Genomic DNA, 275,948 nt, shown 5'->3' on the forward strand with positions numbered 1-275,948 from the left:
CTATGGTATCTAACAAAATACACAATATAGAAAGGGGAAACATTGTCAGCGGAATTCTCAAAATGTTCTTGATTGATTTACTTCAAATTTTTAAACAAATCTCTATAAACCTTCAGACAGATAGTGGCTACATATTTTTGATATATGTCATACATAAATATTGAAAATTTCTTGATCAGTTTACTTAAAATTTTTATATATGTGTTCCAGTCAGAGCAGCTGATGGTAGCGTGTGTGAACGTATGCATACAGAGGAAATATTGTTAGCAAAAATCTAAAAAGGTTCGTAGCCAGTTTGGTTAAAATTTTCAGTTAGTTTAACTCTGATAGCAGGACATTCAAATCAATAGGCTGATTGTTCCTCCCATTTATATTCTTCCTCCTTTTTGACACAACTATGTTCTGTTTTGTTTTGCTCATCACCGTCGGTTTTAACAGGAAATTTAAAAAGTTGTATGTATGGCTTATCTGCTATGATAAGAGTACTATTATGGAATCTGTATCAGTCAAAACTTTGTTATCTACCCATTTTCACATTAAAACTAAGGGAAATACTGTCATTGAAGCTACTATCCTCACAGATCCAGCAGTGGCAGAGATTTGTCATACCCCTTATACCAATGGTCCCAACCAATTTACCCATTTATGTGACTGACTTCAGTTTTCATCGACTGTAACAATGAACAGTGCCAAAGATCAGCAAGAGAGGTGTAGGAGAAGATAGACTGATTGGGGGGAGGGGGGGGGGGCACATAGAGAGAGGAAAGACGGAGCTGGACAGAGAGAGGAGGGAAGTGGAGATGGAGAGGGATTTTTTTTTGGGGGGGGGGGGGGGGGGGGGGGGGGAGAAAATCGAGGTGCATGTCTAACTCCCATACATATTTTTGCAATTGTGAAGCACTGTCGTGTTCACTAGTTTTCCAATAAATTGCATCTAAATTTCCTATAGTCAGCCATGCTTGCATAGCTGTGCATTTCTCCTATACCTACTCCTGCTCTGCCATTTTACACTTACTGTCAATCTCATCTTTTGACATCTGTATCCCCTCTTTTGCCTGCTCCATTTTTATTGTTTGCCCTTTCATCATTTAAGTGTAAGATCTTGTGTGGTATGCACAGAATTGTAGTTGGAATTTTATTTCGCCTAGTTGTTCCTCTGCTATGTTTACTATTTTTTCTCTCAAATCTACCCACTCCTTTTCTATACCTGTAGCCTGTTCCAGTCAGTTATTGCTTACTGCTGCACTGAAACTTATACATGTCCCATCTCCTTAAGTTCCTACCATACAGCAAATTCTTGATTTGATAGCTAACTAAAACAAATTATCCACATATGCTCCTAGAAATATCTTCCAGTTCAGAACATTGTTTCTAAATATGTCTTACTGTTATATAATGTGTGAAACTTTCCAGCATCTCTTGGTTTCTTCCATATGTACATATTTCTATGGTAATTCTTAAACCAATGTTAACAGTGATTAAACTGTGCTTTGTGCAAGATTCTACCAGATGTCTTCCCCTTCAATTGCTTTTTCTTCCTTTTCTAAGTGACTAAAGAAGATATAAATTTGATCATATTCATGCAGGTACTATTTGTGAATGTGTAGTGGAATGTCTGTGAAGCAGTATATATAGAGATGAATGTAAAGAACATATTAATGCACAAAATAATGAGAGTGGCCTATAGAAAGACAACAGAACTAATAATGGGCCAGATCATCTTTTATATTTCAGCATTGCTCTCGGCAACCACTGGTTGACAAGTAATCATAATCTAATAAGAGTAAGATGTATTCCCTAGCAAGCAGGCAAGAAGCAGCGCATCAAGTAAGTCTCACTACTAACTGCCCCCCTGCCCCCCCCCCCCCCTCCCCACACACAATAAATATATAAAGTGCAATGTCAACAGACAGCAACCTTTTTTAATTGAAACTGTATGGTTTCAGAGACTTTTCACATCTCAAACCGCTATGATGTATGTATGCAGACTGAAGTGATGAATGAAAATTTGTCCAAAGCCCATGATACGAACCCGGGTCTCTTGCTCACTTGGCATATGCAGTAATCACTAGATCTGCCTATTTTCTTATTACACATAGCAGGTGTTTCATAGATTCTTGGGGCAGTAAATTTCACCTGGCAAAGTGGCTTTGCACAGCTGCACGGACTAACCTAGCATGCTTCCCTCCTCAGTGCGAATTCCCATTCATGCCTCAGCCCACTTGGTATTCCCCCTAAACTCAAACAGCATTGCAGAGACTCTCTAACTGCATTGGTACAGCACGTCAGCATTGAATAAAATGGGAGATTCTGCCTGAAACCATTGTTAATTGAAACTGTGTGATTCCGGAGACCTTTTCAAATCTTAAACACCTATGACATATATATGCAGACTGAAGTAACAAATTAAGATTTGTGCCAAGACCCATTGTTGAATCCCGGCCTCAATACAAATTTTAATTTGCTGCTTCAGTCTGTGTTTATACATCACAGTTATAATGCTTTGCACACGTGTGGTGCAGTGCTGATACATCCCAAGGCTTTTGCCCATAACAGATTCCATCTTCAGTTTGAACACTTATATTAGCATTTTGGAGTCAGCATTGAGGAGTTTGGTAGGCCTTATTTGCTCCATCCTCTAGGCATTTTCCTTTTTGAGTGTTACAACTATAATTCCCTCTTTGAATTCTTTAGGCATTTGGTCAGCAGACCATACATCATTTGCTAATTCCAGTGGGGTTGCTCCGATAACTTGCTAAAAAGGTTGGTAAAATTCTGCAGAAAGCTGGTCATGACTCTGTGATATATGCTCTCTGTACCTTGAAAGCTGCTACTTTGATTAAAAAGTTTTTCAAGGAAGATTCTTTCTTCCATCATGAGGACATTTCTGTCTCCCAAAGTGTTTTCGCGTGGTTGTGCATTGATAGTTGCTTGTTGGTAGAGATGACAGAAGTGGGTGTGAACATGAGGCATTATTTCGTGTTGTGTATGTAACAGTTGTCCAGATTCATCATAGACTTTGTAGATCATCATGGCATTGCACCATGACACTGATCGTAATGTATGGTAGAAAGATGCAATTTCATTTTTGGCCATGTCTTAGATTGGATCTAGCAATAAGAATAATGTCTTCCAGGTAGTACCATCTAATGTTCATAGTTTTAGCATTTTATTTTTTAATCTTGCAGTAGACTGTCAGCATTAATGATGTTTCCACTTTGATACAGTTCTTGAAGGTGCTGATAATAAAAATCCACTGTTTGCTTGTGTCAGAAATATTTTCATCTTGAGTGGATGTAATCATAAAGTGTAACTGAGGTTTGGCATAATAATGGCACCATTCCAGAATATTGGTGTATCTATCTTTGTGTTGAAGGCTGTACTGCCATTTCCATTGTATCACCTCATCAAGTTCTTGATCACTGAGAAGAATGAATGTTGAGCTTCCAATATCCCTCTGCCACCATATACAGTCATATGATATTAATTAATGTAACACTGTTAGGCACAGTGATAGGAGGCATTAATAGAATCAGTTTCACAGTCTGTGATTTTGTTAATAGGTTCTGAAACATACATACTTTCTAGTCTCTTCCTGAATCAGCACATATGAATGTATAACCTACATTACCACCACATTGTTTTCCTGACTTCAGTTAGGTGTAATCTGTGTATGAATTGTCCATCTGCTTAGCTGAGTGATAACTTGCTTGCCTAACATGCAGCAGGCCTGGATTCGATTCCTGGCTGGGTTGGAGATTTTCTCCACTCGTGGACTGGGTGTTGAGTTGTCCTCATCATCACTCATCATCGATGTGCAAGTCGCCCAATGTGGCATCATCTGAAATAAGACTTGCACCCGGTGGCCGAACTTCCTCGGATGGGCGCCTCCTGGCCATCATTGCCACACAGTCATTTCATTTTGTGTACGAATTGTTCTAATTCAGAGCACTTTTCAGATTCGGTCCTTATTTTCAATGACACAGTTGAAGTTACCACTAATAATTAAGCCATCAGTGCAATTGGCAAGAAATTCGATAATATCTGTGTGGATAAGGCTGCTCGATATTGATGATTTTGGCTTCTGGACTGTGCATAGGTATGCAATTTTTATTCACACTGGTGGCTGTATTATTTAAAAGCTGTCAAACGTTTTGATATGGACTACCATCATGAATTAAAGTGCCAGCCCTAGTTTTATACACTTTATAGAGGTTAAGCACATGTTTGTAGCCAGGTTTGTAACAATCGTCAGTCAAAAGCTCTTTAAGAAGTACCGCATCTATGTTGTTAGTTCCATACAAGAAACCTCTGTCAGTGGGTATCCAGTTTATATTGAGGGTGGTTATATTAAAAGTTTGCAGGCTGAATTGTCAGACATACCCTGATCTTGGTCCTTCCATCAGTCTTCCCTACTGCAATCCTGAATCTCAATCTCATAAGTATGTGTTTACTCATCTGAGTCCCCCCCCCCCCCCCCCCTTTTTTAACAATTGCATCTTGGGCTCAAATGGTTTTGATTGGGATTTTTGTTATTGCCTTCTCTGTTGTGTCCACGGGCCTACCATGTGTGATAAAAATTTTCTCCTTGTTGTATGACGACAGTTTCTGACTAATGTTCATTAATAAATTTCCTTTGTATAATGACCTCGCCAGAACTGGGAAACTGAGCTGCTTCTTTTATAGTATGTTTTGCAGTCTGTTTCAAAGTCCCTGCTTTGAAGCTTTGTCTGATATGCTACCTCAGTCTCCAACAGCTGTTTTCTGTCCCACTTGCTCCTTATCCATTTCAGAAGTCAGTGACTGCTTTGTGTTGGAAATTGATGCACTACTGGTGTTGGTGTTATTGGAGGCTTTAGGTGCCTCAGACAGTTGACTTACTTGAAAATTATTGCCTCCAAAAATAGTTAGTTCACAGGTTTGATCCTGAGATGAAATCTTAGCACAAGTCTGTATCAGAATGCTTCCGGTATGACATAAGAGTAAATAGGAACAGCCCTGTTCCCTGCCACATTCCCCACTAGCCTAGCCTGTGCAGCCAGCTGTGTTGTTTTGCAGTGAGTACATTCAGCCCACAGGTGTTCTGTAGAGTTACACTCAGTACAGGTGATCATAGATTGTCAATACCCGGAATTCGCTAACATACCAAAATTATAGAGTATGTTTCTGTAAATCAATTCTCATGGTGCAAAGACCATTATTCTACTTTGAAGTGCACACTACCATCCCACTTATCATTTATAATACTGTAGACATTTTCATAGGGAGACAGGCCTGACACAAGACACCACCATCAAGTTTGAAAGGCAAATTACACATCTTAAGTACTCAGCCAAAGACCAGCACAGCTTATCTGCACCATATTCACCTTGTTGTTGCTGTGCATGCAGGTAGAAGTTCCATGTGTTGACATAGAAAGTGTTAGTATTAAAGTCATGCTTGCCCACCAACAGAATGACATTTTAGTAATCGATTGCAAGCAACTTGGCTTTTTGAGATCCACACAAAAAATTGCCTTTTAGACAGGTGTTTTGCTTCACAGCTATTTCGTCACCAAGACTGGAGAAATCACCACATAAGTTTCCAAACATGCACAGAATTATTTTACAACTGACCCACTATGTATAACTTTTACATTTTTATTTGAGTATATTTTAATTGCTGGCCATATTTTTGTTGTATATGCTGGCAGTTCTAATTCAGGGGCTCCCTGTGCTGTTCAGTTTTTGTCCTCCTCCGTGTTTTCAGGGACCACCTTCTTGATGAGATGCAGAATGTGCAAACCTGGTACATTTGAGGTGTCATAGTATTAAGAAATTTCATCTTGGGAAATATCGGATGATACAGTGCAGTCCCCAATTCAGATCTCCGGGCGGGGACTACTCAAGAGGACGTCGTTATCAGGAAAAAGAAAACTGGCGTTCTACGGATCGGAGCGTGGAATGTCAGATCCCTTAACAGGGCAGGTAGATTAGAAAATTTAAAAAGGGAAATGGATAGGTTAAAGTTAGACATTGTGGGAATTAGTGAAGTCTGGTGGCAGGAGGAACAAGACTTTTGGTCAGGTGAATACAGGGTTATAAACACAAAATCAAATAGGGGTAATGCAGGAGTAGGTTTAATAATGAATTTAAAAAATAGGAGTGCGGGTAAGCTACTACAAACAGCATAGTGAATGCTTTATTGTGGCCAAGATAGACATGAAGCCTACACCTACTACAGTAGTACAAGTTTATATGCCAACTAGCTCTGCAGATGATAAAGAAATTGAAGAAATGTATGATGAGATAAAAGAAATTATTCAGATAGTGAAGGGAGACGAAAATTTAATAGTCATAGGTGACTGGAATTTGAGAGTAGGAAAAGGGAGAGAAGGAAACACAGTAGGTGAATATGGATTGGGGCTAAGAAATGAAAGAGGAAGCAGCCTGGTAGAGTTTTGCACAGAACTTAATCATAACTAACACTTGGTTCAAGAATCATGAAAGAAGGTTGTATACATGGAAGAATCCTGGAGATACTAGAAGGTATCAGATAGATTATATAATGGTAAGACAGAGATTTAGGAACCAGGTTTTAAATTGTAAGACATTTCCAGGGGGAGACGTGGACTCTGACCACAATCTATTGGTTATGACCTGTAGATTAAAACTGAAGAAACTGCAAAAAGTTGGGAATTTAAGGAGATGGGACCTGGATAAACTGAAAGAACCAGAGGTTGTACAGAGTTTCAGGGAGAGCATAAGGGAACAATTGACAGGAATGGGGGAAAGAAGTACAGTAGAAGAAGAATGGGTAGCTCTGAGGGATGAAGTAGTGAAGGCAGCAGAGGATCAAGTAGGTAAAAAGACGAGGGCTAGTAGAACTCCTTGGGTAAAAAAAGAAATATTGAACTTAATTGACGAAAGGAGAAAATATAAAAATGCAGTAAATGATGCAGGCAAAAAGGAATACAGACGTCTAAAAAATGTGATCAACAGGAAGTGCAAAATTGCTAAGCAGGGATGGCTAGAGGACAAATGTAAAGATGTAAAGGCTTATCTCACTAGGGGTAAGATAGATACTGCCTACAGGAAAATTAAAGAGACCTTTGGAGAAAAGAGAACCACTTGTATGAATATCAAGAGCTCAGATGGAAACCCAGTTCTAAGCGAAGAAGGGAAAGCAGAAAGGTGGAAGGAGTATATAGAGGGTCTATACAAGGGCGATGTACTTCAGGACAATATTATGGAAATGGAAGAGGATGTAGATGAAGATGAAATGGGAGATACGATACTGCGTGAAGAGTTTGACAGAGCACTGAAGACCTGAGTCGAAACAAGGCCCCGGGAGTAGACAACATTCCATTAGAACTACTGATGGCCTTGGGAGAGCCAGTCCTGACAAAACTCTACCATCTGTTGAGCAAGATGTATGAGACAGGCGAAATACCTTCAGACTTCAAGAAGAATGTAGTAATTCCAATCCCAAAGAAAGCAGGTGTTGACAGATGTGCAAATTACCGAACTATCAGTTTAATAAGTCACAGATGCAAAATACTAACACGAATTCTTTACAGATGAATGGACAAACTAGTAGAAGCTGACCTCGAGGAAGATCAGTTTGGATCCCGTAGAAATATTGGAACACGTGAGGCAATACTGACCTTATGACTTATCTTAGAAGAAAGATTAAGGAAAGGCAAACCTACGTTTCTAGCATTTGTAGACTTAGAGAAAGCTTTTGACAATGTTGACTGGAACACTCTTTCAAATTCTAAAGGTGGCAGGGGTAAAATACAGGGAGCGTAAGGCTATTTACAATTTGTACAGAAACCAGATGGCAAGTTATAAGAGTCGAGGGGCATGAAAGAGAAGCAGTGGTTGGGAAGGGAGTGAGACAGGGTTGTAGCCTCTCCCCAATGTTATTCAATCTGTATATTGAGCAAGCAGTAAAGGAAACAAAAGAAATATTCGTAGTAGGTATTAAAATCCATGGAGAAGGAATAAAAACTTTGAGGTTCGCCGATGACATTGTAATTCTATCAGAGACAGCAAAGGACTTGGAAGAGCAGTTGAACAGAGTGGACAGTGTCTTGAAAGGAGGATATAAGATGAACATCAACAAAAGCAAAACTAGGGTAATGGAATGTAGTCGAATTAAGTCGGGTGATGCTGAGGGAATTAGATTAGGAAATGAGGCACTTAAAGTAGTAAAGGAGTTTTGCTATTTGGGGAGCAAAATAACTGATGATGGTCGAAGTAGAGAAGATATAAAATGTAGACTGACAATGGCAAGGAAAGCGTTTCTGAAGAAGAGAAATTTGTTAACATCGAGTATAGATTTAAGTGTCAGGGAGTCGTTTCTGAAAGTATTTGTATGGAGTGTAGCCATGTATGGAAGTGAAACATGGACAATAAATAGTTTGGACAAGAAGAGAATAGAAGCTTTCGAAATGTGGTGCTACAGAAGAATGCTGAAGATTAGATGGGTAGATCACATGACTAATGATGAAGTATTGAATAGAATTGGGGAGAAGAGGAGTATGTGGCACAACTTGACAAAAAGAAGGGACCGGTTAGTAGGACATTTTCTTAGGCATCAAGGGATCACAAATTTAGCATTGGAGGGCAGTGTGGAGGGTAAAAATCGTAGAGGGAGACCAAGAGATGAATACACTAAGCAGATTCAGAAGGATGTGGGTTGCAGTTAGTACTGGGAGATGAAGAAGCTTGCACAGGATAGGGTAGCATGGAGAGCTGCGTCAAACCAGTCTCAGGACTGAAGACCACAACAACAACAACAGCACAGCATTTCTTGGTATAAGAAGTAGATGGGAAAAATTATTCAAGTATTGCCTACATAAGGGTTTAATATGCAATTGTTTTTACAAACAAGCTACAGTTTCCAAGTCTCCTACCAATGAATCAAATTAGTGACCTGCAAAAATGGCATTTTACAGCAATTTTCAAATATAAAGCATATATTGCATCAATTAAGGTTTATTATTGAATTGTACAAAAATTTACTGTACAAATTATGATATAATGAAATTATGGAACGAAAAAACATGAAAAAAATTTAATTGTGCACTTCTGCTTTTAAACTACTTTTTTTTGTGGAGAGTAGTTAGTATTTCATAGCAGTCCTTAGTAATTGATTACAAAGAAAAATACGAAAAGTAACATGACAATGATAAATTTACTTTTCTGTTACATTGTTGTTATTCACCTATCGTGACGGGTACTCCGCCACATTAATTCTGTGTATTGCACTACAATGAAGGTGACAGCCATTTTATTGCTCCAATAGGTGTTGCCAAATTTTTGTAGTTTGTTTAGTTTAGTGGTAGTACAACTATTATGACCAAAAATATTTACAGTAAAATACCTTCATATTTTTAATAATGCATTCATTTAATAAACTTTTGAATTTTCTGTTGAAACACTTACATGGCGGCATGTCCTCACTACAGAAGTCGTGAGTCAGTAAGATAATATCACATGACACAGACCTTAAGGACATCTCTCACATGTGTCCCAGTATATCGGTAATGAATATAGTACTCTGAAAATTATTCCCACAGTGCTTCAGCCTATAACTCAGCCTATGTGATACTTCTACATAATCTCTCTTCACATTGTTATTCCCAAATATTTGTAGGAAATGAAATGACTGTAATTGTGACTCATTAATTCTTCAGTCAAAGGGTAAACTGCTTTTAGATATTTGTAGTGAAAATAATGAGTGGAAGCAGAAATGAGATTTGTGAGAAACTTACCATAAAATTGGGGAGCACATAGTAGATGAAGTTAAAGAGGCCTGCTACCTTGGAAGCAAGATAACATTTCATGGACATAGCAAGGATGACATAAAAAGCAAACTAGCATAGGAAAATACAGCATTCCTGCCCAGAAGTGTAATAGTGTCATACATAGGCCTTAATCTGAAGAAGACCTTTCGAAAGTGTACATTTTGAGCACAATGTTGTATGAAGGGAAAACTAGAAAAGAAAAGAATCAAGGCAATTTGAGATATGATGCTATAGAATGATCTTAGAAATTAGGTGGACTTACAAGGAATGAGGAGGTCCTTCACAGAAATCAGTGAAAAAGAAAGATGGGACAGGATGATAGGATATATGTTAAAATGTCAGAGAAGGACTAAATGGTACTAGGAGAAACTGCAGATGGTAAAAACCTTAGGGGAATGCAATGATATGAATACATTCAAGAAGTAATTGAGAGTGTAGGTTGCAAGTGCATATTTTCCTACATTAATAGCTAATTGCCAGTCTTTGTACTGGGCTCATATTTTGTTAAGATCTAGTGAGATATTACTCCAGTTTTTATGAGTTTATCATGTGCAAAAAGCCCAAGCCCCAGCAAGGTCCTGTTACCGTCCCTTGGGACACACCGCATATTACTTGAGTGTCTGTAGATTACTTTGTCCAGGATAATATGCTGCATCCTGCCTGTCAGGAAATTCATGATCCAGTTGCAATTCTAATTATATATTCTACAGAAATATATATTCTTCAGAAGGCATTTGTGTGAAACAATCAGTTTCACACTGGAGATATACTGGGTGATTTTAATTAAAGTTAAACTTTCAAAATGCTGTAGAAATAACACCACTGATCATAATGATGTCAAATTGCAACAGAATATTATTGGAGATGGGGGGAAATGTATGGCGGAAGAAAAAAAATATAGTGTGAAAATTGATCAGTAGGTGGTGCTGTATGTGTCAGAATACATAAATGAAAACACCTGTCATGCACATGACCCATTGACGTTGGTATAAACTCGCAGATACATGGCTTTTCCTCCTTTGGCGTCTGCGACATTCGCCGTGACTGTCTCAATGCAGAATCATGCTCTGCTTGTTAAGCAATATTACAAGAATGAAGACTGTGCACACGTCACTTTGCAGATGTTCTGTGGATACTGAAGGGTTTGAAAAAAGGCATTGGTCGATGACTGTTGTGGGTCTGGAAAAATGATTCAGAAATTAAAAAAAGACAGGTTCTTTTCATGTGCAACCTGGTAGAGGGAGGAAACAAATTGATTCAACATCAGTGGAAGCAGTGGCTACAGTAATGCAGGAGGAGATGAGTGGTGGTGTGCAAACATGTAGTGCGCAGAGAATTGCCCGAACATTGGATAACCCTTGAGCATGGTGCGTAAAATCCTATGGAACCTCCTTCTTTGCTGTCCATTCAAAATTACCCATGTGCACGAATTGCTTCCTGTTGAGCTGCCGGCAAGAGAGACCTTTGCTTTAGAATTTCTTGCTTGCATCGAAGTGGACAATGATTGGCCATGGAAGATTTTGTGGACAGACGAAGCCCACTTCCATCTGACAGGATATGTCAATACACAGAATTGTTGAATATGGGCAATGGAAAATCCACGTGCAAATGAACCAGTACCACTTCATGCTGAAAAGGTCATTGTGCGGTGCGGGTTTATGGCATCATTTAACATAGGGCCATATTTTTTTGACGAGACAGGTGCTTCCAGTCCTGTTACCTGTACCGACACTGGTAAGCGCTATGCATGTCTTTTGTGCAACCCCATCCTTCCAGCTCTCCAACAGTGTGGATGGGATCATTTTTGTGCAAGATGGCGCACCTCCGCACATTGCAAATCCAGTTAAGCAGCTGCTGAAGCACCATTTCAGAAATGCTAGAATTATCAGCTGTCATCTCCCTACAGCCTGGCCGTCCCAATCACCTGATCTTAATCCGTGTAACTTCTATGCTGTTGGTGTGCAAACGTGTAGTGCATGCTTCTGAAAGATGTTAAGTTCAGTGTTCCGATTGCAAACTTAGCGGCCTTGAAGGCACGCATTGTGCACCACATTCTGAATGTGGCCCCTGAAACACTTTGATCAGTTGTGGAACATGCTGTTTCTCAATTTCAACTTGTTGCAGAAAACGGTGGATAGCATATTGAACATGTTTTGCACCAGTCACACGGAAATTGGTAGTCTGATTTGATTTTGATTGCTGTTTTTTATGCGGTTAATGACCTCAGGGCAATTAAAAACAAATGTGATTAGTGCTTTTTGTGTGGTTTGTGGCATGAGGACAGTTAAAAACCAATGTGATTGATGCTTTTTATGTGGTTTTTGGCCTCAGCTCAATTAAGAACCAATTTTCCCATTCGATGTGATATGACCTTGCTGTGGTGGATGGGTTTATGTAACTGACAGTATCATACCTGTACACCCCTGTACACTGAGCAGTACAGTTTGTTTAGTGTCAAATGTATACCTTAGGCATTGTTGTACGATTCATTTGTCATTTGTAGTTGACCACTGTTAAAGTATGATGCTCACAGTGCCATCTACTGCTACATTTTGGAACTATTTATTTTTCTTCTGCCATACATTTTCCCCATTCTCCAATAATATTCCTTTCAAATTTGACATCATTCTGATCAGTGCTGTTATTTCTACAGCATTTCGATCAACAAATCCACAGTAAATTATTGTGCAGGGCAGTGCTAATTAACCCAGATATCCTGTACACAACTTTACAAGCAGTTCATCAACCATAGGGCCTTGTTTTAACAGCTTTAACTACTTTTGAACACAATTGACACTAATTACTATGTAACAAATCTTAGCAGTGGTTCAGCTATTGAATGACAATAATAATCCAAATGTCTAGTGTAATTTGCATGGAGTGAGTCCAATTTTTGTCCTAGGAAATGTTAATTTAGTCATTGGAAATCACAGCTCTTCATTGTCCACATTCATTTCAGTGTAAAAAATGACAACATACAGGGTGTCCCAGCTATCTTGTCCACCCAAAATATCTCTGGAACAATAACAGCTATTGGAAAACGACTTTCACCGGTATGAATGTAGGGCTGCTGCCCATGAATGTACATATTTGGAAACATTCTAAAACGAAAGCATATGTGTTTTTTAACACAAACTTATGTTTTTTAAATGGACCTCCTATATTTTTTCTTCAGCAATCCATAGCATGACAAAGCACATACACAATGGCGTTGATTGCATCACAATATTCCCATTACATCCTGAGATATTGAGACGCGAAGTTGACGCTTGGAACACCCGACATGCGCTGCTAGCGCACGTCCTGAGGCTCAGGACTGAACCCCATGCTGCCCGTAATCGCGATGTGATTGACATGTGTAATCACACCTCCATACTTATCAAGCGGTCCGAAACGAATAATACGGTCTGCTGCCATCAACTCTCATAAGCACATAATGGTTTCCCTCTTGCACGTTACACAGTATGAACCAGTCAGGTTGTCTTATTTATCCTGCACACCCAAAATAAGGTTTATCTAATGCGTTATATGACCCATTGTTCCTGTTGCGCAGGGCCTGGCTCTTCCTAGTCAAGTGTCCAACGTAGTTCCCACTACAGCCACAGTTACCACTTCGCCTTGTTTATGATTTGCGACCCATGCAAACTCCTGTACTCCACCACCCTCCGAGCATCCCATTTGTTGTTGCTTTGGCGTGCAGTACACCGCTTGCCAGTGTAGTCGTGCATGAGAGTAATCTAGTGACGGCACGGAGGTAGTACACATTGTGAATAAACGTTGTGTTGTGGAACTTATACTGTACAGTATAATGTACACACATGAAGATATGGTAGAAATGCTGCTGATCTATGGAGAATGTACGTTGACGGGAAATACATTATGAGATTGCTTGTTTGTTGTTAGCGAACATTATGATTATTAAGTTAATATGTCTGTTTTCTACCCTACTCTACATACCTGTACTGTACCCTGTTGTAGGTGGATGAAATGCTGTTCAGGCAGAACGACTGTACAGAAGACGATTCTCTGACAAGCCATCGCCTTCGCGCCAGATGTTTGGTAGTCTCACATCTCGTCTACGTGAAACGGGAAGCTTAAATCCAAGACCTCGACATCATCCTAGAACACGCACAGATGAACGTGCTGAAGTTGCTGTGCTCGCTACCATAGCTGTGAATCCTCAAATCAGCACACGTCAAATTGAATGTGAAGTTGGTGTGTCGAAATCAAGTGCACAGCATATTCTTAAATGTCATAAATTTCATCCTTACCATGTTCATTTACACCAGGATCTTCATGGAAATGACTTCCGCAATAGGGTAACATTTTATCGGTGGCCTCAGCAAAAACTTTTGACTAATCCAAATTTTTTTGCAGATGTTCTCTTTACCGACGAGGCATCATTCTCCAACAAAGGAATTGTCAATATGAGGAATATGCATTATTGGTCCACAGACAATCCAAAATGGCTCCGTCAGGTAGAGCATCGACATCCGTGGAAAGTTAATATTTGGAGTTACCATTATTGGACCTTTCTTTATATATGGCATCCAAAATGGCAGACAATACTCCAGATTTATACGACACAATCTTCCTGTTCTCTTGGACACCGTACCTCTGAACCGGAGAATGGTCATGTGGTATCAGCATGATGGATGCCGTGCACATAACGCCTTACAAGCACGATGACTTCTGAACCGTAAGTTCCCTGGTAGGTGGATTAGACGACGTGGCCCAGTTAGGTGGCCTGCCCGATCTCCGGACCTTACACCGTTGGATTATTTTCTTTGGGGAGCAGTGAAGGATGCTGTTTACCAACATGAACCAACAACACCAGAGGACATGAACCAACGCATTATTGATGCTTGTACAGCCATCAAAGAGGAAACAGTAGCACGAAGTAGGGCATCCTTCATCTGCAGAGTGACCCTATGTATGCAAGACAATGGGCATTACTTTGAGCATGAGGTGTGAACGCTATGTTTAGTATGTAGTGCTGGTATCACAGTGGAAGTTTCTACAGAGGACCATTTTACCCAGTGATGTTAAGAAACATTTGTTCGCAACAATTTGACATTTAACGCATTAAATAAACATTACATTGATAATTATGTGATAATAAAACTAATTGGTTAAACATGTTTACATTCATCTTCTATGTCCTACCTGAACTTCTCAAATCAAAACATTTTTACCTAAACAACGCTAAAACTTTTAGTCCACTTGTTCATTTCACTAAAACCATCAACATGAATTTTACCATTACGAGTGAATGATTAACTGTCACTTGCGCTAGATCTACAGTAAAGTAAAGTTTTAACATTGAACGGCATTACCTTTTTAGTAACGGATTAACGATAAGCGAAGTTAACTTTGTGACTAATGTTGCAGTACACAGATATGTTACAGAACCGCATCACCCCTAGCCTATGGGATAAATACCTGCTGGAATGTACGACGTTAATGCAGGATGGCAGCAGACCGTATTATTCATTTCAGACCTCTTGATAAGTATGGAAGTGTGATTACGCATGTCAATCACATCGTGATTACGGGCAGCATGGGGTTCAGTCCTGAGCCTCAGGACATGCGCTAGCAGCGCACGTCGGGTGTTTCAAACATCAACTTCGCGTCTCAATATCTCGGGATGTAATGGGAATATTGCGATGCAATCAACGCCATTGTGTATGTGCTTTGTCAAGCTATGGATTGCTGAAGAAAAAATATAGGAACACATATACTTTCGTTTTAGAATGTTTCCAAATATGTACATTCATGGGCCCCAGCCCTACATTGATACTGGTGAAAGTCGTTTTCCAGTAGCTGTTATTGTTTCCAGAGATATTTTGGGTGGACAAGATAGCTGGGACACCCTGTATATTGTGGTTCCTGTACAGAATGTCCTTTGAAGGTATTCTTTGTGAGGTCAGCCTATCGTTTTGCAGTTTCTACCAAATTGTCTCCTACTCAATAGATTCTCTTACGAAGATCCAGTTAACAAATTATTTTCCTCCCCCAGTGAAATATGTCACAAAACACTGTTTGGAAATTATTTTTCATTGTCACATTCCCGAGTTAGGAGGGTGTGCTGAAAGTGATGCCTCCAGATTTTTAATGTGGAAACTCTTATAGTTAATTTAGATAAAACAAATGTTATTAACATTCTGCATCTTCATTCTTCACGTTTACATATTTACTGGCCTCTGCCGCTGGATGGCTGCAAACTGTGGCATGTAACATGGCAGTGTGTAGTGTAACTATCTCAGTGCATGAGAAACAGCATGTTGCAATCAAGTTTCGAATTCAAAGAGGTTGTCGACATATGGAGCACCCTCTCCTTCGGTATGATAATGCCAGACCATACATGAGTAATGGTACATCTGCAATAATCTGACGCCTTGGCTTCACTATCATCGAACATCCTCCAAGCAGTCCTGAGCGGGCCCCATCCGATTTTTGTTTGTTTCCAAAACTTAAAGAATACATTTGAGGACTTCACTCTAATGGTGATGAAAGCAACCGTGCAGAGTGGCCGCATGGTTTGAGGTGTCATGTCACGGCCTGTGCTGCCCCTCCTGCCGGAGGTTCAAGTCCTCCCTCGGGCATGGGTGTGTGTGTTGTTCTTAGCATAAGTTAGTTTAAATAGTGTGTAAATCTAGGGACTGATGACTTCAGCTGTTTGGTCCCGTAGGAATTCACACGTATTCTGATGAAAGCAGAGGTGAGATTGTAGTTCCGTCAACAAAGTCTAATATTCTAAAGTGACAGTATCAACTAACTGCCAGGGTGACTATGTTGAGAAATAAATATGTAGACATGTAGAATATTAAGAAAGTTTGTTTTCTTTAAAAAGCTTTAAGAGTTTACACATAAAAAATTCAAAGGCATTACCTTTCAGTTTGCCCTCACATATTTAGTCCACCATTGTTCTGCTTCCAGCAGTATATTATACATCTCTGGTGTTCAAGAAGTTCTGTTACAAGTCCTGCAAATTTAGCCTTGATCTAATTAGTTGCAGATGATATTAACATATCAAAGCCACACTTCAGTTTTGTGTAATGTACCACAGGTGTCAACTCAAAACACACCTCACAATACTATCATCAGAATGCATTGGAATACATCTCTTGCGGAACAAGAAACCTGAATACTGAGCCTGGAAAGGCCACAGAAAGTAGGAAAGTACTTTTAATTGGTGGTGCTTATTTGAGTCTTAACAACAAAGGTTATTTTACCTGTGTAAACTATCACCACTGCACACACTACTGCACTCACCTAAAAGAAATAATGAACAGAATTACATCCATGCCAAACTTTACACTCAGATTCCAAGACTAGTATATTGAAATATTTTTGCATTAGTCAAGGTGATATATTGTAATATTCATGTAGTGGAATATGCTTCAGATTTTTCTTTATAAAATCTGCCTGGAAGGTTCCAAAGAGTGCATGTTATGTTTCAGACAGAGATTCATTCTAGTACCCAGCTACACTGTAACACTATGAAAGAAAGTTGACAACTTCTGATAATGACTTTGTCACACTGGCTGAACAAACAATACGATTACAGTTTGAATACTGAGGCGTGCTTCAGTTTTTATGCATGTTGGTTATACATGCAAGATCAAGTTTTCAGCTGTCTAATTAATATAACGCCATAATAAAGGTTGTTAAATTGAGTGTTCACTGACGGGAGTAGACTACCTACAATTAGTGACAGTAATTCTTCAAGCATGGACGTACATTCCAAATCAGATACAGGCCATAGGCAAAATAATGTGAACATCTGTACTTTCTTGCGAATGGTTTATTAATAAGGGGTTGGATTCCCTTTTGCCCGTAATACAGCTGTGATTCTTCTTGAAATACTCACATATAATGATTGTATAGTCTCCAGTGGAACGTTATGCCACTCTTCAATCAGAACCTTTTCTAACTCTTGTAGTGGCGAGGGAGGCAGAAATCTGCTCCATATTTTGCACTCCCGTATCACCAACAAGGGTTTGCTAATGTTCAAGTCTGGGGACTGTGCTGGCCAGGGAAGAGGCTGCAGTTTAGGTGCATGCTCCTCATACCACGATTGTACTGTCCTGGCTGTGTGAATGGGTGCATTATCATCCTCAAATATGGCATCATTGTTGGGGAACAACATTTGAATCATGGGGTGCACCGTATCACCTAAAATGTTCACATAATCATTGGCTGTAACATGACCATTGAGAGTAATGATGGGACCAGCACAGTACCATAATTTGGGTGTCCACACCATCACACTTAAGCCTCCAAGCTTAACTGTTGAAATCAAGCAATCAAGATTGTAGGCTTCTTTTTGTGTTTTCCAGATGTAAACATGACCTGATGCTGGAAATAATGAAAACGTTGACTTTTCGGACCATATGACATGTTTCCACTGATCAGCTGTCCAGGATTTATGCTCCTGACACCATGTTTTGTGTCTCTTTGCATTGATTGTTGTCACTAATGGTTTCGGTATAGCAGCTCATCCATGAATATTCACTTCACCGAGTTCTCAGCAGACAGTGTTGATAGATACGGGGGTCTCAAAGATGGCTATTGAGTTCTGCAAGTACGTTGCCCACTGTAGTTTTGTGTTGTTTTGACACAGTTCGTGTTAGCGTGTGACAATCTCTGTCATTTAGTTTTGATTTGTGCCCACTATTATGTTTACACAATGATGTCTTTCCACATTTTGTGTAGGCTGTCATGACTGGTGAAACAGTTGCTCTTGAAACATTCAATAAGTTGGTGGTCTTTGTTACTGATTCTCCAGGTAAACGAGCCCCCTCAATCTGCCCTGTTTGGAACTCTGTTAGGTCTTTCATTTTTTCTGAATGCAAATACAAAGTGTGCATTACTTGTAAACAACCTGCACTGATGCCTAGTCTGTACTGAACACACACAGTCCAGTGCGGCATGTGCCTTACCTGCCTTATCGACCGTCAAACACAACCATCCCATTACTACCACTGTTCATATTATTTTGCCTGTGCCCTGTATCTTCAATTGAAGTGTCAGTTGCTAGCACACCAGTTCACTGGCACAGCTCAGCATGAAAGTAGCATGTTTTGGTAGCCTGTATTAAAAAGTTGATGTAATAAATCGTGACCACATGATCTTCAGATAGGGGGAATGCCTTTACCCACATACAGTTTTCCTAAAAGCCTAATAAGATATTCTGTCCAGAGGAGTTTCATAAATTAGAGAGGAGTGGGGGAGGTGCTTCGCCTGAGAAACCAAAGAATAGTGTAACTTGAGATTAGTAAGAGTGAGAGATTGTTTTCATAAATCCATGCAACAAACATAATTTCGTTGTTTACCCAGGAAAAATACATTTTGCAGAAGGCTCATGTATATAATCTTCACAAAATATCAGTATCCTGGTAAAATTAGTTATTTAAATTAATTTTGTAGTACTTAAAATATGTAAATAGAAACTAGTATTTATAAACCTCTTTTGCTGTATTTTCAGGTTCTGTGTGGTCTTTTAAACAACAATGCAGAGAGCACAATGTACTTTGGTTTATCCAAACAATCAATAGTCACAGGGATAGTGTTACATCGAGAAGATAAAGATGTGTTTAGAAATGGTAAAACTTTATCTTTTTCTTCTACAAATGACCTGTGATTTAGTCTTTATAGGACTCAGTTTTCCTGGATAAATAAATTTCAATTTGCCACAGAAGATAACAATGTATATAATTATTTACTAATAATCACTTAGTTCACTGAAATAATATAAACGGCTAGCAATTTCCTTTTGTTGCCCTATGTGTTCAGTAACTTTTCCCTTCCTACAATGATATTTTTTGGTTTTTATACTCATAGTTTGAGAGCCCACATATTTTCCTCTTACGCGAGTAAATTTTAAACAATACCTTGTTTCACTGATATTTTCTCTTAGCTCGTTTTTCCAATAAGTGTACCACGCAAATTAATATAAAAGTTTCCGGAACTATTGCGTCTAATCTTCTTCCCACTAAGGGTATTTGTTATTACTTCACTGGAAGAAATATTGATACAAAAATATAGAAGAAAAAAAGTGGCATTACAGCACTTTACTGCTTATACTTGTATGTATGCCATGTTGGAATTTTTGTTTCAGTGTGAGAAAATGTGTAGTTTTAAGTGAGAAAAAATGATTAGTTATATCATCTTCAAACAGCAATCCTCTTCCCCAGCCTCCACTTCTCCGATACTGTTTCAGGTCAGATTCCATATTCAAATGGCAACACACATTTCTTATGTAAGTAACAGCTTGTTTACTAGAAGACTGCTCTTCACACCAGTACTTCTGGTAGTTGAAAATTTTGACACAAGTTTGAATTCAGTGGCAGGTATTTACTTGTTTCTGGTTGATGCCAACATAAGCTACAAGCACATTGTGTCCAGAAGAATTATACTTATTGTAATTCATTTAATAATGGAAAATCCAAGATGGAATAGTGACAATACTATTAAAAGGAAAGAGTGCTACTCACCATACAGCGGATATGTTGAATTGCAGACAGGCACAACAAAAAATACTACGCCTTCTAGCCATAAGCTTATGTGTTTAGTAGTCTTTTTGTTGTGCCTGTCTGCAACTCAGCGTCTCTGCTTTATGGTGAGTTGCAGTTTTTTTTCTTTTCATAATAATATTCATTTGATACATGCTGCATTGTGGTGTGTTTTTGTGGTTTAATTTTTATCAGATTTTATTTAGTCATCAACCACAAAAAAGTAGATTTAAACAATGGAAAACCCAGAATGGATGGAATAACGACAGTATTATGAAAAGGATAGTTGCTACTGAGCGTCTCTGCTACATGGTATGTGTCAACTATCCTTTTCATAATATTGTCAAAAAAAGTAGATTTGCAGGCATGTTGTCACAGAAGCCCAAAAAACACATGATGATTCCACTATTGCAAGAGGGGCTCTGTTTTACCTCCCTCTGCACTGCTCCTCTATCTGACAAGTAAAGCATGCTTCCTTCCTGTCATGAAAGCCCCATTCAATGTGTGTTGTTGTTGTGGGTGCTCTGCGTAGTAGTATAATCACCTATAACTAAAGAAATTAATGCATGAATCTTGCCAAGCTTGTTTGTTGAAAACACTTAAAAACTAGTAGATCCTATCTGAACAGTTCATCCAGTGGAAAACTTTTATGCCCAAATCTTATTGATCTCAAGAGCGCATTGTACAACCAATCACCACAGTGTTACACTTATCTTAAAGCTGTAAAATTTTGAAAATTGGTACTCTGAGGTGTTATATTTATTCTTATAATGACTGTGGTGTACTACTTTAGTTAGACATTTGTCAAGATGCTCATTTTTCTTACACATTTTAAAATTCGAAATCTATAAAAAATTTTGAAATACAAAAAGCCACTTGTCAAATTCTGAAAATATCTTTGTGCGCCATTTTCAGTATCATCTTTGCCCATTATTCTTGTCTTTCTCTTTGTAATTTATGAATACATTTTGAATGTGTTGATCTGAGTCTATCTTTTCAAAATCTCGTGATACTTTTTACACAAAAGGCGCTGCATTGATATCAAAATGTTTCAACTATTTTGAAACTATCTTCATTAACAGTTATAAATACATCATAAACAACTGTGCATAGAGCTTATCAAACAACTGCTGATATTGTATCAGAAGGAAAATTCAATTGAGAAAACTGTAGGACTACAAAGGGGCAAAGTACCTGGCCGGTACTCATCTTATTTAATAGAATCTGAAGTATTGCACGAAAAGTAAAGCAGAAAGAAATATTCAGTCGCTTACTGTATTCATCTTTTGGCCCCCGTCTACAATTTTTACTCAAACATTTCCCTCCAGTACTAAATTGGTGATCCCTTGATGTCTCACAACGTCCTACCAACAGATCCCTTCTTCTAGTCAGGATGTGCCACAAATTTCTTTTCTTCCCAGTTCTATTCAGTACCTCCTCATTGCTTACGTGATCCATCCACCTAAATCTTCAGCATTCTTCTGCAGCACCACATTTCAAAAACTTCTGTTCTCTTCTTTCTAAACTGCTTGTTGTCCATCTATCACTTCCATACATGGCTACACTCCAGACAAATACAGGGTGAATCAAAGGCCCACCCAATTAAAAAATATATATCGTAACTATTATGTTGTTTGAGATACACGTGAGAACAATGTACTGTTGGAAAGAGAAAACTCTCGAGTTTTACATGGTTCCCACTTGGTAGCAGCTGTGTGCACCCACTTCAGTTCTAGTAAAAATAGTGTCGGGACAACAGAAAGTGTTTTGTGTTCTATGTTTTGCACAGTGCGGATCAGTAACAACTTTTCAGCACAACTTTCAAACTAGGTATGGTGTGGATGCTCCTATAGCACAGAGCATTAGAGGATGGCATGAACAATTCCGAGAAACCGGTTGTTTGTGTAAAGGCGAATCACTGGGCCCTCTCTGAGTGTCTGAAGCAGATGTTGAATGCATCCATCAAAGTTCCACAAGGAGTCCGCAGGAATCAGTTTGCCGTGGAGCTTGACAGCTCAACATGCCCCTGATGTCAATCTGCCATGTGTTACCTCAACACTTACACATGCAACCATACAAAATTCAACTACTGCAAGCTCTTTGTGAATGTGATAAACAACAACGTGTGAAGTTCTGTAATTTGGCAAAATGGAGGATGACAGTTTTCTTCCATGCTTAGTGTTTAGTGACGAGGCAACATTCCATTTAAATGGAAAGGCAAATCGTTATAATGTGAGAATATGAGGTATGGAATGACCACATGAAGTTGAACAACATGAGAGGGACTCTCCAAAATTTAATGTGCTTTGTGCAGTTTTATGGGAAAAGATGTAAGGTCCATTTTTCTTCGCCGAGAACACTTGTTACAGAAGGCACATATCTCGATATGCTTGAGTACGTTGAAGGCACATATCTCGATATGCTTGAGTACGTTCTTTTCCCACAATTGGAGACCGACTCAAATGACTCCATTTACCAACGGGATGGGACACTGCCAACACTGGCATCTGGAAGTATGGGAATTTTTAAATCAAAGATTACTGAATGATGGATCAGTCGCACTGAACCAAATGATTCAGCCTTACATTACTGGTCTCCAAAGTCACGAGATCTGACTTTATGTGATTGTCTCTTGCAGGGGTTTATAAAAGTCTCTGTTTATATACCTCTGTTATCAACAACAATGAATGAACTGAGACATTGCATAACAGCAGCTGTGAAAGCTGTAACTCGTGACATGCTCGCTCCACTGTGGGAATAATTTGAATACCGCTTTGCAGTGCCATGCACCTCAAGGTGGCCATATTAAACACCTATGAGAAGGTATGAAAAAAAAACTTTTCGAGTTTCCCGTTCATCAAAAACCAAAATTCACTGTATATGTTTATTAGTTGCAGAAATATAGACGTGTCAAATCGGAGGATTCTTTTTGTTACATCCTATACTTTAGAAAGGATAGGCAGGTGAAAAAGAATCCATGGTGAGGGGGACAGAGGGCACCTCTGTCATGAGAAAAAGCTTCTGTCGTCCTCAAAACCACACCCTTTCTCCTTCTTAAAGAAGCAACATAAAAGTCTGGAAAGCTGGAAATATTTTCTTCTACTCTTCAATAATTGGGGAGCACCAAGGAAGTTTCCAAACAGGATGATCAACTGCTGATCAGATTTTTGTCTTAAAGCAGGTCTGTAAGAAAATGTATGAATGCAGCCGGGAATTAATGGCACAAAATCGATGGTGATTGATGTAGAATGGAAATGAAGTCCCATGCTTCTTGACAGAGCATAGGGGAACGATGGGGGAGACCTGCACCATTGTACTAGGCTTTCCTCCGACCATAATGGGGATGGATGATGATGATGATGATGATGATGATGATGATGATGATGATGGACACAGCAACACTCAGTCATCTCGGTGCAGGTGAAAATCGCTGACCCGTCAGGAATCTAACTCAGAGCCCCGTGCTCGGGAAGGGAGAACCCTACCATGAGACGACGGTGCGGATGGTGGTTGATATAGGCAGTAAAATGATGAAGCTCCCCAGTGCATAAAGGATTACGACAAGGAGGTGGATTACCATCTCCTCCTTTCAGTCTGGTACTCAAAAAGATAATGCAGGAATTCAACAAAGAGAATATTGCCTACAACGAAGAGAATATAGCCTATTTGGCCTCTGCAGATGGTATTGCACTAATAGCATTCACACAAGAAGAACTTAAAAAAAGCATTCAGACTCTGGAAGCTATGGCATCAAGGTTCGGGCTACAAATCAGTAGTGAAAAAATTGAGTACATGACCATAGGAAGAAAGCTCCTGCACTACCACCATCTAACAGCAAACTGTGCCAGGCATAAGCATGTAAAAGAATTCAAAATATCTTGGACTGTTTTTATTGAAGAAACAAACTGAAGTGGAGATTACAGCAAGACTGCAGAGTGGGAAACGGATGTTATTTTTCTCTAAAGCCCGTATTAAAGTGAAGAAGCATATCACAACAACTAAAATATACAAAACATTAATAAATCCAGTAGTACTATACACTTGTCATATGTGGAGCACCCGAAAACAAGACTTTCAGACTGCTTAATCTGATAGAAAGGTCCTCAGGAAAATACATGAACAGTTTTATGGGAAAAGATGTAAGGTCCATTTTTCTTCGCCGAGAACACTTGTTACAGAAGGCACATATCTCGATATGCTTGAGTACGTTGAAGGCACATATCTCGATATGCTTGAGTACGTTCTTTTCCCACAATTGGAGACCGACTCAAATGACTCCATTTACCATACAGGACACGATCAGGAGGAACAACAGAGCTTCCAATGGAGCCCTTGTTTAGACCCATCTGCAAATAGCTGTCATGCTCATTTAACATGTTGTAAAATATTATATTAAAAAGACATGCAGGAGTGCAGCTTCCCACATATTGTACTAACTCTAAAATTACTCTGGGCTTCTGCAGTAACCAGAGTGGCAGCTGATACAGTTAAGGCGAATGGAGAAGGAGCCACAGTACAGAACTAGATCTACAAAACGGGCCTAAAATCACTGGAGTGATGAAAAGCATAAGACTCCAATGGACTGGACATGCAGGAAAAATGGGAGAAACAAGACAACCATAAACTACAATCAACTGGATCCCATCAGTCAGCAGACCAGTGAGAAGACCTAAGAAGAGATGGAGGGATAGTGTAAGACAAGACTTGCTGCAGCTGGGAGTCTTGGAGACAGATGGCAGAAGACTGAAGCAGATGGAGAGCCTTAACTGTGACAGCACACAGACATCTGGGCCTGATTGTAAAAAGTGAACAAATGACCAAGTCTGATTAGAACTCTCATAATGAAGGTTCCACACAAAATTAATTATGTATAAAAATGGTTTATCCATCCTAGGAATCGAGACACTTAACAGGTTTTTGTGTTATTAATATCAATACTGGCAACAAATCGGTCCCAGGAATTCCACGACCATATTAGAATCTCTACAGGAATTCCTGAGACTAGCCTGCACATACAAAAAGCAGCGAGCAGGAGACATCAGTTTATATATGTACAGAGAGATTACATTTAATAAATTATGTTTTATTTACTTACTAAAACATGACTACAACTTACATTTATGTTTGCATGCAGTAATATTTTTATCTTACACTTTTCACAGATGATGAATGTGAAGTTAGTTCTAATGCCAAAAACACTTTTTTTTATGAGACAGAATCACAATTCAGCAATTTTCAGGTTTTTCGTTCTTTATTTGTACTGTGAAACCTTTCTTCTTGCAAAATTCCGTGATTCTAGATCAACAGGAAGTACCCTAAACATTTTGATGAGCGAGTCTGCGAGTATTAAAATATGTGACATAAATGACAGTATCATTTAATTGCACTGACTTAGAACCTTACATTATTGCACCACCCAGGGATCATAGACCATAGCATGTGACAAAGTTCAACTTTATGCATCTACATAGATACTCCGCAAGCTACCGTATGGTGCATGTAGCACTGCTAGTCATTTCCTTTCCTGTTCTACTCACAAATAGAACAAGGGATAAACAATGTTGCATTCTCTCCAGGGATTCCCATTTCATCGCGAATTTTTCCCAGATTTCCCAGTTAAAAATGCACTTAATAAACTTCTTACAAGGGAAAAAATACACTTTTTCCATGGTAAGTGACAGTATGCTTTCCCTTGGAGCTGTAAAAATATCAATTCATTGAATGGTAAAGGTTTTATACACTGGTGTGGAACTTCAGAGGGGGAGGGGTAAGTTTTGGAGAGATCTGGGGTGTGCAGCAACATTTACACTGCAAATTTTCATATTACGATATGCTGTATATTTTTGTATTCGTATTACGAAAGTATAGATTCTAAACAGCACATTAGTTTCTGAAGCATTGAAATCGAGATTAAAATGCGCTTTTGTAAGCCAGTCATAGCTCATGTCATGTGATCTGCCAGCCAATGACAGCAGATATTTAAAGCATTGGACATGTGACAGTCAGCCACAGCAGCATCACTGTTAAGTGGTATGAATATATAAATAGAAACATTTAATGATTTAAATTAATGTACACAGTGTAGCTACAAGAAAAGTTAAGCTTTCGCATATAATAGTGGTCTTTTTTGCGTTTGTTTCACTTTTAAGATACATCACACAAATGTGCAACTAAAATTTTAAATGATGACAATGTCTGTTCTTGTGGGCTCGAAATTCGTTTAAGTGGTAGTCCTCAATATGTTAACTTTTAAATCAGAGTCAAACACTCTGTGATTTAAGAAATTCATTGCACATTCGCACACGTAACCTAATCTATCTTGCATACAAGGAAATTTACTATGAAACTAACACTTTCCAAAGTACCACTCGCAATATTTTCCCATGACCTGTTAGAAATAGCTTCGTTTCAGCAGTTGCCAGAGAGCACCAGAAACAGGCATTACTGCACTTGGGCAGCTATGATGATGTAGGAAGCCCATATTTTTGTACATATATAGTATTAAAGGATTTCACATGACATCATAAAAGAAATAGGGTACTCCAAGAGCATTGGAATTCCATACACCATACTAAAATACATAATTCAGTTTAAAAGTGCACATTTTTTATATGTCCAGATTCACTATGAAGATTTCAGGACGGTTTTAGGGATGCACATTTTCTTGGAGTACCAGTACTGTATTATCTCATGTTTCGTTCTTTATTGAGGCATAATGTCGTACATGCCAGAAGATGAAAATGTGCAACTTTAACTTAAGTGAGCAGTTGAAACTAGCCAATAGCGCAGAATGAAACACTTTGATTCTAATAAATTGACTACCTCTGGAGGAAAGATTAATAAAAGCCATATTTATTTAGTAAACTGACAATAACTTCATTATTCTGTAAGGCAATTGACTGCCAAAAACATGGAAATAAAATAAGATCAGAAAACTGAAACTAATAACATATGTTAGCCTTCTGTAATTATTTGAATGTATTTTAATTCACTTGATAGCTCTCAACCACAGAAATCCATTTTGTTTTCATATGATGTGAAAAGTGTAAATAAAGAGGAAACAGCAAAAGTACTAAACTTAAGCAAGGCTTACGTGGAGACTAGCCCCCTCCCCACTACAACCCAGACTTCCAAGCATATGTGGCAATCTGGCAGCTTGGGCAGGCCAGAAAAATTTTCCCGGATAGCATCTGGGCACTTGTTGCTTTGAGCCCTCAGGCAACTACTCAAATCAACTTAATGTAAACAGTTGTGACATCATGCTTGTCAACAGCAGTTTATTGTTACGAAGTATTCCATAGTCTCTGTCCTAAAGCCTTTGACGCATTTTTCTGTTTATCAGTTCTTACCAGTCAAAATTACAAAAATTTAACTAAACTCTAAAACAATGAAAAATTCCCGGGTTTTCCCAGATGTAAAAATTTCCGGGTTTTTCCTGGATGTCCCGGAGCGTATACATTCTGCCCACTGAACTATTCCTGATAAAGATCTGTGGCATTTTGAGGTTCATTTTTTATATGCTCCCTCAGCAACAGTTGCTTCCTTCATTCATGGTGTCCAGTTCTATTAGACCCTTGTACCTCACAAATAACCACTTTTTTTTATTTTTTTTATACAAGGAAAACAGAAATTTTTACAAAACAATCAACAGCTATCATCTTTCTTCAATTTTTGAAGCGAGCAGTGTTTACAATACACAAATAAAAGAATATGCAAATTAATGGAGTAGGTATTTCTTTATATTAACATAGTGGAAATTCCTTTACCTAACTGACTTTATTGTAATATTTGTAAAACATGATATGTGAAAATACACTTTTTAATGGTCAACTTTGCTCCTTACGGACTTTTATTTGGGCCACTTATGACCTTCTGAATATTTTCTGATATATATGGAACAGATTCTTCCATTTCTGTGTAACTGAACCTTATTACGTAAAAAGTACAACATGTTTCTTACAGGAATTGATAGAATAATGAGCAAGTGCTTATTACCAGAAGTACGGGCCGACTCCTATGAAGTACTTTTTACTCCGGTTTTAAAACCTGGTGACAAACCAGTTGACATTTCAAAAATTCACTTATATGTCATAGAAGTTCGTGTGCATCCCCTTATGGTAAGTACCAGATAATTTTCTTCAAAACACATACCTTCCCGTGCAAGTCCTTTCTTCAGCAAAATCTTTCCAGTTTGTGACCACTTTGCCGTACACATGAATTTTGAAATATGATAATGTAGTTTATGAAGCTGAGAATGACCACAGAAGTCAAAGCTTGTAATTGTTCTTTTTCTTTCTTATGGCATGCATTGTTTAAGCTTGCAGGTTTTTTCCTTAGTTTACTAGCCCTTTCCCTACCCTCCAATTATACTACCAACCCCTGTAAATCCATTAGGAGATAGCTGCCTTTCATAGTATGAGAAACTTGCACAATTTATGAAATGTAGATAATATTGTGTATGCTTGATATATCTGTATTTATGTGAAAATTGTTTCATTTTATTCCAGCATATGGCTTACGTGGTGTATCAAGGCCGACGTTGTTTCATGAGACAAGATACCAGTACAGTTGAATGGACTGTAACACAGAAAAAGAATTATATGATGGAACAAGAGGAAAGAATTTTAGATGATTCAATTGAAAAATTAAATGAGGATACCAGAAATAATCTGCACTTACTAGCAAACCTCATGCAGAAATATGTTATGGATAACAACTGAAGTGGCATTCTTTTGTATTAATAAAGCAAATACTACAAGAGTGAAGTAAGGTTTAATTTAAATATTTGCAGTGTGTCCATTAAAACTGTTTACTGCTTCTACATGTTCTCTCTGCTTGAATTCCACAATTATAACAAATTGTAAGTGACACTTGTGAAATATCACAAAGAAACTGCAAGGAATGACAACATTGAAGAGAGATTTTATTCCAAATTTCAAATAAAATTATTACTCACATTATAACAAACTGTTAACTGAGGCAAGAAATGAAATGTTATCTAATCTGGCTCTAAAGGCATGTAATAAAATAAAATAAACCCATCCCTAATATTTTTTCACACATTTCCTTGTTGGATACAGAATGTGGAATGTGTGTGTGTGTGTGTGTGTGTGTGTGTGTGTGTGTGTGTGTGTGTGTGTGTGTGTTTAAGAAGGAAGTAATGACCTGACAGAGAAAAAGAGAGGAAAAAAATATGATAAAGTGTGCTATGGAGAGCAGTCATTGTAAGGAAGCAAAAAATTGAGCAAAAACTTTAGGTAAAACCCAAGAACATCTATATCTTAAATAAATTGTGTTTTTTCTTGAATGTTGTGCACAGCAGTCTGCAACTGCCTTAATTAAACACAACTTCTTGTTTCTATTGTCAATGTGGTATGTGAAAACTTTTACAAAAGATATCTGTGTATTAGATTAATACTTACCTCTTTCTCTTTTCATTTCATAACATTAAAGGTAAGATACAAACACAGACACATAACTGATTATTTATTACAGTACCAACTGAGATTGCCATGTGTAGCTGTTTCTACCATTAAAATACAGTAGCAAGAGTCAGTGATGAAGTTGACATGTTATGCTGAAACAAGTGAAAAGTGGCTCCTAACAGCCAAAACCATTAATCAACTGTATTATATCATCACTGTGACTATAATAAATAATCAGTTATAAATTTCAAACAGTTGCTGTATATCTCAATAAATATTATTTCTGCTGAGGAAGTTTGGAGAAGTGTATCAGAAAGCCTCTCAATTCACATGTGATTGTACGCAGTTTCTGTCCCTCAAGAAAGCCATGGCAACTTACTTCGAGAGTAAATATTCTTATACAAAATTTTCTAGCATTTTGAATATGTTCTGACAGCAAACAACAGTTTTATTATTAAAACCTTGACATGTCATCAATCTGAGAAAATTTGTTATAACCAAATTACAATACCATATTTTAACAGTGTCTGTTGTCATAGTTATGTTTACATTGATTACCAATTTTGTTCTTAACTGAACAGCTTCACGTCTGGTAAAATAAATGAAAGATGTGCTAAGTTTGACCTCATTTAGCTTATCTCAAATATATGTGAGATATACAATACCCATCACAGTTGTAGAGCTGTGCTGCATTACAACTTACACCAACAATATACAGCGCATGAACCATTCATTGCCCTGCGACTACAACAGTGTTTATTGTATAAACTGTTTTATTTGTTGTGTGTGTTTCAGAGATCAGTTAGCAAATTTAGCATGTCTCATTTATTTTATCAGATCTTAAGACTTTTTTTGAAAGAATGAAATGGGTTATCCATTGTAAAAATAAGTGTGAAAATAGACTGCATTAAAACAATGTTACAATTTTATTGTGTATTATGTAAGAGAATTTGTTGTTATATATCCTGTCCTGCCCCCTAATTCTAGGCAATCTACAGAAATTTGTTTCAAAGCAACCAAATGTGAATATTAGGAAGTGCAATCAAAAGGTATGTTTCTTTTGGTTTGTTTAAAACAAATTTTCATTTTCTTTTATGGGTTCATATTTTTGATGAAAAATAAATATAACATGGGTTGTTATCATACAATGCACAGTAACTTCTTTCAAAGTATACAATATATTTAAAACATTTTTACATTTTTCTGAAATGAATCACAACTACAATATATACTTTTTTATAAATACACCAGAACAAACATAAATTAGGCAGACACAGTTTCCACCATAGATTTCTTAATAATTTCACCAAAATTTTCATCACAGTCATCTGTCCCACCACTGGAACCTGTGTTATTAGTAACAAGTTGAGCTTTGCTCACATTGCACGATGACTCCGTGCCAGAAGTCATGCTGTTTTGTGGCAACTGTTCTGCTGTCACATTACTATTAAAAGTTGCAGATGGACCCTGCACAGAGTTACTAGACTCTTCAAAGGGAACACCATTTGATGGAGTATTCCCACCATTAATATAAGAATATCGTCCTTGCAGCAACTCTGAGAAAGGTTCCAACTTATTGCTAAGTGAACACACTGTATGTAGATTGGTATAATGATTGTTCTGTACAATGTCTGTCGATACCATGTTTTTACCATTCACATCTCTTGAAGAGATGTGGTCTTGAGAATAGCTTTCCCTTGCACTCGGTACAGAGGAAAATCCATGGTAAACACTGTTGTTTGAAGGGTGTGTTGGATGTTGCTCACTATATTGTGCATTAGATGCATTTAAGTCCACTCTCCCTTTGTAACTTTCACTGTCCAGCACTTGAACATCATTTTTTGGACTAAATTCTGAATTGTAAAGTGAACTGTAGTGACCAAAGGAGCCCGTCTGAAGATGGTGGTGTGAAGTGAAAGTGGGAAATGAAGATGAATACGGATGGTACTTTGCTGCCTGGTCATTAGCATAAAGTCCAATAACATCAGATGCTGCAGTCTGTGACTGAGTGTAATTTGTTTGAACAGTTTCGCAAAACCCACTGCCTTGCAAAACTGCAGAACCATTAAATCCTCGATTCACATTTGTACTTTGAGTAATATGAAAATTATTATCAGCTCCATACTCATGATGCACAGGACTCTGTAGTTTTTGTTGCTGGTGGAGAGGAATGTTTGAATGGTGGGAGTTGAACTTACTATGATTAACACCATTGCTCTCCAGTTGATCCACTGATAGTTCTGTACTGTTTTCTTCAGAATAGCATTCATCTCTGAACACATACAGATCTAAAGAATCTTCTCTTGCAGGTAAATCCCCTACTATACCTGAATAACTTGAATTTGTTCCCTGAATGTCTGAACTGCTCGATACACGAGGTTCTGCTTGTGTTCTGTACTGCACATTGTTGAAGCTTCCAGAATGGACACAAGAGTCTGACTCAATATGTGAACCTACTGCAGCTTCACGTAGTAAATTGCCATTGAACTTACGTGGTGAAGCACTGTTTGCAGTACTGACATGCACAGATTTCCCAGAACTTTCATATCTGCTTGAGTTGCACCGTACATGGGTATCTTCACTCCAAGTGACTCTTGGTGACAGATGCCTATGCTTGCTCCCAACGCTTTCTTCATCTTCCAATTTCTGTTTTTTCTCCAACTCCAATCTCATCAGAGTGTGAATGAAGTGTGTGCGTACCCTCACTGGATTAAACTCTATACGTCCACTTGAGTTAGCACAGCCATCTCTTGTACAGCCACATGGAAAATTTAATCGATCAACCTGGAAAATCCAACAGCAAATGTAAGTAGGATGTAAATGTGTAATTTTCTAAATGAAAGCAATTCCACATGAAAGTTAAGAGTTCACCAGCAGTGGTGGTGGTGGTAGTAGTGGTGGTAGTAGTAGTAGTAGCCATAGTGTGCATTAATACAATTTTCAATGAATTATTGTCTCATGTAAAAAGCAGCCTGAAAATAGTCATGTTTTGGTACTGCACCATACCGCAACATAGTGGTTAGTATTTAGAAATGCTCAGACATTTTCAAGGAAATAATTCTATCACATAACCATTGCAACCACTGGCAGCCTATTTAAGAAGGTGCATAATTGACTCCAGGTAGTGCAACTATTGTATGAATATTACAAAATTGTGAGTTACAGCAAAGGAGAAACAAAAGATTGGCAAAAGAACCATTGGTTGCTCTGGTACTACACATAAAGCAGTTTCTTGACAAAATTTTAATTCTGATTGAAACATTACCTCTTGGGTGGCAGTTGAAAAAACACTGGTTATAAACAGGTGTTGCATTATCACCTTAAATTATAATAGTGATTAATATTTTGAAGTGAGTGCACACACACTACCACTAATCATATTGCCTTGCAACAACAATGTATTTCTGAAAATGCAAATGATCCCAACAGCTGCTGGTCCCTAACAGTGCTGGGGTTTTGCATCCAAGCATTGACTTAAGCCAACATGACAACTGTATATCAGTCAATATTTTTCTGTAATTCCACAATTTCCAGTACTAAATGTAGAAAGCCATCTACGTCACTGTCATTTGGGGCAACAAGTTGTGTTACGAACAGATTTAATGTTTTATTACTGAAAACAAAGTAAAAGTAGAGAGTTGTTCTGATAGAAAATTCCTAGAATTCATATACGTTTTAAAACTGCTCCATATAACAGAAGTAAATCTTGAACTTGATGAAAGCTTAAAATGTTCAACAAAGACAAGGAACAACGCACAGGGCGTTGTCACTGTCTTCAAAATTGTATCTCAATTTTTCCATGCCTTTTTCTTTCAGCTCACTTAATGCACATGGTTACTTATCTTGGAATTACTTGTTAGGATTAGTTTCTCTGTCAGCAGATAGAAAAAGTTATGGTAAATTCTAACCAACAAGCTACCTAGGATTGTTGCTTTATGGCTGACAACATACTGTGATTGAAATGACAGATGCCTACAACTGCATTTCTTTAACAGGACAAATGCAATTGACAATTCATGTTCTTTCAGGTCAAAAATATTCTCTCTTAATGTTTCTGCTCTTCTTTTGTGTAAAGTGCTGTTCTGTTTTATCTTTTTTGACCACTATATTAACTCCAAGACCTGTCTTCTGCATACCACTTTCACTCTAAGACTCTAAAAATACACGTCTTAATCTTATTTCCTTCAAACTTACTTCAAATTTCTAACACTTTCCCCACCAGAATGCAATGATTACCACTCTTTCAGCTTACTATTCTGAGAGTATGGAAGCATGCTTCCTTTCAATGGCTGCATGTATCAATTCCAAGAGCTACAAATGACATAACACATCAAATGTTATGATAGATTTGCCCAATACCCAAGAAACTGACTAAATGTGGCAAATGTGAATTAACTCGTACAAACGATTTCTACATAAAGCCAAGTACAAAAACACTCATTACCAAAATGTATAATTTACAGGTCATGGGAATATTTGGACATGGTGGTACATAATTTTTATTTTAGATTAAATTGTTAAAACTAAATAAACAAGTTCATAGAACTGACAGTTTTAGACATAAGTATTACAGAAGGAAATACAAGATCAGGTTATTTTTATTTATCATAATATTTAAGTATTCTCCTACAAAACATACTTTTTTATGTCCCCCTCTTAGAATGATTTATACTGTATCTTCTGTTGTGTTCAATGCTACAGCTTCGGTAATAATACTTTTTCTGAGTGACAGGAGTAGTCTTTACACGACGAAACCTGCCTTCTGTTTTATTTGTTTGTTTTTGTCAGACGTGCCCATGTCAAAACTGTAGAACACAAAGACAAAGAGTGGAGTTAGAACAGCTACATGTCAATCCAAATCGATGGAAGAGAAGACAGCTAAAAACAGGGATGTGGAGAAAGGTCTATAAAATACGCTTTGTCATATTGCTATGATGGATAAAAAGTAAAACGCAGTCGACAGCTCAGCAAACGCAAATGGAAATGTAACCTATTAAAAAAAGGGCATTATGTCAGGAAATGGCGGACAGTTAAAAGTTGGGCTCAATGTGCACAAAGTGATGCACATTACACTTAACAAATGACAATGGCTAAAAAGACAGTGCCCAATAAGCACACCCAGTTAAAATGATCTCGCAGTGGGAGGGTCGAGAGGTAGTCGTCCAAGCCACTGGGATATGCTTAATAACCTGACGCTCACGACAGAACCCCCCAGGCACACGGCTTTCCTGGATAAAGGTGTCTGAAAAGGCAGAACCCACACAACCTTAAAAACTCAGCCTTTTAAAAATTCCTGAACAAAATGGGACAGATGGCCACAGAAGCCCCACATGTAGAGAGTACGAAGGATATCAGTCCTCCAGCAGGTGTCTTAGGCTTTCTCCAAATCGAAAAACATGGTCAGTCTGGAATTTCCGCAGAAAACTATTCATGACATAGGTGGACAAAGTGATGAGAAGGTCAACTGCAGAACAGTGCACTCAAAATCCACACTGTGCAGTTTTAGTAAATGGCAAGACTCGAGCCACCGTACCAGCCAGGCAAGAATCAGGAGTTCCATCACCTTGCAAACACAGCTGTTGAGAGAAATGGGGCCAGCAAGTTAGAAGGAAGGTGATTGTCCTTACCAGGCTTAGGTTGGGGTATGACAGTGGCTTCATGCCAGCATCTGGCAAACATGCCCTCTGCTCAGATGCGGTTGTATGTATTAAGCAGAAAGTGCTTGCCCACAGGAGAAAGGTGCTGCAACATCTGAATGTTAACAGCATCTGGCTTTGGAGTGGAGGATCAGGATGAAGTGAGAGCAAGATCTAGCTCCCTCGTAGTAAGGCAGCATTGTAGCACTCACGAGTCTGAGAAGAGAAGGATATTGTCCAAACCACCTCTGCTCATTTCCGAAGTAGGATGGCAAGGTGACAGTGGGAGGAGCTCAAAATCTCCTCAAAATGGTGGCCCAACATGTTGGAGATAGCAATAGTGTCCACGATGACATTGTCTGCTACCGTCAGGCTGGAAATAGGGGAATTGATCCTGGTGCCAGAGAGAAAAGATGTCAGAGGTTGGCCCATATGACAGAAAAGGGAATGGAACTGTTAAAAGAACTAGTGAACAAAATCCAGCTAGCTTTTTTGCTATCCTGAAGAACACGATGACACTGTGCATGCATCTGTTTATAATGAATGTGGTTTTCCATCGTAGGATGACTGTTAAAAACGTGGAGAGCATGTCTCCGCATGTGAATTACGTCACGCTATGCCTCAGTCCACCAAGTGACTGGGACATGGCATGGTAATGAGGATACATGGGAAATGGTCGCTGGAGTATGTGTCAGAGAAATGGACCACTCAAGATGATGGGCAAGCTGGGCAGTGCAGGATAGGTCCAAATGGAAATAGGTGTGCAAGGAGTCTGAAAGGAACATGGTGCTCCTGTGTTAAGGCAGAAGAGGTTAAGTTGATTAAGAGGGTCAGCCAAGAGGGCACCTCTTGGACAGGTTCTGTGAGAACCCCAAAGGGGAGGTGTGCATTAAAGATACCAAGCAGTTGCCCAATAAGATGGAGGACATCTGCCCTTGTGACATCAAAAAGACAGAGGAATGTAAACGGTACAAAGGGAAAAGGTTAAGTGAAGAAGTGAAAGGCAAATTGCAACAGCTTGAAGACTGGTAGTAAGAGAGATGGGTTGACTATGAACATCATTCCATATGAGCAGCATGACTCCCCCATGGCATGGAATATTGTCAGGGGGGTGGTCAAAACGAACCAGGAAGAAATGCAAAAGTTCAAACTGATCATGAGGACGCAATTTTGTTTCCTGAAGGCAGAGAACAAGTGGACACTAAGAGCAGTCGTAAATCCTCTTTGTTGGATTGAAGGCAGAGCTGCAAACATTCAGTTGGAAGAGACTCATGATGAGGAAAAAATGAAAGGGTGTCACATCAGCAGCTGCCGAGTGCCAGCCTGTGAAGACTTGCTGCTACAGGGCACAGAGGCAGGAGTGTCCTGCTCCCTGAGGTCCACAGAAGCGTCGGCTTTCTTCTGTTGTCGGCTGGACGAGGGTATCACGTGATGACACTAAGAGGATCTTCGAATTGGCGAAGGAGAAGACTGTTTGCCTTTTTTGGACTTATTCGGGCCTTTCTGGTTACTGGAGGGAGATTGAGGCATTGGTTGGCTAGAGGGACATAGGAAGTCTTCACAGGAGTGTTCCTTCTGTCCTTTTCAGCCTGCCAGTTGTATATCTTGTGACTTCACCCCACAAGGTGACAGTCTGATGGCTTGTTGCACAGCTGGACGAGGAGACAGTGATGTTAACATGACATGGGTGATTTCAAAACCTCAGAGCTGAATATGACGTCACATGTCTGTGTGGCCATGCCCTTTAAGGAGCTAGGTGTAGCAAGAACAGTACTGTAAGTGCCAGGCTGTAGAACGCAAAGTTTGTGACTAGCCAACAACGAGCAACTGGGTAAGATATTTTTTCCTTTACCCAGATTTCCTGGACATCCCCACTCATCAAGATACAAAGGACAATCTCGAAAGGTGGCGGCGTGGTCATCACTGCAGTTGACAGAGAGGGATGAAGGAGGCGGACAATTGACCTCGTGCGCATCCCTACCGCAAGTTACACATATGGCTGGGTGTCGACAAGACAGTTGAGTGTGGTTGAAATGATGACATTGGTACAGTGCATTGGGTTCGGAATGTACAGTTGGACTGTGATAGCTTCATAACCTGAGTGATCTTGGAAAGAAGCACCACTCTATCAATGGTAAGAAAAAGAGTATATGTGGGCACTAAGGAGGCATATAACTTTTTCATCACCCGACGGATGGCAATGACACCCTGATCCGAGACATAGGTTTGGATTTCGGCCTCGTCAGACTGTTGAGGAGCCTAGTGTAAATAACTCCACGGGAAGAATTCAGAGTTCTACAGCTTGCGGCAAACAGGATAGGTGTGGAGAAGCAATGTGGCAAGTAGTGGTTGTGCTTGAGAATCAGAAGTAGTCTCCAAAAGCAAAGTGCCATTGCATAAATGAGAGCAGGATTTCATGGGGCTGGTAATTGCATCAACACCTTTCTGAATTAGAAACGAATTTACCATTGCAAAGGACTGACCATCTTCAGTTCATGAAACCATGTGTGGTGCAGCTAGGAGGGCATTTGAATTGATAGCTTTGTTGCATTTACATTTGGTGGACATGGACTGCAAAGATGATGACTGGCTCATTGCAAGAAAATCTTGCACGATTGCCCACGTCTCCGATGGCGCGCTCCTTCCAACTGGGGATCCCCTTCACAATGAAGCAGTTGGAAGAGACTCATGACGAGGAAAAAATGAAAGGGTGTCACATCAGCAGCTTTGGTGATTGTTCGCACCTCAGGTCACAACTCCCGAACACCTGACAGGTGGACGAATCGGCAGTTTGGGAAGGTAGCAGCTCAGGCAATAGCCCATCCCTAGGCCTCGCCTATAGCATGGAATACATGCTAACCCTACCTGTCGACCCAGTCGCTTGTTATGTGTCAGACACATGTGATGGCCTGCAGGATGCACAGGGAGGTAAAAGAAAAGAGAGGAACCTCAAACATCAATGCGGAGGGAGGATAGGAGAAGGTGAATGAAGAAAGGAAAAGGGAACAATACATGGTGAGACTGTTCTTATGTCAGTTATGGACAGTGCAGAACATTTCCAAAAACACCTCATACATGTTCCCCAAGGGAGGTGAAAAAGAATAGCAAGATGATAGACATGTAGCACAGAAGGGAAAAGATGCTGCAAAGGCCGGGGACCCATGGGAGCTAAGCACAAACCAGCTAAAGAGCAGCGAGCCCCCTGGGGGGACATCTGTTTTAGTTTTCTACTGCATGACTAGCATCTTATTCCTATCAATGCTTGAAGAAAGTTTCCTCTAAAAGAAAATATGTTACACCTTCCAGTTATCTGAAAGTAAAACAGATCTGTGTTGTTCAGTTACATTTCCACAGTATGTAAAGCAATCTTTTCTGGCCATCTAATAAGATTAAGCACAGCAGAATAATATGAAAGTTTTTGATTGTACTGATCAATGCCTGACTTACCACCTATTTTAGTTTCTGACAATCTTAAATTTCGAAGAAACTTTAACAACCATTTCAGCATGGCGCATATTAGAAATGGCAAGGACTTCATTTTGACACTACTTGCAAATAAGTACACCGTCACTCAAAAATTATTCTTGGTATACTTATCGCATCAAGTTAGAATGAAAATTCATGCCTTCAGTGATAACCTCCACCTTTCTCAGGAACAACTTTTTACAAGAGATTGTGTTATTTAAATGCAATGTCAGGGGTGCTCATTGAAACATAAATGAGTTGGTGAAGTTCCTTGTAGTCTCCTTATGTCAAGAATCCAGTCCCCTGCAGCACTAAGATTATAGGCAATGTCCCTGACAAAATTGATGTTGCATCTAAAGAATATTACAGTCTTTTTGGCGACAGCATCCCATGCTGATGTGTGGAACAAGATTGTTGTTACATCAAACATAACTCTATGTTTATTTATGAAGCAGTTTTTTCCTTCTTCTTCTTCCTCCTCCTCAATCACAATTATTTAATAAGCCACTGATGTTCCACCCAAGGTTTGGAAACTGTATGGATTGACTGATATATTGCTTCCACAAGAGTATCTGTCATTAGGTAATGTTTCACACATAGGTTTTATAAGTAGACACCACTTTTGTCAAGAGCTACAGAATTATAAAGATAATCTAAATAAAATGCATGTAATTTGTGAAGGTGGTTTCCATCATCAGATGTACAACTCCAGATGCATGACCTATTTCTGTCTTGTCTGCTGACTTGCTGCAATAGATCTTTTCTTTATTTTGAGAACCAAAGAATTGGATTCATAGTGCTTAATGTTCCACGATGTTGCTAAATGATCCACAAATGGTCTACCATTGTAGAATTAGTAATTGTAGCAATGAGTTTTCTGAAGTGCAGATATCTCAATAACCAGCAAAATCTATTTCGTTCATAACAAATCATCACTATGTGACAGTGTAAAAATGATTTTTATTCTAGTAACATTCTATTAACAAATGAATAAGTCCATCAATTACAAAATTTTGCAATCTGTTTCTAAGGGTACGTTTATTTTAGAACTGTGATAATGAGAGTGTCAAAGAGAGCAGCAAGTGAAGTGAAGCACGGCTCTTAGCTTTAATAACATGTTTGTGGCAGAGCTTTGATAACAGCAGGGTGCTGAGCAATTAATTTATTTATTTACTTAGGTTTGGTATGGAAGCCAAGGTAGCTCTAAATCCATCACCATTTTTTCCATTTATATTATACTGGAGTTGCTAAAAAGCTAAATACGTTACTATTGAAAAGCACAATGCATAAACAAAAATACACAATAATTTGAAAAAAGAAAAAGTATGTTTTACTGAATGCCAATCCCACCCAATGTATGTCTACTGGTCAGGCTTTTATGAGAACAAACTTCTGTAGATGTGGCTAACAATATTAATAAATGAATTTGCTTTCTACACAATTGAGTAGTTGACAGAGAATACATTGATCATCATCTCATAGTGAAAACTACTTCACAACCGATAAACGCATCACCTAACCAAGCTTCCGCAAGAAGTCCCCAAAATAATGGGGCTAAAAGTTTCATGATCTCTCCAAAACTTATCTTTGTCAGAATCTAATGTTACTTATTACACATGTTGCTGTGAAAATAAACTTTCACATGTGTTGTTTTGAATGTAACTGTCCACTTCAAGACAAAATTTGTCCAAAATGAACATAATTATGACTTATCTTTCTGGCCCAGCAATGCATGCTTCGAAAGTTTTTCAACAATAAAACTTTCGACGTCCATCGTTGACCCCAGTAAAGAAAATTCAAACAGCGATAATTGACACTCTTATCACTGTTCAGCTTCTAAACATGGCTCAGACAAATGCCACAATAAAAGAATTGCTATGGGAATGCCATTTATAGTTTTTGCCACTACACTAGTATCACCACAGCTCCCACAAAATCATACCCTCAACTCCCCTTCTCACTGAACACAGATAAAGGTGGCTCTGAGAAGTTTCATTCCACACATTACACGTCACTGTTTGTAGCACCTACATTGTCATTATCTTCCTTGCATTCACAGACATCTGTGTTTGAATCTTCAGTAGACTGCTAAGCTTAAAACAAATTTTAGACACACTGTTTAGAGTCTGACTATAATGAACTCATACCAATCTGATTTCTGTACTTTAGATAGCTATTCAAGTTCTGTATCACTCAGCTTCTTATTGTGAGCTGTTTTACATGGTGCAATAACAACAGATAATGAGAAACATCAGTGAACAACCTAAAATGGCGCTTCAATTGGACAGATAAAATCTCTACTCAATTAGTGGTGGTGGGAGAAAATGCACACAATAGATATGGAGATACACAAGCCTTTGAAGCCAGTGGCTCCTCCTCCTGACAGAAGGGTTGAAGGGAAAGGAAGAGGGATGTAGGAAAAGGACTGGTGAGGTTTAGGAAATGGGGGTAGTTGCAGAAAAGTCACCCAGGATCAGAGGAGACTTACCAAACAGGATGAGAAGGAAAGATTGACTATCAGTGCCTGCACCGTACAAGATCTGAAACCCTGATAACTTAAAGGTGGAAGATATGGTAATATACAAGCCGCCGTTGGATAAGCAGCTGCAGCAGCAAGTTGTATACTCCTAGCTCACTCATTTGTTACATAGTTTAATTCTTAATTTCTTTGCGTGTTTTTGGTACTTGCATTGTCCAATTCATAAATTTCGGGCGTATTATAGTATTTGAGAGTTGTAGCATCGTGTTTTAGTACCTGAATAGTGTAAAATCGCGTAGTCTCCTTCCGCCGCCGAGCAGTGTCAGCCGTGCGCAAGTAGCAGCATTACTGCATTTACTAGGCTATCTTGTATTTTAATAACCGTTTAAATTTTGTGTCGATTTGTTTGCGCTCTCTGTAGATTAGTTCAGACGTTCATTGCACAACAGCTTTTAGCATGGATAGGGACTGCAAATGCTGTGTTCGGATGCAGGCTGAGTTGGCATCCCTTCGCTCCCAGCTTCAGGCAGTGTTGGCTTCGGTCACACAGCTTGAGGCTGTTGCCAATGGGCATCACTGTGGGGTTCCGGATGGGGGTTTGTCGGGGACAGCCAGCTCGTCCCACGCATCCCCCGATCGGACTACGACTGTGGTTGCCCGGGATACTGCCCACATTGAGGCTGATCCCTCACCTGTGGTAGAGTGGGAGGTCGTCTCAAGGTGTGGCAGGGGGCGAAAGACATTCCGGAGGGCTGAACGGAAGGCCTCTCCAGTTTGTCTGACGAACCGGTTTCAGGCTCTGTCTCAGGCTGATACTGATCTTCGATCTGACACGGCTGCTTGTCCTGTTCCAGAGGTTGCCCCTCAGTCTGCAAGATCCGGGCGGTCGCAGAGGGTGGGCTTACTAGTAGTTGGGAGCTCCAACGTCAGGCGCGTAATGGGGCCCCTTAGGGATATGGCAGCAAGAGAGGGGAAGAAAACCAATGTGCACTCCGTGTGCATACCGGGTGGAGTCATTCCAGATGTGGAAAGGGTCCTTCCGGATGCCATGAAGGGTACAGGGTGCACCCATCTGCAGGTGGTCGCTCATGTCGGCACCAATAATGTGTGTCGCTATGGATCCGAGGAAATCCTCTCTGGCTTCCGGCAGCTATCTGATTTGGTGAAGACTGCCAGTCTCGCTAGCGGGATGAATGCAGAGCTCACCATCTGCAGCATCGTCGACAGGACTGACTGCGGACCTTTGGTACAGAGCCGAGTGGAGGGTCTGAATCAGAGGCTGAGACGGTTCTGCGACCGTGTGGGCTGCAGATTCCTCGATTTGCGCCATAGGGTGGTGGGGTTTCGGGTTCCGCTGGATAAGTCAGGAGTCCACTACACGCAACAAGCGGCTACACGGGTAGCAGGGGTTGTGTGGTGTGGGCTGGGCGGTTTTTTAGGTTAGATGGCCTTGGGCAAGTACAGAAAGGGCAACAGCCTCAACGGGTGCAGGGCAACGTCAGGACGTGCGGGGACCAAGTAGCAATCGGTATTGTAATTGTAAACTGTCGAAGCTGCATTGGTAAAGTACCGGAACTTCAAGCGCTGATAGAAAGCATCGAAGCTGAAATCGTTATAGGTACAGAAAGCTGGCTGAAGCCAGAGATAAATTCTGCCGAAATTTTTACAAAGGTACAGACGGTGTTTAGAAAGGATAGATTGCATGCAACCGGTGGTGAAGTGTTCGTCGCTGTTAGTAGTAGCTTATCCTGTAGTGAAGTAGAAGTGGATAGTTCCTGTGAATTATTATGGGTGGAGGTTACACTCAACAACCGAGCTAGGCTAATAATTGGCTCCTTTTACCGACCTCCCGACTCAGCAGCATTAGTGGCAGAACAACTGAGAGAAAATTTGGAATACATTTCACATACATTTTCTCAGCATGTTATAGTCTTAGGTGGAGATTTCAATTTACCAGATATAGACTGGGACACTCAGATGTTTAGGACGGGTGGTAGGGACAGAGCATCAAGTGACATTATACTGAGTGCACTATCCGAAAATTACCTCGAGCAATTAAACAGAGAACCGACTCGTGGAGATAACATCTTGGACCTACTGATAACAAACAGACCCGAACTTTTCGACTCTGTAAGTGCAGAACAGGGAATCAGTGATGATAAGGCCATTGCAGCATCCCTGAATATGGAAGTTAATAGGAATATAAAAAAAAGGGAGGAAGGTTTATCTGTTTAGCAAGAGTAATAGAAGGCAGATTTCAGACTACCTAACAGATCAAAACGAAAATTTCTGTTACGACACTGACAATGTTGAGTGTTTATGGAAAAAGTTCAAGGCAATCGTAAAATGCGTTTTAGACAGGTACGTGCCAAGTAAAACTGTGAGGGACGGGAAAAACCCACCGTGGTACAACAACAAAGTTAGGAAACTATTGTGAAAGCAAAGAGAGCTCCACTCCAAGTTTAAACGAAGCCAAAACCTCTCAGACAAACAGAAGCTAAACGATGTCAAAGTTAGCGTAAGGAGGGCTATGCGTGAAGCGTTCAGTGAATTCAAAAGTAAAATTCTATGTACCGACTTGACAGAAAATCCTAGGAAGTTCTGGTCTTATGTTAAATCAGTAAGTGGCTCGAAACAGCATATCCAGACACTACGGGATGATGATGGCATTGAAACAGAGGATGACACGCGTAAAGCTGAAATACTAAACACCTTTTTCCAAAGCTGTTTCACAGAGGAAGACCGCACTGCAGTTCCTTCTCTAAATCCTCGCACAAACGAAAAAATGGCTGACATCGAAATAAGTGTCCAACGAATAGAAAATCAACTAGAATCACTCAACAGAGGAAAGTCTACTGGACCTGACGGGATATCAATTCGATTCTACACAGAGTACGCGAAAGAACTTGCTCCCCTTCTAACAGCCGTGTACCGCAAGTCTCTAGAGGAACGGAGGGTTCCAAATGATTGGAAAAGAGCACAGGTAGTCCCAGTCTTCAAGAAGGATCGTCGAGCAGATGCGCAAAACTATAGACCTATATCTCTGACGTCGATCTCTTGTAGAATTTTAGAACATGTTTTTTGCTCGAGTATCATGTCGTTTTTGGAAACCCAGAATCTACTATGTAGAAATCAACATGGATTCCGGAAACAGCGATCGTGTGAGACCCAACTCGCCTTATTTGTTCATGAGATCCAGAAAATATTATATACAGGCTCCCAGGTAGATGCTATTTTTCTTGACTTCCGGAAGGCGTTCGATACAGTTCCGCACTGTCGCCTGATAAACAAAGTAAGAGCCTACGGAATATCAGACCAGCTGTGTGGCTGGATTGAAGAGTTTTTAGCAAACAGAACACAGCATGTTGTTATCAATGGCGAGACGTCTACAGACGTTAAAGTAACCTCTGGCGTGCCACAGGGGAGTGTTATGGGACCATTGCTTTTCACAATATATATAAATGACCTAGTAGAAAATTAATTGTTGGTAAGGCGGGTACCAGGTTGAGATTCATTGGGAGAGTCCTTAGAAAATGTAGTCCATCAACAAAGGAGGTGGCTTACAAAACACTCGTTCGACCTATACTTGAGTATTGCTCATCAGTGTGGGATCCGTACCAGATCGGGTTGATGGAGGAGATAGAGAAGATCCAAAGAAGAGCGGCGCGTTTCGTCACAGGGTTATTTGGTAACCGTGATAGCGTTACGGAGATGTTTAACAAACTCAAGTGGCAGACTCTGCAAGAGAGGCGCTCTGCATCGTGGTGTAGCTTGCTCGCCAGGTTTCGAGAGGGTGCGTTTCTGGATGAGGTATCGAATATATTGCTTCCCCTTACCTATACCTCCCGAGGAGATCACGAATGTAAAATTAGCGAGATTAGAGCGCGCACAGAGGCTTTCAGACAGTCGTTCTTCCCGCGAACCATACGCGACTGGAACAGGAAAGGGAGGTAATGACAGTGGCACGTAAAGTGCCCTCTGCCACACACCGTTGGGTGGCTTGCAGAGTATAAATGTATATGTAGATTACTGGGGAGAAAATAATTGTCCAAGGGTCAATATGGTGTTATGCACAGTGGACAGGGAGGGGGGAATTAGACAGGTGGAAATTTAGGCCAGGTGAGGAACTAGAATTGAGCTTATGTTGTAGCGCCAGTTCCCACCTAGGGAGTTTTGAGAAACTGGATCAGGAAGGATAATCTAGATGGCACGTGTGAAGAAACGCAATGAGGTCATGACAATCCACAGAACTTCTTATCCCACCCAAACCATGCACTCCCACCTTTTTACCTTCTTGCTAAGAAACACAAACCAATTCTTGTTGACCACCATTGATGCCACCTCCTCTATACAAACATTGCCCATGTAGATGGCTGGTTTGCTGCTGAACATTACCTCAAACATTGCCCACCTACTTCCAAACCTATGACATGCTTCCTGCTCGCCTTAACCAACTTAATACTTATGAAACTTTATCTTTGAGGGGCAGACATACATATAGATCAGGTTTATAGTCATGGCTCCTTCCTATGGCAACCTTTTCATGGGTCACTTGGACGAGGCTTTCCTGGGATTCATAAGCCTTCAAACCATTGTTTGGTTTAGATACACTGATTATATCTGTGCCATTATATTATATTTTAAAAGTCATATTTAATTGTAATTACATATTAATTTAAATTTCAAAGAGCACTCATAACTATTCATTATGAATGTAACTTTTTATAAATTATGCCCTCCATGTGAGCACCACTCTTGGCAATGCAACATTCAGCATTAGTGTATGCACTCACTATAACATTATGAGGAATGGCACTGTTTATGACCTCCACTTTTGTGCTAACAACTTTGGACAAATCAGCAAAACCAAAAACATGGAAACAAGTTGCTTTGTAAACACTTTGCACAAGGTTGTCATGGATGTTCATGCTATGTATGGTTGCACCATCCTGTAGGAACCACAGCTCCTGCATACGGCTATTCATATGGTTCATTTTCTCTGCTACAGTTTGATGCAACATAACCATCTGGAATGGGTGTGCCAGTGTCACCTTTCTCATATATATACGATGTAATGTGGTCGGTCTTAATGATGGTAAGAATTAGCAGGCGTTCAGTACCCATTTTCTGCCCAATAAATGATAAAGAGCTTTGTCAGACAATGAAACTGTTAAGAAACTATCACCCGAAGCATACAGAGATTTCAACGTTTGTCTCCGGGCAATTATTAATGCACTTAATAGGAATGGAACTTGTGAAGATCCTATATCCTCCCATGTCAGAATATTTGTTATATTTTGTTTTAAGCTTATTGATTTGTGTCACTGCAGCTACCACTGTACCCAGCATTAAAAATAATCTGTGCCTGCTTACAACACTTTCTGAAGTAGTGGTTGTTGCTCTGTATGTACAAACAGCATAGCGCTGGGGTAGACAGTAAATAGTATCTCTTGCAGTTGTTTGGCAGCTGTGCTTGCTGATGTGTTCAAGCCAACCATCTATGCAACATTCAGACAAACTTAATGTTCCACTCTGAAGTGATTAATGTTTTATTGTGGTATTCGGTAAGTTACTAAATCTAAGTATATTAAAATTGGTTTCAAATGAGTAATAACTTCAGCAACAAGTTGTATAATCAGTGATGTCCCAGGATCTGTTCTCCATCAAACCACTTCAGTGCCTACTTCCCAAAAATGACTAGTAATAGGAGGTATATAATTAGCTCCTCGAGCTGGAGAGGAGAGATGCAGCATCAATTATTATAGCACCCAAGTCAGTCATTTTATAAAAACTTAATACCCAAATGCAACGTATGTTGCACATTTCTGACAGACATATTGAGACTTTAAGAATGCCTGAAAACATTCTTACTGTTGCATGGTTGTCCAGGATGTGAACTATAAATGGCCGATCAGGTGACTTTTTTGAAGCTGCAGTGCTGTTCTGAGCTATCTGATGAACCTTTTGCAAAGTGTCTAGGCCATTGCCCAATGTTGAAGTTTTGTTGAAACAAATAATGTATTTTTGCATTCAACTGACCAGCATTCTATGCTGACTGTCACGTACACTGTGCTGTGTACCATAAACCAATTCAACTGCCAAGATGGCAATGGTTTCAACTGTGAATTAAAAACATAAGCTATCAGCAACAAAAATTCAAAGTGTTTCATGCATAAATTTATAGTTTAAAATACTCCAAAGTTTCTGCTGCACACCTCAGTACAGCAGATATCTTCATATCACTACAGAACACAATGGAAGCAGTCATTTTATTAATTGCCTATACTTTCACTGACCAATGATTAATGTTACAATGACCATTGATAAACTAAAGTTTTTCTGTAGATAACGTGCATTAGTGTTCTGAAACTTGTTGACTGGAATCTATGTCCTCCTCTCTACAGATGTTCAGTACAATATTATGGCAGGAGACACTGTACTGTACCTGGCATTTTATTCCAGCTTGTGAACAGCTACAAGTATCAGGATCACAGTATCCTTTGCAACTACATCCACAGAACTCACGAGATGAACGAATATCCCTGCATTCATCTTTTTCCAGGGAGTCAATTTTTCTCACTCCAGCAGCACGGAGAAGAGCTCGGCGCTGACGTGTAGGTACGGGCTGCAAAGAAATACTACACTGTACTGAATACAACATTTCGTACATGATGAAATCATAAAAAGCAATTTCAATTCAATAAGACAAAGTTTCACTCTGAGTAGAAATAAGGAAAGCACTTGCTTCAACAAGGAATGACTTCAATCTTTAAATTAAATACATGGGAAATGAAAGGGAAACTTACTTACTAATCAGTTCGCAAGAGAATACAAGTAACTTACAAGTTCTCATTTAACCAATCTTCTTACACAGAAATTGAACAGAAGTGAGAACAGATTCAATCTTTCCACAAGAAAAGCTAACAGCACTTTAATTGATTTTGAATGGGTTATGGATACTTGCGACAAAAGTGTGTCATTCTATGTTCTGCTGAAACAGAAATCGGGAACAAACACTTTATTTAAGCTAAAGCATTTGGAATTTTCTCAATGTTCCTTAATTAAAAAAAAAAAAGTTGAACAGGGGAGAGAAGGAGCATAATCATACATTCTGAAGGTCAGGAATATTATGGCAAACACTAGATCAGGGGGGACAACCAAGAATTAAAAATTGACTTGAAAATTGCAAAATCTTAAAAATTCATTCATGTTGTTTGTGTATCTGTTACTTCTACTGCAGTGTGTGTATATAAATATATATTCCCCACCCCCTCCCTCCTTTAGGGTCCCATGCCTCAGTCCGTAAAACTGGAACCCATATAGGATCGCTCTGTGTTCAGACTGTCTAAGAAACCTTTTCCTCAGGTATGAGTAGACCAATCAAGTTAAAATTTATGCTGCATACTGAGGCCAATGGTGCCTTGGCAGTGAATATGTTTTAAACTTCTAAGCCAGTTCAACCATAAGATATGGCCATTTATGTCACATACTTTCATACTCGTGGTACACAAAACACGTCAGAACTGTTGCAGAAGCAACGAAAAAAGCATGCCAAATTCAGAAGAATGCAAAATCCCAAGACTAGTTAAGTTTCACGGAAGTTCGAAACTTAGTGCAAACGTCAATGCGAGATGTTTTTAATAGTTTCCACAATGAAACATTGTCTCCAAATATGGTAGAAAACCCAAAGAGATTCTGGTTGCATGTAAAGTACACCAGTGGCAAAAAACAGTCAATACCATCACTGTACGATAGCGATGGAAATGTTACCAATGATGGTGCCACTAAAGCGGAGTTACTAAATGTAGTTTTCCGTAATTCCTTCACGAAAGAAGAAGAAGTAAATATAGGAGCATGAGTGACATAAAAGTAGATATCTTAGGTGCTGCGAAACAACTCAAATCACTTACGAAAGGCAAGTCTTTTGGTCCAGATGGTATACCAATCAGGTTCCTTTCAGAGTATGCAGACACAACAGCGCCTTTCTCAGCAATCTTATACAACCTCTCACTTAACGAAAGGTCTGTTCCTAGACTGGAAAGTAGCAAAGGTCACACCAATATTCCAAGAAAGGAAATAGGAGTAACCCACTGAATTACAGACCCATATCACTGATCTCAATTTGCAGTAGGATTTTGGAGCATATACTGTCAACATGGATTCGGATGATATCGTTCTTGTGCAACACAGCTATCTCATTATTCCCATGAAGTAATGAATGCTGTCGACAAGGGATCTCAGATCGATTCCATATTCCTAGATTTCCAGAAGGCTATTGATACCATTACTCGCAAGCGATTGTTAATCAAATTGCATGCATATGGAGTATCGTCTCAGTTGTGTGACTGGATTCGGATTTCCTCTCAGAGAGGTCACAGTTCGTAGTGATAAACATTAAATCATTGAGTAGAACAGAAGTGATATCTCGCATTCCGCAAGGTAGTGTCATAGGCCCTCTGCTGTTCCTGATTTACATAAATGATCTAGGTGATAATCTGAGCAGCCCCCTTAGATTGTTTGCAGATGATGCTGTAATTTACCGTCTAGTAAAATCATCAGACAATCAATTCCAATTACGAAAAGATCTAGAGAGAATTTCTGTATGGTGCGAAAAGTGGCAATTAGCACTAAACAAAGAAAAGTGGGAGGTCATCCACATGGGTACTAAAAGAAATCCGATAAATTTTGGGTATATGATAAATCGCACAAATCTAAAGGCAGTAAATTTGACTAAATACCTAGGAATTACAATTATAAGCAACTTAAATTGGAAAGACCACATAGATAATATTGTGGGGAAGGCAAAACAAAGACTGCGCTTTGTTGGCAGAACACTTAGAAGATGCGACAAATCCACTAAAGAGACAGCCTACACTACACTTGTCCGTCCTCTGCTGGAATATTGCTGCGAGGTGTGGGATCCTTACTAGGTACGACTGATGGAGGACATCGAAAAAATGCAAAGAAGGGCAGCTCATTTTGTGTTATTGTGCAATAGGGGTGAGAGTGTCACTGATATGATACACAAGTTGGGGTGGCAGTAACTGAAACAAAGGTGGTTTTCTTTGCAGCGAGATCTATTTACTAAATTTCAATCACCAACTTTCTCTTCCAAATGCAAGAATATTTTGTTGACACCCACCTACGTAGGGAGAAATGATCATCATTAGAAAATAAGAGAAATCAGAACTCTAACAGAGATTAGGGTGTTTGTTTTTCCCATTCGCCATTCGAGAGTGGAATGGAGTATGAAAATGGTTTGAGGAACCCTCTGCCAGGCACTTAAGTGTGAACTGCAGAGTAACGATGTAGATGTAGACTCAAAACCACATTCATCACAACCTGTAGGGCACTTTTGTCGACCTAGGGTCACGAAATATGGCAAGAAGCAAGGTCAAGCACAAGTAAAAGGAAAAATGCGAAATTGTTAATCTTTGATTACATCACACAAAAAACATTTCTTTTGTAATATGTTACCTAACTTGAAATTTGAAATTAAAACATTCTCAAAAGTCTTGGAATACGTAGGACCAGCATCTTGCTAGTATTAATGACGATAACAGGCAAAAATAAACAACATTCAGATTACTGAAATGGATAAACTGTCTACATATATAATTTTGTACAGAATCCTAAGTGTGCGGGTCCTACTCTTATCTGATTTTTTTTTTTTTTTTTTAAGCAGCTTCTTAGAGGACACAATCAGTCACATACACAATTAACAACATTTAAAGATTTCATTCCTATTGCAGTTAGCTGTTGGTTAGCCTGTCTTGAATGTTAGAATCTGAAACTTATATTAACTACGGTTCTTTTTCACACCACCATCTCACAATACCGTTTATTTTAATTTTCAATTGTGAAGATTGTAACCACACTTTAAGTGGTTGGACATTACTGTGCAGTTTTTACAAACATTTTCTTCACCATTTCTTTTATAATTTTGTACATCTTTAGCAACATTTCAACAATAAGAATAGAGCAATTACCAACTATGATAAAATTCAAAGCAACCGGATATTGAATGTAAAACTCTTTGGTGGACTGTACGAGGTGTGGCTAGAAAAAAACCGGACTAGTACTGGTGAAACAATAAAACGAATGCAATAAGGCTGCAAGTCGCGTGGCCTGTCACGTGACTCTCGCTCCGCCTACTGCTCGAGTTTCATCTGCCTCCTGCACTCAGTCTGTCCGTGGCGTCTGTTTTAAGTAGTTGACGTTTTGTCTGTGCGTCGGAAAATGTTGAGTGTACAGAAAGAACAGCGTGTTAACATCAAATTTTGTTTCAAACTAGGAAAATCTGCAAGTGAAACGTTTGTAATGTTACAACAAGTGTACGGCGATGATTGTTTATCGCAAACACAAGTGTTTGAGTGGTTTAAACGATTTAAAGATGGCCGCGAAGACACCAGCGATGACACTCGCACTGGCAGACCATTGTCAGCAAAAACTGATGCAAACATTGAAAAAATCGGTAAACTTGTTCGACAAGATCGCTGTTTAACAATCAGAGCAGTGTCTGAGTTAACAGGAGTTGACAACGAAAGTGTTAGGCAGATTCTTCATGAAAGTTTCAACATGAACAAAGTGTGTTCGAAAATGGTTCCAAAGTGTCTCACAATTGAACAGAAGGAACGCCGAAGAATGATTTGTTCTGACATCCTGGAAAACATTGAAAGTGATCCCACCTTCCTACAAAATCAATGCACTGGAAAACTCCTGGTTCTCCACGACAAAAAAAAGCACGAATGTCAAAATCGAAATTCAAGGCAATGATGATTGTTTTTTTTGACATCAAAGGGATTGTGCACATTGATTGGGTACCAGAGGGACAAACAGTGAATCAGCATTACTACATTAGCGTCCTGGCTACCATACGTGAGCGAGTACGGAGAAAACTGAACGATTTGTGGAGAAAAAAGTCATGGATCCTTCACGAAGACAATGCCCCAGCTCACAGTGCGTTGTCAGTGAAGACGTTTTTGGCAAAACACAACATTCCCATCTTAGATCATCCACCCTACTCACCTGATTTGGCCCCCTGTGACTTTTTTCTTTTCCCTAAAGTCAAGTCAGCTTTGAAAGGAACTAGATTTGGGACTGTTGAAGCAGTAAAAGAAAAAGCGACGGAAGTAATGTATGGACTTACCGAAAATGATCTGCAGCATTGCTATGAACAGTGGAAAATTCGTATGGAGCGGTGTAGAGACCGAGGAGGAGAGTACATTGAAGGAGATAAGATGAAATTGTAAATAATTGTAAATAAATGTTTTTTCCAGCATCAGTCCGGTTTTTTCCTAGCCGCACCTCGTATAAGCCTATGTTAGCGTATTGTTAAGCTACTACCATTACTGTTTCAACTAGTGCTAATATTACAGTTACAGGTATGATAACTAGTACTGCTATTTGTCAAATTACATGCTCGTGTGAGCCATTTATGTCTTATGAAGTGAATTTTGTGAATATATATTACAAGAAAGTATTTCACGGTGTTTTCGTGTTCTGAGTAATTGAAAACTGAAGACAGTGTTTCTGTCAAAGCATTACTTAATTACACAAAAGACTCAACTCAATAAAATCCCAGGCTAAAGGACGAAAGCAAACAAAAATGATAGTTTCAAATCAGGAAGGGTTTTTTTTTTTTCTAAATAATAATTTGCAATGAAAAGTTACAGATGTACAACTTGATAGTCAACACATAGTTGATTGGAGAGAGTATTGTAGAAAAGTTTGTAGTTCTATGTGTTTACAGAAAAATGGAGAACTTGGTAGGAAAGACGTAATAGTGGAAATTAATGAATCTTTATTTGGGAGAGGCAATAATGCAAAAGGGAGAAGGGTATCTGGCATTACTGAAAGAGGCCATTTTTTCATGTTGTCCAAGATATATCTCAGGTGGCACTTTTAGAGGTAATAAAAGAAATTATGTTACCAGTGGCAACAATAACATCTGATTGTCTCAGTTTTTATAACTGCCTAAGGAATTAAGGACTCAAGCTTTCTGATAAGCTGAATGATTTCCAATTTCCCTTATAAATTAATAAATGTGCAAGATAAACTGGGAAATGTTGTTTAATATGATAGAAAAAATTGCATTTATTGACGTGTCAACATGGGCTTGGACAAAAGGAGCAGGTGAAGCTCTGTTATCAAAAAAACAATAATGCTGCAGCTGCACTCCAAGAATATCGCTGGCTGAAAGGACTACAGAAGGGTCCTCTTCCTCCACCTGCTGTGCAGAGCATGATGAAATTGGAGAACTAGGTGACGCTCCAGGAAGAGGCGGATGACCATTTGCACCACACATGGTTGCTGAAATCACGGTTTCTATGGCAGGCAGCACTGTGCACAATTCCCGACCATCAGACAGAGTGTGTGGTGTATCGCAACAGTTTAAACACCCAATAGCCCACTATATGGAAGATGCTTCTAATCATTGTCAAATGGTATCTGTACAAGATCCATATCATACAGCAGCTTGCACCAAAGGACGCACAATAGTGCATTGACTCCACTCTCCACTTTCTTGCAAGGATTGAAGTTGATGAGGTCTGGCTGTGGACCATCCTACGGACAGATGAAGCTCATTTTTCTCTGACGGGCGAGGTGAACACACACAACTGCCAAGTGAGGTGATCTTCACAGCTACATTCATCATTGGCCCATTCTTTTTCGAACAGGTTGGCTCTCAAGGAGCAAAGATGTGCAGTGTGACTGGCCAGTGTTACTGTGATATGCTTCACCAGCATGCCATACTCACCCAACAGGAGAGACACGCATTGAACTCAACAGTTTTCATGGAAGATGGGATCTCACTGCACACTGCTGGTGAAATTAATCTGTTTCTCCGAAACACATTTGGAAACAACCGAATTATCAGCCAATCATTTCCAAACGCTTGGCCGACACTATCACCTGATCTCACACCCTGTCATTTACGGTTGAGGGGCTACCTGAGGGACAAGATTTGCCAGGAGAAGATTCACTCATGTGCTTCTCTGAAGTGCAACATATCAAGAGAGGTAGCCAGCATACCTATGGACATGCTTCGTTCTGTTGTGCAGAATCCAATCCTGCACTTTCAGACTCTTGTGGACACTGATGGGTGCCATACTGAGCCCCTTTCGTAGCAGTAGTGGTTCTGGTATGATGTACCATAGCAGCACATTAAAAGTGTTTCAACTGAATTGATTCTGCATTATTTCTCTTTCCCATCTCGTTGACATTAATGCTACCAAGTTTGGTATTTGTACGGTAATTATTTTCTGTGTTATATTGTGTTAAATAGAGAAAGTTTAATTATAACCATCTGATACCTACATCTGGATCAGATAATAAAGTAGAGCGTGCCAGGGACGCAGGGATGAATATTAAAAGTGATATAGAACATGTAAAATTTACTGAAAAATGTAATGTTGATTTTTTTTTCGCAAACACATTAAATAACTTCTCCCATTTATTTATGAAACATTATATCCTCCACGTGACCACCCAAGGCCATGCGGCAACGAGCAATGCGTTCACTGATATTCTCGATGACGCATTCACAAATGTCTGGTGGGCTATCATTAAAAACCATTTTAATTTCACCCTTTAACTGGTGCATTGTTTGCAGTTTGTTCAAGTATGTTTTTGATTTCACAAATCCCTACAAAAAGAAGTCACAAGGCATAAGATCACATTGTCTGGCATGCCATTCCTAGTTGCCACACAAACAGATAATTTTTTTAGAAAACTTTTCATTCGGCACAGCAATCATTTTACCGTATGTGTGACATGTCGCATCATATTGTTGAAACCCAAAATCATTTTCATCAATAAGAGGGAAAAACCAATCACAAAGCATGTTTCGGTAATGGCTGCCGTTCACAGTGACAGCACCTCCCTTATTTTGAAAAGTATGGGCTGATCACTCCTCCTGCTCAGGACCCACACAGTTGTGCATTGTGGATGCATCTCAACTTCCACAGTCACTCATAGATTTAAATTAACCCAAATTCTGCAGTTCTGCTTACTGATGTACCCACTAAGGTGGAAGTTGCCTCATCTGAGAAAATTATTTGAGTGAAGTTCTCATTCTCCGTTTGTTGAGCCAAGACCCATTGAGCAAATCAATGTCTGTTTCCATGATCTACAGGCTTCAACTCTTGTGCAAGTTGAATTTTGTATGCAAGCACTTTCAGATCTTTTAAAAGGATTTCATGCAGTGAACTTAGTGACAGATTCAATTGCTGAGCTCAGTGAACTGATTTTCTGATGCCTACAGTCACATTGCCCTACACGACAGCAATGGTTTCTTGTGTTTGAACAGAATGTTTGAAACAGAACCCGTGGTCTCAAACTTCCAGATCAACTCCCCAACTGAGGATTCAGTTGGAGCAGAATTATGTCCCAGTGTCACATGCAGTTCACAAATGGTTGCCGTGGGACTTTCACTGTTTTTGTAATAACTTTATCACTTGGATACATTGTTCAGTTGTCATCTTCTCCGTGACAAAAATAAATATCAAACAATGATACTTACCACAGAAAAGCTATCAGGCTAATAACGGGAAGGATCACAGATAATAAACATGAAAAAACCATGGCTGTCAACCATCTTCTGACAAAATGGCACAAAATTCAAATTCGTCCATACTTCTTTTTGACATTTGAGCATAGAAAAGGGAAATATCAATTTGCTGTTTTGTGAAAGGGAAATATGGCTTTGGTAACATCAGCTGTGAGGTTCAGTACTGGATATGTTCCAAAACAATAAAGTTAAAGACAGCAATTGTCATTCACAGCTGATTGGGAGCTAGCAGCTGAGGTAGCAGAGCTATTTCACAACTGTGGAGATGACAGAAGATGTGACCAAACTCGAGCTTGGATCGGGTGTTATCGTAGCTGTCCTGTAAACAACTAGCTGCCACTCACTTTGTTATTTTAATCAAAGTACAAATTACCAAAAATGGGAGGGGGTCCAATATGTAACATTTACCTACTAGGTCAGCCATTCTATCTCCTTGTAATTCAACTATTTGGTACACAGATTACGGTGCTCAAGGAGAAAGAAAACTGCACAAAAGAAGGCAACAGTGGAAAAAAGTAAAGTTTCTGATGAGGATTCATTAACACAGGCAAAGTTTATGTGAAGAGAGGAGTTAACGAAATGGACAGATGATGTTGCACTGCTCCCCTACCAAACTATTGTAACGATGGTATACTAACAAACAACAATGTTTCTTGCTGAGTGAAATGATCTATTGCCTACAATGAATTTATGAACAATGATCTTGATAGTATAAAAATGTTTCCACGGCTGCAGCCTTACATGAGTGATGATAAAGTTTTGGTGACGTTGTACCCTAATAAAAATAACAATCTCACCTGCAAGAAATAGTAACTGTCGAGATCAAGCTCTGACTCAGAAATATCACTGGGCTCATCATCAGTATCGGAGTCATCACTTGATGAACCATGAGGACGAGAGCTAGGAATGCCCCCTGCTGCTGTACCAGATGCTAGCCTCTCATTGCGAAGCTGTATTAGCATCTGACGATGATGTCTTCGTTGCTCAACAGCATGCTCCAACAGTGAGAACTGTTGCACATGGGCATGCTGTGGTGCCATACCCAAAGTGGATCCTCCCTGTAATGAGTAACCATCAATAATGTTTATGTGCCATAATATGTCATTTTGTAGGGCTACAAATTTGTAAGTCATACCTTCACAAGCTTAGAACTACACACAAGAATGCAACAGAAATGCCACACAACAGTATAAAAAACATTTTCAGAAAAAATTTTAGTTATTTTAAATGGCATACATGGTTTCTCCAATCACTAAAGACAGAACTGCTATTAATTAAGGATAGCAGTCTCAGCAGAAGTAAAACATACTTGCAATAAGCAAATTAATTAGTTATATTTAAGAAACTGTCGAATTGCTGGTGCATATATTGACAACTGTATCACTGCAGACCCTACACATGTGTAGGGTCTGCAATTATACAGTTACAATATGGCAAGAATTTATAACAACACTGCATATTAATTTCACCAGCATTCTCTTATGCAATGTACCAGAGATAAGCCTTGTGGCATTCAATGGCAATCACTTAAAGAATGGGAAATTATCTCATAGTTTTAACAGTAGGAAACTACGGTACCTCAATGCAAGCTGCAAAATGAACAGAAAAGTCAGAAGCACAGACATATAGACTGAAGTGCACTTGAGATGTACCAGGCTCTTCTGCTATGTGCTACTGTTGGCAGTTTGTTTTTGTCAGTATTTTTGAATTGGGTTATAGTATTCAGTAGTCAATGTGAAACTGAGTTCACTTTCTTTTGTCAGAATATGTGAACTGATTTGTTTGTGATAGAGAGAGAGGAAAGAAAATTGTATGTGCTAACTGACCATCTGACGTGTAGTTTAGATCAAAGCCGAGGTTGAATCAGAATGCCTGAATTTGATTATAAGTTGGAAAAGCCAACAAACTTAAATGGACAAAAAATAACTTGTGCTGACTGACTGACTTGTAGCAAAGCCCCCAGGCCTAGGTTTGGACGGAATGCAATACTTTGGCTGAGAGTTGGTGAATACAATAAAACAACACGAAAGCCATCATAATCTGTTGTGCTGTACAGTCTGATACACACATTCATCATTGCAATCACCTGTTTATACGCCTTAATTCCAATTTTTTCCAAAAATTCCAACAATGTTGGTAAATTCTGACCTAGCATAACAAAATACCATCTAAATTTATTTACAGAGCATATGAAAATACAAACAGGTATTCAGATTAACTAACGACTATTGACTCACTATTTGTTGCATTTACTTCCCATCACTCGCAGCACCACCCAACAGAAAAGCTGTAATACACTGTTTGACATGTTAGGTTAAAGGTGTGAATGAAGAACAGGCATAGGGAATAGATAATGAGCAGCACAAAGTTTATTAATCTCGACTTCCAAAACCAGATCAATGACCACATCTTTATACTTAAAACAAGCTACACCTGGCCATCCATAGGATATCTACGCAGTATCTCAACAATTCACATTTCTCTTTATGTCACTGCATACATTTCTTGCCAAATAAAATACAGAAGCACTTAAAACCCTACTTCTTACACTAGACAGCAATATTTATAAGAGAAAACAACGTCTGAAGGCATTTACCTGTGATGGAACACATGTGAAGCCCTGTGCACGTGGAAAGTAGTAGACTGTAACTTTATCAAAGCTGATTGACTTTCTTTTCTTTGGTGCTGGGCCTTCCGAGTCATCAAAGTCATGGCGGCGTTTCAGGTTGCTTCTTCTCTGTGTACAATTACTTGAACTTTCTGCAGCGTCAAGAATAAGACCAATGTCTGTCTCTACAGAAGACTGACTTGAAGCACTTTCTGTGGAGCATTTGCCACCCATCTCTGTTTCTGATGCAGATGAAGTAAAATCAAAATAACTGGATGATGCACAACTTGAAGACTGTGGTTCAGTTTTTGAAGAATCAACTGATGTTTCACCACCAGACTGCTGTACAGAATATGAAGCTTCACTTTCAACAGAACAGTTTGCCGAATCTTCAGTGAGCACATCTGGCTCTTGACTGCTTGCAACTGTTTTTACGTCACCAGCCTGTTTTTCCAGATTATTAGAAGATATTTCAAGCTCATCTGGAAGCCTACCTAAAAAGGAAGCAACAGAAATCCTGTCTTTTTCCCCATGCAAGAGAGAAGTCTCTTGGCTGTCTACGTTTCCAGCTACTAGAGTGGAATGATCACTGCACTGAACTCTCTCTTCTGTAAGTTCTGACCCCAACCCAGAGTCATTTGAACGATCGGACCTATCATTTGTCTCCAGAAGGGTTTCTTCTTGCCTGACTAAATAACTTACACTAAGTGGTTCCTCAAGTGTCCTATCTGTCTCACATTCCACTTTCAAACATTTATTTGAATCATTACAACTTAAGGTTACAACTGTTTCAGTACTATTCATTTTACTGTCAATATGCTGCTCATCAGCAACTGTTACAATGCTCTCTCTTGCCACTGCACTATCACAAAACATATCATCACCAAAAATTTCCTTTGAAATATCATCAGATTTTAATTTCAATCGTGTTAACTTGACAGTTGGATTCATTTTACTGTTAGTCTTCTCTTGAGAAGCCGGATTATTACTTCCCTCCACTAAGTTTTCATCACAGTTCAAGTCACACAACACTCTCTCACAAATTCTTTGGGTCACATCTTCATTATCGACCACATTAGGATGTTTGCATTCAAATTCTTTAGCGAATTTTTTGAAAAAACAGTTCAGATTCTTTACTGGCACTTTATTGCTGCATTCTCCTTGAAGAGTTTCATCCTCTTTTAGAAATAATATTGTGGTATTCCTTGAAATTTCACACAATGTAGCACATGCATGCAGCCTGCTTGCTGATGTTATCTTGTTGCTTAATAAACTTCTCTGGCTGACACCATCATCACTGGCATTCATCATGCATGCCAGCCACAGTCAGTGCTGTCCATCATGAAGTGCAGCATGGTGAGGCCACAGCTGTAAATAAAATCATCTTGTTAGTTGTTTGTTGGTTCACAAAATTCAAATATGGGCATTTATATACAATTTGATTTCTACTGGAGATATAGTGCTTTTGAGCAATGAAGTCTCAGATCACTGATATAATACAAGACATGTTGGCATTTTACCTCTATCAGACCAATGTGAAGAGTTTTAGAAGGGGACACAAAGGCAACTTTTTAAATGCGCAGGTAATGTAGTAGACTCCAGTTTTAGTGAAACTTATTTGTCTATGATATAAGCCACTTTAAGAACGACCTATACGAGGCGGAATGGAATCTTCAGATCACCGCTTCAGAAAAGAGATTCCTTCGCTACAAAGGTAAGGAATAAAAGAACCAGGGAAGATAAAAAAACTGAATTAAGAGATCCATAGCTCTATAAATGATATCTATTTCCTTCAAATCTTCTTTTGCAGCTGTGTTTATGGTCATAAAAACCTGCAAATGTTTTGTAAAGTGTGAAGTACACCACTTCCATACAACAAAGCACTCCGGATGTCTAAAACATGATAAACTTTATCTATGTGATGAACATTCAACAATAATGTTTTGATATCTCATAAGTTACATTTTCATAAGGCCAGCAAACATTATGCAACATAAGAAGAGATGCTAAGGTGGATTCTGGGATGGTTCCATTAATAAGGCCATGGCCCTATTCTCAGCTAATCCTACCCTACTTCATATATGTCTATATATGTAGATATAACACTGCAGTTTGTCTGGCGTGTGCAATAGTACTGTGTTGAATGGTCTAAGGATGCGTAAATAAATAAAACAAACATTCTTATATCTCCGTAATGACAAGTCTTCCGTTTAATAGATGACAGTATCTTCATCAATCAAGCACATGTTGCATAACTGCATCAACAATAAAAAATAAATGAAACTTTAAAAATAGTTCGATCCTTTAAATATGTCATACTAATGGTATAGAGAATCAATGACGTGTGTGTGTGTGTGTGTGTGTGTGTGTGTGTGTGTGTGTGTGTGTGTGTGTGTGTGTGTGTGTACGTACTGTTTTGAAAGTGAAAATAATTAGCTAATTAGTATACCGTTTTCAGTATATGTTACCACTTTTCAAGGCCAACTACACAGTTATTGATGCAACTTATATTTTTAACTATATCTGTTAGTTCTGTATGCCAGAAAAAAATTCTGACAGTGTTCACTGCAGTACAGCAGTTTTGTGTGTTTTCAACTGTGATGTACATCATCTGCATCAATGGTGTGACAGTGAAACATGCTAGATATTCCAGTAAATATACATAATTTACACTTTAAAACCTGAGTTCAGTTTTTAAAACATAAACGATATCAGAATCAATGTTAAAGATAAATAAAAATTACACCAAAAGATATGTTGGCTAAATCATACTGCAAAAAATGAAAAAAATATGCTGACACTAGATACATAATGATACATGTCTTAATACTTTAAATCATTTAGTCTAACAAGGATTAGTATCTGGTGAATGTTATACAATTATTATTATTAATTGTAAGCAAGGTGTCAGATACAGAAGAAATGGCACTAAATAACTTTCAAAACACAATCACCATATGACGCATTAATTGTTCCATCACACTTGAATTAATTAAAAAAGGAAGAAAGAACTACCTAGTACACCCATTTTACGGTTTTAGAAACTTACTTCCTCCCTTTATAGTCGCCCTTTTTAATATACAATGACTATTCGTAAAAGGAACGAATATGAGGAAAATATAACCCACCATGAACTACAAACTGTTGGATCAATTCATCTCGAGAATATAGGAGGGGAGGGCCGGAAGCATGCTAGCTACAACATACGTTTAAGACAGATTACTTGTCGAAAATTCACATGTGAATGCTTTTTTCGCCTACCATCATTATTCCACGCGTTTACCATGCTTACCTCTGACACTAATAATGACCTGTATTTTCTGAACTTCTCCATTCTGCTTCAAAACATCTCCTTCGACAGCGCGAAATCAAAGCAACCGCCACTTACATCGAGACCATTATCTTTTAGTTTTGGTAAGACTCGTACGTAGCACCAGTAACAGCACCACTACAAACGTAATGACAACAAGCCAACCTAAGTTACGCCTTCAAACCACATAAACAACTTCCCACCTCTGCTTGACATTGTACTAACGCTGAACATCGCTGTCACTGAACTGCAGTATTATCTATGGTATCAACCCTGGGCAGCGAAATCGATACAGCATGGGTTTCTCATCTCTGACTGCTGCGTGAAAGGAAATGGATGTGTATCTCCACCAATAATATTAGAAATAGGCAATAAAGACGTAAAATAAGCGGGAACATATTCTAAAAATCTGCTCTCCCGACCATATCATAACTCATCGGAAGGCGAAGTGCTTTATTCGGCTCGGTGCGTAAAAATTCATGTCCGTATATATTATAGAAACAAATATTTCATATCTGTTACTTCCTTGCACGAGTACAGCAATTTCTGTTAGAGTTCAATTTATAAGGTGTGGTGTTAGTGCCGTTGTATGTTCAAGCACTGAATATTACACTACATAGGGTCGTGTATCACGTCTATCAGCATTAGATCCGATTCACACTTTACGTCAACGGACCGCCACGTCAAGTCACTGTCACGACAGAATGTATTGATGCTGGACGTCACGTTAGTTCGCCCATTTCCAAACGCTGAAAGTGGGGATAAGAGATAGCCTACCACACGTGATGCAAAAAGTTGGGGTATAATATCGGAAATAAGGAACTAACAATGATAACATTTACTAATGGTCAATTAAAACTAACTAACGTCTGTTCTTCATCAGTTTTCTGTGGTTAAGTACTGAGAAGTGAAACATTATTTAGAAATATCGACATTTAACAGCGGAAATATATATTGTACATAAAAACACATCAAACAATATTTATAAGTGAATAAATAGAGACTGTTTACCTTATCCATTATGTTTTCCCCCTTATGAAGCTAATAACATCATAAAAACTATTTTTCTCTTTCACTAAGATGATGTTTTTGCTTAAAATATTATTTAATGAAGGTTGTTTCATCAACTAATGTTACTTATACAAAGAATGTGTGTCTAATCTGTTCTGTTGTTGTAAAATTAAATCATTTTTCGCTTTCAGACATCTAATCTACCTAAGGAAGAATATTCATTAGAGAAAATATCGAAGTCATCGTTGAACATCTGGAACTTCCCACAAAAACAAGCCAAATAATAAAATGAAGAATATAAAGAAACAAAAGCTGAAATCCACTGCTAACAGGAATGAGCACAGCTAAAGAGGTTAACTTCCGACATCACAAGAAGATGACACAATCAAATCATTCTTCTTGAGAAACTTTGATGGTGATGTGATGTGACGGTCTGCTGACAGCTTGTGAGAATGCCACCATTTGAAATGCAGTGTGATATATTATGACATGACGTGACATGGTGTGGCAAGTATGAATTTGACTTTAGTTGTCAATAAGAAAAAGCAAGTTCAGCTATAATCTAATATCAATAACACTGTAATTTTAATGATAATTAGTGTGACAGCAAACACACCTTGGTAGCGTAGTAGTTGACCTTTTATGTCACTCTAGTATCCACAAAAAAATAATCCTACAGTAAAAGAGAGAGAAAAAGGTAATAATTTTTGCTTCGATGCACATGAAGTTTTTCTATTAATGAGGTTCTCCAAGTCGTTATATGGTTGAGAATGCGGATCAAGTTACTCATTCTTGAACCAAATATGGCTTCATTAAGATACATTTTGTGCAATTTTTTACTGTCTAAATATTAGCATTTTCTTCTGGCTTTGTATAATGCATAGGACAAGACGTACCGACAGTAGTTTTATTAGAGTATCAGAAAGCCACTTGAGACAACTAAGAGAGCTGCATCATAGAATCCAAGAAAGTAATAGTGACAAACAAATGCTAAATGTAATTACTTGGGCTAGAAACACAGGGAAGAGAGAGGTATTACATGTCTATGTCTACATCTATACTCTGCAAATCACCGTGAAGTGTATGGCATTGGGCTCAAAAGTAAAAGACAAAGCCAACTGGCATTAACTATGCTACATGATGTCCGTAATTTTTTTTCAGCAGAAAATCATGAAGTGAAATATTTTCAGAGTTAAATAAGACAAATGGTTTTTATTATAAATCAGACATGATATAATAAGAATCATAACCAAAAAATCAAAGACACACGTTTCTTATTTTATTTATTTGGTACGTGGCAAAAAAGTACCACACAGCCAATTTGTATTATAAATACACATTACAAATATGATCTTAAACATTCATTTTCAGCACACAGAAAATCTTACAGTAGATCTATGATGGCTTTTCTTAGGATAAACATACATAAGTACGTTCTGACATACATTATGAACAAATATTAAGAACAAGATTATTAACAATAATAACACTCACTACAAGATCATTTTTGACAATACTCACATTCTTGTTTTTTTTTACTTAACTATTGAGATCATTGAGATTTTTTTCTCTGTTTGATACGGATTAGTGTCTAGTTAAAGGCTTTGTAAACAAATCTGCCAACTGTATATCAAAAAAGGGATAACTTCGATCTTTTGTTTTCAATATGTAGGTAATGGTATTTAATGTCTATGTCTTTGACGTATTTGAGATAGTTTATATTTTTAATCAACTAAACAGCATTCTGATTATCAACTCCATTGAGTCATTACTTTTTATAACTGAAAATCAAGTTCACTGAGAAAATTAAATAACCAAACAGTGTCGGTAGCACCATATGATGCTCCTATCTATTTGGGCTCTTGTTACGCAATTCTGCCGACTTGAACACCATGACACAGATCCAGCTGCTAAAAAGCTCACATAGCCTGTTGCTGACCAACAAGTCTCGCAGTCACCAGCAGAGTCGCCATCAGAGTAGACCATATGTCCATTAGCTTTGTACCTTATGGTCATGTTATTGGTCCCCTGCAGATACTTCATAAGCCGTTTAATAGTATGCCAATGTTCAAGATCTACTCACCATCCTCATGGTGAACATTGTGTTTGGCCACATGACAGTTGATGCAGACATTAAGCTACCAACAGCCTGTCAAAAGGGACTGTTGTCCACCCTCCTTTACCACGTGCTGGTTTTCAAGAGATTGTCCACTGCATAATATGGTTCCATATTCCAAAGGAGTGGAATTTGAATAATCTATGCTGAACTTCTGAAGTAGACAAATGATATATTCTTTCCAGCTTCTGTAAATTTTTTCTGCAGAATGGTTATCTTCAGTTTCCATCCCACAGAAGTATTTGTCATTGAGCACAGTCATTTCAAACATTGATTCCAGTGTTATCATAATGTTTTCCAATATTTTTGGAGACTTGCAAATGAACAAGTCATTATCTACATAATGTGTCAGGTATACGTTCATGTCATATGTTAAAGCTTAGAAAACATACTTGCCCATGTCCAGTTTCTCAGATCCAAACACCATCAAATTTTGATTCCAAGAGGGTAGTGATCCTTTTGGTCTGTATAGAATCATATTCAGCTTGCAAACTATATTTGAATCCTCTAAAAAAACAACTTCTCACTGCTCCATAGAAACTACTTCTTTCAAGTCTCTACTGAGGAATGCAATCTTAACATCAAACAGTCTGATTTCTGCATCACATGAAGTGGCTATGGCTATTAAAAATCTGAATTGTATCGAACCACAGGAGACGAAGTCTCTTCATAATCAATGCCTTCTCACTGTGAGTAGCCTTCTGCATATAATTTAAGTATAAAGCAGTCACATTTTTCCCCTCAGAGTTACACATCACATGATGGACACATTTATAGACAACTGCCTTGTGATTGCATTGTAATACTACCAGGTTCCAAAGCTAGTTCTTCTTCAGTGAGCCATTTCCTTTCCCAACGCTTACTTCCACTTTTATGACTCTCACACCATAGCTTTATCAAAAGTTTGAGGTTCAAAGATAATGGCAGGACAGGCTATATCTTTGTTCCAAAACTGAGCAGGTGCTGAAATTAGACTGACCATCAGATTCATTCTTTAATTTTCTTTGACTGGTTCACCATTATCATCCTCTCCAGATACCACTTCAGTGCCTTCTGTAGCACAGTCCCCTAGCATATTTTTATTCCATAACCACCAATTTCCTTTCATTAAAATAGACATTGCAGGAGATTGTTATTTTCTTCGATTCAGGATTGTAGAGGCGATAATTTGTACTCTATCCATCGTAACCAACGATGACCTGTTTACTACCCCCCTATGATATAAGCTGATCAGGAACATGTACATATGCTGCTGATCCGAACTTCCTCACGTGTTTTCCAAACTGTTTTTCATACAATGTGATATTATCATTATTTTTACAGGATTTGTGATAGATTCAGCACAATTTACTGCCTATACCACAATTTGTGAGGCAAATTGGTACTGAATAACATAGTACATATATACTCAATAACAGAAACATTTTCTCTCTCAATTCGGCCACTTTGTTGGGGTGTATAAGGACTTTTTTCCTCATGTTTTATTCCATTTTGTTTGAAATAATCTTAAAATTGTTTATTTATGAATTTAGTCTCATTGCCACTTCTCAGAACTCTGATTTTGTTTCCAGTCTGTCTATAAACCAATCTCTGAAATTTGAAAAACACAGGGAAAATATCACATTTAATTTTAAGAAAAAACACAAATCTGTGTAAAAGTTGATCATCGTTGATAATTCTGTACAAATTTTCCAAGAGACTGTTTTCTCATCCATCCACTCACATCTGAGTGAATAAATCGCCAGAAACTTATTATCTTGTTTCCAAATTTGAATTAAACGATTTTCTCTTAATTTTGCCAAACTGACATGATTTGCAATGAACATCAGCATCTTTCTTCATTTTCAAACCAGAAACGAACTGAATTCACATCAGCCATATTCTTCAGGCATTTGAAGTGACCAAGTCTCCCCAAGAGAGATTATTGTGGAAGTCAACAAAGCAGGGTTTAACTGTACCAGATCTGGACGATTAAACATCATTTGATAACACTGACTGTTCATCTTAATTCCCACTGCAGCTAGACCTGAATTGTGAATTTTCATTATCTTCATACAATGAAGGCTTTCATGACTGGATTTCATAGTTTTTGATGAGTCCTCTGGCCTGTATGGCTGTGGACAAAGAAACTTTTCAGTTCCTAACATTAAGTTTTCTGAAACCAAAATTTTATCTAATATAACAAAGCATTAACCACATGAAACTGAATGATATATGGATAGTGGGTCTGCAGTCACGATGGATAAGTTTTTATCCTTGATAGGCGACAGTCTATAGTTAAGTTTCATCTCTGACAAAGATAATCTCTGCTGTTCACTTGTAAACCCGACGTTGCTCACTTGACACATTATTTATGTCGCCCTCCAACGTCTGCCCCTTCAGTTGGCAGGACCCAGCATCACCAAAAGCATTTCCAAATATGTCCAGCATGGCTCTGGACAAAACACCATGAACCGAAAAGTTTATTCCACCATGGCCATACAATCCAGAAGACTCATCAGCAACTATTCCATTCTCTTCTTGTCAAAAATGATTTATATCTCTCTTTTGTGACTGCTCCCACCAACAATAAATTTTTCCATGGTTTACAAATGTGTAGCACGTTTTCCAAAATGTAAGGCTGCGACAGTATGTCAGCGGATCCAACATCTTCTGTTTTCACAATTTAGCTTTCTCCAATTTAAACATAGGAGTCATCAGATTAACTTGGTTTAAAAGTATTAAAATGATAGTTGTGTGACATATGTTATCAACTAACCAAATATTTTCGCCACCTGGAGCAGAAACATTCGCTTGTTCTTCATTCAAAGACTGGTGCTCAGAATAATCCTTGTGTTGAGCCCTCGCTAAAAGTTTTCTGCACTCAGATTTAAAATGTTCCCCTTTGTGAGAATAATAAACTTCAACATCTTTTCTACTGACATGTTAGACAAGCAGTTATTCTTTGAATTAACAGTGTTTGTCTTGTTAACGCTAAAATAAGTTGCTGCAATAGCTATTATCTTCATCACATTCAAAAGTATTTGTTCCTCTTTAAATAATCTTAGAGTCAAATTATCGAACATTTGTGGTCGTAAGCAAGCAGTCCAAAAAAATTTAAATTTCGCCGGCAGACTTCTCAAAATTTTAACCATTTTGTCAACTTCTTTAACAGGTTTACCAATGTCAGTTAATGCTTGAACCAAAGACTCAACTTGTTTGACGTGTTGTGCGATTGCGTAAGTTGGCGACATTCTGTAATTTAAAAAACGTCTGCTTCAAGTGCATCTCATTAATTGCAAATTGTACACTTCATAACACACTCCAACTGTTCAAACTCCATCGCAGTAGATAGAATCAGTATTGCCTTGCACTTAAGTCGTCCCAAGTTATTTGACAACCACCAACCTCATTTGCCTTGGTTGCATGCTCTCCATGATACCAAGAATTTTTTCGGCATGAAAAAAATTTGCAACTGACATTTCCATAACCGAAAATTCCTTTCGTCAAATTTTTGGATACTGCAACTATTCAGATTATCACCTTCAACGTTTTCCCTTATGGCGAAAAGCAGCAGCACGTAATACAGCCAGGAACGTTATCGAACATGATTGTTTTTGTGGTCTGGGTGCAATGGCGTAGGGCGGATCGAACTCCAGATCTTTGAACTCGGTACTCTCACCAGTCAACATTATAGTGACAGTGTACTCCGTCCCCATATGCATCTTTTCAGGGCGCATTCGGCCCTGACTTCGTTTTTATGGATGACAGCATCGAACAGAGCAGATTGAAGATCTTTTGGAATGAGAGGATATTTGGCAAATTGACTGATCTGCCCGTTTCCCTGAATTATACCCCACCACGCACATGTGGGATGCGTTGGAGAGTTGTACTGCAGCAAGTCCACATGCTGCAACGATCATCCAGCAATTCTCAACCGTGTTGTTGGAGGAATGGAATGCACCGCAAGAACTCTTATCAACCTTGCTTCCAGCGCGGGAGTACGCTGCACGGCGTGCATTGCCATCCATGGTGATTACACATCATATTAAGAACCATGATCCGTCGTTCATAGTGTCCACGAGACCATCATGAATCACAATGACTTCAGTGCGATTAATGCCTTATTTAAAGTGACATTTCTGCTTGTGTCATCGTGTGTTTCTTTCAGTTACCTTCTGTTCTATACTGTAGCAGTTCTTTTAAGTGTTGTCCAAGTTGCAGAGAGCTATATTAATTCCACTGACTCTTCAAGTATAAGTTATTTTCGTCTTTAATTTTTGCACTCCAGTGTATATATGTACGCGATTGTCTGTAATTTCGTTTAGTACGATTTGAAAGATTGAAATAAGATCTGAGCTGATTAACACAACTGCTCTTTACTAGAAACCAAGCATGTCACAGTAACAACGATGACACAAAAAAACAAAGAGACATGTTTTACAACGTCTCAGAATGAACATACACAATGACTATGCTGAACGAATATTAAAAACAAGTTTATTGGCAATAACAACATTCAATATAACACGTTCATTTTTGACAGTACTGTGTATCAGAGTCTTCTACAAAGTAGCCTGCTCTTTAAGCAACAGTGCAGCTGCAGCGGTGGGTTCCATGTGATATATGAAGGGCAGACAATGTGGTTCAAATTCGACGAATGTACTACGACTGGTGCGCAGTCAGTTAGATCAACCTGTTTGGAACACGTTCTGTGCTTGTGCATGACAATTTTTCTGCAGACTGAGGAACTCTTTTGTAGGAATCGACACTGATCGTATTAGATTCCATTGAGCGCATTTCAGTTTGCCCTATTCGTTTAGGAGACACCAAAATCTTATTGATGGCAGTGCTCAAGTTGACACGTAAAGAGTTTGCTACAGCTGTACACGTTGTGTACTAAAAGAAAAAATAAGTTCACAGTCAACGAGTTCAGACATGAAACTGCGGTGAAGTACTCGTACAGAATGTTACATTTTGTCCTATATGAAGAGACAATGCGTCGGGTGTACCTCTAAAAAGAGCAAAATGACCTTCGCTATCCGTGATACATATAGATGATTTATTAAGTAACTTCAGTAGCTGCAAGGAATCGTTCACAATCGACGCTGTTACATAATTCCCTCATTAGGGAAAGTATTGAGCGAACAGTACAATATAATTAGAATTGTATGTGGCATACGTACACCTTACACTGCCTGACAAAAAAAGTGAAGCATCCAGAAGACATGGTCGAGTGTCACATTGTATCGATTAAACCTCGGTTACATGATAAATCGCACAAATCTGAAACCTACAAGCAGAACTCTTGCAGGTGCAACAAATCCACTAAGAGAGAACCTCCACTATCCTTCCCTGTCACCTGCTACAACATTTCTGTGCAGTACGGGATCCTTAACAGTATTGACAGAGGCCACAGAAACGTTCAAAGAAAGGCAGCTCGTTTTGTATTAGCGCGAGATAGAGGAATGTGTGTTATGGGTATGATATGCGAGTTCTGGCGGCAGTCATTAACACAAAGACGTTCTTCGTTGAGGCGAGTTGTTTTCACGTAATTTACGTATCCAACTTTCTCCCCCAAATGCGAAAATATTTTGTTGATGCCCAATCACATATGGAGCATAATAAAGTAAGAGGAATCATAGGTCGCACGGAAAGATTTAAGTGTTCATTTTTTCCTCACTCGCTGTTCGAGAGTGGAGCGGTAGAGAAACAGTGTGACGGTGGATCAATTAACCTTCCTTCAGGCACTTAAGTGTGAACTGAGGAGTAGTGATGTAGATGCAGATCCAGATGTCACTTTAACTTCCCACACATGCACACCATTGGCTTGCAAATCTCTGTGACAGGTAGATCAGCCATGAGAGTGCATTAAAGTTATTTTTTTAGTGTTGTCACCAAATCTAGTAGAGTGAATAAGGTGGTGTGAACAGTGACAGATGTTGAATGATCTCTGTCAAGAATGTGGACATGTGAGACAGTTATCAGCATCCGACAGAATTTAGAAGGCAGGTCGAACCGCGCTACATCTAGATTTGTGGGGCATTCAGATGTGACAGTGGCCCGATGTTGGAGAGCATGAGAACGTGAGGGCAGCGCTTCATTCAGATTTTATTTGTCAGCTAGGCTTTGACTTCGCTTAAATCTCTGATGATGGTGTTGCTTTTATAGCACCTTTGTAAAACGACTATTAAATCAAGGCGCACCTTTCACCGTCCCTGAAAACCTTGCTTGGCTCATAAATGTCTAAGGAGTATTGAACAATTCTTTTGAATTTTATGTTTTTGTGCTCCACATCATTATCCTCCAAACTGAATATGTGATGTTGACTACTCAGATACTCTGAAATTCGGATCACGTCATGCCTGTTAAGGAAAAATGTCTTCCTACCTTCCTTACTGTTTCTTGAACACCCGAAGTCAATTATGCTAACACAGCCTTAAGATCACTATTGCCCTCCTGTAGTTAACTGATTCGAAAAGTTAATTGCCTAAGACAAGACTTTAGAATAATTCGACACGAGTACCTGTCCCTGACACAAGGCTTGATCAGATGACTCTTCCGCTCTATAGCTGCAAATAGGAATAATCCCGTAACGTAATAGCACGATTTGGAAACGTGATGTTCTAAGTTCTCTGCCACTACAGCTTCAGATGCAAGTGATCTAGGAAAGTATTCAATCACCATGTCTGACCCAACTTTGAAGCCAACTTCACCCAAATTACTTCACATTCGTAGCCTATAATAACGTCACTAGATATTAGTGAATTCTTTACGGCAGTAAGTACGTGCCACTACATTTACAATATAAACTGATGAAGCAAAACATTATGACTACCTGCTTCGAACTGTAATACAGCAGAGATCTAACAAGTCCTTAGTAGGTTTCTGCAGATAAGTGACACCAAATGTCACCGCACATGCAGTTCCGTAAATTAGGGGACAGTGGTTTGTAGGTGCAGAGCTGACAGCATCCCAGATGTGTTCCACCGAGATCAGGTCAGGCGAATTTGGTGGCCAATACACCAACATGAGATTACTATCAACACTGCTCAAATCACTGCCGCACGAGTCTGGACTTGTAACAAAGGATTGTTATCCTGCTGGAATATGCTATTGCTGTTGGAGAAGACATCGAGCCTGAACGGATACAGGTGGCACGCAATAATGTTCACAAAGACCATAGTGCCTTCGACTACCACCACAGGTCGAATGGGAGGTCACGTGAATGTTCCCCGTAGTATAACGCTTTCACCATTGGCCTGCGTCCGTGGCGCGCAGCACGCTTAGAGCGCCTGCTCGCCTGGATGACGGCATATCCGGATACAACCACCGACCTAGGGCAGGCCTGGCCAAAATGCGCTCCGCGAGCGTGAGCACTGCTGCCGTGCTCCGAGTGCAGCGGCGCGTTGGAGGAGCAGGAAAAGGCTGCAGCCTATCAGAGCAAGGCAGTCGGCTTGGCACAGTTTGCTAACAATACCAGCTGTGGTACATTAGATTTATGTCTTGCATTAGGAATACCACGGGGTCTAAGCATTTCTCCCAAACAAGAAAAAGTGGAGAAGCCACATCACTCAATGCTGAATAGGAACTGCTTTGCTTTTCGTACGGTTTGAGGGCCATGCATGTGCTTAACGGGTCATCGCACTATCATGAGATGGAAAACCATCCACTGGAACATCATTACAACACCAGCCACAAAGATGATATGATGCATTTGTCTTCTGACGAACGAGAGTGAGTGCTGGCTGAGCTTAAGTTGTCCATTAGGGAAAAAATGTACTTAAGGATAAACAGAACAGTGACGAAATCTTTCGTGGCTGACATCGCCAATTATTCGAATTCATTAAGATTTTTTTATTTGGGGGAGGGGGGGGGGTTAGGGTGCGAGGGTAAAAAACCGTTTCGAGGTCTAATACAGAAAGGAAGAAAAAACAAATCAAAAACGTCAAGACGTTACGGAAGAGTGTCTAAAAGACGTCGACAAGACACCGGAGTCACCAAGTAGAAATCAAATCTCTTGTCATATTACTGCTTTTTAAAAAACTTAAAATGCGAGCCACGGCTCGCAATTCACCCGCTAAAATGTCCGCCAAGGAGGGCGGCAGCCCGACCCTGAGACGTAAGTGGCTAAAATAGGGGCAGAGGACCAGGAAATGTCTGACTGTTACTGGCTGGCTACAGAAAGGACAGCTGGGTGCAGGGTCGCCACTCAACAAGTGGCGGTGACTAAGGCGGCGGTGCCCTATTCGCAACCGAGCTAACAGTACTTCCACACTGCGAGACGGCCGGGAGGAAGTCGACCAGGCTGTTGGGAGAAGTCTGACTTCTCTGAGTATGTTCCCATGAAGGGAGTACCAATGGTCATGCCAAAGTGACGTGATACGCCAATAGAGAAAAGTACATATATCTTGCGAGGGAACAGTAAGAGGCGGACCGACCGAGATGGACTGCGGCCTTCGCTGCAGCATCAGCAGCGTCATTCCCAGGCACACCAATGTGGCCAGGAACCCACATCAACATCACTTGGGCTCCCCACCCGGGAACAAATGGAGGCAGTCATGGATCCGTCGAACGATGGGGTGGACTGAATCTTTATCATCTAGACTCTAAAGGGCACCGAGGGAGTCAGAGCAGAGCAGATCACACAGCGAGTGAACTGGTGCCTCCGGACGTAGTGAACATCCTAATAGAGGGCAAAATGCTCTGCGGTAAAAACTGTGCACTGGTCGAGAAGCCGGTATCGAAACTTATCATACCCGACGACAAAAGCATAGCCAACACCGTGGGCGAACTTGGAACCATCAGTGTACAAAAATATGCTATCGGCAAGTTGTGAGCGAAGTTCGAGAAATTTGCAGCGACAGATCAGCTCGGGAAATGAATCCTTCGGGAACGAGCTGAGGTCAAAATGAACACAAACCTGTGCCTGAAGCCATGGTGATGAAGGGCTCTCGCCCATTCGGAAGGTGGCAGGAAGTGTGAACTGCAGCTGCTGAAGCAGGTGACGCAAGCAGACGCCGGGAGGCCACAGAGAAGAAACGTACATCTCGTATTGGCGGTCAAGAATCATTAACTCTTTTAATGCGAGGGGAGAATCATTTGGTAACGGATACGGTGGACAAGGCTGATGCTATCAAACAAAAATTAATCCTATGGAAACATCAGCTTCAAGTCCATTACATGGAGTATTTACTAAAACTCAGGGCAATCTTTTGTGGACCAGACAATAATTCAATCATTTCGACATGAGTTACGTGCGAGATTCCGAGACTTTGCACTCTGATGACTGATTTCGATTTATTTGTCAGACGGTTCTCGAGTTTAGCTGCTGGCGTACCTCATCAGTACCTCGAGCTGATAAACGTACAATGTAGCATCTGACTGAATGAGCTATTTGTCCAATACACGTATTTACAAGAGTCTCATGAAAAGTTACCCCAAGAACAAAATCCTCGACTGCGCAGACAATCCGTTAAAACGGTTCCCGCGTAGACCGTATGGCCAGCTTGCCGGCAAGTTCATTGCCTGGGTTACTGACGTGTCCTGTGGTCCACACAAGCACCACTGAAAGACGGGACCGGGCCAGGGCATAGACGAACACCTGGATGGACGCTGCCAAAGGATGGCGAGGGTAGCACTGGTCGATAGCTTGTAGGCTGCTCAAGGAGTCAGTACACGGAAGAAACGATTACCCAGGGCATGAACGGATATACTGAAGTGCACTAGAGATGGCCACCAGCTCTGCAGTGAATACAGTGCAGCCATCGGGCAAGGAATGCTGTTCATAATGGTCTCTGTGTACGTAGGCGAAGCCAACATGACAATCAGCGATCGAGCCGTTGGTGTAAACCACTTCAGAGCTCGGAACGCGTCAAGAATCGAGAGTTTTCCAAGGAATTCCAACGGCACACAAGGTATCGCAGCTTTCGCCACTGGTGCCCCAGTGTCGTTGCTGTTTAGAGCAGTTACCTGAGAACTGTCCACAGTGACTAACGCATATTCTAGTCGTTTGCTGACAGCGGGCAATTCTGCGTGTGTCCGCACACAACAAGCACGCTGCTTATCCATTTCGTACAACGTAAAACCGCATCAAATCGCAACAGATGTACAATCAAAGCAGTAAGGAATAACTGAAAAAGAAAAAAAAAAAAAAAAAAAGCAGACAGACCTCTGCAACAGATAAAATTACCCATCTGTGGTGCTACTCAAGTTGCGATGTACACCTAAATGTAAACAAGAAAAACAACAAAAAGTCTGCTCTACAAAGCAAACCCAAAATAAATAGCACTACTCAAACGGCTAAATAAATCGTTGCTGTTAACTCTAAAGTCTAGTATGGTGTGATCTGTCGATGTCGCAATCAGAGGCCTCTAATCGTCGTGATAGGAAGCAAAGAGGGCCTCCACATGTTCCTGTACCTACACAGCTAGTTTGTTTGTTCAAACAGCATCAACTAACATTGATGGAGGGCCGTGTCGAACATGTTACCGATCAGCCATATGATGTTGTTGTGGCCTTCAGTCCAGAGACTGGTTTGATGCAGCTCCCCATGCTACTCTATCCTGTGCAAGCCTCTTCATCTCAGAATAACTACTGTAACCTAAAGTCTTCTGAATCTGCTTAGTATATTCATCTCTTGGTCTCCCTCTACGATTTTTACCCAACACGCTTACCTCCAATACTAAATTGGTTATCCCTTGACGCCTTAGAATGTGTCCTACCAACCTATCTCTTCTTCTAGTCAAGTTCTCCCCAATTCCACTCAGTGCCGCCTCATTAGTTAAAGTGATCCTACCCACGTAATCTTCAGCATTCTTCTGTAGCACCATATTTCGACAGTTTGTATTCTCTTCCTGTCTAAACTATTTATCGTCCATGATTCATTTCCATACACGGCTACATTCCATACAAATACTTTGAGAAAAGACTCCCTGACACTTAAATCTATACGCGCTGTTTACAAATTTCTCTTCTTCAGGAAAGCTTTCCTTGCCATAGCCAGTCTACATTTTACATCCTCTCTACTTCTACCATCATCAGTTACTTTGCTTCCCAAATAGCAAAACTCATCTCTTACTTTAAGGGTCTCACTTCCTAATCTAATTCCTGCAGCATTATCACCTGATCTAATTCCACTACCCTCGTTTTGCTTTTGTTGATGTTCATCTTATATCCTCCTTTCAAGACATTGTCCATTCCGTTCAGCTGCTCTTCCAGGACCTTTGCTGTTTCTGGCTGAATTACAGTGTCATCGGCAAACATGGTAGTTTTTATTTCTTTTCCATGAATTGTAATTCCCACTCCAAATTTTTCTTTTGTTCACTTTACTGCTTGCTCGGTACACAGTTTGAATGACATCGGTGATGTATACAGCCCTGTCTCATTCCCTTCTCTATATTGCTTCCCTTTCATGCTCTTAGACTCTAATAACTACCATTTAGTTTCCGTACAAATTGTAAATAGCCTTTCCCTCCCTGTATTTTACCCTTCCCACTTTTAGAATTTGAAAGAGAGTATTCCAGTCAACATTGTCAAAAGCTTTCTGTAAGTCTACAAATGCTAGAAAGGTAGGTTTGCCTTTCCTTAACCTATCTTCTAACGTAAGTCGTAAGGTCAGTACTGCCTCGCGTGTTCCTAAATTTCTACGGAATCCAAACTGATCTTCCTCGTGGTCGGCTTCTACCAGTTTTTCCATTCGTCTGGAAAGAATTCGCGTTAGTATTTTGCAGCCGTGAGTTATTAAGCTTATAGTTCGATAATTTTCACACCTGTAATTGGAATTATTATATTCTTCTTGAAGTCTGAGGGTATTTCGCCTGTCTCCTTCACGTTGCACACCAGATGACAGAGTTTTGTCAGGACTGGCTCTCCCAAGGCTGTCGGTAGTTCTAATGGAATATTGTCTACTCCGGGGGCCTTGTTTCGACTCAGGTCTTTCAGTGCTCTTTCAGATTCTTCACGCAATATTATATCGCCCATTTCATCTTCATCTACGCCCTCTCCCATTTTCATTATACTGCGCTCAAGTACATCGCCCTTGTATAGACCCTCTATAAACTATTCCACCTTTCTGCTTTCCCTTCTTTGCTTGGGGCTGGTTTGCTATCTGAGTTCTTGATATTCGTACCGGTGGTTCTCTTTACTCCAATGGTCTTTTTAATATTCCTGTAGATAGTATCTATCTTACCTCTTCTACCACGCGGCTTCCTCTTTTATTCCTTATCCCCAGTTCATATTCACCTACTACTTTTCCTTCTTTTCCTTTTCGTACTATCTAATTCCAGTCCTCCATGACTAAAATCTTCGTCTCCTTAACTATCTGAATAATTTTTTTTATCGCAACATACATTTCTTCAATCTCTTCATCATCTGCGGAGCAAGTTGGCATACGAACTTGTACTACTGTGGTAGGCGTGGACTTCGTGTCTATCTCGGCTACAATAATGCGTTCACTACGCTGTTCGTAGTAGCTTATACGAATTTCTATCTTTTTAGTCATTATTAAACCTACGCATGCATTGCCCTTATTTGATTTTGTATTTATGATCCTGCATTCTTCTGACCAGAAGTCTTGTTCCTCCTGCCATCGAACTTCACTAATTCCCACTATATCTAACTTTAACCAATCCATTTCCCTTTTTAAATCTTCTAACTTATCTGCCCGATTAAGGGATCTGACATTCCACGCTCCTATCCGTAGAACGCCAGTTTTGTTTCTGCTGATAATGACGTCCTCCCGAGTAGTCCCTGCCTGGAGATCCGAATGGGGGACCATTTTACCTCCGGGATATTTTACCCAAGAGGACGTCATCATCATTTAACGATACAGTAAAGCTGCATGCCCTCGGGAAAAATTACGGCTGTAGTTCCCCCTTCCTTTCAGCCGTTCGCAGTATCAGCACAGGAAGGCAGCTTTGGTCGATGTTACAAGGCCAGATCAGTCATTCATCCCGACTGTTGCCCCTGTAACTACTGAAAAGGCTGCTGCCCCTCTTCAGGAACCACATGTTTGTCTGTCCTCCGTTGTGGTTGCACCTACGGGACGGCTATCCGTATCGCTGAGGCATGCAAGCCTCCCCACCAGTGGCTAGGTCCATCGTTCAGAGCATATATTTTCCATGGACGGCTGACAGGCGAACGTGCGGGACAGAGAAAAAAATAATATCCACTGTTCTTCGAAGGCGGTTTGCATGTTCCTCAAAATATGTGGCCCAAGATTGTCCTTCTGAAATATGACGTAAGGACAGAAACCTCGTAGATGCAGCGGTTCCTCTACATCCACATCAATCACTGAAGTGCATGGTAAAGGGCACTTTCTATTCTATCATGTATTATGGTTACTTCCTGTTTCATGGGCAAGAAGAATGATTAATTATATGCGTCTGTGTCTGATGTAATTAGTTTAATCTGGGAGGAAAACGTAGGAAGATAAAAGTTTCTTGTGTTTTACTACATTCCTCACTTAACATTGGTTCTTGGAACTTTGTACGTAGGCTTTCACAGGATAGCTAGCGTCTATTTTCAAACGTCTTCCAGATCAAGATGTTTAGCAGTTCCGTGGCGGTCTCCCATTGGTCAAACAAACCTGCTTACCATTCGTGCTGACCTTCTTAGCATATATTCAATGCCCTCTGTTTTTCCAGTGAGAGTCTGATACTCTTGAGCAATATTCTAGGTTGGATCACACGAGTGTGTCGTAAGCAATTCCCTTGTAAACTGACCGTATTTTCTCAGTATCCTGTCACTGAACGAACGTCTGCTTTCGCTACTACTCAGCTTATGAGCTCGTCCAATTTCATATTCTCGCAAATTGTTGCACACAGGTTTTGTACGAGTTGTATGTTTCCAACTGTGACATATTGTGATCACAGGATACTCACTACGTTCTGCGTTTTGTGTCGTGCGCAGTTTCACATTTCTGTACATATGAAGAAAAAGTTGCCAACTTTTGCAGCAATTTGCAATCTTATCAAGATCTGACTGAATATCTGTATTGTGTTGCTTTGTTTGGGTAGTAGTTCATTAGAGGTAACTGCACCACGTGCAACAATTCTAAGTTTATTACTAATACACACTATGAACACTTCCTGAGACCCGCCTCAAGTTGCTTACATACCTATCGATGACTCTGTAATCTGATTACCAAGAAATTCTTAAGCCAGACACAAATTTCGTTTGATACCCCTTATTACTAGCCTTTCATTAAGGAGCTTTGGTATGTATCTCAGTAAAATGAGTTTTGCAATACAAGAAATTCAACGGCTACCTGACTGCTTTAATTTATGACTTTTAGGATATTGTGTGAGGAAATCGCAAATTCTGTTTGGCATGACCGATGTTTTTGGAAGCCGTGCAGATTAGCTCGTTACGTTTGAGCTCAGAGTATGGTTCAAATGGCTCTGAGCACTATGGGATTTAACTTCTGAGGTCATCAGTCCCCTAGAACTTAGAACTACTTAAACCTAACTTACCTAAGAACATCACACACATCCATGCCCACGGCAGGATTCGAACCAGCGACCGTAGCGGTCGCGTGGTTCCAGACTGTAGCGCCTAGAACCGCTCGGCCACTCCGGCCGGCAGCTCAGAGTATGTTCCGAAATGTTACAATAGATGGACTTAGAACATTTGGAACGGTTGTTTTTTGGCTCAATGACGTTGCCTTCTGTTGTATTCTACAAGAGAGAAGTAGTGGGAGCTAGTGACAGCTGGACATGCAGAAAAACAGCCGTAACACATGAAAGCTGGTGACATGCTTCAATAATTATATAAGTGCACGTCAGGAGGCATTCCAAACCACAACAGACCAGACAGCATCGGTTATTGTTGAACGGGAAAATGAACATCAGTTCTGACAACATAACGCTCTGAAGACACACAGAAGAGACTGACTACCTGGCAGCTCATTTTAACTAGAAGCTAATGGAAATATCCATCTTTTCAATGAACGTCAACAAAACCTGCCGGCTTCGATAATCCGCGCACGGAGAAAATGTTTTGGCGAGAAACAAAAGAGTGGATCCTGAACTTAAGCAACGGCTGCGTCTCACACGGGAAAATGGCGAAGATGTGGGGGAAAGCTAGGGTTGCAACTTTACTAATAAAGAACCCGTCAAACCCCAAAAAAAGGTTTGAACACTTTCACTCATGAGTAATCTCCGCAAATTATTTCAAAGAATGATATCCCGTTGAACTTCCTTCATCACTGACCATACTCTTATAAAGGAAAATACAGGAGATGGACAAAAATATTGAAACACCACGGGATTGCATGCTTCAACATGGATGCATATGGTAACCAAGCCTGCAGGTCGCGTTGTTGTATCTGACTGCGAACGACACCTGTCCAATGTCCTCAATACGTTGCAAGCTTCAGTCCTGATGAGAATAGTGTTCTGTCTAGTAGTGAGCGCACTATGTCGGAGCGAAGTGCCTTTGAAAATGGGTAGATTGTTGGTTTTGTAGTTGCAGTGTTCGGTGTTTCAAGAGGCGCCATATGGAGCACTCGTATACCACATACAGGTAAGGGGAAAAACATCATTCGCTACGTCAGAATGCGGACAGAGTGCTGGCCACTGTGGCCGAGCGGTTCTAGGCGCTTCAGTCCGGAACCGCACTGCTGCTGCGGTCGCAGGTTCGAATCCTACTTCGGGCATTGATGTGTGTGCTGTCCTTAGGTTAGTTAGGTTTAAGTAGTTCTAAGTCTAGGGGACTGAAGACCCCAGATGCTTAGAGCCATTTTTGAGCGGACAGACCTGTCCGAAACTTCGACGCACTTTCAGCCTCGCGGATGCTCTGTGGCTCCTGAAGGCAGTAAAACCTCATCTAAGGAGTGTTTCAGGGGCTGTCTAAACCTCAGCGCTAGAGCAGCCGCGATGCTGATGTGTGTCGAAGTTTCTGAAAGGTACATTTGTAACGTGCTCAGTAATGGTTCGCAGTTGGCACCGACTGTTTTGCAAAACTGGGGGGGGGGGGGGGGGGGGAGGTCTTAGACTCTTTACTGTTTTATTCACGCACATGTTTATCTCTCTCTCTCTCTCTCTCTCTCTCTCTCTCCTCCCCCCCACATCCCACCTCCCACTCTGATCCGCCACAGGAAGAAGCGAAACAGACTGCTTCGGATCACGTTCAGACCTCGTCGAACAGTTTTCAACAGTCCCCAGTAGTTCCATCCTGTATACCGGAGCAATAAGACGGGTCAGATCACGTTCAAGGGGTTGCAGCCCACGTTGTACTTATAGTAGGGTTGAAACGTCCAGGGGTTGACAGCAGTGGCGAACGTCGTCAAGAGCGTCGTCCTCCTGCTCATCGGACTTCGAACTGTCGTTTTTGACCGTGCGGGAATCAACGCCCCATAGGAAGAGGGTAGTTTCATTGACTCTTTTATGCCACTCTCTGAGGCCTTTTCGTGTAGACTCTGAGCGGCGGAGTGTCCGAAATGTTTTCCTCGCAATCCATAAGAAAACCACGTGACTTCAACGCTGTGTGTCGCGGTTCTGATTTCCATCGCAGAGACGTCAAAAGAAGGGGCGAAATATGGGTAAGAGGAGGCGTAACAGCCTTCTCGTCGTGTGACCCGTCCACGGTGGCGTTGGACAGAATTGTGACGAAATTTGGTGTCGATGTGACGTCATTAACCCAGCTTACAGCTCACATGAACTTCTGAGCTGAAGCCTTCTTTCAGCATCTGTCGACACCTTGCTGTCTGAAGCGTCGCCGAACCAGATGATGACGTAGCAGGGCGCCACGCTTTTGCACTATTACAGAGGAAGACTGTAGGGGCACCTTCGAGACAAGTCAAAGTTATGCGTCGGAATGGAGGATAAATATGGGGTTCCGAAAAAGCGATACTTTAATTTTGTTGCGCAATGTACTTTCAAGCGAAGAACTTTCATATCTAAATTCCAAGATGTGAAAACATCGAGCCACAGAAACCGCAACACTCTACTGATTCCAGAGGTGGACACCAGATTTTATAATTGGTGATGTGCGTACAGTGTTAACCTCTTGCTCGATTAGTCATTTATGTCCACTGATTCACCCCATAAAATTTACTCGAGTAAAATATGATTGGCAATTTTTAACATCTCAGCATCTGAGTAAGAAACTATCTTTTTGTGCTATTTGGAGTGATAATATGTGATTAAGAAATAGTGAAATCTATCGACAGGTCACAGTTGACATAATAAATGAATATGAAACGGTAAGTACGTCCATGTCAATGTAATTATCTTAATATCTGGATAGGCAGAAGCCAAAAACTAGAATAGAAAAAGGTTGTGACGTCATCTGAGCACTGCTCACGGCTGACTTCGCTGGCACAGGGAATTTTTCCAGACAGATTGAAACATGCAATTGTCAAACGTCTTCATAAAGGGGACAAGAGTAACTTAAATAATTGTACACCAATCTCATTGCTGACTTCATTTTTTAAAATATTCTAAAAAGTTGTGTGTTCAAGACTAGTCTCACATTTAAGTGAAAATAATTTACTCAGCGTGTCACAGTTTGGATTCCGGAAGGGTTACTCGACTGAGAATGCTATCTACACATTTACCCATAAAATAGTACATGCCCCAAATAACAAATTATCGCCAGTTGGTATTTTTTGTGATCTCTCCAAGGTATTTGACTGTGTGGATCATGTCGCAATCTTAGAAAAACTCAGGTTTTATGGAATTTATGGCTATACACACAGCTGGTTTGCATCATACTTAATGAACAGAAAGCAAAAAGTTGTGCTGAATAGCACAAATAATGTTGGGAAGGTGGTAAATTCTAGTGAATGGGGAGTTATCACAAACAGAGTCCCACAGGGTTCAATTTTAGGTCCTCTGCTGTTCCTTATTCATGTTAATGACTTCCCACTTCACGTTCAGCAAGCGGAACTAGTACTTTTTGCAGATGACACGACTGTTGTAATAAAAACCATTCCAGAAAAAGCAGCTGAAGATATTTTTAAGGATGACCGCGCGACTGCTACGGTCGCAGGTTCGAATCCTACCTCGGGTATGGATGTGTGTGATGTCCTTAGGTTAGTTAGGTTTACGTAGTTCTAAGTTCTAGGGGACTGATGACCACAGATGTTTAGTCCCATAGTGCTCAGAGCCATTTGAACCATTTTTTATTGTTAAGGATGTCTTTCAAAGAATTATTAAGTGGTTGTCAGAAAATGGACTGTCCCGTAATTTTGAAAAAGCTCACTATTTCCAGTTCTGTACACCGAATAGAGGCCGGCCGGAGTGGCCGTGCGGTTCTAGGTGCTACAGTCTGGAACCGAGCGACAGCTACGGTCGCAGGTTCGAATCCTGCCGCGGGCATGGATGTGTGTGATGTCCTTAGGTTAGTTAGGTTTAATTAGTTGTAAGTTCTAGGCGACTGATGACCTCAGAAGTTAAGTCGCATAGCGCTCAGAGCCAAATAGAGTCATACCGACAATTGATGTAGCATATGAACAGGGCTCAGTTAACAGGGTAGGTTTCTCCAAATTTTTGGGTGTTCACATTGAGGAGAACTTGAACTGGAAGAAGCATATTACTGAGCTTCTCAAACAACTAAGTTCAGATTCTTTCGCTCTTCGTGTAATCGCTAGTCTTAGTAATAAACAGATCAGCCTCCTAACGCACTTTGCATATTTTCAGTCAATAATGTCTTATGGAATAGTTTTCTGGGGTAACTCACCACTTAGACGTACAGTATTGATTGCACAAAAGAGAGCAGTGACAATAATTAGTGGTGTTCACCTAAGGACGTCATGTAGGCACCTTTTCAATGAGTTAGGTATTTTAACTGCACCATCAGAGTACATATATTCGCTAATGAAATTCGTTACAAATAACCCAACTCAATTCGCGAAGAACAGTGATGTTCATACGTACAACACTAGAGGGAAAAGTGACCTTTCCTATCCGTTATTGAAGCTGTCAGTTGCTTAGAAAGGAGTACATTATTCAGCAACAAAAATCTTTGATCATTTTCCCAACAACAAAGTGTCTGGCAGCTAGCAAATCAAGTTTTAAACCTAGCTTAAAATCATGTCTTTTGGACAACTCCTCCTACTCCATGGGCGAGTTTCTGTTTCAGAAATGGATAAAAAAAATTTACCTCTAAATGTAGATGCATGTGTGGAACTAAAAATTTCAGTAATATTAATATTAACACTATTCATGTATGTATATATATCTTGTAATTTGACTTGCTCCACATCATGTCGATGAAATAATCGGGAAAATGATCTACGGAAGATGACATAACTAAAACTAAACTAAAACTATCTCTAGTCGGCCGTGCACACTGCCACAAATCACCTAAACAGACCGACGTTTGTTATGGAGCTTGTACTGGAAAAGAGTTGGTGCTGTTTGCATTTGGCATTACGGCCCACAACTGATCTAATTTGAGTTCTCAAAATTTACCTTTAAAGCTGTTTCTTTATTTTTGAAATTCTACGACATAAATGTACATCCTCGTATAGTAATGATTGCACCCTGATAAAACTACAGTACAAAAGAATCGAATTTGGCGGTTTCCTGGCCCGTTGCATAATCCGCTACTGCCAATTGATCCGTGTACAAAGGAACTGCTTAAGACAGCATCATCACCCGTATTAAGGAATACAGAAGCTGTCGCGCCTGGGCAACGCGAATATATCCTTTCAGAGCACCAAGTAAGAGATGACGTCATGAATGTGGTACCGACAACAAATAGTCTTCCGAATGTGGAAGTACTCAGAGGTATTCTGGAACAAATTAAGATGTTTTAATAAGTGCATGGCCTTTCCGCGTCAGGGATGTCTGTGCCTGCTAAACCACACAATAGAGATAGTGGCACAGTTGCAAGCTTGTCTTACGGTTAGCGTTACGCAGCTCGCTGTTGGAAGGCATCACGGCACATCACACAGACAGCGTACGTACAGTGCTCCAATACGCGACCCTTCGGTAGCCGTCTAATCGACTTAACGTAGACACCTAAAGACACTGGCAACCGTATAGTTCGTAGTGTCTTAAATACCTTGTTAGCAGCGATGTACGAAGTCTACGGTCTTGCCAGGCTTTTATTAGGCATGAATGGCTCAATTCACTGTCAATTACGCCGATGATGCTGGCAGACGCGAATAACTGTTGACCAGGAAGGTCAGAGTTTAGCGTTTCGCCGTTCGCCGACGTAGTAGAACGACTGGGGAGCTCTCTGCCGTGTTCTTATACAATAGCACCTGCTCAGCTATCGCACGAAAGAGGATCGGAAAAACCATGTAACATTTAACATGCAACCCAGGATAGACGTAAGACGATCTAATCCTCTCAGTCTGAGAGTTCTGTGCCCTAAACGTTGCAACACATACTCCGTGACTGTTTACGAATACTGCCACTGTAACTATTTCATTTCCATCCTATTTCCATTAAGCCAGTGGTTACCAATCTTCTGAAACCATTGATCGTGAACGAGACCACATATCAGCCAATACTCCCACCGAAGTTCGGCATAACATGAAACTTTGCAAGGAATAAGAACACAAGTTTTCTTCAAAGTGACGAAAGATAAATAAAATTTAAATTCAAATATTTTGTGTGCTGGACAGCTTTGGTAAACCTTAAAAAATATTTATCGCATAATATACAGCTGCATTTCTTATTTTTATTAAAGAAAATCATTTTGATCATGAATCTGACCATCCTCGGGTCACAAAAAATATTCAGCTCTGCATTGCACAATTGCTATACCCGATGAAACTCTTACAACGTATCATTCTTATTAGAGCTGTCCATGTAGGTCACGGGTGCACTACACGAAGGAAGCAGCTGCTCGGGTAAAACAGTGCACATGAAGGATTTTTCTTAGGCAAGGCTGTAGTTTGACGTACTCTGATGAACACTCGCCAGTCGTTAGGCAGCAAGGGAAAACAGACCGCTTTAAGAGTAAAGACACTTCGACTGTCAAAATTTAATGAATAAACAGTCGAAGTATTCGTAACGAAGTTCCCGAATTTACTGCCCTCCAGGAAAGCACACGTGCTCAAATTATTCTTGGGACCGAGAGTTGGCTGAAACCCGAAGTGGAAAGTTCTGAAACATTTAGTGAGTCGTGGAACATATACCGGAAAGAGAGAGAGAGAAGCGATAGGAGGGGGAGTGTTCATTACAGTTGACAAATTATTGTCTCTATTTAGGTCGAAGTGGAGAGCGACAGTGAAGTTATCTGGTCGCGTATAGCAGGTGTAGCTGAAACCAAGTTAATTGTTGGATGTTTTTACCTGCCACCTGATTCCGCTGTGACAGTTCTGGAGTCATTCAAAGAATGCCTACGGTCAGTAGCGCGTGAATCCCCAGATCATGCAATACTAGTTGGAAGCGATATTAACATACCAGTTATAGACTGGGGTTTCTATGGATTCATTGCGGGGGTACAGACAGACAGTCGTGTTAAATACTTTTGAACAGGTTTTCTGAAAAGTGTCTCGAGCAGCTAGCTCGGCAGCCCACACGCAATCGATATATCTTAGACTTTGTAGTTACAAATATCGACAGTGTCAGTGTAGAAACGGGGATTAACGATCATGATGTCTACGGCAACTAAGGTTACGATAGTTAATAAACCAGTTAAGAAGGCTAGGAGAGTGTTTCTCCTAGTTACAGCAGATAAACAGTTGTTAGCATCTCACTTAGAGAGTGAATTGACGTCACTTAGTTCCGGTAAGATGGACGTAGAGAGATTATGGGCAAAGTTCAAGAAGATTGTAAATCGTGGTGTGGAGAGTTGTGTGTCTAGTAAACGGATATAGAATGGAAAAGACCCACCATGGCTTAATAACGAAGTTCGGAAGATGCTGAGGAAGCAGTGGCTGTAGCATTCTCGGTTCAAATCTTGGTTCAAAAGAGAACGTACAAATAACGACAACCAAAGGTTAGCAGAGATTCTTGCGTCTGTGAAAATATCTTTGCGCGAAGCATACAACTGCCACCGTCATACCTTAGCAAAGGATCTGGCTAACAACCCGACAAAATTCTGGTCCTACGTAAAAACGCTAAGCGGGTCCAAGGCTTCCGCTCAGTCCCTGTTAACCAGTCTAGTGTGGCAGCTGAAGATTGTTGTTGTTGTTGCTGTGGTCTTCAGTCCTGAGACTGGTTTGACGCAGCTCTCCATGGTACTCTATCCTGTGCAAGCTTCTTCATCTCCCAGTACTTACTGCAGCCTACATCCTTCTGAATATGCTTAGTGTATTCATCTCTTGGTCTCCCTCTACGATTTTTACCCTCCACGCTGCCCTGCAATACTAAATTGGTCATCCCTTGATGCCTAAAACATGTCCTACCAACCGATCCCTTCTTCTAGTCAAGTTGTGCCACAAACTCCTCTTCTCCCCAATTCTGTACAATACCTCCTCATTAGTTATGTGATCTACCCATCTAATCTTCAGCATTCTTCTGTAGCACCACATTTCGAAAGCTTCTATTCTCTTCTTGTCTAAACTATTTATCGTCCACGTTTCACTTCCATACATGGCTACACTCCATACAAATACTTTCAGAAACGACTTCCTGACACTTAAATCAATACTCGATGTTAACAAATTTCTCTTCTTCAGAAACGCTTTCCTTGCCATAGCCAGTCTACATTTTATATCCTCTCTACTTCAACCAGCTGAAGATAGCAAAACGAAAGTCGAAGTTTTGAATTTCGCGTCCAAGAAACTGTTCACGCAGGAGAATCGTGCAAACATACCGTCATTTGACCATCGGATAGACTCCCATATGGACGGCACAGTAATAAGCATCTCTGGCGCAGAGAAAAAACTGAAAGATTCGAAAGCAAATAAGTCACCAGGTCCGGATGGAATCCCAATTCGGTTTTACGAAGAGTGCTTAAGGCATTGGCCCTTTATCTAGCTTGCATTTATCGTTAATCTTTCGCCCAGCACAGAGTCCCAAGCAACTGGAAAAAAGCGGTGACTGTTGTAGACAAGAAGGGTGAAAGAACGGTCCCGCAAAACTATAGACCAATATCCCTAACTTCCGTTTGCTGCAGAATCATTGAACATATTCTCAGTTCGAATACATTTTCCTGAGACTGAGAAGCTTATGTCCATGGATTTAGACCGCATCGCATCGTGTGAAACTCCAGTTTGCCCTTTTCTCACGTGATATACTGCGAACTAAGGATGAAGGGCAACAGGCAGATTCCATATTACTGGATTTCCGGAAGGCATTTGACACGGTGCCCCATTGCAAGCCGTTAACGAAGGTACGAACATACGGAATAAGGTCACAGATACGTCAGCGGCTCGAAGACTTCTTAAGTGTGATAGTACCGCTGTCGTTCTCTGTATAAATGAATGATTTGGCAGACGGGATGGGCAGCAATCTGCGGTTGTTTGCTGATGACGCTGTGGTGTACGTAAAGTGTCGAAGTTGAGTGCCTGTAGGAGGATACAAGTGACTTAGACCAAATTTCTAGTTGGTGTGATGAATGGCAGCTAGTTCTAAATGTGGGAAAATGTAAGTTAATGCGGATGAGTAGGAAAAACAAACCTGTAATGTTCGGCTGACAGTCACGTCGCTTAAATATCTGGGCGTAGCGTTGCAAAGCGATATGAAATGGAACCAGCATTGTGAAGCCTAATGCAGGATTGGCTCAGGTGACTTTTAACATAGGGGGGTTACGTAGGGATTTTACTAAAGAGGATCAGGTAGTGATTGTGGGTGGGGCTGGTAATAGTATTGATAGGGATGGGGAGTATGACATAGATGGTGACCTGGAAAAGATAGCCACTCAGACTGGCAACACGAATGTGCATTTCGTGGCACTGTTTCAGCGTCACGATCGGCCTCAATACAGCCGTCAGGCGTAATAACATGAGACTTGGGGGTGCGCTAATGACAGAAGGCATGAGTCACATTTCAGTGGTGTCGGTGGCGTCTATCAGCAGGACGGGTTTCACTAGACATGGCCTGCACATCAACAGGTATGGAAAGGGGAGGTTGGCAAAGCTTATAGGTGACGGCATAGGTGGGGGTGGTGGGATCACTCATGGGAAAATTCCGGTAGTTGTGGGTGTTAGAGCTGTACCTTTTTTAGATTGAAGTCAGCTGACAGGTATTCCTGCTTAAGGGAAGTCTCTCTAACAAAGAAACCACTTTCGACAAAGCTTAGGTATCCGATTAATGAGGGAATTAGTATATTTCATCAAAACATACAAGGCATTAGAGATAAAGTTAGTGAACTGCTTATAGATGTTGACTCTGAAATTATTGGTATATCTGAACACTTCTTAAATAAGGAGATAATTCAGAGGCTTCCTTTACCAGGATACAGGTTGGCTGGCAGCTTTTCTAGGAGCTCTTTGCGGTGTGGAGGAGTAACCATGTATGTGAAAAACGGTATCCCATTTGAGTCAATTGATGTTTCAAAGTACTGCACTGAAAAGGTGTTTGAATGTTGTGCAGGTGTGGTTAAATTTAGTGGAGCTAAACTTCTTACTGTTGTTATTTATAGATCCCCAGACTCCGATTTCACAACATTTTTGCTAAAGCTAGTTCTTGGTTCACTTTATAGGAAATACAAAAAGTTAGTTATATGTGGTGACTTCAATATAAATTGTATAAGTGATTGTGCAAGGAAAAGGAAGCTGGTAGACCACCTTAATTCATATAATCTTATGAAAACCGTATTCTTTCCAACGAGAGTGCAAGGGAACAGTAGAACAACCATAGACAATATTTTTGTTCATTCGTCATTACTAGAAGGGCATTCTGTTAGCAAAATGGTGAATGGCCTTTCAGATCATGATGCACAAATTTTAAGTCTAAAAGATTTTTGTGCTGCAACACATGTTAAATATAGTTACCAACTTTTTAGGAAAGCTGATCCAGTTGCTGTAGAGACTTTTGTAAACCTTATCAAGGAACAAGAGTGGCAAGATGTTTATAGTACTGATACAGTAGACGATAAATATAATGCTTTCCTCAAGACTTTTCTCGTGCTCTTTGAAAGTTGCTTTCCGTTAGAACGTTCAAAACAGGGTACTAGCACAAACAGGCAGCCTGGGTGGCTGACTAAAGGTATAAGAATATCTTGTAGAACAAAGTGGAAATTATACCAAAACATTAGAAACAGTCACAATCTAAATGCAGTAGCCCATTACAAACAGTATTGTAAGGTGCTTAAAAAATTTATTAGGAAGGCAAAAAGTATGTGGTATGCAGATAGAATAGCTAAGTCTCAGGATAAAATTAAAACCATATGGTCAGTCGTAAAGGAAGTGGCTGGTCTGCAGAGACAGGTCGAGGATATAGAATCAGTGCGTAGTGGGAATGTCCGTGTTACTGATAAGTCGCATATATGTACAGTATTTAATAATCACTTTCTGAATATAGCAGGTGAACTAAATAGAAACCTAGTCCCAACAGGGAATCATATAGCGCTCGTAGAAAAAAGTGTTCCGAGACTGTTACCTGAAATGCTCCTCCATGATACTGACAAGAGGGAGATTGAGTTAATAATTAAATCACTAAAGACCAAGAACTCTCATGGATATGACGGGGTATCTAGCAGAATACTGAAGTATTGTTCCATGTATGTTAGCCCAGTACTTAGCCATATCTGTAACTTTTTCTTTAGGAGTGGTCGGTTTCCTGACTGATTAAAGTACTCGGTAGTGAAGCCACTTTATAAAAAGGGAGACAGGGATAATGTTGATAATTATAGACCTATTTCTGTGCCGTCGGTGTTTGCTAAAGTTACCGAGAGGGTTGTATATACAAGGTGACTGCAGCATTTAAATTCACATAATTTGCTGTCAAATGTACAGTTTGGTTTTAGAAATGGCTTAACAACTGAAAATGCTATAGTCTCTTTTCTCTGTGAGGTTTTGGACGGATTAAATAAAAGGTTGCGAACGTTAGGTGTTTTCTTTGATTTAACGAAGGCTTTTGACTGTGTTGACCACAAAATATTACTGCAGAAGTTGGAACATTATGGAGTAAGGGGAGTAGCTTACAATTGGTTCGCCTCTTACTTTAAGAACAGAAAGCAGAAGGTAATTCTCCGCAATATTGAGAGTGGTAATGATGTTCAGTCCCAATGGGGCACTGTTAAATGGGGCGTTCCCCAAGGATCGGTGCTGGGGCCACTGCTGTTTCTTATTTATATAAATGATATGCCTTCTAGCATTACAGGTGATTCAAAAATATTTCTGTTTGCTGATGACACCAGCTTGGTAGTGAAGGATCTTGTGTGTAATATTGAAACATTATCAAATAATGTAGTTCATGAAATAAGTTCGTGGCTTGTGGAAAATAATTTGATGCTAAATCACAGTAAGACTCAGTTTTTACAGTTTCTAACTCACAATTCAACAAGAACTGATATTTTAATCAGACAGAATGGGCATGTTATAAGCGAGACGGAACAGTTCAAGTTCCTAGGTGTACGGATAGATAGTAAGCTGTTGTGGAAAGCCCATGTTCAGGATCTTGTTCAGAAACTAAATGCCGCTTTATTTACCATTAGAAATAAGTGACATTTCAACACGAAAAGTAGTCTACTTCGCATATTTTGATACGCTTATGTCATATGGTATTATTTTTTGGGGTAATTCTTTTGATTCAAAAAGGGTATTTTTGGCTCAAAAACGGGCTGTTCGAGCTATGTGTAGTGTAAGTTCGAAAACCTCATGCCGACCCCTATTCAATAGTCTGGGAATTTTGACATTGCCCTCACAATATATATTTTCTTTAATGTCGTTTGTTGTTAGCAATATTAGCTTATTCCCAAGAGTTAGCAGCTTTCACTCAGTTAATACTAGGCAGAAATCAAATCTGCACGTGGAATGCACTTCCTTGACTCTTGTGCAGAAAGGAGTGCAGTATTCTGCTGCATCCATTTTCAATAAGTTACCACAAGAACTCAAAAATCTTAGCAGTAGCCCAAACGCTTTTACGTCTAAACTGAAGAGTTTCCTCATGGCTCACTCCTATTCTGTCGAGGAGCTCCTGGAAGAGCTAAAAAATTACGCAAATTCCAGTGTTACATTCTTGATTTTCTTTATTTAAACTAACGACGTGTCGCCTGAATATGTTTCTTATATTTCATTTTATCTGTTTCTACAATCTACAACTGAATATGTTTCTTATATTTCATTTTATCTGTTTCTACAATCGTGTTATAATTGCATGAATTGACTCGTTCCATGACCATGGAGACTTCTCCTTAATGTGGTCCCACGGAATAATAAATAAATAAATAAAATAAATAAATACCAGCATGTGTGGACTGTGGTAGGGAAGGTGAACGGTCGACTTCGGTTTATTGGGAGAATTTTTAGAAAAGTATGGTTCATCTGTAAAGGAGACCGCATATAGGATGCTTGAGCGTCTTATACTTGAATGCTGCTCGAGTGTTTGGGATCCGTACTAGATCGGATTGAAGGAGGACATCGAAGCATTTCAGAGGCACACTGCTACATGTGTTACGGGTAGTTGAACACATACGGAAATCCCTGGAGGAAAGGCGACGTTCTTTTCGGAGAACACTATTGAGAAAATTTAGAGAGCCGGCATCTGAAGCTGAATGCCGAATCGTTCTACTGCCAACAAATTTTGCGCGTAAGGACCAAGAAGATGAGATGCGAGAAATTAGGGCTCATCCAGAGACATATAGACAGTCTTTTCTCCATTGGTCTATTTGCGAGTGGAACGTAGGTGGCTTGCTAAGTATCTACGTAGACGTACATGTTGCTGATGTAATGTGTTTATGTAATATTTCTTATCCTGTACGATTTATTTAATGTAAGAAATAAGTCTTATATTAGGTTTAGAATTGCAAAGCATGTCTAATTCACACAGTTATTTAAAGACTTAGGCGAGTAATTCCAATACGTAATGTGACGCACTGATTTGTTCAATACTGCGGCAGACAGTGCTACCGTAGATATGAAATGAATGAAGTTCCATGCTTCTTGACAGAGCGTAGGGGAAGGTCCTAGGCAAGTCCTAATGGAGGTGGTTTGTCGGTGCCTTCCTCCAACCGTAATGTGGATAAATTACGATGATGATGAAGACGACACAACACCACCGAGTCATCTCGGGGCAGGTGAAAATCTCTGACCCCGCCGGGAATCGAACCCGGGACCCCGTGCTCGTGATGCGAGAACGCTATACCGAGACCACGAGCTGCGGACACCGTAGCTATAAAGAGCCAAAAATGTTGAACGAGCAATACAGTGAAAGTGTTGTGACGAATGCAAATTTGTGCCAAATTAATATCCTAGCTTGGACCAGCATTTTTTGTCAAAAGAAACATTTTGTTGTGCCGCAGTCGAGTCCGGCGTAATGAACTGCCCAGCGTCGATTCAGCAGAACGAGGCCACTGAGGGAGAAGTGCCCTCAGCCTGAAGGCCAGGCACTACGGAGCAAGAAAGAATATTTTAAGTGCAAGCGCACTTATTCAGCACGCTGACGCTGCAGAATATGCCAGCCACCGCCTCTGATACGGGAGCTGGGGCACCTTACAGCAGTGGCAGGGCATCCAGAAAAGCTGACGTGACGAGACAATAAGGATGAGTGAAGTCACCACTGACTAATGGTCACAGCCGAGCGCTCCACCCTGTTATGATTTCTGGGTTGAAGTACTGCCGTGGGAAAAACATTAGCCAACCTGGCTCACATATATACCACGTAACTTAGATCGTCACTCTCAGATGTGGTGCACTCAGCAGTAATCAGGTGTATAAGGTACGCTGGGCGACGCAGTCTATGCAAGCTCGTGATTTTGAGACTTGCAGTACAAGATGAAGCAGCCGGCCGCCATCCCCGGACATAGCCACCAGTGGGTGCAGGTTCCACCTCGGCTAAAGTCTGCAAACTTGGGGCCTTCGCACCGCTGGGTCATCGACTGGGTGACTACCTTCTGCTGACGGGTACCTCCGTGGCGCGTAATGAGTTCGATCTTGGGGCAGCTAGATGCCCAGCTACAAGCTGTGGCTGTTTCCGGCCTGTGCGGGCCTACACTGCTGCTCACCATCGCTCCGGGAGGGCGAACCTCGTCGTTTCCGGCCATGCCGGACACCACAGCTTAAACTCTATGTATCCTGGCGTGTGTACACTGCGGCCACGAAGCAGCGAGGGGTTGCCTCTGTCATCTGTCGCTGACGGCACACTGAATTACGTCAGGACTGCATGGCTGCGTTGACGCCAACAATCGCCGCCGTTACCACGCGCTGCCGGTCTGGTAGTAGTCGTCGTCGTCGGCTGATACTCGTATCCGAGTTTTCATTTCTCTCCTGAGATTTCCTTTGACACGGTTCAGGCGTGGAAGTGTCGTTGATGGCTTAGCAATCCAATCCTAGCGTGGAACAGGTGGCCACAGACATTACAGCTGATGGAAGGTGGAGGACGTGGCTGAGCCTGGAGGAGTTTACGTCTCTGGCGTTTGTCAATCTCCATTCTTCGACGTTCCAGCTCAAAGTTTTGAAGAGCATTTGAGGTAACTGAGCGCCAGCGACTTCGGTCTTCTGCTATTGTGGGCCAGTTACTCGGATCGATGTTCAAGTTTTTCAGATTTTTCTTGTACTGATCCTTATAACGTTTGAGAGGGGCACCTCGTGGCCTTTTACCTGTGCTCACTTCGCTGTACAGCATTTGGCGTCGAAGTCTGCCATTTTTCATCCGCTGGACATGTCCGACCCATCTGAGTTTATGCCCAATGATAAGAGCTTCCATGCTATGCATTTCTGCTTTCTCTAGAACAGCCGTGTTGGATATGAAGTCATCCCATTTCAGGTTCATGATATATCTTAGCTTCTGTTGGTTGAAGCGTTCTAGTTTCTTCAGATCGCAGCGATATAACGTCCAGGTTTCGCAACCATATAGCAGGGTGGAAATGACTACAGCTTTGTACACCATCAGTTTGTAGTGATGAGAAGAACCGACCGGTTAAAACTGATACAGGTATTTTAATTCTGAATTACTGGTATTTTTCGGTATTTATTTGGCCTCGGTTATCAGAGCTGTTTTTTTATTATTGACTAATAACCTAGAAAGGAAACCGAAATATCAGCCACAGCAGAAGTACTATAATTTTTCGCTTCTAAATAAAGCTTATTTTAAAAAAAGGACTACTTTTAATCGTAAAATGTGCATTGTTTTGAAATATCGAGTTGTTATTTCTCAAGGAGTCAGTGTAATTTTGGCAACAATGCCCACAGAAAATAGCAACAAACACATGGGATACGAATGGGTACAGCACCTGCCGTGACAATAATGTGTGTGCTGCCATAGTGTCACGGCTTTCGGTATGCAGTGTGCGGGAGTTGGTCTAGACGGCAGTTTCGCGCCGTCGTCGCCGGACATCCGTTGTATAGCAGGTTGGTACCGACCTGGGTCTGGAAATATTTTTACGAAGTGACGTAGTAATGCAGTACAACAACAACAACGGTAGCTGGTCTGCTTGTAGCCCTCGAAAACAGACAGGTAACAGACTCTCTTTTCACTCTTTGACACTGACTACTATTGGCTTCAAATGGCTCTGAGCACTATGGGACTCAACTGCTGAGGTCATTAGTCCCCTAGAACTTAGAACTAGCTAAACCTAACTAATCTAAGGACATCACAAACATCCATGCCCGAGGCAGGATTCGAACCTGCGACCGCAGCGGTCTTGCGGTTCCAGACTGCAGCGTCTTTAACCGCACGGCCTGACTACTATTCGTAATGACCAAATGGTGGTATGGTCGCCGATTATAACATGACTTTTGAGCAGAATTTTAAAAAACGTAGAATTATTTGGAGATCACTAGTGATTTTTTTTTCTAATATTCCATCACTTATCACTATTCGAGAAAAGCACTTATTCTAAGTATCTCGAAAGTGAGTTCGATTTCTGCATTTATGACAGGAAATAATAGGAATAATAAATCGAAATCGGTTGTTTCAGAAACCGGTTATTTTGAGCGGTTTTAACAGACAGGTTAAATTGGCGTGAAAAAAAAACGATATATTCTAAAACCGATTGTTTCAGCGAGAAACGCCGCATCTACCCGGCAGGCAAACCGCTGACGCCGGCATGCCGTTCGCCTGTCTCCAGTCACGTCACAGAGGACAACAACCTTACCTACAGCTACGATTCCATCCCTATAACTGACATGAATAAAAGACTTTCTTAAGCATGAATTTTTTACCGACTGTCCGCCATACGATTCGTCATCACCACCTCCACAGCCCACGCCCCGGAGGGGAAACGGTTTTCCATCCTCGTTTGCCAGCAGCCGATTCACTCGATACCGTAGGGATCAAGTCCCGACCCCTACAAATTAGCACAATGAGTATTTAAATAATTTGTTTACTCTGGACATAATAACTAGCATTTCATGTTACTTGTAACTGCTCCTTCCAGTCGTCGGTATTTCGCATCGCTCACTGTCATATTCTTAATCGTGCTGTATTTCCGAAGCAGAAAGCCGGCCAGCGTGGCCGTGCGGTTCTGGGCGCTTCAGTCTGGAACCGCGTGACCGCTACGGTCGCAGGTTCGAATCCTGCCTCGGGCATGGATGTGTGTGATGTCCTTAGGTTAGTTAGGTTTAAGTAGTTCTAAGTGCTAGGGGACTGATGACGACAGATGTTAAGTCCCATAGTGCTCAGAGCCATTTGATTTTCTAAGCAGAAAAAAAGTCTCATCACAACCAAGTGAATACTGTTACCATATCTGCAATAGAAAATTCAAACATATAAATATTAGTGTTCGTGTGCTCCATAGCACTGTGTTGGAGTCAGGCTTTTTATTTTTTATTTTTTTTATACTCTGAACAGAAACAAGGTGAAGGTTCTTTCTTTACATAATCCAGTTTGTTTCCTGACTCCAGTGACAGTCGGTAACAATTGTATTGACGGCAGCTGCTCCTGAGTGTTGAAGGTAATCTTCACGGCAACCTCCACGTCAGCGAGGTCCTAGAGCACGAGATACTTTCACTCCTTCACAGGACTCTGCCGCTACGCGATGTTAACACTGCTTCTGTGTTCCGGAAAAACACCCGACATGTAGCCTATCGAACACAGTGTCACACCTCGAGAAATTCTGTAATTTTACCCATTTGTCACGCACCTAGTCTGTCACATTTCTTCTCCATTTGTGCTGTTATGACGAAAGTTAGTGTACGTCAGAAAGTGGTGTGCACTGTGGAGCACAGTGGAAGAGTCATGCTGAGCGTGAAACGCTGTATGTCTTTAGTGCCTGATCCAATATCGTAACAAACACCACGGCGGGAGTACAATATCATCCGCGGAAATGGATTGCAGTATGCATCCTATATGGTCTGATGCCCCAAAATTCTTCTTATACCGCTGTAGCTGGTAGCCAGCTATCTGGTTGACGCAACCGTGGATGGCTGCAACTGTGGGATGTGATGACAAAATGCACTCGCACTTAACAGACAGAACGGAGAGCAGGCAGCGGCTTGCTAAGCGGCTAGCTCGTAGTGATTTTTATGTACTAACCGTAACTCGACAGTCAAATCGTTGACATGGAATTATTTGAATCAACTGGTATGACCACTGGAAGCAATCAACATACATCAGACAGAATTCGAAACGGATCTTCTGCTTACCTTGAGCTGTCACTCTAACCAATAAGATTTTCTGGGCCAACCGAAACTGTGTTCAAAAATGGTTCAAATGGCTCTGAGCACTATGGGACTCAACGTCTGAGGTCATCAGTCCCCTAGAACTTAGAACTACTTAAACCTAACTAACCTAAGGACATCACAAACATCCATGCCCGAAGCAGGATTCGAACCTGCGACCGTAGCGGTCGCGCGGTTTCAGACTGTAGCGCCTAGAACCGCCCGGCCACTCCGGCCGGCCCGAAATTGTGTCAAGCAACTTTTCCTAAAAACCTGAAATTCAGTAAAAGTTTTCTTTTTCATTTCAGTGTGAAAGTCACATTTCCGAATGCTGTTAATATTTTCTTCGTTTCATAATGAAAAATGGAAACCTTATTAAAATGTTCTCAAAAACAGTTCTGAACACCGGCTGTAGACTTGATAGACTAAGAAAAAAATGAACGACGCACCACGAAGCAATTATCCGAAAGGGACAGAAATCGGTAGATGTGATATACGTGGACGGACAAACAAATTATTACAATTTCAGAAAAATGGATGGTTTCTTCAAGAAAAATGAAATGAGCGTTTGGCGTCATTGGCCGGGAGGCCCTTTACGGGACAGGTCCGGTGCCTTGGTGCAGGTCTTAATTACATTCGATACCACATTGGGCGACCTGCACGCCGGATGGGAATGAAATGATGATGAAGACAACACCCAGTCCCTGAACGGAGGAAATCCCCGATCCAGCCGGGAATCGAACCCGGGCCCCTTAGGACGGCAGTCCGTCACGCTGACCATTCAGCTATCTGAGCGGTATTTCTTCAAGAGAAAGAGCTTCACAAATTGAGCAAACAATAACGCAATGGTCCATCTGTGGGGCCTTTTGCAAGCAGTTATTCGGCTTGACATTGATTAATAGAGTTGTTGGATACCCTCCTGAGCTGCCCAACTGACGCATTAGAGCGTAAAAATCCCCATATAGTGGAGGGTCTTGACCATAATGCTACAACGTTTGCAATTGGGGAGAGATTCTGCGGCCTTGCTGGGCAACGTAGGGTTTGGCAAGCGCGAAAACAAGCAGTAGAAACCCACGCGTGTGCGGGCGGGCATTATCTTGCTGAACCGTTAACCCAGAATGGCTTCCCGTGAAGGCCAACAAAATATCGTGGACTTACCGGCGTGGTGTTAGAGTGCAGCTGATAAAAACCAAAGGGGTCCTTCTATGATAAGAAATGGCCCCCCAGATCATCATTTCTAGCTGTCGGGTTTTATGGTGGGCGACAATCACTTTGGTATCCCAACGCTGTTTGGGGCATTTCCAGGCACATTTTCCGCCTAGAAAATCATTGACTGGAATAGAATTTTCTTACGTGATGAGTCTCGCTTCGAACTGGCCAGTGAAGACATGTCTTCAGATGCCCCAGACAGCGGTAGGACAATGAACTGACTGTCTCCCGCCAACCAGGAGTGGTGTTCTAGGATGCCAATTATTTTCACAGCAGGACCGATTTGTTGGTCGTCATACGCGGCATACTTACAGCACAGCGGTACGTGGACGATATTCTGCGCCCCGTATTGTTGCCTTCATGGCAAGCCATCCTGGGCTTACATCTCAGCAAGATAATGCCCGCTAGCAAATGGCGAGAGTTTCTACTGCTTGTTTTCGTGCTTGCAAAATCCTGCCTTGGCCAACAAGGCCGCCGGATATCTTCCCAATTAATTGAGAACGTTTGAGGCATTATGGTTGGTTTGTGGGATTGAAGGGACCAGACTACTAGGGCCATCGGTCCCTTTTTCCACGAACTCTAAACACCCACAAAGAATAAGAACAAACAATGGAGATGGCAAGAGATGGCACAGGACGGGAAGGGCACAGGACGGGAAGGGCACAGGACGGGAAGGGCACAGGACGGGAAGGGCACAGGACGGGAAGGGCACAGGACGGGAAGGGCACAGGACGGGAAGGGCACAGGACGGGAAGGGCACAGACAGAGACCAGAAGAATGGCCGGCCGTTGTGGCCCAGCGGTTCTAGGCGATTCAGTCTGGAACCCCACTGCTGCTACGGTCGCAGGTTCGAATCCTGCCTCGGGCATGGATGTGTGCGCTGTCCTTAGGTTAGTCAGGTTTAAGTACTTCTAAGTATAGGGGACTGATGCCCTCAGATGTTAAGTCCCTTAGTGCTCAGAGCCATTTGAACCATTTTTGAACCAGAATAAAGGAATTAAAATCACACCGAGTGTGACAGTAGTTGGCCAACCATAGAAACAAAAAAGGAAAAGCCACGAGGCATTATGAGCAGGACTCTCCAAACGGCTCCGAGTTTTGCTGATCTAACGCGTCAATTGGACAGAATATGGCACGATATATGTCAGCCGGCCAGGGTGGCCGAGCGGTTCTAGGCGCTACAGTCTGGAACCGCACGACCGCTACGATGACCTCAGAAGTTAAGTCCCATAGTGCTCAGAGCCATTTGAACCATTTGATATCCGTCAGAAAAACATCCAACAACTCTGTCCATCAGTGCAAGGTCGAATAACTGCTCGCATAAGTGCCAGATGTCTACCAACGCGTTATTGATTTGCACAATTTATGAAGCTCTTTCGCTTGAAGAAATCGCGCAGCTTTTCTGAAATTGTAGTCATTTGTTTGTGCACGTACATCACGTCTACCGATTTCCGTCACAGTCGGGTAAGTCCTTCGGAGTGCATCGTTTTTTTGTCTTAGCGTTTATATGAAATCGGCAAGATTTCCCAGCACCGACCGCTGACTGGATGTTTACTTGCGTAACGACGGACCCTGTAGTAGCCTGCACGTTGTCAAACTGTTCTACGAATTTCCAGCATGCTGGAATAACTGCAGGTGAGCGACTTTCGCTAATCAGTACAACGAAAAAAAAGCCAGAATTGCAAATTTCACTTCTGCACGATTCCGCGCCATCAGAGCCACACTGCGTCCCAACTTTCCCGTTATGCACCGATAGGCGCAGTTATCTCTCTAATGTCGTCGAGGAACAATTCAGAGAAACAATATTTACTTCCTGTTGTGCACCGCAAGATATATTGCTTGCACTGTGCTAATTCGCAGAGTGGTAAACGCAGCCGCCCAGTACCTTGCAGAACTGGGTTTGAACGTCACATAGAACATCCTCACTCGTGTTTCCCCCAAATAAATTAAAAAATCATCAACACAAAAAGACAAACAGTGGAAAATCCGTTCTAGGTTCGAGTCTTCCCTCTGGTATGGGTGTGTTTGTTGTTCTTTGCTTAAGTTAGTTTGCATAGTGTGTAAGTCTAGGGACAGAGGACCTCAGCAGTTCGGTACCTTAGGAATTCACGCACATTTGCGCTGTTGTATCTGTCCAGTGCCCTCAATAGGTTTCAAGTGCTAGGCGTGGTCAGAACTGTGTTAAAAAAATGCTCAAATGTGTGTGAAATCTTATGGGACTTAACTGCTAAGGTCATCAGTCCCTAAGCTTACACACTGCGTAACCTAAATTATCCTAAGGACAAACACACACACACACGCCCGAGGGAGGACTCGAACCTCCGCCGGGACCAGCCGCAAAGCCCATGACTGCAGCGCCTGAGACCGCTCGGCTAATCCCGCGCGGCTCAGAACTGTGTTCTATGTAGGTGTGAGTGCATTATGTCTGAGCCAAATGACTTAGCACGTGGGAAAATTGTTGGTACTCCTATGGTAGGTGCTTCCACAATCAAGGTACCAGATGTGTCTGGTGTTTCAACAGGCATCGTATCGAAGATTTACACCGCATATAAGGAAACCGGGAAAACATCAACCGCTAAGTCACAACGCGGACGAAAGTGTGTGCGTCGAGTGATCATGACAGAAACTGATGGTTGTGGCGAAAAATAGGAGGCAGCTGCAAAAGTCGCTGAAGAACTGAATGTCGCACTCGCTAACCCTGTCAGTACGAAAGCAACACGAAGGGAGCTCCATAAGGTGGGAGTTAAAGGGCGAGATGGGATTCTAAAGCCCTTAGCAGAAAACGCGGTGCCGAAAGTGCAAAAGCTGGACCACGGAACAAAGGAAGGATGTTAGTTGTTCGGATGAGTCTTGTTTCACACGGTTTCCAACATCTGGCCGAGTTTACGGACCAAGAGCGAAACATGGCGGGGGTTCGGCGATGGTTTACACATCCATCTCGTGGTATTCCATGGGTCCCACGGTTAACCAGCGAGGTCGCTTTATTGTCAAGGATTTTGTGACTAGTTTGGCTTTTTCCCCAGTGGCGATTCTGTGTTCCAAGGCATCAGGGCCCCTGTTCACTTAGTTCGCATCGTCCAGGACTGCTTTTGTGTCCGCGGCTCGTAGTCTAGAGGCAAGCGTTGAGACTTTGTACAGGCGCTGATGACCGCGCAGTTGAGCGCACCACAAACCAAACATCGCCAAACAAAACGCGTTTGTGAGACGATGATGAACTGTTGCGTCTCCTCTGGCCACCTCAATCATCGAACCTCAATATTATTGAGCCTTTGTGATCCACTTTGGAAAGAAGGGTGCGTGATCGATATCCACTTGCACCGTCGTTACATGACCTTTCCACTATTTTGCACGAAGGAGAGTATAAGTTTCCACTGAAAATTAAACGCTGCCTGTATTTATCCATTCCCAGACGACTGGAAGCTGTTTTTAATGCCAACGGTTTTCCTACATCGTATTGGGCAAGGTAATGCGTCGTGTCTACATGTTTCTGTCCACCCCCATATATTACATGCATGATAATCCAGATATCACTACCGAAATGTAAACTTTTATTCAATATTCATCTCGTAGACGAATTGACGTAACAGCGAGAGTATCACGGATAGTTAAACATAATTGGTAATAGTGCTTTACGTGAAAAGTCGAGCTAACATAAAAACCACGGCGTCCTATGTGTTTTATAGGGTGTCTGATAAGTCACTCCCTATTTTTGACAGTTAGAAAATTGGCTCATAAATAAAGAAATTATGAGAACTACTTTTGTTTGAAACAGCACTTCTTCAGGTAGTGTTTAACATCGAACGGGCCAAAATAGCAGCTCGTTATGAGGTCTAGGGATCTGTGGTGTGAGTACAAAGGCGGTGGAGAGCTGAACGAGGGCTCCATGCAACATTGGATGCAAAAACGGTTGGAAATTGCCATTTCAAGTTACTAACAATGGTGAGTGCCGCCGATGCAAAATGTCATCAACTTCGAGGACAGCAGAGAACGTTGACGGAGGTCGTGAAACGTTCACGAGGAGCCCTAAGAAATCACTGCGTCAAGGATCTCGTGAAAGTGGTCTTCCAAGTTATGCAGTTGCAACGATTCTTAAGAAAGATCTCACTTTTACGCCGTGGAAGACACATGATGTGCAGCAATTATTTCCTGAAGACTGTGACAGAAGAAGGGAGTTTGGAGAAATTTTCTTGGGTTGGAATGATGACTGGCCTAGACTTTTTGAGAACATTCTATGGACTGATCAGGTAGTTTTCCACACTGGAGTATTTGTGAACAGGCATAATTACAAGTACTTGGCAGTCGAAAACCCTCACGAAAGTGTTGAAAAAGCAGAGGGGCGTCCGAAAAAGATGTTCAAATGTGTGTGAAATGGGACTTAACTGCTAAGGTCATCAGTCCCGAAGCTTACACACTACTTAACCCAAATTATCCTAAGGACAAACACACACACCCATGCCCGAGGGAGGGCTCTAACCTCCGCCGTGACAAGCCGCAAAGTCCATGACTGCAGCGCCTGAGACCGCTCGGCTAATCCCGCGCGGCGGAGCGTCCGAAGGTGACAGTACGGTGTGGTATCATGTCATCCGATGTTGTTGGTCCTTTTTCTATGCGGAACACAATGAATGGCGAAAGATATCTGGAAGTGCTTCAAGATCGTGTATGGCCAGTAATTTTACAATGGAACAACCGCACGTACCAATTCGTTTAAAAAAAATGCGAAGAGAATGCTGTAGCTTATGTGTAAGTCTAAAGTAATTTTAAACACAGCAGCAAGGGGTGCTGTTTCTAACAAAAGGAGTTCTAAGAAAACTGGTTCACAAATAAAGAAATTGTAACTGTTTAAAAATAGGGAGTGACTTATCAGACGCCCTGTAGATCAAGAATAATGTACTGTCGAAGTGCGGCATAAAAATGCTACCACTTTACAGAATGCAGGAGTAACAGCTGGACAGCAACTAGTGTTAATCAATACAACGAAAAAACAGCGAAAGTTGCAATTTTCACTTGTATTTATTTGACGACTAGTTTCGGGTCGGGTCCCATTTTCAAAGCATCCGGGTAGTCAAAATGGTATTGTTCAAAATACACTTAAGAGCCAAAGAAGCTGCTCCACTTGCCAGATATCGTGTAGGGCCCCCGCGATCACGCAGAAGTGCCGAAACACGACGTGGCATAGACTCGACTAACGTCTGAAGTAGTGCTGGAGGGAACTGACACCGTGAATCTTGCAGGGCTGTCCACAAATCCGAGGGAATGGAGATCTCTTCTGAACAGCACGTTGCAAGGCATTCCATATATGATCAATAATGATTATGCCTGGAGAGTTTGGTGGCCAGCGGAAGTGTTTAAACTCAGAAGGATGTTCCTAGAGCCACTCTGCACGTGTGGGGTATCGCATTGTCCTGCTGGGATCGCTGAAGTCCGTCGGAATACGCAATGGACATGAACGGATGCAGGTGATCAGACAGGATGCTTAAGGACGTGTCACTTGTCAGAGATGCATCTAGACGTATCTGGGGTCAACATCACTTTTTCGGGCCGCAGCGATGTCTGAGATTTGATGTGTTGCCGGATACCTGATATTCACTGTACACTCGTGAAATGGTCGTACGTGAAAATCCCCACTTCATCGCTAGGTCGGAGATGCTGTGTTCCACCGCCCGTGCGGTGACTATAACACCACTTTGAAACTCACTTAAATCTTGACAACCTGCCACTGTAGCAGTAACCGATCTAACAACTGCGCCAAACACTTGTTGTCTTATATAAGCGTTGCCGACCGCGGCACCGTATTCTGCCTGTTTGCATGTCTCTGCCCTTAACATAGACAAATGTAATGTATTGCGAATACATAGAAAGAAGGATCCTTTATTGTATGATTATATGATAGCGGGACAAACATTGGTAGCAGTTACTTCTGTAAAATATCTGGGAGTATGCGTGCGTAAGGATTTGAAGTGGAATGATCATATAAAATTAATTGTTGGTAAGGCGGGTGCAGGTTGAGATTCATTGGGAGAGTCCTTAGAAAATGTAGTCCATCAACAAAGGAGGTGGCTTACAAATCACTCGTTCGACCTATACTTGAGTACTGCTCATCAGTGTGGGATCCGTACCAGGTCGGGTTGACGGAGGGGAGAGAGAAGATCCAAAGAAGAGCGGCGCGTTTCGTCACAGGGTAAGCGTGATAGCGTTACGGAGATGTTTAGCAAACTCAAGTGGCAGACTCTGCAATAGAGGCTCTCTGCATCGCGGTGTAGCTTGCTGTCCAGGTTTCGAGAGGGTGCGTTTCTGGATGAGGTATCGAATATATTGCTTCCCCCTACTTATATCTCCCGAGGAGATCACGAATGTAAAATTAGGGCGATTCGAGCGCGCACGGAGGCTTTCCGGCAGTCGTTCATCCCGCGAACCATACGCGACTGGAACAGGACTGGGAGGTAACGACAGTGGTACGTAAAGTGCCCACCGCCACACACCGTTGGGTGGCTTGCGGAGTGTAAATGTAGATGTAGATGTATTTGAATACGCATGCCTATACCAGTTTCTTTGGCGCTTCAGTTTGTAAAAATCTTGCCAAGATAAACATACACGCATTTAGTAATAACAGATCATTCTGGTAACTCACAGAGTAGAAATACAACTCATTTGCAGTTTGTTATATGTTTGTTACAAATAAAAGCGAAATTTCCAGTTCTGGCCGTGTATCCCTTGTATTCTAAATGCTGCGTGTAGGTGCCGCCGGCTCGGCCCAGCAGAAAGGCGGTGATGAGTGGCCGAGTGATGGGGCGTTGAGAGGGCCAGCCGGGCTGGCGACGGAACGCACGTCAGAGCGCGGGGCGCCGGGCTGCGACGCTCCGCCGCCCACCTGCACGCCGCCGCAGCCGCCGTGGGCGCCGCATCGACCGGTGACGCGGGCCCGGCCCCAGCCCCAGCCCCAGCCCCAGCCGCGGGCGGACGCGCGGGGGGCGGTGGGGGCGGCGTGGCCGCCAGGGGCGGCGCATCGACCCGTCGACCCCACCCCCGCGCCGCCACCGCCGCGGTATCGGCGCGGACGCGCTCGCGTACGAACAAGTGGCTCGTCTCCGGCGCGGCGCTCGTCCACCGCTGCATTGCACCAAACGTCGTGGAATGCTACACTACTGGCCACTAAAATTGCTACACCACGAAGATGACGTGCTACAGACGCGAAATTTAACCGACAGCAGGAAGGTGTTGTGATATGCAAACGATCAGCTTTTCAGAGCATTCAGACAAGGTTGGCGCCGGTAGAGACACCTACAACGTGGAAAGTTTCCAACCGATTTCTCATACACAAACAGCAGTTGACCGGCGTTGCCTGGTGAAACGTTGTTGTGATGCCTCGTGTAAGGAGGAGAAATGCGTACCATCACGTTTCCGACTTTGACAAAGGTCGGATTGTAACCTATCGCGGTTGTGGTTAATCGTATCGCGACATTGCTGCTCTTGTTGGTCGGGATCCAATAACTGTTAGCGGAATATGAAATCAGTGGGTTCAGGAGGGTAATAGGGAAAACCGTGCTGCATCCCAACGGCCTCGTATCACTAGCAGTCAAGACGACAGGCATCTTATCCGCATGGCTGTAACGGATCATGATCCACGTCTCGATCCCTGAGTCAACAGATGGGGACGTTTGCAAGACGACAATCGTCTGCACCAACAGTTCGACGACGTTTGCAGCAGCATGGACTATCAGCTCGGAGACCATGGCTGCGGTTACCCTTGAGGCTGCATCACAGACAGGAGCGCTTGCGATGGTGTACTCAACGACGAACCTGGGTGCACAAATGGCAAAATGTCATTTTTTCGGATGAATCCAGGTTTTGTCTACAGCATCATGATGGTCGAATCCGTGTTTGGCGACATCGCGGTGAACGCTCATTGGAAGCGTGTATTCGTCATCGCCATACTGGTGTATCACCCGGCGTGATGGTATGGGGTGCCATTGGATACACGTCTCGGTCACCTCTTGTTCGTATTGACGGCACTTCGAACAGAGGACGTTACATTTCAGATGTGTTACGATCCGTGGCTCTACCCTTCATTCGATCCCGGCAAAACCCTACATTTCAGCAGGATAATGCACGACCGCATGTTGCAGGTCCTGTACGGGCTTTTCTGGATACAGAAAATGTTGGACTGCTGCCCTGGCCAGCACATTCTCCAGATCTCTCACCAATTGAAAACGTCTGGTCAGTGGTGGTCTAGCAACTGGCTCGTCACAATACGCCAGTCACTACTCTTGATGAACTGTGGTATCGTGTTGAAGCTGCATGGGCAGCTGTACCAGTACAGTACACGCCATCCAAGCTCTGTTTGACTCAATGCCCAGGCGTATCAGGGCCGTTATTACGGCCCGAGGTGGCTGTTCTGGGTACTGATTTCTCAGGATCTATGCCCTCAAATTGCTTGAAAATGTAATCACATGTTAGTTCTAGTATAATATATTTGTCCAATGAATAACCTTTTATCATCTGCATTTCTTCTTCGTGCAGCAGTTTTAATGGCCAGTTGTGTACTAATTCACATACAACTTGGCCGCAAGTGCTGTCCGCAGCCACGCTATGTCTGAGCTTATACGGGGGGCATTCAATGAGTCATGCAACACTTTCTTTCCTGAAAGCAGATTGCTTTTATTCAGCATTTCAATACACCGTGCCATTCTCCACTGTTTTGGGTACAAAACCCTATTTCTCATCTTAATCTCCGTTCAAGGTGCGGGTCGCGAACTCTAGTGTGGCTAAGGAAGAACAGTACGACGAAGTTTTGTGAGCTCCTATAGGGAGTGGTTGGGAAGGGAGTGAGACAGGGTTGCGGCCTCTCCTCGATGCTATTCAATCTGTATATTGAGCAAGCAGTAAAGGAAACAAAAGAAAAGTTCGGAGTAGGCATTAAAATTCATGGAGAAGAGATAAAATCTTTGAGGTTCGCCGATGACATTGTAATTCTGTCAGAGACAGCAAAGGACTTGGAAGAGCAGTTGAACGGAATGCACAGTGTCTTGAAAGGAGGGTATAAGATGAACATCAACAAAAGCAAAATGAGGATAATGGAATGTAGTCGAATTAAGTCGGGTGATGCTGAGGGAATTAGATTAGGAAATGAGACACTTAAAGTAGTAAACGAGTTTTGCTATTTGGGGAGGAAAATAACTGATGATGGTCGAAGTAGAGAGGATATAAAATGTAGACTGGCTATTGAAAGGAAAGCGTTCCTGAAGAAGAGAAATTTGTTAACATCGAGTATTGATTTAAGTGTCAGGAAGTAGTTTCTGAAAGTATTTGTATGGAGTGTGGCCATATATGGAAGTGAAACATGGACGATAAATAGTTTAGACAAGAAGAGAATAGGAGCTTTCGAAATGTGGTGCTACAGAAGAATGCTGAAGATTAGATGGGTAGATCACATAACTAATGAGGAGGTATTGAATAGAATTGGGGACAAGAGGAGTTTATGGTACAACTTGACTAGAAGAAGGGATCGGTTGGTAGGGCATATTCTGAGGTATCAAGAGATCACAAATTTAGCATTGGAGTGCAGCGTGGAGGGTAAAAATCGTAGAGGGAGACCAAGAAATGAATACACTAAGCAGATTCAGAAGGATGTAGGCTGCAGTAGGTACTGGGAGATGAAGAAGCTTGCACAGGATAGAGTAGCATGGAGAGCTGCATCAAACCAGTCTCAGGACTGAAGACCACAACAACAACATCGGGAGCGCAGACTTGTGTGAGGCCTTGCGTTGCCATAGAGGAGAATGTCGTTTGCACTTTTGTGGAGGCGAACACGCTGAAGCCATGTCTTCAATTTCCTGAATGTAGCACAATACACTTCAGAGTTGATCGTTGCATCATGAGGGAGGACATCAAACAGAATGACCCCTTCAGAGACCCAGAAGAGCGTCGTCACGACCTAATCGGCTGAGGGGGCGGCTTTGAACTTTTCCTTCGGAGGAGAGGTGGTGTGACGCCACCCCATGGATTGCCGTTTTGTCTCCGTTTCGAAGTGATGAACCCATTTTCCATCGCCTGTGACTCGACAAAAAGTTGTCACCATCACCCTAGTAACGATAGCTGGGCACAACACCTTTAATCCGTAGACTCTCTAACTTCGGTTAATTTTTTTGAGTCCGTTAATAGTTAATTAGGTTCCTACTATTTATTACAACAATGATGCCGCGTCGCCTGCGGTAATCATGTTCCGACAAGTTCGGGTCGTGTAGATGCTTGGCTACGCCGGGGTGTGCGCGGTTGAGGTATATATTCGAGTACGAAAAGAGAATAACTAGGTGTTGGCTGTTGAAAATGCAAGTCAGCAGTCTAGTGGCAGTAGCAGGAAAATGAATGGATGACGTTGTAGAAGAGGCTTTGATGGAAGAAGCCACCGAAAGTGCAGCCAGAGATAAGGAAATATGCACCTTCGATGTCGGATACTGATTCTCCTATGTACCCCCTGATTTAACACTGGTAAGTAAATAGTAGTAAAAGTACATTATTAAATGGATAAACCGGTTTTTTGTTTATCTTCGATGTCATACCCACCCCATCCAAAACATTTTTATTCAAGCAACGGTAATACGTTTGATTCACTTCCTCATTTCACTACACCCACAACGTAACATGTACTATTACGAGTTAAGGATTAACTTCCAATGGATGTCCTGTAAAGCAATGAAATGAAATGGCTCGGAGCACTATGGGACTTAACTTCTAAGGTCATCAATCCCCTAGAACTTAGAACTACTTGCACCTAACTAACCTAAGGACATCACACACATCCATACCCGAGGCAGGATTCGAACCTGCGACCGTAGCGGTCGCGCGGTTCCGGACTGTAGCGCCTAGAACAGCATGGCCACACCGGCCGGCTTTTGGGGGTGTCCGAATACTTTTGATCACATAGTGTATCTTCATGGAGTGTACTGAAATGACCGTCGTGAAGTGTTAGCTAAGGGTTACCATGCTGTGCCAGAAAATAAAAACCGCCACAAATCAGTAGCGCGCGCGCGCGTTCGCAGTGTCGGTTCCTGTAGTGGCATCTTCTACACTGCCACCCTGTCATGTTAGCCTGCTATACCAGATGCATTGTGGTTCCTATATAACTGATTAAGGAATTCAGTTAAGAGGTCGGAGCAAGGCAACGGCATGTCATCTCCAACAGGATCACGTATAGTAAAGCACTATGGTCTGATAAAACTTCACCTTTTAGAATACTGACAACTCGACCTCTCTGCCTTCATCTTACTCGCTTGGTGTAAGGAGCGTGAAAATTGGACGATTGAACAGTTGAAAAATATTGTGTGGGGTGACGAATCACGGTACACAATGTGGCGATCCGATAGCAGGGTGTGGGTATGTGCGAATGCCCGGTGAACGTCATCTGCCATCGTGTATAGTGCCAACACTAAAATTCGAAGGCGGTGGTGTTATGGTGTGGTTGTGTTTTTCATGGAGGGGGCGTTGTTTAGCGTGGCACTATCGCAGCACAGACCTACATTGATGTTTAAAGCACCTTCTTGCTTCCCACTGTTGAGGAGCATTTCGGGGATGGCGAATGCATCTTTCAACACGATCGAGCACCTGTTCATAACGCACGGCATGTGTGGGAGTGGTTACACGACAATAACATCCCTTTAATGGAATGGTCTGCACAGAGTCCAGACCTGAATCCTACAGAACATCCTTGGGATGTTTTTGAACGCCGACTTCGTGCCAGGCGTCACCGACCGACATCGATACCTCTCCTCAGTGCAGCACTCCGTAAAGAATGGTCTGCCATTACCCAAGAAACGTTCCAGCACCTGATTGAACGTGTGCTTGCGAGAGTTGAAGCTGTGATCAAGGCTAAGGGTGGGCCAACACCATATTGAATTCCAGCATTACCGATGGAGGGCGCCACGAACTTTTAAGTCATTTTCAGCCTGGTGTCCTGATACTTTTGATCACATAGTGCACATGCTTCAAATAGGATTCCCCAAAGCAAACCGATAGGTAAAAGACATTCTGCTTCACACTAACGTTAATTTCTGCCAAAGCCCAATCACAGCACTGAGGAAGGAGTTTCACGACCAAACATGGCCTGATATTTAGAATCATAATTTTGTTAGATAGTCACCTCACTCCCTAAAAATCGTACCTCGAACTATTTTTCTGTAAGGTAAGCGGTACTTCGGGAACACTGTGAACAAAGAGTACCTGCGCTCTATTGACCTGTGAGAGATACAGCGTGCAAGCACGCTGTCGTTCCGACGTAGCCTTATCTCTGGACATTTCACAGGGCTGCGTGCGGCTGGGCGTTGTCGCCGCGCTCCTAGCTTCTGAACAATTACGTGCCGGTAGTCGGAGTGAGTTCACGTTTATGTCCTGCGGATGGACGGCCGAGGCGTTATGATTTTGATTTGCTTTAAATTACGTAGAAGCGTGTATCTTGTTTTCGAAAAGTGCTTTCTAATAATAATCAGTTAACAGAAATTGACTGATTATAGGAGCAACTTCTACACACTCCGTCAATCCGAAAAGTTTAGAGACTGGATCCGATTTTTTTTTTCTAATTAACTACTCACCCAAAATAGATGAAACTGGCGTTACTTCTCGACGTAATCGCCCTGCAGATGTATACATTTTTCACAACACTGACGCCATGATTCCATGGCAGCGGCGAAGGCTTCTTTAGGAGTCTGTTTTGACCACTGGAAAATCGCTGAGGCAATAGTAGCACGGCTGGTGAATGTGCGGCCACGGAGAGTGTCTTTCATCATTGGAAACAGCCAAAAGTCACTAGGAGCCAGGTCAGATGAGTAGGGAGCATGAGGAATCACTTCAAAGTTGTTATCACAAAGAAACTGTTGCGTAACGTTAGCTCGATGTGCGGGTGCGTTGTCTTGGTGAAACAGCGCACGCGCAGCTCTTCCCGGACGTTTTTGTTGCAGTGCAGGAAGGAATTTGTTCTTCAAAACATTTTCGTAGGATGCACCTGTTACAGTAGTGCCCTTTGGAACGCAATGGGTAAGGATTACGCCCTCGCTGTCCCAGAACATGGACACCATCATTTTTTCAGCACTGGCGGTTACCCGAAATTTTTTTGGTGGCGGTGAATCTGTGTGCTTCCATTGAGCTGACTGGCGCTTAGTTTCTGGGTTGAAAAATGGCATCCACGTCTCATCCATTGTCACAACCGATGAAAAGAAAGTCTCATTCACGCTGTCATTGTGCGTCAACATTGCTTGGCAACATGCCACACGGGCAGCCATGTGGTCGTCCATCAGCATTCGTGGCACCCACCTGGATGACACTTTTCGCATTTTCAGGTCGTCATGCAAGATTGTGTGCACAGAACCCACAGAAATGCCAACTCTGGAGGCGATCTGTTCAACAGTCATTCGGCGATCCCCCAAAAGAATTCTCTCCACTTTCTCGATCATGTCGTCAGACCGGCTTGTGCGAGCCCGAGGTTGTTTCGGTTTGTTGTCACAGGATGTTCTGCCTTCATTAAACTGTCGCACACAAGAACGCACTTTCGACACATCCATAACTCCATCACCACATGTCTCCAACTGTCAATGAATTTCAATTGGTTTCACACCACGCAACTTCAGAAAACGAATGATTGCACGCTGTTCGAGTAAGGAAAACGTCGCCATTTTAAGTATTTAAAACAGTTCTCATTCTCGCCACTGGCGGTAAAATTCCATCTGCCGTACGGTGCTGCCATCTCTGGGACGTATTGACAATGAACGCGGCCTCATTTTAAAACAATGCGCATGTTTCTATCTCTTTCCAGTCTGGAGAAAAAAAATCGGAGGCCTTAGAACTTGAATGCACCTCGTACGTCGCACAGAACGTCCACACAACCATGTTAAACTGTCAGAAAAGTCCTCCTTCGAATATTATATGAGAACCTGGGCTTTCTCAGTGAATCTTGATGGTAAAATCTTCTCGGGTTGGCAGCCAAGAAGATTTTACCATCTCCTTGGAATGTTGTTGAGCTTGCGCATCACATTGACTTGAATGTCTGTTACGTCGTCAGTTTCATGTGAGTTTCTGCTCGCTTTTGTCGTAGATTCGTATCGATAAAACTGAGTCTCGTCACCCTTGATGATTTTATTTATTTATTTTCAGAAAAGAACTGTCTGCGTTTTACATTTCGATCAGGTCGCGGCAGGTGCCCACACGTCGTCGTCTTCCTTTGGGAGTCAAAACATTCTAGAGAATGTCTTGAACACTTGTTTTAGTAGTAGAGCAGTGTGTATAGATCTACTAATATGGAACTGTAACTCAGTACTTCGGATAAACACTTTCAAGAGTTATGCAAGTGTGTTCGTAACTTGCGGAATGTTATTTGACACGACCACCAGAGGTGAAGTGTAATGAAATTGCAGGAGCTGCACGAAAGCGGCTTGCTGTCTAGTAAACGAACTGTGTTCGAGCGACACTCACGCTCTCCAAATTGTGCAGGCTGACGCAGTGCGTTCCATATGAGACTTAGGCCCACTGTCCACCTATAAGTAAAGATTTTTCTAATTTAACTCTGAAGAGGGGCGAAGCCTAGTATTGTACATGGAAGTCATTAAACCACATCAATTCTAATCGAACATTCACCACAAATTTCACGAGAGAAAGTATGTACTACGATGATATAGTTAAATATCTAACTTCTCGAACAGTTATCATAAGACGACTGAGGGCGAGCACAACATATTATTCTTATGCCACGCTGCTGTGAAATTAAGACTTTCTTTCTTACAGAGGAATTACCTCAGAATACAATTCCATATGGCATAACCGAATGAAAATAATCAAACTATGTTAAATTAATTACTTGTTTCTCTTCAAGGCTTGAATAACACGAAATGCAGAAATGGCTGAGGTGGGTTGATCAAGAAGCTATAAAATTTAATTATATTCTCATCAATCAGTACATCAAAAAATCTGAAGATTCTGCCGTTCTTACTAACACCTATTAATGCTTTAAATTTATCACTGGTGTGCCCTTTGGTAGACAGAATTGAATATAGGACCTATTGCGTTTTCTTAAAATTTACGAATGAGAACGTTCACAGAAAACCAGTCTATAATATGAACATACTATTTATATTTTCCTCTGTTGCTGTATGTATATTGGCGGCTGATTGTAAAGTTTGTGTCTTCTGTAAAAAGAACCGTTTCTGCTTGATCTTTGTTAAGTGGATTAAGTGGAAGATCAGGAATATATATATATAACAAACAACAGAAGACCTAATATTGAATTTCGTGGAACTTTTTTAAAGATCAGCCGCTACCTCTCCTCCAACCCCCCCCCCCCCCCCCACCCCGCTTCGCTTCGCTTCCCCCAAAAATTGACGGAATCAGAAAAAAATTCTCCTGTCTAAAGTTGATAAATTATGAACTACAATGTTCTGTATTCTTTTACATACATATAATGCTAGTCTTATGTTAGATATACCAGCAACTCCATAAAATCTTCCTTTTGTAGCAATACCAACTGATGGTTTCTTTTTTAAAGTAATCCTCGTCAAAAATGTTAAGACGTGAAAGTAGCATTGCTAGGTGAGTAATTCTTCTGAAATCCAAATTGTATTAGTATTAGCAAGACGGAAAACTAGTCGACAGTACATTATTTTCTCAAAAATGTTAGAAAATTGTGTCAGAAACGAAATGTACGGTAATTATTCACAATACACCTGTCACCTTTTTCATTAGGAGTTTAATAATTGCATATGTTGCACTCCCTGGAAAAATAAAGCTTAGTGATTTCAGAGACAACAGTACTTATTGTATGACAACTACTCCTGAATATTATTGATAACGCTACCAAATCTGTATAAGCTTTTTTTTCACGAGAGTTTATTATTACGGTTCTTTTGTTAGGTAAAATTAACAGAAGAATATAAGTGAACACTCCGAGATGGGAAAGTAAACTGCGTGGAGATTTCTCGAGGTGTATTTGCCATGGATGCTAATGTCGGAATTAAGGCAACAGAATTAAAACGAGTTGTATACGTTATTTCTGTCAAATCTGCAGCCAAACTTAACATTCACGTACATGTGAGACGTGTACATTTCTTGACCTCTCTTTCCTTATTGTGAATTCTAATTCCTGACGAAGCTGAATAAGTTGGCCCCTACAAATGTTTGACACTGTCTTATGCTTGCAGATAGATTCATTCCGTAAGGCTCGCTTGCATGTCATCGCGTGTATTCATTTCGTGACGACACTGACTCGTCGAGTATTCTGGTGGGATTTCCACAACTACAATCAATAGGCGACATTATTGACCAAGAGTCCTTCATTTGGAGAGGGTGCGGTGATCAAAGGCCTTATTCTATCGGAGAAGTGGCCACTTACATGCACATTCCCCCTAAATCAATACCTCTACGCCAAGGACATTACCTCACTGCGACAAAACCTCATCCTTTTTCGAACAGTCGACACCGATATCACTATACATAAAAAGAGACCGACTGTGTGAGAAACTGACAACAAACAATCCTATAATTTGCCGTGTCTATCTACAGCTACATTCATACTCTGGAAACCACAGCACAGCGTACTTGCCATTTAGCCAGTTATTAGCGCTTCTTCCCGTTCCATTCACGTATGCTCCGTAAGGATGAGGGTTTAAACGCCTCTGTGTGCGCTGTAATCAATCTAATCTTGTTCTTGCGATACCTACGGCAGCGGTATTTAGGGGATAGTAGTATGTCCCTAGATTCATCATTTAAAGCTGATTATTTCTCAGGGTAGTTTGCGACTCCCAGTTCAGTTTCTTCGGCATCTCCGTGATACTTCCGCACGGGTCAGACAAAACTGTGATCATTCGCACTGTCATTTTTTGTAGACGTTCCAATGTCCCCAGTTAATCATTCATTATAGGATCCCACATACTTGACCAGTATTCTAGGATGTGTCGCACTGTAAACAATCTCCTATGTGGACTGCCTGAATTTCCCTAGTATTGTACCAGTGGACCGAGGCCTCCTACTTACCTTGCCAACGACTCAGCCGATGTGATGGTCTATAACTGTTTTATTGACCTACACATGCCCTATTGAGTTGCTGCTGGCTACTTAATATGTCTAATTCACAATCTATCTAATGTATAGGTAATGTCGCTGTCATTTTTCCTTGATATGAGCTAAATCATTGATTTCATTTGTCCACATTCTGCGTTGCAGCAGCGTTCATGTAGGCTGATCGGAAGTACGACCTGTTGTTCGTTTCTAAATGGTAATGGTCTGACTCAAGAGGACTTTGCTGCTGTTTTTGTCTAAAAAAATGTTCAAATGTTTGTGAAGTCTTATGGGACTTAACTGCTAAGGTCATGAGTCCTTAAGCTTACACACTACTTAACCTAAATTATCCCAAGGACAAACACACACACCCATGCCCGAGGAAGGACTCGAACCTCCGCCGGGACCAACCGCACAGTCCATGACTGCAGCGCCCAAGACCGTTCGGCTAATCCCGCGCGGCTGTTTTTGTATCAGCACAGCTAATTTATATACGTGAAATGAATTAAATGAAATGACTGGATCGATCTGGAGCTACTTATACACGATTACTTTGTAATTCACACTTATGTATTTGACATAAGTCATAGGGTCATATTCAGACTATTTCCAGACTGTTGCATCCTCAAATAGCATGTGGGGGAAAATGAACACCTAAGTCTTTCCCCGCAACCTCCAATTTCTCTTATTTTATTTCGATGGTGATTTCTCCCTATGCAGGTCGAAGTCAATAAAATATTTAGAAAGAAACCAATGCATAAGCAATAACATTAAATATTATTTCTGCAAACCGTTCATATATGGTGAAATAGCAAAGAAATAAATATCACGACAACTGAAAATTTCTGCCAGACCAGCACTCGAATACGCATTTCCTCCTTTTTTCACACTGTCACCTTAACCACCAGGGTATCTGAACATGCTTCATGAATGCAAAAAAATCGACTCTTGCTAATTCCAGCCTCGATAAATAGATTTTCTCGACAAACCAAATTGATACTCCTGTTTTGTTGAAAAAACCTCGATAAATCGAAAAATCCTATTTGTTTTGGTTCACTTGATGATTTCAGGATGTTATATACCACCAATGAACAGACGATAATTCGAAGTCATCGACTATCTACCGCTCGTTAATTCGAATTATTTCGTCAATTGTTTCGACATTTAACTCTTCACGACATTCAGTGAAGTACAAGGGATCTACTTTCGCCGGGCCTTCATCTTGATGTAGAAGAAAGGTACATTTGATAATTTTGTACATTTTAACGAGTATGTGCAAAGCAAAAGAAGAAGCAGAGCCGATTCTATTTGTGACTCAAAGAGGCAAAGTAGTCATTAGTGGCGTTGCGCATATGCACTTCAAATGGCTCTGAGCACTATGGAACCTAACATCTGAGGTCATCAGTACCCTAGACTTAGAACTACTTAAACCTAACTAACCTAAGGACTTCTTCCAATCCATATGTGGCACACAGCAAACTATTGGTTAAAAACAGTTTTTGTTGCAATTTCAGTTTTTTACTTTTTAACGACGCGTTTCGCCTTATTTAGGCATCTTCAGGTTATCTTTTGATCTTCCAACTGAAAAATAAAAAACTAAAATTGCAACCAAGACTGTTTTTAACCTCAGGACATCACACACAACCATGCCCGAGGCAGAATTCGAAACTGCGACCGTAGCAACAGCGCGGTACCAGACTGAAGTGTCTGGAACCGCTCGTACACAGCGGCCGGCGCATATGCATTATACGATCAAAAGCGGAAGTGGCTATCAGATGGCACGATAGGCCTGACCCGCCAGTAGAAAGAAGACAGTGAGTAATGTGTTGCCACTAGACAAGCAGTAGCAGCAGGCAGCGTCCGTCAGGCGGACACAGTGACTCTGAACGTGTCTTTCAGGGACATTTAAACCCCTCTAAAGCTGCTCAGTTCGATTGTAGGTGATGCGATTGTGAAATGGAAATGCGAAACAACGACCACAGCTAAAGCAAGACCAAGCAGACCCACATGTACTGAAGGACAGGGACCGTCGGGCATTGCGCACAGTACGTGTACGAAATCGCACAAAATCACCGTAAAAACACACTCGTGTGTTCCCAAGTGCTACCAGCAGTCTAGCTAGTGCATTGAATGTGCGTAGGGAGTCAAAGATAATGGGGTACAATGGCCTACCGGCAAGCCACAGATTTCTGCAGTCAACGTTACGCGGCGCTTGAGGAGATATAAAAAGTGACCCAACTGCACGGTGGACGACTGGAAACGTGTGATTTGGAGTGACAGATAAATCACGCTACATCCTGTGGCAATTCGATGGAAGGATTTGGCAAATGCTTGGAGAATGTTACCTACCATCACAGCAGTGAAATAAGGAAAAGATGGCGTTAGGTACGGAGATGTTCTTCGTGGTTACGACGTAGTGCCCTCATTGCACTTACGAAAACTGTAAAAGCGGTTGGATATCAACACATTTTACAGCAATGTGAACATTTCGGAGACGATTATTGTATCAGCATGACAATGTGCACTGTCAAAATCAGCATCTGTGAGGGAATGGTTCTGTGGGTAATCACATACCTGATATAGACTGAGCTACTCAGAATAGCGACCTGGACCCAATGGAACACTTTTGGGATGAGTTAAAAGGTCGACTTCGCTCCAGATCCCAGCGTGCAACATCTCTACTTTCCTTAATTTCGGCTCCTGAGGAGGAATACGGAGCAACTTCTCTACAGACATCCAGATACCTAGTTGGAAGTGTCTCCCGCTGAGTTAAAGCCGCCATAAAGGCGAAGGGTGGACCTACTTTGTATGAATGTCCACTACTAGGTGTCCGTATACTTTTGATCAGAATGTATGAATCAGTACATCCGTAGAACGCAAGCAGAAGATGATGTATTTCAGATTTTGGACACAACAGAGAATGCGCTTGCTCAATCACACTGGATGTCACTGAAGCAGATACTGATCATAGCCATCATTTCTGAACCATTCTTGTGCCGTATGCCGTTATTTCGACTATTTTTTGAGTCCATCTTCATTAGTCAAACTTTCTTTAATTCTTTAACTGTTAATTATCAAGATACGACGGTAGCGTAATGGTTAAGACGGCTGCTCGCGTAAGGCAAGAAATCTGGGTTCGAGTCCCTCTCTGGTACAAAATTTCAAGCGTCGCAAAATGTTCTCTAATTTATACCTTAGCATAACATTATTGATACTTGAAAATATTCAGTTAGCTTATTTTACGGACGTGTCCAAATGCAGACTCCTGTTTCACGATTAAGTTTGAGTCATCTCACGTCGACCTACAAAACTTGGGAGTCAGAGTAGAAACACAGCACCTGTACATATGATAAGGCGACAGATCTGTTCATATAGCGGTACTGTAGGAGACAGGAAGATGGGCCCGATTCTAAACGGATCCGCGCGTCGAGTTTACCAGTCATTGGTGTAGAGCACCGCCAATCTTTTATGTTGTTTTTAGTAGGCTTTCTCACGCTCCTTTGGCTGGTTCTCCATTTCTGACTTGGAAACATTGTCTGCAAACTATTAGAAACGGAAAAACCCTGAACAAACCCATGAAACTGCGGGAAATCGTCCGTAACCAAACTTTGCCTGCTAGTAATATTTCGGCTCTAAAATCAGTCAGTCATCTTCAGGATTTTTTTCATTACAAGTTATTTACATTCCTAGCCGGAGAGGAGACAGGGTAGCAGCAGTCATGCTGCTGGTCGTATGTCACTTTTTTTCTAATTTATAGATTAAAATACAATTTATGAAGCTAAACTACAGATGATTATGTTTATGATAAGATGATGTGATGAACATGTAAAATTCACAATGGGAACGATGTGGTCTGGGCTGCTACTACCCTACTTACTGATAAGGAGAGCCAAGTGCTTATGAGTAAACGTCAAATCACAGTGGATGAAATACCGCACGGACCGCAGAGATATTTGCTGCCACGCGGTTTTCTAGGGGGATCAACAAGATAACTCTACAGTATTCCTGTCGACCAGAATTTGTGAAACAACATAATTCACAGATGGTAACATAAATCTCTCTCTGGATATTTAATCCACTATGATTTACCATATATTCTTATGCACCTCACTAGCACCACCGGTACAGGGGTGGACGGAAGCACTTTACCGCCAGTCTTTCCGACTCGTCCTGAAGATGGTGAACACTTTACAGGAGAAATATTAGCAAGAGAAAGTTCTGTTATGGCAGAATCCCAGTAATTTGATGGATTAATTAATGCGCTGTATGAACATGAAGGTTAACGCCCAGAACAGAGTTTACGCGAAGGACGCAGTGACATATCTCTGAAAATCAGGGTGACGTGTTTTCCATAGGCCACAATGGCGCAACAACAGAAGTCTCAACGGCTGCCATACGTGCTTTGGGAGTTAATGCCAGGCTAGAAAACCTAAACCTGCCGTGGAAGTGAGCAGCAGGGTAGAAAACCTAAACCTACCTATGAAATTACGCTGGGAACTGTCAGTAACTGACTGTGGAATGAGGTAGTACTAAAATGAAGCAGAGGCTAGGTTACTACGAATGAACGTCGGAGTGCAGCGTTATGCAAGAAATGTAGAAGACAAACTGTTGTGCATGTCGACAAAAAGCGATCTTCGAAAACTGCTCGTCTGAGGGCTGTAAATTTCCTGTGGCGATAGCGATTTTTAAGTTGTCTGCCCTTCACGCACCGGCCAATGAAAGAGTCGTCTGTTTTCTGCCAGTTCAAACGATAACTGGACGCTCATTTAGAGTCACGTCCCTTTCGCAACCAAGAACAGGATACGATAGCAGCAGCGCGCGGCGTTCGTCACCTGTCATCGCCCCTTCGCAGCACAACAAAAAAAGTCCACATCTCGCCCGCTACTCGAGCCCATTCGACGCGCTGGCAGTGGGTGCATAACTGCATCGTGGAAATGTTGGAACTGAGCTGCGCGCTTACGGAATTTTCAATCGATAAAGAAAAAAGCATTCCTGTATCTTCTTTTCACGTGACAGCTGTATCTGGTTAAACTCTTTTTTATGAAAATTTGCCCCTACGACTTGTCTAGAGGATGGAATTAAAAAAGGTGAATCTACATTTTTACATTTACAGAAAGCTATTGACAAAGTTCATGGAATATATTCTTTGAAATTCTGAGTGGGCAAAATACAGGGAGCGAAAGATAATATCCAACCTCACCGGAGGTCCGCCCCCGGTAGCTGAGTGGTCAGCGTGACAGACTGTCAATCCTAAGGGCCCGGGTTCGATTCCCGGCCGGGTCGGAGATTTTCTCCGCTCAGGTACTGGGTGTTGTGTTGTCCTAATCATCATCATTTCATCCCCATCGACGCGCAGGTCGCCGAAGTAGCGTCAAATCGAAAGACCTGCACCAGGCGAACGGTCTACCCGACGGGAGGCCCTAGCCACACGACATTTCATTTCATACCTCAACGGAAGTCAAACTGTAGTTGTGAGAGTGGAAGCATATGAAAGAGAAGCAATAATTGAGAAGGGAGTGAGACAGGGTTGCAGCCTTTCCTCAGTGTTATTCGATCAGTAGACTGAGCACACAGTAAGAAAAACCGAGGAGAAATTTAGAAAAATAATTAAAGATCTCAAAGAAGCAAGAGACACTTAACGGTTTTCCAATGAAACTGTAATAGTGTCAGACTTGGCAAAGGATTTGGAAGATCAAATGGAATGAGTAGTGTCTTCAAAAGAGATTATACGATAAACATCAACAAAGTGAAACAAGGGTGACTGAGTAGTCGAATTAAATTAGGTGATTTTAAGGAAAATAGATTAGGAAAGGAGACACTAAACGTAAGAGGGGAAATAAAAGGGATAAAAAATGTAGACCTACAATAGTGGGGAAAAGAGTTTCAGAAACTAGAAATATTTAACATAGACTATAAATTTAAGTGTTATGAAGTCTTTTCTGAGAGTATTAGATACGAGAGTAACTTTGCATGTAAGTAAGATGTGAACGATAAGCAGTACAGAGAAAAACAGAAAAGAAGTTTTTTAAGCTACCAGAAGAATGCTGCAGATTAGACGGATAGACCGAATTCATTCATTAATGAAGCTGTACTGAATCGAATAGGAGAGTAAAGGAATTGTTGGCACAACTTGACAATAGACGATAATAGGTTGACATGACACATCCTAAAGCAACAGGGACTTTTCAATTTGGTAATGGGAAGGAGGGGGAGGGGAAGAGAGATAGAGAGATAGATAGACACACACAGAGAGAGATAGAGAGATAGATACACACACACACACACACACACACACACACACACACACACACACACACACACACACACACACACACACACAGAGAGAGAGAGAGAGAGAGAGAGAGAGAGAGAGAGAGAGAGAGAGAGAGAGAGAAGGGTGGGGGGTGGGGGGGGGGTTGGAGAAGAGGAGATGCAACTGTAGATGAACCCAAGGCTTGCGTACAGTAAGTTTGTTGAGACTGTACTAGTTCCGCAGAGACGAAAAGATATGCACAAGACAAACTAGCGTATGAATCCAGTCTTCTAAACGAAGACGACAACAACAACAACCACTATCAGTCAGTGAGAAATAACTAGTTTATTACTGAACTACTACTTTTGGTCTTGCACCGACTACTAAGAGGTACCGTACATACAATGATTACAATTTAAGCCTAGTACATAATTCATTGAACTTTTAAGTAGGTAAACCACTTTCTGCAAAGCTGTGCGATTTCTCTTGCTCTTTTTTCTTTATTTTTACTAGCTATATGTAGCCCTGTCCCTACCGATCTATTTCCTTTGTAACCGAAGTCTGGGTTCTTTACAAGTTGTAGAGTCAGTCGCTCCATGCTAATTTCAGAATTTCAAAGATTATTTTATAGTCATTACTGTCAAAATTGTACTAGACCTAAAAATGTTGTTAATGTCTAGCTTCTAATATAATTCGTAGGTCAGTAACGCCTCGCCAGTTACTACATTTCTCCCGAAATCTCCGAGGTCGGGTTCTTCAGTGTTATCTTCTGTAAATAATTTGTCTTAGTATTTTCCAAATATGACTCATTAAGACGAGTTTTTGGCAATATTCACTCCTGTCAACATCTGCATTCTTTGCAGCTGAGCACGTTCCAATATGAGTTGGGTCCAAAATACATTCTGCGTGCTAAGGACCACAACTGAAAGATTCACCGTTAAAAAGGGCGGAGGGTGACAATATTTTTTTTCTGTGGAGTATGAACGAAAGGTTCGTCACACAGTACCGGTGTAAATATCAAAACAATCTGTGTTACTGCGCTGTGTGGAATTATTCTCAAGGCGACTAACTCACACCATATATTCGTCCTTTCAACTGTAGCCGCTCTTTCGTATCTCAGTTGACTGAGCAGTACATTATTTCTTCTGAGTGAAACCCGTCTACAGTTCTTTCATTTTTTGAACAAAAGCAGCGGTGTACAGCTGGAGTACACGTTAACCACGGAGAGTAGCCCTAACCCGGGAGGTAGCTGAAGACATCTCAGGGGGTAGGCCAAAGTTAAGATAAGGATTATACATGCACCTTTAGTCTTACACTTCTTTTCACCATTTAAATCTGTTTAATATATAGCTGGGGATTAACACACAACTAATTAAGCTAATGTATCGTTGGTGGTACAATGTTTAGCATGTTAAGTACCCTTAGGGATACGTGAAGAAGAAACATTTCCAAATTTTGGCGACTGTTTGCATTTCTTGTTCTGAAAAGGTATATGATTTCCATTAATTAAACATCGTTTGACTGTAGCCCTTAAACAATTATTCAGCCATATATTTGAGTGGTAGATAAATACAGGGCGTATCAAAATGAAACATCCGATTTGGCATGTCTATATTTCTGAAACCAATAAACATATACAATGAATTTTGTTTTTTGATTAAACAGAAACTCAATTTTTTTCCATGCCTTTTCATAGGTGTTCAATATGGGCCCCTAGAGATGCTCGGCATATGTAAATGCGGTATGCAAATTGTTCCCACACTCCAGCGAGTATGTCTTGAGTTACAGTTTCCACAGGTGCTGTTATGCGATGTCTCAGTTCATTCATTGTTGTTGGGAACAGCGCCACATAAACAGTCTTTTATAGACCCGTACAAGAAATAATCACATACAGTCAAGTCCGGTGACCCTGGAGGCCAGTAATGTAAGGTTGAATCATTTGGTCCAGTGCGAACGATCCATGGTGCAGCAGTCTTCCGATTTAAAAATTCCCGCACTTCCAGGTGCCAATGTGGCGGTACCCCACCCTGTTTGAAAATGAAGTCGTTCGAATCACTCTCCAACTGTGGGAAAACAAAGTCCTCAAGCATATCGAGATACGTGATTCCTGTAAGTGTTCTCAGCAAAGACAAATGGACCATCCACCTTTTCCCGTAAAACTGCGCAAAACACCTTAAATTTTGGTGAGTTCCCTCATGTTGTACAACTTAATGCGGTTATTCAGTACCCCATATTCTCACATTATGACGGTTCACCTTTCCATTTAAATGGGATGTTGCCTCGTCACTACACACTAAGCGTGGAAGAAAACAGTCATCCTCCATCTTGTCAAGAACGAAATTACAGAACTCCACACGTTGTTGTTTGTCACCTTAACGAAGAGCTTGCAGTAGCTGCATTTTGTATGATTTCATGTGTAAAGCCGACGCAACACAAGCCAGACGGCCGTCGGAGGCATGTTGAGCTGTCGAGTGCACGGCGAGCGGGTTTCTGCGGACTCCTTGTAAAACTATGGCGGATGCGTTTGACGCCTGTGTCTAGACATTCGGGGACGGTCCGGTGATTTGCCTTTACACAAACAATCTGTTTCTCGGGAATTGTTCAGGCCATCGTCTAATGCTCTGTGCTGTAGGATGATCACGCCATACGTAGTACGAAAAGTCACGCTGAACAGTTATTGACACGCTCTACGCAAAACGCAGATCACAAAACGCTTTCTGTCGTCCCGGCACCATATCTACTAAAACTGAAGTGAGCGGACACTGCTGCTACCTAGCGGGAACCACGTAAAACTCGAGAGTTTGCTCTTTCCAACAGAACGTTGTTTACGCACATATCTCTAATAACATAATAGGTCGGATGATACTTTTGATCACATAGTGTATCTGTTAACTTTTACAGCCTCTGAAAAGTAGAAGGTACAGTATTTCAAGGGTATTTACGCACTGATACTTTGGTTTCACAGTTAAGCCTACCCCTAGCAAGTATTGTAAACAGTCTGTAACCACGTTCCTCTCTCTCTCTGGGCCGTTGGGGGCTACAACTGGAGTCGCCTCATCCGTGCAGCATTTAGTTTCCAGCGGAAAAATCGATCGTTTTGGACTTCAGGCATTGTTAAATCACTATTGTTGACTGACTGTTATCGCTTTATGTCACTGTTTTTGTTGTTCCGATGTTTCCTTTTTCCTTTATGCCAATTTAGTAGCTTTTTGTTCAGTTTTTCGTACACATTTACGAATAGGAATTTTACTTAATAATGAACTTCTATCTGGATAAAATGCTCAGTGGCGTGGCTTTGGGAAAAATTGTATGATTGGACAAAAAGTGATTTTCAAGATAAATTTAATGCGATATACAGTATCTGCAAGGAAGATTCATATTCTGAAACTATGTTAAAGAAAGTCAAAGGAAATCAATGAGAGAAGAAATATTTCAAGCGAAAAAAATATTTCCGACAAGTGATAGTATGTGTTTAAACGCAAGCGATTACGTCATTAAGTCACCTACCAACTAAAAAAATTGTATCATTTATATTTTCTGCTCATGTCGCCTCAACTTTTACTGAAAGGAAATAGTCGGTAATGCGTGCAAACCAGAGGAAAGAGAAAGACAGAACTTCGAAAAATTCAAATAAAAAAGTAATTATTTATTTGAATATAAATTTATTATGTAGCACACCTTTTAAAAACAACCAAAAATCCATATTTAATGAAGAAGTATGAAAAATTCTTATTGAAGTAAAGAAATACATAAATACTGAAAATATTTCGTTTTTAGAAATTTAGTCTTTTCACGACTCCGTGAAATAAGATGCTTTATTTGCCCGTAAGTAGTTGTCAACCCTAGTCATGGTTCGTATATAACTGAGAAAGTAAGTAAGAGAAATTATTCAGATTCGGAGAGTGAGTGAGAAATATATATACACTACTAGCCATCAAAATTGCTACACCAAGAAGAAATGCAGATGATAAACAAGTACCCATTGGACAAATATATTATACTAGAACTGACATGTGATTACATTTTCAAGCAATTTGAGGGCATAGATCCTGAGAAATAAGTCCCAGAACAGCCACCTCGGGCCGTAATAACTGCCCTGATACGCCTGGGCATTGAGTCAAACAGAGGTTGGATGGCGTGTACTGGTACAGCTGCCCATGCAGCTTCAACACGATACCACAGTTCATCAAGAGTAGTGACTGGCGTATTGTGACGAGCCAGTTGCTCGGCCACCATTGACCAGACGTTTTCTATTGGTGAGAGATCTGGAGAATGTGCTGGCCAGGACAGCAGTCCAACATTTTCTGTATCCAGAAAGGCCCGTACAGGACCTGCAACATGCGGTCGTGCATTATCCTTCTGAAATGTAGGGTTTTGCCGGGATCGAATGAAGGGTAGAGCCACGGATCGTAACACATCTGAAATGTAACGTCCTCTGTTCAAAGTGCCGTCAATACGAACAAGAGGTTACCGAGACATGTATCCAATGGCACCCCATACCATCACGCCGGGAGATACACCAGTATGGCGATGACGAATACACGCTTCCAATGTGCGTTCACCGCGATGTCGCCAAACACGGATTCGACCATCATGTTGCTGTAGACAAAACCTGGATTCATCCGAAAAAATGACATTTTGCCATTTGTGCACCCAGGTTTGTCGTTGAGTACACCATCGCAGGCGCTCCTGTCTGTGATGCAGCGTCAATGGTAACCGGCAGCCATGGTCTCCGAGCTGATAGTCCATGCTGCTGCAAACGTCGTCGAACTGTTGGTGCAGATGATTGTCGTGTTGCAAACGTCCCCATCTGTTGACTCAGGGATCGAGACGTGGAGCATGATCCGATACAGTCTCGTCTCGACTGCTAGTGATACGAGGCCGTTGGGATGCAGCACGGTGTTCCGTATTACCCTCCTGAACCCACCGATTTCATATTCCGCTAACAGTTATTGGATCCCGACCAACAAGAGCAGCAATGTCGCGATACGATTAACCACAACCGCGATAGGTTACAATCCGACCTTTGTCAAAGTCGGAAACGTGATGGTACGCATTTCTCCTCCTTACACGAGGTATCACAACAACGTTTCACCAGGCAACGCCGGTCAACTGCTGTTTGTGTATGAGAAATCGGTTGGAAACTTTCCTCATGACAGCACGTTGTAGGTGTCGCCACCGGCGCCAACCTTGTGTGAATGCTCTGAAAAGCTGATCGTTTGCATATCACAGCATCTTCTTCCCGTCGGTTAAATTTCGCGGATGTACCACGTCATCTTCGTGGTGTAGCAATTTTAATGGCCAGTAGTGTATGTATATAGCTCACATGGTCGCATAGGCGAAGAAAACCGTTTTCGGTAGCCAGCGTGGATTCGTCAGAGCCACGTGCACTGTTACAGATCTTCGGTCGGGGCAAATGAAGTCGATTGTCGAATCACTACCTCTCTGCAAGTTGGATTGTTAAACCGACTCTCGGTTACGACCACAGCTGTAGCGGCTAAGCAGCTCAGTGGCAGCCAGCCCTACCTGCATTAACCGGGAGTAATATTCCGTAAGCGTGTCCGCCTCGGCAGTGGGGTGTGAATGCAGTGCTGATGGCCGGCAGTTATGAGGCCCGCGTTGCTGGGGCGCCGAGCCACAGGTGTGCCATTTCTAGGCTGGCCCCTCGCGTGTGCCACGGCCACAGCCTTTCCTAGTTGCGTGAATTTGGGGGGCGGGGAGGGGGGTGGGGAGACGGGTCAGCAAGCCAGCAGCAGCCTTCGGGGTCCGATTAGGTCGCGCTATTCCCCTCTCCAAGGCTCCACTTCTCCTTCTCTCTCTTTTCCCATTCTCCGCGTCTTTCTTAGGCGGCGTACATCCAAGGTGGCACAGAAAGATACTGCGCAGCGCTGAGGCCTTGAACTTAATTCAACAGGACGTGGATCTGCCCGCCACCACAGTCACTACAATGCTTGCTTTCTCGTACTGTCCAGTTCCCTCTGCGGAAACGCTAATGCTGATTTTTAACACAATTGACAGCCTTTCATTAATTTTTGAGGATATACATTCGCTGATGCATTCACTGGAAAACTGTTCAGGGAATGTTAACGGAAGGAGTTAAGCGCCTCGTCGATGTTTGTGTCATTTGAGAGGGAGCACTAACTTCGTCTGACCGAAAAAAATGGTAGAAGCGACCTGCCGGGGCTTTATTAATTAAACATTTAACATTTTTATTTCGTCTATGATGGTGCTTGCATGGAGTCCAATGAATAAAAAAGCTTTTGACTTCGAAATATGCGATTGGTTCACACTTACAATTCGAAATGCAATGCGCACAATACGCAATTTAAGAAAGTGACTGAAATCGGATTTTTGACCCCCAATAATACATTCCGTGTTTCCCATGTAGTGAGGGAAACCACCGAAATTCTAAAATAGGATAGTTGTACGAGTATTTGAACTCGTTCCCCAATAAATTTCAGTGTCTGTCACTACGTCAGTGAATGTACCTGCCCCTTATCATCATTATACGAATCCATACACTCTAAATTTCGACTTGGAAGGCACTTTGTAAGAATTTTATCACTAACTGTGTCAGGCCACGCGCTACTGCGCCTCAGTCTGACTAAGCGAATAAGAAAACAAGACACCACACGTTTCTAACATGTATGAGAATTCAATATACGTCCTAATCTCCGTCACCCGCTCGGATTGTGTCCATCGCCTCCTTTCTGCTCTCTCTGTCCGTCACCTCGTCCCCCTTTCTGTCCACCTTCTCATCCGTCCTCTCTCAACATCATCTTCTGCCCCCTCAGTCCATCGCCTCCCCCCTTTCCATGTCCATCTTCTCCTTCCACTCTCTCTCCATCTCCTCCTGCTACCTCTCGCTGCCCATCTCCTTCTTTCTGCTTTGTATCTCCATTTCCTTCCATCCCTCCGTGCATCTCCTCTTCCCCCCCCCCCCCCCCCCCCGACCTCGAGCACTGTTTATTGTTATTGCATATTCATATTCTGTAGTAGTATTCTAATCATAAGTCGGTATGTCATTGATAAAAGTTTCCTGTTTGCTAACAACGCTTAACTATGTGTAAAGCCCGGTATAGTAAATCGATTATAAACTTTTCGAGATTTTCGGTGATAATTTTTTCCCTTTTACATACCTCATTCACTATGTGATCAAAAGTATCCGGACACCGGGCTGAAAACGACTTACTCGTTCGTGGCACCCTCCATCGGTAATGCTGGAATTCAATATGGTGTGGACCACTCCCACACATGCCGTGCATTATGAACAGGTGCTCGATCGTGTTGAAAGATGCAATCGCCATCCCCGAATTGCTCTTCAACAGTGGGGAGAAGAATGTGCTTAAAACATCAATGTAAGCCTGTGCTGTGATAGTGCCACGCAAAACAACAAGGGGTGCAAGCCCCCTAAACGAAAAACACGACCACACCATAATACCACCTTCCGACTTTTACTGTGGCACTACACACGCTGGCAGATGACGTTCACCGGGCATCCGCCATGCCCACACCCTGCCATCAGATTGCCACATGGTGTACCGTGATTCGTCACTCCACACAACGCTTTTCCACTTTTCAATCGTCCAATGTTTTCGCTCCTTACGTCAAGCGAAGCGTCGTTTGTCATTTACCGGCGAGATGTGTGGCTTATGAACAGCCGCTCGACCATGAAATCCAAGTTTTCTCACCTCCCGCCTACCTGTTGGTTCAGATGGCTCTGAGCACTATGGGACTTAACTTCTGAGGTTATCAGTCCCCTAGAACTTTAAACTATTTAAACCTAACTAACCTAAGGACATCACACACATCCATGCCCGAGGCAGGATTCGAACCTGCGACCGTAGCGGTCGCGCGGTTCCAGACTGTAGCGCCTATAACCGCTCGGCCACTCCGGCCGGCGCCTACCTGTAATAGTACTTGCAGTGGATCCTGATGCAGTGTGGAATTCCTGTGTGATGGTCTGGATAGATGTCTGCCATTACACATTACGACCCTTTTCAACTGTCGGCGGTCTCTGTTAGCCAATAGTCGAGGTCGGCCCGTGGATCGAGGCGCCATGTTACGGATTGCGCGGTCCCTCCTGCCGGAGATTCGAGTCCTTCCTCGGGGATGGGTGTGTGTGTTGTTCTTAGCCTAAGTTTGTTTAAGTATTGTGTAAGTCTAGGGACCGATGACCTCAGCAGTTTCGTCCCTTGCCACACATTTGAACATTAGACGAGGTCGGCCTGTACTCTTTTGTGCTGTATGTATCCCTTCACGTTTCCACTTCACTATCACATCGGAAACAGTGGACCTAGGGATGTTTAGGAGTGTGGAAATCTCGCGTACAGACGTATGACACAAGTGACACCCAATCACCTGACCAAGTTCGAAGTCCGTCAGTTCCGCGGAGCGCCCCATTCTGCTCTCTCACGATGTCTAATGATCACAGAGGTCGCTGATATGGAGAACCTGGCAGTAGGCGACAGCACAATGCACCTAATATGAAAACGTGTGTTTTTTTTGGGGGGGGGGGGGGGTCCGGATACTTTTCATTGCATAGTGTATTTACTTACATATTATACATATTAAAAGTAGGTATATAAAAACACGCGCGTATCTGAATTTAACGTTGTGTCAAAATTTCAAAGGAATCGGTGAAGAACTTTCGGAGATTTACCATTTTGTACAAACGAACTTTTACACTTTTATTTATATAGATAATGAGGAGGTTAGCAAGTGGCTCGGAAAGTATGTCAACCAACTGAGCAGTTAAAACCAGAATCGCCAAATGCGTTTCAACGAATAATTTAATAAGGCACACTCGCGGAAATATCAGACTTACAGCTACGAGATTAAGTAACGAAAAATTTCATAACTCTTACTACCAATCTCTGGAATTAAATAATAATAACACAGATTAAGGTCACGAACTGACTTTACAAGCCCGCATCTCGTGGTCGTGCGGTAGCGTTCTCGCTTCCGACGTCCGGGTTCCCGGGTTCGATTCCCGGCGGGGTCAGGGATTTTCTCTGCCTCGTGATGGCTGGGTGTTGTGTGCTGTCCTTAGGTTAGTTAGGTTTAAGTAGTTCTAAGTTCTAGGGGACTGATGACCATAGATGTTAAGTCCCATAGTGCTCAGAGCCATCTGAACCATTTTTGACTTTACAAACAGTCGTGCGCTTACGAAACGAAAGACAACAGCGCTGAAGGCACAGCAAAATAATACACTAAGCAACGAGATCACGACTGAATAGCTATGCCTTAGTCACAACGAAATCCTGTATTGTTTGTAGAATATCTACAGCAAACGATCACTGTAACTGCCACGCCTTACCGGATAACGACTCCACACCGATACGGACAGCGACATACTCGTAAATAAAGAAAAATATAGGCAAGTACATAGATTTTACGAAATATGGTAACAGTCTTAGTAGTGCCCTCCACATCATCGCTCAGTGGTTACTAATTTAGCTAGAAGTAATGGCGCTTTCCTTTCGTACGGAAACGTTTAATCACACTGCACTCATGTACGAGGACTGTCTTGCTTCCTGTCTGAAATTTTTGCGGGTCATCACTCCCAAGAGGGCTTTTTAGTGTGTTCAGGTGCACAGCTCCCGGTTTATAAACTGATGAAAACATACAGAACGAAAAGGGGGACACCTGCTGTCGCTATCAAGGTCATCATAGACAAATTCTTGACTTAGCAAACGAATCGTTACGGCATTTTCCTTGAGCGATTAAGGGCAATCACGGAAAATAATTTGGATGGCCGGACGGAGATCTGAACCGACGACCTTCCGAGTGCGAGTTCGTGCTTCATTTTTCACGACCGAATAACAGTGCACGTGGCTCTGACGAATGCGGTCTGGCTACCGAAACCAGTTTTCTTAACTCGTGCATCGGATACTTGAGGTTTCCAAAGGCAATCGATCCACGACTTTCTTTTTTTTTGTGGCGCCCTTCTAAAATTCCGAGAGGTGAAGGAGCGCGTTGGTTGAACAGGTGCGCAGCCAGACAGCTTGTCACCAGTCTTCTAAAGACAACCGCTTCTTCTCAATCTTACCACGGGAGTGTCTCTGACATATACACTTGAGGTGACGACTGAACTGCTGTATAAACAGGCAGGACGGTAGTTTAGCGTTTAACGTTCCGTCGGCGCCGCGTCTTACATCAGTGAATTTACTCTGCAACCTGCTACATAGCCCACAGCAAAGGGGTAGCTATCTTAGTCCCAGAGGGAGAATTACAGCGTGTATGCCCCCAAACACATTTTGAAATCTCTCATTCTGGCATCCACTATGCGATATAATATACGAAGGATGCTGAAGAAATGTTACACACTCTCCATCGAATTTTTTTATTTACTCGTCTTGTTTTCGAAAGGACAGCGTTACCTTTCACCTAGTGACTTCGATTTATGTTGCCTGTCTATCACTGTACGGTTTTATATGGGGTACCAACCTTTTCCATGCAGCTTCGCCCGCATACGCGTGTGTTACGTACAGTAAAGAGCCAAAGAAACTGGTACACCTGCCTAATATCGTGCAGGAGCCCCGCGAGCAGGCAGACGTGGTATGGACTCCAGTAATGTCTGAAGTAGTGCTGGGGGAAACTGACACCATGAATCCTGCAGAGCTGTCCACAAATCCGTAAGAGAACGAGGGGGAGATCTGTTCTTAACAATACGTTGCAAGGCATTCCAGATAGGCCCAATAATCTTTATGCCTGGCGAGTTTGGTGGCCAGCAGTGGTGTTTGAACTCAGAAGAGTGTTCCTGGAGCCACTCTGTAGCAATTCTGGACGTGTGGTGTGTCGTATAGTCCTGCTGGAATTGCCCAAGTCCGTCGGAATGCACAATGGACATGAATGGATGCAGGTAACCACACAGAATGCTTACGTACGTGTCACCTGCCAGAGTCGTATCTAGACCTATCAGGGGTCCCATTTCACTCCAATTGCGCACGCCCCACACCACTGCAGAGCCTCCAACAGCTTCAAAAGTTCTCTCTTCACATGCAGGGTCCATGAATTCGAGAGGTTGTCTCCATACCCGTACACGTCCATTTGCTCGATACAATTTGAAACGAGACTCGTCCGACCAGGTAACATGTTTCCAGTCATCAACAGTCCAATGTCGGTTCTGACGGGCCCTGGCGAGGCGTACAGCTTTGTGTCGTCCAATCATCAAGGGTACACGAGTGGGCCTTCGGCTCCGAAAGCCCATATCGATGATTTTTCGTTGAATGGTTCGCACGCTGACACTTTTTGATGGCCCAGCACTAAAATGTGCAGCAATGTGCGGAACGGCTGCACTTCAGTCGTCGTTGGTCCCGTTCTTGTAGGATCTTTTTCTGGCCGCAGCGATGTCGGAGATTTGATGTTTTACCAGATTCCTGATATTCACGATACATTCGTGAAATGGTCGTACGGGAAAATCCCCACTTCATCGCTACGTCGGATGCTGTGTCCCATCGCTCGTGCGCCGAGTATATCACCACGTTCAAACTCAAATCTTGATAACCTGCCATTGTAGCAGCAGTAACCGATCTAACGACAGCGCCAGACACTTTTTGTCTTATACAAGCGTTGCCGACCGCAGCGCCGTATTCTGCCTGCTTACAGATCTCTACATTGGAATACGCATGCTGCAGTTTCTTTGGCGCTTCAGTGTATATTGTTCACATGTGTACATGTGTGTTTGTATGATTCTCTGCTGGTTTACATAATAGGACTCTCGAGAGGATGTTAAATAGTCTGTGGTATCCATACGTGTGGCATGATATTTGGTGCCGAAACACGTTGACAAAATTACTATCGCTTGTTGCTCATTCATGCAACCTGTTTGACAAACTGAAAAGCTCAAATAATAGAGAAACTGCACTTCAGAATACAATATCCTGACATGTAGTTCCGCAGCTACCTAGATCTGAAGGTGATCCAGGGAGGTCGAAATTAGTCACATTGTCAAAATTATGCAACTGGGATTGACAAATGAATGATAATATACAAAATTTTTTAAAATTAATTTGGGTTTTTTAATTCCACCTTCTGTAAAACACAATGTATACGCACCACAGCAAGCTGCATCAAAAGTTCAAAATTTGCGCCACACTAGAAAAAAAACAAAACAAGAAATAAGAGAGCAGTGACAATATCGCAGCGTCTCTCAATGAATATTGCGACGTACGTTAACTCCCAAATCTCGTTCTGTGTATGAAAAGTGTGAAAATAAAAATGGCTCTTAAGCACTATGGGACTTAACATCTGAGGTCATCAGTCCTCTAGATTTAGAACTACTTAAACCTGACTAATCTAAGGACATCACACACATCCACGTCCGAGGCAGGATTCTAACCTGCGACCGTAGCAGCAGCGCGGTTCTGGACTGAAGTGCCTACAACCGCTCGGTCACAGAGGCCGAAAGTGTGATAGTAGGTGATGGGGAAGTGTAGAAGGTGTGAGAAACGTGTATGTAATTATAATGAAACAACAAAACACTTTAGTGATGCACAACAGGACGGTAAACGTTAAGTACAGTAGATAGACCCCTACAAACTTAAAAATTAGCAACTTTCTCAGCAAATTCTTGTGACTACTTTGCAGCTGACATGTTGTAAAATCATAAAAAGCCATAAATCCAAGCCATTCCGCACAAATCCACTTTCACAGTTTCATTTTTTGGAGGCAACCAATCAAAACAAAACATAAAATGTATATCTTATAGTTTTTAGCTTAAAAACAGACAAGCAACCGTGAACCCTGTATAATATTTTTACAGAAATACATCGAGGCACACAGAAGACGACACAAAATTGTTCAAACATGTTTGGTTAAACAGAAAAAAGAAATACATTGTGTTTTATAAGAGGTGTTTCACAACATAAATTTAATTTACAGACAGAAAAAAACTTCAGCAGGAGCTGCCAATCGCAGTAAGATGATTGGCGAATTAACTACGAGGAAGTTTTGTGCAAGATACGCCCCGCGTTTGTTGAACTCTGGAAAAAACAATATTCGATACGAATTGTCAGACATGTTTGGACGCCAACTGATTTTTCTGCTTCGCTTTTTTTACGCTGGATGACAGGTGGTTCCACTACTTCCCGACAGAAATTAAACAGAAAATCGAAGTCATGGCTAGACGTTTGTGACTCCACGCCGAAAAAGGCGAAGTCGATTTCATGTGCCCGAAACGCTATGGCCAGTGTTTTCTGGGGTGCAAAAAATATTCTTCTCAGTGAGAACGCTGAAAAGATTGATGGAAGTAATGCGTGAGAAGAGGCTTGTACAATAAAGGAAACTTATCTTTCACCAGGACAATGCACCTGCCAACAAAGGTGTTTTGACAGTTGGGAAACTCGGATAAAGTGGATGTTCCAATATACCGCGCGTCAAATGCCAGATCTGACACCATCCACTTCCGCATCTTGCCGTATCTTATTGAATTCGTGACTGGGAATTACTTGAGTCCAACGCAGATGTTGAGGCAGCCGCAGAACGCTACGTTGCAGATCTTCCAGACACGCACAGAATATACGTGAAAACGTTACACAAAGTGCTCTGCCATAATAGCAGACAATATTTCACCCATTTTCCAACAGTCTTTCGCTATTGGGTCGACAAATTTCTTTTACTCCTCGTGCGCGGATTGTTTCAGTGAGAGTTCGGGACCTCTACACTGTTTTGTGTCACATCCTCTTGTCTCTATCTCCTTCGGTCTAGTTACATGCAACCAACAAAACAACTTGTGAGTGACACTTTGGATTCTCAAACATGAGTGCACGTGGCTTTAAGATAAGTCCTCGGGGCCTAAATTAGCCTTGGGCGAGTGGCGGCTGTCTATTAATATGCGGTGGACACGGACGGGCTTCCGCCGTCGCACAACCCCGCTTGGCCGTCGCCCTACGCCCACTACAAGCCTCCACACAGTACACACTGCCAACTTCAGCATTTTCTGCGGGAGCGCAGCTGCATCAACACCGGGCGTTTCTTTACTCCATTTTCGAAGCTAATGGCCACTAATACGCACAGTGACATCATGCCGGTTATTGTACTGGGTTGGGGCACACGTCCGTAGTGTTTTTCCATAAGTTTAAAAAACATATATACATATAGTAGAGACTGCAGTCATCAATAATATATTCTCCTTAACTATTTACAGCAGTCTGCACAACGCTGGAGTAAACTTTCCGTCCCAAGACTGTAGAAATCACGCACGGGTTTTGAGGCGAAGAACTCTGTGAGCCACGTTCGGAGCGCGCATTTTCGTTCGGGAAGGAAGCTCTTTGAAGGCTGTTCGATAGTCAGCGGCAACTGTGAAAATCTGAAGGCGCCTGATTAGGTGAATAAGGTGGATGCCGAATGGTTTCCCAACCCAACTCCTGTATAGTATTTTTTGTCAGTTTAGCAGAATGCGGGCAAACACCATTGTGGAGTAGCACCCCTTCACACTGCCTTCTAGGGAGTTGTACTCTGAGTGCGTCTGCAAGAAGCCTCAGTTGTTGACAAAAAAAGTCAACATTGATGGTTACACTCCGGGGAAGCAATTCGTAGTACACCACACCGACGGTGTTCCACCAGATGCGTAATATTATCTTTTGTGGATGCGCGCAGGTGTTTGCACGAGCAGTTGCTGTTTTGATTGGGCTTAATCATTCCTTTCCTTTCCTTACGTTATCCTAAAGACACCATATCTCGTCACCAGTAACTATACAGAATACGAATGGTCGGTGTTCCCGAGACAACTGTTGAGCAAACAGAGACGCACATCTGGTCACCTGCTGATTGTTGTAATTTTGGCTTAGAGCACGCGGTATCCATAACCCGATTTTTGAACCTTCCCCACCGCGTGCAAATGCCACACGATTCTGGAATGATCAGGGTTCGTCACGTTTGCCATTTCTCGAGTACACTGACGTGGATCATTGTCGATTAATGCGTTTAGCAGTCTTCGTCAAACCTCGAAGGTCTTACTGAAAGTGGGAAGTTACTAATCTCAAAACGATTCCACATAAAACGAGAAAACCATTTTCTTGCCGTGTGCTGTCCAATAGCATTATCCTCATACACGGCACAAATGTTTCTGGCTGACTCCGCGGCTTTCACCCGTCTACTGAACTCAAACAGAAGACTATGTCGGAAATGTTCCGATTTATCTGCTTCGCACTCCATTTTCTAGCGTCCACAGCTCCACTCACCATCTCCAAATGACAAAATGATAAAATTACAATACGTAAACTAAAATAGCAATAGTGAACTACAAACAAAAATGGCAGTCGATAAATAAATACACAGCAACAGGAATACCAACACGCAAAACAAGAACGCCACGAACTTTTGTACCAACCTAATATATCCTAGTGACGAAGTGGTATAACACTATAGCCAAATACCCAAAAATAACGTATTCATATCTCTGGTTGCATTAATGTTTTATCAAAAATTAAACCACCAAGGAACCACAGAAAGCTGTGTATTGCCCCATACTGCAACAATAATTGCATGTCTAAAGGCACATGCTAAATCGCAACTCATTCTCCTCCCCGTTACTGTCTAAGAAACATTTATTTTTCATCTGTTTTACAATCTGTTCGACAAGGGTTTTCACCTAGGTGAAGTTCCGGCATTACAGTATGGTGACATTCTGGAACATCCAACAGCACAATGCTAACATCAGTTTAGCGGAGGATATTTGGTGTTAAGCAAGTGATCTCTTCAAAAATTTACTGTGCTGTATATGACGGTCACATATCTGAAACATTCGTACGCCCAAGTGAACAGAGAGCTTCTCCAGTGCCAAAACTAGATCGTAACTGGCATGAATAGTACAAATTATATACGAATGGTTCCAAAATCTATGTCTTTGTTCGATAACCAAACAGTGCGTGGACAGTCTTTCCTGTTGCGTATTGAAGCGCCAATATTAACAGCAGAGTTGTACGCCATTCATCAAGCTGTTTTTCACATATTCGAATTACAAGTCGACAAAGTCCTAGTATAGATTGAGTCGTTGAGTGCCCTACAGTCTCTTACCAAGGCAACCGAAGGAAAAACTGTTAATCCTTTGGTAAACGATGTACTGTGAAGTCTTAATCGAGCGAAGGAGCTACATTAACGGATTCGTCTTCAATACCGGGGCATGTTGGCATTAGAGGCAACTTATGATCAAGTCAAGTGGTGAAAATGGCGCAGCATCTACTTCTCATCGACATATCCCAACGATACAGACATTTTCGTAGTATTAGCTAAGTAAAAACGGAATGGACAAAGTTAGCGGACACAGGCCGTAACATCGAAGGAACACGGTATTGGGTGATTCATCAAAAGATTACACGCCACATTTGGTTTCTCAGCTTGGCGTTCATGAGAAGAGAATGTGTTACTCTTAACAGACCACGACGCAATTCACATGAATACCAATAAAAGGAGACATTTCTTAAAGTTAAGTCATTGTGCACAATGTGATTTCTGCTTCACTGACGAGGACATTGTACATATATTCACTGAACGTGATAAGTACCACCATTCTGGAACAATTACGCTGTACTATATTTTAAAAATTAAGGACTATTTGTCTCTTCGAGTAGCTCTTAGTTCCACGAATAGGTCCGTTGCCAAATGGGTTAGTATGTTCCATTACTAATGTGTACAATACGACTTTATATTGAAACGTCTTGGCTCTAATCGTAATGATGTAGTGATACTAATGTACTTTGCGACTCCTTCCCTCATTTAATTATGTATTATACTTTGTAATGAAATCAGTCCAATGTCGTGTTTACAAGTGACCCTAAAGGTAAATAAACAAAATGTATCGAGCGTAAAAGGGTGAACAATACTATTACTGTTTGATTATCCTATTTGCGATAAATAAGATCAAGCATTTAGAGCAGTGGTAGTCAACCAGGTCTCCATTGTCCACTAGTGAGCGTTCCAGATTTCATGGCAGGCAGTAGGGGTTTTAAGGGCATTTTTAATAAGTTCGATAAGAAGTTGTTATATGCTGTAACTTGTTATAAATTTGCTTTATAAAGTTGCTTCTGTACTTTAAGTCATCACTACTGTGGAACCGGTGGGCGGTTACAGAATTTTACTACTTATAGTGATACGAAAGTTGGCGGGAGGTAGAAAAGGTTGACTACCCCTGATCTACAGCGACCTGTACTGAAAAGTCCACAGACAACTAAGTGAGATTCACTGGAAAATTTAAGTCGTCGACGAAAGCAGTGGCTTACAAAATATTTGTTTGACCGATTCTGTATTGATTAACGGAAGAAGTCGGGTTATTCTAAGAGGGAGTCTGGGAGCCTTACCAGGTAGGTTTAATGGGATGGAGGGGGGGGGGGAGGGGAGGGAGGGAGGGAGAGAGAGTTCGGACGAAGTACGTCACGTTCCGTTGACTGTACGTGATCATTTAGCAAACGCGAAAACATGACGGTGATGCTGCTCAGCAATCTCCAGACGCAGACTCTACAAAGAGGCGCTTTTGTATAACGGACAGGTTTACTGTTGAAATTCAGAGAGCGTATCGGCACGTTCGAAGAGGCGTCTGGCAACATGTATTGTGCATTATGTATCGAACCGGGGACCTAGAAACGACGGAGAGGCTTCTTCCCCGCCATAGCCCTCAGTGGTTCATAAACCTACAACAGGCTACAGCAGTCCACTCACCCCACCGCCGCCCACACCGAACCCAGGGTTATTGTGCGGTTTGGTCCGATATAGTTTAACTGAGGCGGAATAAGGGGAACCAGCCCGCATTCGCCGAGGCAGATGGAAAACCGCCTTAAAAACCATCCACAGGCTGGCCGGCACACCGGACCTCGAAACAAATCCGCCAGGCGGATTTGCGCCGAGGACACTTTGTCAAAATTTTATGAAAACTTATTAAAAATGCCCTTAAAACCCCTACTGCCTGCCATGAAATCTGGAACGCTCACTAGTGGACAATGGAGACCTGGTTGACTACCACTGCTCTAGATGCTTGATCTTATTTATCGCAAATAGGGTAATCAAACAGTAATAGTATTGTTCACCGGGCGGGCGGCAGCATGTAACTCCATCGCACATACATCTCGCTAAATGACCATGACGAAAACCTCAGAGAAGAGAAAGCTCATATGGGTGTAGGTTATATTGGTACCAGAAATATCCTCACACACACACACACACACACACACACACACACACACACACACACACCGTAAAAAGGCTTGCATAGTAGAGACACAGATAGCCCACAGCTCTGGCTTTTCACTATTGGGTAGTTTTTTTTTTTTTTTTTTTTTTTTGTTATTGCGGTTCTCGGAATGAGGTGCAACTCCCCGGAAACACAGCTATTCGGCTTCTCTCACTCCATGCGTTACATCGTGATTCTCGCTCTCGCGAGAAAAACTGTTTCAGATGTACGACTTAATGTACCATTTAGCGTCAAACTGCTTGAGCGTTACAACACCTTGGTAGCCTGGCCCGAAAGAATTAAAAAACGGATGACGTGTTGAAAACAGCATCAGTGATATGAAACCGAGATTGCAGATAGATTGTGTACACATGAACCCAGCACCGTGACTGGAAATTCAGTGAGTACGCTACTTTTATGATGACTGTCATCTAAAGTGGAACCGTGGAAGTAAGAGTCAGTATGCTCGAAGGGGGTTCGAAGGACCCAACGTCCGGAAGGGGCAGAATGATCAGTCTCCTGGAAATGGCTGGGTCATCTCCTGATATTTCGGCTAGCACAGGTCATGCTGCTACAGTAGACCAGAAATTAACGTCCTTTCAACATTTGAGAGATAGCGAGCTGGGGTGAGACAGGAAAGGGAAGCGTGGGTAATTTCGAAAAATCAGTCACGACATTTGCCTGGAGTGTTTTAGGGCAGCCACGGTAAACATAAATCCAGTAGACCGGATCGAAATTTGAACCTCATTCCTCAACGATACAAGTAAAGTCGTATTGCACTGTTTGCTAGGGTACCCCGAAGGGCAGCTTCTGCCGCGTAATTGGAAAGGTTTTTCTGTTCTTCACGCACATTGACACCTTTCCTCCGTGAAGTGTGCGAGTTGTGTGCTTAAGTGTCTTTGATAAGTGTAAGTGACTGTAATGGATATGAGCAGTATGATGCCATGTTTGTGTTGGATGATGAGGGTGAAACCCAGTCCCAGCTCAGAGCCTGTTCCTCTTGAATAGTACCGACTTTGTCCCCATCCGACGAACAGGTTACCATCAGCAGAGTCATGTGCTCTGAGTTCATGAGGCATTGCGGACAGGTTTGGAATTTAATACAGGACTTCGGCGCAAAGACTGGTGTCAGGAACTTCACGCCACCACCCCTTCTCCCCTTTACTATAAAGGTGAAGGGAAGGCAGCCACCGGCACGTAACGTACCCAGGCGGTTACTCATCCAAGCACTGGCCACACCCGACGTAGCTTAACTTCGGTGACCTGACGAGAACCGGTGTCATCAACGAGTCAAAGTCGTTGGCGAGAATAAGAGTGGAATGCCTTAACTGCAGCGCCTTCTCGCCCCGTCTAACAGAACGGAGGCTCTGAAGTGAACACCAAGAATTGTCGACATGTACCTCAACGTTTCATTTCTGCGATGCTGTCTGATAAAAGATCTAATGAATGATGTGGATATCCTTAGCCATGAGGTAACTGTGAAATAGTATTTGGCCTTATTTCGGGTGTGTCTCCTTAATGGTGTCAGACGCATTTTCTACCGAGTTTCGGCAGATTTTTGTAATTTTGTTTCTGCACAGAGTAGCTGGAGTCTGCCCAAACAATAACAGCTCGTCACGTCTTTCATTCGACGTCCAGTGCCAACAGAAAATGTCGATTTGCTCCCCATCACAAAGGAAATGATTCTTAAAAGCGGGTGCCCATTCAACAGAGCACTCCCAGCTTAGTCTAGTGTGATATTTATTTTATGGGCATGTACCAACGGAAAAAGTTAAACAAGAAGAATAACCAGTACTCTAGTAGCGAATGAGCAGCGCTGCATGCTTGACAGCAGCATTCTGTTCGGGGCAGGGCAGTGCAGTCGCTGCTGGAATACTGTTTATTCTTCATGTTTTACAGTTCCTGCTAACACATATTGATAAAACAAATATCGCATGAGATTAATCTGGGACCACTCTATCAAATGGGCACGTAAAATTCCGCTTCGAGAAAATACGCCTGACGACTCTTAGGAGCGACACCCTCTATATTTCTTAGATATATACGACAATATTTATAAAATATTAAGCAAAATATTTATTTCATATTTTAATAATCTTTCCAACCTGTACTTGCAAAATACAAATCTTGTGTCTCACTGACTTCTTATGGCACTTACCTCTTACGATCTTTTTTACACCTATCACAGATAAATGCAAAGGGTCCGAAAACTCTTTTCTTTGTTACAATCTTTATCTTCCTATCTGCTAGTATTTAACACGCAAAGGTGAAACTTGTGTCAAAAACGTTGGAAGAATTCTTTTTATTTTGATTTAATCAGCGTGGCTGTACTTTTACCGCTACTGTAACCAGGAAATGATTGCTTCTTGAGTTTCTCCCGGCGTACTTGATAATAAAAATATCCACGGGTGTACTGCTGGTCTACAGTGTCCAACGGGCACAATATTTCGGCGATCATACACGTCGCCATCATCAGGTGAACTGACGGACTGAGCTCAGTCCGTCAGTTCACCTGATGATGGCGACGTGTATGATCGCCGAAATATTGTGCCCGTTGGACACTGTAGACCGGCAGTACACCCGTGGATATTTTGATTAGGAAATGATTGAATTAGCTAGTATAAGTGGAGGGAGTCATGGATATCCTTTCGTTTATGGCCGGTGTCCACGTACTTACGAAGGTCCATGCAGATTGCATCGTGTGTTTGGACAAAATTAAAACGCAATAGTTAGTAAATGCTTGATATTCTGAAGCCTGTTAATAAGGAAATTTCATTTTATTACGCGAAGAATTCATCAAAAGAATTTTGCGACGGAAGTTTTGTGTTGATAAGATAACTAGTTCCAAGTTTCCCTTTAACTCACTTTTCTGAAATTACTTTTCTGCTTAACTTCAAGAAGAAAGATGCATTTGGATATTTGTTAAACGGTTGCAATTTGTTCAAGTACAATACACAACGGTTTTCCGTAACAAAATGAGACAAGATAATTCCTACTTATTTACTGTACAACAAAAAGAAATTAAATCTGCAAATAGTATTTCCTTTTCTCTGAAATAACGATATCTTTCTGTTGCTTTATCCTGCGTTGCTAAATACGTAAAAAAATTCTATAATTATTTTAAAAAATTACAAATCCAAACCTGTTTATTGGCCTCTTGCTCAATAGCTGCAATTCATGAAATGCATCAGTAATACACCTTCGCATCGTATGGATGTCAGTAGATTTTAGAGAACTTATCTGCGAACCGGAAGCGTTCTGAACTTGCTGTAACGTAAGGTGAAATAACAAACAATACTGATGAAGGAACTCATTCGTTTTCTCAACACACCGTATAAAATGACTTGAGTGAAATAATTTTATGCTCACCTTATTGTACCCATTCTGCCTTTTAGTGTCTGGAACCCCACTGATTTTGAAACTGGTTCATCGGTTCATCTCCTACAAAATGGAAAGAAAAGAAATCGTTAGTGTTAATTCTTCAATATTACACAGGAAGATACTTTCGGAGCAGGTCGAGAAGAGTCGTGAATATTTATGAAACTATGGAAGGTATTTACGGAAAAATTGTGGTAAAGTCTTTCGAGTGATTAGCGGGCGACCTCCAGCTCCCACTGTCTCGTGCTAAACATTTTGCACTGGTGAGTCAAAACAAGACACCTGCTTAAAAGCGTGTTGACGCAGCATCAGAACGTAATACAGTCGCGATTCTGCGTGGTATGGATTCCACAAGTCTTTGGAAGGTTTCCAGAGGTATGTGGAATTAGATGTCTACGAACAGGTAGCGCAATTACCGTAAATCACATGCCAGTGGGTTTCGGCTGCAGAGGTGGCATTCCAGTAACGTCCCAGGTGTGTTCCATCGGGTTCAAATCGGGCGAATCTGGTGGCCAAGACGTCGACGTAAGTTCACTATCATGCTCCTTAAACCACTGTGACACGATTTTGGTCTTTTGAGACAGATTTATCCTGCTGCAAGAAGCCATCGCCGTAGGAGAAGAGATAAAGGATGAAGGAATGCAGATGGTCCGCAGTAATGTTGAGATAGTCCGCAGCTGTCATCTTGCTTTCGATTACTATCTCAGGTTCCATGGAAGTTTAGGTGAATGTCCCCCTTAGTAAAACACAGTCCTCGCTGGCATGCGTCTCTGGCGCAGTGTTTCGAGCGGTGGTTGGGCGTATCCGGACACGTCCATCGTCCCAGTGTACCAAGAAATGCAATTCATCCAATCAGACGACGCGCTTTCATTGATTCACGGTCCGCTTTACTTGATCCCACGTCCACTGCAATCATAATTGAAGATGTCGCTGGGTCAATATGGGAACATGTAGGACACCTGCTGAAGAGCCCCTTGTTCAGCACTGCGCGCTGAATGCCGTGCTTCGAAATACTTGTGCCTGCTCCACCATTGTCACAGCTGTCACCTATACTGATTTACAGAGTACGCAAGCTCTGTGGTGAGGCGCAGATGTCCAACACCTTGTCGCCTACTCGTGGTTCCACCATCCACCAACCACTTTCCATAGACACTAAGACAACAGCACGCGAAAAACCGACCAGCTTCGCAGTTTCCGAGATCTTCTTTCCCACTTGCCAGATTATAATAATCTGCCCTTTTCCAAAGTTAATTTTGTTTACGGTTTCCCCATTTGCGGCCCGTATCGTCGCTAGAATGATTTCCCAGCCGTTCCGCAGGGTGTTTAAAAATCTTTGCATCAAACTTATAGCAGTGATAGATCAAGTCATGGGGGAACAACTTTTGTGAGAGGTAAAATGTTCGTTGACGCTTCCCAGCGACGTTAGGCGTCACTTTGTATTGCTTATGCCTGTGAGGCGGCAGGGCATATACACTCTGTGACGTGTGTATGCAACGTGTTTTCTATAATCATCTGCTCTGCATGAAAGTGTGGAGGCCGAATCAAAGTTTCTGAATCGCTTCTAAAATATCTTTATATGCTCACAGATATACATTCTTAAGGTATCCTTGTTGAAAATCACTATCAGTTTACTGGGGTAGATAGTATGCAGCACACCTCGTTAGTAAACCCTGGTAGTTTAGTGAAATGTCGTCGTCCCAGGACCTGCGAGTATTAAAGGACACCTAACGTCACTGGAAATGTCAGTGAAGATATTATCTCTAACTAAAGTAAGTTGTTCCCCATTACTTGATCTATCACCCCTACAGGTTTGACGAAAAGACTTTGAAACACACTGCACACTTCCCATGCCATGTCACGTACCTGCAACGGCACCAGGATGCACTCAGTCTCGCCGTAGGCAGTGGTCACAATGTTCTGGTTGAACAATTAAATGCGTATTGCTTACTTCTTAAACTCATTACCCTAAATCATCTGTTCTACGTATTGTCCCGCCAGGTTAGCCGAGAGCGCTAATGCGCTGCTTCCTGGACTCATATAAGCGCGCCGGCCCCGTATCGAATCCGCCCGACGGTTTAACGACGACGGCCCGTGTGCCGGCCAGTCTGGATGTGGTTCTTACTAGGTAAATACCGGGCTTGGGCCCACGTCCCGCCTCAGTTACACGACTCGCAGACATCTGAACACGTTCACACTCTTCATGGATTACACTAGACGCAGACAGCTGGTGTATACTAATTCCGTCCCAGGGGGTACGGGGTGGTGGCAGGAACGGCACACAGCCACTCATTAACATTCACGTTGCCAAATCCGATACTAACAATGCCGACCCTGCGAAACCGCGGGATAAAGGCACAAAAGACAGATCATCTTCTACGTATTCTTTGCCTGACGTTTACGAACTTACTTTCCCATCGCAAGATAGAAAGCTGTTGTATGAGGTGTGTGCAAAAAGAAGCATAAGTTCTGATCAGACGCGAAATGAAAACCACAGTAAAAATCCGATGAATCTTTGCACACATGTGTTGTGCAGTGTCTCTAGGATGCCCGTCGATCGCGTCACATTGCACTCTGCAGTTCTGGGCGCACAGTGAGCTCGTAAAGGTACCTAGAAAATGTCTCCCGCCAAGTGTGGGTGCCTGTCGAGAGATTTCGTCTGATTTCATGCAACCCCACATAAAGTAACTATCACGCAGTTTCTTCTTCACGGCAATCCTCGCTCGAACACTGCAGGGGTAATGAGGACGCTTCTGTAGAGTGTGTCGATGGGAAGTGTTTCATCACCCATCATCACACAATCCGGAAATGGCTACATACTATTTTTCACCTGTACTCACTTGAACAGCTGACTATGAAGACAGCATTTTGCCACGGACAACGAGCTACAGGCAAACATAGAGAATGGATAGAAAGGATAGGCGACTGCCTTCTATGACGAGGGTGTTGAGAAGTTGGTAGAAAGCTACGACATATGTCTAAGTCGGAGCGGCTAATACGTAGAGAAGTAGCTAGATGGCGTAGCTAATTGTTGCAAATGAAATATTTCTCATTTTCACTTTGGTTTCCATTTCGCGACCGATAGGAAGATAATTTACGGGCAACCCTCGCATATGTTCCACTAACTTGCCTGTTCCTTTAGAAAGGATTTGCCACAGACTTCTTTACTCGCTTATTCAGTAACGCCTCACAGCGCATTTCACACGTTTTCTGTCCTACTTTTCCGTTTTCCCTATTGTTCGCCTTTCATACAGCGCTGTGCTCTAGACGTTTGATATTTTTCCCTTGCACGCTTGTTCCTATGTTAAATTTCCCTTATCATTCTTTGAGATGCCGAAGTGAAATGAATTGGTCATGCGCTCGTCCTTTGAGAGCGTACGGCAACAACTTAGGGCAGGACTATGAACCACCTCATATCGTTAGAGGCCTGGAGCATTTAGGTATCCGCGGTAGTAAATACTTTGCAGGTAAAAGCCTGTCCTCTATTTACAAATACCCACAATTATAATTGCTTTGCTGTTTCAAGTTGACAGAGGAAAAGTATGCCCCCGTCCTTACCGTTTAGTTTCAACAGCTTTACCTGCACCCATTAACTGTTTTGGTATGAAATCTTTAGTGCAATTATCAAAAGCTGCCAAAAACAATGTAGATCATTTCATGACGCTTCATCTTACAGACCTACACTTTAACAGGGACTCCGAAACGTATCACATTTCGGAATTTTTCACGTAACAATTCATTGTCGGAATCAAGAAAGCGATGCTGAAAAAAAATCTACGAATAATCATTATGCAAACTAAAATAATTCAGACCTGGCGTAGCCTCCCGTCAGAGTTGTGACGTATCGAACAAGTGAAATGATCTAAAAAATTGTAAAATCCACGTATGCGGATGAGGAACTTGTAGACGCGATGAGGATACTATATCAGTTGTTATGTGCATACTAATGTCTGTGGTGCACTGGGACTCAAGCATTCACTGTGTTTGTTCCTTGCATACAGCTCCCATAAAACAGGGCCGGAATACGTGTCGAAGCGAATATATCTTTGAGATCTCTTCGATAGGGAACATGAAAGAAAAACGACTAGGGGCGGATGGCGACCCTGTGCTTCGCATAAGTGGAGATCGCTACCAAACCGCACATTATGGACCGTCTACACACGTAGTGATAAAACTGAGGTCCTTTTTGCATGCCACTATCTCCGTTATGACAGAGCTATTCGTGATTTTCGGAACGTGCCCAGAAGACTCAACTTATATAAACTTACTGTCTGTTAATGTTAGTTGTGCCGGCCTGTGTGGCCGAGCGGTTCTAGGCGCTTCGGTCTGGAACCGTGCGACCGCTACGACCGCAGGTTCGAATCCTGTTTCGGGCATGGATGTGTGTGTGATATCCTTAGGTTAGTTAGGTTTAAGTAGTTCTAAGTTCTAGGGGACTGATGACCTCAGATGTTAAGTGCTCAGAGCCATTTGAACCATTTTTTGAATGTAGAAGCCGACCTCGGGGAAGATCAGTTTGCATTTCGTAGAAATATCGGAACACGTGAGGCAATACTGACCCTACGACTTATCTAAGAAGCTAGATTAAGGAAAGGCAAACCTACGTTTCTATCATTTGTAGACTTAGAGAAAGCTTTTGACAACGTTGACTGGAATACTCTCTTTCAAATTCTGAAGGTGGCAGGGGTAAAATACAGGGAGCGAAAAGCTATTTACAATTTGTACAGAAACCAGATGGCAGTTATAAGAGTCGACGGACATGAAAGGGTAGCAGTGGTTGGAAAGGGAGTGAGACAGGGTTGTAGCCTCTCCCGTATGTTATTCCATCTGTATATTGAGCAAGCAGTGAAGGAAACAAAAGAAAAATTCGGAGTAGGTATTAAAATCCATGGAGAAGAAATAAAAACTTTGAGGTTCGCCGATGACATTGTAATTCTGTCAGAGACAGCAAAGGACTTGGAAGAGAAGTTGAATGGAATGGACAGTGTCTTGAAAGGAGTATATAAGATGAACATCAACAAAATCAAAACGAGGATAATGGAATGTAGTCGAATTAAGTCAGGTGATGCTAAGGGAATTAGATTAGGAAATGAGACACTTAAAGTAGTAAAGGAGTTTTGCTATTTGGGGAGCAAAATAACTGATGATGGTCGAAGTAGAGAGGATATAAAATGTAGACTGGCAATGGCAAGGAAAGCATTTCTGAAGAAGAGAAATTTGTGAAGATCGAGTATAGATTTAAGTGTCAGGAAGTCGTTTCTGAAAGTATTTGTATGGAGTGTAGCCATGTATGGAAGTGAAACATGGACGATAAATATTTTGGACAAGAAGAGAATAGAAGCTTTCGAAATGTGGTGCTACAGAAGAATGCTGAAGATTAGATGGGTAGATCTACATCTACATCCATACTCCGCAAGCCACCTGACGGTGTGTGGCGGAGGGTACCTTGAGTACCTCTATCGGTTCTCCCTTCTATTCCAGTCTCGTATTGTTCGTGGAAAGAAGGATTGTCGGTATGCCTCTGTGTGGGCTCTAATCTCTCTGATTTTATCCTCATGGTCTCTTCGCGAGATATACGTAGGAGGGAGCAATATACTGCTTGACTCTTCGGTGAAGGTATGTTCTCGAAACTTTGACAAAAGCCCGTACCGAGCTGTTGAGCGTCTCTCCTGCAGTCTTCCACTGGAGTTTATCCATCATCTCCGTAACGCTTTCGCGATTACTAAATGATCCTGTAACGAAGCGCGCTGCTCTCCGTTGGATCTTCTCTATATCTTCTATCAACACTATCTGGTACGGATCCCACACTGCTGAGCAGTATTCAAGCAGTGGGCGAACAAGCGTACTGTAACCTACTTCCTTTGTTTTCGGATTGCATTTCCTTAGGATTCTTCTAATGAGGAAGTGTTGAATAGGATTGGGGAGAAGAGAAGTTTGTGGCACAACTTGACTAGAAGAAGGGATCGGTTGGTAGGACATGTTCTAAGGCATCAAGGGATCACCAGTTTAGTATTGGAGGCCAGTGTGGAGGGTAAAAATCGTAGAGGGAGACCAAGAGACGAATACACTAAGCAGATTCAGAAGGATGTAGGTTGCAGTAGGTACTGGGAGATGAAGAAGCTTGCACAGGATAGAGTAGCATGGAGAGCTGCATCAAACCAGTCTCAGGACTGAAGACCTCAACAACAACAGTTGTGAGAACAACAATAACAGTAACTAGTAATCCTAATACATTGTTATTATTAAAACTGTGTTTCATTACCAAAGAAGTTTCGCCTTATCTGTATTTGTATGAGTCACATCCAGAAGTCATTTGTTATTTAGTTTCAATCCCATTTCCCACTACCCAGGACAAGCGGAGTCGGTGAAGAATTTTCGAAATTCTCCTCCGGCTACCAGGAAAATAAGACTCAGACAAAGAGAACCCCAACTGGGAAGATGTGCGGGGAATTGTCCATTTCTACCGTCTGCCTTACTACCACAGCCACGCCTCGGATTCTGAGAAGTTTATTTGCATTTCAAATGATGATGATGTTTGGGTTGTGGGGCGCTCAACTGCGTGGTTATCAGCGCCCGTACAAGTATCCAATCTTTGCTCAGTCCAATTTCGCCACTTTCCTGGATGATGATGAAATGATGAGGACAAATTTGCATTTCAAGTACATCCGAACTTCACTGTACATGTCTACTGACAACTTATGAACTTAAGTGTAGGGCAAGGACTGATTAGACATTACCGCAGCAGACCAACATGACTTTCAGTTCTAAGGTTAACACTAATACGCTGAGGTGACTAGAGTCATGGGACAGCGGTAGGCACATATATAGGTGGCCGTAACATCGCGTATACAAGGTGTAAAAGAGCAGTGGATTGGCGGAGCTGTCATTTGTAGTCAGGTTTCCGACGGGTTGCACGACGGGAATCAATGAAATCTGAACGCAGAATGGTAGATGAAGCTAGACACATGGTACACTCAATTTCGGAAACCACTATTATGAGATGGACCGTGTCAAGAATGTGCCGAAAGTACAGAATTTCAGGCATTACCTCTCACCACGGACAACGCAGGGCCGACTGTATTCACTTATTGACTGAGAGCAGCAGCGTTTTCGTAGTAGCCGGCCGCGGTGGCCGAGCGGTTCTAGGCGCTCAGTCCGGAACCACGTGACTGCTACGGTCGCAGGTTCGAATCCTGCATCGGGCATGGATGTGTGTGATGTCCTTAGGTTAGTTAGGTTTAAGTAGTTCCAAGTTCTAGGGGACTGATGACCACAGATGTTAAGTCCCATAGTGCTCCGAGCCATTTTTTATTTTGTTTTCGTAGTCAGTGCTAACAGAAAGGCAACACTGCGTAAAATAACCGCAGAAATCAATATGGGACATACAATGAACGTATCAGTTAGGAAAGTACGACGAAATTTGACATTAATAGGTTATGACAGCAGACGACCGACGCGAGTGCCTTTGCACGACATCGCCTACAACGTCTCTCCTGGGCTCGTGACCATATCGATTGGACGCTAGACGACTGGAAGGCCGTGGCCTCCTCAGATGAGTCCCGACTGCAGTGGGCAGAGCTGATGGTTCGAGTGTGGGGGCAGACCTCACGAAGCCTTTCACCCAAACTGTCAACAAGGGACTGTGAAGGTTCGTGGTGGCTCCATAATGTTGGGGGCTGTGTCTACATAAGCCGATCATTTGCTGGAAATGGTTATGTTCGGGCCATTCATGGACATCGTGTTCCCAAATAACGATGAAATTTTTATAGAGAACAATGCGACTGGTTTGAAGAACATTCTGAACAATTCGAGCGAATGATTTGGCGACCCAGATCGCCCGACATGAATCCCTTCGACCATTTATGGATAGCAATCGAGAGGTGAGTTCGTGCACAAAATCTTACACCGGCAACACTCCCGCAATTATGGACGGCTGTAGGTACAACATGGCTTAATATTTCCCCAAGGGACTTCTAACGACTCAGGTTGCTGCACTACGCCGGGCAAAGGAAGGTCCGACACAATATTAGGAGGCATCCCATGATTTTTCGTCACCTGACTGCAGTTTTAATATGTACTGTCATTTCGTTTTTTTATTATTTCATTCGCAACACAAGGTTTGTATGTTTACAGCTGCAAATGACAATGTTCTCGTCTTGTATGTGTTGGCAACACATTCAAATACACGTGATCTCAAAATTTGTGCCTTCCGAATCTATGTACACGTCTTGTCAATTTTTAAGCAACAATGGCATATAATAGACGTTTTTAATAAGTCTACTGAAGAATCGAAACACCATATTGTCAGCTAGAAGAAGGTGTAATTAAATGAATGACGAACACTAACTTCACTTAACGAAGGTTTATTCAGCACTTGCACATACAAGAGCGCGGAGCGAACTGCCTCCGGCCAGAACACATACAGTATATATACGGCTACAGGACATTCCAGTACAATGATTCTTGACATCTGTGGATACTTCTAGAATGTACTCGAACGGAATACAGAAATGAAAGTCATGCAGTCCAGGTGAGTTTTGAACTCACGACCTTCCATGCAACAGTTTAGTATTATAACCACTACACCAAAGTGCTGTTCTGGTTTTGCTGCGACAATATAAACGTGTAAACAATATGACTACTTCAGTGATTGACACATCAGGAATTGACCACAACGGAAAGCATCAACTACAAAAAGAAGAAAGGCATCTCCACTCAGTGCAATATATGTGATGGCGGTGCTGGCTCACGTGGTTCAAATGGCTCTGAGCACTATGGGACTTTACATCTGTGGTCATCAGTCCCCTAGAACTTAGAACTACTTAAGTCTAACTAACCTAAGGACATCGCACACATCCATGCCCGAGGCAGGATTCGAACCTGCGACCGTAGCGGTCACGCGGTTCCAGACTGAAGCGCCTAGAACCGCACGGCCACACCGGCCGGCGGCGATGCTGGTGGTGGTGGTGGTGGTGACGTCATTAACCCGCGGAAGCGAGCAGATGAATAAGGAATAGGCCTTCAGAGGCGCATCATCTGCATTTGTTACACCTGAATAAAGTCGTACAGTAATTCTGAACAAGTCTCAAAAAAAAATTCAGGCCGTCGTGACCACTTGTTGACGTATAATCGGTTGGCTTCTGTCTCACTATCTTCGGTCGACATTTGGTCAACGATTTTCCGGACGTTTCGCCAGCACTAGCGGTTGGCATTGTCAAAGGTTTACTCTTCATTGCTGGTAGAGGACAAAACGTTTGACAATGCCGGCCACTCGTGCTGGCGAAACGTCTGGAAAATCGGTGAACAAACGTCGGCCGAAGATCCCAAGAGAGAAGCCTACCGGCAATACATCAGCGTTCTCATATCTCCTTCAATGAATTATCAAAGTCCCAAGGGAGATTGATGTAGTGTCTTCATAAAGAATTCTACGCATCCACAGGTCCGGAGAACATAGGGGGGCCACTATTTGCGAGATGGTGTCTGTCTGTAGTATCTAGTTTTTCGAGAATGTGCGTTTGAGGATGATATTAAAAGAGCCAACCGTCCCAAGGAACAGATTTCCCTCAAATATACTGGTAGAATACCATTATGCTGCTACCACAGTCGCTGCACAGTAGCAAAACAGTTGCATTTATAATGTAGCGGCACGGACCGTAATTTTTAATAGAGCTTACGATACTTTTTGGACAGATAAACCACTTCCTCTTTCTCTCTAGACCAGTTGGTAACAGGAACGGCTCGCTACAATGAAGAGAGGATTCACCTGGGAACTCTGTCGTGGTCTACTGCGTTCAACACAATCACCCCACTAAGTCGACAGCACCGAGATAATGTCGACCCGTACACTGAAGTAATTTGGCAGTGCCCTTTCCGGGAGTCAGCAGAATCCACCGAGTGACATTCCGAGCGTTCGTGGCACTGGGGAGTCCTCATAAAACAGCTGTTGTGGAACTAGGGTACCTGAAATAGAGGACTAACGGAATTTTGCAGGAATTTAGGACTTCTGCTATAAAGGCTGTTTACGATCTCTACAATAGACGGACATAGCTATTGTTCTAGTTAACAGCACCGATCTTCAGTCGCAACGTCACACCTTTTTGTCACTGACATCATAGGCACACTGATGCTGACACTTTGACCGCCTGGAGTCAAACTGCTGCCCTTCCACGATCATTAGCCTTCTCGTATAGGATTATTCATTGTATGCCGCAATACTGAGCTACACTAGATCGAAACTTCCTGAGAGGTAACAACTGTATGCCAGGCCCGGACTCGAATCTGAGACCTTTGATTTTCGCGCATAAATGCTCAACTGACTGAGCTATGTAGGCAAGACCACGACCTGCCGTCATAGCTTTACTTCCACCAGTACCTCGTCTCCTAGCTTTCAGACTTCTTTTCTTCCATGAGTGGTAGTCGCGCACGAAATGCAAGAAAATTACTGCAACTGTAGAAGGTACGAGAAAAATTACATGAGGAAGTAAAGGATGTGGGGGTATAGAGTTTTCCTTGGCTAGCTCAGTCGGTAGAGCACTTGCCCGCGTAACACAAAGGTACCAGAGTCGAGTCCCGGTACAGCACACAGTTTTAATTTACCAGGAAGACGTAAATCAGCTCACACTCTGCTGCAAAGTGAAAATCCATTTTTCATACAAACGATTGCTTCAGATTTCAATATTGACTACAACAGATTTTCCTTAATTGGTCACTTCAGATAGCGCTTATGCGTGGTATACTGAAATGCGTCGTTTGCAGTAACCCCTACGAGGAGCTACATATAGATAGCATCCAGGATATCTAATGTATTATATTGCTCAAACGCAGCTACGATTGTGGAAATTTGGTTTACCTTGACAGTTCTCAAGAAATGTAGATACTAATTTAAGTTTTCCATTTTTCACTTCCAGTCTGGTTTGACACCTGTAGGATCACATCTAGAGTAGGTATAAGCTGAAGCTCTATAATGACATGCACTTCCTGTGGAGGAAGGTGCATCCGGTAATTGACTAGTTGCAGTCCAGGGAACGCTCGATTGCTGTTAGCTCCTGTTATCTGATGCAGCGATCTGCTGATATCGGTAGCTAATACTGTGCTCTACAGTGGAGCACAGTACGATGCCTGTTTCCTATAATGCAATTGATCAACAAATCTGAAATTTGTGAGAGTGAATAACTCCAAACAATTTACGCATGATCGAAAGATACGACCCCCATAATCCATTAACCACTGTTAATAGTAAGAATTAAGTAGTAACTGCAAAGAGCTCTCTGACAAAATTAAGCGTTAAGTAGCAACACTTGACAGATTGAACTTTCTGCTGGTGGCTGCTAAATATCTCCCCGACAAAACATTTTTTTAGCTAATGGTACCTTAATTTATAATGGCGTGTAGAATCCCTGAGGTTATCAGCTACTGTTCTGCTCTTTACGTATTGGTGTTATACAGAGTGCCCCTTAAAATGCGTGGCCCTTTATCGGCTGCAAATATGACACATCTAAACAAATACAAAAATATACTTCAAAGTGGGATTTAATCCGCCCGGTTTCCGTATGTGTGCTCTTACGATAGTGATACAGTCGGATACTGTTGTCGAGGATGTTCAAAATGAGCACCTGGTGTTTTAGTGTCAACATTCAGCCTTCAAGAAACAGTATTAATATTACGCTGATAAAGAATTTCACAAACGTTTTCATCTTACCCATGAATTCGGGATCTTGTCTTCATCGTTCAGTGGCAAAATGCTGTTTCGGCCTACAATAAATGTTTTGGAACTTGGTTTCTGTTTTAGGAAACATAGCTAACGTAAATTACAGTATTACTTCCTTGTAGCCCATTCTTATCGGGTGCGTCCAAGTGAATCGGTGAAAACAAGAGTATCGGATGAGATAGCACTCATTATGTAATGATAAGCATTTCTTTCAGCCTGATATCACGCATACAGGTATATACTTTCAGATATGGAATAATACAGAGTAATATAATGTGGCAGGTGATTTGTAATACTTATCTCTACGACGCGAGGCATGATACGACATTTCTGCACCAATAAAATAGCGTAGAAATACGGCACGGTATCACCGCAAACAGACGTTCCTTCGTACTTATTTGACGCGGCACATATCCAGCGAAATTCTCGATGGGCTACGGACAAATTGGCCACTTGGCGTGATGAGCAATAAGGTCAGCAACAGTCGTGGTCGCAGCTCCACTGTCTGCAATACGTCATTCACTGGACTCTCAGATAAAACAAACACCATTCGATTTCGGAAGACACATTGACACAGCAGGTGAGTATATTTTAGCAAGGCGATTAATAACTTAATGTTGACGAGCACTGTCGTCAAAAAAAAACTGGAAAGCGCATCAGCATACTACAGGAGATACCAAAAGCTCCCTCTGCCACATATCGTAAGATGTCTAGCTGATTAGAGATGTAGGTGTATGTCTTGTCCCTAAGTCATCGATCCGTCAGAGAATCGTTTCAGATAATGTGGAAACCCGTCCCTCGTCTGATGCCGATTGCTGTCCTCGGTTCATCAATATACTGGGATGTTTCACACTGACGTGCACACATGGGCATCTAATCGGACACAGTTTATGGATAAGGGAGACCGCGTTCGTCGCCACGGCGAATGGAACAGTTCGTTATGTCACGTGACTGGAAATGCCGTCAGACTTTCCGGTGCCAGTCGGCACGACTGAAGAGCAGAATGAACAAGGTAGATGTTGCTGTTGTTGTCTTCAGTCCAAAGATTCTCTACGCTAGTCTAACCTGAGGAGGCCTCATCAGCTCTGCAAAGCAATTAAAACCAACACTCATTTGAACCTGCTTACTATAGTCGGCCGTGCTCCCCTCGTCCATACACACTCAATGCCGTTACCATACCGACGATTCCTTGACGCTTCATGGTATGTACACACATCAAAAAAAGGTTTTGCATCACCCCGGTCCCCCAAACTCCTGAAGATAGACGTTGACTGTGGATATCACAGACACAGTCCCTTAGACTGTTCAGAGATGTTAATAAACGCGCCCAATGACGTAAACAACCATGCATTATCAGCGTCTATTAGACGGAGGGAGTCCGACAGCCGATCAGTTCCAGTCATTCCACCAGGGAGGAGGCACACGGCTTGTGTTGTCTGTAGTTCAACCATGCCCAGTCGGTCAATGGTTCAAATGATTCAAATGGCTCTGAGCACTATGGGACTTAACATCTGTGGTCATCAGTCCCCTAGAACTTAGAACTACTTAAATCTAACTAACCTAATGACATCACACACATCCATGCCCGAGGCAGGATTCGAACCTGCGACCGTAGCAGTCGCGCGGTTCCAGACTGCGCGCCTAGAAACGCTAGACCACCGCGGCCGGCAGTCGGTCAATACCGCGGTTCGATCGCATCCGCATTGTTACTTTTTGCCAGGAAGGGCTCTCACCAAAGGAAGTGTCCAGGCGTCTCGGATAGAACCAAAGTCATGCTGTCCCGACGTGGAGCAGATACAGAGAGATAGGAACTGTCGATGACATGCGTCGCTCAGGCCGCACAAGATCTACTACTGCAGTGGATAACCGCTACCTACGGACTGTAGTTCGGAGGAACCCTGACAGCAACGCCACCATGTTGAATGATGTTTTTCGTGCAGCCACAGGACGTCGTGTTGCGACTCAAACTGTGCGCAATAGGCTGCATGATGCATAACTTCACTCCCGGCATACATGGCGAGGTCCATCTTTGCAACAACGACACCATGCAGCGCGGTACAGACGGGCCCTACAACATGCCGAATGGACCGCTCAGGATTGGCATCACGTTCCCTTCATTGATGTGTGTCACGTGTTTGGCGACAACCCGGTCAGGCTCAACGAATTACACACACTGTCCAGCGACTGCAGCAAGGTGGAGGTTACCTACTATTTTGGGGTGGCATTATGTGGGGGCCGACGTACGCCGCTGGTGGCCATGGAAGGCGCCGTAACGGCTGTATGATACGTAAATGCCATCCTCCGACCGATAGTGCAACCACATCGGCAGCATATTGGCGAGGCATTCGTCTTCATGGACGACAGTTCGCACCCCAATCGTGCACATCTTGTGAATGACTTCTTTCAGGATAACGACACTGCTCAACTAGAGTGGCCAGCATGTTCTCCAGACATGAACTTTATCCAACATGCCTTGGATCGATTGAAAAGGGCTGTTTATGGACGACGTGAACCACCAACCACTCTAAGGGATCTACGCCGAATCGCCGTTGAGGAAAGGGACAATCTGGACCAACACTGCCTTGATGAATTTGTGGATAGTATGCCATGACGAATACAGCCATTCATCAATGAAAGAGCATGTGCTACTGGGTAATAGAGGTACTGGTGTGTACAGCAATATGGGCCACCACCTCTGAATGTCCTTCTGAATGGTGGTACAACATGCAATGTGTGGTTTTCATGAGCAATAAAAAGGGCGGAAATGATGTTTATGTTTATCTCTATTCCAATTTTTTGTAGAAGGTCTGGCCCTCTCGGAACCGAGCTGATATGAAACTTTTTTTGATGCGTGTACTACTAATCGATTCCTCTTTTAGTGAAGCTGTGCCATAAATTTGCCCCCCCCCCTCCCCAATTCTGTGCAGTACCTCACCATTAGTTATTCGATCTATCCATTTATTCTTCAGCATCCTTCTGTAACACCATATTTGAAAACCTTCTACTCTGTTCTGGTCGTATCTGACTATAGTGTGAGTTTCATTTCCGCACAAGGCTACGCTCCATACAAATAACTACGGAAAAGGCTCCTAGCAATTAAATTTATATTCGATATTAGCTAATTTCTATTTCAGACCATTATTTTGCTATGTCTTCAGGGTGAGAGCAAAATTAACTATCGATAGACATTACCTACAGAATCGAGTTGTTAAATTTTTTGTATCGATTAGTGTTACTGGATAGGAATAATTATATTGAAGCCACTCCTTAACTACCATTTAGTCTCTACAAACATGTAACGCGCCAGTTATTATTCAATTCCTAAATTCCTTGACAATATATCTTCGCTCCTTGGTCAAGGAGTCATTCGACAATCTCTATGGAGACGCCCTCATTGTTAGAGAATCACTAAATGGTTCACCACGATCTGGACTTGCCCATTAGCATCACGCACGTCCTTACGGTCTCGTTCAAATAATTAGTGCCATTTCACGACCGCTGGACGCGACACTGCATTTGGCCCATATGCCGCCAGAAGTCGACGGGGAATGTGTGCAGTTTAGACGATTTGCTCCCAAGAATCTTATGTCCCGCCTTTTTCAACACTATCCTATATTTCCATTTGCCGCGCCATTCCAATCTCACATTCTCAAACACCTGTTATCTGTACCGCCGCAGAGCTGTTCCTGCAGGAAAGCCGGAACATTTACTCTCTTCTGACAATGCGTCACTCTTGTTGCGTCACGGTCTTAGCCTTGGACGACATGTGTAACCTACATTCTGAAGTCTCTGCGTATTTCATGATTCATATATGGATACAGAAGTAACTCATAATTTGTCACGATTGTGTTCGACATGCAGCTTCGGTGGATGAAGTGTCGATAAATATTAGGAGAAGTAAACACTAAAGATAAGCCCAGAAGTTTACCCTGCAATAATTTCATACAAATGCCTCTTTCTCTTCCTCATGTCACATTCTTAACTTATTCTACGTATTTCAAAAGTAGAGAAAGCAACAAAAAACTGCAGATTTTCCACGAGCGAAAAGCTGCTTACATTTATTTACTACATTTTGGAAATTTAAGCACAATCATATCGTGCGTCTTGTAACGGGACATGCTCCTCTAGCATTACTTTTCCTCAACAGTAGTTGTCGATACCAGCATTAATCCTTTTTCGAATTTTGGACAGGTCAGTATTATCTCAATTGCTTTTCTGAAAACATTCATATAATTTTATACACAGTATGTTATAATTCAAGCTAAAATTTATGAACAGGAATTACTTTATAAAATATTTTAGTTTCGATGTTACAATTGATAAGTATTAGTTCTGAATGTACAGTTAAATTTTTTTAGAAACATGTGAAATTATGAATTATTTGCACACTTAAAATTTCTTTTATTAATTACGCAATCCTGTACTGTTTACTATTTTTGTTTCTGGATTCATTTATGAAATAATAATCGAAATTTATAATGTAACGAAAACTAGTATGAATTCATTTGCTAAGAAAAATTGTAAACCCTTTGGAATGTTGGTATTTCCGCAGAGTGTGGGAGTCGTAAGCTTGCCTCTGATGTGATCGGACATATTTTTATATAAGAGGTGCGAACAATGTAATTTCGGCTTTGATTATGTGAAAAATCGAAATACTGTATGACGCACCAAAATCAGTGGAAAATATATTTACCTTAAACGAATTCTGCAACAACAATCTTCCAATTTTATTAGTTCAAAGCAACCGTGAGGACCTGATGTTAGATTTTCAGCTTCCAGAATCAGACCCTTAGACAAGAAGAGCTGGAGTCATCTTAACATGGCAAACTAACTAAACTTGAAAGTTTATTGTAATCCCCGCTCGTCTCAGATCTTCATAAAAGACTTTTCTTATAAATTACTTGGACTGAGCATTGTTTAATGTGCACAATAGATGGCAGGAAGAAGGAGTGGCGGGGGGGGGGGGGGGGGGGGGGGAGATTTTACAATCTACTCTGGAATACGCCATTGGCTTTCACTTTGTAAATTACAGGCGTTAATCTTTCTCTGTCTCCAAGAGTAAAGCATTTTTCTGTACTATTAACTAAACCTAAGGTTTCTAGGCACTGCGTCTCCGGATACTGTTTGTAACCTTTGATGTATATTTCTATTTCAAAAGGTTCGAGATAACAAGCAAATCAAATAGCGTGGTGAGCAGTTCTGGTGAAAACTGCTTTGGGGTAAAACTGAATAGCAGCGAAACTATGTGGCTTATGAGTACATTCAGTCACAGTTCAGTAACTTCCCACAGCTTCAATTATCTTTCTTTTTTATATTAGTCTACTTGAGTGTTTGGAGTACATAGTGTCAGAAATCGTACAGGTAAGGCGACAACCAGTTTTTACCGGTGTTCAGAGCGGTGAAGCAAACAAGCAGCGCTTGGAGATAAAGCATACGGGGCAGAGTGCTTCGATGTATCGTACCACAGCCAACAGTCGGGAGATGAACTGTGTTATCCCACTAGCGGCGTAGGCACGATGCCTAGGCGGTAGAATGTAATTCAGTTCATAATCAGGTAAATAGAATATCTAAGTCGACAATGAGAATGTACATCAAATGAGAAAGTAATTGGAGCTGTTTGCGCACTTTCACATAGGAGTAAATTTACTGTTCATGGCAAAACCAGAAAAAAAGAGATTAAGCCTTATTTAGGGGTTCTATTGCTATAAGAGGCATCAAATGAAAACGAGACAGATGGAAAAAATTAAGTACACCGTTTTTTACTTCAAAAGTAATCTCCATAACGGTTAATGCATTTATCCCACTGTGAGATAAGACGGTCAAACGCTATCATCGGAAAATGCTTGCGGTTGCCTCTGGAACCATGATTGCACCCCGGCGAGTACCTCTTCCTCCGAAGCAAATCGACTGTCACGAATGTCTCTTCTTTCCATGAAGGCACTGACAGTCTTGTCTCCCAGTGGAACAAAAGTTTTTACATTTTTGGCGATTACTTTCGATCTGTCTTGATTTCATCTGATTGCCCCTTGTATAGATACCTCCAACTACTCCACAACAAATATATACGTGGAACAGCGTGAGATGACTTACTCGAAACAGAATGGAACTACGAAGATTATTGTTCGTTTTCTCGCAGAATGTAGCTCAAGAGTTTATTTTATTCTCAACCTCTTAATCGCATCAACAATGTAACTCAACAGGAAAGACATACGAACGTTGTCAGAGCGCACGATGCAAACTGAGTTAACTACTGTTCTAGGTGGGAAGTAAATAGAGCATATCCAAGCGCGAAGTCCCCAGATAATAATTTAGAAACCAAGTGTAGAGGGTTATTCTTGTCTGGAAATCATCTTCGCTTAATACACGATGAACAGGTATGTAATATGGATGTAAAGAACTGCCGGTTTAAGAATCCTCCAGACGATAATTCTGATAATCGTGCACTCCCACGCTGTTCTTCGTGTACAAAGATGAGGCTCGACATTTATGACAGTCGTCTCTTACACGTCTTCCGACTCGTTTGTTACGATTGTGGGTCGCTTGCATATGGATACTATTTCTAGCCCGTGTTTACATTCTATGAAAAAAAAAAAACATGTCGTGGCTTCCATGGACGATTTTGTTATCTTGCACGCTTGCAGGTAATTTCGGCGATGTTCCCCGGGTGACTTTAAGCATATGAAGTGCCTCTTCTCCGTTAGAATATACGGTTACGGAAGGAATAACAAGCTCAAGACCACCACATAAACCTTTCACAATGAACCACTAAAATGGCTCCTGGTAGACGCGAGTGGCGAAGCTAGCAGCGAGGAAATTTAAGTAACGCTGCCTAGCGTCAACAGTTTCCACTTGTTTCGATTGGCCGACGTGGAATGCCACGTGGCCTGGAAGAGATTTTTGGAGTTTCACCGAAACGCGGGGAATATTATACTTTCTAGACAAACAGTATCCAGTTTTGTGAGGTATTTTCAATGGTTTTAATTTTTCCTTTGTCTCCATTCTAAATTCTGAAATTGAGTTCGCTTTCTCCATTTTACAGCAGTTTACACGAGATGTAAGGTTCGCCGTTCTATTCGCCGTTATCGGTTTGCCTAAAACGCATACTACCCTAAGAAGGGAAGACGAATGTTTTCGGAGAAAATCACTTCTCATTTACTCGATGACTTTCCGTCAATTACTACGAACTGTGACCTCTCTGACAGGATATCACGAATCCAGTCGCATAACTGAAACGATATTCCATAAGCAGGCAATTTCATTACAAGCTGCTTGTGAGAGGTACAAGGTCAAAAGCCATCTGGAAACCTAGAAACACAGAATCAGTTTGAAATCTCTTGCCAACAGCACTCAAAACTGCATGTGAGTAAAGAGGTAGTTGTTTCACAAGAACGATATTTTCTAAATCAGGGTTGACTATGTCTGTAGACCGTTCTCTTCAAGATTACTCGAAATCTTCGAACGCTATCCTGCTGCATATCGACGTTAATGTGATGGGCTTGTAATTTAGTGGTTTACGCCTAGTGCCTTTCTTGAATATTAGTGTGACCTGTGCAGCTTTCCAGTCTTTGGGTACGATCTTTCGTCGAGCGAGCGGTCGTATATGATTGTTAAGAATGGAGCTGTTGCATCAGCACACTTTGAAAGGAACCTGATTTGTATACAATCTGGATCGGAAGACTTTCTTTTATTAAGTGATTTAAGTTGCTTTGCTACTCCGAGGATACCTAGTTCCGAGTTACTCATGTTGACAGCTGCACTTGAATCGAATGCTGTGTATAGCAACTCTGCTTTAGGGCACCGTCATCGATAGTATTTCCATTGTTGTCCCGCAGAAAAGGGATTGATTGTGTGTTGCAGCTAGCATACTTTACATGCGGCCAGAATCTCTTTGGACTTTCTGCCAGGTTTCGAGACAAAGTTTCGTTGTGGAAACTATTATAAGGATCACGCACTGAAATCGGCGCAAAATTTCGAGCTTCTGTAAAAGATAGCCAATTTTGGAGATTTTGAGTTTATTTGAATGTGGCATGCTTTTTCTGTTGTTCTGCAACAGTGTTCTGACCCGTTTCGTGTACCAAGGGGGATCAGATCCGTCATTTGTTAATTTATTTGGTATAAGTCAATTGCTATTTGTACTATTTCTTTGAATTCAAGCCATATCTAGCCTACACCTACCGCTACATTATTGATTTGGAAGGAGTGAAGATTGTCCCTCAGGAAGACGTAAAGTGAATTTTTATCTGCTTTTTTGAATAGATGTATTTTTCGTTTATTTTTGGAAGATTTGAGAGTTGCAGTATTCAGCCTCGGCACGACAACCCCGTGTTCACTAATCCCTGTTCTTCCTTAATCGTTCGCAGTTCTATGTTGGTCACACTGAGGCCTGAAAAGTTAAAGAACACGAGGACAAAACATATTCCAATGAAGGCATCGCAGTCACGGCAGCTCAGAGTTTTAAAACATACACGCTCAACCAATGCTTTGCAGTCCGTTTTCTGTTTGCTGCAACAGAGCCGAGGCAGAACGTCCTTGCTAGGAGAATAGTAATGCGAGTTTTGCGTTAGCTTGCTGGTTGATCATTCGCAAAGCAGGCAGCCCGCAGCGCACGCTAGCTGTTGTCGCTGCCGCGCCCGGACCCTCGCCTTGCACGGCTGTGTCGTGGGTGGGACGGGTAGGATGCGACTGGTGTGTGTGTGTGTGTGTGTGTGTGTGTGTGTGTGCTGGAGGGGACCGGCGGCGGCTCGAGCGGGGAAGCCGTTGGTATCTCCCCACAGTGGCGCTGCGCGCTCGCTCGCTCGCTCGCTGCGCCTTAAGCGGTCGGCCTTGGTCCTGACGTCAGGCTTAATCTAGCACAGCACGCAATTGGTGACGTCACCGAGTCGCAGCAATGCCAGCCATGTCGAGCTGGGTTCGGTCCCCGCCTTTATTTCCCATCACTGAAACCTGCCCTCGCAGCAGAGACAGTCAGTGTGCGTGGTTCTCAACAAAACCTCTACATTATAATACAGTAGGTGCGTCTTGAAAGTAGGAGTCGGACGGATAGAAAACATGACGGTCTACAGTTGTCGCCTCGCGCATGCGAATTGTATCTAGGGAATCTGTGAACGGCTAGTGAAAGTTCTTCACAGTGTATTGCTATCTACGAGTGTAACGAGACAGTGTTATTACTTTCTTCACATGCAGCCGGCCGGTGTGGCCGTGCGGTTAAAGGCGCTTCAGTCTGGAACCGCGTGACCGCTACGGTCGCAGGTTCGAATCCTGCCTCGGGCATGGATGTGTGTGATGTCCTTAGGTTGGTTAGGTTTAATTAGTTCTAAGTTCTAGGCGACTGATGACCTCAGAAGTTAAGTCGCATAGTGCTCAGAGCCATTTGAACCATCTTCACATGCAGCACGTCTTTTAAAAGTGTTGTAAAAACAACTTGCGTCAATGGTCGAAGCACATCCAATAGTTCGATTACTAACTCCAAAGAGATAATTGACATAGGTGTGAACCTTTATTTGTGTACGGCAATAACGACTACTACAAATCTGCTATACAACAGGTGATAATTACGCTATATTTGGCCACTTAGCCTCGACGAGCAAATTACATGAAGCTACTGACCCCAGCTTGAGCAAGTGTGCCTCCTCTAAAAGCCATTAATCGTGGATATTTTACTCTCCAACGGTTCCTGTGCCATTTTCTCCACGTAAGCCATAAAATTCCACTGGCCGTCAGATGAATTTCCAGGCAACTAAACTCACTGCAACTCTGAATTCGTGCTTCTGTGACAATTACTGTGTGGTCTAGTAAACACATAACAGAAATACACAGTTATTTTCTTGGCAAAAAAGGAAGCCCGAGACAGGAAATAGGAAACGACACCGTAGGGAAATGTATTCAGATTAGAGCGTAAGAAGCCGACGAAATGGAAGAGTTGTCAGTTGCGAGAGTGAAAAAATTAAAGCTTCTAACACAGATAGACTGTAAATGAAAATTAAGATTTAGGATCGTAAAAAATATTACCCAACTGAAACGGCTCTTTTTTCCTTTTTTTAGACAGAGTGGTCTACGATGAACGAGTGAATAAATGAGTGAATCTATGAGTGATGAATGAATGAACGAATATGTCGCGTCTAGTAACAATTTTCTCGTTAGTATCATCGTACAGTTTCTTTGCACGAGCAAGGACACGGTCATCAACAGTTTAGTTTCGATCTGGCCTAAATTGCATCAGGTAGAATTCTAGGCAGTGTGTCAAAAAAATCTTGATTCAAAAGTAGAAAAATGCGCGGAGAGCAATACTGAATGTAGTAAAACAAGGAAAAGAATATGTGTTTCTCATACTTTTTAACCTCTTTCTTTATGAGCTTTTCCGTATAACATCCCTCTCACTGAAATGCGGCTCCAAATTTAAGGATCATCTCAGAGAACTACTCACAATATACGTTGATGAGGCAAAACATTGTTACCACTGCCCACCGCGATACTGAATGCCACTGGTGGTGTTGTTGGCACCTAAAGCGGTAATGAAAGTGTATAACCGGAACAGGGATGAATGGGGACTCATTCAAGCGGCGATCCGAGCCGTGAGTGGGGAAATCCACTGACATAAGCGACTCTGAAAAATAGCACATTGTTCGGGCCCGGAACCTAGGACGAGCATCTGGGAATCGGCGAAGAAGATCGGCTGCTCCGGTGCGGGTGAGCATCTGCGGAAAGTGGTTGAACGACGGTGAAGCCAAGAATAGGCGACAGAGTGCTGGATGTCCACACCTCATCACAGAACCCGAAAGTCGAAGGCCTTCGCAGTCTTTAAAGCCGTATCGGCGGCGGTCTGTGACAGATCTGACGACAGAATACAACTGTTTCGGAGCAACCGTTCAGCGCACATTGTTGAACATAGGGCCCGCAGTAGATGACCCCCGTGTGTTCCCCTGTTGTCCCAAAGACATCGTCAGTTGCTATGGCAATGGGCACGGGATTGTCGAGACCGGGCCGTGAATTAGTCACGTTTCGTATTACACAAGGTCGACGATCATGCCCAATTACGCCGTTATTCAGCCGAATTTCTGCTCGAAACCCGCATCGCGCCACGGACGCAGGCCAGTGGGACCAGTATTATGTTATGGAGGCATTCACCTCCCTCCATGCCTGATGTCTTCCCTGACGGCGGTGGCATTTTCCAGCAGGATAACTGCTCCTGTCACAAAGCCAGAATAGTGTTAATGTAGTTTCAAGAGCATAACAGCAACGCAAAGTGATGTCTTGGCTACCAAATCGGATTGATCTGAATTCGATGAAACACATCTGGGACGCTACAGATGTCAATTCTGCGCTGACAAACCACGGGTTCTCTCTCTCTCTCTCTCTCTCTCTCTCTCTCTCTCTCTCTCTCTCTCTCTCTCACACACACACACACACACACACACACACACACACACACACACACACACACACACACACACACACACACACACATATTTTCTGTATAAATAGGAGCGTGTGGTTTTACGTTGCATGTAGCACGTGGTCATGTCGTTTGTTGAAAGAGCCTTTGCCCTACCATCAATGAAGTCACTAATGTTTCATATATATTACATATGAAACATTTCTGTTAGCATTTTCCTACCTGTCGCTACCACTTGTTCGTACATACGCAGAATATTTTGTCCTGGCCCTTGACCATCACCATGACATTCTATCGAGGACCTCGCGGCCCGTGCAAATAAATCGTGCATGAGTAATGTCCTGTAATTAATTGTACAAGGGCTCAAGAATGGACACATTTAAACGCATTTCTATACTGACGTTGAATTCAACTGATCTTTAGGATATGTGATATTTCAATGATTACAAAATCGATTCAGATTTACAAAGAACTGGCAGTATAAGTCCATTTTATTTTTCCGATACACCTTTTCTGGCCTGAATGCATGCACTGGATCGGTTGTGTGTCCTCTACTGGGGCAAGCTGCTACCCGACAACTGTTTTATCTGGTCCTCGTTATTCTGGATACTTGTGCCGGGACGGAGTTGACATCAGAACTGGACGCTCGCATGTCCTATAGGGGAGAGATCTGGGGATCTTGCTGACCACGGGGGTACCTTAACATCAGGTAGACAGTTCAGAGAGACACGTGCCTTGCGTGGGCCAGCATTAGCCTGTTGAAAAATCTCACCACGATACTGTCGCATGAGAGGTAACACTTGAGGATGCAGGATGTCTATGATGGCAGAGTTCTCTGAGCCACTGCTAGCCGTGACCTGAAATCATCCCCGATGGTTCCCCACATCGTGAAGCCTGCAGTAACGTCTCTGTGCCTTTATAGAACACTGGAAGAATCGGGACCCGTCCCCAGGTCACCACCATTCTCGACGATAATCATCCAACGCAGTACATAAAACAAGATTCATTACTGGACACAATACGTCGCCATTCATCGGCAGTTCATGCTCCCCAGTCATGGCACCACTCCAAACACAGCTGCTTATGTTTTAGATTTAACGACAGCCTGCGTGTGGGCTGCCAATTCCCTGGTCCGCTGTTGCTAATCTCAGACGAATGACACAGATTGTTGTAGGGAGTCCATAACTTGTTCTGGGGTGACGTGCGCGGGTGTAAAGGGGCTGCGACGTGCTCGGTGCTCGATACGGCGATCCTCCCTCGTGGTGGTCAGACGCGATCGACAGGAGCCTTGACGAGTGTGCCTGACCTCGCGTTCCACCATCGCGCCCCACAAATCTGGGTGTTGCACGATTCGCCCGGCCAGCAAAATGGAGACCCACGACGAGATCCCTTTCAAACTCTTTCAGGTGCTGATAACCCTGTCTCACACAAATACGTGGCATCTCCGTGTCCTTCGCATTGATCGCTCAACATCTGACGCTGTTCGTGCCGCCGGCCGGTGTGGCTGAGCGGTTCTAGGCGCTTCAGTCTGGAACGGCGCGACCGCTACGGTCGCAGGTTCGAATCCTGCCGCGGGCATGAATGTGTGTGATGTCCTTAGGTTAGTTAGGTTTAAGTAGTTCTGAGTTCTAGGGTACTGATGACCTCAGACGTTAAGTCCCGTAGTGCTCAGAGCCATTCGAACCATTTGAGCTGTTCGTTCGTGCTCCTCATTACCCCACCAGACCCTGTAACAACCTTAAACACCGACTCTCTGGTGTCCGTTCTACCTGTCACAGAGAATTGCATCTCATCATTAACATACCCACCGACAATGCGTACATGTACGGAGTTACACTGACTTCTGGCCATATCTTCCGGGAGCTAGACTTTTTTTGTCAGGCAGTATATTTAAAACGAGAATGAGAATTTCACTCTGCAGCGGAGTGTGCGCTGATATGAAACTTCGTGGCAGATTAAAAATGTGTGCCGGACCGAGACTCGAACTCGGGACCTTTGCCTTTCGCGGGCAAGTGCTCTACCATCTGGGCTACCCAAGTTCTGCAAGGTTCGCAGGAGAGCTTCTGTAAAGTTTGCAAGGTAGGAGACGAGGTACTGGCAGAAGTAAAGCTATGAGGACGGGGCGTGAGTCGTGCTTGGGTAGCTCAGATGGTATAGCACTTGCCCGCGAAAGGCAAAGGTCCCGAGTTCGAGTCTCGGTCCGGCACACAGTTTTAATCTATCACGAAGTTTCATATTTAAAACGAACTTTATAATTTTAAGTTTACACCTGAATCTTCCCCTTTAGTTCACATTAACAGTTTGAAATTTCTCCTCTTTATCTACATCTAACTGATACTCCGCAAGCCACCTAATGGTGTATGGCGGAGGGGACTTTCGGTACTACTATCTGATCCCTCCAACCTTGTTCCACTCGCGAATAGTGCGTGGGAAGAATGACTATCGGTAAGCCTCTGTACTGGCTCTAATTTCTCGAATTTTCTCCTAGTGGTCAATACGCGAGATGTATGTGGGGGGAAGTAATATGTTGTCAGACTCCTTCTAAAAAGTGTTGTACCGAAATTTCAATAGTAAATGTCTCCGCGATGCACAAGTCCTTTCTTGTAACGTCTGCCAGTGGAGTTTGTTAAGCATCTCCGTAAAGCTCTCTCGCCACCTGACTGATCCCGTGACGAAACGCCCCGTTCTTCGTTGGATCTTCTCTATCTCCTTCTCAGGATCCCACATAGATGAACAATACTCAAGAATCAAGTCCGTAGTAATTTGTAAGTTGTTTTGGGATTACGAAATCTTTTTCTTCAATACTAAAGATGAGCGGGAGATCTCTTGTGGGAATTACGCTAAACGCTCCTGTTGCTTTTCTGTATTATCTTGCTTCGAACACCTGTTTGTTATGACAGGTCGAACGAATCGCAGTACGTACTTTTTCGTGACATTTCTATTTTACCTACCACCTAGTGGCTAAAATAGGTCATGATTTCACAGTAGTAAGTTGCACATGTACTTAAAATGAAAGTAATTTGGTTTTTCGGCGTTTTAACAAAACTGGAGATTTATATGCTTAGGAACTTAAAACTAATTAGGAAATGGAAATATCACAAATCAATAATTTATTAAGAAGGTAGGGGAGAATTTAGATCTGTATACTGCGACCATCGATGCTGCCCCGGAGGGGTGCCACATTAAAACATTAATCCTCTCGCTCCCGGACAGTCACCGCCCGATCTTCCACTAAGCGTCATTCCAAGGCGAGGATCTCAGCAATACTTTGAGCCTCTCGCCCTCAGATGGCGTTGAGGCCGCGCCAGGTTAGGTTCTACATTGTCTACTGGGAAGCGTGTGCTGTCCTCTATTTCCACAGCTGACTTACTATTTAATATTTAGTCTAATGTACTCTTTTTCGGATGTAATGCACATATTACGTGCTAAACGTCTGGCTCTGGCTGTTACTAATCGAGGACTCGCAGGGAGATCGTGCGCTACCAAATTAAGATCACTAGACCGAGCGGGAAACCTGTCAGCGTCTTGGCAGTCGCAGTAGCTTTCTCTGCCCTGCGGTTGAAACAGGCCTCATTGTCAGCCCTGCAGTCTTTACAAGGGTCACGACTCCTTCCTGGCCTGCAGTGTGTCGCAGTGGCGCTGCTACCCGCCGCTCCGACGGCGGCCTCGGACAGCTGCACACGTGTTTCCCGGCAAGGCCGCAAAACATGTCGCGGCGCTGGCGTCAGCGAGCCAGCCGCTGGCCGGCAAACAGGGCGATAGATTCAGCCGTGTCGAAAGAACTGGCACGAGAAACGTCCCTTTGTAATCACTGTTTCTTGCTCCAACCAGCGTGCACTACAGTACGTGTGCTATGGCAAGATAACTCGGCATTTAAGTTGACGAACATTTAAACTCTAACGAACACACCAGACTAACAATTAACAAAGCGACGAAACTCATGCATAAACTTGCAAGACTCAACATTATAAGATACAGACTGTCACTACAGACAATGAGGACATATTACACAAAACTCTTTGAGTGAATAGCTTGCTTTGCACCTAGTGTTTGAGCACAGGCATTACGCAAAGGTACACATAAAACCAGTGCGATCAGAAGAGCATTCTACTCGGTTCTCGGGGGCTTTCGGCACGACCTTGATTGAGACAATGTGTGTAGTACAAGGAGTTTTCCCTACAGATATTACAGTTCGCCACACAGCAGCTTCCTACTGGCAGAAGAGGGGAAGACGCGACAAAATAATAACTGGACAAGGCACAGTCGACAAATGAAAATTAAACAAGTGGAGAATTGACAAGCCGGCTGGTGTGGCTGAGCGGTTCTAGGCGCTTCAGTCTGGAACCGCGCGACCGCTACGGTCGCAGGATCGAATCCTGCCTCGTACATGGATGTATGTGATGTCCTTAGGTTAGTTAGGCTTAAGTAGTTCTAAGTTCTAGGGGACTGGTGACCTCAGATGTTAAGTCCCATAGTGCTCAGAGCCATTTGAACCATTTTTTGAATTGACAAATGGCAGACAGTATGGGACGCAACTGATAAGGGAAGACGAGTCGACTCTTTCTTCCCCAGTATCCGAGACCGGTAGAATTTTGAAGTACATAAATCCAACACGCGGCATGGTGCACTTCCTCATGGGTCACGGCCCGTATCCTGTGCATCTCCACATGTTTGGCCTAAAATAGATTCACACTTGCGGCTATAGTGAGAAAGGCACACCTGAACAAAGTGCTCACCTGCGATCCACTAAGACCAAGTTCAGGCGACCAGGACACAGGACAGTTAATAAGCAGACAAGATGACTGGAACTCTATAAACAACACCATAGACGAAACAGCGCGAGCATTACATGCGGCATACAAACAGAAGAGACCATACGCATCTGACAGATCAGCAGTACATAGTAAACGACACGGATACAAAAACAGGCACTCAATCGGATGCCATACCACACACGGGAAGCGAGGACGAGATAAACATGCAAACATAGCAAAAGTAATCTAAGGTTCTCCAACACTGAATCGAATCAAGCTGTAAATGTAACTCTTTATGTGGTTGGTTGTTATACCATTCCATAGCATGTAACACTATCTGCACATGCCACATTTCTTGCCGGCCGGTGTGGCCGAGCGGTTCTAGGCGCTTCAGTCTGGAAGCGCGACCGCCACGGTCGCAGGTTCGAATGCTGCCTCGGACATGGATGTGTGTGATGTCCTTAGGTTAGTTTGGTTTAAGTAGTTCTAAGTTCTAGGGGACTGATGACCTAAGATGTTAAGTCCTATAGTGCTCAGAGCCATTTGAACCATTTTTTCTTCTTCTTTCGCTACATCAGGTGTGACTGATTTGAAGTTTTACCGAGCTCTCGCACCTGATGCAGCTTACGATGACATTTTAAATCAACTCCCAATCTCCACTGTTATCCTAAGTTCGGAAACACATTGTAACCTAATTAATCAACACTTTGTTAATTAAGTATTACCACAGTGATGGCAGCATATGTAACAGATGTAACCATACACATACAAAGTATGAAGGGAATAGCAGTCACATCACATCTAAGTAAAATTGCCGTCTCCTGTTTCTTCCATTAAATACACTTTTAATTTTACTTTAAAATACATCCACAACCTATTATTTATATCATTTATTATCATTATCTAAGTTAGCAAAACGCTTAAACAAAATTGTTTATATGCGTTACACATATTTAAGTAATTTTTTATTTTACCCATTTGTAAAATTCTCAAAAACAAAATGTGCTAGTACTGAACGTAAATTTGTATGATATAACATGTAAAATCACGCAATGTACAACCTGCTATATAACAAAAGGCAGCAGATCTTTACTTAAGAAATAAATAAATACGTGTGTCGCATTTGTATCCTTCAAAAGCATCTACTCCGTAATGTAAAAATGCAAGCCACCAATGGGTTTTGTTACTAGCCTGGCATTTCTCTCTGTTTGGGTTAAAGCTGCAGCTACTATTACATCTTTCTTTATATCCCTTTTCTCTTTGTTACTCGTCTGGCATTTCTCTCTGTTTGGGTTAGAGAAATCCACCACTATCTCTGTAGCTACTATTACATCCTTCTTTACAACCCCCTTCTCTTTAATGGCCAGTGTAGTTACCACTTACAGTTCTACAGAACGCATCGAGGTCTTGCCAGATATGAAATTACATTCTTTTCTGGAAATTTCACTAACAGTTTTTCGTCGTGCTATGTATTCAAACACGAAATGCGGGATATTTCTCTCTCTCTCTCTCTCTCTCTCTCTCTCTCTCTCTCTCTCTCTCTCTCTCTCTGTGTGTGTGTGTGTGTGTGTGTGTGTGTGTGTGTGTGTGTGTGTGAAGTATGAAACAAATGCCGCTTTGACAAAGCCGTACTCTGGACCTAGCTTCGGATATCCGTCACGGAAGTTTAAAGCAACTTTGTGTTCACGATCTTCATTCATTATATGCTAAATGTTTGGTAGAACAAAAAAAAATGTTTTTGTAGAATATGCAGTTATAGATGACAGCCTTACTGAAAGGAAACCTTACGAATGTCCATCATTTCGTGTTTGCGTAACAGGTGGACTTTATATGCGGTAACTGTGTAAATATCATCTGCTGAGAAATTTTCAACCAAGTATAGCGCCCTGACATCACCCACAAAACTCTGAAAAATGCGAAATCTGCTCTCCGGCAACCACAAAGACGCAACTTCATACTGTAGTAAAGAGCTATAAACGCAATATCATCTCATATGCACTATCGCAACACATGAAAATAAAATGTGTGCGAATATGGAACGAAATAACTAAGTAGGTTTGTAAGAAGTTAAGGAGGTGGCCAAATTTAGCAGGATATCGGGAATTTGAAGTGACTGTATAAATACTGCTTGCAGAAGCCTTGTACGACGTACCGTTGCATATTATTGAAATCGAGTTAGAAATTGAGATATTTAATAGATAAGGATGGATTGTAAAGAGATTATTCAACATCCTTGAGTGCTATGCAAGCACTGAACGGTCTTAACTAGCAGCCATTCTCGAAAATATGGAAAATATATTGCGGAAAACTATAAAGAAAAGCTCTGAAAGTGGTTTCACTTGTTCAAATGCTCGTTACCAGTTAACATGTGCATTTTTCGGAAGTAATAAATTTTAGTTAGGTGAGCAAAAGCTACGTTTGTACGGTTTGAGGAAACCAAACGAAAAACCCGTTTGACGACACCGCCTCTGGGAGGCCGCCTTCATTTGCGCGCGCGACGAACTGATTGGCTAACTTCAACGCTAGATAACTCGTAAACGGCGGCGCAAAGTACTGAATTTTTTTCTTAACAATTATTTCTCAGCGCAACCTCCCCTGCACACCATTACGAACTTTAAACACTGTTTCTGACCATCTTGTATGGTAAAGGCAGATAACGTTCAATTATTTTGTTGTAAGCGTTTCTAAAGTTGTTTCGTGCTTGGGAGGCGCGTATCTAACATTGCTGCGCTCAGCATTTGCGTGTACGTGTATAACACTCTGAACAATACTATTATTTATATGAACGTGTGATTTACAGTATTTGCTGTTTGCTGTGTTCCTCATGTCTGCTGCCATTTGATAAATAGCTTCCTGTACCACACATCCCCATCTTCTCCTCTTTGTTCTTCTTCGTTGAGGCTGGAAGCACATCATTAATAGCCGCCTCACCTCTTCCTTTCTTCTCAGATGTCCGTAACAGATGAACCTGTCTCTTTCTATCCATGCTATGATTCGTCCATCATCTCTATTTTGTTGCTTTACTATATTGTGAGCGCGCCAGTCTGGTACTAGTTCGTTTCCATTTACAGGGATTTAGCTTATTTTTCAATTTTTTACGAACTTACCACCTTGCTGCATTTAATGAAGCTATCGCATCAAAAAGTATTTTACACATTCTTCACTTAGGGTCTTCCCGAACGGATATGTTCAACCCTGGGCAACTGCATTTTTTATATATCTTTTTGCCGTTTTCAAGTCAATATTGTATGTCAGTCTCACAATTTGATTGTTTATGAAATAAAGATTCACACTACTTAAATTCCTTGCAGTTCTTAACCATGTTTTTCCTACGTAAAATGGTTCAAATGGTTCTAAGCACTATGGGACTTAACACCTGAGGTCATCAGTCCCCTAGACTTAGAACTGCTTAAACCTAACTGCCCGAGGCAGGATCCGAACCTGCGACCGTAGCATCAGCGCGGTTCCGGACTGAAGCACCTAGAACCGCTCGGCCACAACGACCGACCAGAAAATAAGGCACCGCATTTTTTTTTCCCTTCAACAATTCTTTATTGAACATAGTGAGAATTACACATACGAAAGAATAGTGTTTTATCTACACACCCTATTTTTCCGCGTAATCTCCATCCCTTTCTATGGCCTTCCTCCAGCGCGAAACAAGGGCGTGTGCGTCCTGAAGGTACCAATCCTGGTCCAGGTGACGGAGTCAGTGGTTCACTCTGTGCATCACCTCCTCATCGTCCTCAAAACGTCTTTCACGAATGGCATTCTTTAATGGCCCACACAAGTGGAAGTCCGAGAGGGCTAGGTCAGGGCTGTCAGGTGTGACAGCCGTGGATGGTCTCCCCGACCGCTGCAAATCGCGGAGCTCCGTCGAACCGCCTTCTGAAGACCTCACCCTCCGTGCCCAGCGACTAACTGTACTTCTGTTGACAGCATATCCATAGACTTTGCACAAGCGTTTGTGAATATTCCCCACAGTTTCTTTCTTTCCAGAGAGAAATTCAATGTTGCCACATTGCTTGTAACATACATCACATACAGACGCCGTTTTGAAACTGTCCTGCAGCTACACTATCTGTTGGAAGTGACGGAAACCTGGCGCGGTCACTCAGGAGACTTCAAATAATCCATTTGAAACGTTTCGCATTCGGCTGAGAAAAAAAATCCGGTGCATTGCTTTCTGGGCAGCCCTCGTACAATGAGAGCCGTCTAACTTAACGCGGACCATAATCTAGAATGGTAAATACGTTTATTCCACGAAACTATCGAGCTTCTGTATTCAGTTCTGGGTGCTTTCACACGGTCTGACTAAAAAATTAACGCTGGTTCCTCTCCTCCCCACACTGACCGAAAACTAGTGTTGAATGTTTATTCCATTACCGGCTGTTTGATGGCCACGCGCCGTCACACTAACGTGCATTACGGAGACTGGTTTTGTATATGTACGAGGCTAGTTACAAAATTTACATAAATCATGTCGGATTTGTCCAATACTTCAATACTTCAATACTTTTTATTTTTTATTTTTATTTTGTCGCTCGTTTCACTCGGGACTATGAAACCGTGACAAGTTACCAGAATTGTTGCGTTCCACTTCCGTGTATTGTATTTCTTAAGCCCAAATGTTAGTGTAAAACCTACTAGCTTGAAAAGCACAATAGAAGTATTTCTCTCGTCGAAACACTCACTACGATTCAGCGTGCAAGCATAGTAAATATTTTAGGAGGTGGTAGTACAAACTGTTTCGTACAAAACTTTCCACGTAACGTGTGTCAATCTCTGATAAGTTTTCATTTCGCGTGTTGATACTTCAGTTGTTATGGACTATTTAGTGTTGTTATTTGTGTTTTGAAGGTCAAGTTGTGAAGCTGTGCTTGAATTTGTGTACTTCCATTTTCCAAAAGTTATTGTGATTGTAATCTGTTGGCAAATTTTAATGTATTCTTTAAGCACACAACGCGTATTTACAGTGCTGAATATGTTGATACAATATCTGTGTACGGTTTTGTAACGGAATCACTGACGCTGCTTGTAGAGGATAGGGTAGACGGTTTCCTAACAGCAGTGTAAAAGATTCCAGAGTGCTTACTCGAGTTTTCAGTAAACTCCATGAGACTGGTGTAGTGCCCAGCAGTCATACCTCATCTGAACGTGTAGAGGAACAGTGTGTGGATGAAGTAAAGCCTTCATTCACTTCATAGAAGGCAGCACTTTCTACACGTACCGCTGCTCTAAATACAAAAATGGTTCAAATGGCTCTGAGCACTATGCGAATTAACTTCAGAAATCATCAGTCGCCTAGAACTTACAACTAATTAAACCTAACTAACCTAAGGACATCACACACATCCATGCCCGAGGCAGGATTCGAACCTGCGGCCGTAGCGGTCGCTCGGTTCCAGACTGTAGCGTCTAGAACCGCACGGCCACTCCGACCGGCTCTAAATACACTCCCGAATATGGGCGACATTACGTATCCACAGCCTCTATTCTCATTTACAGCGGATTCAGCACCTTCGAACAGAGGAAAGTAGACGACTAGAGTTTTGTCGTTGGCTAACTGCAAATAGCCGAGTGATCCAGTTACTGATTGTGCTGGAGCACGCTTTCGCCAGCATACAGATCGGCACTAGGAAACATCGTATAGAAGGCGCTGAATTAGATGTGCCTATGACAAGAGGCCAAGACATGTCCCCAGGCTACGTGTCGATAGCACCCCCTGGGCAGCGCGCATACGGGCCGCCGCCGCTGACCGAGCTATCTCAATTTCTCAATCTCAGTGCCTCAGTACGTCACATCCGGACTCAGTTGGCATTGCACCTCAGTACGTCGCAGTGTGCTCTAGTCTTCCACAGTGATAGTCGTCGCCTTGCACCTTTAGCTAGTTGTGAGGGAACATTTAGTTATTGTATATAGTTATGATATGGACACGTACAAGATTGAAGAATTAGTACATGTTATTTGTTTGCTGTTAACCACAGAACTTCAGACTGGATGTCATTGAAGTTAAGTACTCAATTGGTTCCTGCAATAAAATGTATTTTAACGACGTGTGCATTGTGTGTTGTAGTGAGAGGAAACCGGCCACCCACCTATCATACCACCCTCTCCTCATCGAGCCAGGAACCCCAAACCACGATAAGAGGGCACAGCCACAACACTGATAAACCACTTATATTCTTGACGGTATCAATAACGCTTGTAACAGAACATTGGTGGTCCGAGAGAAACGACATTTTCCGGAATGCTTCTCTGTAAATGTTTGGTGTGGTACACAATCAGTTCATTGGGCACATTGTCTTACCGCGTTCGTCTTACAGGGCATCGTTATGATCCAACACTATTCGGCGACGGCTACAAGGATGGGTATGTTTTTCTAACATAGTGCCCCTGCACATTTCAGCCATCAAGTGAAATCATCTAAACCTAATATTCCCTGAAAGATGATTTGGCAGAAATGGTTACATTTGTTGGCCACCAAAATTGCCGGACCTTGTCCCGTTAGAGTTTTTCCCGGGGGTTGTTGAAAGGTGAAGTCTACAAAGAGAAAGTAAACACGAGAACCGTATGTTCAAATGTGTGTGAATTTCTAAGGGACCAAACTGCGTTGGTCATCGGTCCCTAGACTCACACAGTACTTAAACTAACGTATGCTAAGAACAACACACACACCCACGACAAAAGGAGGACTCGAATCTCCGGCCAGTCATGGACTGTGCGGCTGGTCCCGGCGGAGGTTCGAGTCCTCCCTCGGGCATGGGTGTGTGTGTGTTTGTCCTTAGCATAATTTAGGTTAAGTAGTGTGTAAACTTAGGGAGTGATGACCTTAGCAGTTAAGTCCCATAAGACTTCACACACATTTGATTTTTTTGAATCTCCGGCGGGAAGGGCCGCGCAGTCCGTGACATTACGCCTCAAACCACGCGGCCACTCCGCGCGGCTCACAAGATCCGAGCTCACCGTTCGGATTAGAATTGTGCTGGCCTTATTAAAGAATTCCAAGCTCAGAAAAGCTACACATGGTGAAGGAGATAGCCTTTACCGTTCCGTCGACAACCAGGCCATTAGAAACGGAGCACAAGCTCGGACTACGGAAGGATGAAGGAAATCGGCTGAGGCCTTTCAAAGGAACCATCCCAGCAGAAGCGATTTCGGGAACTCACGGAGCTACACGTGAAGTCGTCAAGTATCTTCAAAAGCTACTCAGATGGAATTCATGAAAATCAGCTTTGTTCTCCTGTGGGCGTTTGTTTAGTTTACATTCTAACAGCTGTCTTTCTAACCAATAAAAATGGACAAACGCTACATGGAATGTTTTATTTGAAACAGTCTATACTAGCACCTCATAAAGCACTCTATATTGTTACCGCACCGTCCTGAATGCAGCTGTTGCCGACTCTTACATTCTGCTGCTAAACCGAGTGTGGTGACAGACGACACACAGGCTAGTGTCGGCACAAGGGCAATGTGATCACAGATGTGCCTGCCTGTGTTGTTACATGCGCGCAGAGCTCCGCACCGCAACCTATCGCAACGTTGAGTTCCGATCAAGGTTACGTGCGCTGCAAGGCCACCAGTCGTCGCACCGGCGTACCCAGTCACCTGGACACGGCGGGCAGGGCCGTCTGGCGCCCTTGGTATTTGGTCCGCCCCTCCCCCAACTGGGTCATAACTGCCTCGACAAGTTGCGTAAAGTCTGGGCAACTCTCACCACAACCGCTGGAAAGCAAAGCGGTAACCGAATCATTATGTATGGCAGTTACATACAAATACGAGGGTAATCCCAAAAGTAAGGTCTCCTATCTTTTTGTAAGTACGTAGACCTGTTTATTTCTACAATGGTTTACATTAGTTTACAGCATGAAAATTTAGCTATTTTTCGACATAATCGCCATTTCTGTCGATGCATTTTTGTAAACGCTGTGGCAGTTTTTGTATGCCCATGTCATACCAACTCGCCGCCATGCTGTTCAGAAAGATATGAACCTCTTCTTTCACCTCGTCGTCGGAGCTGGATCGCTTTCCGGCCAAATGTTCTTTTAACCTAGGGAACATGTGATAGTCACTGGGCGCCAAGTCAGGACTACAGGGTCTGTGGGTGATTACGTTCCACTGAAACTCTTGCAGGAGAGCAACGGTTTGCCGAGTGATGTTGTCGTGGAGTATGTGTACGCCCTTGCTCAACATTCCTCTTCTCCGGTTCTGAATTGCCCGTTTGAGTTTTTTCAGTCTCTCAGTACCTGTCAGCGTTAATTGTGGTCTTAGCGATTTAGCTCCTACGACGAGGTAAAAGAAGAGGTTCATAACTTCCTGAACAGCATGGCAGCGAGCTGGTATGACATGGGCATACAAAAACTGCCACAACGTCTACAAAAATGCATCGACAGAAATGATGATTATGTCGAAGAATAGCTAAATGTTCAATCTGTGAACTTATGTAAACCATTGTAGAAATAAACAGGTCTACGTACTTATAAAAAAATAGGAGACCTTACTTTTGGGATTACCCTCGAACTAACTGGAAATCTCTTACCTGTGGATAGCAATCCCAGTTTGTTACTTTATAATACGCAAATGAATATAGTAATCACACTAAAGGCTTTCAGAAAATGAATGGCAACATTTTCAGGAATTATACCGGGTGGCTACAACTAAGGACCCCGTAAAAGATCAAACTTGTTTGACGAAATTGCTCTTATCTTGCCACGGATTTGCCAAGCAAGCCCGCACACGTTCAAACAACGTTTGTCAATTTAGTCTCACTTTGAATCAGACGCTGTTAGTCTTCGTAAATATTTTGACAGTAGTGAGAACGGCCACAAATGCAAACAAACCAGTCCTGGCGTTGACTTTGGCACTGTGTTTAAGGAAGAGGGAGAAGGAAACAAGACTCAGGTCCAAAGAATGGCTTAAAATGAGAGATTCGCCTATGAATACCTGCTAAAGGAAATATTACCCTCAGAACCCGATGATTACATCAACTTTCCTCGAATGTGTCTGTCAAGTTCGCTCTTATCTAGCCACGGATATGTCAAACAAGTCCGTACACGAATCACGAAAGCTTGTCGATTTAACCTTAATCTTGAAGCAGAAGGTTTTCATGTATGGTGTATTTTGACACTAGAGGGAATGGCTACAAGTGCACATAAAGCGTTTTTAGTAGCATAGAGATATGCACCAAAACACTCTTCGCACTGAAGACCACAAAAACAACGACACTAACTCTGGCACTGTGTTCAAAGAATAAGAAAACAAGACGCTGGTCCAGGGAATGGTTTAAAATGAAAGAGATATGTGCAACTGAAAACTGGTTAATGGAAATGTTACATTCGGAACCTGATGATTACATCAGCTTTCTGGGGATGGACAGTGAAACATACCTTTTTTAGCGTTACTTCGGCCTCACACTGACGCGAAAATTTATTCTCTTCTACTTATTGCTCTAATGAGAGCTCATTAAGATACCAAAACGTAGGAACATATAGCCCACATCGTCCGTGAAAGAACCAAAGAAGTTCAATTTCTTTTATTTCACTCCACTTCTGCTTGTATGCGACGGTGTTCGGAGTGCTGCAGGGCGGGCTGTATACACCACAGGACGTTGAAACATTGTAGGTCTGCTCATTAATCTGTGCGCTCGCGGACTATGCTGAAAAAAAGAAAGTGTTTCTTTTTCTGGCACTAGGTGAAAATATGGCGCTGTAAGCAGTCAGAATTTGGTGTGGCTGCAGGAAAAGGAGAGAGAATCAGACACGTGATAACGGTGGTTTTGGCACTTTTGTCAGTATAGGGTCCCAAGTTGCGGCATGTGTTCAATATGGTCTCCCGATCCAGGAATATGCTGCATCCTGAACACGCTATGGTCGACAGTTACTCGCACCATATACGATGCAATCAGAGGGATATGTCGTCGTATGCTGTCCTCCAGATCAGGAAGAGTGCGAATGCAGCCCTAATAGACACGATCTTACGGATATCCCCACAACAAAAATTCACATGGATTTAGGTCGGGGAATCTGGAAGGCTGCGTATTTTGTAATTGAGTACAGATGATGCGGTCGTTACCGAAAGTTTCTCGAAGGATATCTTTCACCTGGTAAGTAATGTGTGGGGTCGTCCCATCTTGCATAAAAATTATTGTGTGGACACAGTTGCGTTCTTATAAAGCTGGAATCACGTGTTGGACAAGGACGTCCTTATAAGGTGCAAATGTCACTGTACACCTAATAGGCCAGTGAGGTGTCATCTCCTGTAAGAAAAAACGGCCCGAGAACGATAGAGCTTGTGAAATCACAGCACAGTCACGTAAGGTGAGTGCAGTGGGTGTTCCTACACAACGTATGGTGAAGTAGAGCCTCATATGCGACAGTTCTGTGCATTCATGGCGTAGTGCGGAGTAAAATGTGCTTCGCCCATCCAAAGAATGTTCCCCAGCCACAGGTCATCCATTTCAATGCGTGCCAAAAGTCGAAGGGCAAAAACACGGCATTGTGGCCTATCTTGGGGCTTCATTTGGTGCGCATTCTAAATGTTGTAGGGATACCAGTGTAAAATACACCGCAAGATCTTTTGAACTATTGACCAAGGGAGAGAATTCCACAGCTCGAGCACTGGCTGCAGTATTTGAGGCATGTGGTGCACGATCGGCTATAGCTTCATCAACTTCATCAACAACTGCTATGGGAATGGGCCACCCCCTCTCCCTGACGCACAACCTAGTTCACCCGTTTTTTCAGATTTCTTGATCGTATTCCTTAGTCCATTTATTGACAAGGGGCCTCTTCAGAGCTGTTTCTGTCGGCGATATTCCCTCAAGGCGGCGCTGCTATTGCTGCCGTTCTGATAAAACAACTCAAACAGTAAACATTTCACATTCTGACGGCTTACAGTCACATATTTTCATCTGGTAGTGGAAAGTGGAACTATAATTCTTTTCAGAATACGCGGCGAGGGCACCAATTAATGAGTATACTCCGCAGGTGCACCAGTTAATGAATATACCTACGAGGTGTCACAGTCCTGCGATATATATGGCCCCCACTACAGCACTCTGAACACGGTTAGTTCCATTATAACCACCCTGTATTTATTTGTGATGTTGTTACATATTTCTAGAGGCGTCTGTGGGATTGTCAACTTGACTGTGTTCTCTCCAACTGATGATTGTGATAAGGATGGTGATAAGAATGATAAGGTTGATGACGAGGACGACGAATTCGGGTTTCCAAGGGACTCAACAACGTGATTAGTAGTCCCTTTATACTAATAATCAAGGAGCCCATAGAAAAATTTTGCGAGTGGTGTAGACTGATTCGGGTCACGAGTTGTGACACAGTCACAGAAAATGACAGACACAACAGCGAACTGAAAGTACCGGTAAAAGAAGCTGTAGCACGCACAAAAATGAAGCTGGAGTACCGAGAAGAAGAGCGCGGCCAAAGTTTCCCCCAAAACAAGAGCTATAGGGTTACTGTACTTGGTGGCTCTCTCTTCCTTACTCTGTACTGACACTGGGAGCAAATACCATAACAAAAAATAGAAAAAAACAGTTAAATGTTTTGTGAAACAATTTACCTAAAAGTAACAAAACAGTGGAGAGATACTAGCCGCGACTTTGAATAATGCTGGAGGTCGGACTCCACAATCTACATAACCCACCAGATCAGTATCCTCAATTACCAAGGTTAGAGCAAAGTCTACAAAGAAGCCATGGATTACTCGAGGAATAGGGGTATCTTGTAAGACAAAAAGAAAACTGTATCTGTCAATCCGAAACATTTCCAATGTTGATGCTATAGCACATTATAAGAAATACTGCAAAATATTAAAGACTGTAATACGGATGTCAAAGCAAATATATTACAAGGAAAAGATAGTCATATCAGATAACAAAATAAAGACAATATGGGATATAGTGAAGGAGGAGACCGGTAGAACCAGACATGAAGAGGAACAAATAGCATTAAGAGTAAATGATACATTGGTGACAGATGTGTATAGTGTTTCGGAACTTTTTAACAAACATTTTATAGCTGTTACTGAAAAGATGGGGTTGTCAGGTTCGGTAGATGCTGCTATGGATTACCTTAGACCAGACATTTCAAGTAACTTCCATAATATGAATTTGACCCTCACTACCCCAACAGAAATAATGTCCATCATAAAATCTTTAAAATCGAAAACATCTAGTGGGTATGATGAAATATCAACAAAGTTAATTAAAGAATATGATTCTGAGCTAAGTAACATATTAAGCTATCTGTGTAACCAGTCGTTTATCAGTGGAATATTTCCTGAATGGCTGAAATATGCTGAAGTTAAGCCACTGTTTAAGAAGGGAGATAAAGAAATAGCATCAAATTTCCGTCCAATTTCACTGTTGCCAGCATTCTCAAAAATTTTCGAAAAAGTAATGAACAGTCGTCTTTATAACCATCTTATCTCAAATAACATACTGTCAAAGTCACAGTTTGGATTTCTAAAAGGTTCTGATATTGAGAAGGCTTTCTACACTTCCAGTGAAAATGTGCTTAATTCATTAGACAAAAAATTGCAGGCAACTGGTATATTTTGTGATCTGTCAAAGGCATTTGACTGTATAAATCACAATATCCTTTTAAGTAAATTAGAATATTATAGTGTAACAGGAAATGCTGCAAAATGGTTCAAATCTTATATCTCTGGCAGGAAACAAAGGGTGTTATTAGTAAAGAGACATGTATCAGGCATCATCCAACTGGGAACTAATTACATGTGGGGTCCCACAAGGATCCATTTTGGGGCCCTTACTTTTTCTTGTGTACATCAATGACCTTTCATCAGTAACATTACCAGATGCCAAGTTTGTTTTGTTTGCCAATGATACAAACATTGCAGTAAATAGCACATCAAGTGTAGTCTTAGAAAGATCAGCCAATAAAATATTTGTGGACATTAATCACTGGTTTCTAGCCAATTCTTTGTCACTAAACTTTGAAAAAACACACTACATGCAGTTCAGAACTTGTAAGGGGTGTCCCAAGAGTATATGTCTGACATACGATGACAAGAAGATAGAAGAAGTGGACAGTGTTAAATTCTTGGGATTACAGCTTGATAATAAATTCAACTGGGAGGAGCACAACACAGAACTGCTGAAGCGTCTTAACAAATCTCTGTTTGCAATGCGAATTTTGTCAGACATAGGGGATATAAAAATGAAAAAGCTGGCATACTATGCTTACTTTCATTCCATAATGTCATATGGGATTATTTTTTGGGGTAATTCATCAAGCCAAGCTAAAGTTTTCCGGGCACAAAAACGTGCAGTAAGAGTTATATGTGGTGTGAACTCAAGAACTTCCTGCAGAAGCCTGTTTAGGGAACTAGGGATACTAACTACTGCTTCCCAATATATTTATTCCTTAAAGAAATTTGTCATTAAAAATATATCACTTTTACAAACCAACAGCTAGCTCAATTCATGGAATCAATACTAGAAATAAGAATAATCTTCACAAGGATTTAAAGTCACTTAGTCTTGTACAAAAAGGTGTGCATTATTCAGGAACACACATTTTCAATAACTTGCCAGCAGCCATAAAAAGCTTAACAACCAATGAAATTCAGTTTAAGAGAAGCCTAAAGGATTTATTGGTGGCCAACTCCTACTCCATTGATGAATTTCTTAGTAAAACCAACTGATTTGTATATAAGTACAATATAACTTCTGCACAATTTCAGTGCAGTAATGTGTTCAATGAAAATTTGTGTCTGGCTGTGTGTGTGTGTGTGTGTGTGTGTGTGTGTGTGTGTGTGTGTGTAAGTATAATCTAACCTCTGCACCATTTCAGTGCAGTAATGTGTTCATTGTAAATAAGTATTACAGTAGTTGTATTACATGTTTATTACCTTATAAATAAATAAAAAACTTTTTATTTTAAATTCAGTGCATTAGTATTTCTAAAATGACTCTTTCATATAGTGTTCATTAAAAAATGATGATCATTCCACTTGGGACCTGTGGAATGGTACATTAGCTTATTTGTTTTAGTTGTAAATATTTGTCATGTATTGTTGTTTTTCTGACATGTTCCACATCCTGGAGGACCTCCTCACTACGGATCAATTGGAATGAAAGTAAATCTAATCTAAGTAAATCTAATCTAAGTAAATCTAATCTAAGTAAATCTAATCTAAGTAAATCTAATCTAAGTAAATCTAATCTAAGTAAATCTAATCTAAGTAAATCTAATCTAAGTAAATCTAATCTAAGTAAATCTAATCTAAGTAAATCTAATCTAAGTAAATCTAATCTAAGTAAATCTAATCTAAGTAAATCTAATCTAATCTAACACTTTTTAAAATTCTGTGTTAAACGTCGAACTTTAAATTCTCAACGGGCACCCTGTCGGTTTTAACATGATTTCGAGCATCATCCAATGCCGTGTCAAATGTTTATCTAATCTATTTTATTTTGTGCTCCGTCGTTAAACTTTAATTTTTCTTCTTTCTTTCCTTCACTATGAAATATAATGTATGTGCAAGATCTGCCGTCTTAACAGTCATATTCTTACAATTTTTATTTTCAAATTTTGTTCACTATAACTGTGCATTTTCCCCGAAGTACTAATAATTTTTGTCTTACTCACCTCTATTACTTTCAAGTAATTGAATACCAGTTTTGCAAAAAATTTGATATCCCATCTGTCCATTTTCCACTCTATGAAAATTCGGACAAAAACTGAATGTGTAGCTTTTGGAGGGGTCTTGTTTTCGCTCCACTCAAACATATGCCCCCGAAAAGAAAAAAACCATAGACTCGCATTCGAAAGGGCGGTGTATTCTGGCGCAGTCATTATGGGTTTCGGTTTTCTGTGATTTTCCTAACTCGCTTGAGGCGAATTCCGGGATGATTCCTTTGCACTGGAACGACTGATTTTCTTCCCTAATCTGAGCTTGTGTTTCATCTCTAAAGACCTCGACATCGATGGGACGTTAAATCCTCCCTCCCAATATGTAGGTATCAAATGTGAAATCATTCGTTGATTTTTTGGTCGATTTACTTCTTTCGCCACAACAGTTTTTTTTTTTTATTTTTGAAAAGCACACTCATTACGTCATACTTTATTAACTTCTCCCCACATTTGTCTACGCTTCATAAATTCTAAAACACACTTAAATTCGAAAAAACAACCAACGAAATTTTTTCTGTTTTGACGCCATGATTATGTCTCGTCTTGTAACACACAACAGCAGACCATAAACGTCAAAAATATACGGGAAAGGAATCAAAATGGCTATGCATCTGAACAGAGTAACAATGGTAGAGAACATCACTGCAGATTATGTTATTTTGTACAACGCTCTCAGATATCGGCAAAGCGATCGTCGCATTCATGAAGATAACGACAGGACGGGGCGAAGAGAAAGTACACAAGATCCCGTGCTATGCCATTCATTATTTGACGAGACGATTAGATCTACTTCCGCGGAACCATCTAATCAATTTGTAAATAAGCATCGTACAGTACTTTGCCCTGTGGAGATATTATGCACTTTCCTCGTGCATATATGGTTATCTATGTCTACTGATTGTAGTGGCGGCGAGATAAAAGAATCATGCATCTCTCCCTCCCACATGCAGAAGATCACCCGCGAGACTGTATTAGTGCAAATCACAAAATCATTTCTCATCTTGGATGCACTGTGTCTTAATTTATAGTTCTTTTACTCGATGATCAGTTTCGGACATTGGCCTCTTGCAAGTGGTACATATAACGAAATCACCAAATTAACCAGCTCCGTCAACTTACGGGCATTATCTTGCTGAAATGTAAGTCCATGATGAATTGCCATGAACGGGAACAAAATGGGGCGTAGAATATCGTCATCCACCGTTTTGAGTAAGGGTGCCGCGGACGACGACCAAAGTGGTCCTGCTATGAAAAGATATGGCACCCCAAACCATCCTTCCTGGTTGTTGGATCCTACTGCGAACGACAGTCCGGTTAGTAGCCCGTCCGGTGTGTGTCCAGACATGTCTTCGGTCTGCATTCTTGTTGACTGCAGTATAACTGTGATCGGTCCCGCTTCAAATTGGGCCCTGATGACCAGCCCATCCTGGCCTTACATTTCAGCAAGATAACGCCCGATCACAAGGGCGATGTTTTTTACTGCTTGTGTTCGTGCAGCCGGCCGTGGTGGCCGTGCGGTTCTAGGCACTTCACTCCGGAACCGCGTGACTGCTACGGTCGCAGATTCGAATCCTGCCTCGGGCATGGGTGTGTGTGATGTCCTTAGGTTAGTTAGGTTTAAGTAGTTCTAAGTTCTAGGGGACTGATGACCTCAGATGTTAAGTCCCATAGTGCTCAGAGCCATTTGAACCATTTTGTGCTCGTGCTTGCCAATGGAATACCAAGATTTCCGATGTGAAACAATAGCACACCAGTTGCGTTAAAAAACAATTTCTTGACATCTGCATTCTTCAAAAACAATTGCTGAAAATGATAACAAAAATCTAAATGACAACATTGGTCCTTGCGAGGGGCAGAGACATGTGAGGCGAAATGCTGACGTAAGCTGCGCTCGGCGTTTCCAACAGAAACTGCAACGTATAACCTCACACTGCAATTTTGACACTGGCGTTTGCAGAAATGGAAAAAACGGGGAAGTCGACTTGAAGTGTTCCGGACAAATCCGATATGTGACGAAACAGAACGACTCACCCATCGGACACATTTTATTGTGCCACTTACATGCAGTTACCACTGTTAGGAAAGTGCTTCTCGCCAAGCATGAACGTGCATCGTTTTTATTTCAGTTCATGCTCTAAAGGAGATAAGCAGGCTGCTAGCTCATTGATGTACAGAATAACTAATAATAAATCAATACCTAAATATACAGCTCCAAAATCGGCAGCATATTTCTGATAAGCAGCTAATATTTTTACAGGCCGGTACGTCTAAAATCTATCCGTCGATATATCGATATACTTTTCGATGTATCGGGCGCCCATGACGATACCTTTCTAAATATCGATATATCGGACTCCTATATTTTTAAAAAATATCAACAGTGCTACTTAACTGCCATCTATCATCCTCCAAACAGTCCCGACTAGGCCCCATCCGGTTTTCATTTGTTTCCAAAACTTAAAGAACACCTTCGTGAATTTCACTTTGATAGTGATGAAACGGCGAACTGGTCTCTTATTGGGAGAAATGTGTTCGTCGCCAGGATGACTAAGTTGAGAAAGAAATAGGTAGACAAGATGAATAAATATATATACTATTCTTAACGTTTGTTTCATTAAAAAAACTTTAAGCGTTTTCACATAAATTCGGAGGTATTAGTTTGCAGCAGGCCCTCTTACATCCTGTACGAAGGCTTACAAGCTGGCAGTGTTTGCACATTCCGCTCGTGAACATAATACACTGCCTGACAAAAAAAGTGTACTTCCAGGAGAAGAGAACGAAACGAAAATAAATTTCACGAGTAGGGAGGCTACGAGATGTCATTTCAGTGATTACAAAATCGAGTAACCTTTAAGTAGAATTTGGCAATATAAGGCCACTTATCAGTATGAAGTTGCATCCCTTCTGGGCTGGCTGCATGTACTGAGTCATGAGGCCGTTGTATCTTTCTCATGAGGCAAGATGGCCCAGACTGTTTTAAGTGGTCATTGGTGTCCCGGATACTGGCACTGGGATGGAGTCTACGTCCGAACTGTCCCCCCCGCCCATATTCGTCGGGGACAGAACTGGGGAGTACCTCGTCATCAAGCAGATAGTTCACAGAGACATGTGCCATTTGTGCACGAGTATTGTACGGTTGTAAAACAGAGCCGTCATATGAGATGTAACACATGAGCATGCAGAACGTCCGTGATACGTGTATACTGTTGTACATCAGAATTCCCTCAATCACTACTAGCCGTGACCTGAAATAATACCCGATGGTTCCCCACGTTATGACGTCAGGAGCAGCAACGCCTTGCCTCTCCAAAACAATGGGACTTCTCTCCAGGTCCCCACCTTAGTCGCCGACAATGGTTATCTGGGGAGGCGTAGGACCACGACTCATCGTCGTCGATCACAGTACGGCGCCACTCATCAGCCGTCTACGCATCACTCACCACTCCAAACGCATCTGTTTATGTTGACGGCAGCCTACGCATACCACAGGAATTCGTAAGTGTGGCTGCTGCTAGTCTCTGATCAATACTGGCGGATGTCTCCAAACGTTGCAGGTAGCTCGTACTCGTTCTCGTATGGTAAGTGCAGATGCGAAGAGGTTACGATGAGCTTGATGTTGATACGGCGGTCAGAAATTAGTGATCGGTGTGCTGACAGCGAGTACGCGTGCCCTCAGGTTCCCATGCAGTCCAATATCCGGCGGGTGTCACATCTGAATGCCCTACGAATACAGGTATCGCACGATTCGGCCATCCGGCCAAACTCTCACGTGTTTTTAACGCCGTCTCACAGGAGTACACCCCTTCTCCGTGAACTTTACAGTGATCACTCAGTATCTGACGCCGTTCATGCCCCTTATATACCCTACCACAATACTGAACACGTACAACACTAATGCACACTGATCGCCGTGCTACCTGTCGCAGAGAATTGCAGTTTTAATCATTTATATACCCGCCGGTGGAGCGTACCTATGCGAAGCTACACTGACTTCCGACCGTGTCTTCTGGGTGTCCCACTTTTTTGGTGGATAATGTACGTGCTACACTGTCCGCCTGCTTAGCTGGGTGGTAACGTGCTCGCCTCCCATGCAAGCGGGCCCGTGTTCGATTCCCGACCGGGTTGCAGATTTTCTCCAGTCAGGGACTGAGTGTTGTATTGTCCTCATCATCATTTCATCCTCATCACAGGCGTGCAAGTCGCCCAATGTGGCGTCGTTTGAAATAGGACTTTCACTTGGCGGCCGAAGTTCCCCGGATGGGGCCTCCCGGCCAACGATGCCACGCGCTCATTTCATTTCCATTGTGGTACACTAAAAGGTATCTCCTGGCTCGCACTTTATCATACGCATACAGACGTAGATGTGGGCGCCGTAATTATCACTGCTGCTGTTACTGTCAGATGTAATACTTAAAAAGTAATGGAAGGCTCAAGTTCAATGTATAGTACGCAGCAAACGGATACTCGTAGCACAGCAGGAGAAGCCACCTCAGGTGGACTACAAGAACCCAGGAAATTCTAACAGTCCTCATATTACCGAGATCAGGTGGTCAGTCACTGGAATCGTCTGCGTGAGGAGCGTTTACACCTTACTCCTCTCGAACATGACTCCGGTGTCAGATCATTTGGTCTCGGTAGTACAAGGACTGAAGTCTTATTATACGATTACTTCTCAAAGAGTCGTCACGGATTCACAAAAGAAGCACACGTGTGAAACAGAGCTTCCTTTGTTCTTACACGATATCTTGCGAACAGTAGATGTAGGTAAAGAAATGGATACGGTCTTGGCTTGATTTACAAAAGACGCTCGACACCGTACCATGTTGGCGACCAATAACAAAGGTAAGATCCTCGCAGTTATGCGAATTCTCCCGTGAATTTTTGTTCAACCGATTCCAGCACGTTTCGCATGAAGGCGAATTCCAGCTGAAACGAACGTTAAATCGGGTTTTCCCCAAAGAAGCGTCTATGAATCACCTATGTTCTCAACATACATAAACAATATATCAGATTGATCAGAAGCGCTATCAGATTGTTCGCTGATGAAGCTGTTGTATGTATGGAAGTATGATCGCTGGACGATCGTAGGGGAAATGCAGAAAGACTTGGACGAAATATCCGCTAGGTGTAATGAACGGCAGCTCTCTTTAAATGCGGGTAAATACGAGTATAAGATAATTTCTGTGGCGAAGAGAAGATGCTCGACAATATTTGTTTCAAAGGTGAGTGTCGAGCATCTGGAGCAAGTCACGCCGTTTAAATACACTCCTGGAAATGGAAAAAAGAACACATTGACACCGGTGTGTCAGACCCACCATACTTGCTCTGGACACTGCGAGAGGACTGTACAAGCAATGATCACACGCACGGCACAGCGGACACACCAGGAACCGCGGTGTTGGCCGTCGAATGGCGCTAGCTGCGCAGCATTTGTGCACCGCCGCCGTCAGTGTCAGCCAGTTTGCCGTGGCATACGGAGCTCCATCGCAGTCTGTTAAAGAGCTGGTAGCATGCCGCGACAGCGTGGACATGAACCGTATGTGCAGTTGACGGACTTTGAGCGAGGGCGTATAGTGGGCATGCGGGAGGCCGGGTGGACGTACCGCCGAATTGCTCAACACGTGGGGCGTGAGGTCTCCACAGTACATCGATGTTGTCGCCAGTGGTCGGCGGAAGGTGCACGTGCCCGTCGACCTGGGACCGGACCGCAGCGACGCACGGATGCACGCCAAGACCGTAGGATCCTACGCAGTGCCGTAGGGGACCGCACCGCCACTTCCCAGCAAATTAGGGACACTGTTGCTCCTGGGGTATCGGCGAGGACCATTCGCAACCGTCTCCATGAAGCTGGGCTACGGTCCCGCACACCGTTAGGCCGTCTTCCGCTCACGCCCCAACATCGTGCAGCCCGCCTCCAGTGGTGTCGCGACAGGCGTGAATGGAGGGACGAATGGAGACGTGTCGTCTTCAGCGATGAGAGTCGCTTCTGCCTTGGTGCCAATGATGGTCGTATGCGTGTTTGGCGCCGTGCAGGTGAGCGCCACAATCAGGACTGCATACGACCGAGGCACACAGGGCCAACACCCGGCATCATGGTGTGGGGAGCGATCTCCTACACTGGCCGTACACGACTGGTGATCGTCGAGGGGACACTGAATAGTGCACGGTACGTCCAAACCGTCATCGAACCCATCGTTCTACCATTCCTAGACCAGCAAGGGAACTTGCTGTTCCAACAGGACAATGCACGTCCGCATGTATCCCGTGCCACCCAACGTGCTCTAGAAGGTGTAAGTCAACTACCCTGGCCAGCAAGATCTCCGGATCTGTCCCCCACTGAGCATGTTTGGGACTGGATGAAGCGTCGTCTCACGCGGTCTGCACGTCCAGCACGAACGCTGGTCCAATCGAGGCGCCAGGTGGAAATGGCATGGCAAGCCGTTCCACGGGACTACATCCAGCATCTCTACGATCGTCTCCATGGAAGAATAGCAGCCTGCATTGCTGCGAAAGGTGGATATACACTGTACTAGTGCCGACATTGTGCATGCTCTGTTGCCTGTGTCTATGTGCCTGTGGTTCTGTCAGTGTGATCATGTGATATATCTGACCCCAGGAATATGTCAATAAAGTTTCCCCTTCCTGGGACAATGAATTCACGGTGTTCTTATTTCAATTTCCAGGAGTGTATTTACGGGGAATACTGGAAGCTATGCGAAATGGGACGAACACGTAAACGAATAGTAAGGAAAGCGGATGGAAGACTTAGGTTAGTTGGAAGGGATCTGGGCAAGCGCCGAGCGTCTGCAAGAGAAATCCCTTACAATACACTAGATCGTCTAATTCTAGAGTATCACTCCAGGGTTCATCTCAAGCAGCAGTGAAAGCAGACGTAAAAGGTATTCAGAGACGCTGGAATCCTGAGGCCGATGTAGCTTCTACGAAGGTGTAACAGATATGCTATAAGAAGTTAAATGGGAATCTTTTGAGGGAACGTGGCGCTGGTCTCACTAAATCTTTTTGGATATATTTACAGAACCTTAATTCGAGGAATTCTGTGGTGCCATTCTGCTACCACCATATATCTTGCGCAGCGGTCAAGACAATAAGATAAGAAATTGGGTAACGTACAGTGGCAGATAGGCAGTGATTTTTCCCTAGTTCAGTGTGTGAGTAGAATAGGAACGAAGCCGTTAATACTGGCAAGAAGTACGTACCCTCCGTCACACATTGTACAGTGCCTTCTGAAGTATAAATGTAGAAGTAACATGACTGAATCAGCTACAGTTTTATGATTACCGATACTCGTGTGTCTCACCAAACGCCCTGAACTTCTTTCAGTCAGTTTCATCTGTGCACTTCGTTCTACTGCTGGCAGATAAAAGAAGCTGGATGGCTGTCAACCGGGACCCACGTCTTTCACGGAAACCCGCAAACGCCCGCACGAGCTACTGCCGTGTTCGGGATAAGACGACAACAGATGTTCTCAGCGAGTATTATGGGGTTCTTCCTAATGTTGCTTCTGCTGAGCGAGTGCTTGTCTCCTGTCAACTATCGAATAGCTTTTTATTGGGATATTTCCAGACGATTCGGTCAGATGTAGCCTAGGTACAACTCTTAGCTCACACGAATGCGTTGCAGACTTAACCTTAAATGCAGTGCACCGTGAAGGAGCAGATCTTCATGATAATTAGTAGGCTTCCGTTGCCAATGTCTGCCTCATTCAAACCTTGCTGGTGCACTGCCGCCACAACTTGCAAAATACTTAAAAATGCTACGTCCTGAGAAAGCACGTCGCAACACGGCCAAAACGTCAGATATTTTAGTTTTTTAAGTTTTTTATAAGATGATGCGGCATCCTATGCAAAACGATTTTACTGAGGCAGGTCTCGATAGTTACGGACTCTTAACAGGCGGGACTGCTCGAACTTTGTCAGTAACTGTTCGCATAGCTTCCTTGTACTCACTCCAATTCTTGTAGCAAAGGATGCGTTTTCATCCTCCGCTGCTAACTGGTCACTTTTTCAATTTCTTTAGCTCAATTCACAACAGCGTCGACATGCTGGAAAGCGACAAATACCGACACGTACAAAATTTACTATTACATTCTTGTTAGTTTTCAGCTTTCGACTGAAATCAAAGCCACTAGTGTGCGGGCAGTTGAATTTCGATAAGGATTGGGGAACGGTAAGATGAACATCAACAGAAGCAAAACGAGGATAACGGAATGTAATCGAAATAAATCGGGTGATGCTGCGGGAATTAGATTAGGAAGTGAGAGACTTAAAGTAGTAAATGAGTTTTGGTATTTGGGGAGCAACATAACTGATGATGGTCGAAGTAGAGAGGATATATAATGTAGACTGGCAATGGCAAGGAAAGCGTTTCTGAAGAAGGGAACTTTGTTAACATCGAGTATAGATTTAAGTGTCAGGAAGTCATTTCTGAAAGTATTTATATGGAGTGTAGCCATGCATGGAAGTGAAACATGGACGATAAATAGTTTGGACAAGAAGAGAATAGAAGCTTTTGAAATGTGGTGCTACAGAAGAATGCTGATGATTAGATGGGTAGATCACATAACAAATGAGGAAGTATTGAATAGGATTGGGGAGAAGAGAAGTTTGTGGCACAACTTGACTAGGAGAAGGGATCGGTTAGTGGGGCATATTCTGAGGCATCAAGAAATCACCGATTTAGTACTGGAGGGCAGCTTGGAGGTTAAAATCGTAGAGGGAGACCAAGAGATGGTTACACTAAGCAGATTCAGAAGGATGTAGGTTGCAGTAGGTACTGGGAGATGAAGAAGCTTGCACAGGATAGAGTAGCATGGAGAGCTGCATCAAACCAGTCTCAGGACTGAAGACCAGAACAACAACAACGACAACAACAACAACAACTGGAAATTTCAGAAAAATTCCAGCATTTACCTGAAGGCATAACAAGTTGTAAATCATTGAGACGACTGAAGTTCACATCACTCTGCTTCTCCTGGATACAGATTCGTCGTTGTAACGACTGTTGTCATTTCACTAGATGTCGAGAACGATAATCCGTAGAAATACGGACCTACTGATTAGTAGTAGTTTGTAATGAAGGCAGGCAGCCGCTGACCGACCGAAGAGAGGCACCCCTCCTCCTTGGGTAACCACTATCCTGTGCGAAAAAGCTGGCGAGGAGAATAGAAGCGAGCCGTTAACAGATGGATTAACAGAAACAATTGGATGCCTCTGCGGCTTGTGAAACGGCAGAGTGCAATAGACGCTAAGTAGTTCGTCAAAGGAAAGAACGCTTACTGTGAGTACCTTTTAGTGTCTGCATGTGCTCTGCTGCAGAGAGATGTGTGGGAAAGATCGCACTGAAGTGGATGTTCATTTTAGTAGAGGAGGAAGAAAAGGAGACAAATGGATGGGACACAATATATCTATTCCTAACTGGCGACATGGAGTTTGACCTGTGAGGTCGTCTAGTCATGGGAATTGCGGGGGGGTGGGGGGCACAGAAGATTTAACGAGGGTGGTAAGCAATAATTTGATTGGCTGGAAAAGAAAATGAGCCAGCCAATCGAATGTATTGCTCCGCACAGGGACATAGCTCTGGGTAGCGCAAAGAGATTGCCTCGGAGGGACACTTGTTGGCAAGACGAACGAGAAAGAAGACACTTGTGATCGAGACGGCATGCCCGTCGCATCCGCGCAGCTAAAGGACACGAGCAGTCGCCTGCAACACGCCTGCCCGCCGCTTTCGCGGTGCCACGAGACGATACCACCTGGCTGCAGTGCGTCTTCCGATAGCAGCCTGATAACCGCCACGTGAAAAGTACAACATCTGTCATTAGAGTCCGCCTGTCACTTACGTTTGTCTCCTAGCAACCACGACTTAAACATACTGGTAACGATCATGAGGTTCGTGTAATTTATAATGGGGAAATTTGGTACTACTTCCTTTTTCGTGAGCAAAAGTAATTTGTAAATTGCATTTCAATACCCGTGGCCCAAGGCGCTTTCTTTGTATCAACAAATGTTTGCGATAAATCTATTTACGTTCTCGAGGCTGGCGCTTTTAATCCTTTCATTTACGAGGGGCGCTCAGATGAAAATATACGAAACATCACTGTGGTTATAACTGAAGTCTTTATTCAAAAGTAGTCACCAGAGGCCTGAGCACAACTGTCCCAACGTTTCACGAGCCAAGAATTCCTGTGGCTGAGACAGGAACCAGTCCTTCACTGTGTTCTTCAGTTCGTCGTCCGAGTTGAAACTCTACCCTTTGAGATGCCTCTTTTAGCGAACGAAACACAAACCTGGAAGATGCAGGACGACATTTTCGGACTGTAGGACGGATACTCAAGCAGCTCCTACTTGAACTTGGCCATTATACTCTGTGTGACCTTGCAGACGTGTGGACGCACGTTACCGGGGAGCAGAATCACTCCCTCCGTGAGCGGGCCAGGCCGTTTGCTCTTGATGGCCGTTCTTAGGCTGCGGAGTGTCTCAGGGTACACGCTACTGTTAACGATTTTCCTTTGCTCGAGGAATTCGATTGAGTATTGCACCTCGGACATCGATAAAGACTGTGAGTGTCACTTTTCCTGTTGAGGGTACAGTTATGAATTACTTTGTGGGAAAGTGATGACGCTACATGCTCGTCCCCAGGTGTCTCATTACGTTATCCCAAAGCGGCATATCCAAATTTCAAAAAATTTCAACGGGTTTAGTTGGGACGGCGTTTCATACCTCTTCGTTTGAACACTCCCTAGTTTGCAAATTCGGTACAAGGTAGTAACATACATAAAAAAAAACAACGCACCACGAAGGAATTATCCGAATGGGATGGAAATCGGTAGATGTGATGTACATGTACAGACAAACAAATGATTACAATTTTAGAAAAATTGGGTGATTTATTCAAGAGAAAAAGTGCCACAAACGAAGCAAATCTATGACGCGTTGATCCACCTCTGGCCTTTTTCCGGCTTGGAATTGATTGACAGTTGTTCGATGTTGTTCTGAGGGAACTCAGCTCCGATGACCAGCGAAGCCGTATCTGGAGACGCCCCGGACAGCAGTGGGATACCAAACTGACCATCGCCCACCATACGGTTCGATAATCAGAAGTGAAAATCGTGGGTGGGGGGGGGGGGGGGGGGTGCCACTTTTCACAGCAAGACCGCTTCGGTTATCAACCACGATACCCTTACAGCACACCGGTATGTCGACGAGATTTTACACCCCTTTATTTTGCTCTTCATTCCTGCCATCCTGGATTTACATTTCAGCAAGATAATGACTGCTCGCATACTGCTGATTGTTTACACGCTTGTCAAACCCTACTTTGACTTGCGTGGTCACCGGATCTCTCCCCAATTTAGAGCTTTTGGAACATTATGGGGAGGGACCTCCAACCGGTTTGGGATTTTAACGGTCCAACGCGACAACTGGACAGAATTTGGCACGATAACCCTCAAGAGAACATCCAAGATCTGTGTCAATCAATGCGAAGCCGAATAAGTGCTTGCGTAAGGACCAGAGGTAGACCAACGCATACCTGACTTGCTTAATTTGTGAAGGTCTGTCTCTTGAAAAAATCAGCCAGTTTTTCTGAAATTGTTATGTTTGTCTACACATGTTCATCACATCTATAGATTTCCGCCCCATTCGAGTAATTCCTTCGTGGTGCTATTTTATTTTTCTCTTATAGTGTATATTGTAAGAGTTCAGCCGCTACCTAAGAAGTTCTAAGCCGAAAATTCTGAAGCATTTACACGAGTTTTGAAGTGAAACAAATGTTTAGGTAAATACCCCTTCGCCGTGGGTCAAATGTGTGTGTATAGCTTGCTGATGATAGTGTTAAGCACTTCCGCATTTGAAAGCTTCCTATATGTTAAAAATTTCGTGAAACGGTCTAGAGTTCGCGAAATCTAAGCGTCGGTCGGCAGCACTCGTAGGGTTGAGGCGGCAAGTCGTGGACCTTCAGCGGCTGAGTTTGTGTGTTAAAGTGGTTATCATTTCGGATGTCTGCAGTCGGTGGTCCTCGGTAATCAGAATACTTTCCCGGCGAGCGGGCGTGGAATTATGGTTGGACATTTTCCTGCTTTTTTTCAGCGGGTTTTGTGGATTAGTGAGTGTGAACCTTTTCTATCGAAAGAGCGCACAGCTGAGCATGTAGCTTGGTGATGGTGTCACTTTTATTCAAGTGACTTGGCTAGAATTAATTCGTGCCAATGAATTTCATTTGTTGCCGTGCAAATTTTAGTGTGTTGTTTTTGTGAGACTTTCTACTTTATAGACACTGAACTGGACTGCTGTTCTGTTGTGTGCAGGGTATCGACAGGAGTCGTTAGGGGCCGTTTAGGACTGTGCATGAGTTGTTAGCAGTGAACTATTCCAATCCAGTAGCCGCATCTCGGAATCTCTATGGAAGGCTTTGGTATTGATATTGTAGTAGCGAGAAGCTAAACACTGTCTCGCGGGTTAAAGTGAGGCTTGCGGCCTTAGTTTATACTGACATGGTAGCGTAGCAGTGGAGACAAATGATCCGGGTCCCCCAATGAACGTTTTCAATTAAATACGCGGGGCAGTGTGTCGCGTAATTCGTCCCGCGCGCCGCACGTCGCCATGGCTGCGTGGTTCCAGACCGCAGCCTCTAGTGTGACTTCGCGCGACGACAGGAAAGCTGTGAAGACGGACAAAAGAAATGACCAATGTGAATTGCAGAGTCGATGTAAATTCACGATCGCGATTTCGACCTATTATCCAATGTGTAAGCGTTCTTTTTAAGACGACACTGTTCTCGTGTCATATTCCACATGCGTACTAAGATAGGAATCTTGCATCATTTACATAAAATAACTTAGCACTTCATCTAACTTTATCTTTTAGAAATAACAATTAAAACTACACAAATATCCTTTGTACAACGGCATTTCAGATTTAAAGCGGTAGACTCAAATACGCTATTGTTAAACCAATGCATAAAAAAGGAGATAGGTCTGACGCTAACAATTACCACCCAATTTCACTTCTGACAGCTTCACCCAAAATTCTTGAAAAAGTGAAATATTCAAGAGTAGCATCACATAATTGTAAAAAATGAAGTACTAACAAAATGTCAGTTTCGTTTTCAGAAAATGCTATATATGCTTTAAATGATCAAATATTAAATGCATTGAATAACCGAACACCATCCAATGGGATATTTTGTGATCTCTCAAAGGCTTTTGATTGTGTGGATCATGAAAGTCTTCTACAGAAGCTTAAGTATTGTGGTATGAGGGAACAAAAAGTTTAATTTATATTCAACTGGAAGAATGCAGAAGGTTGAAATTACCACCACAGATAGTCTGCAAAAATCAGCAGAAAACTAAATGGGGAGGTATCAAGAATAGTGTCCCACAGGGTTCAGTTTTGGGTCCCTTGCTGTTCTTAATATATATTAATGACTTGCCACTCTATATTCATGAAGATGCAAACCTAGTTCTTTTTGCAGATGATACAAGTATAGTAATCACACCAAATAAACAAGAATCAGCTGAGGAGATTATAAATAACGTCTTTCGGAAAATTATTAAGTGGTTCTCTGCAAACACAATCTCACAAAATTTTGAGAAAACACAGTATATACAATTCTGTACTGTAAATGGCATAACACCTGTGATAAATAAGGTCTATGAACAGAATTCTGTTGCTAAGGCAGAATATTCAACATTTCTGGGTGTGTGCATTGACGAGAACTTGAGTTGGAAGAAACATCGATGATCTGCTGAAACGGTGAGGTTCAGCAACTTACGCTATTAGGGCTATAGCAAATTTTGGTGATAAAAACATCAGTAAATTATCCTACTATGCCTATCTTCATTCACTGCTTTCATAGGGCATCATATTTTGTGGTAATTCATCATTAAGAGAAAAAGTTTTGATTGCACAAAAGCGTGTGATCAGAATAATAGCTGGAGCCCACCCAAGATCACCCTGCAGGCACGTATTTAAGGTACTCGGGATATTCACGGTACCTTCGCAATACATATATTCACTTATGAAATTTGTTATTAATAACCCATCCCAATCCACAAATAACAGCTAGGAGCGTAGCTACAACACTAGAAGAAAGGATAATCTTCACTATTCTGGGTTAAATCTGACTTTGGCACAGAAAGGGGTGAATTATGCTGCCACAAAAATCTTTGGTCATTTAGCAAAGAGCATTAAAGTCTAACAGATAGCCAACCAACATTTAAAAGCAAATTAAAAGAATTTCTGAATGACAACTCCTCCTACTTAATAGATGACTGTGGTTCATGGTGTGTCCCTATTGTCATGTCTTAGTTCATGAACCACGGGCAACGTATGAGTGGCCAAGTAAGTGGTCCTGACAGTCGGGATACCAGTTACTTTGGAATAAGGCTTGGCATCTCTGACATATTCTGAGTCGTGGTCATCTTTCTGCTCAGACGGCCAACCGATTAGTCCCTCAAGAGTTAGGGGTAAAACTCAATGGGACCCGGGGCAAGTAAGGCTAGCAACCTGCTTCCCTGGTACTTTCAATATGATGCTGGCAACAATCAGAGCAAAATGCCTCGGACTGTTGGAGGTGACGGAGTCCCACCTATAATTGACAAACCAGGGACTCCTAAGATACGACTCGGCAAACGAATGGTAACGAGATGGGGAGCTATTAATATCAGTGGGGGCTACTTTGGGAAGAAGGCAGAGCTAGCAGAGGCTGCAAGTAAGATGGGGTTGGACGTTTTAGCTGTTAGTGACATTTGGGTAAGGGGTGAGAAGGAAGAGGAAGTGGGAGAATATAAGGCCTACCTGTCAGGAGTCAAAGCAGGAATAGCACGATGGGGTGTAGGGCTTTACATGCAATAAGGTATGTAAACGAACGACTGTGTGGATGGATTTGACAGTGTCTAGCAAGAAAATTAGGATTATGTCAGTATATTCGCATTGTGAAGGGACAGATCAAGATAAGATGGATAGTTTTTATGACGCACTCAGTGATGTAGTTGTTAGAGTAAAGCAGTCTTCGAATGGGAGGTAAGAAGGAAATGACAAGTATTTTGGACAGGTCAGGAAAACTGCTGGTGAATCCTGTTGATGCCTTTGGCAGATGGAAGGAATAGTTTGAAGAGTTGCTCAATGTAGGTGAAAATACGATCAGTAATGTTTCAGATTTCGATGTACAATTGGATAGGAATGATGGTGGAAATAGGATCACATTTGGGGAAGTGGAGAAAATGGTCAATAGATTGCAGTGCAATAAAGCAGCTGGGGTGGATGAAATTAAGTCGGAACTCATCAAATACAGTGGAATGTCAGGTCTTAAATGACTACACAGGATATTTGAAATGGCGTGGGAGTCGGGACAGGTTCCATCAGACTGGACGAAAGCGGTAATCACACCAATCTTTAAACATGGAAACAGAAAAGATTGTAACAACTACAGAGGTATCTCTTTAATCAGCGTTGCGGGTAAAATCTTCTCAGGTATTGTTGAAAGGAAAGTACGAGTATTAGTTGAGGACAAATTGGATGAAAATCAGTGTGGGTTTAGGCCTCTTAGAGGTTGTCAGGACCAGATCTTTAGCTTACGGCAAATAATGGAGAAGTGTTACGAGTGGAACAGGGAATTGTGTCTATGCTTTATAGATCTAGAAAATGCATATGACCGGGTTCCTAGGAGGAAGTTATTGTCTGTTCTACGAGATTATGGAGTAGGAGGCAAACTTTTGCAAGCAATTAAAGGTCTTTACACACATAGTCAGGCAGCAGTTAGAGTTGACGGTAAATTGAGTTCATGGTTCAGAGTAGTTTCAGGAGTGAGACAAGGCTGCAACCTGTCTCCACTGTTGTTTATATTATTTATGGATCATATGTTGAAAACAACTGGCTGGGTGAGATTAAGATATGTGAACACAAAATAAGCAGTCTCGCATATGTGGATGACTTAGTTGTGATGGCAGATTCGATTGAAAGTTTGGAAAGTAATATTTCAGAGCTAGATCAGAAATGTAAGGACTATGGTATGAAGATTAGCATCTCCAAAACGAAAGTAATATCAGTGGGAAAGAGATATAAGCGGACTGATTGCCAAATAGGAGGAACAAAGTTAGAACAGGTGGACGGTTTCAAGTACTTAGGATGCATATTCTCGCAGGATGTCAACATAGTGAAAGAACTGGAAGCGAGGTGTAGCAAAGCTAATGCAGTGAGCGCTCAGCTGAGATCTACTCTCTTCTGCAAGAAGGAAGTCAGTACCAAGACTAAGTTATCTGTGCACCGTTCAATCTTTCGACCAACTTTGTTGTATAGGAGCGAAAGCTGGGTGGATTCAGGTTACCTTATCAATAAGGTTGAGGTTACGGATATGAAAGTGGCTAGGATGATCGCAGGTACTAGTAGATGGGAACAATGGCAGGAGGGTGTCCACAATGAGAAAAATCAAAGAAAAACTGGGAATTAACTCTATAGAAGTAGCAATCAGGGCGAACAGGCTTAGATGGTGGGGTCATGTTACACCCATGGGAGAAGCAAGGTTACCCAAGAGACTCATGGGTTCAGCAGTAGAGGGTAGGAGGAGTCGGGGAAGACCAAGGAGAGGGTACCTGGATTCGGTTAAGAATGATTTTGAATTAATAGGCTTAACATCAGAAGAAGCACCAGTGTTAGCACTGAATAGGGGATCATGGAGGAATTTTATAAGGGGGACTATGCTCCAGACTGAACGCTGAAAGGCATAATCAGTCTTAAATGATGATATATATTGTGTAAAGAAAACTTATGTTAAAGTGACACGTTCCAAGTCATTACATAATGTATTCACGATCTATTGGAACAAGTATTAATGTATGTATGTGTGTAATGGGACACAGTGTGATAATCAAGAAATGTACGTCAGCAGCTGTCCTCCTCTTGCTGCGGTAAATACTGATACCGTAAATCTATTCCATCATCCGGATCCTATCGGCCTGTTTCCGGGTGGAGCGACACTGCGCTATGGTTAAGTTAGCGACCTGGATGGAATAGCGTCGGGGGGCCAGTACAAAAAGCGACAAGAGAAGACGGCGCGAAACAGAACGCAGAGCTATGGCGTGCTTCGCGCCGACCGAGAAGGAAGTGTGGGGACGCGATAGGCGGAGCAGGAGGGGGCAAGTGTGCGCGGAGTGGAGACGGGCGAGGAAGGGGCAGCGGGCCTGTGTTTCCGTGTCGGCGCGGCGTCCACCAGGTGCGGCCGCTGTCGCCGTCGCCAGCTAACGGTCCCACAACGCCGAGCTGCAGCCCCGAGCGCACAATACCACGGCTTTTCTTCCCTACCCTAGGTGCGCTGCACTCATTGTCACCATCACAAATTGTACGTACGATACAACTTGCACAAGACGAAAATCGAAGTATGGAAACCGATTTCCTCTGTTCTGGGTAGGGTATGCATCGAATTTACTATCTCGATCAAAATATCGGTTTTCCGAGCTCAGCTGTCTTTCCACGAATGGTGTCTGAATTGGTTCTTACGATTTAGTCATCACGGTGAATGAGGCGGTTTCTTCGTATTCTTAACAAATCGAAAGAACATAACAGAAATGAAGGAAATCTGCAACCTGAAATAAGAGAACATTTGCAGATATTTAAAAAAAAGATACACTATGTCATCAAAAGTATGCGGACACCCCCAAAAACATACCTTCTTCATATTAGGTGCATTGTGCTGCCACCTACTGCCAGATACTCCATATCAGCGACTTCTGTAGCCTTTAGACATCGTGAGAGCAGAATGGGGCGCTCCGCGGAACTCACGGACTTCGAACGTGGTCAGGTGATAGAGTATCACTTGTGTCGTACGTCTGTACGCGAGAATTCCACACTCCTAAACATCCCTAGGTCCACTGTTTCCGATGTGATAGTGAAGTGGAAACGTGAAGGGACACGTACAGCACAAAAGCGTACAGGGCGACCTCGTCTACTGACTGACAGAGACCGCTGATGGTTGAAGAAGGTCGAAATGTGTAATAGGCAGACAAAAAATGGTTCAAATGGCTCTGAGCACTATGGGACTTAACTTCTGTGGTCATCAGTCCCCTGGAACTTAGAACTACTTAAACCTAACTAACCTAATGACATCGCAAACATCCATGCCCGAGGCAGGATTCGAACCTGCCACCGTAGCGGTCATGCAGCTCCAGACAGTAGCGCCTAGAACCGCTCGGCTACTCCAGCCGGCAATAGGCAGACATCTCTCCAGACCATCACACAGGAGATTCCAGATTGGATAAGGATCCGCAGCAAATACTATGACAGTTAGTCGGGAGGTGAGAAAACTTTGATTTCATGGTCGAACGGCTGTTCGTGATCCACACATCACGCCGGTAAATGCCAAACGACACCTCGCTTGGTGTAAGGAGCGTGAACATTGTACGGTTGAACAGTTGAAAAACGTTGTGTGGAGTGACGAATCACGGTACACAATGTGGCGATCCGATGACAGGGTGTGGTTATGTGCGAACGCCCGGTGGCCAGCCGCGGTAGTCTCGCGGTTCTAGGCGCTCGGTCCGGAACCGGGCGACTGCTACGGTCGCAGGTTTGAATCCTGCCTCGGGCATGGATTTGTGTGATGTCCTTAGGTTAGTTAGGTTTAAGTAGTTCTAAGTTCTAGGGGACTGATGACCACAGATGTTAAGTCCCATAGTGCTCAGAGCCATTTGAACCATTTTTGAACGCTCGGTGAACGTTATCTGCCAACGTGTATAGTGCCAACAGTAAAATTCGGAGGCGGTGCTCTTATGGTGTGGTTGTGTTTTTCATGGAGGGGCGTTGTTTACCGTGGCTCTATCACAACACAGGCCTACATTGATGTTTTAAGCACCTTCTTCCTTTCCACTGTTGAAGAGCATTTCGGGGATGGCTATTGCACCTTTCAACACGATCGAGCCCCTGTTCATAATGCATGGCATGTGTGGGAGGGGCTAAACGACAATAACATCTCTTTAAAGGACTGGCCTGCACAGAGTCCAGACCTGAATCCTGCAGAACATCTTTGGGATGTTCTGGAACGCTGACTTCGTGCCAAGCCTCACCGACCAACATCGATACCTGTCCTCAGTGCAGCAATCCGTGTAGAATGGGGTGCCGTTCCCCAAGAAACCGTCCCGCAACTGATCGAACCTATACCTGCGAGAGTGGAAGCTGTCATCAAGGCTAAAGGTGAGTCAACACCATACTGAATTCCAGCATTACCGATGGAGGGCGCAACGAGCTTGTAAGTCATTTTCAGCCAGGTGGCCGGATACTTTTGCTCATGTACTGTATGACAGAACTGATGCAAATACACTGATCAACATTTTAAAGGAATTCGGGTCGATAGTAAAAGACAGAAATAATTAAAGGAAATTTTAACAAACACATCAAATGTAAAATTTATTGGGGAACAGTCAAGACCTTTTGAAATAAAATCAGGAGTATGACAGGGAGATGGTTTATCATCCCAACTTTTTAACTGCGCATTAATCCTTCAATACTAAGTGTGTTCAGCTAGGAAGAAACCCAAATAAAACCACCACAGATTATCTAGTTTTTTCCAGATGACATGGCATTAATTATCGACTCACCGGATAGTGCCAAAGAACAAATCACAAAACTACAGAAACAAGCAGACAAAATAGAATTAAAATCATCATTTGAAAGAAAAGCACATTTTATCACAATATCAGTGATGTTCCTTCAAATTCATAACAACACATAATCTAAAACAAACTGTTTTAAATCAATAGGAGAACCGGATAACAAGCAACGTAAATGAAAAGATTGCCGCCGGCCGGGGTCGCCGAGCGGTCCTAGGCGCTACAGTCTGGAACCACGCGACCGCTAGGGTCGCAGGTTCGAATCTTGCCTCGGGCATGGATGCGTGTGATGTTCTTAGGTAGTTCTGGTTTAAGTAGTTCTAAGTTCTAGGGGACTGATGACCTCAGAAGTTAAGTCTCATAGTGCTCAGAGCCATTTTTGAAAAGATAGCCATAGAAAATAGAGTACATAAAATGGAAATGGCATTCCAAATGACAAAAAACTCTATAACAAAAAGACTGTCCTGGTACACAAAAGTAAGACACTATGAAACAGTGCTAAGGCCTGAAACACTGTATGCAGAAGAAACACTAACAAGATTAGGGGATCTCGAAAAACTGGAGAAAGTTCAAAGGAAAATACTTGGACCCAGAAATAATACTAATGTTGATTACAAATTAAGATCAAACAGAGAGCTCTATTTGATAATGGAAAGGCTGACTGGTGTAATGAGGAAACTAAGGGCACAGTTCTACGGCCACATGTACCGAATGGATAGTAAAAGACTAGGCAAGCAGATCTTCAATTTACTAAACAGCTACAAATTCGAACCCACATGGCTCACCGAAATTGACAATGATATGAAAAACACAGGAATTAGAATGGACATAATAGATAACAAATTTTTTTCGAGAAGCAACACAAAAGGCAGGATTTCAGGTTCAAATAGCTCTGGGCACTATGGGACTTAACATCTGTGGTCATCAGTCCCCTAGAACTTAGAACTACTTAAACCTAACTAACCTAAGGACATCACACACATCCATGCCCGAGGCAGGATTCGAACCTGCGACCGTAGTAGTCGCGCGGTTCCGGACTGAGCGCCTGAACCGCTAGACCACCGCGGCCGGCCGCAGGATTTCAGGAAAGAAAGAGGTCTGCAAAAGGAAGAAAGTGAACCCAGGAAGAAGAAAAAAAAACCGACTCACTCTAAGGATGAAGGAAGTCAGGGAGCAACGAAAATTATATACAAAGAAGGATAACCAAAGTTGATGTATCGTACCCTCCAAAAATGTTATTCGAATAAATAAATAAAGCAAGGTCTCCTTATAGATGTCAGAGAACTCGTTGGGAGGATGAGGCGTTTGTTTAACAAGAAATGTATACACCTTCAAGTAATAGGTGAGAAACTACTTTATTGTACCTGGTTAGATAACGCACGTTGTGGAAAAAAACGTGCGAGATTAAAAATGACTAAAGACATATGAATATTCCTGTGCACAGAATTAGCGAATGTTGTAACACTGCCATTTACTGTGTATGAGCTTTTATCACTGAAACACAGTAGTTACACAGTACACAGAGTTGTTGTAAAGCCACAAGATTTTGCTAGTTCAGCAAATATATTATCAGATCAAAAGTATCTGGACATCTCTAGGTAATGCAGAACTGACCATTAGATGTCACCAGAGGCGGACCCGCCAGTAGAAAACGAGTCGGGTAGTGTTGTGTTATCAGTATGGAAGCAGCAACAGCAGGAGAGAGCTCAGTCACTTACAACGTGGACTAATCATCTGTAATCAACTGAGTAGCAAATCCACCAGGAACAATTAATCTCTTCTAAAGCCACCCATGTCGACAGCTGGTGACGTGATTGAAGTGGCAACGCGAAAAAACAACCACATCTAACCAAGACACATTGATAAAGTACACATAATTACGATTCCAGTAATAGTAATCATAGGCCTATTATATACATAACAGATAAGTCGATAAACTTAATCGGCAGAATTACACGTTAATATCAATTTTCCTCAGCCACCTGGACACACCGATGTGTCGCCAAGCTGCAGGACTATCGGATGGTGGGGGCGGATCACTTAATATATTCTGGTCAGATAAATTAATAAAACTACAATATCGCGCAGGTGAGTAAGGTTCGGACCACAATCTTAACTTCATACACATCTTTTTGTTACACACTGCGACTGCAGCGCGCCAAGGGACCAGGAAGTTAAACTGTCGAATTTGGTGGAATCTTGTGAAAGCGACAGCGAATCGTATTTATTTACTAAGATGGTATCTGTTCTTTCGGACATGTCCGAAAGAACAGACACCATCGGTGACCAAGCAGGTCGTTAGAATGAAATTACTATGAAATGAACACCCGGGTTCGAGTCCCGGTCGGGGCACACATTTTCATCGGTTCCCGTTGACGTATGTCAACGCCTGTAAGCAGCTAAGGGTGTTCATTTTATAGTAATTTCGAATCGTATTTGTTTGTACTGGTCCACCGAATGATTTTTACAAACGGGAGCGCCTGTAGCGCCATAGCCTACAGCAACAACAAGAACAAGACAACACATTTGTCTTTTTTTAGGTTTCCAAACGACCCGCGGAGGTGTGAATCGCTACATTACTCAACACTATTTCCGATTTTCTTGTAACCTACAGACATTTACTGAAGAATGTCATGTTCTTTAAAAACAAAAAAAGACCTGATCTTTTGGAGAAAACCATTGCGTATCTACTCAAAAAACGAAGTTTTCTTCACTACACTTCCAGACAAATCAGTGAGTGAGGAACATAGGAAATTTGTATGAAATGCAATACCTACATTATTTAATGTAACAGATAAGATACCACAACTGTCGAAGAAGGAAAAACCAGACAGACGTGGTAATAAAAGAACAAATGCAATAAAACTGCTTAATAACACAGAAGAAACCAATACCACAACTGTTGCTGCATCTGAGCCACAAACAGCAAGAATCTTCACAACACATTCTCATCTGAAGCAAAAGTAATTACATCTACAAAGCTATTTATGTATAAGAAAGTCGAGTGAAGTGGAAGACTGTGCCTCACTACAAAGCTGTTACGTGTCAAGGGCTGTCACTATCATAATAAGAACAGACAACAAAAGAAATACATTCTTCTCTCGCATGAACAGTCTGTTTATGTTCTCTTACTTTCAGAGGAGTAATCTGCACTTATACACACATTCGAAAGTATTTCATCAGGAAGTCTTAGCTTATGTCATTGAATCAGGGAGATTCGGTTGTTTTTACACGTGTTTCATGGTCATTCACGTCTCTTGATATTCCACTAATGCTTGGAACGCAAAAGTATAATAGCTATTTCGCTAATTAGCTTGCAAAATAATTAGAAACAAACTTTAATTTTACGGCTGCTTTCCCGCCGCTTGGCGCTAGTGTCGCGCCAACTATCAAACGGTAATAATTTTCACAGCAGTCAATGTCGCGACATATATGTTAGGCTACGGTTCGCACCTTTGCGCTCAACTTCGGGCCGCAGACATGTCAACGCCATGTAGACGATTTTTCTGGCGCGATCGCTACACAACCTTAACGCCAGGAGGTCTCGCCGCCCCGAAAGCTAAAAGGCGCAGGAACCGCTCTCTCTGTCCCCCATCCTCTTTGAAGTTGGCTATAGCGGCTAGATTCTCTAGGAATAGGCACGCTACCGTGCTGTCACCGAGTTCACAAACACCACGGAGAGAGCTCTCCGGGCCGCATTTCACTGCGGACTAAGACGGTATCACTTCGTTACAGATATTACGTCGATAATGCGGAAGTTGCCGCCATCTTTATTCGGCCTGAACTGGCTTCCACCACCTTCAAATCAGTCTTCCATAAATTCAGATTAGTAGCTGCTAGTCGTGTCCCGGTAGTATGCTCATATCTCCGTTCTTCGACCTCCTGTATTATGCGAGTACGCAGCTTTCGCTGCGAGCTGCCGGTACCACGCATTCAACGATGCTCAGGAGGTAAGAATTGTCTCGCATGGTTACCTCGTACTTCTCATGGCCACATCGATCAATCTTTTTAGGGACTGAACGATCTACTATTCTTTGTTTGGTAGCGTTTCTATGTTATTAACTTTTCATACAGAACAATGGTGTACCTAGCCGGGGGCAACGGGGAGGGGGAGGGGAAGGGGGGAGGGGGAGGGGGAGGGGGTGGGGGGCGAAGGCAACCCGTCCCCACCTCTTAGGGAAAGGAAAAAAATAATGTAGTCAGGTGTTTTCTTTCAAGAAAATTACTAAAAAGTTGGTATTAAGTAGGTATCTAACAGGGTCGAAACAGAATTGTTTTAAATGGATACTTAAAGTCGTCATACGTCTTCGAAAATATTAAAAATACTCCATAGTCCATGTCTTGGCGACCCAAACCTCCCTACAAGCTACCGTAAGGAAGCTCTTGCTACAGAAGAATGGCTTAACCGGCGAGTAATTCTGAGTTGATGTGATTCCACAGTGTAACATCACATTTAACTTGCTCCTGATAATCAATATACATTGATTCCATTAACTGCTTACGTGTTACTGGTTTATAGCTTTCCCCCTAACCCCTCTTGCTATAACTTTTTATAGAAGAGATTCCGGTCTCTCCACGGTCAGCGAACAGAAGATTTGCCTGCTAACAGGAAAACTTGGCAATAAGGACAGCTGATTCATTTACATAATTTGCATCTCTTCATAATAATACGCGCTACAGCCCATTTTAAGGCGTCCAAGGATACACAGCGAAAAAGGGAGAAAACGGAGTCTTTGAAGAATACGTTATAAGTCTCATAAGGATACTGCAATTTGTGCACACTGAAAATGCAAACATGACAAACATTATGAGTCCAGTACACTGATTCTTGTGGTCTGTAAATCATATATCTACCAAGTAAGATAATCTGTTTCCATATTGTATTATCTGAATTCTGTATACGTCTTTGTAAGTGACTTGTCCATAAGATTGTACAAAATGATGAAAGCATTAATAACAATAGAAACAATAACAACAATTATTATTGTGCAAATAGCACGATTCCTGTTTATGATGAAATATTGTCGGTCATTTACTGTGGGCACTTACCACCTCACTTTCCGTGTTTTAGTTTTCCTGGTCATGCTTAATTCTTGGATGATAGAGCAATTACTTTGAGCATACATTCTTGGTACATAAGACGAGCCCATTCATAACATTTATTCTAGATGTTCAAGGACGATAACTGCTCTCATCGAAATTGCGGCGCTCAGCTTCCATAAGCAACCAACCGTCACTGTTACCATCTTAAGTCCTAACCAGGCGAATTCAACGTTTCTGTATTTTTGCACCTTACTCTTCTTCCTTGTTGCGAGTCCGGCTGACACAATATACCTGTGGTAGGAATCGAGCAATTGTTTATTACGAAAGGCCACCACTATCTGCTATGGCTGAAATTGGTCATACTGCCGCTAACTCTGCCTTCTGTTACTGAGCGCTCAGAATAATTTTTGTGAGTGAAATTTTCATCACGAGCTACCGATAAAGTGTGAGATAAGCGGAAGAGCCTAGGCATTCTTCATATACAAAAATCAGACCGGAGACTTCAGACTTTCTACCAGTCGACGCGACGGAGCGAGGTTAGGACAGCAATAATTACAGACAGTTTTTACAGAGATAGTTTTTTTGCCGGATTCAAAGCTCGCGAAATAACTATAAAGTGACACGCCATATACATCAAGAATACATTCTTACATGACAGACTAGACATAGCCGCTAGCTGCAGTCTCCACGTTGATATTTTTTACTCAAAACTGAATTGCTGGTGAAATAAATAACAGCAGGCACATTTGTGCTGTGCCTCATTGCACCAACATAGCCCAGGAAATATGGGGTGTTAAATTTCATTGTTTTCCGAAAATACTGAATCTATTTCCAACTCATTGCGGGGATGGTTCAGCAGGCAGTAATATACGATGAAGACTGTTTGTTTCTTCACACCGACACTATTTCAGATTCAACCACGTTAGTAACGACAGATTATATGAAGACCTCAGGTGACAGCTAGTAACAATATAGTGAAGGATAATGACCATATCACTTCTTACAAAAGTGTAAAATGAAACAAAATACTATTAGTAAACCCATACAGACTATTTTGTCACCGCGTTTCACATCAACACAGATTCTCTGTTCACCACGAAAGGGAAAGCGTGTTATTTCGTGCACAGCCTTCTGACTTAGTGTAAACGTCAGTGAAAGCAAAGATCAATGTCTGAATTCTCGTCCGCAAATATAACACCACAAAAAGGAATAGCGATCGTATTTGCGGTGAGTGCTGTAAGGGGAGGTTTTGTCGTGGAATGCACCAAGGTCGCAAATTCTGGAAAAATAATTTCACAGCCCGTCTTGGTTCAACCTAGCGGTCAATATGTAACATGTTCCCATGTTTTCTTTAATATCGATAAGGATATCTACGACAGGTCGAGAATGTCAAGGCTCCTTTTCAGAATGCTTGGAGACCACTACTTCTTATAATCATTGCCGAATAAACTTAATAAAGTCTTCTTAAAATATTATCCCGGTTTTTAAGGTTGAGGCCGTATCAGCTTTTGAGATAAAATCACCTCCTCTTTGGGGTATCTCGAGTTTGACACATATCGTTTGCTAGCTCAGTAAAATTACCTCTACGTTTTCTTCGCCATATATTTCACAGCTGGCGTGGAGTGGTGTGATAACTGTGCAGCTATCCTCACACTTTGGCGTACAAGTACATTAAATTCAGGTGCGCCTCTGAAATATGAAACGCAATTGAAACATCGTCCTTCGACTGATCCGGTAGATCTTGCATTAACTTGCAAAATTTCTCCAAGAGTTTCTTCAACATCCAAACTCCCTTGTATGAAAACATAAAATTTACCTTGGAGATTGAGAAAGAATGTTGTTAGCTGTTTTTAGACGTCTTAGGCAAAAATCACACGGAAAAGGCGCGGACTCCTGGCAGCGGTGAGTCAAGGGCGTGGTGTGGACGGGACGTGAGCAGAATGAGATTTTCACTCTGCAGCGGAGTGTGCGCTGATATGAAACTTCCTGGCAGATTAAAACTGTGTGCTGGACCGAGACTCGAACTCAGGACCTTTGCCTTTCGCGGGCAAGTGCTCAACCAACTGATCTGTTTCATATCAGCACACACTCCGCGGCAGAGTGAAAATCTCATTCTGCAAACATCCCCCAGGCTGTGGCAAAGCCATGTCTCCACAGTATCCTTTCTTTCAGGAGTGCTAGTTCTGCAGGGTTCGCACAGAGGTCTTCTGTAAAGTTTGGAAGGTAGGAGACGAGGTACTGGCAAAAGTACAGCTGTGAGGACGGGGCGTAAGTCGTGCTTGGGTAGCTCAGTTGGTAGAGCACTTGCCTGCGAAAGGCAAAGGTCCCGAGTTCGAGTCTCGGTTCGGCACACAGTTTTAGTCTGCCAGGAAGGGACGTGAGCAGTTCACATTGGAGTGGCGCTCTCAGAGACACGCGGGACTGTCTTAGTATGAATGAATCAGAATATGTCGCTTTCATCAGACAGAGAAATTTATGCACTGGATCTTTCGCAACTCGTAAATGTGAGAAGTGAAGAAGATACTCCGCACATTCATGATGATTGAAAAACGGCAAGAAATACAGCACATTCGACCCAATGAAAGAAAATATGTCTCGACCGTTTCTAGCGTTTTTGCAAACTGTCCCAAAAATGTTTCTACATTTCATTTGACTTAACGAAGGACATCATTTAGAGAAAAGTAAGGAAACTGGAATGTTCTGACCAAGTTCCTGTTTTTCATAAGACTCATTTGAACGTAAGCGTAAATATTGCTGATTTTGTGGGAGATGTTCAAAATATTACGACACTTTTTCAAAATCCGGTCATCCGTAAATATTTCGCTGCTATAGACCAGAAATTCCTCTTTACAGGGCACTGTTTCCTACCGTGTGCCAAAAATTTTGCGCTTATGAAGAGGAACAGAACATTCTTTCACCCAGACAACTGCATTACAATAATTGTCACGCGAAGGACAACGGATTCCTTTTGCGTAAGACGGAACCAGAGGATTTCAGGGATTTTAGCGCACTAGACCACGGGTTAAACGGAGGTTCATTCAAAATAACTACACATTTTATCTGAGAATCGTACTAGCTAACGGGAACGAAAAGCCATAACATCCAGCACCGTGGATTTGTCAGAGCACTACAGAGAAGCTAAGACGTAATGGGAAAAGAAATTTGTCGCTATTTTTCGCTATCTTGTGTGATAAAATTCTGCCAGTACAAGGTGCCAAGAAGAAAGACTTACTTGATATGTGACAGTGTACACCAAATGCAAACGCCATTCTATGAGCAAGTACCAAGTGAATAGTGGATTTGCACCTCTGCCTGGCAAAACCCATTGACTGAGAACAGAAAATGTAATGATGCCTGAACAAGTTTAGCGTAATTCCCGCAGAAATAGAGTTCAATTTTTCCATGTCTTCTGCTGCTGCTTGTGTAGATTTGTACTGCAGTAAACATTATGTGTTTTCACAGGTGTAGTACGTTCTCAAAAAGAGGTCTCTATTTCTGTAATGAATAACACAGAAAAAACAGTGTTTTGGCAGGACAACGTTGTAACTGCAATAGAGGAGATAATGGGATGGTCAGTCGGGCTCTTCTGTGGAACTCTAGGTTATGCCAGGGAGACCGGAAGATCGAGGATGAGGATCAGGAGGCGAAGATTTGTGCCTTTCAGGCAGAGTTGGAAAACATGGAATTTTGGAATTTGAAGTACGATTCCTGAAAAAATGGGAGGGGGGGGGGGGGGGGGGGGAAGGAAGAGGTGCTGGAAATAGGTGGGAGGCAACGGGCAAACAGGGCAAAATCATGTTAGGAAATTCGAAATTCAGGTAACCAGTAAATTTCCCTTGCTAGCAGATTAGAGAAGGAAGAACCAACCTCATACAGATGTACACTACTGGCCATTAAAATTGCTACACCAAGAAGAAATGATGATGATAAACGGATATTCATTGGACAAATATATTATACCACAACTGACATGTGATTACATTTTCACGCAATTTGGGTGCATAGATCCTGAGAAATCAGTATCCAGGACAACCACTTCTGGCCGTAATAACGGCCTTGATATGCCTGGGCATTGAGTCAAACAGAGCTTGAATGGCGTGTACAGGTACAGCTGCCCATGCAGCTTCAACACGATACCACAGTTCATCAAGAGTAGTGACTGGCGTATTATAACGAGCCAGTTGCTCGGCCACCATTGACCAGACGTTTTCGATTGGTGAAAGATCTGGAGAATGTGCTGGCCAGGACAGCAGTCGAACATTTTCTGTATCCAGAAAGGCCCGTACAGGACCTGCAACATGCGGTCGTGCATTATCCTTCTGAAATGTAGGGTTTTGCCGGGATCGAATGAAGGGTAGAGCCACGAGTCGTAACACATCTGAAATGTAACGTCCACTGTTCAAAGTGCCGTCAATACGAACAAGAGGTGACCGGGACGTGTAACCAAGGCACCCCATACCATCACGGAGTGTGATACGCCAGTATGACGATGACGAATACACGCTTCCAATGTGCGTTCACCATGATGTCGCCAAACACGGATGCGACCATCATGATGCTGTAAAAAGAACCTCGATTCATTCGAAAAAATGACGTTTTGCCATTCGTGCACCCAGGTTCGTCGTTGAGTACACCACCGCAGGCGCTCCTGTCTGTGATGCAGCGTCAAGGGTAACCGCAGCCACGGTCTCCTAGCTGATAGTCTATGCTGCTGCAAACGTCGTCGATCTGTTAGTGCAGATGGTTGTTGTCTTGCAAACGTCCCCATCTGTTGACTCAGGGATCGAGACGTGGCTGCACGATCCTTTACAGCCATGCGGATAAGATGCCTGTAATCTCGACTGCTAGTGATACGAGGCCGTTGGGATGGAGCACGGCGGTCCGTACTACCCTCCTGAACCCACCGATTCCATATTCTGCTAACAGTCATTGGATCTCGACCAACGCGAGCAGCAATGTCGCGATACGATAAACCGTAATCGCGATAGGCTACAATCCGACCTTTATCAAAGTCGGAAACGTGATGGTAGGCATTTCTCCTCCTTACACGAGGCATGACAACAACGTTTCACCAGGCAACGCCGGTCAACTGCTGTTTGTGTATGAGAAATCGGTTGGAAACTTTCCTCGTGTCAACACGCTGTAGGTGTCCCCACCGGCACCAACCTTGTGTGAATGCTCTGAAAAGCTAATCATTTGCATATCAGAGCATCTTCTTCTTGTCGGTTAAATTTCGCCTCTGTAGATCACCATAATCATCGTGTAGCAATTTTAATGGCCAGTAGTGTAGATAAATGTAGGGTGCAGCAGAAACTTACTGCTCAGTCAGGTGAAAAGCAGAACAGGAAAAGAAGAGTTCTGCTGTTAGGTAGCACACATGGGAGGGGTGTAGGCCAGAAGCTACAGGAAAAATTAGGTAAAGTGAAACAGATCACAAGATTTGTGAAATCAAGTGCTAGTCTTAAGAAACAGAAAACTTAGGACAAATGTGTAGGTATTTCAACAATGAAAATCAGATGATAGATAGAGGAGCTGGAAACAGCCTTGCTAAAAACGAAAAATATAGTGTTACAGATGACCTGGAGAAAATAGGAGCAGCTAAGCACGGAAGTGTGGGTTTTGAGTATTGAGCGGATGTACGTTCACGAGTATAGAGACAACCTAATGAATCCACGGACCCCGCATGTCAGCAGGGGACTGTTCAAGCTGGTGGGGGCTCTGTAATGGTGTGGGACGTGTGCAGATGGAGTGATATGGGACCCCTGATACGTCTAGATACGACTCTGACAGGTGACACATACGGAAGCATCCTGTCTAATCAACTGCATTCTTTCATGTCCATTATCATTCTGACGAACTTGAGCAATTCCAGCAGGACAATGCGACATCCCACACGTCCAGAATTGCTTCAGAGTGGCTCTAGGAACACTCTTCCGAGTGTAAACACTTCTGCTGGCCACCAAACTCCCGAGGCATGAGTATTATTGAGCACATGTGGGATGCCTTGCAACGTGCTGTTCAGACTGTGTGTTGTTAGTATTTTCTGTACCTAAGGGATCAGACCGACAGAGAGAAAGAGTAGTCTATTTTAAAAAATATTTCAGCATGAAGAATTATCACTATACATTGTTAGTGTGCATTTATCTGAGATAATACTTCACATCACTATTATTCATGGCTTCCTAGAGGTGGCATCCAAACAGTGCAGTTAAAAGCAGTGTGTCTGCCTTGACAGTTGTACTGGTTTATCTTCAGAACAGAGCATACTTGGCAATCAGTAAAAAGCGCTGGTAGAATATATATAGCGCGTTTGAACTTTAAACTTTTTTACATGCTCTGACTATGTCGTCAGAAGACTTCGACATTGACCAGTGTGGTCAAGTTTCATCGCTGAAAGCAGTTATGACGTTAAGAAACACAGCATCTTCTTCAAACAACAAACCACCAGATAGCCCACGTACGGTTAGCATACCAGACAACATTACAAGAGAAGAGTCAACATTGAGTCGATCCCTATGCAGTCAGTTCGTCGGTATTTGTATGCGTTTAACATGGCTGAGAGAATAGTGCAGCAGATGATACCCCATACAAGATGCGAACAGCGCAACAATTATTGGCCACAGATTTCGAGAGACGCTGAAATGTCTGCACAAAACTTCTGGAGATGATAAAACACTCATCCTAATTTTCTCAGCAATTTTATTCTGTCTGATAAGGTCCATTTATATTTATCCACAGTCGCAACAGATCGTTGTGTTGTGCTACAGAAATTCGTAAAGCAGCAAAAGGAGACGTATGAATATTCGCCTGCAGTCGAGGTTCCAAAAGGACGATGCCGCCGCCACGCAGCCAGACATTCCGTGACAAGCTTACGAAGAATGTTCCCACAGTGCCTTGTTTCCCGATTCACCTTGTTTATAGATGTGTAGTTGTCTTTTCACCCTGAGGATTTCTGAAATTCAAAGTGTATGCTAAAAGACCAGTAATACCCGTTTTCACACGGGCGGTAGTGCATCTGAATGCAATGAGCCGCTTCCTGCAGCAGGTCTTCGGCGTACAGAGCCCAATTCCCGCCCACTTTGTTCAGGTGTTACTTTGCGACTGGACTGCCAAATGGCATATTATTGTAAGAGTACTCACAAGCTGTTTCCCGTACAGAAAGCAGTTGCAATTGCAGCAAGTGCTCTTATGATGATACACAAAATACGGGAAATAGAGAATTACTGGCACCCGACTAGTAGTTCTCCATTACTCGTAGGAGCTTTTGATTGCCTTCACGAGACACTTCGAGCAATTGCTGAGAAATTTTTCACTTTATATCGTACGCCAGTGACGTCTGAACAATACTGAAACCATTACTTAAGTTTAGTATACACAGCAACATGAGGAAACGAGAGGGTGCCAGAGATTGAGATGAGTACAAGAAACAGTTGTTTGTTGCAAAAACTGGGGAAATATTGTTAGAATTGTAGCAATTAGCCGTATTACAAATGCTTGCATGGGCAAAAGTTAGGTAATGCTACCCTCTGCATTTTTCCGGTTTCTTACGACATATGAACATAAGCCTACATGCATAAAAATACTCGTCAGTGTCTTGTTTACTTTATAACATCGGTTTTCTGAATTTAAGTTCTAGCTTTTATAATTAAAGCTACGTTAAATATGATAAAGTATGTTAAATATTGTGCACGAACATAGACATCAGTCTATTACCACAGCGTTTTATTTCGCAATCACATTCGCTGGTTTCGACAGTTCACAATCAGACTGTCACCTACTCTGTCGTGTGCTAATGATATATTATTCACAGCGCTTTAATATTACTAGATAATTATGCAGCCACGAATTAGAGTTTTATTTTAATTTCGAAACTTCTGGCAGCTGATTATCCAATATATTTTGTGAAGGTGATAGTCTACAGGACGTAAGTAATTAAAAACCACCAAGAGCTGATGATAAATACTTGTTTATTACGACCACGACCAGGTGTCTTAACACGTTTATATTGCAATGTAAGCTGTTCCAAGTGTCTTACGATACATGACGGTGATCTGATCTGGTCGTAATTAACAAGTGTTCATCATCAGATATTTGCAGTGAACTATGATGTTTTCTAAATAATTAATTTTGCTCCGAAAAGCAGCGACTGCTAGACTTCTAGCCTGTACTGCATGCATAAAACAACTCTGGTTACAGAGGGCTGTAAGCAGTCGACCTCCTTATACCCCATCAACGAATAAAACTGGAGGAAACCTTAAAAAATGCTACCATAAACAGTATTCTCTGCCATTAGTTTTGTACTGTTTCGCTTAGTGCAGACGCAGTGAAACGACTCTGGTTCAGAATGAATTTTCACTCCGCAGCGGAGTGTGCACTGATCCGAAACTTCCTGGTAGACTAAAACTGTGTGTCGTCCTGGGGCATGGGGCTCTCCATATTACGGGCAAGTGCTCTGACGGCTGAACTATCCAAGGACGACTCACGATCTGCCCTCACACCTATACATTCTACCAGTACCTTGCCTCCTACCTGGTAAACTTCACAGTACCCCTCCATACCTTGGGGGATTAGCACTCTTGAAATAAGGGATAGCCCGTGACTGAGCTATTGGCCTGAGTGCACGTCGAGTACAGTCTTTCTTTACCACAGCACCAGGAAGGAGGATGGTGGGACCATTTCTTCACCTCCGGCGAAGATCCCCGTTACTCGTCTGGTAGACTGAGAGGACCTGGGATCGTCCTGGAGGGATGGGAATGATGAAAAATCCCCATCGGTACCTGGGGGACTCTAGCGTCCTACCTACAAAACCACGGCACTATAAAAAAATACACTGTAGGGAAATGGCTTTGCCACAGTTTAAGGGATTGTTTCCAGAACGAATTTCCACTATGCAGCACAGTGTGTGCTATACTGCCTGGGACATAATTTTAGCGTACCGGGAAGTTTCGACTGATTCAGGTTCGTGTCACAATGATGCCTTTCACTCAGCAGCAGAGTGTGTGCCTGCCAAGAAGTTTTAGGATGTGCAATGATTTGAATCTGTAAGACGACTTCTATGAAGAATTTATTTATTTTACGAGATACCACAACTATACGGAACAATGTTTCCGCGGCGCTTTAATTTACTTGCCTTCGAGCGTCGTTACGGTTTCCAAGACACTGACTTGGACAGCAGTCGTGATTCGCGCGCTGCCAAGCAACAGAAGAAAGCCTAGAGTACGACAGAGACGCATTACGCGCAGAGCGCAGTGGACTGGAGGATGGCAGGCAGGGTGGTCCCCCGGCAAGCAGAGGCGCGCCTCAGCGACCGACTGACCGCCCGCTGACCTTGTCGCGACCCTCCAGAGGCCGCTGGAAGAGGATACGGCGGCGGGCGGTGCCGCGCCGGTATGGAACGCGGGCTGCCGCCGCGCGTCTGCCGCGGGCACTGCTGTGTCTGGCGGCCGCTATTGCTCTCACTGTGCATCAGACACTTGCCTCCGTAACCGACGTCTGTAACGTACACTTCTGCCATGCTCGGATCCCGGTGATGCTACAAATTGACAGCGACAGCATGGAGACAAATGGCACTCACAAGGGGAGGCCATGACTTTTGGAACGCGGATTTACTGTAAACTTCGTACATTCGTAGTAATCCATGAGGACAGCAAAATGTGTAAGCAGTAGCCGGCACTTCTCAAGCGTTACTGAGAAAATCGCAAGATAATTTCGGTCGTCAAATATACGAGGGCTATCCACAAAGTACATTACGTTTTGGAATTAAAAATAAATAAAGTATTGGAAAAAAAATTTATTATATACGGATGAAAGCCACACTTAAATACTACTTTTCTACATAGTTGCCATTTAAATTAAGGTACTTATCGTAGCGATGGACGAGCTTGGAAATTCCTTCGTCGTAAAATTCGGCCGCCTGCGCCTTCAACCACGTGGTTACCTCTTCTTGAAGCTGTGGGTCGTCATCAAAACGCTGCGTAGCCAACCACTTCTTCATTGCTGGGAATAAGTGGAAGTCGCTCGGTGCCAGGTCGGGACTGTACGGCGGATGAGGAAACAACTCCCACTTAAAAGATTCGAGAACTTCACGAGTGGCATTTGCCGTGTGGGCCCGGGCGTTGTCGTGAATCAGCAAGATCTTTGAGCCCAACTTTCCCCTGCGCATGTTTTGTAGTCCTCTTCTGAGGTTGTGCAGAGTTTGGCAATACCTTTGAGAGTTTATTGTAGTGCCTCTTTCCAGGAAATCCACAAAAATCACACCTTTTCTGTCCCAAAAGAGGTAACCACGTGGTTGAAGGCGCAGGCGGCCGAATTTTACGACGAAGGAATTTCCAAGCTCGTCCATCGCTACGATAAGTGCCTTAATTTAAATGGCAACTACGTAGAAAAGTAGTATTTAAGTGTGGCTTTCTTCTGTATATAATAAAAGAAATTTCCAATACTTTATTTATTTTTAATTCCAAAACGTAATGTACTTTGTGGATAGTCCTCGTATATCTGTGCGTGGCCATCTTAACCATAAAGCGGCTGCACCCAAGTGGTGCCGGCACGGTAGCTCAGCGTGTTCGGTCAGAGCGTCAGCTCTCCTTTTTAATAAAAAAAAACTGAACGGGTGTCATCGGACGTCCGCCCTAAACAAATTCAGCGAACAATTTAAAACAAAAATTAAAAAAAAAAGTGGTTGACGTTCAAGCCGCTAGATCGGGATCGAGTTCCTTTCGTCAGTTTCTTTTTATTTTCAACACAGTCATTTTCTTTACTGTTTATATTACAATTGATATAATGGGAAAACTACGTGTAATCGGATGGACTTTTATTAAATTATCAATGTTATATGGCAGTCTACTAATTTTTATTATCACAAATAATATAATATTCATAACTATCGACTAGTAAAAGACCAAACGCATAAAGTGATACTGAAAATGTTTGCTTGTCCGTGTCTTCAAAACTGTTCGTATTTAATCGAAAGAGAACGAGAAATTGCTTCTTGGAAGTCGCTATTAAAATACACTCGATACTGCATAACCAATTATCAGCACCGATTTTTAAGGAAATACTGCGTTATGCATGGTTTGCTTCCAAACTATCGTCTCAAAGAGAGGTTTTTGAAAATCTTAACGAGGTTTGTTTTTCCATGGAAAACGTCAAAAGACCTTGTATGCGGAAACATAGCATTTATTTAATGCAGCTGGTGCCGTTTGACATTTTGTTTTCCATGTATTTACGAAAAATACCATCCTGCAACTTGTACTTGTAAAGTCGAAAGCGACGATTAATTGTACATCTTTCGAAAGCAGTCTGTGCCGGTCAAAACTTGGAGGTAACAAGTCGTTTCGGGCTCCTTCCAGGTATAAGGGATTTCTCAAATCACGGACAAGCATACATTTTCAATATCACTTTATGCGATTGGCCGTTTACTAGTCGATAGTTATGAATATTACATTATTTGTGATAATAAAAATTAGTAGACTGCCAAATAACATTGTAAATTTAATAAAAGTTCATCCGATTACCCCTTTTTCCCTATTATATCAATTGTAATATAAATAATAAAGAAAATGACTGTGTTGAAAATAAAAAAAACCGACGAACAGAACTCGATCCAGCGATCCAGCGGCTTGAACGCCAACCACTTAAAAAAAAAAAAAAAATTCTATACTATTCGTTGAATACGAATGCATCGCTTCTCAGTGACATATACAGATAAAATTCTCGAGCCGTGTCAAGTGGTTCAAAAATCCAAGAGCTTTCGAACGAGTACTCCACGGCCTTTATCAAGTGGTGACTGTCGTGTGCTTACTACGTGCCGTCCTAAGCGGCGCTACCGCCTCTGACGTCACTGGTGTCCAGTTCAGTGCCATATAAAGCTGCTCCTATTATTGAGCCATCTAGGGAGAACGTCAATAATATCGCACAATGTCACTGTGCAGTATTATTGACGTTCTCTCTAGGTCACTCAGTAACATTGGTTCAAATGGCTCTGAGCACTATGCGACTTAACTTCTGAGGTCATCAGTCGCCTAGAACTTAGACCTAATTAAACCTAACTAACCTAAGGACATCACACACCTCCATACCCGAAGCAGGATTCGAACCTGCGACCGTAGCGGTCGCTCGGTTCCAGACTGCAGCGCCTAGAACCGCACGGCCACTCCGGCCGGCCACTCAGTAACATTGGCAATTATATGTTAAACAATACTGTGGTTCGGAGTGTTGGACGATAAAGACGCTGCTGCTGTGAAATGATCACTCACGGAAACTTTGAGAAAACTGAGGCTGAAGGGGAAAAAAAAAAGATTATCAAAACTTGTTGAAACAGCACTGGGACTGGTTCTCACCATGTATTGGAGTCCCCATACGTAGCCATTTGGCACTGCCCTCCACATCCCTCCGATAAATTTCTGTGGACGTTCATATCCCCATAATCAAAAAATAAAATACAACGAGAGAGACAGTTACACCACGTAAGCGCTTATCTCTTACGCCATGATATCTTGCTATTGGCAATTCTTTGGAAACTTGACATCTACAAGTGCAGTTTCACCTGACACTACTCATTGCCGTTTAATGAAAAAAAAAAAAATACGAGCTTACGGAGTATCGGAGCAAACTTTTGATTGGATTCAAGACTTTCTTGCAGATAGAACTCAACACGTCGCTCTTAACGGAACAAAATCGACAGATGTAAAGGTAATACCCGGAGTACCACAGGGAAGTGTGATAGGACTGTTGCTATCTACAATATATACAAACAATCTAGTAGAAAGCGTCGGATTCTCTTTAAGGATATTCGCAGATGATGTAGTTGTCTATACCAAAGTAGCAACGCCAGAAGATAGTAATAATTTGCGGAACGACCTGCAGAGAATTTATGAATGGCGCAGGCTCTGGCAGTCGGCCCTGAACCTAAATAAATTTAACATATTGCTCGTACATAGGAAAAGAAATCTACTACTGTACAGCCACACTATTCCTGACAAACAGCTGGAGACAGCGTTTGTCGTAAAACATCTAGGCGTAACTATCCAGAACAATCTTAAGTGGAATGACCACATAAAACAGATAGTGGGAAAAGCAGGTATGGTTCAAATGGCTCTGAGCACTATGAGACTTAACATCTTAGGTCATCAGTCCCCTAGAACTAATTAAACCTAACTAACCTAAGGACGACACACACATCCATGCCCGAGGCAGGATTCGAACCTGCGACAGTAGCAGCAACTTCGGTTCCGGACTGAAGCGCCTAGAACCGTTCGGCCACAGCGGCCGGCCCCATTAATTCCATTCGCCGTGATTGACAGGAGCGTCTTCAGTACACCAGCATCTCTGATTCAATTATACATGAGTATGTATAGCGTGATGGCGTTTTCGATATACGTGTGTAGCTTTCTGTTGGGTGTGCACTGGCCAAAGACGATTAATCCGCATTAATGAAGCGAAGTTTGATGATGGCGCCAGTTTTATTGAAGGTCAATCAGGCACTGAAATTCAGAAGTTATGCGGTGATTCTCACTTAAGGATGATCTCCACCCATAAGTTTTACACACATAGGTAAGAAACCATTTGGCTGGAAATGAGACGTAGATGTGGCTAGGGCCTCCCGTCGGCTAGATTGGTCGCCACTTCGGCGACTTGCGAGTCGATGGGGATGAAATGATTGTAAAGACAGCAACCACATGCGAGTGGAGAAAATCTGCGACCTGACCGGGAATCAAACCCACACCCTTTGCATGGAATTCTGCCGCGCTGACCACCTAGTTATGGAGGCGGACATGTGAATGGAAAAAATGGCAATGATCGGGAAAAGAAATGGTGATTTTCGTAAGTGCAACTTCCTAGACACTCTATAGATAATATTCACAAACTTTGACGCACAATCTGAGATTCATTGTCGATGCTGACTCTGCCAAAACCACTAGATTGATCGAGTTATCACTCAGTATCGTTTCCCCCTCTAATCCAGCGTACTTTGGTGAGTTCTAGGTATTTTATTCAACAAAGTAATGATAGATTCACTCTTCTATCCTCGCAAAACTGGGCTAGTGTCTCAGATTTAAACAATACGATGTTGACATGACATTTAACTCAGGGTCTGCCTCAAGGATTTCCTCTTGTGTACTACCAATAACTTAAATCTTCCAACAGCCTAAACCTTCAAAAAGTGCAGCGGTTTTGATACATCAAGTTATGAACTTTCTTTTTTACAAAACACATCAGGAAATGACAAAAAATATGTTCACCACACCTTCCCATTTCAGGGATGAGCAATGTTTGGCTTGCGACCTACTCTGCTGCGCTGCCATACAAGAACTCTGTCCGTGAATCCGCTACCACTACCAAACAATGCTACATTTACATTTCGCGAACATATCGAATTTCCTCCTTTAGCTCTCGAATGTTTCAGGGGTTTTTGACGTACACCAATGATTTACTATAGCCCCAAAGAAAAAAATCGCGAAGGATTAAGTCATATGACATTGGTGGCAACTGTTTTATCACAATTATGGGAAATAAAGCGATCTGGAAATTCCTCACGGAGCAATTAATTTGTTTCGCAGGAAGCGTGATCGGTGGCACAACTCTTGAACCTCCATTCTACTGAAATGGAGCCAAAAAAAATCTCTCATCATTGCACGGTAACGATTTCCGGGTGCATTTCCCACTCTTGAATTATGGAAGGATTGTATGACCGCAGATACAGTAACTCTATATTCGTGTATTCGTTTAGGAGGAAATGCGTCTCATCCCTGAAGGTGATCCTCCTAGCAAAACTGTCGATTTCCTGTCGCTTCTCCTCATGATCAAGCTTCTTTCAGCTTAAGCGTTAACCGAATTCTGTAAGGATGGTAATGTAGATCATACCGGAGAATTCCACGTACTGAAGTATATCCTAGGCCCAATTGTTGGAAATGGCGAAGAATCCATTCCACTCGGTTAACAGCCACACTGTCAAAACCACCGCAATGGTTTGCACAGACCGCCCAAAATGAGGGCGCCTTGAACTCTTTATGAAGTTCACTGCTGAACCCATTTCATTGAACTGTAAAATACCTCTGAGAGCTTCCGATTCATTCGGTGCTCTATTGCTCACTAAAATCGAGCGAAGATGCCTCACAGTTGCCACACAACTTTCTCCGTTCTGATAAAATGTTTTCACCATCAGCACACGTCGCGCAATAGTAAACTCTCCATGGTTAGACATACAGTGAATAAATGCGAGAAATTCCGACTGAAGCGACAATTGGAATGTTTATGGAAACCCAAATATGAGGCAACAATGAAGTTCAAAATGGCTCTGAGCACTATGGGACTTAACTTCTGAGGTCATCAGTCCCCTAGAACTTAGAACTACTTAAACCTAACTAACCTAAAGACATCACACACATCCATGCCCGAGGTAAGATTCGAACCTGCGACCGTAGCGGTCGCGCGGCTCCAAACTGTAGCGCCTCGAACCACTCGGCCACCCCGGCCGGCAACAATGAAGTCAACCGACAAATAAAAATATACCATGCGAGTCAAAACCAGCTCGCTTTTTTAAGGATCTATTACATACAGGTCAATGTGCCTATGAATCATGTATCTGTCTTGCCATATGGATCCAAGTTTATCGTTAGTTATTAAATCAAACTCTAGGATCGTTCATCAAAGGAAGTCACGTAACGACGAATATCTTCATTCTGTATTTGTAAATATAACTAATGCAATTACTATTATTGCTTAGTATTTGACCTCTAGACCTCGCATATCTCCGACAAGTAACATTTTTCTACTTCACATCCTACACAAGCACATGTACAGGCGCACGCACACACATTGTTCATTACTTAAAAGACCTCCAATCTATACAGTGAGGTGACAAAAAGTCATGAGATAGCGATTGCACATAGCCAGACTGTGGTCGTATCGCTTACACAAGCCATATAATTGCATTGGCGGAGCTGTCATTCGTATTCAGGTGAATCATGTGAAAAGGTTTCCGACGTGATTATAGCCGTATGACAGGAATTAATAGTCTTTGACGAGGAATGGAAGTTGGAGTTACACATATCGGACATTCAGTTTCGTAAATCGTTAGGGATTTCAGTATCCTCAGATTCACAGCTTCAAGACTATTCCGAGAATACCAAATTACAGGCATTACCTCTCACCACGGACAACGCAGTGGCCTACGGCCTTCATTTAACGACCGAGAGCAGCGGCGTTAACGAAGAATTGTCAATGGCAACAGAGAAGCAACACCGCGTAAAATAACCGCAGAAATCAATGTGGGACGTACGACGAACGTGTCCGTTACGACAGTGCGGCGAAATTGGGCGTTAATGGGCTATGGCGGCAGACAACCGACGCGAGTGGGAGTGTCTCCCGACAGTATGCACTTGGCTGTTTTGACGTTTGGCTGCCGGAAGTCACGTGACTTGGCTGCGAGAACGGTTTTCATGCAGTTGCAACCGTGAAGACTGAAGGAATTAGTTAAGCTTGGAGTAATTTCTATCTTGTGTTTTAGTCCTTCATGTTCAATAAACAGAATAGTATAAAAGTTCCGCAGTAGGCCCATATTGAAATTTACGTAATTGATATATGTGAGTACAGATACGCCGAAATATTCAGTCGATTAGTGTCGGTTTTTTTTTTTTCTGTGGATCTTAGTTGTTATAACGAAATGTGCGTTAAATATGGAAAATTAATGTGGTTAAAAAGTTAACACAAGGCTATACTGCTCGTAAGTTTGCTACCTCGGTTTATTTTGCATTCACATGTAGGGGGACCAAACCGGGGAATATGAAGTAGTTTTAATATTTTGGACGACGAAAAGCGGCTTTTAAGTAGCCATAGTATAGTTCCAGTCCTGTTGAGAACCTGCATAAGGAATGCTGTATGGTGAAAAAAGATCATGGCTACACCTGAACAGTCATTAACTTCCAGCAAAACAAACAAAACTTCCGTAAACATTACAACTTGACAGCTGAAAAGCTTGAAAGTGTTTACTCTGAGCTTAGATATAACGTAATGGATAATGCTACATGGCCCAAAAATACTGTGATCTATCGTTCTATCGTTTTTTTATTCCAGTGAAATAGTCTTTTCTGTGACAAACAGAAAGAAGAATTAAGTGTAAACGGATCACATACTGCTCAGAAAGTTACTCCCATAATCGCAAGCAGTGCCTGTGTCTTAGAACTAAGTGTGTTATCACTCTTTATAGAAGTGAAGCCAATTTTACTGTGTCTGTGTAAACATTGGTTATCAGCACAATATACATCAACATGAATGGCGTCTTCGAACAGGATGCCTCGTCACGTGAGACCAACTTCCGGTCAGTAAACGTCAAAACAGCCAAGTGCGTACTGTCGGGAGACACTCCCCGACGCGAGTGCCTTTGCTAACAGCACCACATCGCCTGCAGCGCCTCTCCTGGGCTCGTGACCATATCGGTTGGGCGCTAGACCACTGGAAAACTGTGTCAGATGAGTCCCGATTTCAGTTGACCAGAGCTGATGGTGGGATTCAAGAGTGGCGCGGACCCCACGAAGCCATGGCCCCAGATTGTCAACAATGCACTGTGTAAGCTGGCGGTGGCTCCATCATGGTGCGGGCTGTGTTTACATGGAATAGACTGGTTACGTTCGGTTACTTGGAGATCATTTGCAGCCATTCGTGGACTGCATGCTGCCGAACAACGATGGAATTTTTTATGGTTGACAGTGCACCATGTCACCGGGCCACAATTCTACTTGACTGGTTTGAAGAACATTTTGGAAATTCGAGAAAATGATTTTGCAACCCAGATCGCCCGACATGAATCCCGTGGAATATTTTTGGGACATAATCGAGAGATGATGTCCTTGCACAAAATCTTGCACCGGCAACACTTACGCATTAGGACAGCTGTAGAGATAGCATGGCACCTGCACTGACTTGTTGAGTCCATGCCACGTCGAGTTGCTGCACTATGCTGGGTAAAGGAGGTCCGGCACGATGTCAGGAGGTATCCCATGACTTGTCACCTCAGTGTAATCAACCTTAAAGGGCCAAGTCTTTCTTCACTACAAAAATGTATAAACGGTCGCTAACCAGCGAAATTCTAAAAGAAAGTAAGTAGGCGAGTTTGCAAGAAACCGTTCAATTCCGCAAACACACGTATTAAGCACTAATTATACCGAAACGTTTAAACTACGCAACAAGGATGTGACTGATATTCTCCTCTTTTCGGTAGGCATACAAGGAGGATGTAGCCAGATCAATACGGTCGAGGAGCTACTTGAAATGCCCACGTTAAAATGAAACTGTGATCGTCATGAACAGAGATTATCGCTAGACCAACGATGCGTCGCCCGTGATATGTATGTTGCTCTCCTCATCGGTGCTGAGAAGATGCTTACATTTTCCTAGTCCAGCCGGAACTGGGCGTTGTATCGCAGAATTCCCTCTGTTGCGGAAAGGCCTACGTGGAACCGCCTCCTTTGCCAGTTTACCTGCTGTTTCGTTGCCTTTCGTGACTTGCGCCTTGATTGAAAGGAGTTTCCTTATGTTTCTTATGGTATGTCATAGGAGATTTGTTAACTAACGCTTCTCCCCAAATAAAAAAAGAAAAAAGTGACACTCAGGTTAACGGGCGGCTGAATCAGAGGAAAGTGGAATGTTCTCTTCACCCTTGTTGGCTGAATAGTGAAACGCATCGAGAACGCTAGTTAAGTTCTGCAGTAGTAATAGTTGTGTCGGATGAGAGCTTAAATTTAAACTTGCATGTCTACCTCGTTCTACAAATGAAGCTTGCACTAAGAATTTTTTATTTCATGTAAATCCAGTGCGTCTAAGGTCACCTCCCACGCCAAGGGCACCAGTGAGTGATCAACTAGTCGGCCTCGACAAAGACATGAAAACAGAAGACAGTGAGACTAACAGGATGAGCGATGAGACTGGGTAAAACGGCCGATCGCGTCGGAACTTGGCAAGAGAATGAAAAAAAGGCAATAAAGTGGAGCGGGATAAAGAATTTTAAATGAAATGAGAAATTATGTGTTGGCACCGAAGCTCAGAGATGGCATCAGAAAGTTTTGCCAGCAGATACAACACGATAACATCATTTCTCCGTGAAACAATGAATCTGTGCTACGTTTCGTAGACGATAATGAACAGATTTTTCGTTGCAAATCATTCAAACACCTACCTAGTGGGAGACGTTACAGCCCTTGGAAAATACGATGGTCAAGTGAGTACTTCTTCTGCTCTTAAGTCAAGATCGAAGGTATTCCAGTTAGGAATGATAATTATGAACTTTTGTTCCGCATTGGGGGTGGGTAAGCAAGGCAACACAGTCATTTGGGGCGATATTTTTCTTTTCCATCGGTAGCCATTTTGACTCTAGACAATAGGAAGATATAAATTTTCAATATTTGACTCCAAAATCTAACATCTTTGCCCCGTTAATAGCCTATGGTAAAAGTCGACGGAGATGCGGCAGTGAACCCTGCGCTTTCGTACTGTCTACATCGTCACAACCGAGCATTATTTTTAGAATCTACTCTCCCAAGGCCGCGAGCACTCGCGCATCCAACAGCTGCCAGTCCTTCGCTGCCAGTCCTGGGCATTTTCGTCGTCGTGGCGGGCACGCCCACCCTTGCGGAAGCGCGTGTTGATCCGCGTCTCACTTCCAAGTTGACATCAGTTCCACACTTATTCAGGCAGGGAAGAGGACGCCACGACTTCCCTGCAGGTTACTTGCCTGAATTCTGTAAACTGAAGTCACCGAATCAATTGCTCCCCCTCCACCTACAGCAAAAGAGCTACTTCCGCTCGCGTCAACAAAAGAAGACGCGGAATAATGCACATAACGCCCAGTTCTCCGGCGCAGAAGGTGCGAGAATGTTCTTGCTTCCTGAACGGAAACCAGATATTAGCGCACGTATCGACTCTCGTTCGTACGGAATCGGCAGACCTCGCTCCCACCCGTACAGGTATATTGATCCACTCAAAGCCCGCCACGAAAAAAAAGAAAAAAAAAGCGACGAAGGAGAGAAACCACGCAGCCGGTATATTCATTCGGGGAGAAACTTCATGTAAAACGAATATTGTGTTTCGTCAATAAACATGCGACAATAGTGCAGTAAGCTGTATTCACTTAATATCCTACCTACGTAATAGGTATGTAAAATGTGCTGTGCCGTTCGTTTACTTTTTCTCGCATTTTTTAAAATCTCTCATATAAAAGGCGCGCAGTAGTCGATTTTTCAGTGCGGATCTCTCTCGAAAGAGACATATTATGACTAACATAGCAGGTATCTACTGTTGTCATAGCAACAATTTACCGAAGGATACTGAATGAGATAACGCGTTTATTTAGATAACAGTGGGGAAGAAATGGCTTTAAACCTACTCACATTCAGTCAGTGACAGCTAAGCGCGTCAACACAGGCTTTTGAAAACAAAAGGAACACAGAAGAACCAAAAAATAATGAAGCTTCGTGCTCGCATTGTGAACACTTGAATTACCTCTCTACCATCCTTATCTTTTCTCAAGACTAAACGCAAAAATTTAACAAAAACTGAAATGTACCATAATTCGTCTGTCACGGAATAAACAGCGCTAAGTAATGAATTATCGCTGTAACTACGATGTGACAGATTTCAGGCGACTGAACATCTATAGTGTTTTCTGCAAACACAACTCACTGTTACCGAAGACGGGGCCTTCAGTTTTCTTTGCGCGCCATAATGACCTCAAATGTACTGGAATGACGTCAAAAATGCGACATAGCAGAACCTGTGATCCACTTTCTTCAATCATCACGAACTATAACGCATATGTCAGCCAGCAGGAGATCGGTCACGTCATATTTGAAAAGAAATGTAACCGTTTTTTAATAGTTACCTACTGAAAACTATTGCAATTACGTACATTAACAAACTTACCTACCTTTCTCTACATGCCACCTCCCTGCCCTCTTGTTTCACATACACTCTGGGAATAAGCCCGCAGACCGAAGGCAGCTGGTTCTAAACATTGCAGTAACCGTGAGGTAGTTACGAAATATACCGCGGGCGCTGCAGCCAGAGTCGTCTGTGCTGCCACCTTGTAGTCAGCGAGCTTAGCTCGCTGAGTTTCGTGAGTTCTCTGTAAGTTTATAGAACTTACCTTAGGCAGCGTAGTGTCAGCTACAGATTTACAGTATAATTACGAGGCGTTTACATGTGACGGGCTCTGGTGCAAATTTTCAGCTTAGTACTGCCTGTCACTAGTTAATCACAAACACACACTTACGGAAACAATGAATAATAGCGATCGCCGCTCACCGCTACTGAAAATACGTAGTGAAGGCCGTCCAATAGGACAGCACTTGAAAGAAATACGTATAAAAAGTGGAAGAATTAGGAAACAAAATTAAGATAACATCCATTAATGGAACATGCAACTAACTAACTAACTGTTTTCCGTCCATCTGATGTACTCTCTAATGATTAGTGTTGTTAATAATTCATTAATTCCTGAGGAACTTGTCTCCATCGGAATTATTGCCCCCGAATCTACCAAACTGTGTCTGTACAATGTTAAAACATTGCAACAAATGAACTTAAAACTAAATTTGAAGAAGTTGAGTTTTCGATTTTCCTTGGATTTTAATAATTAAGTTGTGAATTCCAATAAGCGATCTTTCTAAATTTATGTGAACCATTGTAACTTGAGAAAACTTAATCCTTAAACAGAAACCGATACTGTCACCTCCCGCATAGGTCATACGATGCTCCGCCGGACAACAGGAACTAGATGCGTCTCCCGCGAGACTTAAAAGCTGCACGCATTTTCGTGTAAATGACGGCTGGCCATCGAGCAGCTGTGGCGGCTTGTTGATCACAAATTTTTAAATTCAGATAAATATGAGAGTTTGAAATTAATAGTATCTGCTTTATAAGAATTATGTGTATCAATAAATTTATACAACTTCAGTCAGTGTCTATAATACCACTACTACTACTAATAATAATAATATGCAAAATTGTCTGAAAAAAAGGAAGAATTGTTTTTTGTGGAATTTTGTTGTTTTTTTCATAATTAAGTACAGTTTATGGCAAGAACGAAATAATGTTGCTCTCGCTACTCTCCGTTTCTCATTTTTGTCTAAGTGGGAGTTCTTGTGCTTTTTTTATTTTTTCGGACAAATATACAAGATCCCTAATTCGTGTACTGTATTAGTTCACGAATTAACTTCTGCGCAGAAAATCAAGTTGCCTTACGTTGCAGGCACACAACGACTTACGTTTACTGTACACTTTTTACTAGATGTTCGCTTGTAGTCACGCTTGTTTAATTTCGTCACTTTCTCAGACAACGCATCTGGTCTAGAATGTCCAGGTTTCTTTGATGCTAACTTTTCCTCGTAATTTTCTTTTCTGTTAGTGCTTAATGCAGGTTCAACAGAGCGCATGTTGACACTCCATAGGAAAGCCGATTCGTGCACAGCAGACAATCGACTCCAAACACAAACTGCCGTTTGCGGAAATTACTAAATTCAAGTAGTACTAGCTACCAACAAAGACACTTGAGTAGAATGCAAAGGAGGCGCTGAGAGCCACAAGGGCCAAGAGGACACTGTCTTCGACCCTCCATATTCAAATGAATATCAGAGACACCAGTGAGACAGTTCTTCGTGAATGCTCACATCTACGTTCAATGTGGGCCTACACTACAGATAAACCTAACCACCCATAAGACCAACAAATGTCAGAAGCATGAATAAATGTTGCAGTCTCACAATCGATAATATGTGCTTTATGGTTCTCAGCGCCTCAAAATGGATTACTCTAGTACAAAATCCAAATGTACCATATCTCACTAAAAATCCTCTAAAATAGTTTTTTCTATCAGTATAGCTACAATATAAACTGATATCCGATCTAATTTTACTATATACTGGTTGAATTCGCATATCTGAGGAGTGTGCTACTGCCGGTATTTATGCAAGCGAATATAGGTAAGTCTGCTGCAGTGTGCTACCACCTGGTGGCATTCACGCAAACTTGGGTGGTAAGGGCTAGCAGAGCACACAGTGAACATTGCACATTGTTTAAAAAATCCGTATGTATTTGGACCGTAAGGCAATTATGTCACGCCAGTTGCGCATGTGTAGAAGCTCCTTAAAGCGTGCACAAGTGAAGGTGTGCTTGCGACCCTGATGCCAAGTTTCACCAGGATTAGAAGGAGCAATATGTACCACAGTGCGGTAGATTTAGTGCCGTGTACTTCAGATCGCAGCGTCTTCAGCAAGGTCCTGGAATCTATCCTCACCCGACGCATCCACCAGCATCTCCGCCAGCACCGCCTCCTTCCCGTTACCCAGTGTGGCTTTCGGCCGTCCTTCTCTTCCGACGACCTTCTCCTCCACCTCACTCATCTCCTTTCCGAACAGCTTAATTCCCGTCGCTCCGCAATCTTCCTCTCCCTGGACCTCGAACGTGCATATGACCGCGTATGGCATTCCGGTCTCCTCCTCAAGCTCCAAACCTTCGCCCTTCCCATTAACTACGTCCGTCTGATCGGCTCCTTTCTCTCCCGCCGTCCTTCCTATGTCACCATCCACAATACAGATTCCTACACCTTTTTCCCCTCTGCCGGTGTGCCCCAAGTCTCCGTCCTCTCCCCCCTTCTGTACCTTTTGTATACGGCGGACATGCCGCCGCCGTCAGCCCCCATCCACCTTCTCCAGTTTGCCGATGACACCGTCTTCCTGGCCCTTGCCCCCACCCTCCAACGCTCCCAACACCTTCTCCAATCCCATCTTGACCGGTTCACCGCTTGGTGCAACCAGTGGTTGCTCAAGGTCAATCCCTACAAAACCCAGGCGATCATTGTAAGCAAAACCACCCCTTCCTTCCACCTCCTTGATTTATATCTCACCATCTATGACCGTCCTATCGCCCTCACTCCCACCCTTAAGTACCTTGGCGTCACCCTCGACCGTCGCCTCTTCTGGACTCCCCACCTCCGGATAATCCAAGCCAAGGCACGCTCCCGACTCAGTCTCCTCAAGCTCCTCTCTGGCCGTACGTGGGGTCTGGACCCCTCCACCATCCTCCACACCTATAAGTCCCTCATCCGCCCTATCCTTTGTTATGCCCATCCGGCTTGGATCTCCGCCCCCCCCCCCCCCCCTACCTTTTATAAATCCCTCCAAAACTCCAAATCCTTGAACGTCATGCTCTCCACCTCGCCTATCGCATCCGTCTCCCCTCCCCCACGCGGATCCTGTACAATCTCATCCCCTTCCCCCACCTCCTCCTTTTCCTTGAAAGGATACGGATCCTGTACACCTCCCGCAAACTCGATCCTCCTCACCCGCTCGTCTCCCCGATCCTCTCGCACCCCCGCCCGCTGCCGCGCCTGTATTCACACGTCCCACCCGGTCTCCATCTCTCCACCCTCCTTACCCTCTCCCAAGGTGGCTTCCGCCAGCTCCCCCTCCCTGATGATGTCCTCCTCCCCTGCATCTACCCCTCCTATCAACTTTGATCCTCCCCCCCCCACCTCCTGTGTCCTTTCCTTTAGGCACCCTCCCTTCCCTTCCCTTCTCTTTCCTTTCCCCCCTCCCTCCTCCCCTCTCCACCGGGCTTCCCCTCCCCCTTCCTCCCTCCCCCTCTCTCCTTTGCCCATGGCATCTCTGCTCTCCCCTCTCCCATTCCCCTTCCTCCTCCTCCACCTCCTCTCTTGGCAGGTCCCAGGACTCGTACATGCTCAGTGAACATTCACGCGCCGGAGATCATCGCCGTCAGTGTTTCGTGTGTGTGCCTTCGTTTGTGTGTAGTGTTGTTCGCTGTCACGCCACCACCGTTCACGTGCCGTCGCCATCATCCATGTTATGTGCACCGTGTCGCCTCATGTTAGTGATGTTTCTCGTCCAGCGTGAACAGCTCCATGTTTTTTCGATTTTTAGTGTCTACATTTTTTGCCCACCATTTTTACTGTCTACTCTGTGCCACCTTTATGTACTACTTGTTGTCAAACTCAAGGCTGAAGAGCAGCGTATTGTGCTGCTGACAGCCCGCCTTTGTATTAGGTGTTTAAAATCACAATAAAGAAGAAAAAAAAAAAAAAATCAGATCGCAGCGTCTACATTAGTCTGACAGCATTCAAAGAAAAATAACTAATAAATCATGGAGGTTCAAAAGTTAGAGTGTTCACTTGCTGTTGTCCTTTTTCACAGCAGCCGCCACTGACAGAAAATATATACCTATAGGTCGACAGTACATAATTAGAAACATCGAGTGTTTTTTCCTCCTCCATGTTTTTATACATATATCTTTTTAAAAAATTTTATGTGTTTAGGACAATATTTTTGTTCTTTTCGTATGAGAAATGAAACAGAGTGTTATTTAAGTTTTATTTAAGCAAAAAATTAACTAAGGTTATTACACAAATATTGTGCTTCATTTTTACTCAAGACTAACATAGTAAGTAGAATGAGATTTTCGCTCTGCAGCGGATTGTGCATTGATATGAGACTTCCTGGCAGATCAAAACAGCGTGCTACTGCCTTGCGGGCAAGTGCTCTACTGTCCAAGCTATCCAAGCACGACTTACGCCATCTTCTCACAACTTTACTTCTGCTAGTACCTTGTCTCCTGCCTCCCAAAGAAACTCTCGCGCAAACCTTGCAGAACTAGCACTCCTGGTAGAAAGTATATTGTGGATACATGGCTTAGCCATAGCCTGACGGATGTTTCCAGAATGAGATTTTCACTCTGCAGCAGAGTGTGCACTGATATGAAACTTCCTGGCAGATTAAAACTGTGTGCCAGAACGAGACTCGAACTTGGGACTTTGCCTTTCGCGGGCAAGTGCTCTACCTGTAACTGTTTGTGAAATCCAGCATTTATTCATTTCTGACTGCACAGGTGGTGTACATATTCCTGCTACACGCCAGACATATTTGCTTGTTGTCTTGGGGCAGTTTCACCAGGGGACACTTTTTATGAAAATAGAGCTCTATAGTGGCAACTCTACAAACTATGCAAACAAGTTAGCAGACCTTTTTCCAGAGAGCATAGGAAACCATATTGTATTTAGATGATGTTTGAGACCGGAGGAGTAATTCTACAGATTTTCATATATGAGAGTACAATTTAGCTATCATCCTTAGAAGATATAAACAAAAGGTGATGGTGATGATGAAGTCCCATGCTTCTTTACAGAGCGTAGGGGAACGATGCGGGAGACCCGTGCCGCCTTACTAGGCAAGGTCCTAGTGGAGGTGGTTTGCCGCTGCCTTCCTCCGACCGTAATGGGGATGAATGATGATGATGAAGAAGACGACACAACAACACCGAGTCATCTCGAAAGGTAAGCTCATTATTTATATTTCTTAAAAATAGTTTTGTATGGCATTGTTTCAGTAAGCTATTGAAACCATAAGTGATAAACATATAAGAGCATATGTAGGTCTGGATACTGTTTTCTTTTATTGAGTACTTTGTTTTACCTTGGGACACTATTCTGGTCTCATGTTGGGACATGTCCCAAGGTACAACCAAATGTTTCATCTACAGTTTCACTAATGTTCATTTTTTTCTTTTCAGATGGGCAGGAGTAAGATGGAAAGGAAAAGAGAAGAACCAGATGCAGAATGTGTGGATGCGGCTGCCAATGGGGTTATTACACAGAAACAGTCTGACGAGAAGCAGCTGAAGCATATGGAGAGTTGAAAAGCACCCTTGCTATGCACATTCAAAAACACAAATTGTCTGGTGGAAATCATTTCAGATATGTAGTCACTAAGCTACACAAAAAGTCTTCACCATTGAGCAAGAGGAAGAACTTCCTTCTTATATAGTAAGGGCTGCACAATGGAACTTTGACATGACTGTGAATGATTTGAGGAAATTAGCCTTCCATTATGCTAAAGCTAACATTAAATGTCCAGTGACATGGGAGGAACAGGAACTGACCATAAGACAATGGTATAGAATCTTTTGTAAGTCTTACAAGAACAGAATTTCCCTAAGAAAACCAGAGCCAACTAGTCTAGGCCAAATAGCATCTTTCAACTTGCCCAATATTGAAATTTTTTAAAGAAACTCCAAGAAGTTTATTCCAGGTATTGCCCACAACTTCAAAAAGTGTGGAACCTTGATGAAAAAGGGTTTTCTACAGTACACAAACCACTGCTTGTAATTGGTGCTATAACAGCCAAACAAACTGGAGCAGCTACTTCAGGGGAACAAGGAAGTAACATTGCAATGATAGTTTGTGTCCGTGCTGCAGAAACATTTATTTCATCAGCCATTACATTTCCAACAGTTCATTACAAGGATCACATGTTAAATAATGCACCACCTGGCACTCTTGGTATTGCTGCTTCTAGTGGTTGGTCCAAAGCTAAACTTTTTGTGAAATATCTGAAACTTTCATTTTCATGGTGAATTCCTTTCCTAGCAGTGATATATACTGCTAATTATGGAAAACCATGAAAGTCATCTGTCACTGGAAGCAATACATCTGGCAAAGGAAAACAGCATCATCATTATGACTTTACCTCTCTGTACTAGCCACAAATTACAGCCATTGGACAGAACCATCTTTGGCCTCTGAAGACACTCTATAATAACACATGCAAGGATGAGATGCTCAGCAACCATGGAAAGGCAATTTCTATTCACGATATTTCTGCACTAGTGGACAGGGCATTTCCTTTGGCTTTCACTCCGAACAATATAACAGCTGGTTTCAGGGTTACTGGCATGTAGCCATTCAATGAAGAAGTGTTCGGAGGTGATTAATTCTTACCTGCAGAAATCATAAACAGGTCATATCTTGGAGGGCCTGGTGAAATCCATACACCAAATACTCCACCCGAGAATGAAAATAACAGAGAAGAAATGCCTTTGGCAAGCAGTCCTTCATTACAACCATCTGTCTCTGTTACTCCAGAACACATCCGTTCATTGCCAAGAGCACCTCCCAGGAAGACTCCTGGTAGAGGAGGAAAACATGGAAGGTGTATGATTGTCACTGATACAGCAGAAAAACAAAGAATTGAAGAGGAGAAAAATAAGAAAAAGAAGTCTTTCCTAGAGAAAGAAGCCACTACATGAGCAAAGGAGTTTTATCTTCTTCTTCTTCTTCTTCCAAGGATGATGAAGAAATTACTGAGCTTGGCAGTAGCTCTGGAGGTAGTACACTTGTTTCCCCTTCTGAAGAGGAGAATTTCTCATCCTTCTGTCCATCTGAAAAAGGAACACTTTCTTGTTCTCAAAGTAGTTAGGTCTTAGTCAAATTTGATATCAGTGGCAGATCTCACATTTACTATACTGGAATAGTTTTAGAAAATACAGAACAAGATTTAACTGCAGAGTTCTTAAGGAAGCAAAGGACCCAGTTTCTATTCCACAATCTTGAGGACATCAGCACTGTTAATCACAGTAACATAGCGAAGGAAACATGTACTAATTTCAGTATGATTTTTTCTTTCATGTTATTGTTGTGGTCTTCAGTTCTGAGACTGGTTTGATGCAGCTCTCCCTGCTACTCTATCCTGTGCAAGCTTCTTCATCTCCCAGTACTAGACTTGGCTACTGTTTCTATGTTTCGATACAGTGTATCGATACGTTGAACTGTTTCAGTGTTTCAGAATGGTTGTGGTTCACTGTTTCGAAACAGTGGTGTTTCATTCCGCCCCTGTCTCGGACCAGATTCGATCTCGAGCCAGACACAGAAACTGTATCGTTGTTTCAAAATAAGACTGTTTCAGTACACCTGTGCCTGGAATGGACTAATTGTATCGAAACAGTGATGTTTCATTCCACTCTGTGTCGGACGAGATTCGGGCTCGGCACAGGTACTGAAACACAACATACCACTTCATGAAACTCTTTCAAGAGTGTCAAAATCTTTTTGACAAGCAATAGCATGAAGCTTAAGATATCCGAAAACAAAGCTTCGTTTCTAGCTGACTGTCCTGTTTTGAAATGGCGTAACATCTGCTTTATAAACACTAACCAAACAATAAAACAACGCATACTATTCACATTCAAAATAATAAATATGTGAAAATCATTCAGTTAAGTTACACTTTTTTTATAACATATGCTTCCCTGTTCATGTACAGTAATCATATTAAGAAACGCAAGTAAGCCTACAACATTTTGAATTAAAAAAGGCGTAGAGTGACAGTTATTAGACATATACATAAATTTGATGTAGGTATAATTGCAAGCAATCTGTTTGACAAATCACTGATAGTGTAATGGTGTACAGGAAGGGCTGGGAAGCGTGGTGAATTTATAGTAACGGTTCGAAACACCTTGAAAAACAAAAAAAATTTTCTGTTATATTTTGTTATTTATTCGAATTATTTTGCGTTATTTGTGAGTCTATAGTCACTGTGCCTATTATCGACAATGATTCCCTTTGTGTAGATGGAAATTAGCAGGATGGGTATATTACCCATACTAACAGAATGTGGGACTCCCATTAGAATATCCGTTGTTTCTGCAGTTTGCTCCCACCTCCAGTTCCGTTCGCGGTGGTTCTTCTGTCTTCAGCTATGGCTGTCCTCAGCCAATTGAAAAGTATGAAAGTCACGCGACACGAAAGCAGCGCATTTGCTGCAGGAAATATGAAACTGCCAAGACGCCTAAGTGATAGTTTCATACTTTCTGCGACATGATTAGCGCTCTCGCACCTCATATGTGTTTATATGGACATACTTATCCAGTAGACATTCAAGATGATAAAACGTGTAGGTTTATTAGATTACAAAACACAAACTGTTTCACTGTTTCGAAACAGCGTATCAGAACATTACATTGCACGGTTTCATTTGTTTCGAAACAGTTACGTGTTTCAGTTTGCCCATCTCTACCCAGTACCTGCTGCAGCCTACATCCTTCTGAATCTGCTTAGTGTATTCATCTCTTGGTCTCCCTCTACAATTTTTACCCTCCACACTGCCCTCCAATATTAAATTGGTGATCCCATGATGCCTCAGAATATGCCCTACCAACCGATCCCTTCTTCTAGTCAAGTTGTGCCACAAACTCCTCTTCTCTCCAATTTATTCAATACCTCCTCATTAGTTATGTGATCTACCCATCTAATCTTCAGCATTCTTCTGTAGCACCACATTTCAAAAGCTTCTATTCTCTTCTTGTCTAAACTATTTATCATCCATGTTTCATTTCCATACATGACTACACTCAATACAAATACTTTCAGAAACGACTTTCTGACACTTAAATCAATACTCGATGTTAACAAATTTTTCTTCTTCAGAAACTCTTTCCTTGCCATTGCCAGTCTACATATTATATCCTTTTATATCCCACAATCTTGAGGACATCAGCACTGTTAATATTCCTTCTTCTAGTCAAGTTGTGCCACAAACTCCTCTTCTCCCCAGTTCTATTCAATACCTCCTCATTAGTTATGTGATCTACCCATCTAATCTTCAGCATTCTTCTGTAGCACCACATTTCGAAAGCTTCTATTCTCTTCTTGTCTAAACTATTTATTGTCCATGTTTCATTTCCATACATGGCTACACTCAATACAAATACTTTCAGAAATGACTTCCTGACACTTAAATCAATACTCGATGTTAACAAATTTCTCATCTTCAGAAACTCTTTATTTGCCACTGCCAGTCTACATTTAATATCCTCTCTACTTCGACCATAATCAGTTATTTTGCTCCCCAAATAGCAAAACCCCTTTACTACTTTAAGTGTCTCATTTCCTAGTCTAATTCCCTCAGCATCACCCGACTTAATTCAACTACATTCCATTATCTTCATTTTGCTTTTGTTGATGTTCATCTTATACCCTCCTTTCAAGACACTGTACATTCCGTTCAACTGCTCTTCCAAGTCTTTTGCTGTCTCTGACAGAATTACAATGTCATCGGCGAACCTTAAAGTTTTTATTTCTTCTCCATGGATTTTAAGGCCTACTCTGAACTTATCTTTTGTTTCCTTTACTGCTTGCTCAATATACAGATTGAATAGCATTGGGGAGAGGCTACAACCCTGTCTCACTCCCTTCCCAACCACTGCTTCCCTTTCATGTCCCTCGACTCTTATAACTGCCAACTGCTTTCTGTACAAATTATAAATAGCCATTTGCTCCCTATATTTTAGCCCTGCCACCTTCAGAATTTGAAAGAGAGTATTCCAGTCAACATTGTCAAAAGCTTTCTCTAAGTCTACAAATGCTGGAAACGTAGGTTTGCCTTTCCTTAATCTTTCTTCTAAGATAAGTCGTAGGGTCAGTATTGCCTCACGTGTTCCAACATTTCTATGGAATCCACACTGATTTTCCCCGAGGTTGGCTTCTACCACTTTTTCCATTCGTCTGCAAAGAATTTGCGTTAGTATTTTGCAGCTGTGACTTATTAAACTGATAGTTCGGTAATTTTCACATCTGTCAACACCTGCTTTCTTTGGGATTGGAATTATTATATTGTTCTTGAAGTCTGAGGGAATTTCGCCTGTCTCATATATTTTGCTCACCAGATGGTAAAGTTTTGTCAGGACTGGCTCTCCCAAGGCTGCCAGTAGTTCTAATGGAATGTTGTCTGCTTCCAGGGCCTTGTTTCGACTTAGGTCTTTCAGTGTTCTGTCAAACTCTTCACGCAGTATCATATCTCCCATTTCATCTTCATCTACATCCTCTTCCATTTCCCTAATATTGTCCTCGAGAACATCACCCCTGTATAGACCCTCTATATACTTCTTCCACCTTTCTGCTTTCCCCTCTTTGCTTAGAACTGGGTTTCCATCTGAGCTCTTGATATTCAAGCTAGTGGTTCTCTTTTCTCCAAAGGTCTCTCTAATTTTCCTGTATGCAGTATCTATCTTACCTCTCGTGAGATAAGCCTCTACATCCTTACATTTGTCCTCTAGCCATCCCTGCTTAGCCAGTTTGCACTTCCTGTCGAACTCATTTTTGAGACGTTTGAATTCCTTTTTGCCTGTTTCATTTGCTGCATTTTTATATTCTCTCCTTTCATCAATTAAATTCAGTATCTCTTCTGTTACCCAAGGATTTCTACTAGCCCTCGTCTTTTTACCTACTTGATCCTCTGCTGCCTTCACTATTTCATCCCTCAAAGCTACCCATTCTTCTTCTACTGTATTTCTTTCCCCCCCATTCCTGTCAATTGTTCCCTAATGCTCTCCCTGAAACTCCGTACAACCTGTGGTTCTTTCAGTTTATCCAGGTCCCAACTCCTTAAATTCCCACCTTTCTGCAGTTTCATAAAACTAAGAAAATAGAAAATATTATTGCATCCCAATGTAGAACCACCATTGTCCCAAAGTGACACCATAGGTTGTACCTAGGAACAAGTATCACAGAAGTCTTTAGTGTCGAGTAATGATGTAACGATCGGACTAGCCTAAATGCTGTTTGTTCAATATTACCTACAATTTCTGCCTGTGATGGGGTAAATTTCTTTTAAAAATATATGGTATAAAAAATAAAAATATAAAAACTATCCCAAGGTACAACCCTTTCACCTACACTTGTAGGAAGTCTTACTGTCTTTGGAAGATGGATACTTAGAGAGCAGGTCTTCCTCTTCTCAAGTTTATTGCTTGATACTTGACCATCTCCTCCAGCAATAGATTTCTCTTCATGATGTCTTGCAGTATGAGGTCCTTGATATCACAGGGCAGACTGGGAATGGTGTGCCACAGTCTAATGCATGGTTCTATCAGAGAGTGGGCCAATGCTTTTATGAACGTCACCCTTTTGACAATAGAGTTAGATTAGATTAGATTAATTTTTCATAAAAGAGGAAATCCTCCTGGGGTTTGGTCTATAGCATGAGTAGAGTATGAAACTGTTTACACAACTTACATTTATAAGTGTGTAAAAAAGAGCTAATGGCCATTTCTTATATCCCCTGTTGAAAGACTACAGGGCACATTTTTGGTCCAGAAGGTCTACCCCACCTTTTGTCTTGCTTTAATAACAAATAATTTCTAGCTTCATCTTGTGAGGATATGTTGCGATACTGTGGTGCATAGAGGTTATCAGAATAACTGCTCTCTTCTTCTTGAGAATAACCGAGAACAAAGTAACAGGTACATCATTTGCAAAACCATAGAAAACTGATCCAACTGGTCTAGATTTGTCAGACTCTGGCAGAATGACAGTTTCTTGTTATTTTTTGTTTTGTTTGTTTTTTATGGTTCCAACAAATGTCAGAGATCTATTTCTCAGTTCTTCTACCAGCTCCATGGATGAAAACCAGTTATCTGCAGTGATGTTTCTGTTTGACCCTTCAATATATTTGTACAAGTGCACTGTTGCTTGAGTAGGTTTTGAAAATTTCTTTTTGTCTTAATTTAGTCCAGTGCCAAACTTGGCAAGTTTCTTTGGAAGACACATGTGAAATCCTATCGCTCTCTGAAAGGAACAAGCATTTTGTCAACTGTCACATTCTCACTAAGGTAATACATCTGCTGGGAATAATATATGAACCTGTTGAATATTTCACATAGGCAGCATCACAGTCACATTGTTTCCTCATCTCATGTATGGTAGAATCATCAAACTGTAGGCAGTTGATCATTGTTTCGAGCCATTTGATGGACATCTTGTTCTAAATATTGATCTTCCAGTCAGGTTCTTGGCAAACAGAGAGAGATCACATCTTCATTTCCAGATTTGGAAATGGACGTGTACATTGGCACACTAATGAGGGCATAAATTTCTACAGAATCAGTGTTGGGATAGTTAGATTGGTTTGTTGTGTCATCCAGGTTAGTTCTCACTGACAAAAGTTTACTATTTATATGTAAAACAATACTGTCAACCATAGTTTGGTCAAACAAACACTCCTAAATTGCACAAATATTTGGAATATCTAACTTATTAACTTTCCTAGTCAGTCAAGGTAATTGTCTCACATGTTCTGACATGGTGTTCTTGTTGGCTCCAGTGTTTTCCACACAAAATCTACTCCTTCTTCATCTTTTTTTTTTTTAAAAAAAATCTGGGGAGCCACCTTATCTTCTGTGTGTATTGTCAGTAATTATTTCTTGTTCATCTCCCAATATATTGTAACAATTGTCATCATCATCACTACTGTCACTTGCTGTCAGTCTGTTACCATTCTTTTCTCTTCTCTGATGATCTTCTCTTGCATCAGTAATTATAAAGTCAGAATCAGCATATGAGTAATCACTTTCCAGCTTGAATTCACCACTGCTCTCTTGCAACCACTGAGAAAGTTTCTTCTCAAAATTGGCATCACTGCATCACATTCTCTCATTTCTTTGTCCTCTTGTAGATTTACAAGCACACTGAAACATTATCCATCATGATGTCTTCTAAAATGTACAAAAAAATCACAAAAGAAAATGAGTAATAGAAAAAATAAATAACATATAATACAGAACATCTGGTATAACAGACCGAGCCATTTCGTATGTAATATGAAACACCCAATTGAATAGACCTGTACTTTTTATGAAATTAATACATAACTGACAACAAGAAGCCACAAACTGAACTGCAATGCTTCTGCTACATATATGATTTGACAATGAAAAGGGACTGTGGAGGGGACAGCGACAAATAGAACAATGTTCCCACACGACACATTTTAAAAACCTTAAAGGTATATCAGACTGATGTTTTGCTTTAAGTGTTGAACATCAAACAACTGATAATTTCATACATTACTTGTTGTGATACACAAACTGCGTGTCATTGTATGATACAATATCCTTGTTAATTGTTATCAGAAATACATTTGTTGCTAGCTACAAATATGTTTAGAAAGTTTTGTTTCAGACTTCGCTCTTATGTTCTCTGATCAAGTACATTCTTACTTAATCCATAATGCTAGGAGAACTTGGTGAATGTTTAATTCAAGGTAACAAAAAGTCAGGAAATATCATGTCAGTGGAAACAGATATGGTACATGTTCCGTTAATCGTGTAAGATTGATTGGGTAATGTGGATCAAGTCACTTTATATTCATATTACACATTCATATGTAAATATGATTGTATGCTGACCATGTACAATTCTTTAAATACATATGTGAGTTGGTAATTCCTATCTACCACCTTTTACACATTACAAAAATATAAGTTCTTCTATTAAATGGGAAGAGCTGGCAAGGAGAAACTTTTTCAGTTCATTTTCAAATTTAACTTTGCTTTCTGTCAGACATTTTATATTATTGGGTGATTAAAAATTTTTGTAGCGGCATTATGCACCCCTTTTTGTTCTAAAGATGACCTTAATGTGGGGTAATGAATGTCATTTCTTATTCTGGTATTGTAATCACCTACATCATTGTTCCTTTTTTGAAGTACAGTTGATTACTTACAGTACAAAAAATGTAAGTCTGTAAACAGATGTCCACAAGATGAGAGTGCGTGAGCACCTTATATCATTCCTACAGCTTGTGTTTGAGTAATGAAGACTTCTTTCCTTAAAGATAAGTTACAGTACCCCAGAATATTATTCCATATTACATTAATGAACAAAAATACACAAAATACATCAACTGATTTGTCTCTGCCCAAGGTCGGCATTGTTTTGAAGTGCAAATGTGGCTGAACTAAGTTGTTTTAGGAGTTCCAGAATGTGTTTCTTCCAGTTTAAATTCTCATCAATATGTATATCTAAATTTTTTGAAGTTTTCACCCTAGTTATTATTTTCCCACCATGTGTTACACTTATCACTGGGTAGTATCTTTAGATGTGCAGAACTGAATATGTTGTGTCTTTATAAAATTGATATTGAGACCATTCATAGAAAACCAATCAATAATAATTTTAAGAATATTACAATATTTTGTATGTTTGGATTGATTACAACATTAGTGTCATCCACAAAATAAATGAATTCTGCTTGTTGTAATAGACAGAAGGAAGTTTACATACTATGTATACAAAACAATAGGGGATCTAGACTGAACTTGGGGAACCCCATAAATGATTTCTCCCTAGTCAGAAGAATCTTCTGTGCTTATGTTGGCTGGATTGTTGAGTCAAACTTCCATCATTCTTCATTCTTCTGGTTAGATATGACTTTATCCATTAGTTGGCTATACCATCTATTCCATAAAACCTTTGTTTACCAAGGAGAATATTATGATTCACACAGTCAAATGCCTTAGATAGGTCACAGAAAATGCCAACTGAAGCTATTTTGTTATTTAGTGCTTGTAAAATTAAGTGAGTGAATGTGTAAACGGCATTGTTATAAAATAGAAATGAGGGAAGAAACTATAGTACCGATGTGACTGTTTTTTATTTCTTTATTCTTGGATTTTTCTATTATAGTAGCTATATGAGACATAAATAGTCTGCATAAAATAATTTTGTGCATTGGGCCGTAGCACTGTAAACTACTACAACTAAACTGCTGACGTTTTGACCGACTTGCTGTGGTCCTCTTCGGGCCTTGAAGAGTACCATAGTAAGTTGGTCAAAATGTCAACAATTTATTTCTTTTATTAGTTTACAATGACACAAACAAATACTTAAAATTATTTTAGCCAAAATGGCACGATCTGTGGAAGCCTGTCAACTTGTATGAATAGCCTGTTCCAAAAACATTTTCTTTCTCTTTTAAATTATTCTGTTATTTTCCCATGTTGTATACCATTTCATTAAACATTGTTTTCAATATCTAATAATGCAACTACTCTAATGTTACATCTATGACTGGATCAGCTAATCAGTAATTGGAACACAATGATAAAAAAATAATTTTTTGTAAGTTCACTAAGTTTGATCAATGTATAGTGGAAAAAAATTAAAATCTTTATAAAAGTACAGAGGATATAAATAACAAAGATAATGCATTAGCTGAGCAACACTAGAGAATGTGCTTAATCTGGATTGCATGAGCCAATATAACTGAATGACTGAATGGTATCATTCACATTGAAATATGGAGGATACATAATGCACCTCAGCTAAAGTATTGATACCAAATCAGTCATCAGCATCCTAGTTAACTTTAGAACTATTAATAAAATATTATGAACTGAATCAATAAATAATATACATGTTTTCCTAATGAATAAACAGTCTCCAATCCCAGATGCCAATAAAAACCAAAGTCCAAGAACTGACAGTGGAGTGGCCGAATAGATGACAAATACGCTTTTGTCACAATGAAAGCATCATTGCAGCTTTTGCAATGATCCTACTCCTTGAAGAACTAAGAAAAAGTCTTCCAGAGTGAATCTTAATAATGAGTAGGTGCAGAAAGACAACCAGCTGCAATGCAGAGAATACTGATTTGTTAGGCTTACAAATCTTCAAACGGTAATAATTTATTTTAAAATCTTTTCAGGCTTATGGTGTTATACACAGTTTCCTCTCATGGCACACTGAAGAGAAAACAAACGTGTCAGGAAATGGAATTATTCTTAGTAGAGCAGCTGTGAAAACACTTACACTGTGGTTCAAGCAGAAATTCCGTTATTAAATGATTGTTAAACTACAGTTCTTCTCTTAATGTGAATTTATTATGGAATTTAAAAATGTTCCAGTTATGAAGGTACACTAAACAATGTGCATATGATGTAATTAGTACAAGGGTGTCTTTCAGTAATTTCAAATGGTAGTTACAGCATCTAAAAGATTTTGTTCTTAGTTTAGGTTTCTGTGTTCACATGTGATGCTGTCTACTTGTTACATAATAATAATAATTTGAATTAAAAACTACTCATTATACACTGATGAGCAAACACATTATGACCAGCACCCTTCATGAGACTGAATGTTGCCTGGTGGCTTTGCAAACATGTGACACAATATGGAAAGTATGTAAAAGAGCAGAGACAAATGGGGAATAATTACAGTCACAAATCAAGCTTGTGATGCCTAGAAGATATGAAAAATTCTGAAGTGATATATGGTAGGTGCCTCTCTGAACGCCATGTAACCACAGGGATGGAAAACTTAAATATCAGGGACTATAGACTAGCATCATTTTTGTGTAGATGTAACATGTGAAAAGGAGGAGTTGCAACATAATGTAAAAGTTAGATGCAAAGTAAAAAATATTGAAACAGTTTTTACATGGATCAGATGGTAGAAGCATGTGCTTGTGAGTTGTCACTGCAGAATACTTGTCTGGTAATTGTAAAAGTCAATAGAGCCCCTTCGCTACCTACAAGAAACTTAGATGCATTATTGACCCATCTGTGATTCAAGAAGAAACAGCTGTTTGTGGAGATTTCAGTGTGAATTTCTTGAAAGATATGGATGCAAAAAATGTACTGGAATCATTATTTGGGTGTTTCAATCTAATTTCAGTTGTCAGTTTTCCATCTTGTGTGTCACAAGATAGTTGGTCCCTGGTTGATAACATATTTATTGACAGCGCTCAGGGTGAAACAATTAATATGCACCCAATTGTTAATGGACTATCTGATTATGATGCACTGTTAATGAAAATAAACAATATAGCACCTTGGACCCTTGAAGCATGGTAATAAAAATCAGTGAGAATTATTAGTGAGAACAGGACACAGTGGCTTAAGATAAAGTTAAAAGAGGTGATATTAGGAGAGCTATATAAAGAAAGAGAGGCTAATGTCAAACTGAATTTATTTCATAGTAAATTTGCATCGATATTTGAAAATTTCTTTACTATAAATTTATCCAGCCAGTGTATAAGATACTGTATCAATGAAACCAAATGATAATGTTGTGACTGATAATTCACAAGTTGTGTGTATTTTTTTCTTCTATGTCATCATTGACACTGTAGAGTTTTGTACCATGGGAAACAAGGAGACATTGTTGTTTGGCGGCCTTTATTCTCTTTTTACAACACAAACTGCACACATGTATTAACAGGGTTCTTTATTCATAAGAACAAGAAGCTATTTATCTTTAAGCAAGTTGTTGTGATACAAGCTCTTCCGTAATAGTCCACATTAGCCTCACTGCTGGTGAATTACAAGTCCCACCATGTACACTGCTCTGGTCACTAGGTGCTGACTGACTATGAGCTTGAGACTGTGACTCTGACTGACTGCAACTGCAACTCTGACTGCGACTTACTGGGTGACTGTCTGTGACTGACTGATGACTCGACTGACTGGGCCCTCCAGTCTGTGGCAACAATCTAAATACTGGTGGTTGAGAGGGGGTTGGTGGCGCGTTGCTTGTGAGTCTGTCTTTGGCAGCTCTCCTGATAGGTGCACATGATTCAGTGCCTATTAACAATCTTCTTGTGACCTCTTTGCTGACCAGTGTGCTGACGACAACTTACACCAGTACATTTCTCCTCCCCAAAATGCTGCCCCATTATTGTGTAGTGAGACTGCAAACAACAATGGGGAGGAGGCAGTAAGCTGGATGTAGAGATGAATCGGTAGTTGTAGCTGTGGAAGACGGTGTACTCCCGACCGTCTGGCTTGCAAGGCAACAGGAACATCCTCCGTAAAACTGCTGCCAGGGCACACATCCAGGTCTGAGGGTGTGTCCTGGGGCGATGATGATGACACCAACGATGATGATGGGGCCAGGTCCATCAGGTTGGTGAGCAGGGATGGCGAGGGCAAGGGTGCATCTGCCCTTCCTGGGGTGCCCTGGTGGCATCAATGGGCAGCTGTGAGGGCTTCTTAGTCCCGTGATGCAGTGAATCTGTGGAAAGAAAAGTAACAGAATCACAGGGCAAAAGAAATGCATGAATTTGGTCCTGGCGGTGGCACTGCAAACTATTGGGACCTACAATCAAATACACATAAGATCCAATGCATTCCTGGATCACGCCTCTTCCCCATCGCCCATGGTTGCCACAAACCCTGAAAAGAACAAGATCGCATGGCAGAAAGCAATATTTGCAGACCATTTGTGGTGCCAGGTGCTGCAGTGGATATAGCAAGTGTAGCAGCAACTGATGGTGGCGGCATGCAGAATTTCTGCTGGTGATGATCCATTTCATGGGTGGGAGCGGTAGGAAGTGAGAAAGAGTTGCAGTGCCTGTTCCCATGTGTGGGTGGTGTGAAGCTTGGCCATCTGTTGTTTGAAAGTGTGGGCCAAGCGTTCTGCCTCTCCGTTGGACTAGGGGTGAAACAGAGTACTTGTGAGATGACAAATGCCATTTTGTTCACAATACTTTTCAAAATCATGTCAAGTGAACTGTGGTCCATTGTTCACCACAAGCACTACTGGCAAACCTTCATTGCAAAATATGGAGGACAATGCTTGAATGGTGCTATGTGATGTGGTAGAAGCCAAAGGCACTGCAAATGGAAATTTGCTAAAGAGAGTCTACCACTATGAGCCAACAAGTGTTCCAGAATGGTCCTACAGAGTCAATGTACACTTGTCGCCATGGAAGTTGAGTCTTAGGCCAAGCTGAGAATGTCTGTGGTGGAGCAGATTGGTTTTCCACGAATGCACAACACTGTGATGACATCTGTTCAGTGTGGGCATCCATGCAGTGCCAAGTACAGCGCTGGCTTACTAAGTATTTAGTGCAAACAAATGCCCAATGTCCTTGTTGGAGCAATCACAACACATCCTTTTGCAACACTTTGGGACTAAGCACACACAATTGTCCACTGTCATTCTGAACAAGTATCACACTGAAAGGTTATGCTGACAAGCAAAATATCACCACATAATTTAGTTCTGGATATTGTTCAATGAACAAGGCCAAGACATTTGAATGTAATGCAACAAAATCTGCTTCTATGGCCTGAGCAATTTTTTTGTAATGCAAGGGAAAAGATTCCAGCACTTCAGAGTCCTGCACATCAACTTTGCAACAAGATGTGGCAGGTGCATCAAAATCAGAGTCTGAGTCAGTTGGAAGACAAGATAGAGTGTCTGCATTGCCATGCTTTGCTGTAGATCTGTACACAATTTCTTACTGATACTGTGAAAGCAACAAAGGCCACCATTACAGTTCTTGACTCATGCATGTAAGAACTGGCTTTGACTGATGAAACAAGGACTGCAAAGGCTTGTGATCTGTCACTAAAAAGAACTTATGACCATACAAATAGTGATGGAATTGGGTCACATCACACACAATAGCAAGAGTCTCTTTTTCAATTTGTGAATAATTGCACTGAGTTTGAGTTAACAACTTTGAGGTAAGAGCAACAGGTCTACAATTCTATGTGAAAGCACAGTGCCAATTCAGTAGGAATAAGTGTCGACTTGCAAAACTACTGGCTTGGCAGGGTCAAAATGCACTAAACATCTGTCATTAAACAAAGCATTTTTCAATTTCTGAAACGTGGCTTGACAGTCTTTAGTACACTCAAAAGGTACATTTCTGTGAAGCAAGCAATGCATTGGAGCCGTGATCTGAGTGGCATTCAATATGAACTGAATGTAGTATGCCATGTTGCCTAGTACTGACTGCAGTTCAGACACATTGCAAGGAACAGGCAGGTCACAGATTGCAAGCAAATGAGATTGGATGGGGTGCACACCCTGACTGTTTATTACATGGCGTAAGTACTGTAGTTCGGTTTGAAAAAAGTCATAATTTTCGAGATGACACTTGAGTCCTGCTTTTGACAACACTTGAAAAAGAATATGCTAATTGGCAATGTATTTCTCTGGTGTATGACCTGAGATGACAATATTGTCAAGATAGTTTGAACAGAATGGCACTTTTTCAGTCAGCTGTTCCAAGTAACGTTGAAAAATGGCGGGTGTGGAAGCACTGGCGAAGGGCAAATGCTAATACTTGAACAGTCCTAAGTGTGTATTTACTACAAACACTTTCTGTGATTCTTTATCCAATGGAATTTGTAACTAGGTGTCACACAAATCTATCTTATAAAAGTAACATCCTGCTGCAAACCTGTCCGTGAGGGCAAGATAAAAGGTAAGTGTCAACCATTGTCTGTAGGTTGACTGTAGACTTGAAGACAACACAAATGCGGATGCGACCAGAAGGCTTATGCAACAAAATGAGAGGACTTGCCCATTGACTAGCTTGAATGGGAGAAATTACACCATTATCTTGCAATTCTTTCCATTTACTTGCTGCTTTGTCTCTTAAAGCAATGGGAACAGAGCAGGCCCAGAAAAACTTTGGCTGTGTCTTGTCTTTCAATGTATCATGCACTACAAAGTTATTAGCTTTTCCCATTCCTTCTGAAAATGATTCAAGAAGCTATTTAAACAAACTAGTGACACTGTATTTTAGTGCAAAAGCTGATATGGGAAGTATGTTCTCGTGGATGCTAAGTCCAAACATATCAAAGGCATTTACACCAAAAATGTTATCACTGTCTCTGGATTTCAACACAGTAAAATTCACAGTCCTAGAGTGGGATTTGTAAGTGGCAAGCAAATTACACTGTCCAAATGTTGGAATTTCCTGTCCGTTGTAAGCAGTGAGGTGCTTGTTAGATTTAGAAAGGCATGGTGAGCCTAACTGCTGGTATGTGGCATGGTCAAGCAAAGTTACTGAGGCACTTGTGTCTAACTGAAAGTTCACATGATGGCCAGCAAGTTTTAATGAGACAAATAGTTTGTTAGAACATTGTTGTGTGAGAAGGAGTCATGACCTTAATCTTACTTTTGTCAGGACCTGTTGTAGGTTTAGAAAACAGAGCATTGACAGCATGTGCACAAGCCTGTTTCTTCTGGGAGCAGGTATAATTGGCATTTTTGTGCTGTTGCAAACAAACTGCTTGGACATGGCTTTTTTTCACACATCTAACACTTAGCGTTATGTGATGGGCAATCCTGTCTTTTATGGCGAGCAAAACATCTAGGGCAAAACTTCACTAAATTCAGAGGCTGGTTTACAAGTCTTCATGGCTGTTCACACAGACTACATATGCATTCATTGTTGTGATTGCTTGCTTGGGGCAGTTGTGAACAAGGGGTGACTTGAGCTGACAAATTGGGGTATTGTCAAATTTATCGGCCGCTATGCACCCCAATCATATTTCTCTAGGAGTTGCAATACTTGAGGTAGTGATGGATCAGAGTACTTTAAGATCTATTCGTGTGTTCTACTATATGGGACATTGAATGTTATAGCATCCCTTATCATTAAATCACTGTAAAAGTTGCCGCAACTACACTAAATTTATGCTTCCTAGTCATGCCCATTAATTCTGTGTACCACTGGTGCTACATCTATTCCAGATTTTTATGCAAGCAAAAAAACTGATACCTGGCTGCAGCTACTTGGACTTCCTGGTCATAGTACTTGACTAATGCAGTGATTACTTCATCATAACTGAGTTCATTGGGAGATGCAGTTGGGAATAGTTTTTGTATTAACCTGAACACTGGGAACCCTGAAATTGAAATAAATATTGTAGTTTTACAGTACCTTCAACTCGACGAACTTGACAGTGTGCTTGGAACTGTGTCAGGTATTCGAGCCATTCTTCTTCTGTGTCGTTAAATTGTTAGAAGGGTGGTATGCTGGTCAGCAGCAGCACTTGTTGGGCTGATTTGTCTGTCTGTTGTGCAGGCAATGCATCTTGTGCAGCCAGTACTAGTTGTACAGTCGCCGGTAAGGTAGCAATTTGTTGGTTCTGAAACTGAAAAGCTTGTGTTGGATCCATCACGTTGGCCATCTGTGGCTGATGCGCAGGGCGGGGGGTGGGGTAGCCATGGTTTACAAAAAGCAAGCAAAGCCTCTGAGAAGGGAAATTTGATTAGTTCTGAGGCTCCCCTCATGGAATACTTACAAAAACACAACAACAATTGAGCAAAATGATCACCCCTGCAAGCTAAAACACAAGAGAAGCAAGAAAAATCTTCTTCTGCACTGAATTAGCCCATCCTCATCACCACTTTGTTGTCGTTGTCGACACTGTAGAGTCTTGCACCAGGGGAAGCAAGGAGAGGATATTTTTTGGTGGCCAGTATCCTCTTTCTACAACAAAAACTGCACACATGTATTAACAGGGTTCTTTATTCATAAGAACAAGAAGCTACTTATCTTTAGACATAAAAGTTTTCTGGGTTTGGTACCGCATTATAATGTAAAAACTACTGCTGCTATAGAAAAGCCAATGTTTCAGCCACAATTGCAGCAGCCTTCTTCTGGGTCTAATGGTGTGTTCTAGCTATGCAATGTCCTTTATATTTTGTTGTTGTTAGTGTTCACTGCGCATGCCATTAGGTCATAATTTTAAAAAGGTAGTTAGTTTCATTGGTCACCTAAGGAAGAAGGAAAGGGAACTTTATTTTAACAGGTTATTGCGGTGGAGGGAGAACGTGACCTCTGTTGTCTTGGCTGCCAGCAATCAGAGCCCAACAGACCGCACTGTCAACACGAGGCACGAACACTACCGGCGAGTAACTGCCGCCGCGCGGCCGACGTCCAGCAGTTGGTAAATAGCAGCAAACTTCTCATTTGATGGTGGCCACCAATCATGGTACATAACATAAGAGCCAATGGACAACAGAGGTCACGTTCTCCCTCCACTGCAATAACCTATTAAAATAAAGTTCCCTCTCCTTCTTCCTTAAGTGACCAATGAAACTAACTACCTTTTAAAATTATGACGTAATGGCATGCGTAGTGAACACTAACAACAAAAAATATAAAGGACACTGCATAGCTAGAATGCACCATTAGACCCAGAAGAAGGCCACTGCAATTGTGGCCAAAACGTTGGCTTTTCTATAGCAGCAGTAGGTTTTACATTATGATGCGGTACCAAACCAAGAAAACTTTTATGTTGATGCAATTATACTTATCTTTAAACAAGTTTTGGTACAAGCTCTTCCATAATAGTCCACGTTAGCCTCACTGCTGGTGAAGTACAAGCCCTGCTATGTATATTAATCTGGTTGCTAGGTATTGACTGACTCTGAGCTTGAGACAGTGCTCTGACTGACTACAACTGCAACTCTGACTGTGACTTACTGGGTGACTGTCTGTGACTGGCTGATAACTTGACTGACTGGGCCCTCTGGTCCGTGGTGGTGATGTAAATACTGGTGGTTGAGAGGGCGATGGCGGCATGTTGCTTGCGAGTCTGTCTTTGGCCTTTCTCCTGATAGGCACGCTTTATTCAGCGCCTATTATCGATCTTCTTGCAACCTCTTTGCTGAACGATGTCCTGGCGACAACTTACAGCAGCAGATTTTTAATAATCGCTTTCTAAATATAGCAGCAAAAACAGGATTAAATGGTTCAGTTGAGGAAACAAGAGAATATTTTAAAAATGTTTTTTCACAAAATTTTAAGCAACTAAAGGTACCACCAACATCCTTCATTGAAATTAACAGACTTCAAAAATTTCTAAAAATGAAGCTCCTGTGTTGTTAATAGAATTTCAAACAGAATTCTGCAAAGTCATTCTAACTTAATTAGTAATGTCCTTAGGGATACATGTAATAATTTGCAGGCACTGTGAATTTTTCCAGGAACATTAATGTGTGGAGATGTCATCTTTCAGTTTGTTTTCTGAAATTTTTTCCAGAATATTGCAAAAAGTAATGTACTCAAGAGTAGTCTCACATTTAAGTGGAAACAATTTACTTGGCATGTCACAGTTTGAATTCTAGAAGTTATTTGCCTGAGAATGCTATTTATACATTCACTCACCAAGTATTACAAGCCTTAAATAATGAAATATTGCCAATTGGTATTTTGTGTGCTCTTTCGAAAGCCTTTGACTGTGTAGAATGTAGATTATGTTACACTCTTAGAAAAACTCAAGTTTTATAGAAGTGATGGCTTTACACAAAACTGGTTTGAATCTTACTTAACAAACACAACACAAAAAAGTTGTGTAGAATAATTCAAACAATTCTGGAAGGGCAGAAAATTTTAGTAGCTAGGGAGAAATCACAAAGGGAGTTCATTGAGGTTCAGTTTTGGTTCCACTCATATTTTTTATATAAGTGAATGAACCTCCACTTAACATTCAACAGGCAGAATTGGTGCTTTTTGGAGACAATACTAGTGTTAAAATAAATCCCATTAGAGAGAAAGAAATTGTTAGTGATGCTTTTCAAAGAATTATTGAATGGTTCTCTGAAATGGGACTCTCCCTAAACTTTAAGAAAATGTACTATGTTTGGTTCTGTACAATAAATAGAGTCAAACCAATAAATAATGTGCAGGAGTCAGTAAATAGGGTAGAATTCTCAAAGTTTTTGGATATACCGGGTGATCAAAAAGTCAGTATAAATTTGAAAACTGAATAAATCACGGAATAATGTGGATGGAGAGGTACAAATTAACACACATGCTTGGAATGACATGGGGTTTTATTAGTACCAAAATAATACAAACGTTCAAAAAATGTCCGACAGATGGCGCTTCATCTGATCAGAATAGCAATAATTAGCATAACAAAGTAAGATAAAGCAAAGATGTTGTTCTTTACAGGAAATGCTCAATATGTCCACCATCATTCCTCAACAATAGCTTCAGTCGAAGAATAATGTTGTGAACAGCACTGTAAAGCATGTCCGGAGTTATGGTGAGGCATTGGCGTCAGATGTTGTCTTTCAGCATCCCTACGATACACTTGCGACTTCAGGTAACCCCAAAGCCAATAATCGCACGGACTGAGGTCTGGGGACCTGGGAGGCCAAGCATGACAAAAGTGGCGGCTGAGCACACGATCATCACCAAACGACGCGCCATCCTGCATCAACATCGTACGTTCCAGCAGGTGTTTATCAGCCAGGCTGGGGATGATGCGATTCTGTAACATATCGGCGTACCTCTCACCTGCCACAGTAGCAGTTTTGCTGTCCAGCGCCATCTGTTGGACATTTTGTGAATTTTGTTATTTTTGGTTCTAATAAAACCCCATGTCATTCCAAGCATGCATGTCAATTTTTACCTCTCTGTCTACATTATTCGGTGGTTTATTACATTTTCAAATTTATACTGACTTTTTGATCACCCTGTACATATTGATGGGAATTTAAACTGGAAGAAACATATTACTGAGCTTCTCAAATAATTAAGTTCAGCCGATTTTTCTCTTCATATATGTGGCTAGTCATGGAAACAAACAAATCAACCTCCTTACATATTTTGCATGTTCCCACTCAACAATGTCTTAAGGAATAATTTTCTGTGGTACCTCAGCACTTGGAAAGAAACTATAGATTACACTAAAGCAAGCAGTAAGAATAATATGTAGTGTTCACCCATGTTTGTCATGTGGGCACCTCTTCAAGGAGAGTGACTTTTCTTTTTCTTCTGGTCACAAATAATCCCACCCAGTATTAATTGTAGGTTTTTTTTTAAAAGGGGTTAAATGTCAGACTGGCTGACTGGGAGCAGGAGAGGTGCCAGAAGACATTTTATTTTCCATTGTCCTGAATATAGGTTTTATGGCTTCCATTATAAAATATACATGTCTGGATTCCACAGAATGAAATACAATGACATGTGATAAAAGAATGCTGTGTAAAGAAGTGTGGCACTGCGTCTTGGCACACTTATGACTAACTAACATATCTAACATATCCTTGAACATATATTTCTTATATATATACCAACTCTGCTACAAAATGAATATATTTTTGAAAAATCATTTTTTTATTTTTTTATTTTTATATATGTCCTATCCCAAACGCTAGAGGGGGAGTGGGCAGGGCACCAATATCAAGTTTTTGCATCATTATATTCTGGTGCAAATGTGTTTTCCAAATACAAAGAAAAATTGAACTATATTAGACTTTCCTGCTATAATTTATCAGAATATCTGGAGTTCTCTGTACAAATTCTGATTAACACTTTTTTCATATTATACAAGTTATTATCTTTACCATTACGTAGACAGCTGATAGTGTTCTCTGAAAGTAGTTAAGTTACATAAATTCATAGTACTTAGTACTAGGTCTAGTTAGAAGCTGCATTCTCCTCATACTATGTATTAGGTGTGTGTTTTAAGTACAATTTTTAAATATGATAACTATAGCACTGCTTTTGTCAATACCATAATTGCTGACTGAGATGCAAAAAACTAAGTGAGTAGCCAGTGTTTTGAATTTTCTTATGTAGGACAGCAGTTGAAATACGGGTGGCTCATAACACAGCAGGGTTGAAACTTAGGAATGGAGGCACCCATCATCATCAAAGAAAGTTAAATTCAAGCAAACAACTTCAGCCCGAAGTATCATGTGCACTGTATTGTGGGATAGGCTGGGGTTGTTGCCTGAAGGTAAACACTCAACTGTGAGATAAATTGTGAGACTGTTACCAAAACAAAAGATACGATAAGGCCAGTAAAATTATTTTTTTAAAAATTCCTGACATTTTCTGTCCACATGCAGCTCAATGAAGGCAATATTTATGTTTTTCAAATATGTTGAGTGTTCCATAAGTGCCAACCACATAAATGAGACTTTGCAGTTTAACAGCTGATTATTGTTGTTATTCTTATTTATTATGTCTTTACAGTTTAAAAAAAACTGTAGCTTTATTCTCCTCCCAAGACTTTACATGAACAGTTAATGGCATAATTGAGATAACTCATAAAGATTATGAAACATGTGCAGATGATTGAATTAATTCATTATAGATTTTCCAGTTTTCTAATTTTATCTAATGGAAATTAAACTCAGTACACATACTGTTAACTTTCAGTACTTCAAAATCTTTCCTGGATTTTATTTTAATGGACAACCTTAATAATAGAACAGACTTTCACTGTGCAGTGAAATGTAATGAATTATTGGTAACAGTGTGAAAGGAAGGATTTGTGGAACAAATAGCAGTTAAAAACAATAATAGAAAATCACAAATGGAATATAAACAGCAGTATGAGGAAATACTACCACTCATATTGAGATGTTGAGTAATAGATACATGAACTACATGATGTCTTCTGTAGTTTTGAACTTATATCAACAAATTACAATAGTAACTTGGATGCCTATATGCAAATTTTTCAATTAAAGGAAAATAAATTTGTATTTTACTTCAGATGAAATGCATAAGATTTAACATCAAATTGTCCAAAGATTTTGCTGAAATAGTATTAGCTCTACAATCTTGTTTCCACCATTTGGCGAAAGATGGCACTAGCGGCAAGTGGTGGTGCAGGTGGCAGGTCATAAATGTCATACAGTGGGCATAGGCATTTGTACATACAATACCATCAAAATATTACTCAAAAGTTATTCTTGATCGAATATGTCAACTTATGAGACCAGTTCTCATCATCTGCAGGAAGTTTTAATTTTCTGCTTTAACATGAAGAACTCTGCTGCTGAAGATTATAAAATACTGGGTAAGAGATATGTTGAGGCAGCTATTAGTGAAAGCACAAGCAGAGAATAGTTTCAATGCTTTAAGAAAGGTGATTTTCATGTCAAAGATCAGCATGGCGGTGGATGAGAGAAGGTTTTTGAAGCTACTGAAACTGACAAAAAGAATTTCAGGAGATCATTATTGAAAGCAATTAGTATATTTGAGCCAAGCACTGAAAGACAAATGGCCACAATCCAGTGATAGCCATGAAAAGCTGATTTTACACCTTGACAATGCTCAATCTCATGTCACAAAACCCATCAAAAAATACTTGGGTAACATTGAATTGGGATGTCCTACCTCACCTGCCATATTCTTCAGGCATTGCTTCCTCTGTCTGACTACCAGCTTTTTTGCTCAGTGGCACATGGCCTGGCTGACCAGTATTTATGGTCATATGAACAAGTGCAAAATTGGATTGATTTATGGATTTCCTCAAAAGACACCCGATTCTTCTCCTACAGGATTCATTTGCTGACCGACAGATGGGAGAAGGTGCCAGCAATGGCCAATACCATTGATGGCCAATACTTTGAATAGTAAAGCCTTGAACTTTGAGAAAAAATGGCAGAAGCAAAGTTGTACATCTAGCATATTTATTTATTTATCAGTTTTCATGTGACCATATGAGCCAAAGCTGTTTGGTCATGGAACAATTCACTGCTCAGTTTAAGAATGCTGATTGGAATTTTAGTAAACAAAAGAAATTAAAATGGTTGACTTCACTGAATGTTTGGTAACATTGGGCCAATAAAATTTTGCTTTACAAGAGTTCTGTGTCAGGGACTGTATGCTCTATGTTTAATTGCAGTTAAATGTTAATTTGTTCTCCGAAAGCCACCATCTGATGTTACTGACTACCCTAATAGCTACATCAAAAGGAATGAACTCAGAACAGAATCCAGTGGCACTTTCCCACTTTATACGACACCAGACACATTCAAACTTCAGCTCTGTTTTTGATACTGGAGGGCAACTTTCTGCTTCTTACTTTCCACATACAGAGTGAACTATTGTTCCACTTCTTCCCTAATCCCTTAATGTACAATTGATGCAGGGCCACAGAGTCAGATGCTTTTGTTAAATCACAGAAAATATCTACTGTAATCAACGTACTGTTTAGCCCTGCTTTCAACTCATACATAAAAGAGAAACTGCATTTCTGTGAGTATTCCTTTCCTGCATGTGTGACATCAACTTATGTGTACTGTGTTGTTCTACTATTCTCTTATAAACTGTTTTAAAAACCTTTTGAAGACTCTGATAGCAGTGAAACTTGATGGTAATTCCAAAATACTTTTAATTGTCTACATTATCTCTTTCCCTCTTTTCACAAAGTGTTTTCAATATGTATTTCAGTGTACCAGGAACCTCATCGCACCTGAAATATCCATTGCACAGGTGACTAAATATGTAATGCATGGTGCAATGATCAAAATCCTACTTCACATTTCATCACACCCATGGGAGGCCTAACTCTTTAGTGGTTTACTAACATATTCAGTTCCAGCTTTACTTATTTGCTATAGATGCACCGGCTATACCCGGCGAACTTTGTTCCATCTCTGAAAATCTTTATATGTTATACTGACCCGGCAAACATTGTTTTGCCATATAAATTATCTCTAGTCTATAAGAATAATGTATATATGTAACACAATGTATACGCGTAACACAGTAGCCGTTGTTGGTGGGAGCTCGTGACACAAACAATAATAACGGCCGAAAACTGTGTAGGGAGTGGGAAAAGGCTTAGGGGGAAGTCTGGCAGTATTGGCCACTATTAGTTCTAGCGTTTCTACGATGGATCACGTGGATTTAACAATTGCAGCTGATACATGGCTCGTCCATGAGCATACAAATATAGCGGCGATTTTGTGTCGAAACGTGTTTGCCAGCATTATGAATAAGGCCAAGTGCAAACGCATCGATTTTTATCATACGTAAAAATATTGTATGATTAAATTCTTTTAGAGGAACAAAGGAGAGCATAGGAATGTCTTTGTTCCACTAAAAGAATTTGATCGTACGATATATTTCCATACGATAAAAATCGATGCATGTGTGCTAGGCCTAAATGTCAGTGTGGAGAATGATGTGTGCTACCTAATTAAACTTCTCAGTCTAGTTACGTTGATTCAAAGAGGGATATTCGAGTCGTTACTTTTGGTACGTTTTCTTCAATTACCTATCTATTGAATAGTGAAAGACTATCTCCGGTATCCTGGCGGGGATAACTGATCAAGTGATACTTGATCAGTTATGGATCGGGGTTGAAAATTATTAAATTACTAAAATTGCTATTAAAAATAGGGGTTGGTGGTAGAAGGGTGAAAATTTAGGGTTGTGCGTATTTTTAATGCCACATCATTAAAAAATAAAAATAAAAAGTTCTGTCCAAAAAATAAGAAAAAGTTTTGGGGTGGACCACTCTTATCACTTAGGGGTATGAAAAACAGCTTACGACTGATCCTAAGACCTACCAAAAATACATGTAAAATTTCATCAGAATTGATCAAGCCATTTCAGAGGAGTATGGCAACTAACACTGTGACATGAGAATTTTATATATAAAAGGATATGATATAATTATCTCAGAGCACCAGCTTTTAAGAGTTCTGCATATTTACCCACACTAATATAATATCAATTTAATTTGCTGTCTATTGAAAGGAAGTGATCATTAAATATTTTTCAAAATTCTGGTGGATCACTAACTGCTTAATCTTGCAAAGAGAAGTATAATATATTGAGCCCTCACATTATGCACTGATACCATTTTCACAATTAGTCATATAGTTTTAATTTTGTTCTGAGTGCTTTCTATTCTCTTGGTGTAATGCATTGATTCAGCCCTTCTGATGACACTCTTCAGGACTGCAGCATTGTCTGTAGTGAAATTCTGTAACCAGGCTCTGACTGTCCACCATTTTATGATACAGTTCCCATTTCCTCCTACATTGTATTCTAATGCCAATTTCAGTGGCGTTAACATTGGTACACGTATGGGTCATTGGCTGTGGAGGCTCATTGTTAGGAGTGTTTAATGCACTGTGTGTTCAGACACACTTTTATTCTTCCCAGTATTAATGTCTAATGTTAATTCCACCACAGTCTGCTGCCTGCCCTGTTTTACCATTCTGCTCAATCTACGATTTCCGACATCTGTAATGAAGTTTGGCTGCCCATTCTCATGACATCTTGATGTGGTTTCAGCTTGGTTTCTCCCTTTGTTAAAGACAATCACCATGGCACTCTCAAACACCCAGCAAGTCATGCAGTGTATGAAATGCTGATGCTGAGTCTCCGGACCATCACAGTCTGCCTTGTTAAAAACTCAAATAGAGCACACACCTTCCCCATTCTACACATGGACATCACACTCATTGATACTATGTGCATTGTGTGTGTGACTGACTACCACTCATTCCTCACCAGGTGATACTACTATCACCTAGATGGGTTTGTATTGATAGTAGGTCAGTGGTCATAATGTTCTGGCTGATGACTGTACTATCAACAGTGGGTGGGAAGGGGGCAAGTTACTTCATGACCACCACAAAAAATAAAATAATATAAATGTCATTAATTGTTGTTGACTGTTATTAACAATATATTTTTATGCTATTATTTGTTGAATAAGATATTCATTCTTAAAAAATCACATCTACTACTAGTAGGGGAGACTTATGTCTACACCAATAAGCTTTAACTATACGAGAGAAGGAAAGTTGCTACTCACCATATAGTGGAGATGCACAGTGATTGCAGCATTCCATGTTGGCATGACAACCAACAAGCTGTCTGTCCGCATGAATGGCCACCAACAAATTGTGGCCAAAAAACAAGTGAACCACCCTGTAGCTGAACATGCTGCCAAACATGATACCCCTCATCTCAATGACTGCTTCACAGCCTGTGACATATGGATCCTTCCCACCAACACCAATTTTTCTGAATTGCGCAGGTGGGAACTTTCCCTGCAATACATCCTACATTCCCGTAACCGTCCTGGTCTCAACCTTCATTAGTCACTGTCCTCACCCATCCTGCCCCCTCCATGTTCCCATTCCAGCACTACACAACCGTCATTTCACTGCCACACCCAGTCTTTTAATTTCTTTCTTTTTATTTTTATTTCTCTCCTTTCCACTACTTACCCCCTCCCCCCTTTGCACCTCCTCTCCTGCCCTCCGTCTGAACTGCAATACTTCACTGTCCGCCACTCCAACCATGCTATACCTCCCCCTCATCACCCCAGCCACCTCCTTAAACCCAACCCAGCCGCCACTCCCATCATGCACTGGTGCTACTGCTCGCAGTGTAGTGTCAGCTCTCTGAGACTGCAGACGTGTGCAAGTTGCACTCGCATGAGTGTGTGTGTGTGTGTGTGTATGTATGTGTATCTACTGCTGACAAAGGCCTTAATGGCCGAAAGCTATGATTGTGTGAATTTTTTTATTGTGCCTATCGTGACTCAGCATCTCTGCTATATGGTGAGTAGCAACTTTCCTTCTCTCGTATTGTTACATTCCGTCCTGGATTTTCCATCATCATCATCATCATTTAAGACTGATTATGCCTTTCAGCGTTCAGTCTGGAGCATAGCCCCCTTATAAAATTCCTCCATTATCCCCTATTCAGTGCTAACATTGGTGCCTCTTCTGATGTTAAACCTATTACTTCAAAATCATTCTTAACCAAATCCAGGTACCTTCTCCTTGGTCTGCCCCGACTCCTCCTACCCTCTACTACTGAACCCATGAGTCTCTTGGGTAACCTTGCTTCTCCCATGCGTGTAACATGACCCCACCATCTAAGCCTGTTCGCCCTGACTGCTACATCAATAGAGTTCATTCCCAGTTTTTCTTTGATTTCCTCATTGTGGACACCCTCCTGCCATTGTTCCCATCTACTAGTACCTGCAATCATCAAGTTACTTTCATATCTGTAACCTCAACCTTGTTGATAAGGTAACCAGAATCCACCCAGCTTTCGCTCCCATACAACAAAGTTGGTCAAAAGATTGAATGGTGCACAGATAACTTAGTCTTGGTACTGACTTCCTTCTTGCAGAAGAGAGTAGATCATAGCTGAGCACTCACTGCATTAGCTTTGCTACACCTCGCTTCCAGTTCTTTCACTATGTTGCAACCTGTGAGAATATGCATCCTAAGTACCTGAAACCGTCCACCTGTTTTAACTTTGTTCCTCCTATTTGGCACTCAATCCATTTATATTTCTTTCCCACTGACATTACTATCGTTTTGGAGATGCTAATCTTCATCCCATAGTCATTACATTTCTGATCTAGCTCTGAAATATTACTTTTCAAACTTTCTATCGAATCTGCCATCACAACTAAGTCATCCGCATATGCAAGACTGCTTATTTTGTGTTCACATATCTTAATCTCACCCAGCCAGTCTATTGTTTTCAACATATGATCCATAAATAATATGAACAACAGTGGAGACAGGTTGCAGCCTTGTCTTACCCCTTAAACTACTCTGAACCATGAACTCAATTTACTGTCAACTCTAACTGCTGCCTGACTATCCACGTAAAGACCTTTAATTGCTTGCAAAAGTTTGCCTCCTATTCCATAATCTCGTAGAACAGACAATAACTTCCTCCTAGGAACCCAGTCATATGCCTTTTCTAGATCTATAAAGCATAGACACAATTCCCTGTTCCACACATAACACTTCTCCATTATTTGCGGTAAGCTAAAAATCTGGTCCTGACAACCTCTAAGAGGCCTAAACCCACACTGATTTTCATCCAATTGCTCCTCAACTGATACTCGCACTTTCCTTTCAACAATACCTAAGAAGATTTTACCCACAACGCTGATTAAAGAGATACCTCTGTAGTTGTTACAATCTTTTCTGTTTCCATGTTTAAAGATTGGTGTGATTACTGCTTTTGTCCAGTCTGATGGAACCTGCCCCGACTCCCAGGCCATTTCAATTATCCTGTGTAGCCATTTAAGACCTGATATTCCACTGTACTTGATGAGTTACGACTTAATTTCATCCACCCCAGCTGCTTTATTGCACTGCAATCTATTGACCATTTTCTCCACTTCCTCAAATGTGATCCTATTTCCATCATCATTCCTATCCCATTCTACCTCGAAATCTGAAACATTACTGATCGTATTTTCACCTACATTGAGCAACTCTTCAAAATATTCCCTCCATCTGCCCAAGGCATCCACAGGATTCACCAGCAGTTTTCCTGACCTGTCCAAAATACTTGTCATTTCCTTCTTACCTCCCTTTTGAAGACTGCTAATTACACTCCAGAATGATTTTCCAGCAGCTTGACCCATAGTCTCCAACCTGTTTCCAAAGTCTTCCCAAGATTTCTTCTTGGATGCTGCAATTATCTGTTTGGCTTTGTTTCTTTCTTCAACATAACTTTCTCTGTCTACCTGAGTTCCAGTATGTAGCCATTTTTGATACGCCTTCTTTTTCCTTTTACAGGCTGCCTTGACTGTGTCATTCCACCAAGCTGTTTGCTTCACCCTACTTTTACACACCACTGTTCCAAGATATTCTTTAGCCACTTCTAGTACTGTGTCCCTGTACCTTGTCCATTCCTTTTCCAATGACTGTAATTGACTACATTCAACTAACTGGTACCTTTCTGAGATCGCTGTTATGTACTTGTGCCTGATTTCCTTATCCTGAAGTTTCTCCACTCTTATCCTCCTACATGTGGACCTGACCTCCTGCACTTTCGGCCTCACAATCCCAATTTCACTGCAGATTAAATAATGATCAGTGTCATCAAAGAATCCCCTGAATACACGTGTGTCCCTCACAGCATTCCTGTTATGTACTTGTGCCTGATTTCCTTATCCTGAAGTTTCTCCACTCTTATCCTCCTACATGTGGACCTGACCTCCTGCACTTTTGGCCTCACAATCCCAATTTCACTGCAGATTAAATAATGATCAGTGTCATCAAAGAATCCCCTGAATACACGTGTGTCCCTCACAGCCTTCCTGAATTCCTGATCTGTTATTATATAGTCAATGACAGATCTGGTTCCCCTGCCTTCCCAAGTATACCGCTGAATGTTCTTATGTTTAAAAAAGGAGTTTGTGATTACTAAGCCCATACTGGCACAGAAATCCAAGAGTTGTTTCCCGTTCCTGTTGGCCTCCATATCCTCTCCAAATTTACCCATAAACTTTTCATACCCTTCAGTTCGATTTCCAATCCTGGCGTTAGAATCACCCATGAGCAGAACACTGTCCTTGTCCTTTACTCTAACAAATACATCACTGCGTGCCTCATAAAAACTATCCATCTTATCTTGATCTGTTCCTTCACAATGCGAATATACTGACACAATCCTAATTTTCTTGCGAGACACTGTAAAATCTATCCCTATGAGTCATTCATTTACATACCTTATTGCAACTACGCTGGGTTCCATTTCTATCCTGATGTAAAGCCCTACACCCCATTGTGCTATTCCTGCTTTGACTACTGACAGGTAGACCTTGTATTCTCCCACATCCTCTTCTTTCTCACCCCTTACCCGAATGTCAATAACAGCTAAAATGTCCAGCCCCATCTTACTTGCAGCCTCTGCTAGCTCTACCTTCTTCCCAGAGTAGCCCCCATTGATATGAAAAGCTCCCCATATCATTACCATTTGTTTGCCAAGTCGTATCTTAGGAGTCCCTGGTTTGTCAGTTAGAGGTGGGACTCTGTCACCTCCAAAGGTCCGAGGCATTTTGCTCTGATTGTTTTTCCAATTAGATTTAAATTGTTTGATTAAGTTTAACTAAAAAATTTAAAACAATTTAGAATTTGGGAGAATAATTCTTGAAAACAATAAATAGTTTTCCAAAATTTTATAATATAAAGTATAAAACTAGATTACAGTAGTTCCAACTTATGCAAGGTTCATGCAATAAAATGCTTTTGTAAAGAAAATACCATTACTTCTCATCCTACTGTTTAGCTGTACTAACAATTCACACACAAGGGAATAATTACATATCTGTGGGTATTACTGTCCCAAAGCCAAACCATGAATCTGACACCAAATTATGTGTACTATGTTGTGCCACTAACCTCTTATACATTGCTTTCTCAAAAACTTTTGAAGACGCTGTTAGTAATGAAACTTGATGGTAATTCGGAAATAGTTTTAATTGTATGCCCCCTGTTGGTACTGCTACGGTTAAATATCTCTGTTGCAAATGGACTCATACCTCCACTTCTTTTGGTTACTGCTTAGGGCAGGGTTTCCAGACTGTGTTGTGTGGAACACTAGTGTTCCATGGGAAGTGAATAAGTGCTCCATGAAAAACTATTTTCGACATTTTGATAGAACCAATAATTTTTTAAAAAATTTATTATTATCTCTCTGTTATTAGTTATGATTTAAAATTGAAGTAATCTCTGGGCAATACGAGTTTTTCTGAGTTTTTTAACATTTTATTGACCTTCAAAATAAACAAGGTATTCTACCGAAGCATCCCGATTCTCATTGTCCCATCAGAGGAAATGTTTGGGAATCTCTGGCTTAGGGCTATGACTCTGCCTTCATTCCCTTCAGTATTATTAACAGCTGTTATTTAATGTAACTGAGGAAGCAGAAGAGTTTTCAAAGTAACTCTTCTTTGAAATTTACTAAGTTTCTTAACTGTGATATAGTTTGATGAGTGGTGCTGTGCTCAGTTATTACTGTATTATCACATATAAGCAAATCTGTTCAGCAGTGGTGTATAGTTTGTGGCTTAAAATTTTTATCAAGTATCATAAGGTGAAGTTCTGTTTTAAAAATTTTAAGTTTGTCCAATATCCTTGCATATCTTGTACATGTAGAATCTGATGGATTAATAAATAAATAAATTTCGATGGCATAAGCACAAACAGTATTAAGCAGTATAACCATAGTTTATTGTTAATGGAGTGCACATATTAAGTTCCTATGACATCTGTGTTTAGTTAATATAATCTTGACAACTTGCATATCCCTGAAGATGTTCCTTCTTGACAGCATCTATTAGAGCACAATGAATGAATGAATGAATGAATGTTAGCAACATATGGTAGTCTTGATGAACAACTACATCTAAAACTAAACTCTGTGACCAGACCCAGAAATCTGTGCTATGCCAGCTGATTGCCATTTCATTCTATATCAGATGGTATCATTTGGATGCAGTATGGGAAAGTATGAGGTCAGCGCATCCCTCTCGCAGCCATTGCTGGCTTTACAGACTTTTGAGCTGCTAGTTCTCATTCAAGTAGCTCCTCAATTGGCATCACGAAGTTGAGTGGACTCTATTCTAATTCTCCCACTAAGGAAAATCCCTGACTGTATCAGGAATTGAACCTGCATCTGGGTGTTGTGTGTTGTCCTTAGGTTAGTTAGGTTTAAGTAGTTCTAAGTTCTAGGGGACTGATGACCATAGATGTTAAGTCCCATAGTGCTCAGAGCCATTTGAACCATTTGAACCTGCATCCCCCACATGGCAGTCAGACATGCTGACCACTTCCAGATGAATCACAAGATCAGAAATAGTAAAAAAAGTTTTCCTGTATGAATGCTAATTTGTGTTTTTTTTCCAATTTTTTCTGTGTGCTAAGCTTTCTTTCAGTGTTACAGTACTCATTTATTCCCTATTTAATGGTCACAGGTTGATATCAATTCTTTAAGGCATAATTTCTGCGGTAGTGTCATTCGTGAATAAAATTGAGTAAAAAAATTACCTCTAATTACAGATCCATTTCAGCCCTCATATCTCTTGTTTTATTGAATATAACTTGCTCACTGCATCTCAATTTTCCTTTTATGAATTACACTCTACAGTAAAACTCATATATAATCTTACCAATGAAATTATGAAGCAGCTAAACAAAAAATAAAAATTCTGGTGCTTTATTCTGTGACCTGTAGAAGTCAACACAAAGTCAACACATGTTGATTAGTTAATTCAACACTACCCTAAGCTGAACAGGACAGATGAACATACGTGAAGAAAGAGACCGCATTGGCCCTTACTAAAAAATTAGTCATTCAAATGCAGTCCCTCTAACTGATGTAAAAAATCCACAAAGTTATTAATGTGATGTACGAACCATTCTACAAGTGGGCTCAACAGAGACGTGCAGTGTTTCTCTACATGGCCTTGTGCATTTCTTATGTTACTGACAGTAGGCCTAAGAGGAAACCCTTCTTTGTGGATCTTTGGAAGGCCATATAACCTAGGAGTGACAGCACAGTAAGAGTTCAGACTCTCGACAGTCTCTTTTGGCAAGGAGGCTGTCTCAACCCTATTTACCAGGTCAGCAGTCTGTGATATGCTGAATTAGATAATAAACACTGTATCTTTTGAATATAATCCTTCTTGTCCAGTACAACTGTAGCATACCCCTTGTCTGTGTGTAAGTTAGCAATGTCAGAATCCAGCCTGACTGAATGCAAAGCACCTCCCTCAGCTGTTGTAACATTGCTCTTGGGTAAACATGCCCCAGTCAATGTACAACATGCGTCTCTCATAACCTTCTCAGTAGCACCTGGAGGTAGTTTAAAAACAATCTGTTTGACAGAACTTAGGAAATCAACAACCAGACAATGCTTGGGCATCAATGCAAAGTTCAAAGAGAAAAGAAATATGAAGTGTGTGAGACAAGTAATGAGACTGATAACACTGCAAGCAGTCTGGCACTATTGTGTTGTCCTATTTATGTAGACCAGTGTGTTCATCCATTCCAGATGCTCAGTCCAAGTTTCAGATCCAAACAGTGATGACGTGATTTTTGAGAGTGCTGTTAGTGAAGTTGTGTTTTTGTTGTGTGTTATGAAAATGGGTCATTGGAATTTAGAGCAACTTTATGCCATGAAGTTTTGTGTTAAACTTGGGGAATCTGCAAGTGTGACCTTTGAAAAGTTGAAACAGGCCTATGGGGAACATACCTCATCAAGAGCACAAGTTTTTCACAGCTGCTAATCATTTTTGGAAGGCCAAGAACATGTTGAAGATGAAATTTGCTCAGGGAGATCTTCAACTTAAAAAACCATTGAAAATGTTGAACATGTGCTTGCTATTGTGATATCAGACCAACATTTAACAATAAGGATGATGAGAGACCTGTTAAACTTAACACTTTCATTGTACATCAAATTTTTACCAAAGTTTTGCACATGCGAAAGGTTTGTGCCAAAATGGTGCCAAAAAACCTCACAGCTGAGCAGGAGAGCAATTGAAGAAACATGTGTATTGATCTCCTTCAGAGGATTGACAATGACCATGAATGGTTCAATCATATCATGCTGGCAAAGAGAGGAGTGACACACTGAGACATCTCAGCTGTAAAAAGCTTGGATGAGTAAATCAAAGATCAAGACAATGCTGATTTGCTTTTTTGTCAGCAGGGGTATTGTGCATAAAGAATTTGTCCCTCTACGACAAACTGTCAACCAAGTGTCTTACAAAGATGTCCCTGAAAGGCTTAGGAAAAGGGTGAATTGTGTAAGACTGGATGTTGCAAACAAGCGGATGCTACATTGTGACAATGGCCCATGACACATAGCCATTTCCATCAGGCAATTTTTAACCTCAAGATGCATTTCTGTTATCCCACAGCCTCCAACCCCTGTTCATCTGATCTGAGTCCTTGTTACTTTTTTTTCCTGAAATTGAAATATGTCTTAAAAGGATGTCATTTTTGGACTCCAGAGAACCTTCAAAAGAGTCTGACAAACATGTTAAAGGCTCTACCAGTTGAAGCCTTTCAGTGCTGCTACCAAGACTGGGAACAACAACACTGCCAGTGTGTAGCTGCTGAAGGGAACTACTTTGAAGGGGACACTGTTGTTGTTTGAAAAAAAATAAAAACTTACGGTGGATACAAAAAATCTGTCTCATTACTTTTCTCACACACCTTCTATATGGCAAAACTTAACTGAAAGAATGATACATATATAAAATGTATACTGCGGCAGCAAGGAATTATCAATCTGCTTTTAGAAGGAAGTGTGTGTCTGTATGGAGAGGAGAGCTAAATATTATAGAGAGAGACTAAGGCTGGAATACAATAGCAAGTTGAAGAGGATGTCAGTTGCAATAGTTATCCAGAACTGTAAGAGACTTATACAGAATAGACTGGCATAGAAAGTTGCATCAAGATAGTCCTCAGGCTGAAGACCACAACAATAACAACAACAACAACAATCAGTTGGTTTTTATCTAGCATTTTCTATATTAACACATATTGATGATTAACTGTGCTTTATGTACAGTAAGAATGTGATTGTATTTTACCATTTACAATGGCTATCCAGGTATTAACTTCCTTTTTATGTGGTGTAGGAATTAAGTGGCAGAAGAGAACAGTTGCGATACTGGCTTATGCAGCAGATTAGTTCATTTAGAGCTGTGATAGTAAGAAAGCTACATTGCTTCTTGTTTGCATACAGCAGCTGTCAAAATGAATGTTGGAATAAAAAAATCTTGCCAAATGTAAGATCCATTCTGGAATGCAGTGTTCAGTGGCAAAAAATCTGAAAGCAGTTGGCAGTCATCATGAAATTTACATTGTATAAGGAGCATTGGTTTAAGAACAGAAGCATGAATGTAGATGTGACTGTCCATCAATAATCAGAAACAAATTGATACAGAAAACAGATAAAAAAACTGAAAATGGTGTTTCAAGACATCTCAAGTGTCAGATTTCTTGGTGTGGTTTGCATGAGATTGTGACTAAACACTCAGGAAAGCATATGTTCTGTGCTTGTTATGTTCCAAAACTCTTAGACAGCAGGATTCTATGCAGAGGGAGTTTGTCATCTTGTTAAGAGAGATGATGAATGCCTAAATCTCAATAGTAATTATTTGGAGAAGTAATACAAAGGTGTGGTTTTAAGATTTTTCTGATAAATTTGCTTTAACTATTCAGATATTTTGTTTGTAATCTACTAGAGGTTATTTTCTAGATATTTCTTGCACAGTATCCTTTAGAGTGTCATAACATATAGAATGCAGAAGCTTTAACCCTGAAAGGTTGCACAGTCCAGGATCAGTCCATGCATTGGATTAACAATTGTTCATCCAATACGACAGCCAAACTGAGTGATTTACAAAGCTGTTTATGTGAATTCAATCTAATATATCAAAATAAAATAAAATACGTTAAAATGAAGGTTCACAGATTTTATGAAGAGCAGATGGGTTGTATACATGACATTACACCACTTACATGAAGATGGAGCCAATAAAGACATTAAGCTACAACGTGCTAATGGAGACCTGTGGTCTGAGATTCTCATGCTCCAGTAATTTACAGGAGTGTCTGCTAAATTAATATTTATGGCACTAGGGACACACACAGTTAAAAGTTTTCTGGTGAATGACTGGAGAAAATCTATTTATGTATAAAAGACAAGAAATGTTGCTACACTAATACAAAATTGTATAGGAGAAAAGTAAGCTGCATCAGTTTGGGCAGCAGGAAAGTGGACAGATTTTTATTTTCCTGAAAATGCTTTGCACAGTAGAACTATGAGATAGTGAAAAATATTTAACTTCATTTGACAAATGCAGTTCAGACAGAAATTGACAGAGTGATGAGTACACATGAGAGGAGCAACTGGTAAGTATTATACTGTGATAAAACATCAGCTGCAGTTTCATATGGACCTAATTCCATATGCCTATTTGAAAAGCATTTACAGTCACATCACAAAATAAATTTCTATGAATGGCAAGAGGTTCCTATATAAAATCACAGCTGCCCCCTACTGGAACCAACATAGAATTTCATTTCATGTGATTTAACTGATGACAAAAGGAAGAAAAAAACTTTGTAACACTTTATTTTCACAAAGCAAAATGTGCTTGAAATTTATTGCTGTCACATTACTGCAATATCAGTCACTGGCAAAGACATGTAAATTATGAACTTATTAAATAATTTAATTGCTGTTTAGTATTGTAAATATTAACTCTACAGTGTAATGTAGTCCCTTTTAGTGCGGAAGAGCCAATTCAGTAAATAACTAATGAATTTGTTATTATAGTTTTAATGTAAATAAATGACAATGTATTCTAAAAATGAATTTATGAAGTGCGAGAAGTTATCATTGAATGTAAAGCTCTACATAACTGATAATATTACTGAGTTTTCCCCATAAAAACTTTTCACTTTTAAGAGCTGTTGTAAAGTCGAGTCAATGAGTCTGTCTACTACCACAATTTGTATCTGTAATGTGGATTGTGTAACCCTCTTCATAAACAACAAATCTGGGATGAATCCAGTAGAAAAATTTTACTAGTTGACTTACAGAGCTTATTTGTTACTGAAAAGCCTTATTCAGAATTCCATTATTTATCTATGTATTTCAAGTATAACAGTTTATAAAGTAAAGCTCCATCAATCCTAGGCCATAGTTCTAGTGGAGGTGTGATCTAGCTCTCCTCTAGGCTGAGAGAGTATGGCCACTCACACAGTTACAGAGTGAACTGTATTTCAATAAAAAAATCCAACTTTATTTTTTTCACACTCTTAAAAGAATGACACACATAACATCATGTTACATACCATAAAAAATATGCTAAACTCAGAATCACACTGTGTAAATTTGTTTTCTTGTTTAACACTTAACTGCACAGCCAGCATGGTTATCCCTTTCACAATTTAATATTTTGTGTATTTTGCATTATTAGGAGTAATGTATGCTGAAATATTGGGTGCACTATCCTGCCAAATTTATGACTCATGTAAATGTATGGTGAAATAAGATTATCCTCCTTTCTCCCACATTATCTCTCTAGACAGTTTTATTTTATCTCCCATTCTCATTCCCTTATCTTTATATTTTTGTTCACTTCATTTGGCTCATTTTAGATGATATTGTATGTATGTACATCTTTGATGTTTATACTGTTAGTATTTTATTCTTTCTCTCTCTCTCTCTTTTTCCACCCCCCCCCCCCCCCCCTGCCCCCTCTCCCCCCACCCCTCAAATCTCCTGTGGTTTTACATGACTGTTCATTTTTTAAATTATCGTTTGCATACTAATATTTCTTAGTTCTTCAATTGACTTGTTGACTGTTCATGTTTGATTTGTCCTACTTCTGAATTTCGTGTCAAATGTTCTTTTACCTGAATCTTCCCTACATTATTTTCCTTCTTTTCTTGTATTGACTTTTCTTTTGAAAGCTAGAATTATATCTGATTGCTTTTTGAATGTCTATTATAACTCTTCTAACAGTACCAGTAACAGTTAAGTGCACACCCAAATTGTGTTTAGAAAATGAGGTATGTGGCATCTGTCAATCAGCAGAATGTGAATGATTGCTTTCTTCAGTTTTGCTCCTTGTGTTCGTACTGGAATTCCAGTAATATTGTAGGTATTAAAATACTGCAGTAATGAAGATGTGTCTGCAGAAAAAGCCCTGAGGACTAGTATTATATAAATGGATATGTCAATTAATGTTGTTAGTTCTGTCCAAATGGACATTCTATCGTAACACTGTCACCAGATTGTTAGAGTGTCATATTGCCTGTAGTGGAGTTTTTAGATCACATGACTGCTTTCACAGGTAGCCCTGCATTTGATGGGATAGGAGATGCTTGTGACCAGACTAAGTAGGTGGTGGTGGGGAGATGCATGAGACAGCTAATGACTAACAAGCTGACTTTCCATTGTTTGATTAGTTAATATCACATTTTAAATATAATTATTGATACATCCCCACTATTACTTTCATCATAGTTACTGTGCACAGCAGGATTCTGACTGAGGAGCTACTGTAGTAAATTGCTTGTTACTTTGCCAAGAAAACAACTGCCACTAATTAAAATGTGCTGCAAAGTTTTTGATAACAAGTTTATTAAATAATGAGATGCTGTGTTTTTGTTATATTGGTTATGTCAGTATTGTTCTCTCTTTATCTTACACAATAGCAGTCTTATTTCGGGAAAAGTGATTAATTAACAGCAATCCATTATGCCTTTCCA

General features: G+C 41.8%; 1 protein-coding gene across 4 annotated transcripts; it reads right to left on the reverse strand.

Annotated features, from left to right (window-relative positions):
• Positions 1-30,869: 30,869 nt before the first annotated feature.
• LOC126483875 (uncharacterized) lies at positions 30,870-231,733 on the reverse strand. Of its 4 annotated transcripts, none has more exons than XM_050107120.1 (7): positions 231,660-231,733; positions 143,548-143,619; positions 143,321-143,445; positions 58,484-59,863; positions 56,685-56,945; positions 47,761-47,940; positions 30,870-32,519 (listed from the first exon to the last, which is right to left on the reverse strand). In XM_050107120.1, the coding sequence occupies exons 4-7, from the start codon at positions 59,804-59,806 to the stop codon at positions 30,999-31,001; spliced, it is 3,285 nt and encodes a 1,094-aa protein (XP_049963077.1). In that variant the 5' UTR covers positions 59,807-59,863; positions 143,321-143,445; positions 143,548-143,619; positions 231,660-231,733; the 3' UTR covers positions 30,870-30,998. The 4 variants fall into 4 exon arrangements, with proteins under 4 accessions (XP_049963077.1, XP_049963078.1, XP_049963079.1 ...); XM_050107121.1 differs by having other exon boundaries at positions 231,656-231,726; XM_050107122.1 differs by having other exon boundaries at positions 143,321-143,475; positions 231,660-231,674.
• Positions 231,734-275,948: the final 44,215 nt, after the last annotated feature.

This window comes from Schistocerca serialis, chromosome 6 (genome assembly GCF_023864345.2).
Source record: "Schistocerca serialis cubense isolate TAMUIC-IGC-003099 chromosome 6, iqSchSeri2.2, whole genome shotgun sequence".
Classification (NCBI taxonomy): domain Eukaryota; kingdom Metazoa; phylum Arthropoda; class Insecta; order Orthoptera; family Acrididae; genus Schistocerca; species Schistocerca serialis.

Bases quoted from the DNA above. Each gene is read 5' to 3' on its own strand.
- LOC126483875 (XM_050107120.1), bottom strand. From the start codon at position 59,806: ATGATGAATGCCAGTGATGATGGTGTCAGCCAGAGAAGTTTATTAAGC. The intron at 56,946-58,483 runs GTAAATGCCTTC...TACTCATTACAG, and splicing joins TCACATGTGTTCCATCACAG to GGAGGATCCACTTTGGGTAT. The intron at 32,520-47,760 runs GTACAGTACAGT...TGGATTTTCCAG, and splicing joins AAGCTGGAATAAAATGCCAG to GTTGATCGATTAAATTTTCC.